General features: G+C 43.0%; 2 protein-coding genes and 1 non-coding gene across 3 annotated transcripts; 2 read left to right on the forward strand and 1 right to left on the reverse strand.

Moving 5' to 3' along the window:
* Window positions 1-7,554: 7,554 nt before the first annotated feature.
* Window positions 7,555-176,001, reverse strand: Ror1 (receptor tyrosine kinase like orphan receptor 1). The gene is made up of 9 exons (XM_040757456.1): window positions 175,851-176,001; window positions 154,255-154,326; window positions 118,007-118,294; window positions 117,420-117,450; window positions 41,169-41,296; window positions 38,911-39,228; window positions 36,929-37,174; window positions 23,472-23,683; window positions 7,555-11,543 (listed from the first exon to the last, which is right to left on the reverse strand). Exons 1-9 carry the CDS (start codon window positions 175,999-176,001, stop codon window positions 10,116-10,118), a joined length of 2,874 nt encoding a protein of 957 aa, XP_040613390.1. The 3' UTR covers window positions 7,555-10,115.
* Window positions 31,172-31,278, forward strand: LOC121144235. Its single transcript, XR_005881552.1, has one exon. It is a non-coding gene; the product is annotated as a U6 spliceosomal RNA (small nuclear RNA).
* LOC121144010 (histone H2A.Z-like) lies at window positions 137,291-138,157 on the forward strand. Its single transcript, XM_040757112.1, has one exon. The coding sequence runs from the start codon at window positions 137,397-137,399 to the stop codon at window positions 137,781-137,783; it is 387 nt and encodes a 128-aa protein (XP_040613046.1). The 5' UTR covers window positions 137,291-137,396; the 3' UTR covers window positions 137,784-138,157.
* Window positions 176,002-288,358: the final 112,357 nt, after the last annotated feature.

Here is a 288,358-nt window from a genome sequence, read left to right on the forward strand (position 1 = left end):
TTTTTGTGAGTTGCTTCTAGAGCAGTGGTTTTCAACCTTCCTCATGTTGTGATGCTCTAATGTAGTTCCTCATGTTGTGGTGACCCCCAACCACAAAATTATCTTGTTGCTACTTCATAATGGTAATTTCGCTACTGTTAGGAATCATAATGCAAATATCTATGTTTTATGACAGTCTCAGATGACCCCATACAAAAGGGTTGTTTGACCCCCAAAGGAGACATTGACAGGTTGAGAACTAGTGTTCTAGAACTTTCAGATGTGACGTTAAAGTGCTGCTATGAGATCTTTCCTTTTTTTTAAAAAGAATGTAGGACTTAGTGCTATGAAATTTCTTCTTAGAACTGCTTTCATTATGTTCCATTGGCTTGGGTATGTTGTGTTTTCATTCGCACTCAGTTTGAAAAAGGTTTCTTCTTAATTTCTATCTTAAGACTTGAGGTGCACTCTCACCCTGAACTCTTGGGGAAGGGTCTAGGCCCTGCCCTATATGAAATGACAGACTATGGACACCCGCATGGAGGGCCTCACCCTCCCTGGGGGAATGAGGGGATAACGGGGGGAGGGTTTGGGGGGAGGGCACGGGAGGAGGGGAGGGAAAGGGAGAGGGACCTGGAACTGACTTGTGAAGCAACCTTGTTTCTTATCTAAATTTAAACTGGAAAATAAAATAAAAAGACTTTTTTTCATTCAGTAGTGAGTTCTTTGGTTTCCATAAATTTGTGTATTTCTGCTGTTTCTGTTGTAGGTGATATCCATCTTTAATCCATGGTGGTCAGATAAGATGCAGGGTGATATTTCAATTAGGGAATACATTAAAAAAACCTATAATCAAATGAAAATTAAAGCACAACTTATCAGAACTTTAAGGATACAGGGAAGGCACTTCTAGGGAGAAAGTTCATAGACATTGAGTAGTTACATTAAGAAACCAAAGCCAGTTCAAATATCATCATCATGTGCCTTGAGATTTTAGGAATATAAGAAAAGTGAAACCTGAAAGCAGTAGATGGGAAAAAGGATCAGGATAGCAATTAGAGAACACACACTAAAAGAGAAATACAAAGAATCCAGGAAATAGTTAGAGCTCCGAAAAAATAACAAGATTGAATGACCCTTTGGCAAATTACTCAAACGAAGGAGGTCTAAATTAATAAAATTAGATGAAAAGGGGATGCTACTATAGATTCTGATGAAATATAGAGATTTAACAGGAAATACTTTGAAAGTTTATACTCCAAAATGTGAAAACGTTAGAAGAAATGGATAAACTCCCAGATACCCATGGTTTACCAAAAGTAAATCAAGAGGATATAATTTAATAAATCTGTAGCAGGCAATGAGATTGAAGTAGTAACAAAAAGTTTCCCAATAAATAAAAGTTCAGGACCAGATGGGTTCACAGATAAATTCTATCAACTTTTATGAAAGAATTAACACTCCGGATCCTCAAATTATCCATAACCCCCCAACACCAAGCGTGAGAAACCTCTTTAGAATTGTCAGTCAGGGTTGTTCAAGAGACTCCCAAAACATTACAGGTCATTGCTATTCTCTTGGTAGTCTCCTCTTCCTGAGGTAGAAGTCCCTATTTCTGAAGACACTCTGTAGGTGAGAAACAGGGTTCAGAAGTCACTGAGCTGGACCCAAAAGCTTCCTCCCTGATGATTAGCTTTCATGGCACCATGCAAGCTTTCCAAAGGAAAGAAGCAACCAACAGTCCTACCCTGCTATGATGTCCATGAACCATAACAATTAGCATGGTACCATAACCCTAAGGGTGCAGTAGTGGCATGCATACCTGGCAACAACCAACAACTCTCAAATTAAAGTTAAGACCTGCTCAACCGGGGGAATTACAATGTCTGGTAATAGAAACCTAGTCAAATACCCAGGACCAGTGAAGTCATGGATCTTGGAGGAGAGTCTACAACTGCCACCATACTAAATCAGCATATCCCCAACTACATTCTAAATAGTTTTCCTTATACTCACAGATAGTGTAGTTTTCACCACTAATCAAGGAAACTCCTCTTTGAAGCAGACTATTGAAAACCACAACCAGTCAAAATCCAGAGTTGTAGAGCCCAGTCCCAATGAATACTTTTACAAAACAGCTCCCACAAATAAAATTTAGAGAGCCTTAGGGAGTGAAAGATTTAAGAGTCAGAGGATCATGGAGTTTGCTATAAGATTTTGTATCCTAGGAATGTCAGATGCTACACCCATAAAATCTTACCAATATGACTGCCTACACACGAGGTGATCAAGGACAACAATAGACACGCCAAAGTGGAGGAAGGAAAGCATATAAGACCTCAGTCTACACAAAGAACTACAGACAATTAAGAGATGCTGAGTGGGAGAAATAATGTTCTCCAGGGACAATCCAATACCAAATGTCCGTCTTAAAAATATTCAAACAATTCACATCATTCATATTGAGCAGGTTGTACTTATGCATTTAGGAATATATCTAATTGGTTTTATATATATACCAAATTACCAAAAAAAGAGACAATGAATTAGAAAGATAGCAAGGAGGGGTAGGTGGAAGATTAGAAAGACCATGTAGGGGTATATGGGAGGGTTTGGAGGGGGAAAAGTAAAGGGAAGAATTATATAATTATAATCACAAAAATTAAAAGACAATTTTTAAAAGAATATAAGCATAGGCAAGAACTTTCTAGAAGGATTCAGACAATTTAAGAAATAATTACAAGAATTAACAAATGGGATTTCATGACATTAAAAAGCTTTTGCATAACAAAGGAAATATTCACCAGAGGGAAGACAGAGCCTACACAATGGAAGAAAATACTTGTTAACTATGTACATATGCCAGGGGATTAACATCTCATCTATATTAAAACTCTAAAAATTAAACTCCAAAAGACCAATAACTCAATCAATAAGTGAAAATAAATTGGGTAGTTTAAAAAAGAAATAGAAGAAAATAGGAGAGGTAAAAATGGCTGGCAAATACATGAAAAATTGTTTGGCTTCCTTGGCCTATCAGGGAAATGGAAATGAAAAACCACTTTGAGATTCCATCTTGTACAAATGTTGGTGAGGAAATGGGGGAAGATGTACATTTAGACTCCGTTGGTGCGAATGCAAACTAGTACCTCTACTATGGAAGTTAATATGGAGGTTCATCATAGAAACACAAAATAAAGCCACTGAATGCCTATCTATAGCACTCCTGATTGTTATCTCCAAAGGAATCTCCATCAGTCCACCACAGACATGTTTGCACAGCCATGCTGATTGCTGCACTAAATATCAGAGGGTTTTATTTATCCAGTAAAAAGTGAAATTATGTCCTTTGTGGGAAATGGGTTTAACATCATGCTAAATAAAACAAAGACCCAGATAGATAAATATCAAACTTTCGTTTATATGCAGAAATTAAATTTAAATATATAATCATATGACATTAAAATAGAAGATATAGAAGGGGCATGAAAGGGAAATGTGAGGAAAGAATAGGCAAATACTACATACTTCCTCTCATATGTGGAATCTATCATCTATTATTTGTCTACATATCATCTGTCTGTCTGTTTATACATCATCTATCTATCCATCCATCATTTAGCATCCATCAGCTATTATAGTGAGTCTTTCTCTGACCCACCAGCCAGCTCTCAAATAACCAAAGGGAGACTTATTATTAATTGTGAAAGCTCTGCTGATAGCTAAGCCTTGTTTCTAACTACCTTTTACAAGTTAAGAATAACCCATTTCTGTTAATTTACTTTCTGCCTCGTGGCTTTATTACCTCATCTCCATATTGCCCATTGTGCTTGCTGTCCATCTCTTGGTATCTTCACCCTCCTCTTCCTAGAACCTTCTCTGCTCCCCAAATCTTGCCTAGCTATCAGATGTTCAGATTTTTTATTAAACCAATCTGAGTGACACATCTTCACAGTATACAAAAAGATTATTCCACAGCAAAGTGTCATATGACTAAAATCAGGAGGGGAGCCATTTAGGGGAAGGAAGGGGATTGAAGAGAAATGTGGAAGGACCAACAAAGGGAATTAATAGGGTGGTTCTGAGCAGAGTACAAAGAAATGTTTGAAAACGCCCTTGCTTTTGTACACTGACTGTTTTAAGAGTGATTAACATTAATGTTCTAGGGCCCTTCTCATGACCATGTGACCTTCATTGCCTCCAAACAGGTGGAAATTGATCTATGCCTTACAGTCAGGTTTGGCCTCAGAACTTGTATTAACAAGCAGCATGTCCGAGCTAAGACTGGATGAATGACTGTGTCTTAGGACTCTTGTTTTCTCTACACCTTGAAACAGGTTGTCCTTGAGAGACCCCTATCCAGGGAAGCCACACACTCACACCTCTGCTGACAGACATGGATGACACCTGTTTCTAGTGAGAGTTTCACTTTGCCTCTAAAGTCAGGAGAATTTGAGCATTGATCTATGCCTTTGTGTGGCTAGTCCTTGTAATGTCTAAATTTACAGTCAAGAGTGCAGGTAAGTGAAAACTGAGACTCAGGCTCCTTCTCTTCACATTACATATTCCTTGAGTTTTCATTTCTGCACTTCATGATACCATCTTTTACAAAGTCCTAGACAATTTCCAGGCAGGTTTTCCTCTGTAAGTTGACAGTAACATTCCTTCACATAGTCACTTGGGGAAGGGTCTGGAGCTCATGCGCCTGGTCAGTCAGTGTTACATTACTTATTTGTGAACAAGCAAACTCTTAAGTGATTAGAACTCGACGAGTCATAAATGTGTCAGCAGTCTGTCTTCCTTTACATCTCCATGTTTTTAAACTCCCCATACTAACTTCCTGGAGGACTGCCTTGACCTTGAATGCTTTGATGGTTTGTAAGGCTCACCATCCTGAGGTTCCAGTGGCCCAGCACTCTCGGAGTTCATGGTAACAAACTTCAGGTGCGAGTGTGACGGCTGTAAACCCCCTTCCCTCCTCTGATCTGGCATTTCCTCTTTAGTGTTTGAGCTATCAAAGAATTGCCCTATAAATTAAGAAGAGTATGAATGTTATCCTGACACCATACTGGATCCCTCCTGCTGTTCTCCCCCTTGTCTTTAGGCCCTGTAGATCCCTGGAGAACCAGGCTTGTAGAGGACAGCCCCTACGCTGCCAAGCCCTGATGGACTGCAGCTGATTCAGGAAACGAGTGCAGGTGACCATTTCTACCAACTGTCACAGGGAGGGGCCTTTGGGTGGCTTCCAGTATGATGCAAACTAGGGGCTGGCCTTACCCTACAGACAAGATTGCTGGTGTTTAGGGATTTGTGTGTGTGTGTGTGTGTGTGTGTGTGTGTGAAGCACAGAGGGAATTCTTTTCATTTTTTTTCAACCATCAGTTTAGAAATTCAAATAAAATTGTATGAAGAAAAAACCTTCTTTGAGCTTGCCCATATGAAGGAAAAGCAGTTATCCAGGATCCAAGAAGTTGAGGGTTCCCCTGCTCCCTTGCTCCCTCCTATGGGTGCAGAAGATGCAAAGCCTCCCAGAGTTTTCAGGATGCCCTCAGTCACTGACCTACACCCTTAACATGTACTGTATTTATTTCTTTTAAAAATGCATTCATTTCCATTACCATGTGGGGGTGCACATTCCATGGCACACATGTGACAGCAGTGAGAACAACTCTGTGGAGCCTGTTCTCTTTCTCCACCTTTGCATTGGTTCCAGGGATCACAAATGTTGCCAGGACAAGGGCCGTGACTTGCTGAGCCATCTCCCCAGCCCATTATACACTTCCTATCCGAGTGAAGAACTAGAGAATAGTGTAACTTGGGGGGAAGGGTCGTTGGTATCTTACCACTAACTTTGCAAATTCTAGGTGGGCACTTTACCAACTGAACTCATAGCCCTAGCCTCTGAAAAATACACCTGATTAACACATGGCTTAACTTTAGTGCTGTGGCTTTGTGTGGCTGGGTTTTCTTTAAGGGGAATGAATGACCAACATGCTTGTGTGCTGTTATATTACTGAAGATGAAAAGGTCACCCATTCCTACCCCATTCCTTTCAATTCTGTAGTATTTTTTTAAAGATTTGTTTATTTATTTTATGTTTGAGTGCTCTATCTGCATGTACAACTTTACATCAGAAGAGGGCATCAGATCCCACTATAGATGGTTATGAGTCACCATGTGGTTGCTGGGAATAGAACTCAGGATCCCTGGAAGAACAGCCAGTGCTCTTAACCTCTGAGCCAACTCTCCAGCCCCAATTCTGTAGTCTTTGATCTTCAGTATCTGTCAGAATCTCATGGAAGATTTTATTTTAGGTTGGTATTATAACATTTATTAAAATAATGCTATATGTTAATAGAAACAGCAAAGAACCAAAGAATTAAAATGCAAGCTATGTAAAATCCCAACTAAAACCCAGAAGAGTCTAATGTATCTCATGGAAGATTCTTAAAACACAAATTGCTGTGTTCTACCCTTAGAAATTTGGATTTAGTTCTTAAGTCAAAGAGAGACTTGATTGCTCACACTGCTGATGAGTGCTTGTGGTAGCTGACTCTGGAAGAAACACTAAAATAGGCAATCATGCTTGAAGGCATGCAGGGGGAAGAACTCTTGTCCAGTGAGTATCTGGTGTCTCATAACAGGCAACATGGGATAGTGGTGTCAGGAACCTGCAGATGTTGGTGATTAGGGAACTAGGGGAATCAGAGGACTTGAGGTTGAGGGGATTGGGACAGGAACCTGGAGAGATCAAAAGAGAAAGTAGGAATGAAGGGAGGTCCAGGCATTCAAGTGTGAGGCGACACCCACAGAGCCCTCATGGTCTTGGATGTAGTTGCTTTATGGAGTTTGATGGTTGAATTGGTGACAAAAGCTGCAAGTAAAACAGATAGAGAAGGCCTGGAAAGTTTTCTTGTGGTTTCCTTCTGTGTTAAACAGCAGAGATGAACAAGTCCTTTGAACTTCCATTTCCTCAACAGTGTGTATTAATTGCTGAATGGGAGCTCTTTCTTTTAGGTAAATCAGGTTATGGTGATACTGCATTGATTACATGGCTGCATCTTTTTCATTTTACCAAATGGTTGGAATCTAAGTTGGACATGATAAGATAGGCACAGACTAATCTCAGAGTCCTAAAGCTTGAGTTTTGCTAAGTTCATATGGAAACATCAAGGCAGAAAATAACTCAACTTCAATCCTATTTCTAATTCCGTTATAAATATATCATTTTGATTTTAAAAGTCCAAAGTTTGTCACTGGCAGGCAGATTATACTTGGTTATGAAATCATTGGGATTCTTCTTTCCACCTGTGGTCACTAACAAGACAATGCCCACATCTGGCTTCTTCTATAGGACTGGGGTTTGAACCTAGGGCATCATGCATGCTAGGCAGGTGCTGCACCACTGAGTGGTGTTCCCAGCCCTGACGGTCTATTTTTTAAAATCTACTTAAAATATCATTTAATTGAAATAAGACAAAAATAAGAATTGTGATTCCTCTTTCTAAGAAATGGCAATCATTATTAATAATATGAAGATTTCCAAATGCTCCCATGACAGCAATATTCAGAACATGATTTATAGTAAACATTTTAATAAACAGCAGCATAAAATAATCAGTGTTTAATATCATCTCTGGTGGTGAAATACATATGCATATATCCTCAATATAAAATAGTCTTTTGGTCATTACAAGTCCATGCTTTTCTATTTGGAATGCCCATAAGAACAAATCAAACATTGATACAGTGATTAAATGCATGCAGTGAGAATAAGGAAAGATATGGTAGTGTGAGCTATCTGCACATTGCCATTATATATTTGAAGAAAACCTACATTGAGTTAAAAACAAGCAAAGGAAATAAGGAAACAGACCAGATATAAAAATGCAGATATATTTTCACTTCTGTGATACAAACCATAAACAGTTTTGTGCAGAGAAATAAAAAAAGAACACCTGAAAATAAAATTAGCTTACAAAACATTGTCAACAAAGTGAAAGATTTTTCAGCTTGTGAAAAAGGTACCATTTAATACCAAAGAGGCTGAGTGTGGAGCCATAGCACTGGTTTAATAATTATAGCAAGTGGTTTTGAAATTTATTATGCTCACCTTAATGGCTTCAGTTATTATAAAAGGCTTAAAAATTAATGTTATAGTTCTTTATAAAAAACTAAGTTGAATTTATTTATTTTTAACCATAATAATGACTTTCCAGAGAAGGTATCTTACTGGCTCATGGAATGCTAATCCCCTTGTAAGGGACTCCTTGAAAACTCAGGTTCACTGAGACTGTGTTTACTCAAAATAAATATTCTTGGAAAACAACTGATTGTCATATCATATACAAAATTGTGGTTTGAAGCATCATCGTTAAACAGTTGCATAGCAACAAAAGGATACAATCTCCTCCTCTACTCAACTTCAGAGATGTTACATAGAATCAGCTTATTCATGTCCCAGAATAGCTCTTTATCTATTGCCCAGTAAATCTGAATATAGCCAACTCTTTTGTGTTCACAGTACCTATAAGTTCACGTCTGTTTGGGAAAACCTAGGCACATTTTGGTAGACAGGTTTCCTAGATTTCTTATGCAAATTCTACTTTTCAAGGCAGAAACTTCAAGGTCTTTTTAACTTTCTTATATCCTCCTTCAAGAAATATTTCTTTCTCTCATGAAATATTTCCAGGATTTATTTTGCATAAGTCTGTAAATTTTTAAAGCTTTAAAATAAAAGCAAAACTTGCTAATATTTTTCTTAGAATAAAGGAGTTATTTTTTTAACAAGAGAAAAGAAACAAATTTAAAATTCCTTTCTATGGAGAACTTGACTGCCACAAGATTTCTGACCTTGGTAAAAGGTAGTTGGCAAGTAAATGCCAGGATGGGCACACTTGATGGCACCCCCTAGAGAAGGCAAGAAGGATCAAAATGCTTGTTTGGCAGGTTAAGGAATTTGGCATTTTGAAACCTTTGAGAGAACTCAGTATGTTTTGTTTTTTAAAACCCCCCACAATGTTTTGTAAATAGGATGCATTGTCTTTGGATTCCAGTTAGCTCTGTGAATAAATTGTTACACTTCTTGGTGCTAGAATATCATCGGTGAACATCTCCAGGATAAACAAGAAGACAAGTGAGAGTTTAAATTTACTCGATACTGGCATGTCACAGGGTTTCCTCTTGCTCACAGTCTACAGACAGTAAACATTCCCGGAGCCCTTCGCCAACTTGTAAACAGGCTGCAAGGCAAGGGTGTGGGTGTGCTTGTCTCTGGCATCACCTGTTTGCAGCCCGAGTGATCCAGGGAAGCTCCTATAGAGAGGCTGACCAAAGGGACAGAGAAACAACCCTCCCCCGTGGATACTGATGCAGGGTGAGGGACCTTTTTCCTGACTCTGCCTCTTTGGGTGCCCCATTCCTAAAGCAATAACCCAAATTGTAATCTACAGCCATTTCCAGCATCCGCATCTCCCCTCTTTCGGGCCTGTGTAAACACGCTGTGGAAAGGGGACTGGAAAAGGCCTTCCTGATGATAACAGGAGGTTCACATAAACACCCTACACCATCCCAGAGAAGGCTGGCTACTGAGAGAACTTCTGTGGACATGACAAGTCTGTATGGCTCATTTCCATCCAAGATTTAAAATGTAGCCTCCAGTTCCCTCTGGGGTGCTAAACACCACTGCATTCAAACATGCTTAGAGTCTAAGTTGAGTCAAAAATAGTTGCTGAACATCTGTCCTGAAGTAGAGACAGCAGGTAGACAAATGCTACAGTATATACATTTGGGAGTACATCAGCCATGTGACCAAAGGCAAATACACAGAGCACCGTTGGACTTCTTTTTTTTGGTTTGCTATGTAATTACAATGTTCTGTTTCTCTTCATTGGTTTTCAGTACTTGAAAAGGTCTGTTCCCAACACCATATCAAACACCACGATGGGGTGTGAATCCCACAATGCATTATTTTTTTCCTGGCTGGTGTCTTTCCAGTAAGACACAGTTAAACTTCACAGAAGATACTCGTCGCAATGTCTGCTAAATGAGAACCTTCAATAAAAACATTCGAATATAAATCTTTTCTGCCACTTTTTAGTTTGCCCGGTATAGAGTATTTACAAAAGTCACACGTTTTATACTTCCGCAGAAATCATAGATTCGGTGTGCCCATGAATATTGGAGTCTCCAAGCAAAGATGGTTGCTTTGAGTCTATTTTGTAGGGTTTTTGAGATTTGTTGCCAAAAACAGTGATACCCATTCCACCAGGGTGATTTGGAATTGACATGTGTGGTAACAACGGAACATTTGCTTCCTGATTGGATCCTGATGAGGGCAAGCTGGCCACATGACCCGTGCTGGTCGACCCACTGGCGCTGCTTGGGGACCGACTCTTGGGAGGCGGGCAGTGCTGAATCACCCTGGGAGGCCCTGCAGGCTGGTAGTGGGCAGCGGGAAAGGCTGCATATCCCGGAGGTATTGGGTAACCATTAATGGGGATGAAGCGCTGGTTTTGAGGTATCGCTGGGCCAATGAAACCAGCGATCTGGCCCTGTGGTGTAATTCCCTGGCCAGGGAACATGTAATTGGGAAATCGGGGGTTGCTGAGGTTACTCACAGGGCTGGCACTGAGGGAGGTGGTCTGCGTGGTGGCATTTCCACCTGAGGGAGTGGTGGAGCTGGTGTGACTAGAGAGGCCTTCCCAGGATCGAAGCCGGACATGGATGTCTTTAAAGCGGGGTCTTCTGGAAGGAATCTCATTCCAGCACTCCGTCATGAGGCTGTACATTCGCGGCGGGCAGTCTTCAGAGCACGGTAACAGCTGTCGCTTCCGCACCATCTCGATCACTTCCTGATTACTGAACCCGTAGTACGGCTGGAGTCCAAAGCTGAAAATCTCCCACAGCACCACCCCAAAAGACCAGATATCAGAATCAGAGGAGAATTTGCCATACATGATGGCTTCCGGAGGCATCCAGCGAATGGGCAGCGAAGACTTGCTCTGCACCCTGTAGTAATCAGCAGAGTAAATTTCCCTGGAGAGTCCAAGGTCTGAAATCTTTACATGCAGTTGCTCTCCAATTAAAATATTGCGAGCCGCAAGGTCCTTGTGCACGAAGAAGTGACTCGACAGGTATTCCATGCCAGCGGCAATCTGAATTGCGATGTGCAAGAAATCTCCATGGTCCAGGCTGGATTTTACCGTCCCATCTTCGTCACTGCTACAACCCACATCCGAATGTGGGGATCTCATAATGAGGAACTCATGGAGGTCTCCCTGGTTCGTATACTCAAAGAGCATACAGACAGGCTGTTCCTGGGTGACGGCACCGAGGAGGCATACAATATTGGGGTGATGCAGTTCAGCCATAAGAGAAGCTTCCTGTTGAAATTCCGTCCACTGCTGGGGGTTATTATAATCTTTCAAGGTCTTGATAGCCACCAGCTGAGCATGGTCCATGCCTGGGAGGTAGAGATGGCCCTTATAGATTTTTCCAAAGGTACATTCGCCCAATTCTTCCATGAAACGTACAGCAGAGAGAGGCAACTCCTTAGCCTTGCTCTGTAAGAAAGGGAGAATGAGTGTTAAACCCTTCCTTAAACCCAGACATCTTGGTACTGAAACGAGAGGAGTAGCATACCAAAGGTAAATAGGCAGGATACTCGTGACGAAGGTGATGGTAAAGGCGCTTGCCATTCCCTGCAGACCAAGGCTTGTTTATATAGTTCTATCCATTATGGTACTGATGGGACTCAAGCATCTCCCTAGAGGAGACTGATTTTAACAACGGTTGAAGAAGCCGGGTGTGTGGCAGATGCATGTAATCCTAGCATTTTGGAGTCTGAGGCAGGAAGATGGAGGCTATCTTAGGCTACCCAGTGAGGGCTTATCTAAAAAAAAAAAAAAACAGAATCCCCGAAGAGAGAACAAACCAACAAATGAACAGAAAATGGAGACCCAAGCGGGGGCTGAGGGGAGGGGGGAGAGGCATGGTGGTATATGCCTGCAATCCTAGCACTCAGAAAACAGAGGCAGAAATATCAGAGCTTGAGGTAAGCCTTGTCCAAAACCCGGTCTCAAAAAGGACTGGGGATAGAGATAGTTCAAGTGCTATCATGTGCAAAGCCATGGGTTTAATTCCTAGGCATAAAAGTGTGTGTGTGTGTGTGTGTGTGTGTGTGTGTGTGTGTGTGTCCGTAGGGGCTACTGAATAGAATATTATAAAGTTGTGGAAAATAAGGAAGCATTCTATGCTCAGGCATGGGGTGGTCTCTAAAATCCTACTGTTTTTAGTTCATAAAAATGAGAACAGCTTGTAAAAAAAAAATCAGAGCAGCTAATGCCATACATAACCTTTGCATAAGAGAGGAGGAACAGAAAGAACCTGCCTGCATTTCTTTGTATATGCACAAGGAGATTTAGAGAGCTGATAAAAGGAATTTCAGAACTGCAGTGGCTATGAGGGAGTGTAGAAGTGGGAATTAGAAAGCAAAGGGGTAGAGATTTTCATCTCAGCTCTTTTATACATTAAAAATTTTAGGATTAGGTTAAAAAAACATTAACTAACAGAGTAATTAAATTTAAAAGCATACCTCAGTCTTTCCATCTGACTAATCAGGAATTTCTTTTCCGCCATTATAGGCCTACCTACTATTTTGCTTACATGGTCTAGATCAGTAGTTTTCAACACAGTTCCTCATGTTGTGGTGATCCCAACCATAAAATTATTTTCATTTCTGCTTCATAACTGCAATTTACTACTGTTATAAATCATAATGTAAATATCTATGTTTTCCAGTGGTCTTAGGTGACCCCTGTGAAAGGGTCACTCAACTCCCAAAGGGGTCTCAGCCCACAGGTTGAGAACCACTGGTATAACAGGTGGAAAATAACTGTAATTTTGCTTCTGAGCTGTGTCTCAATTCCTAAGACCATCGGGAATATGTGCTTTCTTGTGGTCTCGACCCAGAGGTTGTGAACCACTGGTCTAGACTGTTTCTGCTTTTTGGTTCAGGTGATTAAATTCTGTTCCTCATGCACTCTAAGCACACACTGTGCTCCATCCTCAGGGTGGGATTCTTGTGGGATCTGTCAGCCTTCCTTTAAAAAGATAATGACTGTTTTTCTCAGAGCACGGGGTGATCTTACCTTTTCTGGGAAGAGTGACCTGAGATGAACCCTTTCTGCGTGATGTTAAGGCAAAGATTCCCATGATAGCTGATGGTTACTAAGTAACTGAAAGGAATCCAATGGATGCCCCGTCCTCTTAAATAGTATAGTAGGTGTTCATTGCTTTTTTACCTGCACAGGAGTTTCAGACTTTGATGCTAGAGAAGGATAAGGGATGGAGCACCAAAAATCTCTCTTGGGAAAAAGAGAAGTAGGAAATTAACCAATGACCTATCAGACTGAGAACAAGGACTTAAAGCCTGGATATTCTCCTACATAGCTGGAAGTTAGCCCTGGGCAAAAAGGTGGAGTTCAAACCACTGAGTTCTGAACCCAAGCAAATCTGAGTTGGCATCTTTGATCTGCTGTTTTCTACTAATGCTAGTTAATTCCTGAACAGCACCTAACAAATATTAATGGACAACACAGGCCTGTAAGGTAGCGCTGATATGGTAGCTGCTAACCTTGAGTTTATTCACTTCCCTGCAGCCATTAGGAAGTGGATTAAATTTTGTGAATGAATGCATACTCCCTCAAGTAGTTCTACAGAGTCCTTTCAATTCCCTTTATTTTTTTTAAATGTGTTTTAAGTTTCATTTCTAAGACTCTCTCTGGTTTTATATAGTTGTTTAGTTTCTTTAAGAAGTGTTCTTCAAATTGATGTAGATTTCATTTGGATCCTGAGAGCAGGTGAGAAGCTGAGCAGCTGTCAGACTAGTCCTCTTTCCGGGATGTGTGGGTAGAGACAGAGACCAAGTGGGAAAGAGACAAGAGCAGGCCAAATTTCTGGGAACAGGAAGAGAAGAGGTGACCAGGACCTCGGCAAGGGCTTGGCCTATGGACCCCAGTCTTTGGAGCTGCTCCTCCTTCCAATGAGTTAAACAAATTCCTTCTCTCACATTTGTCTTTTCAAGAACTTATTTCGTCATTTTGTAGGTGGAGGAGAAAAGAAGAAAGAACAGAATGTTCGGGACAGCTATTCTGAGGTCCCCACCAACAATGTCAGGCAGAACGGCTCTGGAAGCAGAGCTGGGCTCTGAGACTTGCCTGAATAGGAAGTAGGGTGTTATAAGTGATTCTTTCTATTTGTGCACATAAAAAGGCTACATTGCATCTTTTCCTGTCTTATCAGCACTGGTAAATTAGACAGCATGCAGCCAAGTGGGTCTTCTCTGACTTTACCTAAGGAGGGAAAGGTTTACAAGAGTCACCCTACACCAAATGTGAGCATTTGCTATGGGATCGAGTAGGGAAACACCTTAGATGGCAGAGTTCAGAACCACTTTCGAACACCTGTGCGGCAGCCAGCCTAGGAAACGCCCAGAAACGCGGACGCCAAGCTTAGTTTCAGGGGAGCTATTCAAGCTGTGATTTGCGTTTAAAAAATGCTCAAGTTACTTGGTACAAATGAGTCTTAACTACAGACTCATTTTCAAATTTTACATAAATCCTTAACTAGTTAAAAAAATCATAAAACCCCTTAAAAGAAGCTGTCAGTAGACTGCTCAGAGATGGCAGGAAATTAGCTGTATTGTTAAGGAACAGATGGTTTACATTATACAAACCCTTTAGGCTAAACTTGTTTAGGTCTGGCATATTGTAAATTATATTTTAGTAATGAAAGTGAAATGACCTCTGCTTGACCTCAAGTGGGGTTTGTCTGTTTGAACCAACGCAGTGGAGAACTATGAAAGAAAATGAAGTCATAAAGTTTTGGCAGCTCAATGTTGGCTCATTTCAAGCTAAGGGGTTATAAATCTGTTTAGTTTTTGTTTGACAAGTATTTGTCATACAGGGATGTACAAAATGTAAAGAAGTGTAAAATACACACGAGGCACAGTGCCAAAGTAAACCAAGTACAAAGGCACCCTGGGAAGAGCAGGGTCCCGGCCCCTATCTCTCCATCGCTCCCTCCATTAGTTGAATGACAAGATGGGCTGCGTTTATTATATGCTGCGAGGCAATTAAGTACCTTAAAACCGAAGCAGGCTTTCAGTTTAAATGTTAACATTTTTACTTCTCAAAGTAAACATACATCTGCCTCAGCTCGGCTTTAAAAATTATATCATTTTTGATGCGGGGGAGGGGAAAGTTGATGCAGAAGTCGATGTGTTGGCCAGGGTCTGATAGGGCTTGTTCCCCCAGTCATGTTTTTTTTTTAGGGGGGGGAGTGGGGAGAGCCACTGGGCTAGAGTGGAAATGATCTCTTTGCAGAAGGGAAAGAACATGTAAGTTCGAGTCCAATATGAATCTGTCCTAGGTCTGAGCCATTTCGATGACTTCCTCTTTCTGCTTTGGGAATGTTTCATCTCAAGTGACAATAAATAAGTGATGCCTGGGGAGGGGGCGTGATGGTGGTAGGCTTGCTATCTCTTGCTCCTTTTACAAAAGTGATTAGATTCCCCCCAGGAAGTGGGGTGAAATTATGTGTGGCCCTCACCAGTTACAATGCAAAGCTCCCTTTAAGACATCCTCCTTTTCTGCATGGGAAGGAGCTAAAGTGTGGTTTGGGAGGGGAAGAGAGCATGAGAGAACATGAGGGAGGCTCCTACAGCAGGCACTCAGGGACAGACTGCTGAAGTTCATGTCACCCCGAAGCGTCTGCATTCCCTGCCACCCTGGCACTCCAGGCAAAGTCACTTCCCATGTTTGGATGGTCAGGCCAACTGTGACCCGGAGGTGCTTTGTTTTGAAAGCAGGTTGTACCCCTAGGGCAGAGAAGGTTCCACACCACGGCATTTGTGCTTGCCCATCTTAAGAGCGGCGAGACAGGCACTAGTTCTACCGAAATGAAAGGTGTAGTTTTGGTGGTGGGATGTAGGAAGAGGGCATTTCCAGGCCTGCCGTCTCTGGCAGCACAGTTTTCCCTGAGATCTGCTGGCCTTGGAGACAGATTCTCCTGACTCTCAAGTACCAACCGCCAAGTCTCCACTAAGTGGACATCAGATCTACATAGACAACACATTTGTTAGAGCAGACCGTTAGGCCCATCCCACAGTCTCTGTTTCTGCATGGCTAAGATGCCCCATGTCCAGCAGGGCCCAGGTAAGTAGAAGCTCTTGGTCTGGAAACCTTACTTACAAAGTCACTGAAATAAACAGAGATGCATATTCGGATCATTTACTCATCAAACTGGGCCCCTGCTTCACTTTTGAAGAATGATCACTGGGTAACTGAAGAAGCTGGTGTAACAATTCTGACCCAGACAAAGTACTTAAAAAGATGCTTTGGAAACACCACGTGGAAGAAAAGTACAAGTTACCAACCAGTGAATGGCTTCCAGCTTATATCCTGTACTCTACTGTATTAATATGCCCTGAGGTGTTAGTGAGAGTCAAGGTTCCTGATGTAGCTTAACTATGCCTTCAGTGTAGAGCCAGTTACTTAGGATATATTTTAATGGATGACTGCATCTGCCACACAACTAATCTAATCTATACTGATACACTGAGTCATATAATAACATAGTTACTAATACTGTGGAGTAGCCCGAGGTTACACGCTGGCTTGTGTGTGAGAAGAAACACAGCTTCTGCATTAATGTCATAATCTCAGCCTATAGCAGCTACATATTTGTCTCCTGGTCATATGCTCAACATCAAGAGTATAAAATGGCCATATACATGTGTGTGTTTTCCTCATGTGCTAGGCTCAAATGACAGAGTAATTGGTTGGTAGAGGCTCGGTCGAGACTTCAGAAGCCCTTTACCAATAACTTGGCTATGCTTCCTTGTTTTTTTTTTTTTTTTTTGGTGATACATGCTTTCCTCAAAACTCTATTCAATCCTTATCATAGTCCTGAGTTTCACCCTGCAGTTTCTCCATTTCATGAATGAAGACTGCAAAGGTTTTAAGCAGTAAAGTAGCTAGAGAAGCACAGCCCTTAATTAGTGGTACATGGTTCATATCCAAGTAAATTCTGATCCCAAAGTTTGAGCACTTTTCTGGATAAAGGGCTGTGGAGCTTTTGCTTGGTCCTTGGAGATCTCTCCATCTTAAAACCATGGTCATTACTGGTAGGCGAATGGAATGTCCAAAGCTGCAGAATGTCCTGGTCTGTGAGCTTGACCTTACACATTGACATTCTGTTAGTTACTTGGTGAACAGAGCCTGGGGATGGCACCTTGGGCTGAAATTAGCACGGGCTTAGGAGAGTATTAAAGTGCTTGCCTCCAGAGCAAACCTCTCTTTTTTGTACTTTTTGCTGGTTCTCAGGTAAACAGGGTTAAGCTTGTGAAACAATTGACTTTACTCATACAACAGAAATGACTATATTCTAAAAACTTAGCAGCCAGCCTTTGGACAGTTACAGATCGTTTAAAAGACTGCAGCTGAACTAAGAGGCTCTGGCTTACACAGTCAAATTCTAGAGGGAGGTTTGACGCAGACCTTCCTCATTTGATTATAGATTAGCTGGACCTCTCTGAAAGGGAATCCACTCTAGAAGCATTCATTTCCTTTATAGTGTGACTGATCCAAGAGTGTGACTGTTGGGTCGATCCTGTGGAGTTTCTTTATAATGTCTGTGGGTAAGTTTCTTTTCGGCTCAGACATACAACAGGGCACATGTCCACAATTTTTTAAAAAGTAGGTGTGTGTGTGTGTGTGTGTGCATGCAGGTACTTGTGTAGTCCAGAAGAGGGTACCTGATCCTCCAGACTGGAGTTACAGGAAGTTATAACTTCCTAACGTAGGTGCTAGGAACTGAACTCCTGTATTCTGCAAGAGAATACATGCTCCTAACTACCAAGCCATCTTTCCAGTCCCTGATGTCACTACTTTTGATAACAGATGGATCCATCTGTAGTCCTATGGGTGCATATGTTTTATCAAATATGAAATAAAGGCAGTGGGTTAAAAGGAAGTCTTTGAACCCTGGACCCATACAGACCTGATTGGAGGCTTGGTTTTGTTTCCTGCTATCTGTGGGACATTGGGTGTGTATTAATCTCAAGCTTCATTTTTTTTCACACCAAACTTAGACTCAAGTGAGATTTTCTTTCCTGGAAGTTATGCAAAGTCTGTGGAGATACTATAGCCGAATGTCAGTAATGAAGTACATTGGTCAGTCCACTCGCAATGCCTATAGATGAGCTCATTCCCAGAAGCAGTTTTGGCTCTTCAGCTGAGACAAGGAGGTGGATGCCTTCCACAGCTGTCACTATCACACCGTCTCAAACCCTAATGCATTTTATCTTGGAAGTGAGGCTGGGATTTATGCCATCAGGATGGGTACTAGCAATACCATAGCTGTCCAAAGAGTTAGGTCTACATCTCAGCTCTGATTCTTTGGCTTTGTCTCTTCCAAATTGTTCTGGGGGTTACTGGGTCCTGTTGTTTTCCTATAAACACACACTGCCCTATTCAGAGAATCTGGCTTCAGAAAGGTATCACCGGAACAAAAATAATAGGGATTTCCAGCTATTTCTACCCGCAAGGTGCCAGACACACTACCTTAAAGCATCAAACACAGTCTTCTTAAGTACTATTTTTATCTTTCCTTCCCAGGTGAGAAAATAAAGGTTCAGAGAAGTGTTGAGTAAGTGATTTGTTTAAGATCTCATGCCAGTAGATAATGGAGCCAAGATCTGTAATCCAATCTTTCTAGCTCTAAATCCTGGCTCTTTGAAGACTACCAGACTACCTCCTAGCAATACGCTGGGAGAAAAATATGGCTACAAGAGTTAGGTTCAGATGATGGGGACTCTGGGGCACCAGCATGAACTTTATAGCTTAGATTGGTCCTTCCAAGTTGGTGAGTTGTTTTATCCAGGAGAAGCTCAGGCCCACCAGAGAGTGGAGGGAGACAGAGAAAATAGCAAAGGGGTGTTTCCCTCCAGGGAAGAGAGGAAGCAGTAGCAAAGGAAATGAAAGGAAGGGGGGGTGGGTGGAAAGCTGATGGGAAAGGATCTCGAGGTGGTGATCAGGACGATCAGATGTTTCCGAGACATAAAGAGGATGGGGACCTGGAGAGGCCGCTGCATTAAATCACACCATCCCTGGGCTCCAGAAGGCCAAGTCAATAGGATGGATGGTAAGCTTAGGAGCTTTGGGAGACTAAGTGGAAAGACTTTTCTAGAAAAACAAACAAACATACAAAAGCCCATTATGTGTGTTGGTGTTTTGCCTGCATGTATGTCTGTGCATCACAGGCATACATGGTGCCCATGGAAACCAGAAAAGTGCATCAGATGGATCTGGAGCTACCAATGGTTGTAAGCTGCCATATGGGATCTGGGAATTGAAGCCAACTCTGCTGGAAGAGCAGCTGGGACTCTTAAGTGTTGAATCATCTCTCCAGGCCCTGAGTGGCAAAGTTATTGATGACAAAATGACAAGGCGCATGGAAAGGACAGGTGTTCAAAAGGGGCAGCCAGACCATAGCAGTGTTGGAAGACCTGGAAAAGGGGATGGGTACATATACAAACTTGTATATACAAGGATGGATACATATACAAAGAAATGCCAGTCAGTACATTCTGCTACCACCTTGGCTGAAGAGAAAAGACAGACAGAAGTGTAGCCTAGGTGTTAAAAACAGAGCACCTGGCAAGCCGTGGGGGTGAGGTCATCTGAAGCTACCTGTCCAGAAGGCCGGGAGCTCTTCCCGTTAGTGAGGAGCTGTAGGAGTTGGGCCTTGGAGCTCCTTGGGCTCTGACCTGCCTAGGCCTGCCCTCCTTTTCTTGTGCCATTCTTAAACTTCCCCACCTCTTGCCCTCTTCGCTTGCCTAGCTAACCCTCAGGCAGGGGAGGAGGCAGGAGGCTGAATATCCTCTGTCCTGCTGAGGGGCCATATTTTATGACTGTCTCTCCGACACATGAGGCAGGACACTCTGTTTCTGAGGATTGGGAGGGTTTGGGGAAGTGGAGGCAGAGGGAAGGGAAGTCAGTTTCCAGGTCTCTCATTGTCTATAGTTCTACACCAAACCAAAGCACCCAAAGAAAGAAATCAAGAAAAGCTCCCCTAAACTGTACAATTCACAAAGCCTTGTTTAGTGTGGGCACCACTTAAACCTATTAAAAAATTAAGCAGCTTTAAATCTTTTGCTGAAATAAAAAAAAGGAAAACAAACAACAACAGCATAGCCCTTCCCCTAGACAATCCACTTCTTCTTTTCCTGAAGAGCTGAGAGGCTGGTGAAGGACTATATGACTCCTTAGAGGCCCTGGGCTGAGAAAGGGTACCACGGGAGACCGGTCCACCTCCTGTCTACTCACGCCTCCGCGAAGCCACCTCTCTGCTGAACTGGGGCCTGTCGAGAGCTTTCCTTGCAGCATCCCATCCTCCTGCTCTGGGGCCCAGGCCCACCTTGCAGCCAGTCTGTCTGCTGTGGCTGCTTACTGTGTTCTGGAAAAAGGGGTCGGTTTCTAATCTTCCAGAGGAGAAGTCTCTTTTAATCCAAACACTTGAGGGGGAATGTTAGAAGTTAAACTGGTGAGAAGAGATGGAAAGAGATAGTTTCTACCCTGAAAGGCACATTCGGTTGGATAAATAAGGAACATGGGGGGTCTCTGGCTTTTTAATAGGACAAGGAAAAGTTTGAAGAAGGCCAGGGCAGGCCAGCATCCATCCCTCAATCCCTTCTCATTCCTGGCTCCAAAAAGCCTTTCCATTGTATTCTTGTAGTACGCTTGATCTCAAGCCTTTCCTCTTTCTTTTCTTATGTGTGTCTCTTAGATTTTATAGGCACATGCAATATTTATGTGGCAGTGACCTTTCAAAGGAGTCTTAGAGATTGACTGTTTACATTTAGAAAATTTCTTGAAGGTCTACAAAGCCCTTTGTACTGCATTTAGGAAAGGCACTTGGTAAGAAGCAAAGCAAACAACTGGGTAACTCAGAGCCAAGTCCCTTAGGAGAGTAAGTGGGGGAGATAGCATTTGTTTTGTTGTTTCTTGTTCCCCTCCCACAACCTAGTCCAGTACTCGAGCCAGCCGTACTTCCTGGATTGGTCCAGAAGAGCTTGTAAGCCATTTGTGGCTAAATTCCAAGTCCTGTATTGGAGAAACCTCCACACTGGGAAATTTTGCAAGGGTTATGTCAAAAATTGGAAACAATGAAAACAGCGTCTGCCCCATCGGAGCTCATGCCAATACCTCTTACACCTGTATTTTTGATCATTGAGGGTGGAGAAGGGTCATTACTCTGGCCCAATGTTCCTCCTGGGCTGGGTACATCACTCAGCTGGTGACTGTAATCCTGGCCACCTCAAGCTTTCTGAGAAACGAGGGGTGCCTCTGGCTACCTAGCATAGACTGTCCAAGTGGATCCACCAGCTGCTTACTAATCCTTCCCACTTCTGTGTAGGAATTGCTTTGTAAAATTTGCATGAGTTGGTGAGACCAAAGGTCTTATTTAGAATCAGAAAATCTTGTATTCACATTTTATCTCCAGGTATTATTAAGCCTTTGATGTTGGCTGTGATAGTTCACCTGGCTTTTTGGGTCTAGGCTGCCCTACTTATACAACAGCATAATAGTATCTACTTTATGTAATTCCTGTTAAGATCAAATGTGATCATGGAAATAAAAGCTCCCGGTACATGTCTTGGCAATATTTATTAATCGGTATGTACTGACATTCTCTGTTTATGCCGTAGAGGTCTCTGAATTTGAATTCTTTATTTGAAAAACTGTCAATTCAAAGATCCTTGTCTGTTAGAGATCATGTATTACAAGCAAGCCTCCACTAAGATAGTGAGCAAGGTTAAAATACAAAATGAACACACACACACACACACACACACACACACATACACACACACACACAGAGTTTTCTTCCCTGAATGGAAGTCACTCTTCCATGGATTCCAGCATAGTAGTCAGGACTGATTCCTTAAGACAGTGGCTACTACATTCTGTACCTTTTGCTACCAACTGATTGAGTGACATAGAAATGATAGGGAAAAAACTCTCAGAACAATGGCTGTTGCACAGGAATCTTGAAGGCATAATATATGTAAAAGCACCTGTTAAGCCAACTGTTATTCTGAAAATGTGCACCAATCCCAGCTCCTTCTCTGTCCTTTACCCTTGTAGCAGTATGAAATACTAAGAATTGAGTGTGGTATAACATTAAAGACTATCATGCATTCAAACAAGCTAGCCAGAAACTGGATTTCAAAAGCATGGAACCTCTACTCTCACCATCTCTAGGCTACATGACATGAATTTACCTCTAGGGTGTGCAGTATTATTTTTTAAATGCTAGAAATTCACGCTTAACTAGTGAGCACTGGTTTGGCTTAAGAAACAATATTTGAAAGCGAATTGTTGACATTTAAATAACCTGTAAGCTTCACCAACAAATACGACTTTGTAACTGCAAATGTGTCTTGAAGACTTAAAAAATGTAAATCAGTAAGCAAAATAAAATAATATGAGCTGTGATAGTCTCCATAAGTCCATTCTACTTAATAAGCAAGGAGATGAGTTAGTTTGAGTGTGAAGACATTGTTTTTCCTAAAATGCTATTATGCAGGTCAAAAGAATAATAGGGTGCCTTGCACAGAGAGGATTTGTTGCATGCATGTTCTTCTGGAGTTGGAACAAAACGAAAAGGTGAGCATTTGGAAGCAAGAATTTTGAGCTGGTGAAACGAGTCTCTGCAGAATGGCCTTGGACTGAGATGCTGACTGTCCTGAGAGGGAGTGCTTGGGGGCTGCAGTGCTGGATTGAGAATAGCAGCTGCATTCAGAGCAAGGACAGTGACCTTGGGGTCCTCAACATGACCTTGAGCAACCAATGTGTTGAAAGATGCATAGGAAAAGCAACAAGAAAAAGGGGCAGGGCTCAGGTGGACTACCACACAACAGCATCAAAGAGTGTCAGGAGGAAAGTCTGTCTATTAAAAGGCATACAGAATATTTCTTAAAAAATAAACCACAGTAACAAAAAGCACATGACATATAATTTACCATCTTAATCATTCAAAATTATATAGTGTAGTATAACAGATTTCTATATTTACATCATGTGCCATAGAGCAGGCAAGTTTGTAAACAATGTTAGATCTCTTTCCTCTCACTTTGGCTAAAAGGGCATGGAATTCCCTTCTTTGCATTTGGAAACAAGGTCATACCCTGGGCCCTGCGGGCCTGGCAGAGAGCCCTTCTGGCCCAACTGTTCCAGTGAAAGGCTGTGGTCTGTCTTGCCACACACTGGGGCAGATATGCTGCTGAGAGGAAATTTGAGCTGCCCCTGACCAAGGTACACTTACAGGTTTAGTCTCTATTTGCTGCACTCTGTGTCTCCTCAGTGTTAATGGGGGGGGCACGTTGCAGTGGTTTGCTCTCCCCTGAATCATGACATTCGTCTTACCTTGGGTTTGTATGCATTCAGCATGGACATCTCTACATTTTGTCCTCTGACGGGTTTTGGTTGCCTCTGGACTGGCGGTGACGACGACTTCTGGTTATTACGGCACACACAGATAAAGAAGAATAGGAAGGCAATGGCCAGCGGAATGGCCACACTTGGCACCAGAATGTACAAGATTTCCATTTTATTCTTCTCTTTGGAATCTTTGGAATCTGGGTGCGGACAAAAGGGCAAGAGTTAAACTTGTTAAAATAAAAATGTCTAATATTACATTGCAGAGTTTAAACGATTTATTCTATACACAAAAATTCACAGTGAGAAAAAAAAGAATCTAATACTCATTACGATTTGTTTCTATCAAACCCTCAACATAGTTTATTGAAGTTTAAAAGTTTAAAGCTCAAATGTTTGAAAGTCACAGAGGGACATTATGAAGGTTTAGGATGTGTGAGGGAACTTATGACGTAGCCCCTCTCCAGCAACAGACCTGCATTTCTCTCACACCTTAAAAGTTAAGTGACATGTGAATGTACTGTGTACATGAAGCCTTAACGCAGACCACAGGGCTCTTCTCCACTGGCTGTCAGCCCAGGTCAATGACTGCAGCATGGGGCTCCGGAATTCCAAGATGCCTCAGCTTTGGGTGTAAGGGGCATGCAGGCCAGCCCTGCGTCTTCCAGGATAAACATGACTGTAGAATCCTGGTCTTGGTTTCAGAAGGCACTGCCTTGAGAATGTTAGTCTGTAGGCAGGCTAAGTTCAGTGTCTGGCAAGCTGCGTAACTCAAGCAAATCATCCAGCAATCTGGTCTCACTTTCTCTCATCTAGAAGGGAAGTAAATGTTCTGGAGGGTGTCTACAAGTTCCTCCAACACAGAAGCGCTGTTTAACTTGACACTTTTTGAAACCCCAGAATTTGGCATGAATGGTCTCATATGAACCCAGTAATTGTGAGTGCTAACACTTTGAAGTATAGTTTTGAAATCTTATACATCCATTTTACCATCTCTTGGCAAAGAATATAATATACATAGAAGGATATGAGGTATGCTTTCCTTTTTATTAATTTGAGCCTGACAAGTAAGCCAAAAGCATTGGGCATATGTCATCATCAATGAATTACTTGTCTGATAAAATAAACACATGAATTATGGGATGGTAATTAGAGGGTTTATGAAAATGGCATGCCCTGACCACCAAGATCAGCTGTCTTTCTTTGACAAAACCCAAAGTGCGGACATTCTGAGTGACGCCAAATTCAGAGATGCTTATTTACTCTACAGAAGAGTCAACAGGCTTCCATTCGGCTCTCGTTCCACTCCTTCAGTGGGTCTGCAAGTTTGAGCCACTGTGCACCAAGATCTGTTCTAGGAACTGGGAGTGTGGAGTGAATTACTGCATGCCTTCTGTGTTTAAGAATCTCACAGTCTTAGAAGGAAATGAAGAAGGTGTTATTACAATCGGTTGTTGTAATGCTGATGCACAAGTATAAATGGACTGACAAGGCAACCCCAAGAGCCCTTTAAATAAGAAGGTCCCTCAGCACATGTGAGTCTTTACTTTTCCTACTTCTTTGAGATGCTTTCTTTTAGGTGAGATACCACTGCATTCAACCACATTTTGCCTTCTTCTCAAACACATTCAGCATGTAACCTTAAGAAGGAGGCCCCCAAAACTGGATGTTGAGAACATTCTCTGTGTGTTAACCCTACCACGGGCTTGGGGAAGGGTTTCACTTTTTTTTTAAATTGAGCTCAATAAAAATCGCATTTTTACTATTTATTTTTCTACTGGCACAAAGTCATGCCTGCTATCACTGTTACTACGAACTGGGTACGTTTCAAAATGAACTAAATATGGTGACATCCAACTCCAGGGGAAAAGCAACATGCATACCCCTATTTTTATAATGAGGAATCTGAAGGCCAAGGTATCTAAGTCACTTGCTAGCCTGAGGACACACAGCTGGCAGGTCAGAGGCTGGGTGTCTCCCAAACAGTGTTGCTCCATGCTCCCAGCTCTAGCTGTGACCCTGTGCTACCAAGGGTCGAATGCTTTATCTGAGGCACCTATCTTTTCATGGTGGGCGCCATGGGGGAACCCTGCAAGGTAGGGGGTAGCACCGACGTTCTCAGCTCCCCACTTTCCACTGTGATGTGTAAATAGCAAACGTGGGACCTGCTGGGGTTCACATGAACACTACACTTTCTCTAGCAGCCATTGTGTTTGCTGTGTCTAGGGATAGATAGAAAAGAATCAGGTGAGTGGAAGAATGCATACCACAGGATCTTATGTGAGCACTCATGCACACGCACTGTGTATACAGGTGAAAGACAATTTGGCCGAGTAAAGGAAGGTATGTTCTAAAGTCAGACTCTTGTGAATACTGCCGTTGTCATCATCTAGGTCAAGTTGAACCAGTGCTTAGCCATGCTGAATAAACTCATATGTAAAATGAAAAACTATGGATTTTATAGAGCTGCTGTAAACACACAGTCATATGGAAAGTACCTTTTCTAGTATCTGTTGCAACTCAAGAGTTTTCCCTTAGAAGGGGATGCTGGGATAAACATTTGGAGCTGGAAAGTCCAAATAACCTTAAGCAAGAATCATCCTCTCTGATCTCCAGCTTTTCCTGTATTCAACAGAATAATAATAGCTAGTCTCCCAATCTTATTTGGGACTCAAATGGGATCAGGTTCATGAAAGAAACGCTGGATAATTGAAAATTGCTATTTGGTTGTTGGATACTATATTATTAACATTATAGAATTTCTCGGTATGAGCGGGCTATCCTTGCTGTTATTTTTGGATTTTCCGTGAAGTCATTATAAGCGTAACGATTACAAAGGGAATGAGGCTAATTTACTACTAATATAACGCTAGTTATTTTTCCAGCCCAGAGTTTTAGCAACAAGAGAAAGTAGGGTCTCACCTGTCTGCCAACAAAGGAGTCTATTCTACATTCATTCCCTATCAGATCATGCATGGAAGGAAGGCCTTTTATTGTAAATGGGCGGTCTGGGAAAATGCTCCTGTGGGTCTGTTGGAGAATAAACTTCAAGAGGCTAAATCCTTTTAGCACACCCAGACTTGGCTCCTCTGCTTACACAGAGGATGGCGGGAGCACAGCAGGCTGAGGGTCCTCTTGCCTAGTGTAAGCGTCCCAAGGGTCAATGGGTGGTCATGTTGGGAGAGACAGAAGACAAACTCAGGGTATCCCAGGTCTTCATGGCCATTCCTTCCCCATGACACTGTCTGCTGATGGCTAGAAGAGGGTCCAGCTCTGGCACAGCAGCAGCAAGGGTAGCAACAACAACAACACGAAACCTTAAAAAAAGGTGCTCCACAGAACAAGCAGCCTTTATGAAAGATTACAAAACTAGCCACTACCTGGCCATTAAATTTAAAAAAAAAGTGTAGTGTGTGGGAGTAGAGTGGGGTGTGTATTTGTGCCACAGCGTGTCTTCGGAGTCAGAAAATGTGGGCAAGTTGGTTGTTTTCCTTTTACCATGTGGGTCCTAGGAATCAAACTCGGGTCCTCTGGCTTGATGGCAAGTGCCTTTACCCACTGATCCATCTCACCTGCCTCTGTATAGCCATTACGGTTTAAGAATTTTCACCCCTCATTTTAACCCAGCACTTTGGCATGATCTCAGTTTACATGCTGAGACCTTAAAGCTGAGAAGGGATAAATTATTTGCCAAACCTGGGTAGAAGCAGTGTCATCTGCCACCAATACTGCCATGCTTCCTACATTAAGTCACGGTTAGCTACCCACAGGATGGGAAAGGATGCTTTTATCATTTTGGATTCCAAGATCCCCTTTCATTAAGGACTCTCATCTATGGGGATCATACTTGGCCCAAACACATACATCACCCTGGAACAAGGAGCATTGTCCTTACTATTCACTTGGAAGGGTATCAGAAACTTCAAAGGCACTGCTGAGAAACTGACCAGAAATTAGAATGGTGATGATGTTTAATACTTTGAGATAACTTTAAAAGTTAAATGCACTTGTTAGTTACATCACGTTGAGTCCTTGGGATGTTTGGAACCAACAGTGTAGTAAAGATCACATGACAAATTTCCTTCCAGAAATCAATAGCTTGGTATCACACACCTGACATTCCTATTTTATCTTTACAATGCCATTCAGTATTTTGATTAGTGACTAAATATAATGGAGAAAATACCTTTTTTTACCCTGGGGCTTAAAGCAAGGAAAACATGATTTCTTATTTAAGAGGGACTTTAGTAAAGTGATCTTATCACTTGAGATGTTACTCCTGAGTTAAAACATAATGTGCTGATTTTAAACAGCAAAGGTTGGGAAAACTGTAGAATGTTAAGGACATGAAACAAGTCTTAAGACATCTGAAAGAGATGTGAAAAAACGTCATAGAAAATAGAAACCACTACCACTTATCTGAAAACTCTAAAATAAGTGTGTCTGTACCATGCTGATAGCCTGGAAGCCAAGGGTAAAAGAATCATAATTAGGTCTTCAGGTGACAGATATGCCTAGCATTTAAGACCCTGACTTGAGGCTTGAAACACCCAGAACACACTGGTTATTTGCAGATAAACCCTGTGCTCAACAGTGAAATAGCTTCAGTGATGAAGTTGATTCCTGTGCAGTGAGTGCCTTAGTTACACTAAGGGAATATAGCCCATTTGTGAGCAATAGAGCAAAATCTTAGCAACTGGAATCTGTTACACATTTACTAAAGATAAATTCAGGACTTCATTATTTTCCTGTGTAAAAGGGAAAAATGGGATAATTTTTCTTAATAAGGAAAAGATTTTCAATTTAAAAAATACATATAATGAAACTGACCATGTTTAAGCATATAAATGTTTATATGTTTAAGCATAGCTTAATGACACTAAATATACATATTATCAGGAAAATGACATAGAGAACTTCTTCATCTTGCAAAATTGAAACTTCTATTCATTCCTATTCCTTGTCTCAATCAAACCCTGGAAATCACCATTCTACTTTCCATTTTGACATGTTTGATGGTTTTTGAGCCTCATGAAGGTGGAATCTTACAGCATTTATTGTTGTGCCTATCTTGTCTCTGAATAATGTCCTCATAGTTTATCATGTTGAACTGTATGAGAATTTCCTTCTTTTTAAAATTGAACAATATTCTATGGTATGTATAGAATACACCTCAGTCTATCTTGGTTGGGGTTTCTATTACTGCAATAAAACATCTGGTCCAAAAGCAACTTGGGGGGGGAGGGTTTATTTCACTTTACAGCCTGTAGACCATCACCCAACGAAGTCAAGGCAGGAACTGACGCAGAGACCATGGGAGAATTCTGCTTACTGCCTTGTGCATGATTTGCTCAGACTGCTTTCTTACAGCATCTTGAACCACTAGCCTAGGTGTGGTGCCACCCAGAGTTACCTGGTCTCTTCCACATCAATCATTAACCATCAGTCAAGAGAACACTCTACAGGCCTATCTGTATTCTCAGTTGAGATTTCCTCCTCCCAAGTTGACATAAAACCAGTCAAACACCATTCATTCACAGCTGTTTGGGTTGCTGTAGTGAACATGAACGTTTAAATATCTCTTCGAGATTCTGCCTTCAATTCTTTTAGATAAAAACCTAAAAGTGAGACTGGTGGATTATGTGTGGGTTCTACTTTTACTTTTTTGGGAGAATTTTTTTAGGCAGTAGCTGTCCATTTGACATTTTCATCAATGCTGTCCAGAAACTCCAATTTTCCCACATTTTTCAGTCATGCTTGTTATTGATTTGCGGGAAAGAGGAGAATAGTGACCATTTTAATAGTCATCAAGTAGTGACTCAATGACATTTTGATTTGTATTCTTTAATGAGAAGGGACACAGTGTCTTGTCATATGTTTGCTAGCCATTAGTAGATCTTTGGAGGATGGTGCATTTGGCTCCTTTGCTCATTGTCTTCCTGGGCTAATCTTTAAGTGGAAACATTTACTAGGTTTTAAAAGTTAAAATAGCATTTACTTTTAGTAGACCTATTTGAGAGTGGTACATTCAATACATTCAAACTTGGGCAAAACATTTGACCAAGTGTCTTGTTTGGTGCATGACATCCTTATGGGTGATACAGAGGGTGGGGTGGTAGCAGCATTGAGTGGATTTATAATTTGCCATATGACTTTGTCTAATACTGTTAAACAGCAAATCAAAATGAAGATGTAGAGGGCTACATTTCAGGGGAACTGCCTGTTTCGCTTGGTCAGTGACAATGATATCCATATCCTTCTTGAAGAGGGCCAATCCTAGGACACATCAACAGCTAAAATTTGTAGATCAACGCTAGAATTTGCACTCTAGCTAAAGAAAGACCTTCCTCATAAAACTCATGATTTACAAAGTTTAAACAGGTAGTGCTGTAACTCCCTTCCTTCCCTTTGAAGAACAGTAATATATTTCATTGGCAAGTTCAAGGTTCAAGTGGAGCACACAAAGCATGATGAAAATGCCCTAAGGACATCATACATGGCCTTCGGGTCAGCCACACAGCAGTTTCCATTGCCAGTCCTGGGAAATAGCCAAGTATACCATAGACTACTTCTGCCTGCCCTGGTTACAAAACACTAAATGATGTATCCTACTCTAGAGAGGTGTCTTCTCATTTGAAAAAGCAAGAACCATGCAGAGGCAGAGGATAGGTAAAGAAACGGAGGAGCCAAGAGAAAGCCAAGTTAGGATGAGTTAGACATTTCAAATCTATAGTACTAGGGGTGGGACCAGGGTCTGCGTATGCTTGCCAAGGACTCCAACTTTGTACTGTACCCTTAGCTCTTCAGTTTTGGTTTCTGTGTTACAGAAGCAGACCCAGGAGTGCTGGGAACCACTCCACTTCAGAGCAGAACAAGTGCTGCATTCCTGAAGGCACCTGCAGTGTTTACACGAAGCTGGTGAGTCTCATGGGCCCTCCCAAGGTTCTCTGGTTTTATGAATTTGGGTCAACATAGTTTATTTAGAGCCCTGCAAAACTCTTAACTCCATCCTAAGTGTCCTCAGACAGCCAGATCTACTCCTAGTCTTTTTTTTATCCAGTTTCATTCCAAGGCTGACTTCTATGGGCACTATCAATGGAGGCCCTGATCTCTGGCTTCCACAGTGGGTTGGAGGCAACAGCGATGGGTGGATTCAGGGAAAGCATGGGGAACCAGTTTCTTCCTTCCCTGGCTCCATGTCCTTGATAACACACCCATTTAAACAATTATCCAAACTCTCCTATTCTGATTGTGCTATTTGCTTCCTGCCAGAAGCATGAATGACTGCTACCAAGTCAATAGCAACCATCCATTGTGGGATATCAGAATTCTGTCATCAAAGAGAGGCAATGAGCAGTTCCTATTGGCATGGTTGTGAGGAGTGATGGATTTTCCAAAGTTTACTTCAACATCAGCTGCACAGTGGGTCAACAACGTAGCATTTCATGGTCATGGCTAAAAATCAACAGGGCTGGAGAGATAGCTCAGTGGTTAAGAGCATATACTGATCTTGCAGAGAACCTTAGTTCAGTTCCAAGCACCTCTGTGGGATGGCTCACAACCATCTTTAACTCTAGTTTCAGAGAATCTGATGCCCTCCCTAGACTCCATGGACACTTGCACTCACACATTACATCTGCAGACCCATATACATGCACAGATTTACTCATAATTAAACAATAAAAGTAGTGCCTACTTCAGCAACCCATATACTAAAATCGGGATGATACAAAGGAGATTAGCATCGGCCCTGTATAAGGATGACATGCAAATTCATACATGGTTCCATATTTAAAACAAAAAGCAAAAACAACAAAAAAACTAATCTTAAACTAAACCACCATCACCACTACCAACAACAAAAACTACCTTGAAAGTGCATTGTTTTGTGACTAAAAATATAACATGGCTGAGTAACATTCTTTGGTTCACTAACATTAATGTCTTTGTTGAAAATACATGAAAACTAGAAACTAAAGTACATTTTAGAAATCTGTAGCACAAAAACAGCCCTCCTAGAATTCTGCAGACTACAAAAGGTTCATCTCCACCCCTCACCACCATTCGGCTCGCTGTAATATTCAATTTTGGTTTAAAGAAATGGCTGAATGACAAATTGCCTCGCAACAGGTCTTCTATGAAATACGGGAGAAGGCTGATGACAGAGTGAGTTAAAAACTGCAGTGTTCGCAATCTGGAAAACATCTGCCCTGCCCAGAGTGGTAAACTACCATACTGCAGAAAATGGTCTGTGACAAAGCAGAACCCAAGAGAGTGTTTGGGAAGTGATGGGACAAGTCAATACTATTCAGGTACAGAACCCAACAATGTGTTCTTTGGCAAATTGTTGCAAGCCAAGGTGCTAAGAGGAAAAACAAAAGCCACGGGACAGCTATAACCACTCTAAATGGAGCCACATGACTCACTACTTTTCACACAGTGAGCACTGGTGAAAGCTGTATTGCCACTCAGGAGCTGAGGTTGTTTGGTAGAGGAGAGACCTTTATCCATAAGGAGAGATACATAACACCCCGCAGGTTTGATGCAGTAAAATGAAGGGTCGAGGTATGAACATGAAAATAGTAACACAAGTACGGTTCTGCTTCCCCATGCACTACTACCCCAAACAGCAAGCTCCTACCAGCCTGAGTCAATAGAGGGACCCAACCAGTGGAGAACTGCCAAAGAAGTCAGGCAGCATACAGTGAAAGGGAGAGGCTAGACCTTTCCGAGAGGGAGCTCTCAGAGGCTGAGGCCCCCTCAGCTCTACCCCAGAGTTGAGCAGAAAAGCAGTCTCAAGGACAACAGTGACACTGTGAAACCAGATGTGTCCAGGTGCTAGTTAGAGAGAACACTGACAAAATGTTTTTTTCAGTTTAGTTTCTGACAAGTGTCCATCTCACCCAAAGTTAGTGATGCAAAAGGTGGCCAGGGACTAGAGATGAGAAACAGGATCTATAGAGGACAGTCAGTTTTGACAGCTGGACACATCAGGGGAACAGACATGGGTCTCGGTGGGAAAGAGCAAAGGTCCATGTAAGGGCACTTTACATCTACAGGCTCCTTCCCACATCCTTGGAGTTTGAATAAGGAGATCAATGGACAGTATCCCAAAACACAGAGATCAGGATGATGAAAGAGCAAAGGGAAATGGTAAGAGAATGATCATTCCTCCAAAATAAACCTGAGTTTGTTCTTGAAACAGGTTTGGCCTGGTGGAAGGGCAGGAGGGGTCCAATGACCTGCTTTTGTCTTTGCAGCAGGGAAACAAATACCTCATTTGCTTCCATCATTAAAATGGAGATGGTCCCTTATCTTGTGGTTACAGAGGGAATAAAATTAATCAGTGCAACATATTTTATTGAGCATCAACCGAGTCTTGTTGGTACAAGAATCTAGCAATAGATTCAACTGGTAGCAGCCATCATGATGGTGCCAAACACATACCATTAGCTTGCCAAGATGACAGATGTGGTGATGTGATGGGAACCAGCTAGTAGGGCTTCATGTGGTTCTGCCCTTCTGATTTGATTCCCAGACTAGATTGTATGTTTCTGTAGGGTGTGGCCTATCTAGCTCATTCACAGTCTGAAGCATAGAAAGCTCAAAGCAGGCTGGTTTCAGTGAGTGACAGTCTTTCTAACGTCAGAACTGCCTGGGACATGAAATACAAACGGGGAGAATGAGAGCTGAGGCCTTGTTCATATTATTTTTTGTCCTCACACAAAAAAAGAACAAAAGCTTCCTCTAAGAATTCTCTAGGCATATGCACCTAGTCCTGCCCAGACAAATCACAAAATCCCAAGCAGCTGCATTATGCGGAACTTAATTTCATATCCTATTTTAGGGTGAAAATTCACAGAGAAAACAGTCATCAGCAAACTTGGAGGGTTGGTATTTTAGAAAGTACAACAAATGCCAGTATTTTCGACTTAAAACTTACCCTGTTTCTTCTAGCCTTACTTAGTCAAAACTAAAACAAAAATTGTTGGTTGAAAAATGAGAAATCCCATGATAATTTTGAAATTTCCTTAGCTTTGACCAAACTAGAGAATGCAAGAACATGCCCTTGAAATTCTATCCTGCTTGAGATGGAGAAGGAATATGACTCATTTCCAATCTGTCCCATACAATACAGCTCATTGCAGGATGAAGTTATTACAGTATGTTTTATACTTATTTGTAAGCATGTATGTACACACATATCATGTATGTACATGTATGAGGAGGTTAGAGCACAACTTACAGCAGTCCTTCCACCATGTGACTCCCAGCAACCTGGTGGCAAGAACATTTACCTTCTGAGATAGTTTGTCTGTCTGTCTGTCTGTCATCTATCTATCTATCTATCTATCATCTCCACATATAGGCACATATATAGACCACAGAGCTGAGAAGGCTGACTGTAGGTTAATACATGGGTCTTCTTTTTTTTGAGATACGTGACCTTGGACAAGGTATTTGACATCTCGGAATCTCAGTTTTCTTATGTATAAAAAACAATATAGTTAATACCCTATAGTTACATTTTTCATGTTTCATATGACAATTAAAATGAAATAAAAGTGAATATAGGATTTAAAAAAACAAAGCCTCCCTACTCAGAGATTATAGAATTACTTATTCATGAAATGATGTATAAAACCTCTTATGGTTTTTGGCTTACTCTAACTACAATAGATGGCTAAGGTATTACTATTTAATATTGTTATTCTATAGCCTACAATTATATAGTATAGAGAAAGGTTCCTTATTCTGGCACTGGCATGGTTAACACCATTCTTTATGTAAATATCTTGGGTACCTTAGGGCATCTAAAAGCACCTCTGGAATCTACCCAATATATGCAAGTACCATCCTACACCTATGACCATAATGATAACCAAAATGCCTGCAGACTTTACCCATTGTTCTCTGGGTGGCGAACTTGCCCCTGGTTGAGAACTGGTGTAGAACAAAGAGCAATGGTCCTAGATGAGGGAGACTTGGTTCCTGTTAACAATCTGGTGAACTGGTATGGGTCCTCCACTGTTCTGAGACTTGCTCCCTCAGAGGGTAAAATGGAACTGAGTGTCATAGGGTGCATCGGCTGCAGAGTGCTTGCCTAGCATGTCTGAGGCCCTGGGTTCGATGCTGAGCCCTGGAGAAGGAAAGGGGACAGAGCAGGAAGGACTAGTGTTGGAGCCTTCTCCTTTATCTTTTATTTATTTATTGTTTTTTTTTGTGAGAATGAAACAAAGGCATTTTGGGCGCACTGTAGCAGTTACAAAGGAGGGTTCCATCTGAACACTCTGTTAAGAGGTGGGCTGCTCAAGTGCTTATGAGAAGCCTTGACAGTTGCTGGCTGCTTCTGACTTCCACACTAGGGAGCCACTACCTCTCAGCAGCTTTCTATTGGTCACGTGTCAAGGATTCCGTTTCTTAAATGGGCGCATATGTGGCTTGGCTTGAAGAGTTCAAGAGGTACTGTGTTCTCTCAAGATGAAAAAAATAATACTTGAAGCAAAAAAAAAACTTCTAAGTGGCAAAAACTGTCTCACATCTACAGTCAATGTTCATCTAAATTTACTGTTCATACGACAAGAATTAACCAGTCCCAAGAATTGTGACTAAGCTGTCTGCAAGCTGATATCAAGAAAGAAATACGCAGTGCCCTTCCAGCATCACTGACTAATACCGCAGTCAGCAAAGTCTAGAACCAGCATAGTGGAGCCCAGAGAGTGAGCCTACTGTGGTTCTTGCAATTTTTTTATTGTATTTGTCATTAGACGTTTAGATTAGTGACAGAGGAATGTCTGTCAGAAGAGCTCAACTTTAGAATTTAGTCAGAGCTGCAAGCCGGATATGAGGAATTCAGGTCCAGTCCTAACAATGTCTGGCTGTGTGATGTAGGTAAGTCCTCTGACCCTTCTGAACCTCATTGGCACATACCAAAACCACTATGGGCTTTAAATGGGGATGCAGTCCTTGAGCGGCAAGTATCCTGAGAGCATGCAGCAGGTGCTCTACAATCTGAGATATCATAATGGCACTTGAGTCCTTGAATCAGATCATAAACAAATGTTACAGTTTGGGAGCAAGTGACTTTCCTACTTCTGAACAGCATTAGCCAAAACTCAAGACCAGACATCAATTAGAGCAAGTCAGGTTGGCTGCGCATGCTTAGAAACTCTCAGCTCTCAGAAGATGGGGTAGGGGGTTTCATGATTTCACAGCCAACCTGGACTACATAGCAAGCCCCCACCTTAAAAACAGAGAAGAATTCACCTAACGGATAAGGCATTGTTCATCCAGATAGAACAAATAATGTATTTCTTAGTAGTAGTATTTGGTCCAGTTCCCACCAAAATTCTTTTTTTCTGTGAATTTCTTCCTCTATGCAAAGAGCTACCACAGCCAAAATCTCTGGAGTCACCCTGGAGTTTTCTCTTGTATCCCACATCTGACCCACCAGTGACACGCTGAACCTGCCCACAGGCCACTGCCTACTCCACCTCTCTTCCTGATGAGGTTGCTGTTTCAACATGTTGCGATGGTAGCCTTCTGCTCAGAACACTCTAATGTGTGCCCAGGCACTCAGCATCAGGTTTCTGTCCCATGAAGCCGCCAGCTCACCGTCCTCCTGGGCCTGTTACCCTTGGGATCTCATCTATTCCTCCTCCTAGCTATGGGACCCACTCCTTGATCCTTTGGGATGTGCAGGCCACTTTCAGGGCCCTGCCTCTCCTCCTTCTCTAACAATCGTGTAGTGGGTTTATAACTAATGCCTGTGAATAACTTGGGCTGTCATCCGTTCCGACACCCGGCTCCTTATCACTGACTATGATATCTGTTTTCTGTGGCTCCTCATTTTGTGTGGTCCTGCTCTTGTGGCTGTGGCTTTCTCGGCAATGACATCCTAGCTCACACGCTCACTGGGAAACCCAGTCCACCGGGGCATGGATAGTAGGACCATGATGTTGAATCAGCTTCAGAAGAGCCCCACTCTGTAAGTGAACGAACTGATTCCGTTTTTCCTCCAGACATCCATACCCTTCTGTACCATTAGTGGCCAAGATAAAGGGCCACTGAGCAATGACTGCAGATTCATTCCGCTTCGTGGGTGATTTAGGTGAGACAGAACAGTTTTCTTGCTGCTTCCAATGCATCTGTGAGCCAAGAAGGTTCCTGTGTCCGTGGACGTCCTGGGAAAACACTCTTTTCTACAGGAATGACTGTTATTGGCTATCTGACCTGTGCCTCTGGAAAGTGGTCACCACAGAGCAGTGATTACATGTACTCCTTGAGAGAAGCCTGTAGAGACAGCCAGACTTCTGTATGACGGAGATGCTTTGTGATCAAGAGAGCACAACCAATCACAGTCACTCTCCTAGGCCTTCTTCTGCATGGGGACTGGGATATTTGAAAGGTGGCTGAATACATTAGAACCAATGACTTTTACTCACCGCATGCTGGGATGTCACATAGGTCAGACTTGAAGTTTTCATCCAAGGTAAAGCACCAGGGAGCTTCCTTCTGGTTGCCAGGGTTGCGGCAGTAGGAGTGGCCTCCATTGAGCTCGGGAAAGCGCAGCGCCGTGAAGCTGTGTGTGTGTGGGTACTGAGAGTTCCACGGCTGGCACTGGCGTCCTGACTTGGTCACGCTGACGGTTCCCCGGTAGTCCACACCTGTGCTATTGTAGCACTTGTGATCTGAAAAACATGAAAGAAAAGCCCGGAGTGCTAGTAAGAAACAGATGGCAGCAGTTTGGGTGAGGGGAAGGACAGCCTAAGGACCATGCTGCCCCCAGGTCTCCCTGCAGTCTGGGAGGGGTGGGCCGTTCTCCCTGTTTGCTGGGCTTGCACTTGGGCCTGGACTCAGGCTTGCCTTGTACTCACAATCCTAGGAGGATTTAAAGCTTATGGTTCGGGAATAAAATGAGCCTCTGAGATGTTTTTAGTGGGGATACTGAAGAAATGGCAGTGGGAGGGACCTGGGCACAGCAGGGATTTCTTATGGTTCACAAGTAAGGAGCTCATGGAAGGTCTAAGGTAGCCATTTTCTTCCATTTCCACCGGCAGTCTTAGACCCTGTGTGATGGAAGATCCAGGGGGAACGCACAGAATCGGACCAGAGTCGGTGCAGTCTGTGTTTCCAATACATTTGGGGCTGTTTGCGCTGATGGAATGGGCTGCCTGCGGGAATGCAGGCTCTTGTATATGGGCCTTCAGGCCATCTGCCCTCCCAAATAACCACAAACATGGCATTAACTACCGAAGAAAATGAATTCTAGATGAAAAGGAAATGGGCAAAGGGACAGCCTACTGTCCGGAGCAGTGAGAGAGGGGTAGGGAATGAACCTTCACATGTACTTATCAAGTGTGGTACAGTGTGCTCGGCATGTAGGTAAACATTCCCAACTGTACAGCTTTCCTTTCACAACATGCCTGTCGTCCCCTAAAAGAACCCCATACCCACCAGGCAGTCCCTCCCACCACTGGAGCCTCAGAACCTCGAATCCACTTCAGGTCTTAGTGAATCTGACCATTTTGGACATTTCCTATAACTGGGATCATTTACTGGTTTCTTATGTTTAGTGCTATATGTTCAGGTTTCACCCAGTTATATTTCACTCCTTTTGGTGGATGATATTTCAATGTGTGCATATACCACCATTCGTTTTATAATAAAATCTAGGCAGCATCTCTAGTATCACAGGCTGGACCTGAACTCACAAACTCAGTGTAGGGAAGGATGGCTTTGAACTTTTGATCCTCATGGCCCCATCTCTTGAGTACTGGGATTACAGGCATCTGTCACTCAGTTTATGTGATGCTGGGAATCCTGGGCTTTGTGAACGCTCACCAAGCACTCTACCAACTGACCTACACCCTCAGCCTCGTTTGTGAGTGATTCTACCATGAACATTCTTTTAAAAATAATTTATTTTTATTTAATGTGCATGTGTGTTTTGCCTGCATGCATATGTGTGTACCACATTCACGCCCAGTGCCAATGGAGCCAGAAGAGGACACTGGATCCTGGAACTGGAGTTACGGATGGTTGTGAGCTACCACGTGGGCGCTGGGAACTGAACCCAGGTCTTCTGCAAGAGCAGCAAGTGCTCTTAACTACTGATAATCTCTCCAGCCTGTACTGTGAACACACTTATGCGAGTTTCTGTTTGAAGACCTGTTTCTAATTCTTTCAATTATGTACTTAGGAGGAGTGGAATTGCTGGGTCATATGGTAATTCTGTGTTTAAGTTATGGAGAAACCAGATCCTGTATTTTTCAGTCGTCTTCATGAACCTTCTCCAAGACAGTTCTATCTAACCTACCACAGAATGCTCAGGGCATGGTATTCAGTTCACCAGAAGGTTAGTGATCAGCGGGCACAGTCCCAGTATGAAGAGTTACTATGTGTCAGCATCAGGGCCACCACTTACTTTTGTTTATAGGATCTGCCATGGGGATGCCTATCCGAATGCAGTTTGCAGCTTCCGGGCTCTCCGGCTGGGGAAGATCCTCACAGTTTGGCAACTTCAGCCTCATCAAAATCATGGGATTTGATCTGGCAAAAATGTACTCTGTCTGACACAGGACATTTTCCAGGACTTCACATTCATCACGACACAAGTCACGGGGCTTTGGGACAGATGAGGTTTCGTCACAGTATGGGAAGGCGTAGTGGCACAGGGAAGGGATGGCGAACTGAGAACACTTATCAGATAAATGGCTGGAGGTGCCAATCATGGTGAAGGCAGCTGAAAAGCAAACAGAGCCATTAACTCCCAGGGGCCAGGGTTTATCTCTGCTGTGATCCCGTCAACAGATACCAGGAAGAAACACACTGCAGGGAATCCGCTGGGCTGAAGCCCACAAGGCCAAGGCTAGGAGATTCGTTTCAGATGTCTAAGCAGCTCACTTTCACTGGCTTGAAAAAAATCATTTTGACTACAAAGTTAGAAAAACAGGATTAAATTACATATGTACCATTTCCTAATAAAAAGAATTAATTGGGTTAAAGTACAATGTATTTTCCTTTTCTCCCCGCCCCCACAAAGCAATAGGACTTTGTGTTTCACCCCATCTTTTTTATTAATTTTGTGAGGTTCTAAGACATCTGAGAGCCCCAGCCCAGAGCTTGTCTCAGGCAGGGCTTGAGCAGAGCAGAAGGCTTGCTGCCAGATGGCAGGACCGGCCGGGTGGCTTTGGATGGATCCCTTGCCTCATTTCATTGTGGCTTGAATACTTTCTATTCCATCCTCGGAAAATGAGGCAATGCACCGGAAGACCACAATTCAATTGTCCCAGAATGCATCACAGGACCTCAGGGGTCTGTTAGCCTAACCTCACATACAGGTCATCTGTGCCAAAAGGGTACCAGCCCTGAAGACCGCTCATGAGGCTCTTCCCAGTCTTTCCCAAAGTTCATTCCAGGGGACATTAAGCTCATAGCATATAAATGGCTTCTGAGAAGCAAGGGTTACAGAGGCCAAACGAGTCTGGGAAACGTTTGGTCAAACAAAAAGAAATGATCTTTTTATTTTTCAAAGGCAAAATGAAACTATAATACTTTCCAGCAGGCCAGTACTCACTGAACATATCCAAAAGAGGGCAATTATACACTGATTACCAAATATTTATAGCAGAAGGGCATTTATTTAACATGTATTCTTATTTTAAAGTGTGTCCAAATGCTCTGGTTCTGGGTGGGAATACCAAGTTTAGTGTCTCCTCCCTGTTGGGCCTATGTCTGTTCTTGTCCTCAAAACCCTGAGGGCTTCAACAAGAGGCAACTTTACCTTTCTGTTCTTGTCCCTGGTTCAACCGTTCCCCTCAGCTACTTCTCAGCTCTGCCAAGTTGCTCAGAGTTTCTGGCCCTTTCTCTGTCCTGTGTCATGGGCTTATCCATGTCTTTTTATCCTCATGTTTAAGATAACAATTACACAGGCCCTTCAGGTGAGCTTGTAGGACACAGCTATACTAAAATCAATTTGCCATTCATCTGAAACTCGGCTATAACTGGGTACCCATGCCTGCATTTGTTAAATTACGCAGCTTTTGTGAGAACTTCATGGAGGTCATTTTAACACACCACAAAGGACACGGTCACTGCCTCTCACCCAAAAGAGACACGAGATGGCCGTGAACACCATAGCTAGGTGCAAAGTGGTGCCTGGTGGCCCAAACCTCCCACCCTCCTCCCTCCTCCCTCCCTCCCTCCCTCCCTCCCTCCCTCCCTCCCCCATGTATTAGCAAGTGCTTCATGGAGAGCAGCAGTTCCTGAAGTCTCCGTAACAGCAGCTCTGGGATGAATGTTCTAGTCCAATCTCGTTCCTTCTTAGTCTACACCACACTGCTTCCACACGCAGGCTCCGTGAAGACAGAACCATACCTGGCCCATTCATGCTCGCATTTCCCCAGTGTCCCGTCTGGTCCCAGCACACTGAAAGCACTCAGTAATATTTATTGAGTGTTTGCATGAATGTGAGACTTCTCGAAGCTTCCTTTTCCTCCAAGACTAACCTCTAATAAATTATTTTAATGTAAATTCCAGAGCACAGAGATCACATCTAATGGCGCTTTATGGTCCCACTCCCAACACCCATGCTTAGCCTAATCCTCTGTCAGGAATGAAGCCCAGAAAAACTTCTGCCGAGAAAAATAGTTATGTAAGTATCATTTCTTTGATGTTACCTACCTGTGATCTGATTTTCTATTTCTCCCTGCATATGCAAAGACTCCATATACACAGTGCGGTTGCCAATAAATCGTGCACATGCAATGCCTCTGTATGGCTGACAGAATCCGTCTTCTTCATACTCATCTCTAAAAACAAAGCACAGTGATTCTTAGCACCTAGGCACGCCAGCCATTCTGGTTATGCAATGCCCTGAATGGTCACAAGGGGGCGCAGTTGGGCACCATATAGTGAAGCCTGCACTTAACAGATATTTTTTTTTTTAATTCAGCTTTCAAAACATTTCTTAAAACATCTGTTGGTCACGTTGGTCAAGTTTCCTACACCCCCCCAGAAAATCATCCTGAAGCGCAAAATCATCCTTAAATACGGGAAAGAACTTTTATTTTTGCAGCTGGCGGTGGGCTGGAAGATGATGTAGCCCTGCGAAGGAAGAGGAAGCGAGCTGGAAATCTGGGCACATGCTCCACAGTTTTTTGTTTTCTAAGTGCAGATTATTTCTGCTCCATTTGCTACAAAGGCGTGGGTGCATTAGCCACAAGATTCACACCAACTGACATGTCAATTAAGAGATCGCCGGGATTGGAAGCTGGTGCAGCTGGGAGGAAGGGGGGTGGTGGTTGAGACTCATGGCTCCTCACTGGGTAAGACCTGTGTTGTCTACCTGGAAGAGAAGCCAGGGCGATTTGCAGACCAAAGGATTTGTGATTATCCACCAAGTCCAAGGAACTCTACAGCAAACACCAGTGAAAATCTATCTTACCTCTACAATCCTTAAAACTTCAAAACAAAACAAACACCGCAAAACAACCACAAGAATTTTAGGGGACATCAGACAAGAAAGCTACAGTGTAGCGAGTGATGAGACAGGAGACCAGGATTCAAGACGGACAATCCTCTCAGCAGAAGCCCTCAGCAGGGGTTCACACAGAGGGTATAACAACAGATCTAGGCCACACTGAAGACTGCCCGCTACATTGGTGAGTTCGCCTTGGCGCCAACTCTTCTCCTCCGGTTGTGGTCAACACCGTCTCTCTCTCTACACACAGCCATTTGCTTTCTGTGGCTTCTTCTAAGGTAGAAGACAGGGAACCAAGGCCCTCTTCCAGAGTTCTTTTTGGCAGGCTGGCTCAGACCTGTACATCATTCGATCCTTGCCTTTAAAATACAGGTAATAATCACTAAGCCATGTGAGTTCTTCAAGTAATATAAAAGCTCATTTGTGTGTTAATTTAGAGTGCTGGAGATAGAACTTGGGCTTCATACATGCTAGGTAAGTACTTACCATGGATCTATGTTCCCAGGCAGGTTTATTTATTTATTTTTGAGATCAGTCTTACTATGTTGCCCTGCCTGACTTTGAACCTGTAATAGTTCTGCCTCAGTCTCTCAAGTGACTGGGAGCTACAGGTGTGTACTACCATGACGGGCTGCTATAGAAGTCCCTTGAGACAGTATGTTATTGTCACTGAAGTATTTGATTCCAGAGGATACTGTTCAAAAATGAGATGTTTACTATGTTTACTAAGTGCACACACACACACACACACACACACACACCATACTACAGCTACAATACTGCTGGACTTCCCCACCTATTGGTTTCATACTAGGAGACTAGAGCTCAGGACAACTGCCAGATGAGTGAAAAAGCCATGGGATGGGACACTCCTTTTCTGCAGCTTCCTTCATTAATTCTCTAAGTGACTTGGTTTGAAGGTGAAGATGGGTAAAGCATCTTTGGCTTCATTCTGAAATAGTTTTATTGCAGAGCCTTGAAAAACCTAACCTCCAAATTCACACTAAACAAGCACGTCTACCTGAGAGGAAGACCCCAAGAGTCCAGGGCTGCACAGTCCTTCGTGTACCCCACGTGCTTACTCTCATAAATCCTACAGTAACAGCGAAGCCTTTTTGGCTTACATCTTACCTGAGTTGTAAAATTAACCCCATTTTTTATTGGGTAACTAATACCATAAACCTATGGGGGAGAAAGACGACTCTGGACGACCTCAAGTTGGTTTCTGGAAACTTGAGTGCAGAGACCAGAGTGCACCCCTATCTCCACCACCCCTGCTAACCCAGGCCTTGCCTTCCTCCTACCCTTCCACATTAGTGGATCCTAGATATTTGGAGTATCGTGGTGAGAACAATTTCCCTCCCATGTTAAACTCTCAAGGCCTCCATTTATATCATTTGGGAGGACAAACTCTTGGAAATACCCCCAGATATAAATCCTTAACCCACTGGGAGTTTCCAAAGTTTATGAGTGAGGCTTAGGCTAAACTTCTTACCACCTTCCTAGTTCAAGAGGCCTAAAAAGGCGGAATAGCTCTTCCTTTCAAACTAAAGTGAGACACAGCTTCTTGGCTGCCTATGTCTTATCAGCTGCTCTCAGTTGCAGGTGTTCTGGATTGGTTTATCATGCCCAGAACTTCTGGGATTTTGACCAGTCTCTGAGGGACAGAGGTTTTTAAAAATCCTAAACCAAAGGAACCGGTAGATGGAAGTTTCTGTCCCACCCAGTCCTCAGCAGTTTAGTCCCAAATAAACACACAGAGGCTTATATTAATTATAAACTGTTGGGCCGATTGCTTGGGCTTCTTACTGGGTAAGCTCTCTCTTAATGGAACCAAATGAGTGTGCAATGCCTCTGATCAACTTTTCAGCCTTGGCTGTGTGCAGGACGCTTCAGGAGCACTGGAGATGATGGCTCAGCTCGGCAAGGCACTTGCTACCCACAGCTGGGCTCCACCCTCGGAGCCTCCCTGTCTCATTGTGAAGGAAGAAGAAGAAAGTTGATCTTACAAAGTCGTCCTCTAACAACAGGAATGTGGTGGCATGCGTATCCGTGTACACACCACACACAACAACAAAATAAGGTTTAAAAAAAGCACCCCTTCCTGAACCTTTGAAAAGATGAGCCCTACCTGCCACCTGGGAGGTCAGACTGAGGATGAACCTCTGGGATCTCCTCTGAGCAGTACCTGGCCAGCCCCTCTCCTCCTCTATGGAAGTTAAGTGTCTCCCTGGGATGTGCAAAGACAAGCGGTGCAGCCAGGATGGAGACTGAACTTTCAAACTCCAGCTACTTACTATGCTGTCAGGCCTGTAACAGTTCTGTGTCTCGGGACTGCTGTGAATTCAGTCTATTCACAAGTAGGACTTCATAGCAAGTTTTCATTTTTGCACAAGGCACGGCTGATTTCATACGCTCACAAAACAGATACCAAGTCACTTAGTAGGCAACAGGCTTAGGAAGACTGCAGAGGTGTGAGAGCTCCCATTTTGGAAAAGTGGGAAAGCAGGATGAGGCGCAGCTATGTGCAGCCAGTTACAAGGTTGTCTGGACTGGGCACCTTCCCTTTACAGTGTGAGTAGCTGCTGTGGGGTTGGCCAGTCTCCTAACCGACAAGTCCTAGCCTCTCTTTTCCTTTGCATTTAGCAGTAGGCTATCTCCCAACATGCACTTCTCCTGTCCCCCCTCCCCCACTTAAAAACAGATGCACCAAGGTTGTACAGTCAGGGTATTGTCATAGATGTTATGATAAAGTATGTGGGGGACCTTGTGGGAGGGATCTTGGCGGATTCCGTGGCAAACGAGGGTGACTGAGGCGGAGGGACAAACATGCCAGGCAGACATCACTTGAGTGAGAAATTTTATTAGAAAGGGGAGGGAGGGGGAAGAAAAGAGAAAAGAGATAAAGAGGCACAGAGATAGAGACAGAGAGAGGAAAGAGAAGAGGGAGACAGGAAAAGTACTGTCTGCCCCAGGGGAACAGCAGGAAAGAGAGAAAGAAAGAGAAAGAACCAGAAAGAGAGAGCAGAAAGAGAGCATAAGTGGGCAGAGGTTTCTCTTTTAAAGGAGTCCTTTGCACCTGGACTGACCAAGGTACTGCCTGAGTACATTCTGCCAGGTGGCAGGGACAGGCCGGCATGAGGCCTGAATCCTTATCATAGAGCCATGCCATGGTCCATCAGGAAGCAAAGGACATTGGGAAAGGACATCAGGAACCCACTGCTGCTACCTGAAATGCTGACCAATGAGATTCTGGGTGCTGGGTGTCCTGTGTCTCTCAAAGGTCCTTTAGATCCTGGGCCACCAGCATTGGCCACCATCCCAATGTCTACGTGGGATCCAGCAGAGCAAGGATCCACCATTGTCCAGTGTGAGGTTGGAAGGACATGGGAACTGCACAAAGGGTGGGTGGCCCGCCTCTCCAGGATCCTTCGAGTAAAGGAAGGCAAGCTGCTCTGAGACACAGATGGTGCCATCCGGTGCTAGCTAGACTGCCTTCCTCCTTCCTGCTCTGCCAGCTGCTCATGTGGCGCAAACTTTACTCGTATGAGTCTCAAGCTGTAGCAAGCTGGTTTGTTTTGGTGGTTTGGACCCTCTCCAAGGCCTGAGATGCTCTTTTTCATCTTTTTACCCTTCTCCTCATTTCCATCCAGCCACATCCTCAGCACTCTCCCTGGAAAGTCAGGCATCTCCCACCTTCCCCTGGTACCTTCATCAAACCATCCTGTGGGCTCGGATTTCATAATACAGCCCAGGATTTCAAAGGTCAAGTCAAAGGATGTTTGACCGTGGACCTTTACCAGGTTAATCTGACTGAGACACTGACAACTTATAGAGTGTCTGCAGGTGCCTTTACTCGGAGTCTCAGACCAGGGAGTGTGGCTCCCTGGTTCACTTGTCACCTGCTGGGACAGACACTCCTCCCTCGGAAAGCACTGAGATGAGCGGATGAGGATGATGGAGCCCATACCCTTGAAGGAAATCACCATGCTAGGCGGAGTCAGTGTCCTCAGAGGCACTAACTCCAAGCTAGGGACCCGGCAAAAGATGGGTGTTTCTTCTCATCTGGGGAGTGATTCCCCTTTGTCCCAGGAAAAGTAACTCACAAATGCTTTTGAAATGACTGTCATGACTCTGACCAGGTGCAGAGCATCCTTGTGATAGCCTGTCAGTAAGGCTTTCTGATACCCTCATAACCACTGCAGAGACCCTGGGATGGTGTAAAAATTAGGATATTTCTGAGATATAGAGTCAGATCATGTGAAAGTGACAATCATCTGCAAAGTGAAAAGACAGCCACAGAAAAGGAAGAAATATGTCCAGGATTGATTAGGAGAGTAATAGCCGAACAACTTCACAGGGAACAGGGGTCAAATAATCTGATCTAAAAATGGTCAAATGATATGCATAGATATTTTCCAAATGACCAATATAGTGAGATATCCACCCCATCCACACCTGTAGCACTGGCCACACCCATTTGGGGTGGTCACAGGTGCAGAGTGACAGAGGGCAGGACTAGATCTGGGGTCCCCAACCCCAGTGTTCTCTCTTGCTTCAAGTGGGGTCACAGAGACTATCCTGGGTGAATCCTTGGAGCTGGAATCTGAGGTGGTCACTCGATCACTCGCCTCTTATGTAAGTGTATTCTCCCCGAATAAACTTCACTTAACCCATACTGAATCTAGTGAATCTTGATTCCCATGCAATAGACTAACAAGCACATGAGAAGAAAATAATACCACCAATCATTAGAGAAATGCAAAGCTGCAGTGAGATTGGACATTGCTCCAGTCAGAGTGAGTATGATCAATGATCAAAAGCTCTGTTAAAAATGTAGAGAAATGAGAACTCTGATATACTATTGATAGACGTGTAAATTAGTGCATTTTGTATATATTAATAGATCATTGAAAACTAAAGCTAGAACTACCATAGGGATATAGAAATTCTACATCTGGATATATACATCCAGAGAAAAGAAAATCTATGTCAAATATCTGCACTCCATGTTCATTATAACACTGCACAGTAACCAAAATACCAAATCAACCAAGGTTGACTGTTGAATGCCTAGAGTGATATATATTAATATATATAGTGGATTCATATATATTAATAGTATTTGGAGATGAAAAATAATGAAATTCTGTCATTTGCGGCAACATGGATTTGGATTGAAGCAAAGGACATAAGATCACATAAGCCAGGCACATAGCATGTTCTTGCTCGTGCCTGGAGGCTAAATGAATTGAGCCTGTAAGAGTAAAAGGTAGAATTGTGGTTACCAAAGGGGTCAGGTTGGGTGGAACAGAGAAAAGTTGGTGACTGGATTCAGGACACAGCTAGATGGGAGGAATAAGATCTAGTGTGCTCATGCAGAGTGCGTTGGCTCCAGCCAAGTGACTTATTTTATAATTCAGCATAGCTAGAAGAAATCATTTTGAATATTCCCAATACAACATAGAGAATGATGAATGAGACCCAGGGTCTGGTCTGATTGATCACTGTACACCATCTACATGTATTAAAACAACCCAGAACACCCCATAAATATGCATAATTACGTGTCAATTAAAATCTTTTTAGGAAGGGGGAAACATGATCCAACTAAGAGTCCAAGTGAGGGGTCCCAACCCATTCCAGGGTAAACAGAAGCTCGCCAGCTACATGAAGAATCGAAGGACCAGTTACGATCAAAGGTAGTTTCCAAAGTTACTGGCTGCTCCAAAATGTCTTCATTTCCCCCAAGAGAACTTGGAGTGTGACATGTTCTCTGCAAGCTGTCAGCCAGGAGGAAGTGGCATACTGTAAGTCATATAAGCTTTAATAGCACATGCCAGGGCACCCAGCTGTTGGTAAAGGGGCATCTGGACAGGTGTGGACAAAGGACGAGCTGGTGGGGACAGGCGACGGTAAGTAGTCTCAAGTACTTTGGAATGGCTGCACGGAGGTGATGGGTGAAATGTACATCTCTGGTTTCTCTGACAAACTCTGCTCTAAAGACCCGTCTGAACATGGGCATCAAAGAGAACAACGTGTTAACATAGCTGACCCCTAAGGTCAATGTTCAAAGTGAGCCAATCAAGGCACGTCAGTCCAGAGGACTGATGGCTCACACAAGAGACCTGTGGCTATTAGGCTGGGACTCTGCAAGCCCTGACATTCCCATGGGTCACTGGAATGCCATCGTGAGCCCAAGAAGTTCTGAGATGACTGTGTCAAGTGTTATGAGTGGCCCCCACCACTGGACACAGGCAAGTGAACATCTGTCTCCTTGTGAAGCTGGCCTGGGCTTGGTCTCACATCAGGGTTATTGCTTTAAAAATTAAATCAAATTTCAAGGTTTTTTTCCCTCCTCTTGGCTAGGAACCATTAAAACAAACAGAAGAATACTGTTCTGTATAGTTCCCAGAAGACCACGTCACAGTGACTGTGTCCAACCCAGCGATGGGAAGGTCCAGGCCCTGCTTCAGGGCGGGGCTGGGAACACAGGGCCGCAGCGTGCTTGGAAATAGAGCAGAATTCCCTGGGCTGTAGCTCATGAATGTAATCTGAAGGAAAATGAGGCATGTAATGTGTTTAGTTCCTATTTAAGGACACACTTGAAACCATAGGCCCGCACTGGCGCAGTATTAAAAGGTAGCGAGATGCTAATGGGAGTGAGCAGGCTCTGCTTCCTCAGTTGACTGAGGTTTCTGTGGTCGGGTGCACTTCACCATCTCAGATGTTCTCGGAGGCTTCCAGTTTTCCTGCTGTGAGGGGCTCCTTCACCTCTGAGGTCCAGCCAAGACCAGGAAGCCAGAGGTGACAGTTGGAGCCCCATCCCAAGTTCTATCAGAAATCCTCCACTTAAGCTTTGGTGTGTCTCCAATAATAAACAGCCAAATTGTCCCGTAAAATCTCCCACGGAGGATAACGGCACTTTGGAATATTATGCAACTCACACAAGCCTGTCTGGGCAGATTTCCTACCGCAGACATTACTAGGATTGATTTGATTTCCCCTGATTTTTTTCTTTTATGTCTTTGGCCCTGGACTGAAACACTTGGTTTGTGGAAAGAGTGGTAAAGGGAACTCAGGGACTTCTTATAGTTCTAACATCATCTTGCATCACATCCAGGGTGGAACCCACTCCCCAGTTTTATTTTGTTTTGTCTCAGCTTTGTCTCCTACTCTTGCTGATGGGAGCTCCAAAGGGCTTCATAGAAAGCAACGGAGAGCAGAAGGCATAGCCAGTCCCTGAGTCTGCAGAAGGCATCAGAGAGAGGCCACATCAAACTTAGAACACCAGGAACTTTAAGAACAGGAAAGACAGCCTCTTCCTGGCAGCCAGGGATGACCCAGGAGGGTTTGCTGCCTTCTTGACCCAGGACATCCTACAAAAATCATGCAGCTAAAAGTTTGAGCTCTTTGTGATCACTTGAAGACCACGTGTGAAACTTGCCCAGGGTATGTGTATTCAAAGGGTCACAACTAACTGAAAGATGTCTGTACACTGGTAGAGTCGGAGGCTGTACCTGGTCCTGGATGGAGAGTTGGTGGCCTCAGAGCGGTGCTGGAATTTTGCTACACATGCTAAAAGGGCAGTGGAGACTGCAGAGCTTCAGGGGTTAGGGGTGAAGTTTCTAGTCATTAGGCAAAGCCCCCAAGCTGTGTTCCCTGTTTGTACCCGAGGTCCCTGCCACACTTGAGATGATCCTCACCAGCAAGGAACCCAGAGAAGAGGTCACACGGAAGAAAATATACTCTATCAGACACCGGAGAAGCAAAACCTCACCACACAGTAGCATTGTCACCACAAAATAAATGCAACTAAAGTGAAAATGTTGTAGAAGTTTAAATTAAAATAGGGGTTAATATGCGATACACTGAGTGGGAGGGTTTTACATGGACAAACGTGTCTGTTGGGCAAAGGGTCTCTGGGATGGGCTGTGAAATCAGGGGAGTTCCTTATTCCCTAGGAGAAACAAGGAGCGTTAGCTATGAAGGTCTGTTAACTGGCCAGGGGAAGTGTGAGCAGGAGGCCTCCAGTTCTCAGCATCCAGGTTCCAACAAGGGACTCTGCACTTGGAAGAGCGGAAAGAAGCTCAGGAGTGACAGACATAGTCTCTCCCAGCTGCCCTGTCCCCCACAGCATCTCCATGCCGTTTCCTCTCCAGCTCTCAGGTTTACTGAAGCCTATTGCTGAGAATCCAGAAGCGGCATCTGCTTGAGACTAGGATGGCTTTGGGTGGTGGTGTCAGTCTCAAACAGATCACTGGGCATGCTAGCCCAGGGGAACCTGTAGCCAACCAACTGGTTTGGTGGAAGTAGTGGGAAAGGGTAGGGGAAATAAGGCAGGGTCAAGATGGTGTGTGTGTGTGTGTAAGTTTGGGATGTCTGAGGTAGAAAGACTGAATACTCTATACTTTCTTTGTGGACTTAAAAATTCCTTTCAAATTCCCTTGCAGTCCTTTTTGCATTGTCTCATTTTAAAGTTGCTACTTCAAATGACAACAAAGGGATGGGGAGGCTGGATTTTGTTCTGACTACAAAGGGATGCCATGGTAGAGATGGTGTCTAGGATGATAGGGTCCATTTGAGAGAAGAGAGGCTAGGCTTCCAACTTGTGCAGAGGGATGTTTGGAGAATGGGAAGACCCCGCTGTCTCACTGCAGAATCAAACCATGATGCAGGGGGATGGTAAAGCTGTGGAAGGAGAGAGAGGCCTATGTGTAGGCATATGCCCATTCTTCACCTCACGAGCCCCTCAGTTGGAATGCTAGTGTATGACTCTGGTTTAAACTTTGTAGTTGGAGGAACAGAGACAAAGTAGCCTTGTGGCTTCACCAAGGCCCCATGTTACCTCATCAAGCCTCCATATGGCCTCACCAAGGCCCCATGTGGTTGAACTGGAAAGACACTGTGTAGTTCTTTTGGCCTTGGGTCTCTTTGGACCTTGTCTCCTCAACCTTAAAACTGGTATGATACCAAAAGTTATAATGTGTACAAAGAATTTGTCTGTGACAGGTGCATTTGAAATACAATGGCTCCTTTTGCTAAGCACTGGCTTGCCTGCTCTGTGCCGTACTAGGAGGAAGCTGGCATCCTGGACTACTTACATGCAGCTCCCATATTGTGGTAGCTGATATTGAGTGTCAATTTGACAAGCTCTAGAATCACATAGGCATCAAATCCCCTGGCATGTCCATGAAGGAGTTTCTAGACTAGGTTAATTCATGGGTGAAGACCCATCCTAAATGTGAGTGGCGCCATTCCATTGGCTGGGAACCTGGACTGAATAAAAAGAAGAAAGCGAGCCGAGTTCCAGCATTCATTGTTCTTTGTTTTCTGACTGAATTTGGTGAGACCAGCGACCTTAAGCTCCTGCTGCCATGCCTTCCACTCCAAAAATGGACATTACTCTCAAACTGTGAGCCCAAACAACCTTTTGTTACCTTTAAGTTGCTTTCTTCAAGTACTTTGTTTTAGAAAAGTAACTAATACAGATGGTTACCGGGAGTCACACTCTCCTGTCATTTGCTACGTTGCCTTGCCATTTCTTGTCATTGCACCAAAGATGGTCAGGCTTGAAGCTAAGCATCAATGTGAATGGGCACAGGCTAGGGTCAGAAGCAGGCATGACCTGTGAAGTCTGGAGGAGCCAATAGGAAGGCAAAGTCTTAGTGGTCAGCCTTTAAGAAGAAAAGGATGGATAACTTGTCATTATATCCATTTTAGTCTGCTTTTACAGTGGATGGTCTTCCATGCTCCACCCCAAGCCCCAAGTTTGAGCACATCCCCACTCCTCTACCTACTCATGGGCTTGTCCCTTTCCTATTTTCCTTGTCATCAATGAGCTAAAGCATGTCTTATGTGAAAACAAACTTACCCACTCATGACCCTGCTCTGCTCAGCTGTCTCTACATTTTTAACAACTTTCGATAGCAAAGTTTCTCTTAAAGAAGATGCTCACCCCCTTGTCTCTTTAGTTCTCCCATTTAGCTTAGCCAGTCTAGTCTTCTGAATGGGTTTGCCCTTGACCCCAGCGACCAGCAACAGCCTTAGACTCAGTTGATCCTTCCTTTATATGAGACACTCTCTTTCCCATTGACTTCTAGAACACTGCTTCCATCATTGCCCTAGATCTGCCTTCAATGCTCAATACTCTCTTCTGGTTTAGGAAGAGAGCCATTGTGTGTGTGTGTGTGTGTGTGTGTGTGTGTGTGTGTGTGTGTGTGTGTATACACGCGTGCTTGCACTTTCATGTGTCTGGACAAGGCAAACTTGACTCGTGGACAAGAGGGTGCGCTCACACCAGGGAATGCATAGAGGCGCTGATGCAGGAAGTGCATTTGGCATGTTTTCCTAACTCAGGTGGGACTGTGTCTTTTTCCCATTGGCTGGGGTCTGACCTCAGAGTCTTAATTCATTTGGCTAGTCTGAAAGAATCAGGCTATCAAATTCTTGGAATATAGCAGTGGTCCTTTGTGTAAACAAAGGTTTTGCTGGTGGTAGTAGGTAAACATTTGTATAAAAGTCTTACAACATGTATGTGGGGGAAATAAAAAGATTTGAATTCCTTATCTTAAGCACACATTTTATAATGCTTGATAGAAAGACTCATATCTGATGTTTCTTAAACCCCCTCTTGTATTTTTAAGATTTTTTATTTAAGTTAGAAACAAGGTTGCTTCACCTGTCAATCCAAGCTCCCTCTCCCTCCCCTCCTCCCATGTTCTCCCACCAACCCCCTCAGCTCACCACCCAATTCACAGTCCGTTACCCGGGAGGGTGAAGCCCTTCATGGGGGATATCCAGAGTCTGTCATTTCATTCAGGGCAGGGCCTAGGCCCTCCCCTGAGAGTCCAGGCTGAGAGAACATCCCTCCCTGTGGGATGGGTACCCAAAGTTCATTTGTATGCCAGGGATAAATACTGATCTACTACCCAAGGCCCCATAGATTGCCCAGGCCTCCTCACTGACACCCACATTCAGGGGTTCTGGATTAGTCCCATGCTGGTCTTCCAGCCATCAGTCTGGGGTCCAAGAGCTCCTCCCTGTTCAGGTCAGCTGTTTCTGTGGGTTAAACAAGCCCAGTCTTAACCCCTTTGCTCTTCAGTCCTCCCTCTCTGTCACTGGGTTCCAGGAGTTCAGTTCAGTGTTTAGCTGTGGGTGTCTGCCTCTACTTCCATCAGTCACTGGATGAAGGTTCTAGGATGGAATATAAGGTAGTCATCAAACTCATTATCAGGGAAGGGCATTTAAGGTAGTCTCTCCACTATTGCTTAGTTTGCCAGTTGGTGTCATCCTTGTAGATAGCTAGAAATCTCACTGGTGCCAGATCTCTCTTCAAACCTATAATGACTCCCTATATTATGGTATCTCTCATCCTGCTCTCCTCTATTCTTCCCTCAACTCAACCTTCCTGTTCCCCAATGTCCTCCTCTCCCCTCCTCCCATGCTCCCAAACTGCTCAGGAAATCTTGCCTCATTCCCCTTCTTTGGGGTACCATGCATATCTGTCTTAGGGTCCTCCCTATTTCCCAGCCTCTCTGGCAGTGGGATTGTATGCTGGCACTCCCCTGATCCATGTCTAAAATTCATATATGAGTGAGTATATACCATGTTTGTCTTTTTGTGACTGGGTTACCTCACTCAGGATGTTAAATCCCCTCTTTTAAAAACCCTTTTTTCTTTAAACTCATTAAGATGTTGTTATGCTCTCATTTTCTGTCCTGTCTTGGAGTAAGAAACTGCAATAGGAAGGGTGCCTGTTTAGTAATATTGATCAGTAATCCTGAGTCAAGTCCCTGGTACAAGGAATGAATTATTTCATCTGCATGGTTTAAGGTGAGTCCACCTAAAGGCAAACCTCTATCTAGAGAGTGGCAAATGCAGCTCTGGATGGCTTTGCCTTCTCCCCTATTCCCCCCTGCCTTGCTAAAAACCATTAGATTACATTTCTAAAGCTAGTCATCAAGGTCTATTCCCCTATTTGGCCACTTCCTCCTCCTTAGGCTGACTACCAAGATCCAGCTACCAAAGTATTAAAGTCCAGCAATCAAAAACCACCTTTCGCTCACTTAATCAGCATGCCACATGAACATATATCACCGCATCCGAGCCCATTCTAACACAGACTTCCCCTTTATCTCTTAAATGTTACAGCTGCAAGGTCATTTGCTGCTCTTTTCTCCCTGAGTCAGAAACTTTTCTTCCCTGGTTAACGAAGGATCTCTCTGTGAAAGCAGGTGTTTGGGTGTGGTTTACCCCTAATTCAGGGTCTGGAAGCTGTGCAGAGGTCTCCGTCAGCACCTTCTCAGGGGTAGCTCCGTGGCCAGGTGGTTGACCTGGCACAACTGGAATGCTAGGAATAGGAAGGACACCACTCTTGCTGCAAAGATGTCTTCAGAAGCCTTCTATCTGACCTTCTCCAAGTCCTCGGTCCCAGGCTCTGTCCTCGCACAGCAGATGGAAGGGTCCTTTCAGGACATTGTTTTTGCTCAAAGGCTTCCCTTCCCAGGCTGTCAAAACTGCAATCTCGAGTCTCCTGCATCACTGCTGCTGCCCTCATGCCCCGGAACTTCTCTCAAGCCCACACTCAGCTATGAGCTACTGCCCAGCACCCTCAGGCCCACACTGAAATGGTACATTGCTTCCTCTTCATGGCCACACCATGCAGACAGAAATGTAGGGCATTGCTGTCTTCCTACAAGTTGTTAACAGGAAACAGTCATTTAATAAATGAACTATCATCTCTCTGTTTGGTAGAAGCAAAGCAAGAATACAAGCTCATCTAGAATCCTGCAATTCATAGTCAGTTCCCCCACCATCTAGTTTTGCTCAACAGAGGATGGGAGCCTTGAAAAGTAGCAGAATTTTACCCAATCATTACATAAACATCCAAAGCACTTTCTGGATTTGTTTGCTCCTGGATCGAGTTCTCACCACCTCCAGCCTATGCATCACTGTTCAGAAAGGGAATTGTTCTATTCTGTCCTCCAAAGGCCACCAAAGGATCCTCCATAGCAGAAATCTGTGTCACCCCTGAAGTGGAAGCCTTTACCAGTCACACTTCCTGTTCTTAGTTGACTGGAATGAATTTTCTAGTTCATTGAATTTTCAAGTTGAGATTCTTCCCTTCATCTCTTCTACCTCACAGGCTCTCAACATGCCCTTCTGTGCTCAGTAATACACTACAGCTTTCTACACGCTAAAAAAAAAACCTTCCACCTTTTGTTTTGAATGTCCTTTGTAATCAGACCTAGGTATTTATGAAAATGATTTACTGTTCTCAACCAGAAACAAGCAAAAAAGCAAGTGAAAGTAGGATGCCTCATGCCTGGATCCTCTCGAGGTAAGCATATAATCTTTATTTCACACTTAAAGGACTGGATCCTCTTGAGGTAAGCATATAATCTTTATTTCACACTTAAAGGAACTGGGGCTCAGAAATCATTAAGTCTTCCTCCAAATTCCTAATGCTTCCACTTTAAGGAATATTATAAAACTGACAAAAATACGTGAAAAGGTGTTCACATATGATTTAGTGTAAAAGACAACACAAAACTTACAAATTACACTTTCACACCTGGCTCTGTGTGTTTAGATAAGGAAAGAGTTCAGATGGGAAAGCTTCATTTTAGTAGATTCCTTGACCTCAAAATTGTTCAGGCACATGGCATGGATATAGCACATAGACCCAAGAGCTGCTAAAATGCCTGAGAAGGGACTAGCCTTTTCTAACCGCCCAGTGTGTGGGCAGCTTAGACTCAGGAGAGGAAGAGGATTTGGTAGACAGATGATGAAGGTTTTTCTGGAGAAGTAGGGGAGAGTTGTAAAGGCTGACACAGGGGGTGAGAGCAGAGAAGAGCGAGAGCAGAGAGGGAGGGCATGAGAATATGGAAGGAAAGATTCACTCCCAGGCTGGAGAGATGGCTCAGTGGTTAAGAGCACTGGCTGCTCTGCCAGAGGTCCTGAGTTCAATTCCCAGCAACAACATGATGGCTCACGACCATCCATAATGTGATTTGACCTGCGGGTAAAACACTGTGTATATAATAAATATATAAATCTTAAAAGAAAAAAAAAAGATCCACCCCCACACAGGCTGGCTTGATTCACAATCCTTCCATCCAGGGAGGACTGTTCTCACTCCCAGATAATGACAGGAAAAATGCTGGCCCAGTAAGTCCCAGGCTTTTCCAGGGCATTACCTAACTGAAGCAGGGTGCTTGCACTGAACTTGGCATTGCTGTCTGGAAAAGTCACTGGGCTGGAAATCAGAAGACCATGGTCCTGCACTCACTTTGGCTGCCATCAACCTTGCTGAGGTCACTTAGCCCCCTTTGTCCTCAGCCACTTCATGTGTGTGTCCTGTAATCTGAACCACACATGTCCTTTCTGATTCCAATGTTCTTTCCAAGTCAGGCATTTCATGGTTACTCCAGTTGAAAAGCTCAGCATGTCCCAGCAAGATTGCCACAGCTGTCTCTGAGCTGGCCTCCCTACCTCCACTCCCAGCCCTAGAAACCCACCCATCTTCTGTGGTGTGGTAGAAAGGGACCCTTACTATGCGTATCAGACCCCCCTTTCTCACAACTGCTCTGTGGCTATCCACTTCAAAGTGCCTTGGTGACAAACCACCACATCATAGTGATCACAAGGCCCAAGCCATATCTTCAGTGCCCTTCAGGTGCTAGAATGCAAGAGTAGCATGTAGTTGCTAAATACACCATCTAGACTTTTGCATTAGCTACTTCCTGCTAGGATGTCCACCCTTGACTTCCTTCACCTGGCTTACTTTCCTCATCCTTTTGGGTCCTATCCAGCTTTTCCTCTTTGAAGATGCTCTCCTGAAGCCACCAGTGGTCCACGAGAAGGGATACATTTGCCAGCATCCTGCACAAACTTTGTTCTACTACGGTAACCTGACCAGAGGTCTGTTCCCGGCTCAGGCAGAACGGTCCTGAAAAGCTGTGACTGTTCTTACCGTTCTCTACAGTGCTAACCCACTGCCACTCCAATCTCACTCACCACAAAGTCTACTATACACAGCCTGCTTTAGCCATGGTACCAGTAAATGCATACGGAATCGCATTCTGGGCCTACCCTGCCACAGTTACAGAGTTACAAAGACCTCTACCTCTGCCAAACTCCAGCAGCATCGATCTCCAGCAAGCCCTCCTCTGAATAACATCCCAAATGGGGAACTAAACAGATCCCGTCTCCAATCCTTGAGTTCACTCAGCTAGCCCTGTATGAGCTCAGCACCTCCACATTGGTTCTTTTCAAACTCGGTAGGTTAAACATAAGTCTCCCTGTTCCTCATTCCTCCCACTGATTTTTCTAACCAGAAGCGAAAGGACTCGCCAGTCCCTGGGGTCCAGGTTGCTGTTGTATGGGGCTTGGAGCACAGAGTCATATCTGACTCCATGTGTGTATTATGTTAAACGTTACTAAACACCCCTAACCTATCAACTCCTGCCTTTGTAGTCATTTCCAGTTGGAATGTTTTTAGGCTGAAAAAGACAGGTTTGTGAAAAGACATAAACATCTATGGTGAGAGGTGACATATGTTTTCTCCTAGTGAAAGCAAGGGACTCCTGTAGATTCTGCAGTTTTTGGACAGTGCATAAAATCCATCTCATAGACAATTAATCTCCTGGCAGGCTTTGAGTGAAGCAATTACCCCATGTTTTTCTTTGTCATTGTTCGGAAGTTTAACAGTGCATCTGTCCACTGGATTCCTGTCTGGAGAGCCAAAGGCTGCCTTCAAACCTCCACAGCAGGCATGTGTAAAAACACTCAGTGTTCACACGTTTGATTTAAATATTGACACATTTTTTCATTAGAACATCAAATCCTTAGCCTTAGCCATCTTAAATGCTTTCCAGGAGAGTGACTTCCCCACTAGAATGGCTCCTAGTGAGTCAATACAAACTTTGCAAGCAGGAGAACCTGGGTCGTGGCCGGCTATTGTGCTCCTCTTCTGTGGTGGGGCAGCTGTGACTGGTTAGGAACCAGCGCTGGAAACAGTACTTGGAGTGTTCTTGGCAGATTTCTTACATCGTTATTCAATATGAACTGCAAATCATATGCTCATAGTTATGAGAATGTCAGGAAACTCCAGCGTTCATGCTTTGTTTGACAAAGCGATTGGAGTAGGGCTGGAAGGCAGAGGCATCCAGGGCTTGCAAGGGAGAAGGAAAAAACCCTCCCACAGTCAGCAGGTTTTGAGAAGTTGGTAATTCAGTCGTTTATGACAAGAGCCCAGGTCTGCACTGATATACACACACTCGTGGTCTTGATTAGTCCAGGATGTGTGTCAAGGAAACCAGAGGTCTGGGAGGCAATGCTAGAAATCTCTTCATATCTTGCTCACTTCAGCTCAACTGAGCTTCAGAGCAGACTCAGCAAACTGTTTACATTTGTGTGTGTGTGTGTGTGTGTGTGTGTGTGTGTGTGTGTGTTTAGGTCAAAGGATAACCTTCAGTGAGTCGTTTTCTCCTTTCATCATGAGTACCAAACTCAGTCCATCAAGGTTAATGGTAAGTGCTTTTACCTGCTGGGTGATTCCGTTCTTTCTTTCCTCTTATCTCCTTTCCCCCTTTCTCCAATTTTTCTTCATTCCCCCCACTTCTGTTTTGTTTTAAATGGTTACATTTAAAATTTAGGTTGGATCTAGCTTTTCATTGTTTATTAAAAAACATGGAGATAAATGTCCTTGCATATCTTTATATATAGCTATGATCCTTCTCTAGGCTGAAAACAATTAAGTGGAATTATTTCCTCAGGTAAAACACACGCAAAATAAACTTTCAGGCAGCTACCTAGTATGCTGTTATGAACTCCATGACCAATTAAGAAAAGGCTTTATTTCAGTTAACTCCATATTATAGTCCATCATTGAAGGAAGTCATGGTAGGAACTAAAGGCAGGAACCTGCAGTCAGGAACTGAAGCAGGGACCCTGGAGAAATGTTGAAAACTTGCTTGCTTCTTATTGTTTTCTCAGCCTGCTTCCCTATACTATGCAGGACCATCTTCCCAGGGATGACACCAGCCATAGTGATCTGGGCCTTCTCACGTCAATCATTAATCAAGAAAATGCCATACATATTTGCCAGGTATTGCCTCAATTAAGCTTCCTTTCCCCAGATGTCTAGGTTTGTGTCAAGTTGACAAAATCCACCCAGCACACCTAAGAAAATTATCCTAATATATCTACATCTATCACTGACAGACGATAATATGAATTTCCCTGCATTCACTACTGATAAGTGCCTGTTATCACTTTAAAGTTCATACGTCACTTTTTACTCTCAGTCAAGTTAAACATTTTCTTCATATATTCATAAAACTTTTGCACTATCTGTATGTACACAGGATGTGGGTTTGGCCATTTTCTATGTCCATTCTACTGTTAGAATTATTCTTTAGTAGACATTTTAAGAGACTAATGGATCTACCCATGAGTACACAACCAGCTAAGCGACAAAATAAGATTCAAATTTGGGTTTTGCAACTCAGTTTCATACCATGACAGGCACACGACACAAAGATTCTAAGTTGTAGTAATAATGTCTCTAAATATAACATACTAGAAACAAGCTCACTGAATACAGAATTAAGATTAAGAGCATTTACAATGGAACAAAAAGACATGTGCCCCTCCACAAAAAGTACTGGGTCCCATTATGGGTCTCTGATTATGTTTATCACGCTATGCTTAAAGGGTTTCAGGAACACAACAGTAATCTAATAACCATTTTTATAATGTTCCTTGTCTGACTAGTCTCCAGTGTCTCCCCGAGACTGACAGACTTAAAGATAAATTTGTAGGGAGAGATGATGGGGAGGCCTGAGGGAGGGGTCTTCTTCTCACATGTGGGAATGTTACCACGGTTCATGGTACTCTCTCCTGCAGTGTTTCTCACTTCCTTATGCTGAGACCTTTTAACACAGCTCCTCATGTTATGGTGACTCCCAACTGTAAAATATTTCATTGCTACTTCATAACTGTATTTTTCTACTGTTATGAATTGTAATGGAAAATATTTTTGGAGATAGAGATTTGTCAAAGGGGTCAAGACCCACAGGTTGAGAACCACTACTCTACTGGATCATTGAGGATAGATGGTTTCAAAAAAGCTCAGTGATGTTAAGGACATTCATCCCTCCAAATGTCTTTGTTGAAGAGGCAGGAGACACCTGCCTCCAGCTATACTTGACTCAGTTCACCTGCACTTCTGGCTATAAGCCGGAAAGAAGATGCTATGAGGGTTCTACATACATTGCCATTCACCGCCATCCAGGAAACCTGCTCACTGAGAACTAAAGTCATGTCAGAGCAGAGTGATTGATGGACAGTAGATGACACCAGACAACACAGGAGCAGTGCCTTCTTCAGGACGGTCACACTCCTCAAGCTTTCTTCTCCCTTTGTCTTCAGTGTCCTGGCGCATGGGATTTACTGGGAGATTGTGATGTGCTGTACCCACTCTTGGGGACACATAAGTGGACAAAACAGAACCCCTGTCTTAAGGCTCATACACTCAAACTGACTGCTGGACATCCAAATGAATGAGTGAAAGAATAAACATCAAAATGGAGAACAGGAGGACTACACAGCCTCAGGAGTCTATCAGTGGCGCCTCGGGAAATGGGAGGAAGATGAGGCAAAACCAGTGTCCCCACAGCTGAAGGCAGAATGGTTGAGGTGAAAGGGCCAGCCAGTCTTTTCCTCTTATCCATTCCTGTATCACTAAGTCATGTGGTTAAATGATGCTTATGACTCCTATTGCCTTTAAGACACTATGCACTCATAACATAATATAACCTCTTAGGAAGTTCATCCAAGGAAACTAGTTTTTCCAGCCTCATCTCCAGTTCTGACAAAACACAGAGTCAGATGGAAAATTCCTGGTTGGAGTCAACTGCTGCATACAAGGGACAGCTGTGTAAGGTGGTCTTGGTTACCTTTATTTTTATTTTTTTGATTCAGGCAGCTTAATGGGATACCTGGTTTGTGACAGATGGTGGCAGATGGTTCAAACTCTGAACTCTAAGGACCCCAGGCTTAAGAAAGGAGGAATGGTCAGCCCAAGGGATGGTTGTTCATGAGGTCTCCCTCCTCAGAATTCCCTCCTACAAGAAAGTAGTTACAGATTAGCCTGCTCATCCTACAGGCACTGAGTGGTCACTCTAACTAGCCATCATTCTAGGTGTCAGGGCTTAGTGGGGTATCAAGGCCTAGGCTCATTCTGGGTCAGGCAATGGCATGGGCAGAGTCTGAAAGAACTTTAACATGACAGAAACAACTAGACACAAGTCTCAGTCGATTGTTTAGCTCTGTACTACTGTGGTAAAATATTAAAGATAAGCAACTTAAAAAGAGGAAAGATTCACTTGGACTCATAGTTTCAGAAGTCTCAGCCCATGTTTGGACAGTACATTGCTTCTGGGCTTGTGGCAAGGGAGAGCATTATGTCACAAACATGGTAGAACAAAGCTGCCCACCTCATGGTGGTCAGGAAACAGAGTAGAGGGTGCTGAGGGTGAAATGTTTCTTCAAGAGCATGCTCCCAGTAACTTCCCTTCTTCCCAGGTTCTACCAGTTCCCAAACAGTGCCACCAGCTGGGGACTGAGCCATCACAGAAAAGACTTGGGAAGACACTTTAGATTCAAACCCAGAGAGCATGTTTCTATGGCCCTGACCATTGTGTAACACTGCTGCTCTGCAACAGTGAAGAGAACAGCCAAGACACCTGGCTTGCAGACTTGATGTCCTGAGCAGGAAAATGGTAGATACATCTAGCTGTCTACCTGTGTATGTTTCTTCTTTTCAATTTTTTGTTTTTAGTTTTTGAGACAGGGTTTCTTTGTGTAACAGCCCTGGCTGTCCTGGGTAGACCAGGTTGCCCTTGGACTCACAGAGATCTGCCTACCTTCATCCCTGAGTGCTGGAATTAACTGCATGTACTATCACACCTGGCTTTTCCTTCCAGGTTTAATAGAAGTGCCCACATCGCCTGATCAGTATCTCTAGCAGCAAGAGACCACAGGAAAACGTGGTCATATGTTTTGATCAAAGAGATGAGAGCAAAGTGGAGCACATCACTGCTGGGACAAAGTCTTATGAAAAAAAGAAAGATGAGAAGAGATAAAAGAGAGGACAGAGGGACTTGTTAGCTTAAAAAAGAAAATAAAGGGTGTCCTACTGACTGGTACATTATCACATAGAGTGATGCTGAAGAAGTCATGTGAGAGAAAATAAACTCACAACTCCAGCAGGTAAGAAAAATAGACCAGGTCTGAGTCTCAGGGTGAACATAGGGAACAAAGCTATTCTTTCAGTACTGGACAGCCTCCTCTGGACTCAGAAGCCTATTTCTATCTTGTTAAAACTCTATCTATCTATCTATCTATCTATCTATCCATCTATCAATCACCTATCTATCCATCTATCATCTATCTAGCTATCCATCTATTGATATCTATCCATCCATTTATCTATCTATCTATCTATCTATCTATCTATCTATCTATCTATCTATCTATCTATCTGTCTGTCTATCATCTATGTATCCGTCATCTATATGCTAGCTTAGAAGATACATTAGTAAATCCTGAGGGACAGACCCTAAATCAAGAAAATAGAGAGCTTGTCAGGTGATAAGTTTGATAAGCAGAAGAATAGCACAGAGGAGAGGGAGAGGGAGTGTTGGTGGGCAGGGGATACCACAATATCGCCGGGATATTAGATCTTATGGCACAGATGGTGTCTGCCAGCCACATATGCATTCGTGCATGTGAACATTGAAGGGTTGAAGTAAGGTGGTAGTGAGTATAAAGCACACTCTGGATTTCAAAGACTTATCAGACCTTTCCCTAAAAAGTAAAATATTTCAGAATAATTTCTATATTGATTACATATTGAAATAATTACTTGTGGTGTCTATTGTATTAAACAACACCAGTTTAATTTTAAGATGTGGCTCTTAGGAACTTTAAACTTATGAATACACCTGCCACTCACAGCTTGTATGTCATTTCTACTGGGCAGTGCTGCTTTGGGTCTCTCTAGCAACTGCCTGGCATCCCCATTCAGCTCTACCTCACGTTGCATCCTCCTCTGGGTCACTGTCCCCGCATTCCACTTGGGTCCCAGTCCTTTCATGGTCCCACTATGAGGATGTTAGGTGGCTCTACTGGGAATAATGGTGATTGCTCAGCAGACTTCTTTCACAACCCTGGCAGGGAGCTTTGACTGGCAGTCAGAGGATATAACCTCTGGAAGAATAGCCAAGAAGTCCCAAAAGACTTTGCCTCTCAAAAGTACACATCACTGCCCACTTGACTTGACACAGCGTATAGACTTCCACCTTTAATTTTTTGCCTTTATCTTAAAAACTCTCCCTACCCCCAGGTTCTTATTAAATAAATTGGAATTTGAGAAACTCAACAGTGCCCAACAGCCTTAACTTAGGCAAATGAGTCCTAGCTATCACGCCTTCACTCTGGCCTGTCTTGCTCATATCTCCCTTTCCAGAATCAGGATGCTATTATGTATCTCACAAGGCTTCTCTGACACTCTATACCTGTAGGTGTCTCTGGGACTGTGTACTTCAGTGTCCTACTCTGTCACTCTCTAGTAGCTCTCAGATTCAGAAAGAATGCAAAAGTGACCACAGGGATATGACTCACTTTTCCTTACACTGTCTCATAGAAACATTCTGCCAAAGGCGAACAGGCTGGGAGAAGCAGTAAAGAAAGCTACATTCCCCCAGTGAACATGCAATAAATGCCAACATTCCTATCCTGCTTGGACAGTGTTCTACCTGGAGGCTAAGTAGGGTCAGTGACATGCCTGAAAAAACCCTCCCGTGAAATGTTATTGCAAACGAGATGCCACATGGTGACCTCAGGGAGGTATACTTTTCTTCTAGTCCTGGGTTATAATGGGCTATCAAAGCAACACTGGTTAGGGCCAGAAGAGGCCCTAACATTGTCAAACCTGGGCCACATTAGCCTACAGGTGTCACCTAGGCACAAATTTTCCTTTATTTTCCATAAACAGGAAGAGTAAACACACCCACAGATCCCATCAATGAGTTGGGAAAGGATCAGGGCTTCATGTACCTTACTCCTACCTACAACTGTGCCAGCTAAGTATGGTCCACCAATGCTCAAAAGGCTTCCCAATTCCTCCTGACCTGGTGGGCACCCAAGTGAGGGTGAGAATTGGCTCCATCTATTTTTAACCACTCTGTTGTGCAATGAAAATCATTGCACATTTCTTGTGGAACACTGAAGATTTATAAGTGTGCTGGAATTTTAGCTTGACTGCTCTAGGGATTTTTATGGAGACAAAATTCTGGTAAGCTATGTCCTTGACTAGAAAGCAGGCTGAGTTGACATTTATGATGGAAATAACTTGGGAGGCAGTGCCTGGCTTAGGAACCCAGGACAGACAATGTGGTACTGAGGACAGAGGATAGACCAGGGAGGAGGCATTACATACCTACTAGGGTGACACTGGGGCATTTTCAAACTCTAAGTCTCGGTGGCTCGTCAGTGATTTACTTGGTTCCACATTGCTTGTATCCCAGGATATTTTGTGTGTGTGGCAAGCAGAGCCCACATGATTATAATAGATCCATCAGGTGTGTGGCCCACCATGGGAAGGCTGCTTGAGAAAAGGGCAAACACTAAGAGGTCTAAGTTCTTACATAATCCTAAGTAGTTTTGGAAAATGTGATTTCTGTCCTTTTCTCCCAACCCTTGTTGGTTTGAGAGAAGAAAATAATCCTCTCTCCTCCTCCCCTCGCCCCAACCCAAACCAAATTGAAAGTTGAAGTAGTGGATAATGCTGAGAATAGCTTCTTGTGTACACAGCATTTTCCAAGCATTATCTCATTGAGTCTTAGGATGAAGCATCAAGCTAAACAGTAAAGACTTTTAAGGATGAGGAACAGGCAGTGGCATAGGTCAAAAAACCTCTGCTTAATAAATAGCTATTGGCTGGCAAGGTGGGGGGGCCCCATGTCAGAGGTGCTGAGACACTCTTTCTCCTAGTTTCCCAGTAATTGAATCTCCAGTTCTTGCCCTTTATTTTATGTCCCTCGGAGTGATTTAGCAGATGATAACTTAGGTGTGCTGACCCACAGAACCATTGCTGACTGTGTAGGTTATTAAGGCCAACAGCGAGAACACACTTAAATTGGGTAGAGAAAGAGTCAAAACATGGCTTGGCTTACCCTCTGGGGAGCACATCATCTTTCCAGAGAGAAAAAGATACCAAGTATCAGAATAACTGGAGAGGGTATCTGTTAAAGCCTGTAGGCTGGAATCTGAGATGCTGTGTCTAACCAACAGTTCTTCATATTCGCAGACTGACTGAAGCCAAAGGGAAGGGTAGCTGAGATATTTAAAATGTCCTTTAACTTTAAGCTCATATGTGTATGGATGCATGTGTATGGTGTGCGTGGGTGCGCGTGCGCGCGTGCGTGTGTGTGTGTGTGTGTGTGTGTGTGTGTACACTTCTGTGTTGGCTTGTTGGATATCATTCCTGGCAAGAAAGGACATCTGTGAATGTTTTTCAGTTAGAGGTCCAGTCACATGTTGGATGTAATGACACCACAATGTCAGTAAAATCACGAAGGACGAGCCTTCAGCATGCCATACTGCTCTTGTAATCTTTTTGAGGTAATACTCATTTTCAAAGTGGCACTCTTTCATGTGGCTTCCCTAAAAATGTAGCCTGGCAATTTAAAGAGCTCAAGCAGTAAAGCTGCCTGTCTGGAAGCCTCCTTTATGTCTACCATGTGCAGATCCAACAGGCACTATGCTTAAAAATTGTGACACAAGGCCATTGCTCCATCCTTTCAAGCTGGAAACAGCCAGCTCACTGCTTAGGCTCATTGTTCTCAGAGAGACCTTTTGATCTGAGGGGATATGAAACACAGTCGCCCCACAGCTGGAAGTGGGGGTCCTGCAGGGGAGTGTGGACCACTTGAAAGTGCAGTGGGATAGATGGGCTCATTTCCTCCGTGATTGAGAGCTCATGAGAAACAGTCACTTGTCTCAGCACACTGTAAATCTGTGTCCTCTGTGCCAAACCATCTCTGGAACAGAGTAAGCCCTCCTGAGATAGGTGTTGAGTGAATGAAGAATGAAGATTCCTAGTGCTACATTTCTGATGCTTTCAGAGGCCTTGTTATTATTCTAGAGTCCATAATTATGTTGGCCACTAACTGGCACATGTGTCTGTACTAAGCATTCTCTATATCTCATATTTATACCACACAAGTGTCACATAGGCAGATATTACTACTTTTATGTTAGTATTTTTCTTTTGCTGTGTCAAAATACTTGAGAAAACATCTTAAAGGGAGTGTCTTAGGTTTTAACTGTTGTGAAGACACCATGAGCACACCAACTTTTATGAAGGAAAATATTTAATTTGGGTGGCTTACAGTTTCAGAGTCTTAGTCCATTATTATCTTGGTTGGAAACATGATATCATGTAGGCAGACATGGTGCTGGAGAGGAAGCTGAGAGTTCTACATTTTGATCTGCAGGCAACAGGAAGTGAACTGTGACACTGGGTGTAGCTTGAGCGTAGGAGACCTCAAACCTGCCTTCACAGTGACAGACTTCCTCCAATAAAGCCACACCTACTCCAACAAGGTCACATCTCCTAATAGTGCCACTCCCTTTGGGACCATTTTCTTTGAAACCATCACAAGGAGGAAGGATGTATTTTGGTTCCTGGGTTCAGAGGTGTCTTCCACCATGGTGGGCAGGGTATGGTGGAGGAGAGCCACTCAGATCACAGTGACCAGGAAGTAGAGAACAATGTCTTCCCCAGCTGGCTCTCTCCTTTCCTCCTGTTTATTCCACATTCAAGATCTGCCTTCTGCCTTGGCTAATCCTCTCTGGAAATGCCCACAGAGACTTACCCAGAAATATAGCTTACTAATTTCCTAGGTGCTTCTCAAATTGATAATCAGGGTTAACTATTACAACTTCTATTTGTAATAAATGTGGCAATCTCATCAAGTCCACACTGAGGTCCTCACAATGCCAGTGGCCATGCTGTCAACCTTAATGGATCAAGCAAGGACAGAGGTGGAGAGAAAGCAGAGGACGGCAGGACTGTTGGACAGCCATTTAGTTTTCACTGTAATCCTAAAACGCAAGTTCTAGATGCCCCCTTAGACAGATGAGCAAGCTGACACCCACAGAAAAAAAATTACGAATGTGCCCAGAGTCTTTTAATTAAGTGGTAGAACAAGGTACCAGTTGTGAACGCATACATGCTATTTACAGCTACTTGAAGAATCCTAACCATTCTGTTTTAACCTTACTATAATAATAGAAGAGGCAAGCAAGTCTAGTTAACCAAATACTGAAGCTGATTTGAAACTTGTCTCATAATGTTCTAAGCCTTGAATTTCTTTTTCTGTGGATAGAGGAGAAGAGACAAGGGGAAGATGTCCCATGGTCCCAGCCGCCAGTTCATCTGGATGGCTCTATAATGCTGTCACTCATCATTTCTCCATGGTATGAAAGGCAGTTGATGACCATTTTAATTGTGACAATCAGAAAAGGCAATATGCCAGTTTTGTTAATGCCATCCTAAACAATTTCTGTCAACACCCTGGGCCCTATAACAGAACAGTAAAGACCACTTAAGCAGGCCTCCTCCATCCTTTGTTTAGGGGTGCTAAAGGGCACTCTGTCAGGACTGTCTATCTAAGGAAGCAGCTGTCTGTTCACACCTGCCATAACACCTTCACACCCTTCAGAGTAAATGCCTTTCCATTAGCCACGCCTTCGGCAATGGCTCCATCCCCTACACTTAAGCCTTTAAACTTCTGTGTCTCAACATTTCACACAGATAGTATCAAATGGGTGTCGACTGTCTAACAACTGGCATTAGACTGCAGGATGCTGATGGTCTAATCTCAGTGACCCAACTGACTGTCAGTCACAGAGTGCACTGGGAATGGCCTGGAGCTGCCCAAATGGCAGTGTGCAAAAAGCAAGCGTCTCACGTTTCACAGCTTCAGCTATTGTTTAGTCTTTTCTCTTTCCTCCAGGTAGCTGCGTCTCACCCCAGCACCCAGTTCACTGTCATGGTTGTACACATGAGAATAAATGAAGCAGAGGGTTAATCTACCTATACCAGGAGTCATGCCTAGCTAAAAACTCCTTTTACCTACAAGTCCCATGAGGAAGAGTGGCATCTTTAGTGTATAGATGGAGTGGAACTGGTGGTTAGATGTCGAAGCTGCCTTGGTGTAAACCAGTTCTGTCAGGGCCCGAGGGAATGATCCTTGGGTCTTTCAAGCTCTGGGTTTTTTTTATTTTGGAAGTGGCAGCCTGGAGCATCCCTGAAAGTGTGGTGTCTTGGTCTCTTCAGGCACAGCTGAGTCACCCCCAGGAGTTGCAAGTAAGGCCCCTGAAGTACCACAGACATTAGGTGAGTGATTGGGAAACATACCAAATCAGAATTGTTTGTAACTGATCAAATGCCAGTCCCCTCCAAGTCCTTTTCCTACCCATGTTTGCCAAGTTGCATGGACGAGACGGTCATGATGGTGGGTTGATTGGTCTTCAAGTTGAGAATCTTAGGAATGACTCACTTAAAAGAAGTGACCATTCACAGTAAAATGGGAAGTAGGAGGCCACTCCCTGCTTCCTCTGCATACTGCAGGGAAACAGCAATGTGTATGCGAAAGCAGATCGCAAATGCTTCTGTCAATTCTTTTTTATTTTGACAGCTATTGACTCTCTATCTATCTGTTTGTCTATCTATCTATCTATCATCTATCTATCTATCTGCATTTGTGTGTGAGAATCATGTTGTTAGGCTATTTGTGGGGCACAGGCTAAGAAAACATGATCCCCCGCTTCTAAAGTGTGGACATTATTGAGAAGATGCTTGAATGAGTCCTATTTTAAAAGTAAAAGAAGATAAAGAGCACCAGAACAAGGGTAAATGCAAGACTCTGTGCCACATGGAGGAGATGGAAGAAACAGCTCAGTAAAGGGTGATCTGGAAGGAGAGACCCACACAATGTGGCAGACGCTTCTCTGATCTTTTACAGATTTCCATGTATGAGCACATCCATTACAGCCCGATGATGTGCTAGCTACTGTATATGTTACTAGGACAACCTGATCAGATGGGATGGGTGAGGCTGGCAGGCTGGTCAGTGCAGAGCTAAAAGGCAGGTCTGAAGTTCAGAAGAATCTGGGATGGCTGGACAGGTAGGGGTGGATGAGCTTGCCCAAATACACAGGTGAGTTAAATTAGGGAGGCAGTCAGACATGTGCACAGAGAAAGCCCATCTGAGAGACACTGTGCAGGGGAGATAGCCAGGGTGGCCTCTATAAAGTCCATCCACAATCCAGTAGAAACCACCACACCCAGCCACAAGGGAAATTTTAGTGCCCCCTTGTTGTTAGCCAGTAGCTTTCTCTGGTGACGACAAGTTCCTGTAGCTACAGCCTCCTGGTCTCTGGTAACTATGACAGAAGGCTGAGTCAAGGACCCCAGCAATGCTACTCGCCATTCTTACGACTTAGACAATTGACCCTTTCTGGGTGTAGTTGGGGATGTCACCTGTCCTGCCTCACAGGTTGTTTTGAGGAGTTGATAAACTTGTCACATAGCATTCATGATGACCCTTAGAAAAGGCACTTTCTCAGAGCGAGCTACCCCATACAGGCCCGTCCACTGGGAAAGGCTGGTTTGAAACAATTTATTTTTCAGACAACTTAGGATCTCTGAGAAGAGAAGCTGCAGAGTAGCCCAGTCTTTCTGTCCCATTGCCAGACTCCCAGGCTCTGTTCACACAGGACATTCTCTGTGGGGCAGTGGGGCCCAAGCTCTGGGGGTGGGGCCTAGGATGGCATGTCATAGAGTCGACACTCCCCAGTTCTGTTGCTGACCTGGTTTTAGAACTATAAAGATGTTTCATTGATGAGCTTTGGATAACCACTGTAAACAAGTTTTAAAACCCAACACATGTGACTGGTTTGTAAGTTGTCCAAAGTGATCCCAGATCTAACACATGGCAACAAGAGAGAAAAACATAGGGCGATTGTGTTACTTTTAATCATATGTTTTTATTCCATGGGGTTTCTGTCAATGGATTCAAAGAATTCAATGCCATGTTCCCCTCTATGTGGCACCTTGTTTGTTCCAGGTTCCACAGATAAAGATGAGGGAATGTAAACTGACTTGCCCTGGGCTGTCTTCTCAAAGCCCACTCCAAGCCTCACCACAGCATCTTTGTGGGCAGAGAACTGTGTGCCAAGCCTTTGGGCCCACGAACTGTATTGCAGGCTTTGGGATGGTCCAGAAGCCCTGAGAACCCATGTCCCAAAGTGATCTTGGGAGTTGTAGGAAGATCACTACATGCCTTCGAGTCAGTGCAGATGCAGCAACAGGGACCCAGGGAAGCTGAGTTGACTCATGAGTTGGCAGTGGGTCATTTTGCCCCTGTTGAACTCGGCTTCAGTAAATGCTATCTTTAGAAGAGAGGATGGAATACAGGTAATGCCTTCCAGCTCACATGCATCCTGGCATCTAACGACTTATCCCTGCAGAAGTGGACACTTCATCCGGTCCTGCCAGGTAGCAGCAGTAACAACATCATAACCGGATGTACTTTTTCACTTGCAAAGAACACAAGCCTGGTTCCTAAAAACAACCCATTCTCTTGTAGGAGATGCTTTAATAAAAACACAAGGGGACTTCTGGGGAGACCTCCAGAGAATGCCAGGGGCTGACACCAGATGGTGGTTTGAGAAAGAGACAAGGATTAGGACCATGTTTCTGAATAGCAGTGTTATCCCCTTAAGTCTTTCTTGAAGTATTTTATCAGCCACTTTGGAAGAAAAGGTTTAGTAAATAAATGATCTAGAGTCCCAAAAATATGGTGTGAAAGTATTTTGGCTTTTATGTTGTTTTTAACTGGTTTTAAGTTGAGGTCTTTACGGACTCCCTCGAACATGTTCCTTACTTCCTCCCTCGAACATGTTCCTTACTTCCTATCTATTAACAGCTCTTCCAACACCTCCCTCTATTTCTGGTTCCAAGACGGGCCTGCGGAAGCTTGTGAGAATTCTCAGACTCCCTGCTCGTGGTTTCTCATCCACGACATGAGAGCAACCCAAGCCTCACTCTCAGGACAGCAGACTACTGCTTCCCATTAAGACACCTTAAGTTGAAAACAAAAGCACCTCGTTCTCCCCTTTTGAGACAGAGAGCAGGAAGGATGAGAATGGGGGCTAGAGGAAGTGGCTCTAATCCCAGCTCAGATAGTTCCTAGCTGCCTGCCCACAGGGTTCAAACTTAGACCCGGATCCTAAGCCCAATTCTGTACTTAACAGGCTGTGTGTGTGACCTTCAGAAAGGTGCTGGTTGTCTTTGACTTTCAGGTTCCTCACACATGGATAAGGAAGTGCTTGCCTCTAATGGTGTCTCTTCCCATGTTACAGTGTTTTTTTGTTGTATTATTTTTATTTTTGGATTTTTCGAGACAAGGTTTCTCTGTGTAGCTTTGGAGCCTGTCCTGGAACTCACTCTGTAGACCAGGCTGGCCTCGAACTCACAGAGATCCACTTGCCTCTGTCTCCCAAGTGATGGGATTAAAGGTGAGCACCACCACCACTGGGCAATATTACGGTGTTTTTATACATTAAAACCTAGTTAAAATAGACAACATGGAGAAAAAGAACAAGCTAGCTTGATTTTTACTCGGGGATAAGTCAGCTGCCTTCACTTCTTTGGGTTTTTACCTTCTGATTCATGTGCAGTTGCTCATGCACTCATCCATCCATTTCACGAACACTTGAGTCTTAAGTTCCTGTTGGCCATATCAACAGTATGTGGCCCCCATAGGATAGGCTGCCCCATGTGTCATGGACAAAGCCAGAACGCCAGATCATATAGAGGAGGCTTTGTGACCTGGAAAGTAGAGGCTTTTCAAAGAAAGTGTTGTCCAAACAGAAAGGGTTAGCTCTGCTCAGTTTCACTCACCCATGTAACTCAAGTGATAAGCTCTCCCTAGTGCTGAGATTACACACATAGGTTACTACACCCACATCTACACATTTTACTAAAGTGCCATGGTGTACACACTGCAGTGCTAGGAGGCCTGTTGGGTCCCAGCTCCCAGGGGCCAGCCCTGGCACCAAGGAGTGGTATGTGGTTTGATAGCCACGTTGCCTGGCAAGTTCATCTTCCTTGCCTGTGGAACACAACAGTGACGCTTCCCCACTTGGGTTTCTGGTAGAGATGTGCATTTCCATTTGATATAAACAGGTCAGCGAGGTTTAGTGTCACCTGTGCTTCTGCAGTGGGGGATGTTCAGGACAGTTGCAAGGAGGTGTCCTGGGTTCTCACTGACTCTGAAAGTGGGACTCTCTTGCAGTGCTAAGGTAACATCTCGCTGTTCTGTAAGTCAGTTGTCACATCGTTCAAGCTTCCTCGGAGAATGAGAGCAGCTGTTCATGAGGAGCCCTTCATTCTTGGAGAGCTGGTACGTGAAAGGAGAACCAGGTCTGGCGGGGACTTATTTTTTTGGACCAGTGATTTTCAGCAGGGCTAATTCTATACCTCATGGGACACCTGGGGAGGTCCGGAGAGATTTTTGCTAGTTGGAACTGAGGACGGCGCTTACTAGCGTCTAGTGTGAAGAACAGCCACTTTGAGAGATCCCACAATGCACAGGGCAGTTCCCTACAGCAAACAGGCATGCTGGGCTCAAGGCTACGAGGTAGATTCAGCAGAATAATGAGCAAGCTATTTTATTTGTTAGTAAGTGAATGAAACCTGATTCCTTGGGTTTGACATCCATACTACATCGTTTAGGAAGCTGTTTCTAACCTGACTGTCACACACCTCTATGGATGCCCCATCACAGATCTTCCCCACAGCACAATGCTGGCAACAGTGGACACATCATAAAGACAGGTAGCTAAGAGCAGAGTTAGGAGCTCTGGCGATGGTGCTCTGGACTTCCTCCCCTCCCCATTGGACATGTCCGGCCAAAGAAAGCCTGAGAGACGCCGAAGCCTGCAGAAAGAAGGGGAGTTGGTGAGAAGAGCTTGATTCTCGCTCCACTCTTCCACTGTCTACACCAAGAGTTGGAGTTTATTTTCCTTCTTTGCTTCACATTGACAGGGATATAGATTTGGTTTCACTTAACCGTCTGAAATGTAAAAATGGAACAAACAGATCCAATTCCAGACCTTCCATACCCCTAAGCAGAGCTATTAAAACAAACAGGGGAAACACGGAGGTCGGGCTCTGCTACCTACCGGGAGAAGCGGTAGCTCTTCAAGCCTGTCTCCCATGCTCTACAAACCTAAAGCAGTCCTACCCTGGGTCTCCCTTGTGGCTAGAGAAGTGTAATGGTTACCAGCAGATTCCAGCTCTTCATCACCGATTGGAAACTATGTAGCCAACACCTAAATGCAGGGCTTCCCACAAATTGATAGGAGACCACAGTTGACTTTGAAGCTTTTCCTGGTCTATGCCCAAGATGCTCTGACCTGCTTTTCTCACTCCTGCATCCTCAGCTCCCCGAACGGCAGCAGTCTCGTGGTAGGTACCAAGCATGGTTCTGCTAACACACCTTCTGGCAGGCTGCCCCTTGTCTGAAATACGCTTTTTCTCTTGGATAGCCTCATTGCTCACTCACCTCACTCAGGCTTTGCCCAATGGCATCTTCTGTAACAACTCCTGCACAGCAGCTGCAACCCACCATGCCGTTCTATTCCCTCTCATTTTCTCTCTGTTTCTTCTCGGCCATGGTCTCTCTTCAGGACTACTCTGCCTTCTAAGCAACAGAGAGAGTAAGACCGGGACCTGTTTCTTGCACTCTTGCCCCCTCCGTTCCTAGAAAGGCAGCTGGCTCAAAGTAGGTGCTCAGTAAATGTGTGCAGGCCGAGTGATGGTTCCATGGTCTTTCTGGATAAGAAACGTGGTCCTTTCCTCTCCACTGGGTCACTCAGTCCTTGCGGTCAACCCCACATTCTCACATTTAGCTATTACCCAGTATTTGCCAAGGAATTTAACTATGTGCTCCATAGGAATGTGACGGAGTCACGGGAGGCAGCTACCCTGTGCTTACCCCATCACTACAATGCTGTACACACCAGCAGGGGCAGGGCCCCGGGTTCTGCCTGGAAGGCTCCACTGCTCTTTTCAGAAGCTCCTACTTCATTCTGTACACAGAGAAGCCAAACTACGACCCCCCCCACCAAACCAGGATACAAGGTAAAAAATGAAACTTTCTATCTACAAAATACACTCATGACTTCTTCTGTGACCCTGAGCCTTCCCCTCCCCCTCCAAACTCCCTTTATTTCAAGAAAAGAATGCACTATGCACTGTCATCTGGCTTGAAAAATAAACACAGTGACTGGTTTTCCCAAATAACCTGGCCTAACTGTGGACAGCCTCCAGAAGCCTGCCTCCTGAGACGTGCAATCTGATGGGAGATCTGTGCTGCAGCCCAGGCCCCAGAGAGCCCTGACCAGGTTGGGTTTCAGATCAGACAAAGTCTGGGTGAGAAACAAGGAACGCCCCTTGATTCTGTGGAATCAGATGAATCCTCATGGCCGGTGAATTGTCAGTACATGCTGGCGCATGCGAGATCGCGCACCAGCAGGAATTTTGATATTTTCTACAATAAGCTTACAAGCTTATCAGAAACCAGAAAGAGAGTGCTTAATTTCATATCAAAATTAAATGATGTCAATTGGAAATAATAAATACCAACTATCTATAAATCAAGCCATCAGTTAATAATATTTAGAGATATTGGCACTCCTTTTTTCCCTTTAAATGACCAAATCCAGAGTCAACAACATGAAATTCAACTTAAGTCCATTATGCATTAGTAATAATTTCTATCTTCTGTGATAAAATTTCAACACTCAATAGTATTTATTTTATTTTCTTTTTTGTTGAGCAAGGGATGGAACCCGAGGCCTCAGATAGGCTAGCAATCTCCAGCCCTCTTCATTCTTTCAAACAGCCAATTAGCTACACAACAAAACTAAACTATTTGGTCTTTATTTTTAGTAACAGACCCACAAACTTACTTTAGCAACATCAGCATGTATTTCTTGAAATTTAGTGATTTTGTAAATAAGCATTAACTAGATTTATTACAGGAAAAATATTACTCAATATGCAAACTTCAAAAAACCGAGACAACTAATTTATTTTAATCACCATTTCACTACTTACTACCAATTAGAAAGTATAAACAGTTTGTGTTTGCTGTCATGTTTTCACTTACAAGGTTGCTAGAAGAAAATGTCCTTTCTGTGGCCTTAGATGAGTCCAGATGCTCCTATGATGTTCTTTATTTCCTTGGGCCAACGTGACAATGGTGACATCAGCTAGCACTTACTGTACACTTAGTAGCTCTTACTTCACACAGGCGATATCCTGCGGGCCAGGCACTGTGCTTTTCAACAAAGCCAGGCTATGAAACTCAAACACGGATCTAATCCACCTGTGGGCTTGGTAAGACTAAGTGCACATCCTCCATCTGCCTCATAGGGCTAAGTGTGACTTCATGCCCTGTGGACAGAGTTTAGTTCAGGAGCAGTCGACAGGATGCTCACTTACATGCAATTTGCTCCCTCAGCCATCTTACTGCATTATTGCACAAGAGTGGCAGGTGACTGCAACAAGCCCTGCTTTGCTTTACCCAGCTGTGGACCTGGGGGTCACATGGATGACTTCTGCATGAAGTGTCTAACACACATGAATGTGCTTCATGGACTGTTAAGTAGGCCTCCGTATCATTTCTTTGAATGTTTCCTCGGCAGTTTATGCTGCTGCAACATCACTATTTCTTACCTTTTATTGGGTAAACAATTACTGGGAGGAAACTATTTCGGGTTCAGAGAGCCTTGAAGTAAAATAAGAGTGGCTTCAATTTTGCACCAACATTCACCTGCTCTACATACAACTGAGACACAGGAACATAAGGTATGCAGTAGGTTTATGAGCAGAGACTCTCTGCTTATGGATTGGTCTAGAACAGTAGTTCTCAACATGTGGGTTGCAACTCCTTTGGCAAACCTCCGTCTCCAAATATATTGACATCCTGATTCATAACAGTAGCAAAATTACAGTTTTGAAGTAGCAGTGAAAGTACTTTTATGGTTTGGGGTTACCACAACATGAGGAACTATATGAAAAGGTTGTAGCATCAAGAAAGTTGAGAACCACTTAGCCTAGAGGAAACTCAAACACTAGATCTGCTATTCTCATGAACATGGAGTTATATGGTCACTGTGTGGAAACCTAGACAGCTTATCAGGGCATAATAAATAGAACCAGGTCTGCACCTAGCAAAATGCCTTTACTTCCTGGTCACACTTTTTAAAACTAGTCTGGAATTCCCCATTACACTAGAGCACCCTGTATGTGAGAATCATAGCAGGGGTGGTGCGTATGTACGTATGTGCGTGCATGTATGTGTGCACATGTGCGTGTGATGGTAGTAGCAATTGGCTAAAAGTGTCTTGGGCAGTGACCAGACTCTGCCTACAGGGAGGGTCAGGAACATCCCTTCCTACTTGTCCTGATGAAGCACAGATCCCACACTTCTTGGGTTGCAGTAAATGAAATCCAAAATCTCCTCCCCAATTTCAAGGGGATGAGGGAATGAGCAGGCAGAGGAGTCGCCTCCTGGCAAAGGCATTGGATGCTGGTGAAGGGCCTGCTGCCTAGGCCACAGCCTTGAGGACTGTTCCCCCACAGCACACCCACACAGCCAGTGATTCAGGGTTTAACTTTATTTCATCACTGCTCAGGAGCCCACACCGACCCAACCCTGCTCTGGAACAAATCTCAAAGACCTGAGGCATCCTAGAGTGGGAGAAATACTTCTTTGTGATGAGGACACGAGCCAGGCTGAGGGCTGAGCACTGGGGGAGGGGGAGGGAGGGAGGCAGAGCAACGGTGACAACTGACTGAGAACAGGAGGGCTTTGCAAACATTGGTTCACAGACTGGCAATTAGCACCCACCACCTGCCAATTTTCCTATCTTGAATGCTTTAACCTTTGAAATAAAAACCACTTGAATTCTCACATTGCCCATATAGCTCAGCCACAAGGAGGTCTGGGTTTGGAATAAAGTTTTCCACTGAATGAGAACACAGGCAGGGGACTGTGAATCTTACCACTATTCCCAGCTGTCCCTTCACCAGCTATGGAAATATAGGTAATCTGCTTCTCTTTACACTTAATCCCCCAACCCTTGCTAAATGGTTATCCCCACCTAGAAGAAAACAAAAACAAAAACCAACACCTTTATGCTAAGTAAAGCATTGTCTTGAGGCTTAACAAGGAAATTTTAGGTAAACATACTTTAAAAAACACTTAACTGTAACTCTATCTGTAGTAAACAGAGGGATACACCCCTGAAGATGTCCACAGTCTAATCTCTGGAGCCTCTCAACAGATTAAGTTAGATGGCAAGGGGAATTTATGGTTACCACTATGATAAGGGCTGGAAATCACTGACCATGGATTATGTGGGTGTACCTAACGCAATCACCAGCTCCCTTTAAATAGTGGAGAGAGGCAAAAAGTCAATACATCCACTGAAGGCGGAAGAGAGTCCCCAGCCAAGGAATGCAGTGGGAAAAGCACAGAAATGATCCTCAAGTGTAGTCCAGTGAGGCTCATCTTGATGTCTAACGTGCCATCTTGAGGCAGTAAATCTGTTTTAGGTACTCAATTTGTGGTACTTTAGCAGTTAGGAAACTAATTTAGCAAATTAGGCAACTAGCATTCTATTCAAAAGATGGGATCGTTTGTCCTCAGTGGTCACATCACTGTCAAACTCACAGTCCTCATTAAAGATGTTCAAATACAGCCTGGGAAGATCCCTAGCTATGAGTAATTTTGCCAGAATTCTCAGAAAACAAACCAGATGGCCATCTCATGGACCGTCTCAGAGGGATTTTATCTTTAAGAGTGCTATCTATCATCAGATGGTTTCTAGGCAAACACTGACTGCATTGTTCACTGTTTATTTATTTAACAAACCCTTTGTTCCTCGTACAAAAGCACACTTCAGAGTTAACTGATATCTAGCATAAGACGCTTATTTAAAGTATCTTTGTTAACACAGCTAAAATATATAAAGCCTAATCATGGCTCATCCAATTATAGGTTGAGTGATTTATAGCCTATCATTGTACTTGTTTCTGGTCTCAGAAAAATATTTTGTTCTGAGCTAGATACTGACTTAGATCTGTTCAAGTCTTAGGAATTTTGAATTTAATTTCTGTTGTGTTTTGTTTTTTTCCGAGACACGGTTTCTTTGTGTAGCCTTGGCTGTCCTGGAACTATCTCTGTAGACCAAGCTGGCCTTGAACTCAGAGATCCACCTGCCTCTGCCTCCCAGCTGGGATTAAAGGTGTGTGCCACCACTGTGGCTTTAATCTCTTATTTGATATACATTATATTGACACAGATGTATGTTTTGTGCCTAATATCTAGTAAGTTAGACATTTGGGCATAAACTTTTACAGTTTAAGAAAAATATAGATACATAAACGATAACTATGCCAATGGTAGAGCTCAATGAACTTTTACAAAATGGTTATACCCATGTGACCCAAATAAAGGACATCATAGCTTCTAAAGCACCCTCAACAGTTCTTCTTCTGGTTTCTTTCCAAAGGTAACCGTTAGAGTTCTATGGTTTTATGTTAGCTTTTTTGGCTTTGAGGATTGTTTTGACGTCTTAATTTTATAGTTATGTAATTTGTATTCCCTTTATTTGGCTTCCTTCAACATAATAGTTGTAGGATTCATTCTGTGGCCAGAATTCAGAATTTTTTTATTGTTATACCCTATGAATGTTTAACATCATACCATTATTGTACACTAGAGATTATAATAACATGGATTTTACTTCAATTTTGTTTTGTAAAATGTAAAGCATTTTACGCTGTTTTGCTGGTATTCCTAGCTAATTTGCTGTTAATATGCATTTTCTGTCCAGGAGGGAGAAAGTCAACATGGCCACACACTACACCTTAAGTGCATGCACGCAATAGTATTTTAATCATTCGATTCTGTGTAAACAAAGAAGACTGAAAGGGCTGGTTGCTAAGGCCTCTCATGAGGCAGGTCCTCAGAAACTGGGTTTGGTAAGGTACCCAGCAGAGCAGAAACCCAAAGCTCCAGGAAATAGAAGTTCATAGCATATAGCAAGCAAGTAGAATTCGGTAGACTTCTCCGTATCTCTTCTCTTCTCTGATCTGTTTTATAAATGTGAACACCATTTGTTTTGGGGTAAATAGGTTTGATGCTTGAGAAATTACAAAGCATCTTTTAAAAAATGCCAGTTGAGATCCTGTCTCTGGAATGTCTTTTGCTCTAAACCACAAGGCCCTACCAACAGCCCCTAAGGAAGTTGAGCTGTCCCCAGAGTCAGTAACAGCCTGGGCATTCTCAGCAGCCCAGTAAGTCTTGAAGAAGAACAAACAAACAAACAAACAGAAAACAATGAAGAACCACAGTTGACACACAGATTCATCCAACTTGTTCAGGAGACAGCCAAGCACATGTTCACTCTCACAAGGATGATTAGGGCAGCATGGGAAACTGTCTAGGACCATACAGATGTCTCTAGTTGGATGTACAACCTGTGCTTTGCATGGATAATGGTTTCTGGCTGCCCAGCTGTTTCTAGGTCGTTCTGAGTTCAGAGCTGCCCTAGGCAGTCACTCTTACCAAGACAGCTTTCTCAGTGCAGAAGCTGTGAAAACATGTGCATCTTTCATGGCTCTAGTAGTGATCGAAGAGGCTCAACAGAATGTATTCACAGGGGAAACAAGCCTGCTCTGTGAGCATTGCATGGTATTGAGCCACGTAGGAGGAGGCTTGATTACAGTTTCAGAGGTTCAGTTTATTATCATCAGGATGGGGAGCACGGTGGCATGAAGGCAGATGTGGTGCTGGAGTTGAGTCCTACATCTTGACTCAGAGGCAATAGGAAATCAAGTGACTTTCACACTGCCTGAAGTTTGAGAAAAGGGACCTCAAGGCCCACCCCTCAGTGATGCACTTCCTCCAACAAGGCCACACCTTCTTAAGTATCATCTGCTTTGGGGGCCATTTTTTTTCAAATCACCACACTTGGCTTGTCTAAAGAATGCCTGCAAGGCATAGTATGATACATGTTTCATATACAGAAAGTTGGAGGTTTCATCTTTGTTTAAAAGAGAGAGAGGTGCTGTGTGGTACATGCCTGTAATTCCAGCACTGTGGAGACAGACAGAGGATTAAAAGTTTAAAGCCAGTCTGGGGTACAAAGTAAGACCCTGTCAGAGAGAGGGAAGGGAAATAATGGAAGGGTAGAAGACAGGACAGAAGGAGGTAGAGACAGAAAGACATGGATATGGAGAGAGGGGGAGGGAGGAGGAGGGAGGACCATGTAAAAGGAGAGGAGGAAGTGAGACAGGAGGAAATCTCAGCCTCAAGAGCGTGGCCACCACCCCAACCTACATGTACTCCCATCCTAAATCGCAATAAGTAAGTTTAAAAGGAGAAAAGAAATGTTGCTACAGTGAAAAAGTCCCAGGCATCCAAGTAGACACTGCCCATAGCTAGCCCCTTCTGTGGTGATCCAGAGGTCAATGACCCCAGGTTTTGGGAATCTCAGTTCTGAGAAGCAAAGCCACAGCCTGATGATGAATTTCATGTTGGGAACAGAGTAGGGTCATCTTACATTTTGCTCTGCCCGTTGTTCAGTTTTGTTAATGCAGAATGTAAGAGGTGTGCACTGCTGTCTCATGGTTTGTCACACCACGATTTATATTCTAGTAGGATCTTCCTCACTTTGGAAGAAGCAATTCCAGCTCTGCCTGTACCAGTCTCCTCTCAATCAGCATGCAGCTGTAGAAACAGCACCAGCACAGTGACCGGGTGGGGCTTGAGTGGGGAGGGTGGCATATCACAGCTGCCTGGCTTCAGACCCAGGTCAATCATGCTTGAAGTCTTAGTTGCCTGCAGTCATCTTCAGAAAAGGTATTTAACTTTTCCAGGGATGATCATAAATGCACCAAACTATTAGGGTTGCTCTGAATTGCCTGAATTAGGCATAATGTGTATTATTGTCATAAATGGGGAAAGAACTTTACTGTGGAATAAAACAGGAGTCTCCACCAGGAGAAATTGGGGCACACTAATGATTTCAGCAGCCAAATAACACCTCTCTAGGCCTGCAGTTCAGACTTCATGTAGATCTTCATGGAGGAAGTCCACCATTTTCATCTCACCAAGACAACCCTGCCCCCCACTTCCTTCTCTCGTTGATCAAGTGCAAACAAAATCCAGACGGTGGTCTGTACCAATGACCATACCAGGTGGGAACTGATTTCCTCTAGTAAAACAATTCCAGCACACTGAGTTTCTGGGTCATTTCCTTGCGCTTCGGTGACAGCATAGCCCACCTTATTTACTCACTCACCTTTGCCTGTTGCTCTCTACACGCCGACAGTGATCACAGGTGCTTACGTATCTACTAAACAGAGAATTCAAGTGCTCTCACTTAGGCAGCACAGCATCCGTGGAACATCAGATGTAATTAGGGTTTTGGTGAATCAATTGCAGTATATCAAAATCTAACTTTTGAGACCCTGTTTTGATATGTATTTATGAACATGGCTATTTCTTCCCTAAAGGTGCGCCTGCCCCCTGTCTATGGGTGATCCTTCAATGAACTAAAAGGTCTCTGGACTTGGGATGAGTGTGGTTGATCTGGATAGTGAGAGCATAGAAGGCTTCCTTTCTGTGTAGAAGATGGAATGGAAGGCACTGTCCTGTGAATTTGGGCCAAATGTTCACACACTCTTCCCTTACTTACAAGAAGTGTCAATAGAAATGCAGAGACGCATCTCACTTTGCCACTGACATTCTCAGAGGCCAAACATGAGTCTAATGAGTACATCCTCCAGTTAATGTGTCCCAGATAGCTTGCCCACACCAACTTCATAAATTGCTGTTTTTTTCTTTTCTTTCTTTAAGTTTTTTTTTTAACTTTTATGTGTGTGGGTGTTTGCTTCTAGTATGTAAACACATGCACATCTCATACTCATAGAGACCAGAAGAGGGAGCTGGGCTCCTGCATCTGGAGTCACAGACAGTTGTGAGCTGGTATGTGGGTGCTGGGAATTGAACCCAGGTCCTGTGGAGGAGCAGCAGATGCTCTTAACTGCTAAGCCATCTCTCTGATACTTGGTTTGATTTTGTTAACTACCACTATCAAGTATAGCTAAGCATTAACACAGGAAATAGACAATGTTTCAAAGGTGAAATGGTCAATTTTGAGGACAATTATTTTTTAATCCCTCATAGTTGTGCTTCTTAAAATAGCAATAAAATCCTTGTACTGATGAGTAATGGCATTAGAAATATATTAAAAGGTACAACAACACTCCTCTAGAGCCAGGCAGGAGGCTAGCTATGAGTACTGGGTATTTCTAAAAATGTCATTTAATTTCTCTTATCTAAATGCTTTTCCCAACTGTCAAATCACTGAGGGTCACATTTTCTTGGGCCTGCTCTAATCATTTGTATTATTCAGGGTTTTTGGCTGCAAATAATAGAAGTCTATTTCTAGTTTAAAGAAAAAAAAGGAACAAATTACTGATCTACTTGCCAATACATGAGCAAAGGATGTGGAGCTGACCCAGGGAACTTACATCCAAAAAACCCGATAATTCCATCTTTATCTCACCTCAGGATCTTGGTTTTATGGCCATGGCCATTTCTAGACTTACAATTACACATCCAAGAAGCACAGACAAGGTCTTTTGACAGGTCCCAACTAGAAGAAGCTTTGTAGAAGGGTTAGAGGTGGCCCGGCTTGGGTTATCTTCCAACCCAGCCTGTCCTCTTAGGCAAGGATGCAAGACTGTGCTTGGCATCCCAGAAGGACTCTAACTAGGGGAGGAGGCGTCTGGTAGGAGCTGTTGTTCATGCACAAAGCAGCACATACCCACGAACCTTTCAGGAGAATGTGTAGCACTTCTATATCCCACCTAGCTGGATTGTCCCTTAAATTGTCTCAGTCTCTAATACTGAGAAGTCGTAGCTATTGTCACATTCTTCGGATCAGAGATGTAAGCTGAAATGTGCTTACATCAAATAGACAATGGATTTCAAATTGTCATGCATTTTATGGCAAGTGGTCTCAAAAGCATGGTTGCTGGTAGTTCAGCTTGGCAAGGCATTACTCCTCCAGCAACACCCAGTGGCAGTGGGAGACTTCCATTAACCAAGTAGGCACTACCAGGAGACCCAGTCTACCTACCGGACTGTGCTGTGCTATGCTGTGTTGTACCAGACATCACTTCCACATAAAGAAACTGAACAGAAAGAACCTAGTTACCCACAAAACTTTTCGGTCACCCAAGTCTTCACATTCACATTTTCAGGGACTGGTTTGCAAAGTAATTGATACAAATTCCAACTTTTTCTTTGAAGTTTGCTTCCATTTGACTACACTGTGGGCTTTATGTCTCTTCTAACTATATTTTTGTATCTTTTCATTCAGGCTCCGGAATCCGCCTGTTGCCGCTGGATGCACTGTTATCTCTCCATGTTACCACTTATCACAGGCAATAATAAATACATTTCTGTGTAGACTGAAGACTATAAATGGGGATTACATCCACATTACCTAAAGTAGAAACTATTCCACCAGAACTGTGTTTCCAAGACCACTGGTGATTCCAGCTGGCCTGGGTCGGTCGCCAGTTGATCCATGTCCTGGGCGTGGCCTCACCCTGTCTCAGAAATGCTGACTGACCATGTACTATTTTGGCCACATGATTCTTAAGAAGCAACTACCACAAAGAGATGTGACTCTATCTTCTATTGCCTGACTCTAGCCAATCTGTGACTTGTCACCTTTCTAGGAGCACAGGGATTCCTTTGAAAATTGCTCGCAGAGGGAGCTTTTGAAATGACCAGAAAATGAAGGGCAGAGCATGTCAAAATGACTTTTTCCATAAAGGTCAGAGTGGCTGGCAGCAGCTCTGGTTGGTGGACTGAAAGTGACTCTAGCTGGCATAACTCACCTTATCTGCCTGCCAAATATGCCACAGAAAAGAACAGTCTAGCCAGGCGGTTGTGGTGATGCCTTTAATCTTAGCACTTGAGAGGCAGAAGTAGGTGGATGTCTATAAGTTCAAGGCCAGCCTGGTTTACAGAACAGTCATAGGCTCTGTGTATTTCGGGTGCCAAAGATTTCTTCACAGCTCTGCTACAGGCACATGTTTTACAGAAATGGGATTTCTGAGTTCCTGGCTGCTGTCAGATTCCCAGCTGTGCTCCACACTGATGATAAGAACTCAGCAAGACTCACTGGGCACTGCTTTCATAACTGAGGCTTATGGGTGTGGTTGCTTATCAGTAATGAGGCGATATAAGCATATCACCTCCCACAGTGTTCCATAATGAAAACAGGGATATTTCTACATAAAATCTGGAATCATAAGTGCGCTGTAGTGCAGTGTGCAATGTCTTTTAGGGGTGCGTGTGTGTGCGTGCGTGTGTTTGTGTGTGTGCGTGAATGTGTGCCTGTGTGTATGCATGCATGCATGCATATGTGTGTGTTAAAACCTTGGGCCCTGGCTTGTGGTGCTCTTGAAAGGTGGTGGAGTCTGTACAAGGAAGAGCAAAGGTAGGGAAGTTAGGTCCTTGAGGTTGGCCATCCTTGAAGGAGATTTTGGGACCCTTTCCCCCAGTACATTCCCTTCTCTCTGTTTTAGTTGCTGTCAGGCAAACAGGCATTTCCCACAGCATGTTCTGCCATGTTGGTCTGTGTAAAGCAGCAGAATAAGCAACCGTGGACTGAAAACTCGAAATCTGTGAGCTCAAACCTTTCCTCCTCTAAATTATTTATCTCGTTGTGGTAGTTGGAATGCATTGGCCCCCATAATCTCATAGGGAGTGCTACTATTAAGGGGTGTGACTTTGTTGGAGTGGGTATGGCCTTGTTGGAGGAAGCCTGTCACTGTAGGGGTGCGTTTTTAAGGGTTTCTGTGCTCAGGATTCCATCCAGTGTCTCAGTTGACTTCCTGTTGCCTGCAAGATGTAGGACTCTCAGCTACTCCAGCACCATGTCTGCCTGCACGCCGCCATGCTCCTCGTCATGATGATAATGGACTAAACCTCTGAACAAGCATCCATCCCAATTAAATGTTTTCATTTATAAGTGCTGCTGTGGCCATTGTGTCTCTTCCCAGCAATAAAATTCCTAACTAGACACTTGAGCACTATGTGATGGAGAGCTGGCTAACGCTGAGAGTCATGGTGTTTCCTGCAGCAGAGAAAGGGCTAGGTGCTCTTCATGTCATGAGTTGTAAGTGAAGCATTAAAAAGAGAAGCCCCAGATAGCTGTACTTCACAGGGCCTGATGTCTGATTAGGAGAGCTGAGGTAACCCATGCGTACAGTACTAACCCCAAAAGAAAATGGTGATATAGATGCTGGTTATGTACATGAAAGTAGATGGTTTCTGAGAGCTAGCTTAACGTGTTCAAACTACAGGCTCCACATGGGCAGGGATATTGTCAGTATGTCGTTCCACCCCCAACATCTAGGCCAGTGTTAGTGGATGTCAGTAATGCCTATGGAGTGACCAGAGAAATGGATTATTCAAGTAACTAGACCTGTATTTGGACTTCTGCTCAACAGTTCTAGAATAATGGAAGCTTTTCTTCATGTATCAGGAAACTAGTGACTTTATCTGTCAAACAGCTCTCGTCCTTGTCTATGGCATTTGGTTGTCATATGAATAAATAATAAAGTCTATCTGAAAGGAACTGGCCCATAGGAGGTATATGAGAAATGACAGTAAACATGGAGAGCTACATGGCACTGGGACTTGAGGATGAGTACAGACAGGTGGATGAACTGTTTACATCCATCTGTATGTCCCTTGACTCGGGCTGCAAACCCAATCACAGTGCCCGGGAAAGTAGGATGAATGGATACTTTTTATTTCCCACCATAGTAACCCATGGCACATGCACCATTGCTGTTAACAAGATCAATAAACTTGTCACATTCAGAAATAGACAATTAACCCCTTTTACAACATTTAAAGTCACAGGCCTCTCTCTATTTTATATGGCCAAGAAGGCTGCTGAACACATGGTTTTTATTATTACCCACCCTACCCTCCTGAAAAAAACAAACCAGCACTAATAATTTAACACCTTCTAGATGCTGTCTGTTCTTAGTGGTTTTGCAGGGAAGCGCTGCGTGTCAGCCATCTCCGCAAGGGCCACCTCTAGGCCCGTTCTCCCTGTTGCTTGGTGGAGAGCTGCTGTCCACCTTTCTGCATGTTTTATGGTTTACAGCTGTGGTGAAAAGCATTCTGGGGCCAGCCCAGATTTATTCCCATTTTTAATGTTTTTACTAGGCTGAATAAACACATCCTCAAAGAAAGAAGGCACCAGCCGTGTTGGGAATAGGAAGAGCTGAGCCCTGCTCTGGAAGGGGAACTTTCTCGTAACTGACACTTAGTTGTAACAACGAATGCCATTGTTAGATCCCACTGTGACTGTAGGGTCAGGAGCCCCTCAGTGGGTTCCATGGCACCCAACCCAAGAGCTCTGTCACAACCCTGACTGAAGCCATCTTCCTCTTTTCGGCATTCATTAGCACCTGTAGCAAAGCACCGCCTTTACCGCTGAAGGCAACATAGTTTGGGAATGCACACTTGATGCTATCTGTAGCGCTTTTACATCCTGCACATGCCCATTTAAATGTGTTTTGGCAAATGAGTCCAGATAAAGCAAGTCTGTCTCCCATATCCAAGCCAACATGTAATTTTTTATGAGCTTTATAAAACTTCAGCAAAAATGATTTCTTTAAAAGGAAAAACTTATTTCCTTAAGCTTGCTCACTTGGTTGATTTTGGCTAAGGCTGCCCAGAGAATGACTAGCATGCTATGAGAAAGATTATTCATACAGTGATTTGGAACTGGGAGGGATCAGAAAGTATTATAAATCTCCTCACGACATTCCTGCAAACGTTGCCATCACTGGAATAAAACAAGTTTGGAAGCCAACACCTGCACGGCCCACCGTAGGGGGAGGGGTGTTGGATGGCCCATCTCCAAGTTACACTTCAAAGTCCGTGGCATACAGAGCTTTGGTTGGTTGGAGTATGTTGAGGGTGATTAGCGAGTATAAGCAGTGCTTGTAGACATAAATTGACAGCCTTTTGAAACTGACATGCTTGGCTCACCCTTGCCCAATTTCAGTGCCTCCCTGAACACTGACTCCCAGAGCCACCTCTCTGACGCTAGAGCGCACTTGGCCTTCGCCATTTTTGTGATTTCAGTCACAGGTCTCTGTTCTGCTTGTTCTAGCTCTGTGGTATCGTTCCTAAGGTGCTAGAAGGTTGTACATGTTCTATTTGAGAGCAATTATTTGAGTGGGAAAAACACACGGGAGCTAGGCACCTTCAGACTTTTACTTTTCTTTCCTTGTAGGCATGCCAGGAATATTGGTTTCCTTCAAAGCTGTGAGTGCCGAGAGACGAACAGGGCTGGAGTGCCGTTGCCCGTCTTGCACCAGGTCAGCCAGTGCCCATGTCCAGCCTTGGCTCTGAGAAGTCACACATCTTTTCCAGGCACCAAGTTGATCTTCATGGCAGAGTGCAAACATCTTAGTCAGGGAGATGGGTGTTCACGTACCAGATCTTTTTCCAAGAGTGTTAATGATGTAGAGTAGACATCACAATGCCACCCCTTTTTCTTTGAGCAGGGACATTTCAAGCTAGAAAACATATGTCTTTCTCTTTCTCGATAGTTAGGGTCCAAGTTTTTAGGACCAGTGACCTCACTGCAAACATTTAAGGTGAAGTTAGTCTTCACACCTCACATTAAGGTATGACTTAGTAAGCACCACAACTGTGCTCCCCAGCCACCCTGGATCATCTCCATCCTTTGAACACTTTCCTATGCCATGTTCTTGTTCTCAGAAGGGGCTTGTGTGACTTGTAGTTGGAATAAATGCTGAATGAGTCATTCATCATTTTAACCCCTTATCTGTCAGTCTGGCTCTCCAAGTAACCCCAAAAGAGGTTTCTCCCTCTTGGAGTTGAATTCCTCTCCTTGGGCCCAGTAGCTTTTATTTTTCCACTGCCTCTATATTTTAATTCCATAGGACTGTTCTCCCTCTCTCTCTCTCTCTACGACTCCCTTAATGGCCTCTTCCAGAGGCACTCAAGTCTCATAGACTGACAGACAATAAGACACCCAGACACATGTATGCACAAAGCATCTGCGCATGACTACTTCTGCTTAGCTAAATATCCTTCTCCCACGCACAGTCAAGCAGAGTAAATACAGGCCTATCCTATCCTCTTTTCCTTCATACCTCCCAGGTGATTGGCCATGTCCAGATGAAGCCGAACTTCACCTTCCCAGCCACTGGCTGCTGGAAACACATTGAAGCAGATGATGAATGAGAGATTTTTACTTTCTCTGAGAAGCATATTGCTACAGAAGTAGCTGTTGATGCTCTGGGTGAAGAGCAGAAGTGTTATGTGGTCCAGATCAGTGGTGGGAATGACAGTGTTTTCCCATGAAGCACGGTGTCTTGACCCATGGCAGAGTGCACCTGCTGTTGAGTAGGGGCATTCTTGTTATGGACTGAGGAGAACTGGAGACAGCAAGTGAGAGTCTGTTCCAGATGCACGGTGGATGCCAGTCTGTATGTTTTCAACTTGTTTATTGTAAATACGGAGGGAAGGACATGCTTAGACTGACAAATACTACTGTGCCTAGTTGATTGGGGCCCCAAAGACCTAGCAGAATCCAAAACCTTTCATAAAAATCTCTTTTTAAAAAGATTCATTTATTTATTGTGTATACAATGTTCTGTCTGCATGTATGCCTGCAGACCAGAAGAGGTCATCAGATCTCATTATAGATAGTTGTGAGCCATGTGGGTGCTGGGAATTGAACTCAGGACCTCTGGAAGAGCAGTCTGTGCTCTCAACCTCTGACCTATCTCTCCAGCCCCTCCAAAACATTTTAATCTCTCTAAAGAAGATGATGTCTGCCAATAAGTTGTTAGAAAGCCCTTAAGCAAAGAAGGTCAGATACCCAGGACCAAAGCTCCCCATGTGTCCTGCAACAAAACACCAAAATGTTGAAGAAATACAAGGAAAAGGCTGCAGAATTTGCTAAACTTTTGGTCAAGAGAATGAAGGAAGCAAAAGGAAAATGCTAGGAACAGATTGCCAAGAGATGTAGGCTTTATATTTTCTAGAAATTTCAAGTAGCCTTCAGGTTTCCATGACCCTCTTTCTCCACAATGCCTAACTCTTAATTCCTTTTGTAATGCTTATTGACTCCATCTTCTTGCTTCCCAATGCCACTGTCTAAATCCATATAATCATTGTCCCATGTGGATTGCTGCCATGAGCATAGTCTCTAGCTTCTCTTCTTCACCGTCCCCCAAACGCTGGCATTTCCCAGCATTTTGTCTCTTTTCATATTCCAGTTTTATTGTACATGATCATTCCCATAAATTAATCACTACTGAAAACAAAATGATCCAAAGTCTTATTTCTAGCCCTTTCCTCTCCCAAGTTGATTTTCTCAGGTTTTTCACCATAGAGGCAGAAATATGACTAACATAATATTTGATATTAAATAGTCAAGTCAAGAGTTAGAGAGATGGCTCAGTAGTTAAGAGTATTTGATGCTCTTCCAAGGACCTGAGTTCAGTTACCCAGCACCCATGTCAAGTGACTACTGACTGCCTGTAATTCCAGCTCCAAGGGAGCTGAATCCTTTGGTTTCTGCAGGCACTGTCATTTGTGTTCATACACACACACACACACACACACACACACACACACACACACACAGGCAAAATGCCATGAAACATAGTTAAAAATAATACAATAAATCTTTGGAAAAATAGTTAAATAATAAAAATGACTTTGTTCATAAAGGTTTCCCCACATTTGGTGTTTTTTCTTTTCACCAGTAGGTTTACAGTAAGGAAAAAGGTAGCTATTTTCATTGTAGAGATGAGAAAAATCTAAGGTCTGTTACTTAGTCATTTCATTGAGATCAACAATTGAGGGCCTAAGAATTTGAATGACTCCACTAAGGCTGCCCATGAGAAGGGGAGCTTCAGCCTGGGAAGTCTCTACCAGACCACCTCTCTATGCTGATGCTGAGCCATGACACACAATGAGGGAGTTCTGCTAGGCTGCTTCATGGGTGGAGGGCTTAGTGTGAGTACCAAAGGGCAACAAATGATCTAACTCAACGGAAACAAGTGGCATGTGCTTTGTGTGACTTTTCAGAAGTTCAGGGGACTAGGAGAACCCCAGCCAGAGTTTGTGCTGAAGCTGCATGGGAGTCAGAGTCTTGGTCTCATTGTGGCTTGGAAAGGAAGCTGGAGCCCTTCATGGCTGAGTGTCATTGTCCAATTCTAGAAAGATCTTCCTCAAAAGCAAGTAAAGGGTGCACAGATGCATCTGGAGCTTGTCCTCCACCAGTTCCTTGGCCCAGGGCTGCTGCCATGAGGAAATGCCCTGTGCTGTTTCTCAGCAAGTTGTGACATCTCTACCTTCACCCAAGGAGAGATCTGGTTCTTGTTTGGCCCTGAACCAAGAAGCGATTTTTCTGGCCAATAAGAGTTTAAAATGTCCCTTATTGCTACAGCATGAAGAAAGGAGTGGGTGCATATGCAGTTCAAAGAAGCAGAACAACCAGGCAACAATTCTTAAATTAGAAAATAAAAGAGGCATCTGAGGTTTTACAGGATGTATTGATGGCAGCTGATTTCTAAGGGATACAAAAATAGACCAGAGTTTCTCGGTCTGAGAAATACTGACATTTTGGGCCTGATGATTCTTTGTTGTGTAGCGCTGTCATCTGAGTCAAACTATGAGCAGCATCCTGGCCCTCCACCCACCACATGCCAGCAGCACCCCCATTCCAGGCATGACAATCAAGATGATTCTGGACACTGTCAAATACGCTGAGAGGCAAAACCATTCCCAAATGAGAACCACCAAAATAGAATCATAGTTTTCCTGAAAGAAAGCAGCCAATTCCCATGCAGGAAGCAAAGAAGAAGAAGAGGAAGAAGAGGAAGAAGAAGAAGAGGAAGAAGAGGAAGAAGAAGAAGAAGAAGAAGAAGAAGAAGAAGAAGAAGAAGAAGAAGAAGAAGAAGAAGAAGTGTTCCAAATTTCCCACAAAACATCCTTGGCAGGTGATGGAAATCAACAAAGGTAAGATCCTATTGCAGGACAGCACTAGCTACTGAGAAGTTTCCCAGCAGGGAGAGATCTCCAGTGGAACTAGGACCCAGTTCTATCTATGAAACAATGTAGAATAGGTCTACTTACTCAATGAAATGTCTAAAGTCTCTTCCAGTCACCCTTTCATCAATGTTCTCACTCTAACCAGGATTTCCAGTATTCCCAGACACTGTTCATATGAACGCTCCTTCCTCAGGATGAGACAGGATCATGTGCTAAGCGCCTTACTGTCCTCAACAATGACCCTAAGCCTTCCCGGCTTCTAGTAATATCCTCAAGATATTTCTTTTACCTCTCTTTCTCCTTGGCAGACTTATTCATGACCTCAGAAGCACAACAGCCTATCCTTCCCTCTTTTTCCATTTCCCTATGTCTCCGTGCTCAAGTATTTTTTCTTCTAATCTCATTCCTCCCCCAGCATCCACCAAATCTATGAACTGTGGGAGCATGTGAAGGGGATGAGCCTACAGATCTAAAACAGCAGGATCTCCACAACACAGGATATCCATGAGGAGGCCTAGTGAGAGCCCATTATTGGTGGTGTAGCAGAAATCATAGGCCTTGAGCCAGACCAATGACTTGTGGTAATGAACACTTGCAAGTAAACATGAATGGACTAAAAGGTAAACTGTGTCTCAGCGGGCCACACTACAGCTTCCATGACAAGATTCTTCTTCTGTTTTTGCTTTGTTTCTTTATTTTGTTTGGTTTTTGTTTTTTCTTTTAAACTTAGTTTTGATTTGGGAGAGGAGGTTACAAGGCTGGAGGGAGGATGCTGGGATACAAGAGGAGATAAATGGGATCGAAATGCATGATATGAAATCCACAAAGAATCAATAAAAGTTAAAAAAAAGAAAAGAAAAGAACCAGGTCTTTTTTACTTTCTCCAATAAGATGGAGGTGAGGAATTGTTTCTACAAGCCCCTCTATCTTGTGTTCTTAGTTGCTCTGGGTCACTGTCCCCTCTTATAGCTTATTCACAGGGGGTAGATGTATCTTCAAAACAAATTAACAAACAAGGTCACCTGTTATGGCATAGCTTCCTTTCATATCTTAGCTTTGCTGCAGATGGGGTGACACATTTGAAAGTGTCACCGGAATCAGTATTTTTATATGTCCTTTTTGCTCTTTGGGGATCTACCTTCCTCATCCAGGTGGAGATCTCTTATTTTTTAAAATAATATTAGATACTATTTTCTTAGCCTGGTTTTTCTGGGAGAGGGCGGAAGAGAATCAGGCCAATTTCATATATGTTCTTCAAGAATGAAAAGAGATAGAATGCATTATGTGGGGCTGGGGACTAGGCTTAGCAGTGAAAGGTTTGCCATGCAGGCATGAGAATCTGAATTCAAACTTTCCTAATAGTGATAATATAAGATGAGCACAGTGGTGCTTGTCTGTAATCCCAACATAGTGAAGGACGAGAAAGGAGAATGTCTGAGGCTTGTTGGCCACCTAGTTGTACCTAGCTAATCATGCCTGGTAGCTGAGCTTCAAATTCAGTGAGAGGCCCTGTCTCAAAACAGTACAAGGCAAAGGAAGACACCCAATGTGGACCTCTGGCTCTCATATACATGCACAAATGTTCACACTTGAACATACAAGTAAAAACATTTACACATGAATATATACATCTATATACTATACTATACACACACACAACATAAAGTGTTGAGCTCATTGTGTAACCCTTCCATATTGCAGCTATTAGTGCTATTAGTTTTCTTAGGCAGAATTTCTTTCCCTGTCCGGGTGACCACTACAATCTCTAGGAAATGTTTTGTTTGTCAGTTTCTTCACAGTAGTTAAGGACATGGGACATTTTTTCATCTGTATGGCTCTACACCTAGTGGGAATTCGGTGTCCTATTAATGATACCATAATGTCAGAATAGAAGGCAATACATGTCTTATAATTAAAAAGGAACTTACAGTTCTACACCAGTGACTCTGGTTTTTTGCCAATGATTCTGCATTTCAAACCTATCTCTCTTCATGAAACTGGAAATGACTTAGAATGCCCAAGAGAGAGTAATGGGTATCCCTCAAGACATTTCCCAGTGGAGAGAGCCATTGTGTTGGAGCTTGTGGGGGCAGGTGAGGGTCTCAGCTTGGCATTGGCTGCATTCGTAGGTCAAGGTTGCCCCATAGAGTCAGCCACTTGGGTTCAGCTGTGGGCCAGACAGTGCAGGTGGAACAAAGACAGCATTGATGCTGCCACTCAGCAAGCAGCCCCTGGGCAAGGATCAGGGGCTTGCAGGCAACTTTATTCCATGACAGTCTCATCTCCACAATTTTCCCCAGGGCCCAGGCTACAACAGCCACCTGCGTTCACTGGGAGAGGGTCTGTTCAGATAGATGGAGGTTCTCTCAAGAATGCTGCTTCAGAGTGATGGAGTGGAGAGGTAGCTTGGAGTATGCACTTTATTGTCATGAAAGACTTGTACCTGGTTTACACAACAAAGCAGAATCAAGGGGCTGAAAACCAGTCTTTTCACTAATTTTGCATCTTATGCTGACAATGGTTTTGTTTTATTTTTGGTCCAATACTAAAATTTGCTGTTTTATTTTGGGGAAAAATACTTATCTTGAGGTCTTACTGTGTGTCAGGTTCCTTATTGCCACACTAAGAGTTCCTTTGCATCTTATAAGAATCCTCTAGAACAGGTATTTTATAAGCAAATATTTTATAAATTCCTATTTCATAAACAAGGGACTGAGGTTCAGGTAATTTAACTCATTTCCTTCTACATACCTTTTAATAACCAATCAGTTGTTTATCAGCTGACTTCAGTTTAAAAAATGATCTACTGGAGATAAGTGAAAAGGTAACCATCTCCCTCTGTCTCAAAATATAAGGTAAGCAATTGTCCTTAAAGATATAAAGGGCCAATGAGACGGTTCAGCAGGTAGAGCACTTGCTTCTCAAGCCTGACCTGAGTTCGATCCCCAGAACCCAAGGGGGAAGGAAGGAGCTGATGCCTCAAAGTGTCTTCTGGCACCGTGACACATGTGCACACCCCCATCAAACACACAAATGATAATAAATAAAAAATTAAAAATACTAACATACATCAATCAAACCATAACAGCTAATTATGCTTCTAAGTGTCATGAGCATGAAAAAAGTTGATGGTTCATGATGTAATTTGAGGCAAAGACAAAGAAATGTTACTCCGTCATTCCATGCTATTTTCTCTCTCTCTCTCTCTCTCTCTCTCTCTCTCTCTCTCTCTCTCTCTCTCTCTCGTGTGTGTGTGTGTGTGTGCTTGTGCTCATGCAGGAATTGAGCCCCAGAGCCTGGCAGTAAACACTCAACCTGTGAACTATGTCCCTATTTTTGAAAAGGTAACTATATAGCTAACTGTAGGATATCTGAGATATGACAAATGCCCCCAAGTGCTCACATAGTCTGAATCTTTTAGAGGGCATCAGTATGGGTGACCACTCTTAAGGCAGCACACACATGGCTGAGTGGCACCTTTATCTTAGTGTCCTTTCTTTCTCAAGAAGGCATGTTGAGGTCTTTCCTTTGACCTGGATGCTTATCTGGAGAAAACACAGCTTGAGGATTTCCTGCAGCTGTTTGAATGATCCGTGAAGGGGCCAATCATAGAGATTTCAAAGGAATTGCAGGACCCAGAGAAGAAATGAGAACCTCACCTTTGCCCTTAGCTTTGTGCGTCTGTCAACCAAGGAACCTGTGGGCCAGCTCACTGCTGTCTCCAGGTGTGTTCAAGAGTGTCCAATTTCAAAGAACTCTGGGCACTCTTACTCTAAGTCCCAAACAAAAGGCTGGGGCTTTGATTTGAAACAGATAGACAACGCAAATTGTTCTGAAGAGTCCATGCTACTCCACTAGATAAGATCCAGCAAGACAAGGGAAATGATTTCCAGCCACAATGAGCAGGGTTCTACTTGGCGAAGGGCAGGGAGACCCAGATGATAGGAAGACCCAAACTGAAGCCACCAGAAAGATGATGACCGGACTAACACATGGGGAGGGTACAGACGCGGGGAATAACAGTCCTACTTTTGGCAATCCATCAAACTAGCAGATCCACAGTTTGTCACAGGCCTCTGCTAACATTCCTGGCATGCATTCTTCCCACTTTATGGGAAGGTGTGGGTAGAACCATAATCTGAATCCAAACAAACAGATGCACAGAAACCAACTCTCAGAACCACACGCAGGAGATGAGAAATGCAGTATTAGCTACAAACAGTCTTTCAAAACCAACCAAAGGAAGGCAATTTAGGAAACTGATTGTAGGAGAACACAATATTTGTAAGAAGAGATAGGTAGTTAATTTAGGGAAAAAACCCAAAGCATCTAACACACAATGTTAATGAAGCAAGGAAGACATTATTCCCAGGCAGTGACTGTAGCCATGTGGGAAAACATGAGGATAGTGCCTGCAATACATTAATCTGTGCTAACATCTGTTGAATACACATTATATCTGTGTGCTTCAAAAAGCATGAATAATCTCACTTAAGTCAGTGAAGATTCATCTTCGGCAGAAATGGCTGTGAAGACCAAGACTGCGAGAAGTTATAGGAATTCCACCTAGCGGCTAGTTGATGGGCTTGCTGGCAAGCACTGCTACTTCCTCTCCATAGGGAAAACATGCTGGTGTGATAGGTAGGAAATTTATGCACTTTTAAAAAATCTTATATTTTATTCTCTAGGTGTTTTTAAGTATGAATGATTAAAGACCTCACATGGATTGATAGAGTTAATTATGGGAAAATAAACATCCCATCAAAAGCAATTAATAGATTTAATACAATCCTAATAAAATTTCCATGACAACACTTCATATAGAAGTATGCACGTGTGCATGTGCACATGTGCACCAACACAACCCTGAACAAAAAAAGAGAAATTGCCAGAGATATCATCATATCAGATTCCAAGCTACGGTACAGAGTTATAGTAGTAAAACCAGTCCCATAGATCAATTGGAATGAAATATAAGATGCAAATGTGAGTACACCTAATTATAGCCATCTGGTATTTGATAAAGATGCCAAAATACAGACCGAGAAAAGACAGCATCTTCAGCAAATGGTGATGGCAAAATGAATGTTCATATGTAAAAGAATAAAATTAGACCCATATCTATCACCCTTCACACAAAATCAGCTCCACATTGAGCAAAGACCTCAACATGAAATTTGAAAGCCTAAACTCCTAGAAGAAATATACACAGTCAGCACCTATTAGACATATGTTGAGGAAAGGACTTTCTGAATTGAGTTGCATTTGCTTAAGGATTAAGGTTAACAATTAACAAATGGGACCTCATAAAATTAAAAAAGCTTCTGTACAGCAAAGTGATTGTTCACTTCAATCGAGAGAATAGGAAGCCCACAGGGTGGGAGAGAATCTTTGCCAGCTATATATCTGATAAAGGATTCATATTCAGAATATGTAAAGAACTCAAAAACAAAGAATCAAAAAACAAAACTGTCAAATCCATTTTTTAAAAAATGGGCTACAGATCTGGACAGAATTCATAAAATAGGAAATAAAAATGACTAAGAAAGACCTTAAAAAGTGTTCAGTGTCCATAGTAATTAGAAAAGCAAATTAAAACTATTTTGAGATTTCATCTTACCCCAGCAAGAATGACCGAGAACAAGAAAACAACTGAAAACAAATTCTGGCAAGGGTGCATCGTACGCTGTTGATGGGATTGCAAACTGGTGCAGCCACTATGGAAATCAGTATGGCGAATCCTCAGAAAGCTACAGCTGACCCCACTATACCAAGCACTGACATTAAGTCAAATGATCTGATGTCCTACAGAGGTACTTGTTCATACATGGTCATATCTACTCTATTCACAGTAACCAGGAAACAGAAGCATCCTAGATGTCCATCAGCTGAAGATAGATAGTGAAAATATGGTATGTGTAAATAATGAAATTATATGGGAAAAATTATGGAGTCATGATATTTTCAGGTACGGAGAGAACTAGAGAATGCGGAGTGAGGGAGCCCAGAACCAGCATGACAAATACCACATGCTCTCTCTAACTTGCCAATTCTATCTCTGAGTCTTTAGATTTAAGTATACATTCTGGTGACCATAGAATCCAGGAAAGTAGAAAGGGATTATGGGGAATGAGGGCAAAAGTAGCTCTAGAGAGGGGGATTGGAAGATATAGGTTCTGTAAATTCTATGAAGGGCAGAAGGGGAAACCAGGAAGGAACTTTAACTGGGGAGGAGGGAGGGAAACAGAGAAAGAGGGAGGAGGGAGACATGGGCTCCACAATAAGAACTCAAATATTCGGAGATTGTACTCTGATCTAATTGGACTGCAAGGCCCAATGTTGGGTCTGACACACTTTGGAGGGCTTGTCCCCACGTCAGAGTCCACACACACTTCAGAAAGCCCTAGCTACTGGGAGCATAGAAAGAGATTTGGCATGCTGGTGCTAAGCACAGTGCCCTGGGGCACTGACAAAATCTTGGCAGATAATGCCTCCACTGTTACCGCACGCCAGGGACTATCCGAGAACCCACATACAAGACAAACACAGTGCTTAGCCACAACCACCTACAATCCTGAGAGGCCAGTAACTCCCCTGCTCTCAACCGAGGGGCTCAGCTGCTTTCAGGGGACTCTTTCCCCTGCCTTTGCCTGATCCAACCTCTTAACACAAACTAAGCATGGCTGTGTGTTCCGGCCAGCACAGGTAACACAATCCCGAGTGGTCTTACCTAACCCTTATTTATACAGCCACACTGAAGAGCTAAGCAGGTAAGTGGAAACTTCTTCATCCTGGGATTCTAAAGCCTCTGGGACTTGCCCCACCTCATCTCCAAAAGCATTCCATTTCTTGTTTACAGAAAGCAACCAGTTCTCGAAGGCTTTTGTTCTTGTTTATTATTATTATTATTACTAATTTTGTGGAGATATGATCTGTGTAGCCCAGACGGGCCTCAAACACATGATCCTCTTGCCACATCTCCCAAGTGTAGGATTAGAAGTGTGAATCACCACTGTCAGAAGTTCTCCATTCCTCACCTAATCCTTTCTATCTTTGGAACCCAGCTCAAGTCCAACCTTTATCAGGAAACCCACACATCCCCTCTGACTCCCCTTGACCCATCCCACAGAATTATATTTAATTCCTCAACTAGTTAATACTTATTTTATCTAGCAGCACCTAAAAGAGTCAAATGTGGGAGTGGAGAGTACAGGTATTAATGGGTTCACATACTTAAACAGTGCAGGGGCTTTAAAAGAAAGGTCAAATCTTTACATATACCACGGGGGCCAGCTTGGTCATGTAGCCACTCTTATTTGGCCAAGAGTGACAATGTAGAACCTTCCCTTCCACCTTGAGGAAAGGCAAGCTGTTCTTGTCCAAAGGATGGATGCTGGAGATGTGCTCAGTGGAGTGCCTGTGTAACACATGCAGGGCCAGGGTATCATCTCCCAAACTACAGAACAAATCAACTACACCAATAACAAAAGACCAAAACTAAAGGCAGGAGGCCATTGAAAAAGCAAGGATAGCTGGTGTGCTTTGCCTTCTTGAATCAGGTTCCTTGCACTGGAAGACAGCTGTCCTGTACTGCTCAGGCAGCAGGCACCAACAGAATTAGAACTCCTCTTATCCTGACTGGGGTCGGAGCTACAAAGGAGACCTTTCTACTCCGACACAGCATTTTCATCCCAAAGGACATTCCCGCATGCCCTGTGAACCCTCTGGGAATGGGAGAACCCATGGGATAGCCCATTTGGAGTCTGTCCTTTAGATCTCTTTAAAGAAGCTTGTCATTTTCCAATGTGATCTTTCTTAATATTGTGCAGATGGCAGGCTGATCCATCTTCAGATGATCTAACTGCATCGAACTTTCATCAAACACTTTGTGGAGCTGCAATGTCTTAATTGTGGGGTGAGTGTTGAATGTCTTCAAGAGTACTGAGCCAAGCACCCCTCCCACTGAACCAAGCACTCCTTCCACTGAGCCAAGCACCCCTCCCACTGAACCAAGTATTTCCATCTAAGCCAAGTACTCCCACTGAAGTGGGGTATTTCCAATGGAAAAATTCATGATGGGGAAACTGGGAGGTTTCAGCAGGTCCGGTACTTAGAGGCCGGTGTTGATAAACATCCAATCCTGTTTCAACTTACTGGCTGAGAATTTCCATAAGGGGCTGTGGTGGGTCTCCTGGGCCTTGAAAACATCACAAGCCCATTTTCCATAAAGAGAATGAGACAAGCTCAGAGGTAGTGAGAGAGGAAAGGGTCATCAGAGGAGTGGCTTGGGAACCCCAGGCTGGCCGAGGACAGCAAATAGGATTTTCTCGGTGTTCTCTATTCTGTTGCTCTGCTTAACTCAGAAAGCTTTACAAACCTTGAACACATAGAGGTTGCTAAAGGACGTAAGTTGAGCCACATGGGTGCAGGCTGGAGGGGCACCTGGTCTGCAGCTTCTGAATGGGACATAGGGCACAGAGAAGATGGTGAGCGTAGTACAAAAAATACAGGCTCTTTAGCTCCATGGTGCCTTGAAATGTTGCTGATGCTCCCTGCTCTGAGGTCAACTTCTGAGTTCACATTTGGGAAAGCCTAGACTCTCAGTGGAAGCCAGAGAGAGTGTAGCCATCTGAGATCTGGACTTGGTTCATTTCTGATTTCCAGGCTGACACCACATACCAAACCTCTCCATGCCCTAGCGATACCAAAAGGTCATTTAAGAGTATGGGAGGTACAGGTCACCCTGGCTCCCCATTCTTTGGCAGGCCTGGGGAACCCACCTTTTTTTTTTTTTTAACTGGGATCAAGTCTTATTTCAAACACCAACATGGCTTCTGTCACCACCTGATCTTGAGGCCTTTGTCTTTCCCTCTCCACAAACATGATTATATTTGCCCTTGTTAACAGTATCCCACCTCACGTTCACATACACAATCCCTGTGCCTCACAGGGACACCAGAGTAGGAGCACAGGCTATAAAAGCTGCGGCCAGCCTAAGGTATTTGATGAAGATCCCAGACTCTGCATCAGACCCCCTTTTCTTGGAGAACGGTCATATTCCCTCAGCAACTAGGACCCCAAAGAGCCTCTGTAACCATTTGCACACAGCAATGCAAAGAAGAAGCTGTGGAAAACAGAGCCCTAAGAGGAGGGAAACGGAAACCTCTGAGAGGCTCGCTGTGGATGAGAGGCTTGCTCAGTGGATGGCGCTGAGCAAGGTCCCTGGCACTCCCTCCCAAGTTTCTCCATTCTTAGCTGGGGTCTGACCGTGTCCTGCAGTCAATTACCCAGGGCTTGGGTATTAACTCCCTGCCCTCTTCGAAGTAGGAGGGAGGGGGCACAGAGATTACAAACAAAGGGTCCCATATCAAGAACTTAGCGGTGGACCGAGATACAGTACGAAGTGAGGTCAGTGTGGCAGGTGAGAAGGAGAAGGGCATTTCCTTCAGAATTCCCTGGCATACAACAGGAGAGAACGCCTTCTCATTGCCATCCCCCACCTCCATGGTCAGTTTTACTGTGTCAAGAATAGGCAGAGAGAGAATGCCCGCTAGTGTTTAGTGAGGAGAGGGGAGACTCTACTAAGTGGAGACAGGTTTCTTCCTGAGCTAAAAACATGGCTCAGCAACCAGAAAGTTAAGGCCTGCCTGCCAATGACAAATTTTGTGTGTATTACCTATAATAATGATAATAATAAAATAAGGAGTTCTCTGAACAGCCAGACAACAGAACTACTTAGAGCTAGGGCCTGACTGCTTTGCAGTGCTGGCTGAAGGCCTATGAACTGGGCTGCATAGGTCCACTGTCAGAAACTCCAGAATCTGCTGGCTGAGCCACGAGACTATTTTGAAATGAACCTTAATCTAAAAGAATAACATTTTACTTTGCAACTTCACATATTTCTCTTTGCAATTTACCCCTTCTCTTTAATCCGCATGGTCACCCAAACAATCATATGTGTCTGTGTGTGTGAGCACCCATGCACATGTATGTGTGTTTAATTCAAGAGGAAATGGAGTCTGGTGAATACTGCTTTGAAATCCTGTCAGACTCCCACTTCTGTTTTCTGAATGTCTATTTTTAGCCCTGGACAGAAAGCCGACTCAAACACGCACTCTTCCAGAGAAGTCATGAGTTCTGTAGTGTTTTCACGAAGGGACGTTTCTGTGGGGCAGAACTGTGTTGGAAAAAAGAATCTGGAATAAAATATGCCACAAAATGCATGATGAATGTCAGCTGAGCAGGGTCACACATATAAATCTTGTATGCTATATTTAAATAAAAAGCTAAACTAAAAATAATAAAGTGAATAATACTGAAGAAGCTTTTCCAGCAACGACATAAGTAGTTTTGTTATTAAAAAATGTTCCCAAGCAGTAGTCAAAAAAGAATGCAACTGATCATATGAAACCAGAACTAAATGCCCTAGAGGAAAATTAAAAAAAAAGCATTTGTATACAATTTTAATATACTCTGGGCATGTAAGTTTAAAAAGTTTTAAGAACAATGGAAGGGGGAGTATAGAGTCTCATGAAGCCCAGACTGACCTTGAGCTTACTATGCAGCTGAAGATGAGCTCACAGACCCTGTCTCATGAGTGCTAGAATTTCGGGGGCTTTATATCAAGTTGGGGATAGAACCCAGAGCTTCATGCACAGCCTACAACTTGAACCCCTATAAAAACCATTTCCAAACACACACATGATAAGAAAAGAATACTATTTTACTCACAGATAGACTATTAAGTATTTTACAAAATCAAAGGTCACAGGTCAGCTGTTTTGAAATTTGAAAAACTGTGGATAATTTTCTTTAGATGAGACATGAGATATTTGAGAAGTTGGCATATTAATATTTCAGGTTATGTTTTACCACAAGGAAATTTCACATTCACAAGAAATGTCAATTCATGGCCTGTTAAATTGAGCTTGAATAGTGGCATGTTTCATCTTTTACATCTATCGAAGAATTTCAATTTGAGATGACAAATCTTATACTCTAATGCATAGTACTAGGTCAACATCTAGGTTTAATAAGTTTAATAAGTCAATACCAATGACTTTCTTATTGTTTTGACCTACTTTAGATATGTATTGAAAATATCTGTGCTCTAGAACCTGTGGGAGTAGCCAATCAATATCTGATTTGACATAAGGTCCACTCTATGAAAGGGAACCCATGCCCAACATTGCTTGGGTAACCAAGAAGACTAGATAGCCCAGAGACTTCGGGTGAAACCAAAGACTATTGGTCTTTAAGAAAAAAGTATCAATAAAAAGACTCCTAATGGTACTCTGTTATACTCATAGATCAGTGCCTTATCATCACAGAGGCTTCTTCTGGCAGCAGATAGGAACAGATGCAGAGACCCACAGTCAGACATTATGGGAAGACTCAAATGGGAGATCTCCATCAAATCCCCTCAGAGTTCAGGGAATCCCAGGGAAGATGAGATGGAAAGACTGTAAGAGTTGGAGGTGACGGAGAATACTATGAAAGCAAGGCCCCCTAAAACAACTGAACAAGGTGTATATGAGCTTACAGAGATTGAAGCAGCAAGCCCAGGGCCTACATGGGTCTGCACCAGGTCCTCTGTATATATATATTACATCTATCAGATTAGTATTTTTATGGGACTCCTGACTGTGAGAACGAGTGGGTCTCTGACTCTTGTGCCTGCTCTTGGGACTGTTTTCCTCCTGTTATGTTGCTGTGTCCAATTTTGATATCTTATCATATTATATTTTTTTCATGTTTGGTGGTTATCTTTTAGAAGCCTGTTTTTTTTTCTAATAAGAGACAGAAAGGGAGTGGATCCAGAGGGCAGGAGAGGTGGGGAAGAACTAGGAGGAACAGACAGAGGGAAAACTATGATCATGATATACTGTATGATAAAAGAATCTACTTTCAATAATGGAAAAAATATCTGTGCTTAAGTTCTCTGAAGCTGACTCTGGAAAACATGATAGAGTAAAGTTTCTTCAACCATTTCAGATATGTGAACAAAAAGAATCACTGTCAGTGTTTAGAGACATGAAGAGACACTAAAGGCAATGGAAATGCTCTTAACCAGGGCTTGTTGACTAGTCACCAAATTATAAAAGTTAACTATACTGTTAATTCCGATGTATGCCACCAAAGACTCCATAGTCAAGAGCACAAAACTGTGCACGTTCTCACTGTTACCATACTGCCACACATTCTCATGGCTACCACATTGTGTATGAACCAGCTGACCCCACAGCTTTAATGAAAGGAGAAACTCACTATAAACTAGCAAGGCAGGTGCAGAATGTGTGTTTAACTGTAACTTTTTGCATAACACATCTACAATTGTGGAATTTATGTATTTAATATAAATTATTATGTAGATATTAACTGTAACTGAAGAACTGGCTATAAAACTTGAAGAAAAAAATTTGAAGAATTCTTTATTGGTATTCATAAATTGATTATTGCTTTTCAATTTTAGCACTATACCTTTGAATTTGATATAAATGGTACTAAGTTGCTGCAAGACTTAGCAAATTTATTTAATTTGGATAGATATAGTTGGGAAATAAATAAATTATGATTAAAAGTCAAATCAACTTTTAAAAATGATGAGCCAGTTTTATCAGTATAGGTAGGAATATTAAACAAATGGTAATTTGGCAGTCAACTTAGTTATTAGAAAACTGAATATTTGAAGTGGATTGACAATATAGATCTGTGGTTTTAACAGTAAATCTTAATAAAGCCAATGGCACCAATTTCTGATAAAAATTTAGCATCAAAATGTGTGTTGTCAATATAAAATATACATTGGACATTCAAGCCTTATAAAAAAGTATGTAGGACATTTCATTATAAAATACTATAGTAACTCAAATGTAAATTCCTGCTATTTGGGTTAGAAATGTCCTAGGAGTAATTAATAGCTTTTCTGAGTCACTCATCAATCACCTTTCAATATATAGCTATATCAAATATCATGTACTATATATGTGTGCATGTGTAAGTGTGTAACTTATTAAGGGATAATAGACAAGTAAAATTCGTATTTGTTCAGTTTTAGAAAATAAGTGGAGGGTAAGGCCTTTGGAAGTTGGCAAAACCATATTAGACATGCTGTTGAGGTGACTGATGACTGACTCATGATAACATAAATTATTTCTAGGGAGTTTCTAACACTAATGGCAAGAATTTGCATTTAGGTTACTGTACCATATTTCAAGTTCTAGGAGTAGGTTCCCAATGTATATAAAAAGCAAGGTCAATAGTGTTGGGTAATCTCAGTTGGCCTGACTTATTGCAAATTAAACTTTGGAAGCAGTGACCATTGATAGTCTCTATGGAGTATTCATAGTAAATATAAAGTAACACACTTTATTTTAGTATATATATATATATACATATATATACACATATATATATATCTCATAATAATGATACTCTTATAAAAGTGGGTGATTTAGGGTAAGAAGTATTAGGTAATTGACATTATTTACTAACAGGAAATATATTTGTGACTTTCATGTAGCTTCAGGGAAGTCTTTGTGTTTCGGTTAAGGTGTGCTTATTCTAAAGCTGTAAATGAACATCTGTGAACTGGTGTCTACAAGAGGCCTCAGCTACGAACTAACTTTGACCTTCATAGAATTCAAGTTCTTCACATCCATGCCAATGGAGTTTGAGACCTGCAGAGAAAGGGTGTACTATATGACTCAGTTTTGGAAGGACAAAATGCTCTCACTCATGATCTCTGAGCATTTTCCATTATACATTCATTTCCGGCTATTCCTAGAGTATACCTTCTTGCCTGTATTAAAATTGCTTCACAAATATAAACCATTAGATTATTGTGAGTTCTCTCAGCTATGATATACTTAAGATGACCAAATATGTAGTTCCTGTAAGTATTCTCAATTAGTTTCTTCAACAAAGGGAGGGGATACACTAGTATAAACTCTATAATCCACTTTTGCATCTATACAGTGAGAATGGCTAATGTTTGTCCCCAGATTTCAATGAGGCCAAGTATGATAGCTAATCTTGTCAACTTCCTAAATTTAGAACCACCATAGAAACACACCTCTGGTGTGTCCATGAGGTTGTTTTCTGGGACTGACAAACTGAAGAGGAAAGAGTCACCCTGAAAACAGGAGGCATTCTCCCATAGGCTGGCATCTTGGGATAATCAAAAAGGAAAAGTGAGTTGAGCCCCAGCATTCATCTCTCTTTACCATTTGGCTGTTGAATCAATGTGATCATTCACCCCAGGACCCTGGCATCACACCTTCACTGCCATAGTAGACTATAGCCCATCAAATCATACGCAAGAATAAATTATTTCCCCTTTAAGTTGCTTTTTGACAGGTATTGTTTGTCTCAGCAACAAGAACTGATGTGTTGTGTTTTTGCAGTTTCATACAGATGTCTTTATGTAGGTGACTGGCATAGAAGGGAGCTCTGTGTCTACTGCCAGCATAGAGCAGAGCTGTATGCCTACTTCTGGCACAGAGTAGAACTTGGTGTCTACTCCTGGCATAGACCAGAGCTCAGTGTCTACCCCAGCTTCCAAGTATAGTCACAGAGTTCCAGGAAGCTAATTTCTAGGAGTTTCCTAGCAGACTCTTCAGAATCTTAAGTTAAGTTCTTAGGGACCAGTTGACCATAAATCCTTTTTACTGACTCAATATACCTGAATAGCGTCTTGTTTGGAACAGACAGAATGTATGTTCATGATAGAAACTAACAGACATCTCTGTGTAGAGAAAAAGAACCTAGGAGCTGATGGCACAAAATTCAGAATCTTGATGTGGTTTTGTAATGATAGAGAAAATAATACATTGAGTTTCAGTTAGTCATCAAATTCAGTTGGAAGAAACCTGAGGAGACATTGAGCCCAAGTTCTTCAGTGCACAGAAAAGAAATTTAGGGGCCAGAGAAGGTAAGCTTTTTGCCAAAGGTCACTGACTAGGGAGTGACACAGGAAGACTAGAAACTCTGGTACCTTTTCTTCAAATGTTTGTTTCTCAAAGTGCAGAGCTGTCTACTATCCAACTCAACACACACTTGCTAACATGCACTGCATACTGTGTTCCTTGTGAAGTGTGGAGACAGTAACAGGTGATGCAAGGAAGAAGAAGCTCATAGCTTAGTAGGCGAGCTTCCAGAAAATGTCTGCCTAGAAGGCGAGATTTTTCTCTCTTTGGATGTGTCCAGCACACGGAGGCGATCTTCACAAGTGTCATATGAATGGGAGCTTTCCACACCCTGTTCATACAATAGAGGTTGCTGAGTGATGGAGGTGGGTTGTGCCATAAGAGGTTGGCTTCTCAACCTTCTGTACTCTTGGTTCTGTGCCCCTGAGACTGGAAATCCTTCTTGTCTAATCTCCCCACATTCCCACCATCTGTCCTCACTCTGAGGAATGCAAAAATCTAAGATGGTTTTGATGAGGACACTGTGGTTAGCTGGCTTCACTGGTGTCCCTTTGTGGTCTGGCCCAGCTGCTGAGTGACTTTCTGGTCTCCTCTCTACAGGACATCACATCTCCGAACTGCCTGAGTAGCTGTGTTGAAAGATCTCCTTGAGTTTATCTTGAGTTGAAAGTTATATTATCACTTCCTGGGGTGGGCCAGCACCCAGCTTTACTTTTTCACTATGCCTGAGACTTGGAAACAGATAAAAGGAGAGGGAAAAAAATCAGTAAAAGCTACTTGCTTTTTTTTTCTTTTTCTTTTTTGTCGTTGAAAGGGATTTCAGCCAAAACGCTGATGAGAGAAAAGGAAATAAAGGTTTCAAGGTCTCTGGCTGAGGGTCACAGCAGGGAAGATCATCCACAGGAAGACTCTGGCTGTAAAGGTCTAACCTCTTTGTGCAAACAGTAGTGATGACAATGATAATGTTAGCCAGCATTATTTGGCTCCTAACATGTGCCAGGCACACTACTACCTTTGATGTATGAAGCATTTTATGAATCTAATCTACAGCATCCTGGTGACATAGATACTGTGTTGGTTAGTTTTATGTCAACTTGACACAAGACTGAGGCATTTGAGAAGAGGAAACCTCAATTAAAAACAAAAATGCTTCCAAAAGATTTGCCTACAAGCAGATCTTCTAGGCATTTTCCTGATTAATGATTAATGTAGGAGGGTTAGCCCACTATGGGCTACACCTGAGTAGGTGGTCCTGAGTTGTATAAGAAGTCTGAGAAGCAAGCCAGTGAACAACACACCTCCATGATCGCTGCATCCGTTCCTGTCCCCAGGTTCCTAACTTGATTTCCAGCCCTGCTTCCCATAAGTGATGAAGTGTGACCTGAGAGTTGTAAGCTAAAGGAACCCTTTCTTTCCCAGGTCCTTTTTGCTCATGGTGTTTTATCAGAGCAACAGAAACCCTAACTATGATGGATACTTTTCAAATAACACAGCCTTTAAACCGACAGAACTGAAGAAGACCCCAGAAGACGAAAGAAAAGAAATACATACACCTTAAACTCAGAGAATGCTGAGCGTGGGGTAAATGCCATGCTAGGGTTGTCCATGTGTTAGGAGAGAGTGTAGAGAGAAAACACAAAAGCTGAGCTTCGTTAGACACAGAGTGCTGTGGTGTTTTTAATTTGCCCTGGTCTCTTCTTCATCATTCTTTATAGTCTTGTGAAATGGCAGTTTCTGGGGAAGGCAGGGTGGGTCTTGAATGTCCCCAAAGCCTGATATCCACATAATTGACATGACTTGTCCTGCTGGAAACTCACTGGTAAAGTCCCACTCACCAGCTTGTCTACATTTGATCAGTCATGTATTTTCACAGTGGCAAAGTTCTGGTCCCCATGACACTGGTTAAGAAAGAAGGATCACATTTGCCTGTAGCAGTCCCAGCTGGGAGAACAAGAGTGGGGCCAGAAAGTTCAAGGCCATCTAAACAAAGAGCTGTCTACTGACCTCTAATCCTCTGACAGAGGGGTAGAGGGTCTTTGAATGAGAGGAGCTGTGTGTATGCCCAGGATAGCAAGGTCCTATTTCTTCCTTCTGGCATTCTGTGAGGCCCCACAACAGCAGAACATGAGGCACAAGTGGCAGCTGCTGGAGTGCTGGAGGCAGGCCCAAAACACTCATGGAGGCTTCTGCAAACAGTAGCAGAAGTCCTGCTTTAAGGATCCCTCTGGCCAATCACTGAGGGAGCATGCTCACAGTGCACTGACTTCTGTGGTTGAATGGTCTATATACTTAGTACAGGAAATTCTCTGAACAAATGGCAACGGCACCATACAGCAATGTCACAAGGGAGGCAAGCTGATACCCAGAACAGTCAAATTACATCATTTGAATTATTTAAGTACAAAAAAAATAACCAAAGCTTGGCTAGCTACTTTGACTGAGAAAATGATATGAGTTACTGAAATCAAGAATGAAAGGAAAGATGCCAGTACTAATGTCACAGAAATGAAAAGAACAACATGGAAATAATAATGTGAACAATTATTTGCCAACAACCTGGAAAACCTAAACACAATGGACAAACTTCATGGAAGACACAGACTATCCAAACTGACTAGGAAGAAAAAAATATCCATAACATGTAAAGAAGTTGAACTAGTAAATTTAAAAACTTTTCAAGTAGATTTCATGGTGAATTATATCAACATCCGCATGCATGAACAGAATTCTCTCATAGGTTTCCTAAACAAGGAAAATATTCCCAATTCATTTGAAGAGTTTTGTATTAAGCTTGTATCAGAACTATGCAACAATATCGCAAGAAAGCTATAGACTAATGCCCTTTATAAACACAGAAAACAAAACCCTCAGTAAAATGCCAGCAAGCAAAACAAGAGGGGTAGATGAGATGGCTCAGCAGGTAAAGATATTTGATCTCCAGGACCCATGTGATGGAAGGAGGAGACCGACTCCTGTAAATTGTATTATGGCTTCCATATGCTCATTCATATATATGCATGTGTATATGCATATATATTTAAGATTTATTGATTTATTATAGATAGTTTTGAGCCACCATTTGGTTGCAGGAAATTGAACTCAGGACCTCTGGAAGAACAGTCAATGCTCTTAACCTCTGAGTCATCTCTCCACCCCTAAACAAATACAATTTATAGAATTTAAATATTTTAAAGGAATGTAAGCAAATGGAATCCAGTAACACATATTAGGGACCTTCATATTGTAACCTAATAGGATATATTCTAGGAATGACAGTTTGATCAATAAATATACAGGACACTAAGGAGGAATAACAATTATCTCACAATCCTACAATTATTTTAATAGACAGAGAAATTATTTGTCAAAGCCTAATGTCTTCACATAATGAAAATCACACATGAAAGAGGAAGGAACAGGATGTTTGAGTTGGGGAAGGGACAGAGTGGGAGAGCAATGGAACAGATACCTTGATAGAGAGAGCCATTATGAGGTTAAGCAGAAAATTAGTGCTAGGGAAATTCCCAGGAATCCATAAGGATGATCCTAGCTAAGATTCCTAGCAGTAGTGGAGAGGATGCCTGAGTGGGTCTTCCCCTGCAATCAGATTGGTGAATACCCCAACTGTTATCATAGAGCCTTCATCCAGTAATTGATGGAACCAGAGATCCACAACCAAGAACCAGGCCAAGCTCTGGGAATCCCGTCAAAGAAAGAGGGACTTTATGAGCAAGAGAGAGCAAGATCATGAAGGGGGGAAATCCACAGAGACGACTGAACCAAACTCATGGGATCTCTTGGACTCTAGACCAACAGCCATGGAGCCTTTACGGGACTGAACTAGGCTCTCTGCATGTGGGAAACAGTTGTGTAGCTTGGTCTATCTGAGGGGCCCATGGTAGTAGGACCAGGATTTATCCCTGGTGCAAGGGCTAGCTTGTGGGAGCCTATTCCCTATGGTGGGATGCCTTGCTCAGCCTCAATTCAGGGGGGAGGGGCTTGGTCCTGCCTCAACTTAATGTGTCAGGCGTTGCTGGCTCCCCATGGGAGCCCTTATCCTTTGGGAGTAGTGGATGTGGGGTGGGCTGATGGGAGGAAAGGGGGGCAGGAGGAAGGGTGGGGGGGAGAACTGTGATTGGAATGTAAAATGAAATTAATGGAAAGAAAGAAAGACAGAAGGGGGAGGAAGGAAGGAAGGAAGGGAAGAAGCAAGGAAGGAAGGAAGGAGGGAAGGAAAAGGAAACTTTTTCTCACCCTGATACGGGTCATCTAAGAAAAACCCATAGCCAGCATCAAATTCAATGGTGAAACTCTGAAAATATTCCCCTTTAGATGAGGGAGAAGGACAGGATCCGCCTTTTCACCACTCTACAAAACATTGTATGGTAAGCCCAGCTAGGACCAATGGGTGGTAGATAGAAATAAAAGGCATCCGTGATGAGGAGGAAGAAATTCAAGAGCTTGAAATTGCAGGTAATATCATATTATAGATGAAGAGTCCTAGGGAACATACAAACACATGTGCATACACGCACACATACAGATATATACACACATATACAGATGTACAAAGAGACACTTATTAGGGCTATGAAACAAGGTCTTGTCTATATCCCACAAAGTCTACAGGACATAGCATCAGTTTATAGAAATGAACTGTGTCTTTATAGAGTAGAACGAATAATCTGAAAATGAAACCAACACCATAGTATTAATATAAAAACAACTAAATATGTAGAAGTATATTTTTTTTCTAAAAAGGGAGCTGGGCTTGTATAACAAAGTCTAAAAAACTATGCAGGGAAATTACATAAATGGAATGATCCCCCCATGTTCATAGAACAGAAGATTTAATTTTGTTTAGATGGGAATACTCCCCAAATCAATCAAAAGATTGACAGATTCAACGTATTTTTCAAAGCCTCACATGATTTTCATCATTATCAATAAAACTAATTTTAAGATACACCTGGAAATGTAAGGGACCAAAATACAGAGAAAGTCTTGAAAAAAGGAATAACATTGAAGATATGATAGCCAATTGTTATTTGCCAAGTTGTCAAGGTATAGTTCCTAACTCCCTAGGCAGACCCTAGACTAGCTGTTGCTCTGACAGTGCTTACCGACTGACTATGGAGGTTGTCTTTGGTATTTGAATGGGCCTGACCCAGTTAGTTTTAGGGCTGTGAGAGAAGAACTAAGGCTTCCCACCTGGGGATTGCAGCCAGAGGAGCAGCCCTGTGCCTTGAGCTCACCTTACCTCTCTACTCCATAGCTTTGGAACTTACCAATCCACACATTCCCATAAGCCAGTTTTCTGCAATACCTATCTATCTACCCACCCATCATCCATCGGCCCAACCACCCATCCACCTATCCATCCACCAACCCATCCATCCATCCATCCATCCATCCATCCATCCATCCATCCATCCATCCATCCATCTGCTAGTCAATCAATCATTCAAAACTCACTACAAATTTCATAAAACTTTAGTAAAGCAGATCACATGATAACCGACACAGGCAAGAAGCACAGATCAATGGGATAGAACCCCAGAAATAAGCACGTATATTAATGGTCAATAGGTTCTTAAGAGAGGCCCAGCACAACACAAGGGGTAAAGAATTGTCTTTTTAAATAAGGAAATGGTACTGGAACTGTTGGAATGGATATGTAGAATGAGTCTATACCCTTGACTGCATACAATATTCAAGAACCAACTCAAAACAAACCAAAAAGCTAAACGTAAGACCTAAAACTATAAACTAATAAATACTATGAAAAAGAAAGAAAGACGGGAAAATTTTGTGAGCTTATATTAGGCAACATTTTCTCAAAAGTATAAATAACAAAACCTGAGAGTGCATTATACTTTCTCAGTCTTAAAAATGTACTTTAAAGGACACTACCAAGAAAAGGTAAGGATAATGCAGAGAATGACAGGAACATTTGAAGTCATATATCTGAGAAGGATATATACATAAACTATACAGAGAACGCCTGTAAGCAAAGCATGAAAAGATAAAAGTTTTCAAATGATTTACAAAGAATTTTTAAAGAGATATTTTCCAAAGACACATAAATAAGTACATAAAAGATACTCAAAAACATTAGTCCGTAAGAAAATGAAAATTCAATCACTGTAAATGACCATGGCTACCAGGATGACTAAGGCAGCTAGTGGAGAGAGAGAGAGAGAGAGAGAGAGAGAGAGAGAGAGAGAGAGAGAGAGAGAGAGAGAGAGAGAGAGGATTGACAGGCAGATATATCAATAATACATAGATACAATTTTAGAATAGAAACAAGTGTCAGAGAACTTGTGGAAAAATTCAAATCCTTTTGCCTTTTTGTTGTTGTTTGTTTGCTAATGTAAAATTGTGCAGCTCCTTTAGAAAACATCTTCACCATTCTGCAAAAATCTCCATATGTTTCAAGAATTACACTTTTATGTATGCAACCACCCCCTCAAAAAAAAAAACCCTGTACATGGCATTATGCTGAATAGGCAAAAATCAGAAACAACCCAAGTGTCCAACAGATAAGAAATGAACAAAACGTGATTTAACCACAGAGTGAAAATCATATGTTCATAAAAACAATGAAGCATTGGATGCTACAATGTGGTTGAGCCCCAAACTATTATGTTAAAGTCAAATAAGCCTAACACAAAAAGCACAAGTATTGTGTGATAGTAAGAAGGGCTGCACAACTCTGACTGTACCAACTCTGAGTTGTATACTTTAAAGCAATCAACAAAATGGTTACTTAGAAAGAGAGGAAGTGGGGAGAGAAAGTAGGAACCCACTCCATGCCCGCTTTGAAAAAAATAAGAACTAAATTTTAATAAAAGTAAAGAGTCCACATGGGCCCTTCTGTGCCTTGAGAGTCAGCACTCCAGGCTGGCATGGTATAAATGGAACCTTAAATGGTGCTCATGAGATCAGCGTGGTTCTGGCTCCAGGGAACACTTCTCCACCCAAGTTGACAGTGACAGGCAGTATGTGGGTGTTGTGCATTTAGCATGGCAAGAGCTGCCTTACATATTGGAAGGACAGTAGTTTCAGAAGCATTTCAGTGGGAGAAAAGAGAAATCAGTCGCCTGGCATATGCTTGCTCTTATCATTCTTTTTTGCACAACAAACAGCATTTTAAATATTACCAAGCATCTATAATCTTGGTTTCTCATTATGTTCCAATCATTAGTTGAGAAAGTTTTCATATTTTGGAGAAATATGCTTTGTCAGTAATATCACATGACTGAGCAGCATTTTGCAATATCAAGAGTTATCAGTTGAACTGTGTACTTTCCACAAATGAAAATAAGGAGGTGCTATCCCCCAGAAACACAGAATGTAATCTTAGATGGAAATTGGGCCTTTGCAAGGGTCAAGTCAAAACAACAATGTTGCTGCCTTTTACAAAAGGGCATTACTTGGAGAACTATGCTGGGAGAACACCATTGGAGCATTAAGCCCAAACTGAAGTAATGCATCTACGAGCCAAAGAATGTCATCAAGTACTGGTAAGCCCTGGAAAACACAGAAATCCTTCCTTTCGATGCTCAGGATGAGCCAACACAACAGATGTCTTGCTATTAGAATTCTAGCTTCCAGAGCTATATGATACTGTTCTAATGTCTTAGCTATGCAGTTTCCATTGCTTGGTTATAGATAACATATATCATTCATCGTTATTTAGAGTGTACACCTAACATATTCATTACAAACATGCGGTGTGAAGCTGTCAGCAGTCTCTTGCATTTTTTATTTTCTGTGTCTTGATTCTATCAGAAGTCATGTCAAGCAACTGACTTACACTATCCAGATTTCTGTAAACATATTCTTAGATGCAAATGACACCATAGCTTGATGATACTTTTGCCCAGATATCTCCATTAATGAGTGGCATGTGACCACACTCCTCAATTTATACATGCTGAGGCATTATGTACATTTTAAAACCAGCATGCATGATCAGCTTATAAAATCAGTAGATGGGATATGACATAATATGATCTGATATGATCGCATGTCTGTTTGAACATGGTAAACAAAATTCCGCAAAGTTAAGCCCTGTGTGAAATAAGTTCATTTGGGACAATGGAGGGAAAATAATTTTATAGACCTAACATTAAAATTGTAATATGTATGTATGTATGTCTAGCCTGTGACCATAATACTCAGTCATACAAAATAATGTTAAAATTATAAATTTTGATAGTTTAGGCTTTCAATTATAGCAAACCAATTTTACACACATATTTTTAATTTGAGGTTATGAAGGTATATTTGTCAATGTGGTAGATGGAGCATTATCATTTGGCAGTTTTGCTGGCTTGATTTATACCTTTTACATTCTTAGACAGTATGAGTCTCCACTATGCTCCTGCTCCAGGGCTTGTAACTGCTAAGGATGATAGAGTCTAGCAAAGATATCAGCACTAAAGTCTCAGGTTATAAACAGAGCCATCTCAAAGCCTCAGACTTGCTCTTATTCCTAGCCAAACAACCATCCTGAAGCCATTTTGTGAAAATCTGAATTGCTTGGTCCCTCAGAAGATGGGACTGGAACTCTCCTGGGTTGAAGGCTCAGGGCCTGGCTTTCCCTGGGACTGGAACCCTCCTGGGTTGAAGGCTCAGGGCCTGGCTTTCCCTGGGACTGGAACCCTCCTGGGTTGAAGGCTCAGGGTCTGGCTTTCCCTGGGTTCCATCTCCTGAATCCCACTCTTCTAATTTCTGAATGTTATGACAGTGTCTCAAATGCTCATTTTATTTTATTTTCACTGATTCTGACTGCACTACTTACAAGTACATGTGTAAACTGCACACCACTTCTATTTTTGGGAAAAAGCAAATTTCAAAGAAGGCCATTCATGTTATCCTTAATGCTGTGATGATCCTACAGTTCTCATTTTGTTTATTTATGACTGCTTTCCGGGTTTGCCTACTCACTGGGACCCTGAGGCACAAAAGGGAACTATCCCCCTATCTGGGGGTTAGTCCTAGGAACTATTAGAGACAGAGTAAGTACTGGTAGTTTACAAAGGAGGCAATGTTATGGGTTTTAAGGGAAAGAAATACTGGGGCTGGGTAGACAGCTCAGTGGGTGATAGCACTTGTTGTACGGGCATGAGGACTTGAGTTCAAGTCTTCTCAAGTCACATAAAATACCTAGTATGGTTGTGGGTGCCTGTAACCCCAGAACTGGGGGCAGGGGTAAAGGAGACTGGAGAATTGTTGGGATTTGCTGGTCACCAGCCTAACTTTGGGTTCAGTGGGAGATCCTGTGCCAAGGGACTAAAGCAGAGACTGACGGAAGAGGACATATTCTTCCTGCGTCAGGACGTGCACTCTCTCACACAAAGTAAAGAAAATGAAAGCACCCAAATGGCAGTGAGGAATGTCTGAATGACAGATTGACCTGGAACAGGCCCTGTGAGGCTGTCAGCTTGGGTTGAAGATTTTTAGGCGAAACAACATCGCTGACCTAAGCGCAAACATGGTAGCTACACAGAGCGTGCTGTGACTGTCTAAACTCAGTAGGCGCTCAGGCAGCACACATGAGACACAAATGTCTGATGTCAACAGATCCCGTGAGCTGTGGTTAGGTACCTTCAGGTCTCCTCTTCAGGTATAACAACTCACAAAGCTGCTAGATTATCTGTATAAAATGAAATCAAAAGTTACTGGGTTCACCCAGAAAGATGGCCATCAAGAAAAAGCCAATGTGTTCAGAAAGGACATGTCAGTATTTAAAAACCATTGGGATTACAAAGAACTACCTTTCTCGTACAAAAGCAGCAGCAGCCAGAAAGTCAACAGCCCTGGGCTGAACAGCAAAGGAAAGTTAGTGAACCACAGACATGGCCTGTGACCGGATTACCAGCCACATTAGAAACACAGATTAATAAGAACAAATAAGGAACCTGTGCGGGAAGTGGTTTTAAGGCATGTAACAAAGTTTTAATCTTTGTTTAAATAAGACTTCAAAAGAATTCCATGTACAATGGAATTGGTGAGACAACTTAAAAAAGAAAAGCTAGCTTCGAGAGATGCAAGGCTGTGGGGCCAAACTCCCGATTGCTCTGAGATCAAGCACTATTTTAGATTGCAGTCGGTAGGATGCAATTAGCACTCGGTGATTTTAAAGACTCTTTCACAGTTGCCTTTAACTGGCTGATGAAATAGCAGTGTGGCTGAAGGCCAATGTTTATTTTTACCCAGTACCTATTTTATTAATGGGATTGTGGGTCACTGGGCCTCCAGGTACACACGAATGCACTAAAATACCCCACTCTATAATTAAGTGGCACAGAGGGGATTAGAGCAGGCTAAGTGGCTGTTACTTTTCACCCTGGTGTGGTCCAAGCCAGGCATGCTGAGGCTCTCATGGCAGATCTGGTAAATTCTACCTCATAAGACTACAGAATTCAGAGGAACAGGGGCTGGGGAGTCTGCAAAGCAAGAGTTGAATAAATGGGTCTTTCTCTCCAAATAAAAATATACATAAAAAGAAAAAAAAACACCTCCTCAAGTAGATGTTTCTAGAGTGAAAGATGAGAATCTCTCAGCCAGAATAATAAACGCATCAACAATAGCATCATTTAAAGATATGGAATCCTTAAAGTCCATTATCAAGGGACTTGGAAGGAATCTAACTTCCAGGGGACTCTGAATCCAAGACGGAGCTCTCCCTCTTCTCTGTGAGTTAGAACTTAAGCTGCTGAGTTCTTTGAAAGGAGCAAAAAAATAAAGTGATCAGTTAATGTTGCTCCGTGCAATAATTCAAAGCATCAGAAATGCTTGCACAATGTAAAACAGATCCTGTTAGCGGGAGGGAAAGTTCCTAAGCCAGTACTCGATCATTTTTTTTGTTTGATTTGACCAAATCCGCTGTTGCCGCTAACTGTTAGATTCATTTAAAAATAGTAAATGTAGGAAGAGGTTTGCTTTGATCAGTCAGATTCATGATTGCCAGGCTAGAGATTACTGCCAGGGCTGGTCTCTTGTGGGGCTTCACATCAGAGAGAAAGCAAAGGCATCTGGAAACACAGAGCTCTGGCCCCAGCACAGGACAACATTGCCTCTGCCCAGAAACCTCAGGAGAAATGCTTAGCAACGTCAGAGCACAGAGATGCAGAGTACTTACGAGGATCCCGGACTTGCGGTAGGAGCAGGCCCTAAAGAAATGAGAGAACAAGAAGAGAAATAGTCTGGGTAACTTGAGGGTGAGGGATAGTGTATCCACCAGAGACAATACAAGTTCCCACCCTTACTGATTTTTTTTCTGGGTTCATTTTTTTACTTTTAGTTTTCCCCAACCACCTCTCTGAATCAAAGCATACCAGTGAGAATGTGCCTAACTCCAAAAGCATCAGAAAGATGCTGAGACAGATGCAAAGCACTATTAACAGAGTATCCCCTGCCCCTCCAGGAGGTGTGGTGACCGCATATGGGTAGGTATAAATATTCCCAAATCTCAGAGTGGGAATACCTGCCTGAGAGCTACATGCACAAGGGGAGTTCAGACAGAAGTGGCTTCCTCTGTTCATCCTCTGCTGTTTTGGAACTGGGTCACCCTGACCATGGCAATTCCCTACTGGGCTATGGAATACATATTTGTGAATTAAACATAGTAGCACCAGCTGTAGGTCTCAATAAGTCCCCTTATCGAGTCTGGTTGTCCTGACCCAATGGACTGATGGCCTATGGCCAAACCAGGTGAAGGCTACTTACCAAACTTGACAAACAGGACTCCAGTGGTAGAAACCACCTTCTTGCCATTTGTTGCCACACACTGAAAGTAACCAGTGTCTGTGGTGTCAAGGTTTCTAATCCGCAGTCGAGAGCCATAGTTGGTTGCCCGGAAGGAGATTCTACGAGGTTCCTGGACCACGGGAGCATCATTCTTGAACCAGCGGATAGTGGGAGGTGGATTCCCAGACACTTTGCAGTGCAGTTCAGCAGTCTGCCCCAGGGACGTGGTGATGTTATTCATCGGTTCATCAAGGGTTAAGTAAGAATCTGTGGACAAGAGAAGAGAGGCAATGAGAGAGACCCACAGATGAAGTAAGTAAACTCAGAATGCTACTGTGTGTCCCTAGTGTCCCAATGAGAATACATCAGTACGTAGAAATAGACAAGGAATGAAATCCCATGACAACTAACACACCCTAGAGAGCCTGATGCTGAGACAGAAGAGTGTGACTGATTGGAATATAAGACCCAAGTATTCACACGAATTACACTCATGGACAGCCATACTCTCTCAGCCAAGAAAAGATGACTTTTTGAATTTCAGATTATAAAATTAATATGTTTCTTGTTGCAAATAATGAATACAGCGAAGATGAGGAGGAAATGGAGACAAAGGAGCAGTAAAATTGAAGTTTAATTAGAATCTTTCCATCCCTAAATAACACCATTCTCAACTTCTGGCAAACAGTCTTCCTGTTTGCAGACCTTGGATAAGAAACAATCAAACACAGGAAACAAAACAAAACAAAACAAGAGCAACCCAGATATTTTTCACACCACACAAGATCAGGAAGTGTACCCAAAACTTTCCTATTGGTGGCATAAGGTTCATAGAGAATAGATCACTACCAGAAAAAGGGGCAATGAACACTTTCATAATATCATTCATGTCACCAGAACACCCATCCATCCATCCTTCATCTGTCACCTACCCATCTAATCTATCACATACCAATTCAGCATGCAATTTTAACTGAGATATAATTTACTTTCTATGTACTTCACTGAACTCAAACGGTCCCACAAGTACGAACAAATGTGTGCACCTGTGTGACTACTGTCCTATCCAGATGGATCAACGCCTCAGAAACTGTTCCCAAATCCTTTGTAGTTGGTCCCAGCTCCCAAACCTTGCCTCCCACCCCTCCCCCAGGCAACCACTGTTCTGATTTCTATCATCATAGAAGCAATTTTGCTGATGGCAGACTTTCATATAAGTGGAATTACCATGCGATTACATTTGCATCTGGCTTCTTTTGAGATTTGTTACATTAAAAATTTTAATGAAACTAGTTTAAGTTTGCTCTTCAATAGTGTATTAGTTGCAAAATTCAGTTACAGAAAATAAGTTATTTTTAAAAATTAAGTTCAACATTTGAAGACTGCTATTTGTCCATATGAAATTTTCTTTGGTTTTATTTTTCCTTGAGTAGGTTATTCCCTGACAGACATTTTCTCTGTTGTCTACCCTTCCCTAGTCCTTATAGAATTCTGTGCTCTGAATAGAACAGTCATTACCTTCTTCACCAGAGCAACTATGGTTACCCACAAGAGATCCTCAGGATGGGGGTCAAAGAAAAAGGGAGTGAAGAGAATCCCTAAACAATAATAGGTCCCACCTGGCAACCCCCTCCCACGATTTCAGACACCTTTCCATATACCTTGGTTGTGTCTTGATGCCTGTCTCTAGCTGAATTTGTAAATTTAAATTACTGCATGTGGTCAGTAGCTACTATTGGATACCACAGAACACAGTAAATTTAATGGGATTTTATTGGGAAATAACTTTTTGTTTGTTGAGATATTTAACTGGATAATTTAATTACCCAAAAGCCTATAAAAAGAGACTCATAAAAATAAATGATTATTGTTTTAGGTTTGTACAGGAAGACTGGGGTGGGATGTGCTGTTAGTCTCTGCAGTCTCACAGGACTATGTTGTCCATATGAATGACATTTATCACATTTGTAGTAGGACAAAGTTGTCCTACACTAATGACACTTTTCATCTCAAGCTGGTAGTATTCTCTCCAACAGGATCAGGAGTCATCGATGACTGTGCAAGGTTTTTTTTTTTTACATGCATATTCTGATCTCTATCTTGGAGCATGTTGTTTCTATACCCTGTCTATGAGGTTTGTATCTATCAATCCCTCCATCCTTGGCCTATGGGCATGACTGTGCCTGAGTATAGGCACATATGTTCCTAAGATGTTTGATAGATTCCCAGAAGGTAGGAAGGACTAATTAACAGCTCTATGAAGTACCATAGCTTAAAACCCTCAGTGGATTACTGTATACTCTTTATAGACAGAAACTTGGAAAAGCAGCCATAAAATGCCCATCTAAGCCTAGCAACTACTCTATTAGGTTCTGGAATTTGATTGGCTAGGTTTGAATATTCAGGCGTTCTCTCTGCTCCCATGCTTATCTGTATAATCTAGGGCAAGCCACTTAAGCTCTTTGTACCTTGTTATAACTAACTAAAAGACTAAACAGTAAATAGATCCCACCTGGCAAAGCTGTTAGAAGAAGATTAAAATTAAATTGAGTGACACATGTGCAGTACTTAGATCAGGGTTTGCTGAGACCCAGGAATTGAAATGTCATTTAACAGTGCCATTGTGGGTTTTATGATGGTCACTTCTGGGATAGTTTTTTCAGGTGACACAGAGCTTTACCTCCTCTACCTCCTCTAGTGTTATAACATCTGGGTAAGTGGAAAGACACGTTACTCACAGTCCCCCACTGAAGAAGAGGGAATTTTGTTAGCTGACTAGCCTTTGTTCACATAGCTGGCTTCACAACATATCAGCAGTCATGGCATTCAAGCCTCAAGCTCAGCCGACACACCATGAACTCCAATGGCAGCAGTCACAGATTGAGGTAAAGCTTGTATGTGAAGGATTTGCAGCAGTGTTTATTCCATCTCTTCCAAGAAAGAACACGACCTCTCCCTTCCTGGGGAGAAATCTCAGATCACAGAGGTCAAATGACTTGCCTAAGGCCTATGGCCATTCTGGGACCAAGTCATATCCCTCTAGCTCCCACCCTTACCCTTTCTACTCCATCACCTGCCCAAACAACAGAGCCCACTGAGGCTGGACATCCATGCTCTTGGTTGGCCAAGTCTTTCCTCAGCTCCAGTAGAACTGTCTGGAAAAGAGGCCAGGCTGAGCCTGGTGTTTCAATTTTCCTCAAGGCCAAGCCTATGCCTGACTGCTCTGCATGATATCTGGATACAGATGTATCTACAATAGGCCACCTCTCTCTGAAAGCACCAGAGGGCCACAACACATCTTAATTAAGGTCAGTGCTTCTCCAGAGAGACAATAGGACCCAAATGCATCTCTGTGTTCACTAACCAGAGCCTTGCTCAAAGGACAGATACAGATTCATTTGTGATTATGTAGCTACTTGCCAGAGGCACAAAGTGGACAAACACCCTGTAACTCAGTTCAACCAAGGAAAGAAGTGTCAGGGAGGCATCTCAACTACATGACCCAAAGGCACTCTGACAGCCCTAATGAAAAAGATAGACACCCCTCTATCTTTCTTACCTCTCCCTCTCCCTCTCCCTCCCTCTCTCTCTCTCTCTCTCTCTCTCTCTCTCTCTCTCTCTCTCTCTCTCTCTCTCTCTCTCTCTCTCTCCCTCTCCCTCTCTTCCCCCCTTCTCTCTCCTGTGGGTTTCATAAATCATACTCAGGGTCATCTGGTTTGACAGCAGGTGACTTTACCTACTGGGCCGTCTCACCAACCTTCAAACTTCTTTCATACTAAGCATCTGACTGGAGTCTATTCTCTTCCTGGAATGTTCTATGGCTTCATGTGTCATGCTAGGGGACCTAGCCCTGGGCTATGCATGTGAAGCTTGAGTGACCACTGGAGTGTCTTTCTTTGCAAATGGCTAGAAAAAAAGTTAATCAGATTGTGGGATCAAGGACTAGTTTTACCACTAACAGCCACAATGTTTAAGTTGTCACTGGAATAACACTCTCAAGGATTTGATTTTCTATCTTTTATCTGGACCCTTGGGGTTTCCTCTGCTTGGGCCAGTGTATGATTCCATACGTCAGACACAGAGCCACTGCCGACCTTGAATACCAGAAAACACCATTTGGCTTCTACACCTTTCTAGGAATTGTTGCACATTGATGGCTGGGATCAGTGCCTCTGACAATGCATGCCTGGGCAACGGGACAGGTCTTAGTCTTCCCCCTTCTTTCCTAGACCAACGATGCTGAGACAACAGGTGAGTAGAAAGTGGGTGTAATTGGCCTTGAAAGAGAAAGCACTTCCAGTTCTGTTGACTCCACTTCTCTCTGTGTTCCTGAGTAAGGGTGAGTGATGGTAACCACGGTGATGCATCTGTCGTGGCTAACACCTGTGTAGTACTTACTGTCCTGGCAGGTGTGGTTATGAGCATTCTACTCATGAGCAACATAAGGCACACAGAGAGGTAAGAGACTTGTTCAGGACCACAAGAAAATGAACAAAAGTTGAGATTTAAAACAAACAGAGTTCAATTCCAGACCGTGTGCTCTTGGACAGAAGTTCTCACACACAGGAGGTAGTGGGTGGTGTGGGGATGATAAGTGGGTTTGGTCAGCAAACATGTGTGTATGAAAGAAAAATGAAATAAAAATACTAAGTACAGGAATGTCAAACCTCTTGTTCTCTCTTATATATTGTTCAGAACATAAGGACTCCGAAGAGAAAGTTTTTTTTCCAATTTGTTTAATTTGTTGAAAACTAAAAGAACTGAGTAATTAATGTTAGTGTTTTAATGAAAAAGAACTGTAGTGTGTATCTTGCTGCTAATGTATTATCTAAGATCAGGGGCTGCCTCTTGTCTTAGCACTGAGATGTACTGTATCAGGTAAGGATACTCTGGTTTCACATATTTGGAATAGAGAGGGGGGAATTTAATAGCTTTTCAGGTAAGTTACAACATTCTCCTTTGACATTATACCCAAATCAGGCAACAGGTACTTTCTCTAGTATAAAATATGAAACCATTGCAATGAACTTTTCTAACCTCTTACATTCAAAAGGATTGATTGGTCTCCTACATTTAAGGGATCTTCAACCCACACACAGTTCTTAAGAGTGTCCACGCAGAAAATACTGATTCGCTGAGCTAGATAAATCTTCCACACATGGCCACATCCCAAGACCCCCCCCCCTTTTTTTTAAAGACAGGCTACATATTCTCCCTATGTAGTCCTAGCTAGTCTAGAATTCACTATGTATACTGGGCTGGTCTTGAACTCACAGTGATCTACCTGTCTTTGTCACTGGTTCCTAAGGGCTGGGATTAAAGGCCCACTCAACCACATGTGGCTCACGGTATAAACTTTAAAGACCATATGCATTTCTGTCACTTCCAGTCACCAGTAAAGATTGGGAGAGGATCAATCAAGTGCATGGTGATGGCTCGATGTTTCCCAAAATTCTACTTTCTGTTTGAAATTTCACATTTTACTATTGGCAACTAAAACTGGTCTCCTGTTTCCTTTAAGTAGCAAGCTCATTTACTCCAACCCTGAAAACACTCAAACCAGTGCAAACCAGTGCTCTGGCTCCTTCCAGAAGTGGTAAGCTCAGCCTGGAGTGCAAGTGTTTTCCTGGAGACAGGCTGCACAGTTCCAGAACTCTGGTGCTCAGGAGGCATGATTTACACAGACATCCCATTTCACCACATGGAACATGAAAGGTTTGGACTCCAGAGTCAAGATTTATTGAAGCATCCTTGCTGCTTCGTGGAAGCCATTCTTGAGGGCAATTGGCTTTCTCCTTAACTGCAGTGGGTGGCGGTGGGGAAGGCACTGTCTGCTACTGCTGTCTTATCACATGCTAAAGTCGCAGCTCTGCCTTTTCAGTAGTGGGGTGGTAAACTGAGGCTCAGAGGTCGGAAAGACACGGGCCATAGCTAATAACAGAGAGGACTGGGACTCAGCCCAATGTCCTTCTATCACATTTCCTGGCTGCCCTTCCTTGCCTGCGCATCCTTGTCTTCTGGGAGGGTCTCTTGGCAGGTTCTCAAGACAATGGTTTAGCTTTAGCCTTGAGCTCCCTAAGTCGGTGAGCAGGGAGTGGCTGCAAGAACATGCATGACCTGTGAGGTCAGGTAACTGGATGTGGAGGTCATAAAAAAGTTGGCAACAGTAAAAGGTTTCTGAACATGCAATGACCAGAAGTTAATTCAAAATCAAAAACACAATGAATCCGAGGTATTTCTGGCAGCCCCTGTGAGGCCGCACTGTGTAACTTCTTGGCACCTTGTTTCTGAGCACACAGCATGTGCTCTCTACACTGTGCACACCAACACACCATATCACTCCAGTGAGGGCCACCCAGAAACCATGGCACACTTACAAAACGGTCAGTATGCAGACTGTAGAGATTTCATTATATATGCAAAGTTTTCTGCCCTTATTGAAACATATGGCTTAATTACATGAAACAAAGACTTTTAATATTTTCCCAGTGTCATTCCTCAGCATGCAACTTCTCAATTTAGCATGTTGAACTGTTTTATGTTCAAATGCTATCCTGAAAACTTGCTGTGATGGAGGTTTCCCATTTGTGTCTGAGCTGTCTGCGGACATCTGATCTCTTCACTGTGAGCAGCTTGAGTCTTTATTAACTGTTGTCCTCTGCACAAAGACGCCTCTCTGATAAGGACCAAGAGTTGCACTCATCTGCAGGGATAGAGATCTATATTTAGAAGGTCATTTGATACTGTGTCCATTTAGGAAAAATAAGATAGTAGGTTCACTCCCAGCTCCCATGAGCTCTTCCCAGCCAGAGTTCAAATAACAGGCTTGTGGTTTTTTTTCTTCCTATGGAATATATCCTGGATATAAGCAGAAAGTGATTGGTATCTCCATATTATTCATGCTACTGCTGTTGCATATATGGACATATCTTTCCAGATTGGGTGTTATTGTCCCTTGCGAGGTTCACATTTGGGTAAAAGTATTCAAGGTTCTTCTTCCCAGCATCCTACACAGTACCTCCCAGTAATATGAAAGCTAGCCTGCATAGAAGAAACTTCTAGGGCAGTACCCAGTTTGATTTCCCCAAGTCCTATCACCAAAGTGTGTGACATCTTCAATAATTAATATCATCTTATCATTAAGTTCTGGTGGGTATCCAAGAGCAATGGCGATAGTTGAGGCTGTTTTGAGGGGGGTGTCTTTGAAAGATATCCCACATCCAGCACTGGGCTTTGTGCTTGGCAATTTATGCCTTCTGGGATGAGCATTATCCCCTGTGTAGAGAAATTCCAATCTAAAATTATTGTGTGTATATGAATCCATATTTCTATATGAAGTTTAACTCTCCCAAAACCTGCTTCTCTTCCCTACCCTCCCATCTCCCTATAGCAAATCTCCTTCTACAAAGTTTAGGGGCAGAAAGGTCTTAAGAGAGGGTTGGAACTAAATAGTATCTTCTAGACATGACAGAGCCATTGCACTTATGAACTCACAATTGCTATGGCTGCCTGCATAAGACCTGTACAAGATCAAGTCAGTCAACATTGCAGAATGCAGTAGGAAATAGTTTATGAGCTCCTACAGCCAGTCGAGGAGCTGTTGACAGCTGATGGCTACTAGGGGAGGGAAGAGTCAGTTTTCTTTGAGTGTGGTCTCTAGTAGGTTGACCAAGCACCAGTGGATGGCCCCGTACCAGTACATGTACAGGCAACACTCAGGGGGTTACCTAAAAATGGAAGGAAGGAAAGAAGGAAGGAGTGAAGGAAAAAAAGAAGGAAGGAAGGAAGAAATGAAGGAAGGAAGAAATGAAGGAGGAACATAAGTTTGAAGGCACTTATCACCCTGAAGCAGTAGCCAAGAGCTACATCCTGGTCTGTTGAGTCAGAGAAAGAGACAGATAGGGTGGGGAGTGCCCATAATGGACTTTTGAAATCTCAAAGTTCACTCCCAGCAACACTCATTTTTCAACAAGGCCACACTCTTGACAGCGATCTTCAACTGCTTCAGAAAGAGAATGTGGATTCACTTCCCCGACTCCACCTGATTCGACCGGATACATCTAAACTGCCCCACATCATCGACCCCACCTGACAAGCACCATCCTGAAACCAGCTTGGAACTACATCACTCGACACATCTCCAGACCAAGGAACTGATATAGTGCATCTTCTACAATCTGATCAGAGCTTCAGAAAAGAGCTTCAATCAAAATTAGAATGCTAATCCAGAACTTCAGTCAAGCCTCTCCTGCCAAACAGAAACTAATTGACCTACTTAAGACTCTTGTTACACTAACAATTTCTTCCCACAGGTCCGCATGATTGTCATCGTCCCACTTCAGCAGGAAGTAAATTTGAGAATTCCACGTCCCTTCTCCCTACTATTGCTATTAGAGGAGAGTTTACACCTGTTAGTGTTAATTTTCAATTATATTAGGGTTGGGATTGGAAGGAGGTGTTCAGACTAGGCATCCCTTTCAGATAAGCTTAGAATTTAGGTGGAATGGATATGTTTAGTTTAGGATAAGTAGATTATAACTTAATTATCACCCTCTATGTATATATGTTGTATATGTTTGAGTTTGTATCAAATTTAAACCTTCTATTTAGACTAAAAGGGGAATTGTAGGAGTGAACCCCACAAAGCTATCCGCCCATGAGGGTGGGGACATGTAAATTAACATAGGTAGATATAAAAGGAAGTGAAAGGAAAAGGGACCTCCCTTTTTCTCTTGGAAGTCAGCCACGATTCTAACTCCTAGCTTGTGCGACCCTCTCTCTGGTAAATAAATATATTGCTTTCCTTATAGCATTGAATATCATCTTTACCATACCTTCTTTAATATGGCTACACCCCTAATCATTCTAAACCTTTCAAATAGTTGCACTTCCCGGTGACTAAGCATTCAAATATATGAGCCTATGGTGGTCATTGTCATTCAAACTGCCACACTATTCATAAAAAAATGATGTTTGAGTTGTTGACTTGAGTTTTGTTTTAAAAAATTCTAAAAAAAAATTGTGCAGTGAGTTTTGGCATGGGATTGAGACAAAATTTCCAGCACTTTCTGAAATGACACTAAACAGAATTCTGCTATGTTGTACTGTACATCTAATCAAATCAGCATCATTAGCACTCACAGTTATAGCATCAAAATCTCAATCAACTTTGAAGTGTTGGAGATACTCTAAATCCTGCATCATCAAGTATTCAGCCAAGACTAAATTCCTTGTCTAAAAATCAATAAGCTCATCCATCTCACTAATTAGCAAATGGTAAAATTACATGTATTCAAAAAATTATTTTCAAATGAATTTCTTTACAGTTTATTATCAATGTCTAACTTGTGCACATATTCTACCTATTAATATACATAGGATCATACCAGAGTTTCTTGAGTGAAAGGGACTATGGGTAGGGAAAGTTTAAGAGGCCCCGCCCTACACCAGCAGCTGAAAAGCCAGGGGATAAACTATCCCAAGTGAATGCTGTGTCCAGGCAAAAGTTTGGGATTGGAATTTTTTAAGCTATATTTTTTATTATGTAAGAAAGAAAGTACCAATGTCTTTTTAGTGCCGCTGGTTCCCATTACTTGTAGAAAGTGACAACCTTTTTTTTTTCAGCATCTATAAGGCATCACCCACTATTAGAGCATTATACACATGGGATTATTTAAATTTGGAATAATTCTATGAGCCAGACCCTATAATTATCCTCATTTTAGAGATAAGGGAGCTTAGGGACAGAGAGGCTAAGCAATTGCCCAAAGTCACACAGAAGCCAAAGTCACACGCAAAGCTAGGACCCAAAGTTTTGGACACCAGAACCTATCAGAGTCTCCATTTCCAGCCAACTCAGACAATGTTTCCCCATTCTGTACATGACTATTACCAGGATGAATGTTCTCGCATTTTTTAGACCATCCAGGCAATCCCTAGTGGCCCTGCAAACAAGTGAGCCAGCCCTGGCTTATTGCTCTGTAACTAGATGGTGGACAGGGTTGTGCAGGCAGCCAGGGCACCTTTCACTGGAGACTTAATCAACCTAAAAAGTGAAGTGCAAGGAAAAGGAGGGGCTTTATGGGTTCCCTGGGAGTTGAGGTCCCTTTCCTTCTTTCCTGCTTTGTCCTCCTCCCAGCCTGGCCCGTGTTACTGAGAATTTCACAGATATTGAATAAACGTGGGTTGATTAAGTAAACGGAAGGCTCCAGGGACGTTCAGGCAAACTAGCTCTGAAGACACTCCATTTATTACCAACAGCTTGACAAGACGTCACATCCACAGGTCCACAAATCCCTTCCAGCATTTATAGCTTCATTTTCAAGTGCCCGCCCACCTCTCCACAAGGAGGCAAGGCCAAGAGTTACTTTCACATTCTGACAGGTGAGAAAGACTGAGATACGAAATGTTTCCCAGCTCTTTGCCATGGTAACCCAGCCATGGCTTGGAAGCAGGTCACCATCAGGACCAGTCTCAGTGCGAGAAGAGGCCCCAGCCAAAGACCCTTCTGCAGAGGAGGGAGGGTTCCCAACATGAAATAAGATGCTTAGCTACACAAAGGACAGCTGCCAAACACAGTTTGGCCATTGCATGGGCTGAGCTAGCGCTCTGTTCACACTGTCAACCTGCGACCGCTTTCCCCACACTTCACCATAAATACTTCCACTCGCTATCTCAGAATATAGTTGTTATCTTAATACACTCAATGCAAAGCATAATCTAAATCAGCTTGCACATTCTTGAGCTGGAGCCACAAGCTGTGTTTAATAACTATCAGATGAAATAGCAGGGAACTTCCGAATAACTGGGGTCAGTTACCTGGGAAATGGAACACGGGTCTGGGCAGGCGGAGCAGGAAGTGCCAAAGAGAAAGGCAGGAGGGATGGCAGCCACATTAGAGGGGCACTAGAGGGCTGTTGAAACAGGGACCTTGGAGGTGGAGAGCTTGACTCCTTACCTAAGTACCACATCTTCCTTGTCACTCCATTTCAGCTGTAAAATGGACCAATGACTACCCACAAGAGAACTGTGAGGGTTGAGTGAGATAAATATTTAAAACATTCAAAACATTGGCAGGTGAGTTCTACCCCAGAGATTATAATTTAATTGATCCAAGGCACAGTCTCAAAAGGAGCAAAAAGGCTCCATACAATTCTCTTCAGGAGGCTAATAGAAAAGAATGCACAGTAAAACAGTCACCATTTTGCGACCGGAGATTCCAGCCTTGCTTTCTGCTAAGCCTTGAAATTACTTGATTCCACAATAATCCCTAGAAGGATTTCCCACCAGGATCTCTATAGTTCACATGAAAAAAAAATCCACAGCTGAGGCAAACAGAGTGAAAGCAGGACTTTTGCCTGGACTCTATGTGTGGGATGTTTCTGCCCAGTACAGAGTAGGTAACATGCAGTTAAGCATCTCCGGCTGATCAGAGCTGCTGCTGTCCAGAGGACAGACCACTTAAAACAGAAGAGGATACTCTGCCAGGCCACTCACATTTGCTTGGGAACACAAGTATGATAGATCAAGGGATACCGGGACTGGGGATCTTGGCGTGTCTGTTGGAGTTGAAGTGTGCCTGTCCACTGGACCAAAACCAACAAATGGTCAACAAGGCAGGGAGGGAGCAAACACCAGCAAACAGAAAACACACAATAGATTTAACACTTATGCCTGGACCCAGATCCTCTATATCTTAGCAGGTGGGAGAGATGATGCTTATGCCTTCTTCTGAGCAGACAACTCAAAGGGGCTTAAGGAATATGGATTCCTAGAGAACGGCTTTAAGGACTGGTTTATTTTCACAAGTAGGGCAGTCGTATGTAAATGGAATCTTCAGCACTCGGGAAACTATTTTGTCCTCTTACTTATTATGGTTAAGCTCTGTGCAGAGTTATGAAGGCTGGACTCAAGAGTTTAAAATGTTCTGTGTCTAGCTGTGATCTATAGAGGTGTGTGGAGGAGGGGTACGGCCCATGGTCGTATCTTCAGGGTCTTCATGTATGCGAGTGTACTTTATCTTCCGTCCAGCCCTGCGATGTGTGGGGGCTCCTGCCCTGCTTTAGACAAGATTCTAGGTTTCAGAAGGTTTCCTGGTGGCAGTGACAGGAAGTCCCTCCTATCAGAACCCTCCTGACTGCGTTGTCAACTTTCCCCACCCAACCTCTACTTTGTATTCTTTTGCCACCAGGAACTTCATCTACTGTTAACTAGTCCAAGGGCCTCCAGATGATGACAACTTCCCACACCACAGACTGGATAGCCTTTGCCCTCAGGGCTGACTCCCTTCTAGGAACAGGGTCTCTTGAAGGTCATGAGCAGTCACCAACTCCAGTGATTTTTTCAAGTTATGAACTTTTGAGAATGTCACGAACTGAATATATTGCTGCATGCCCCCCAACTCCACCCAACTAAAATTCACATGCTGAAATCCTGTCTCACAGTGTGGTGGCATTAGGAGGTGAGGCCTTGGGAGTGGTAAAGTCACAAGGATGCAGCCCTCATGAATGAGATTTGTATCCTCATAATAAGAGAGGGATCCCCTGCCTCACCCACCACAAAGGGACACAAGAAGAAGAAACATACAAGTTTGGAAGAGGGACCTCCTTAGAGCTGGAGGTGGTTGTGACTTGATCTTAGCCTTCTGGTTCATAGAGCTGTGACCAGTGAATGCCTGTTGTTTGTAAGTCACCAAATGGTGAAGTAGACTTACTGAAACCTGAAAAGATAGTAGATCTTGGTGCTGCAATATCAATTGAGTATCTCTTTTTTTCCCACCAGCATTTTTCCTTCTTTTTGTGTGTATATGTGTGAGGTATCCATGCACTTTTTGTGTATGCATGTTTGCATGGGTACACACGCATGTGTGTTGGAGGTCTGAGGGTGATGTTGAGAAGCTTCCTCAATTGCTCTTCCATCTTTTACATTGAAGAAGGGTCTCTCAATCAAAACCAGAACTCATCAGTATGGGTAGTCTCACTAGTCACCTTGCTTCAGGATGACCTATCTTTGCCTACTCTGTAATTTATGTGGGTTCTGGGGATTAAACTCTGTCCTTACCCAAGTGCTTGGCAAGTATTTTAACCACTGAGGCACCTCTTCAACACCATTGAGCATTCTTCTATGTAGATAGGGATACTGTTTTGTTACTTCATGTTTAATAGGTGAGATATTTCATTACATTTTAAAATAATATAAATATTTAGAATACACAAGCAGAAATAGAGCTAGCCCTCAGCCTGATATCTTTATTTTGATACATAATTAAACTCTCCAACTGAAGATTTGAATACAGGCTGTGGACTTGAGAATTGTTTCTCTTGTCTTGGAGAGATGGTGACAACCTCATCCCTGACTTTTCTTACCCATCTAACTTTAACATGGACCTTAAAATATACACAAACCCCAGGATCCTTGTGATGTCCAGTTTTCTTTAGTCTTTTGAACATCAAACTAAAAATAACAAAACCACAAGCTAGTATTATGGTTCACTATCACCCAGTAAGAATCCAACTTAAAAATGGGAAGGGAGCAAAGCTTTGGGGTAACCCAAAGTTTACGACTCCTAGGTATAGATCCTATATGTTACACTGAACTCAGAAAGTGGCAATCTCCTTCATTATGGTTGATTATAAACCTTTGAAAAATGCTGACAGACCTTAACTAGAGCAGTACAGGATGAGTGGCCCTGTGTAACGAACCTCTAAGTGACTGGAGATAGCATCTAGAAGGCCAGGCCTGAAATACATTTCTGGTTTGGGTCCTAGGCCAATGTAAACAAAACACATCGTAAGTCAGTCCCCTGCTCTGAGTACCTTGGACAGGAGGCATGCTTTGGCATCAGCTTGGTGTATAGTCCTCTCTGTGTGATCCTGTGGCTGTTTCTATGCCATGCAAAGGTCACAGCTGTGCTTTCTGTCCAGGAACCCTGAGCAAGGTACACGCAGGGCGCATCCAGGGCCTTACTCAAAGACTGTATGTTGTTTTGTTGCCCTGGTCATTTTGAGGCAGTAGCTTACCCCATCATAACCCATTCTCATGGCTCCAAGTGGAGCCTGGGTGGTTTTCAAAACAATGAATTTCTATTCATATGAGGACCATGTGATTAGAGCATTTCAGTTTTCCAGCCCTATCTTGATTAAACAGGACCTGAATCCCTTTGGGTGTCAGTCAATATTGCAACTGGATTCCATGGAGACTGACAATCTACTTGCAGGGTTTCCCAGAATATAAACTTCTGGGACTGTGAAAGAGCAGCTCTCCCACCCTCCTTTTCAACTTGCTTTACATTCTGAAAGAATCTGCTGATGTGGCCACATCTCAGGTCGCTAGTTACGTGCATGTCACCTGGATGGTGTCTTTTATGAATGGGGTGGTTTTTCCCTAAAATTTTGTAGTAAATTCTTCAACAATTGGACATTATCTGCTCTAGAACTTTGGCCAAAAATCCAAACCAAATCAAAGCAAACACCGAGCAATCTGGAAATAAAAACTAGGAGAGCAGCGGATGAGCTGGCTCAGTGGCTAACACACTTGCTTTGCAAGCATGAGGATCTGCAGTATGATGGTTAGAATCCACAGAAAGGACTGGGCATGGCCACATGTGTCTGAAACCTCAGCACTGGAACAAGGATCTTGGGATTTACTGGCCAACCAGTGTAGCTGAAACAGCAAACTCCAGGTTCAGCAAGAGACCACCTAACATAGTAAGGTGGAGAAGCAGTTGAGAAAGACATCTGTGTCAGTCTTTGGCTTCCACATGAGCCTGACAAGGCAAGTGCATTCATATACACATGAACACATACCCATACCCATAGACCATACCCATAGACATAGACATACCCATACCCATAGACATAGACATACCCATGCCCATACCCATAGACATAGACATACCCATGCCCATACCCATACATATACCCATACCCATAGACGTAGATATACCCATATCCACACACATATCCATAGACATAGACATACCCATGCCCATACCCATAGACATAGACATACCCATACCCATACCCATACATATACCCATACCCATAGACGTAGATATACCCATATCCACACACATATCCATAGACATACCCATACCCACACACATACCCATAGACATAGACATACCCATACCCATACCAACACACATACCCATAGACATAGACATACCCATATGCATAGACATAGACATACCCCCCACACACAAACACATACCCATACACATGACACATACAAACTACCACACTAATTTCACAGCAGCAAGACAGAAGAAAATCATCTGAACACAGAAAACTGAACCTTAGAGGTCTAATCAGACCTTTCTCCTTATGGCAGCTTAGCTAGGCTAACACAAGATTGCTAAGGGCAGCTGGGCAAATGTCCCATAGCTAGGTGGACATGTTGAGTTAAGAGCCTGTGTTCAATATTCTTACTCTGGCTAGAGCCAAGCCAGTATGCTCACCATAAAGACATGAGTGTGATCTGAGCTGTGCAGGGTGATCAAAGCCCTTGAAGAGACAGAAAAAAATATTTTATAGGCCAGGAGTGTCAAAGGGCTCTTCAAAGAAAGTCACCTTTAGCAACTGTGGAGTTTTCATAAGGGAGGTGATATGGACTGTATCCTTCAGCTCTTGAAGGGAGAAGGAGGGGAGAAGGACTCCAGAGAACTGATAGGAAAGAGTGGGTCAGGGTGAGCTGAGGAACCAAGGGGATGTCAAGAAGCTGGATGTTGAAGGAGTTGCATGAGAAGGAGTTTGAGACAGGCAGGATTATTGAGTAGTCATGCAATGGTGGTTCTCAATTTGTGGGTCATGACCCCATTGGAGAGCCAATGACCCTTTCACGGGGGTCACTTAAGACTATTGGGAGATGCAGATATTTACATAGCAGTAGCAACATTACGCTATCAAGTAGCAATGAAAATGATTTTATGGTTGAGGTCATCACAACATGAGGAACCCTATTAAAGTGCTGTAGCATTAGGAAGGTTGAGAACCACTCTACCAGACAGTTCTAGGCTTTTTATCAGGCAAAGGGTGAGAGAACTGAATTAATTAAAAAAGAAACCCATAAAAATGGTCAGAATAAGGGAACAGGAATGGAAAGGACCATTTTGTGCTCAGAGAGTGAGCATGTCTAGCCTTGGAGAAGAGGGTGGAGTCAATTGGGAGTAGGCAGGGGTAGGAACTGTGCAGTTAAGGAGAACAAGGCACACAAGATGGAGGATAGCCTTGGCGACCTCTGCCCTAGTCTATAACACCCTCTCTACTGTTTCCGTGAAGGGACACACCAGTGACATCTTTGGTGAGAAATTCGTCTTCGTGCAGGATTGCCATCACGGCAGGTGTTTCATGTGGTAAGCCCTTGCCCGAGGAATATCAACACTGTGCCATAGCAAAGTTGTTACAACTGACAACTGACAATCGACCACCCGAGGCATCAGCCCTGAGGCATGTTTAACAACATGATCGCAATACCATCTTGTTCACACTATACCTCTACATTTGAACAGAGAACCTGTCTTGGGAGATGAAATTGCAGAAGCTCCCAGCCTGGTTCCCTGGTACCTTCACTCTGATTGGAGTGGGAGGGGAGATGGTGTTCTATGAGATGAGAAATGGCCACTTGAAGGCCCAGAGGTCTGACAGTATGGAGTGGGTGGGAGCAATTGGGAGCCAATAACCACTCTTGCTTGAGGGAAGGTGTAACAGGCAGGTAGGTGGGACAACAGTTCTGGCCAAGGCTAATCAAAGACTGGAAGAGATGATAAATGCACCCCTCTGGCCAGCTACCAGTAGGCAAAACACAAGGCTGAGCAGGACTCCAGGAAGCTCAGCTGACCAGGATGACTAACCTGGGAACATTCCTCCTCTACATTTTCAGTTTGGTTAAGGACAAACTTGTATTTCAAGCATGTGTCACAGACAGCATGAGCTTGCTCTGTTTCCTTACACTAGATGGATGGATGAAGAGGCACTTGCAGGTGCCCTGAACTGGGGTTCTTATTTCTTCTTCCCCAGTACACATGACCATATAAATCCAGGGGAAGGTGGATACAGATCCCTGAAGTGGGTTTTCCTCAGAGCTCGAAACAAAAGGTCCTCATTAACTGAGTGGTTAGATCACTGTCTTACTGTTAAGTTTTAAAGATGTAAATGGTTTTATTTTTAATTTGGGGGGTTTTGTGTCTGTGTGTAAGCATGTGCATGAGAGTTCGAATGTCCTCTGAGACCAGAGGCACTGGATCATCTTGGAGTTATACACACAGGCAGTTGTGAGCCACCTGACATGGGTGCTGAGAATTGAACTCAGGTCTCTGGAAGAGTAGTAAATGTTCTTAACCACTGAGCCATCTCTCCAGTCTTTAAAAACATTTTTAACATACATCTTTATGTTTCAACCTTCTCTTCCCCCTTTGAAATAGTTCCTGAGGCTATGTTTCTGGAAGCTTCTTTCACTGTTTCTTAGCAGAACCCAAGCATATTTTCTGTCTACCTCTACAGACTAAGCAATTCTCAGTATAAAGCTATGTGATAAATGAGACCCTGCTCCTTCCTGTGGAAAGTGGGAATCATGCAAACTCATTGACATTCTTTCCATCAAATAAGATATCCCTGCTCTTTTCCTTGTAGTACTGAAGCCAAAGTGACTCTGGGCACGTGAATTCTGGTGTCAGATTAGAAGAGGATTGGGGTAGTCATTTTGGGGACTTTCAGCTAAATTAGATACTTGTAGTCCACAACAGAAAGGGCAGGCTTTGGGAGCCCCAGCTGCCTCGGTCCCTAGATGACAGTCCTCTTAGCCCTGTCACCAGACACTGAGTAGTGAAATCTTCAAGGTGACTGGGACAGCAGCTTCAGGAGAGGCGATGAGAGAGAAGCATCCAACTGACATTGGCCAATGCCCAGAAGAAGCAAGGGAGGTGACAGGTATAAATAATGTTGTTACCTAATGTGAGGGCCCTTATGCACAGTGTCCATTTTAGATTCTAAAGAGACACGTTGATTTTCTAGAATTGTAGATATATTGAAGATACTTGATATGTTGGATTGTGTACTAGGAAGTGAAGGCGAGGAGTCCACACAGCCAGAATGTTCCAGTTGGTCCCAGGAAGCCTGTATGGCCCAGGACACTTCCTTTCCACCCATTGCTTTCAGTTTCCTCAGCTTTAACATGAGATGATAAAACTAAATTGTCTGAAGCTTGTTCTCAGCTTCAAACTTCCAGGGTACCAAAGAGTTAGTATGGACATATCTATGTGCTATTATGTGCTAGAGACAGACAACCTGTCCCTACGACCTGTGACAGAATGTAAGAGGAACTAACAAGGCTGAGTAAGAAGGTGAAGGGGCAGATAAAGCGATGGAGACCCAAGGGCTCAAGAGGTTCTTGTAGAACTTGGGCAATGACTCTGCCTGGGCCTCAGAAGAAAAAGGAGCTCAAAACTAGAAAGGTGCTCTGACAGTATCCTCTCTCCATCTCTGGCATCTGATTCTTCACGAATCTGCTTTCATCTCTAGGTCAGCTTTTTGATTTCTCTGTACACTCTCTCCCCCAGTACATACAACCCACAAATACTAACAGGCTGTAGGTGAGAAATAAATCCACATTTCCAGAAAAGAGGATCAGATTTGTTCCTCCTGGGTCAGGTGCCTCTAGTCTGGCCAATAACCTTCACCAGTGGGGCAAAATTATGAAATACAATCACAGCTGCTGGGAGCTTCCCAAGGTGAGTCAAAACAGCAGCCATCAGATGGTAGGTGTCTTATAGGTGGACAGCCTCCCTGAATGATTTTGAATATAGAGTTCAATAAAACATATTCATGATTTTAATATAGCTTATTGGCAAGGACTGAAGACTCTCTACCCTTAGCTTGTTCCTCAAACACACTGAATTCTTTTCCAAAGACACTTCAGAAATAATCTTCAAACTCCTCGGGCTCTGCACAGAGTTATGGGCAATCACAGTCACACAGTTCAAGCAAAGTCTGCAGGCCTGGCATTAGCACTGCTAGGGCCTCCTTTCTCTCCACTTTAATCAGAAGATATAAACACATGTCTCCAATGAACTCGATGCCAACTATCAAAGGCCACTGAGGCCTTGAGTGTCACCTTTTAAGGAAGTCACTATATTCGGGCATGGCCTAGTAGGATGAGCAAATCAAGAAGCTTACAGGAAGTCCAGAGCCTTACAGGAAGTCAGGTGCCTCTGGGTCTGTGCTATTGATTCAAGAGACTGCAACTATTGTTGAAATATTGACAATCGGGCGCAGTTTGAATCGCGGTACGACGGAGGAGTGGGCGCCGCGATCTCGCTGTGCGTCCGCCTGGCCTAGTCTCTCCCTCTGTTGTCCGATCTTCAGCACGGTCCGAGATGGCTGGCGGTAAGGCTGGAAAGGACTCCGGAAAGGCCAAGACAAAGGCGGTTTCCCGCTCTCAGCGAGCCGGCTTGCAGTTCCCTGTGGGCCGTATTCATCGACACCTGAAATCTAGGACAACCAGCCATGGACGTGTGGGCGCGACCGCCGCTGTGTACAGCGCAGCCATCCTGGAGTACCTCACCGCAGAGGTACTAGAGTTGGCAGGAAATGCATCAAAAGACTTAAAGGTAAAGCGTATTACTCCTCATCACTTGCAACTTGCTATTCGTGGGGATGAAGAATTGGACTCCCTGATCAAGGCTACAATTGTTGGTGGTGGTGTCATCCCACACATCCACAAGTCTCTGATTGGGAAGAAAGGACAACAGAAGACTGTCTAAGGATGCCTGGATTCCTTATTATCTCAGGACTCTAAATATTCTTAACAGCTGTCCAGTGTCGGTGATTCCAGTGGACTGTATCTCTGTGAAAAACACAATTTTGCCTTTTTGTAATTCTATTTGAGCAAGTTGGAGGCTTAATTAGCCTTCCAGCCAACCAAATTTCTGCATTCGAGTCTTAACCATATTTAAGTGTTACTGTGGCTTCAAAGAAGCTATTGATTCTGAAGTAGTGGGTTTTGATTGAGTTGACTGTTTTTAAAAAACTGTTTGGATTTTAATTGTGATGCAGAAGTTATAGTAACAAACATTTGGTTTTGTACAGACATTATTTCCACTCTGGTGGATAAGCTCAATAAAGGTCATATCCCAAACTAAAAAAAAAAAAGAAAGAAATATTGACAATCATTTAGGGTCTAGTTTTTATTAGTATCATTTTTTGTCTGTTAAAAAGCTTATTTATTTATTTAAATTTTCAGGAAATTTGGAACAGAAACTTATAATAAAAATAAAACACACCCCCTGACATTCTGATCTATGAATTTTCCAAATAAACAAAAGTACCCAGGGAAGCCTGGGCAATGCATTTCTTCCTATTTGCTCCACAGTAAGCATCATATCAGTCACATAGCAACTGCTTTAGGGGAAAAGGTATAATGGAAAGCTTGGGAGAAAACAGGAGACTAAGTGTGTGTGTGAGTGTGTGAGTGTGTGTGTGTGTGTGTGAGTGAGTGTGTGTGTGCGTGTGCAAGTGTGTGTTTATGTGTGTGTGAGTGTGTGTGTGTATCTGTGTCTGTGTATACCCATGGGGAAGAGAGAGAAAGACTCCATAATTCATTTTTTCATGACAGAAGCCTTAAGATCTTACAGACGACAAACAGGACACCCACTTTCATATTTTTTCTCCAATCATTCCATCCTGCAAGCTACATTATTCACAAATGAGACATTCAAGAAACACAAATTCTAAAACAGAAGTGTGCACACCACCAGTGGAAAAGCAAACAAAAGCAGCTAATGTACTGTGGCTAAAAAAATTTTCAAACAAAGTGGCAGTAATTTACTGCCCTTGCTCTTAGCAGGACCCCAGGAACATAATCAGAACCCCCAGGACTGATGGGAGAGCGTGATTTACAGTAAGTCTCAGGATAGTAAAAGAAAATGAAACATGGACATGAAAGCTGTATTTCAGTGCTTTCAGCAACTGAATCAAATTTCTAGCCAGAATTTCTGGGTGAAATTTAGAATTCCCTCAAGAAGTAAACTATGAGCCAACCTATGTCCATCTCTGGACACTGCCCCAGTCATGCAGATGACATCATCAATACTGAGAGATGACAGTGACTCAAAAGACGCACAGTGTGTAATTGGAGCAGTGGTGAAGCAGTGGGGAGACCTGGGTTCAAATCCTGATCATTTCACTTGTCTCCTCAGATGGGCAAATTCTTTCAGACATTAAGCTCTTGTAGGATCTGCTGCCTCAGACTGAGTGGGTTATATGAGATAAAGTATACTACGCACATGGAGGGTGGTTAGCATTTGGTGAGGCAGCTAGAGGAATGGGGAAAACAATGGAGATGAGAGAAGGGAAAAGAGCCTTTCACCCCAGAGTATGATTGAAGACTCTCAGCAGCTGAGAAGCAAGAATTCCAACACCATCACATCTGCTGTAAAGGTTCCTTAGACAGAGTTACTGTCACTTTTGTACACAGATATTTAATGTAGCAATAACCCAGACTTAAGGCTGGAATATACAGGACCCTCATGCCTTTCTCTAGACATCACCTGAGTATCTCAAACAAACTGATATCTCCCTGGATCCTGTGGGCTAAACTTTATAAGTGAAATCCTCAGGTGTCCCTCAGGAACTACCAGGTGACCTCAACTTGGTTTCTTAGGAAACCCTTATGTAACAAGAATAATACAAATCCACAGACAGATATTGGGGTTCAAGCTGAAGATCAGAAAAGCAAAGCAGCCAGCCAATAGCTCGTACTTTTACCTCAGACCTCAATGGGTGATTCTGTCTCCACAAGTCCTCAGAGTGCACTGTTCTCCACCAAACCTCAGTTCCTTGAGTTCCTGTCTTCTCCAGCCTTATATTCCTCTCTCCACCCAGCCATATCATTTTGTCTCCACCTCCCGAGTGCTGGGATTAAAGGCATGTGATCCCAAGTGCTAAGATCACCTTTTTATGAGCTGTTTCTCTTTAGGACTGGATCAGTTTCATGTAGCTCAGTGTGGCTTCAAACTAACAGAGATTTGTCTGCCTCTGTCTCCTGAGTTCTGGGATTAAAGGCTGAGTTCTGGGATTAAAGATGTGTATCATCACTACCTGGCTCTATGGCTGTGGCTAGCTTTGCATTTTGATCTACAATAACTTTATTAAATCATAAACAATAAATCATCACATCTTTAAATATAATAACTTCACACCCCCAAAATCCTATCCAACTACTTATAAAACAAACAAACAACAACAACACAACAAATAAAAAGTGAGCTGCAACTGTTCCTTTGGGAGCCCACACTTGGGCATGTCTTCTTTTCTGTCATTCTTATTTTAGATATCTGTATTTGTGTTTTCAGGGTGTGATGTCTTTTCTGAATATTTTTCACTTGACCTTCAGGCTTTCGAGGATAACCACTTTTATTCAACTCCATCTCTACTTTTTAATGCTTTTCTGCATGAAGGTCACAAATCCCAATTTGTGCTGAGTCAATGTACTCAAAAAGGTGAGGGAAACTCCCCAGGCAAAGAAAGGGACAGTGGGTGCCTGTGCCTCCTGTACCCCAAGTGCTGACAATCCTACCCCTGGTTAATGGAAATATGACTTCTAAGTAAAAAAATAACTTATTTGTTTTGATAAAGTACTGTTCTTAGGTTCTAGAAGCAACTTTGTTACCTATAGCTGTGCAACTTTGGGGCTGAGTTTATTCATTTATAATAAGGTGCTAAAGAGATTAGCCTTGCCATATTTTGCAATGACAAGTGTGAGATTATTTTGAAAACAACAAAATACAAGACAATTAAACAAATAAGTCTTGCTATTATTCTCCTTCAGAATACACACACCTTAAAGGGGAGGCAGGAGGAAAGGGCACTGGAGATTCCAGATTCCATGAAGGAAATTGTATGCTGTTCGTACTATGATCAAAAATGGATAGCAGCATCTTACTTGCAAACACTGAAAGAAAACAGTTCTGTGGCATCAAGTGCATTCACAGTACTCTGTGGCATCACTTTACTCTGTGGGATCACAGCACTCTGCAGGTATCAACACTGTGGCATCACCGCACTTCAGCAAAAGCACTGTCACATCCTAGCACCCTGCAGCATCGTGCTGCAGCTACAGCATTCGGTGACAACAGCACTCTATCGCAACAGCACTCTTCAGCAGTGCTCTGTGGCAACATCACTCTGCAGCAACATCACTCTGCCACAACAGCATTCTGTGGCATCACAACACTCTGTGGCATCATGGCACTCTGGGGCGTCATGGTACTCTGCAGTCATCACAGTAGTGTATGGTCATCACGATACTCTACGGTCACCACAGTACTTTATGATCATCACAGACCTCTGTGAAATTGTAGTACTTTATGGTCATCACAGACCTCTGCGACATCACAGTACTTTATGATCATCACAGACCTATGTGAAATCTTAGTACTCTATGGTCATCACAGTACTCTATTACATCACAGCACTCTATGGTCATCACAGTACTCTATGGTCATCACAGTACTCTATGATCATCACAGTACTCTATGGTCATCACAGTACTCTATGATCATCACAGTATTCTATGGTCATCACAATACTCTGTTACATCACAGTACTCTATGGTCATCACAGCACTCTGTTACATCACACTTTACGATCATCACAGTACTCCATGACCATCACAATACTCTATGGTCATCACAATACTCTGTGATCATCACAGTTCTCTACAGCCATCACAGCACCCTGTGACATCACAGTACTCCGCACCAGCCACCTCCAGACAGTTTTCATATTCTTAAACTAAATCCCCTCACTCAGCAAATATTTTCTTCTTCCCCTTCCTTCCAGCTCTTGGGAACTACCTTTCTACTTCCCCTCCCTATGATTTTGAACTTTCTAGGTTCCATGTAAAGTATAAATTTTAAACTGTGGAAAGATGGGAACTGGAGAGATAGCTGAGCAGTTCAGAACATTTACTACTCTTCTAGAGGACATAGAGTCTATTTCCCATATCCATTTCCTGCAGCTCACAACTGCCTGCAACTTCTGTTCTAAGTATACCCAACACCCCTGAACTCCAAGGGCACCCGCATTCTTGGGCACATATACCCACCAACTGTACTATGGAAATGATAACACCATACTGAGTAAGGTTTTCAAATAAACACATTTGATTGTTTTTCGCCCTTACTTTCAAATGGAAAGAAAAAACAATGGCAGCTGATTGAGCATTTCACCTTGAGGTGTCCATAGGACTGCGGCCAAGGTAGCCTCCTCGAAAACCTGATGGGTTGGTCCTTACCCCCAAGAATCTGTGCAGTTATGGTTGAAATGCTCCTACTTCTGCCACAAAAGTACTGATTTTGTGGTTAATTCCTTTTTTTCTGGGTCATGTCTCTTAAACATATGGGAGACTGGGCTAAATGATCCCCAAGAAACATCATACTCATATTCACATTTTGATAATATTTCTACCTTCCATAAAAATATCATCATTCCCTACCCAGTTCTTACTCAGAAACAACATATTTTGCATAATGAAAATATGAGTGAAGAAGTGTGTCTATTTTTCCTGGGAAAAGAAGCCAGGGGTAAAGAAAGAAAGGACTCCTTTTGAATGTTCCTGGCAGTTGATTCTGTCCAGTCATCTCTCATCTAACACGGAGAAAAACTCAAGAGTAGAGAAGAATTACCTAGCATAGATCTAGATATTACCCATATCACCAGCACTGTGTGCATGCATAGAAACTTATGCCCAAATTCAAGGTTTCATAATGGATGATAGGAATACTGAGCTAAACCATTTGGGCTATGAGACAGAGATTCATGGCCATTCTAAATGTATCTGTGATGTAATACTAGAATGCACACCAGCTCATATTTAAGGCCCAGTTATGTTAACTAAAACTAATGTAGCCAAATATGAGATACTATAGACCCAAAGGGTTATGTATTAGGATGGGACAACCATCCTTCACATCCTTAAGGTTTCCAACTGGGATGCATTTACATGAGCAAACACTTCTGGGATGATAAGAGCCGCACTCTGGGAAGCGCATGATGGCCCACATTCTTTTGGGGGAGACACTTTCACACATGAATCACCCAAGGAAAATGGCAGCTGCTTCAGGATGTTGGCTGCCTGCCCCAGGAGCTGACGCTGAGGGAGCAGTCTACAGGGACCCACCTTCAGCATGGAATGTCATCAGGAGAGTGAGTGAAGTACCCCATCCCTCAGACTTCCAGAGGCCAGTGACAACTCTGGCATATTTTCTTTCTCTCCCCAGACAGCTCAGACTTTGGTTGAAAAACACTGCTCCTATTGTCCAAAACCAAGTGAATTTTTATTAGAAAAGACGTTCCCAAAGCAGTGCCCTTCAGACAATCTTATAAAGATGGCAGGAAAACAATGCATGAAATCATTTAATGATAATTTGTAATAATCTCAGTTAGAGTTTTATAATAAATCTTTTTCATAAAATGATGGAAAAGGGAGGATTTATGAGTCTGTTTCCATTAAGCTCATGTCAAGGACATGCCAAGAATTCCCAAGGTATACAATTTTTAAAAGTGAAAGAAAACTGCAAAATTAGCCAAAGAATGTCCCAAGCTCTCGTCTAGATTTTAAATGTCCTCCAAAGGTCATGTGTTAAAGACTTAGTCCCAGTCTGCAGCATTACTCAGAGATGATGAAGCTTTTAAGAGGCATGGCCTAGAGAACTAACCTTAGGTCAGTGAGGTATGTCCTTGAGTGAGTATTAGGACCCCAGGCCCTACCCTCTGTTTGCTTCCTGCCACCATGAAGGGAGATGCTTGGTTCCAATATGCCCTCCCTTAACTATGATCTGCCTCACCACAAACTCAAAAGCAATGGAACTAAATGCACTGTTCCTATTCTGTAGTCATCTGGGCATGACATATCACCTGGGAAAAGGAGTCCCAGTGAGGGATCGCTACCTTGGGTTGGTCTGTGGGCAAGTCTATGAAATGTCTTCATTAAGTTAACTGATGCGAGAAGAACAAATCCTCTTGTGGGCAGCACCATCACCTAGGCAGAGGACCCTGAACTGTTTGAGTGGAGAAATTGAGCTGAATGCAAGCACGCAGCTGAGGATGCGTGTATTCTTCTTCTCTGTTCTTGACTATGTGAGGATGCGTGTATTCTTCGTCTCTGTTCTTGACTATGAATATGATGTGACCAGCTCTCGCAAGCTCCTGGTGTTGTCTTCCCCCTAGTAATGGGTCATAACCGGGAATTGTGAACTAAAATAAATCCCTTCTCCCCTAAGATGCTTCTGATTAGGGTATTTTATCATAGCAGCAGAAACGAAACGGAGATAGTCTCTCTAAGCTCTAGCTTCCTGGTAACAAGTAGAAATAGATCATTTGCATAAAGTACCATTTGTGGTGACTGATGTGTGGAAACTACCCTATAATCATCAGGAATTATTGCTATGTTTTATTTTTATATCATTATAACCAATGTTGATGACAAAGCTGATTCTTTGGTAAAACATAAGAGAAACACATGCTGTTTGATGTTATAAATACTACTTACAAACCTCTTCTAACTAAGGGATTGTGCACATTCTTTCTTTTCACATTCTGGGATGGCAATTATTTCTCCTACAGTGCAAAGAGTTGAAACTGAATTCTGAAGAAGGAAACATTGTTTGAAAAAAAAACAGGAAGAATTGTGTGAGAAAATGGACATGCTGTTTTGGTATTTGGGCAGTGAAGAAAAGTGGGGCATGGCCAGCTGTGTTTCTTTATTTCCTATTTCTTCTCCATCCTATAATTCCCAGCTCCAGAGTTACCATCCTCATTGAGTTGTATGGAGTGTATCACCCATTTTTACCTATCATGTACTGTGATAGTTTGGATGTAATTGACGCCTGTAATCTCATAGGAAGTGGCAGTATTATGAGGTGTGGCTTTGTTGGAGTGGTATGGCCTTGTTAGAGAAAGTGTGTCACTGTGGGGGTGGTCTTTGATGTTTCATATGCTAATGATACTGCCAGTGTCTCAGTCAACTTCCTGTTGACTGCAAGATGTCAGATGCTCAGCTACCTCCAGAATCACATCTGCCTGCATACCACCATGCTCCCCACCAGGATGATAATGGACTGAACTTCTGAAACTGTAAATGAGTCACTCCAGTGAAATTTTTTTCTTTATAATAGTTGCCATGGTACTGGTGTCTCTTCACAGCAACAAAACCCCAATCTAAGACAGAAGTTTGTACCAGAGACTGGGGTATTGCTGTGATAAGTCTGACCATGTTTTTGTTTGGACGAATTTGGATTTTGATACTTTGGGTTAGAAAAGCAGTAGAATGCTTTAACCACAGTTTAATGGGCTATGCTAGTAGGAGCATGGAGGATAGAGGTGCTAAGCGCTATTTGGACTGTCAGAGCTCACTTAAGATGTTTCAGAGGAGAAGAATTTTATTATGTTGCCTAGAGATTGTTCTCATGATATTTTGGTGAAGCAAGTGGCTGCTTTTTGCCCTCGTTTGAAGACTTCTCCTGGAGATTAGAGTGAAGAGTTTTGGATTACTGACTTAAGCTAAAGTGAAGATATTTTTTGATTAATTCCACTGGCAGAAAGACTCTCAACACAGCCTTGTATAGACCCCATCATGTGGTTATTAGTGGTAACTCTAGTGAAGATTTTTAATGAAAAGGAGAAAGCTGAACAGGGTAAATTACCAGCCGTAAACTTTGAGGAGAAAAGAAGCACCAGGAAATGGAATGGAGCTAAATCCTGTGTTCAAGGAGATAAATAGATTAAGAAATGAAATATAGGGAGTAGTAGTGACCCAAGGGCAAGATCCCATTCAGCCAAGTTTCCAACTTGTGAAAAGGAATAAAAGAAAAGTTTACAGGGGGTAGAGTGAGGCACACCTTTAATTCTAGCACTGGGAAGGCAGAGGCTGGCCAATCAATGAGTTTGAGGCTAGCCTGGTTGTCTTAGTTAGGGTTTCTATTGTGTGAAGAGACACCATGACCATGGCAACTCTTATAAAGATGACATTTAATTGGGGTGGCTCCTGTACAGTTTCAGAGATTTAGTGCATTATCATCATGACAGGGAACATGGCAGCATGCAGGCAAACATGGTGCTGGAGTAGCTGAGAGTCCCATATCTTGTAGGCAATAGGAAGTTGACTGAGACACTGGGCAGTATCCTTAGCACAGGAAACCTCAAAGACAACCCCCACAGTCACACACTTCTTCCAACAAGGCTATACCTACTCCAACAAAGCCATGCCTTCTAATAGTGCCACTTTATATGAGATCATGGAGGCAATTACATTCAGATTACCACACTGGTCTAAAAGTTTCAGGACAGGCAAGCTTAGGTATTGCAGGACAAAAAACTGGTAAAGATGTAATTAAACAAGAGGGCCATATTCAAGCCCTAGTAAGCAGCAGAACTTGGCAGCTTTAGCCATGTGGTTCTGGATTTAGACTTAAGGATAGAAGAAATGGGTTATGTGTTATGTACCTAAAGAAAGCAGCTAAGTTCAGGCATGTTTCAGGGGTGTTCCTGAATGGAAGCCTAATTGGAGAGGCCGTAAAGTTGAAGCCTGGATAGCCTTGGAGAACCCAAGATGTTAGACATGCCAGAGTTCTGGGATACCTGCTGAGGAAAGCTGCTAACAGAGAGTGGAACAAGCCCAGGAGAAAGAAGTGTGTTGTAGTCAACAAAGCTGAACAGACTTGGAGATCTGAAGAGCATTTCAACATCAGATGTGACGATGCAGAGTTTGGAGTTTGCCCAACTGGCTTTTGATCTTGCTTTGGTCCAGTATTTCCTCACTATGCACCTTTCCCTGCATTTTGTACTGGTAATGCATATTCCTGTCGGAAGTGTGTGATCTGCTTTTTGATTTTGATATTTACAAATTATAACAGTTAAGAGATTTCATGAATCTCAGAAGAGACTTAGAACTTTTGACTTTAAAACATTGTTGAGACTGGTAGACTATGGGGTCTTTTGAAGCTGAATTAAGTGAATTCTGCATTATGATATTGTTAAAAGCTTGTGGGGGCCAGGCAGTAAGTAGAATGTAGTGATTTGAATATAATTGGCCCCCTTAATCTCATAGAAGGCAGCATTATTAGGAGGTGTGGCTTTGTTGGAATGAGTATGGCCTTGTTGGAGGAAGACTGTCACTGGGGGGCAGACATTGAGGTTTTCTATGCTGAGGACACCACTCACTGTCTCAGCCAACTTCCTGTTGCCTACAAGATATAGAACTCACAGCTACCTCTCCAGTACCATGTCTCCCTGCACAACACCATTCTCCCTGTCATGATGATAATGGACTAAATCTCTGAAACTGTAAGTGAGCCACTACAATCAAATGTTTTCTTTATAAGAGTTGGCATGGTCACGACGTCTTCACAGCAATAGAAACTCAAACTAAGTCTACCCACCTTATTAGTGTCTTTCTTTACTAGACTATTAGCATTGTAGGGAGGAATGCATATTACTAATTTTGTTATCCAGTGCTTACTAGCACAGAAAAATAGACCAGACAGGATAAGTGGCTGATGCTACTTCCAGTGATTATTAGCTGGACATAGGAAGGATCATGCAAGAAAACAGCAAAAGCATGTGAGATGATGTAAGGGGGAAAATAGGAATGCTGGCATCTTAAGAGATCAGAGAAACAATAAGATGCCAAATTTGGTCTGTAGATTCCTTAGAAACAAGATCTGAATTATTTAAAATTGGGAAAGAAGTAGTTAATTACACTTGCTTTGGGGAGCAATGTTAAGGTTAAAGTGCCAGAAAAGGCACTTTAGAAGAATCCCTCCCTCCAAGTCCAGAAGATAAGCAAAGGTCACAGACAAGACATCCGTACAGGTGAGTCTGAACTCTACCCAAGTGTATTCCAGAGGCCTAAGATGGTCAGGTGTAACTTAGAGCCCATAAAAAGTGGACTCATTTGCAAAAACCCAATACGGTGAGAAGCAGATTAGCCATACTTGTGACACCTGGAAGCGGAGCCAGGCATCCCCGAGACAGGTGGGGTCTGAAATTCCCACTCTGCACAGCCAACAAGGCTATGAATAGTTTTTCTGAGCACATGAGTGTCGTGTGCAATACAGCCAGGCAAAATGATGTCTAAGCACATGTTCTTGGCAAGAGCTGCTCTGAAACAGCACTGCCCAGAATGAAGGGTAATTAGGGAGTTTCTCACAGCCTCCAGGAAATCTGGCCTGGCGCAGGAATGCCACATTTTTCAACCTTGTCTGAAGAAATCCTCCCACACCCCACTGCCTCTTGATGATGTCTGTAATGGGTTGCAGAACTCGCATATGTGGAGGCATTGGGGCCTCCTTTTGTGGGTCCCTATCCTTAGAGATTTGTTTCATGGTAGACCAACTTCCACAAGCTCCAGAGGGTTGGAGCATAGTATCAAGTTTGCAAACTCTCAGGAATTGGCCAGAAAGGATACATGGCTTGGCCCTACCTCTGGTGGCTTTTAGTTGGGCCTACCAAGGAGCATACAAGGATTGTTTGTTTGTTTTCCAGGAAAACATCTTGTGATTTTATACCCCTCCTTTGTTACACCTACCACTGTTGGATTGAAATGATTCTGAGTAAAACTATGAACGTGAAAGTAATTGTTTAAAGTCTCTTCCCCCTGAACTAAAGAATATCTGTATTAATTACTTTCCTCATCTCTATGATATCAGAATGAAGCACTTACTTAGGACACGAGGGATTTATCTAGGCTCAAGGTTTGAGCCATCTTGGAAAGATGGGAAGAAAAGTCAGGGCAGAAGGTGGCTCCATGGAGGCTGGACTGTGTGGAGACAAGGTGTCAATCAGGGAACAGAGACCTGAGCCAGAACCTGGAATAGATATAACACCCAGAAGACTACCAGTGGTCTATTTCTCCAGTTTGGCTCCACCTTCTAAAGGTTCGACAACCCTCCAAAACAGTGCCACAGTTGGGAACACAAGAGCCTTATGTTATAGTTCACACTTAAACCATTAACACTACCCAAAGGTAAAAGTGGTTTTGTCTTGTTTATTATTGCTTCTTTATCTTCAGTCTCCAGCCCAGATCATACCTGCAATATTCATTTAGTAAATCTCTGTGGATTAAACAAATCTAAGGAAATTTTATTTTAAACTTTTTATTGGTTTTGAGACAATATTATCTACTACTAACAGTTTATATTTGAACTTCAGGTTCAATCTCTTGTGACTCTGGGCAACTCACTTAAGTCTGTTTATTATTCTCCTGACATTACTGTGACAAGTAGTCCTAAGCCTGGAGTCTCAAAACAATGCAAGTATAATTATCCTGATTCTAGACTTAGAAGTTCAAAGTCTAGCAGAATGAACCTTCCTCTGGGATGTAAGATAGAACCCATTCCTTGGTTCTTCCAGTTTCTGGGGGCTACTCGAATACCTTTGGTTTACACATTTTGGTTTAACTCATCCACTTAATCATTCAGACTACTGAGCAGCCAGGACATGAAAGTGAGGTGGGATTCCTGGTCTGGAAGCTCGCAGTGTGGAACTCTGAGTCCACCAGAAGCCACCTGCACACTGAGCTTCCCAGCTGGCCCTGGAAGAATCAGAGCATTTTCTTTACCAGAAATGAAAATATTCAGCACAGATCCCTCTCCTGAGAGAGGAAGGACTGACCGATCGTAAGGGGGAAGAGCATACATGGACAAACACACGCATAGCAAGAGACAAGGAACACATGTGAACATCGACATGGAAGGTGTAGTCAAGAAGGCTTTACAGGAAACAGCGATGCCTGACCTGGACCTTTATTGACAGCAAAAGGGTGGCGTGGGGCTGGGGGGAGAGGCGGACAGATTCTCACCAGAGAACACAGCAAAGTGTGGCACATTCCTGAAATAGGGTGAGGACAGTGGAAAGCTTGGCACTACCACAGCATAGCCATGTTGGAGAGGAGCAGAGGAGCTAGGGCAAGACCCAGGTGGCTCTCCCTCTTCCCATGCCTTGAATCAAGAGGCCTCTGCACCTAGTAGTCACCACAGGCCTTCACTTAGGTTGACCAAGACCACAAGCCCATAGTTGTGAGCCAGCCACTGCCTGTTGATTTTGAACTTCATCTTGCCCTGTGTCCTGTGCCAGCCGGAGTCTGTGGCTTCCTTCAGCGCCTCTAGAAAGCCAAGCTGTTTGCTGGTAGAGGGCAGCTTGTGCTGCTCTCTCCTCTCCCCAGGCTCTGCTTGCCTTTGCTCTTTTCCAATCACCTGAACTGCTTTAAGGCAACCTTTTTAAAAGAAACATACTACTGGCCTGGACACATCTCCCCTCCAACAGCGGCATTCCCGGAGACTTTTGCTGGTCCTTTCCACTCAACAAACCCATTCAGTTTTGCAAACAGACTCTCTAAAATGAGGCCTATAAAATTCTGTCACAAAAAAAGAGGCGTTAGTTGGGTGGTAGTGGCGCACGCCTTTAATCCCAGCACTTGGGAGGCAGAGGCAGGCGGATCTCTGTGAGTTCGAGACCAGCCTGGTCTATAAGAGCTAGTTCCAGGACAGCCTCCAAAAGCTACACAGAGAAACCCTGTCTCGAAAAAAATCAAAAAGAAAGGGGGAGAGAGGTATTAATGACCCTTGTGGTCTATCTTAATTTTTGAAGCTGTTCATAGGAGAGGGTTGCCATTAGGCACCCTTGCTTGTCCCTACAGCTTCAATCCCTCATACCATGGCTCCTTGTCTGCATTCCCAGCAGCTTGCCTATGTGCTTGGGGAATACGCTCCACCTGCCATAGCTCCATCCCTGAAAGTGGCTCAAAGGCTTTAATTATATACTTCGATACCGCTATTTGCAATGAAGCTCTCTACCCTGCTGGCATTTTGAAATGCCTAATAAAGTGCCTCCAGTAAAATTGTGACCTCTACTGTGTTCTTCTATGAAGTAATCTCTCCTCAGACAGGAAACACATTCCCAGTGACAATTTTAGAGACAGGAGAGCTGATCACAAAAGAAAACTTTGGAGGTGACTTTTGAGCTGATGACGGTTTGAACAGGTTCACGTGTTTGAATACCTGGCTCCTGGCTGGTGGCACTGTTTGGGGAGGTTGTGGAGCCTTCAGGAGGCAGGATGTAGGTAGAAGTAGTGGCTCTCTGAGGATTATTGCCAAGTTCAAGTTCCAGCCAGACTTCTCTGTCCCCAGGTCTGCAAGCAGTGTCACAATCCCACCAGCACAGCTGTGAACCACCATGAACTCTGCCATGACTCCCCCTATGATAGACTGTACCCTCACAAACTGTGAGCTTGAATAAAGTCCCACCCCTTCCTTTCAGATATTTTATCATGGTGATAATAAAAGGATGCAAACTCTTTTACCATTGCAGACTCCTTTTACCATCCCAAAACTCTATCTATAAATCTCTCCCAGCCTTAAAGAAGATGAGTATTTACCAGTAGCACAGGCACGGGGATGGACAATTAATAAATGGGACTTCCTGAAACTAAGAAGTTTCTGTAAGGCAAAGTACACAGTCAACAAGACAAAAAGGCAGTCCACAGAATGGGAAAAGATATTCACTAACCCCACATATGACAGAGGACTGATCTCCCAAATTTACAAAGAACTCAAGAAGCAAGTCTCCAAAACACCAAAGGATCCAATTAGAAAGTGAGCTACAGAACTAAATAAAGAGTTCTCAATAGAGGAGTCTAAAATGACTGAGAGACACTTAAGAAAATGCTCAACATCCTTAGCCACTAGGGAAATGCAGATCAAAACAACCCTGAGATATCATCTTACTCCTGTCTGAATGGCTAAAATCAAAAGCACCAATGACAGCTTATGCTGGAGAGGATGTGGAGAGAGGGGAATACTCCTCCACTGCTGGTGGGAGTGCTGACTTGTACAGACACTTTGGAAATCAGTATGGAGATTCCTCAGGAAAATGGGACTCAGTCTACCACAAGACCCAGCAATTCCATTCTTAGGCATATACCCAAAAGATGCCCATTCATACAACAAGGATGTCTGTTCCACTATGTTCATAGAAACACTATTTGTAATAGCCAGATCCTGGAAGCAACCTCAATGCCCCACAACTGAAGAGTGGATAAAGAAAATGTGGTACATTTACACAATGGAGTACTACTCAGTGGGAAAAAAACAATGGAATCTTGAAATTTGCAGGCAAATGGATGGCACTAGAAGAAACCATCCTGAGTGAGGTAACCCAGTCACAGAAAGACGAACATGGTATGTTATCACTTATATATAGATTCTAGACATGGATCAAGGAAGTGCTACTCTATAATCCCATTGCCAGTGAGTCTGGGAAACAGGTTCCCAAGAGAGATATACAAGATAACCCAGAGACAGGGAATGAACCAAGATCTCATATGTAGATTGGGAACATGGTGGAAGGGGAGAGGGAACTAGGAAAAAGACAGGGGGAGAAGAGGAGAGGAAGATATGGGGGAGCAGTAAAGTTGAGCTGGGGGAAGAATGGAGGAGACCAGGATGAGAGATACTATAATAGAGGGAGTCATTATAGGTTTGAGGAGAGAGCTAACACTAGTGGGATTTCAAGAGATCTACAAGGATGACATCAACTGGCAAATTAAGCAATAGTGGAGAGACTACCTTAATTTTCTCTCCCTCATAATGAGATTGATGACTACCTTATATGCCATCCTAGAATCTTCATCCAGTAACTGATGGAAGCAGAGGCAGATACCCACAGCTACAGAACTCCTGGGACCCAGTGACAGAGAGGGAGGAGTGATGAACCAAGGGGTCAAGACCATGCTGGTGAAACCCACAGGGACAGCCGACCTGACAAGGGGGCGCTCTTGGACCCCCCCTAAATATGGTATCAGAGGAGGCCTAGGCAATCTCTGGGGCCTTGGGTGGTAGATCAGTGTTTACCACAGAGTATGAATGAACTTGGGAGCCCATTCCATAAGGAGGGATGCTCCCTCAGCCTGGACACATGGGGGAGGGCCTAGGCACTGCCCCAGACAAAGTGACAGTCTCTGGAGATCCCCCATGGAGGGCCTTACCCTCCCTAGGGAATGGTGTGGGGATTGGGGGGTTGGGGGAGCTGGTAGAGGGGCAAGGGAGGAGGGGTGGGAGAGGGAGCTGGGATTGACACGTGAAGCATGCATGTTTCTAATTTAAATAAAAAATATATTGAGAAAAAAAAAGATGAGTGCTTAAAGTACCAAGTTAGTTAAGAGAAGAATATACACAAAGAAATTCATATCTGGATCCTAATTCTACAAATAGTACCCAGAGAAGGAATTAATAATAATTTAATCAATGTATCTCTGGGTGAATGAATGGATAAATGAATGAAAGAATGAATGAAGAAGCAATGGAAATTACAAAAAAAAAGAAAGGGTACTTCCTGCAAGGGACTGAAGAAGCCTGTGAATGGCTTGTGTTCCATCTTGAAGAGAAAGAATTAGCTCCTTGCAGAAGTTGGAGGATGGGCATTAGCAAAAACAAAAACCCCAAACAAACAAACAAAAACCAAAAAAAAAAAACAAAAAACAAAAAACAAAACAGAAGGACAATCCAGAATGAAAAACTGGAAATACTAGAAACAGAAATCCAGTTAGAGATAGAGGCAAGACAAGGGAACTAAAAAGAAACAAGGCTGAAGGCAGACAGAGCCGGAACACCTGGGCTTTGTCATGCCCAGGCCATAGGCTCTCCTTAGACTAGCCGCAGCATACGGCAGACCTTAATTAATGCAAAGCCACAACTCCATGGTGGGAACATGCTCCCACGTGCACATAGGAAGCTGCTGTCTGCACACACAGGCAATTACAAGCATTCTGAATGCAGGGTCCTGAACCACACAAGTCCATCACAAATGCGTGTCCAGAAAGGTCACCCAGTCAACAGCTCTGATCAGTGCTGGCTGAGGCTGAATCAAATCCCCCAAACAAGATACACTGGATGCAGAGGCAGTAAGGTCAGGAATGGCCCTGCCTCACATCTTGAAGCATTTTAACCATGTGGAACATTTTAGAGGAAGAAGAGAAAAAGGAAAGAAAAAAAAACTTCCTCAGAAATAATTCCAAATAATCAAATGTTAAGTCATCACGACGAGAGCTGGGGGTTTATTTTAGCTGCCTCCTCCTCCTAATGATGTGGACAAAGGCTCATTTCAAGGAAGAGCAGGCCAGGCTTATAGACAAGCTTTCTCTCCTCCTTCCTCCCCTGCCCCGTTTTCCCCTCCACGTACCTTTGTCGATTTCACTTGAAATGTTCCAGGATGAGGTAGGCACTAGCTCAGCAGTGACTGACAACTCTGTTTCTGGAAACAGAAAGAAGGGGGGAGGGGAGGACAGGGCATTATTCCCTAAGGTCACTTCTGGGCTGGTAGAAGTATTACATCCCAAGGGTTTTCCCTCAGAGAGAGATGGTCATGGTTCTATGGCTTTTACACGTGAGGCAGCTCCAGCAGCCAGCAGCGGCCCACATCTCAGGGGCCCTCCAAGTCAGGCAAGCTGCAGGCCAGACCTTTACTTTAAAATTCCATGCTGAGGGTTAAGATGGAAAGAACTATGTTAACAGAAAACCCGACAGAGACAGCCACGTTTTATCAAAATAGTCTTGCCAGAGGACCAGGCTCAGGCTAACGACTTCAAAAGTCCGATCAGGGAAGAAGATGGACAGTGTCATCCTCCTTGGTGTTTTCATTCACTGAGTTTATGACTCTATGAACAGAGAAATGGCAGTTCTCCACACTGGCTCTTTAAGCCAAGGCAAATGAAAGCTAGGCATTTGAAAGCTCAGAGTCATTTGTGGTGACTACACTGAAACAGTAATTTTCAGGTCACTGTAATTTAAAGCAAATATGCAAATCAACCATCTGAAGGACATAATGTACTATAAAGATTTAAAAACTTTTCAATAATAGACTATACTACACATAGGGTGGTTTTTTTGTTTCTGAAAAATTCAAGCCATGGCATCATTTTACTAACATATTTTAAATAGGGTTGTTGCAACTTCCCCTTGGGCTATGCACAAATAACACACATACAGTATTATAGAACATTAGTGCTGGGTAGGATCTGAGGGACCAAGGTCATCAGATACTGCACAGATGATGTCACCCCACCTTCAATGTCTTGCAAACATCATGAATCTATTATGATTCTTTCTTCCTATTACATTTGGCATCAGTGCTACAGCATTTTCAAGACAGGGTATTTTAAGTAGCCACTGAAAAACAGGTCTGAATTGGAAAGCAAGCTGAACTCTAATAAGTTGAAAACCTGACATTGGAGCATAGTGTCTGGCTCTACCCACAAGCCTCCCAGTGACCTGGGCTGCCTGGTACCCAAGGCTCTGAGATCCACTTCATCTCCGGATTTCACTTTTCCAGGAATAAGCACTTTCTATATTGGGCAGAGATGGCACATGTCCTTGTCATTTTTTCCAGGGACTAATGTCTGCCCATGGAAACCTTGCAAGGGTCACTTCCAATCTGTCTTCTCACCATACACTGCAGAAACACATGGGTTATTCAGCAGAGTTGCTTCCCTGTCCTAGAACAGGTGGGAAACCAAAGAAACAAGGGCCACACACCCTGCGCGTGGTCCTGGTCTGCTCTTTCACCCTGAGTGAAAACCAGTATAGATTCTGTAAGAGGAACTCAAGCCAGATGATCTGTACATCTAACAGCACGTTACACAGTGAACTATGAAACCCCAAAGAAAGATGGACAAGTAGAAAACCACTTATCGTGAACCCACAGGGGGAGACCGTACTTCTTCTAACTTCTGCCCAAGGATAAGCATCTTGTACAGAAGCATGTACCGGGAAGTGTTAATACACATGGAATCTCCACTGCACCCTGACTCCCAAGCTACTGTCACCCACTCTGGCTCCTTCCACCATGACAATTCCTTGACTATAGGGCAGTCTGCTGTGGCTCATCTGAGTGCTGTCTCCATGCCTGAAACAATGCATTACCATGATTTCAAAAAGAGTACATTTCACAAGCTTTGCTGATCAAAGCTGGTCTTTCCAGGTTAGGTCTCAGGGAATGTAAGCATTTTATGTAAGAATGTATGATTTTATGCCACTTAAGCAAATCAAACATGTCTTTAAAAACTTCAGCCCACACTGTTTTCAACCTCTGCAAAGGAGCAAACCTGAAAAACTATTCTTGCTCGGGTCTGATCCTGGGGGCTATTATCTTTACAGTCCAGTCTGATGTTTGACTCTTGGCATCGACTCTACGAAATCTGAATTTGGTATTTAAGCCTGAATGATGTAAATGTGTAGTGGAAGAGTCCACTACAAAAGGGGTCATCTCAGCCACTAGCAGGTGGAGACATAACAAGCATGGGATACGGAAGGACCCCCAAGAAACACTCGGCCATACCACATCCTTCATACCTGAGTTAGTGACACTCAATGCATGGAGACATAGAATCCTGGTGCCACAAGTGCCAAGAACAGTATAAGTAAGTAAGTACTGTTCTTCATAAAAACTACCGAGTCCTAGAGTACTAAGTGGGGGGGGGTCATTCTAGACATCTAAAACTATCTATTGTCTACGTTTTTTTTTAAAGCATAAATATGAGGACATAACAGAGGATTGTGGGAGTGTACCAGACAAGAGAACAAAGTTTTGGGCTCTTCTTTAGTAGAACCAGCTCATCTTTTATATTTATGTTATAAAAGGCAACAATGCTTTGAGGTTATTTGTTTTTAATGTGAGAAGAGACTGGGAACAAGCCACAGATGGTCCAAAGAAGGTAGTAGTCCACAGGACTTGGGTGAAGGGAAAAGAGAAGTCTACGAGATAGCAAGAGCCTGTGCAAAGAGCAGAGAGCTCTTGCACTCCACACGTACCTCCTTCCCAATAGCTACAGGTACATGATACTAAAATCACAACCTGACATTGTTCCAGGACGTTCATACAGTTCTGACATTTCATCACACATGGAGATTCAGGTATCCACCTCAAAATCATAAGGAACTAGCAAATCATCCAAGACTCCTCCCCTACCCTTTTGACAAAAACTCCCTCCTACCCATGCCTATCCTCTGGCAAACACTGATCTCCTCTATCACTACGGCATTGTTGCCTCAAGAATATTATGGAAGTGAATTTGTGCAGTATGTGGCTGGCCTTTTGGGATCAGCTTTTGTTTCACTTGGCATAATGCCCTTAAGGTCCATCTGATCTGTTGCCTACGTCAAGGGTCTGTTCTCTTTTCCTGATGAGTAATAATCCATAGCATGAGGTTATATACATTGTTTACCCATTCATCTCTGGCACTCAGGGGGTTTTCCATTCCTATCTGATACAAATAAAATGGTTATAAACCCATTCACAGGCTTCTACGCTGCATTAGTTAATTCAGTCAAAGGAACATGGGATCTAGAAGAAAAGAGTTGGACGTGGGAAGTGATAACAAGCCGATCAATTGGATATGTTACAGCATTTAAAAATAGGATTTGGTCCTAAAATTAAACATGTACTAAGATGTGCATCAGATATAAGACAGCACAAAGAAAGAATATACATTCCATTGGAGGAAAGGGAATGCTAAAACCCAATGGGGTGGGCCTTGGAAAGACAACTCAAAGTCAAGAGAAAGCCTGTGCATCAGATAGACAATGGCTCCTGAGGCTAGCACTCCAGGAGCATTAAGTGGCCTTACTTATCTACAGCTACAACAAGGCTTCTTTTTAGTAAGAGGCTTCTAGGTTTTTCCTTGTTATCAACCTACCTAATTTTGGGAGTTGTCAATTTTCTCCAAGACAAAAAGACAGCATGTAGGCTGTTACTGAGGAGGCAGGATCTCTTAGAGGACAGAGGAAATTTCAAAATGGGTTAATGTTGATCTTACCCAAGGAGAAACTCGAGAGAGTGAAGCAATGTGAGTTGACTCTCACCAGTCCTTGAGGTTACTAGGTGCTAAATGGATTCTTGCCACGTAGCAAATTAGTTTGTTCTTGGCTTCATAGCCAGCCAACAAAGCCAGAGTGAAAAGAAAAGAAGCATGCTGGAAAATGTTAGCTCGGAAACTAGTGTTGTCTCTCTCAGGAGCCTCTACTTCCGGCCCTCTTGTTTGCTGCAGACACCTGGAAGTCTAAGGACATCACCACACTTCACTCTTTGATTTCTGTCATTGGGTGACTTTTCACTCCATGTTGTTCTACTAGAAGGTATCTCTTGGCCACACTTCTTCCCCTGAATGCTTCTGTGTCTTCATCCAAGGTGTTATCTATCTCCTTTTCCTGCTTTGACCAGCCCACATACAGTTCCATTTCACATTCTGTAGTCTGTTTTATAGTAATAATGTACATAGCAAGGCCACTGGCCATTTAAAGAAAAAGTAAGAGATTGGAGAAAGCAGCCTTTAGTACCGCTGTTCCAGCGCTGCCTGGGAATTTATTCTTCATTTTTGCTAAATAAAAGAAGCCTTGGTTAAGTCCTATACACAAGGGATGGAATTAAATTGTGCTGACTGTTCTCCAAAGCCATAGTACATATAGTAGTAGTTTGGAAGACGAATGAACAGAAGGAATGAAAAGACTTTTTTTTTCACCTAGAGTTTAATGCCTCTGAGTTCACTTGTTCATTGATCCAATTTATCCATCCACCTAACCATTCAACAAATATTTACTGAGCTCTGACCCAGACAAGCTCAGTGGTAGTGAACAAATTCAAAGCACCACTTGCTTCATAGAGCTCAGGGTCTGGAAGGGACATAGAAAAATAAAGAGTTGGAAGAGAATGAAATAATGCTAACAGGGGCTGTGGCAAGGAAGGGTGAGAAGATTCTCAAAGTCTTAACCTAACATGCTGCTGCTAAGCCTCCTGTGGTTGGTGGCAAGTTCACTCATTAAAATGGCATACTCCCAATCTTCCAGATGTCCCCTTTGATGGTTTTCTAGGACTGAACAATTGCAAAGGCCCAGTGGAGCTAGCTTCAGAGACTCTTGTAGGAGGAAGGGCAACAAACTTCAGTGGCATATCTGTACTGAGCACAGGTATGTCCTGACCTGCACACCTTGGACGCTTTAGAGAGGCTTCTGTTGGAAACAGAGAGCTTGTCCCGGGTTATCTATCCTTGGTAGATTTTCAACCAGCATGGAGTCATTTGTACCTTTATCTCCCTAGCAACGCGAGCACCTGCGGGGTTGGAAGGCTGACCTAACACATTAACACTTGTGCAGCAGGTTCTCAGCTTTCACTCCCTTTTACCTTTTAATTTATATTTGGTCACTAAGAGACAGAAAAATCATTGCTCATTCAGCACGATACTATGCCAAGTTTGATGGTTTCTGCAATAGTCTGCCTACGTAGAGATCAGTGGCAAAACACAATACACTGTGCCACTGAGCCACAGCGCTACAACATTGTGTTGTTGTTGTTTTTGGAGATGGGGCACTGCAAGGTAGTGCCTTGAAGTCACTATCTTCTGCCTCGGTCCCAAGTACTGAGATTACATATGCTAAAATTAGAAACATATGTGCATGTGTGTGTGGTGTGCAAGGATGTACACATGTGGGTTTGTATGTGTGTGGGTGAAAGTGTGTGGGTGTGCAAATGTGAAGGAATGCAGGCATTTGATGTGGAAGTCAGAGTTTGACATTGGGTGACCTCCTAAATAACTGTCCACTTTTCTTCCTGAAGCAGGCCAAGCACAGTGCCTAACACAGAGCTGGCTGACTCAGCCCATCTAGCTAGCCAGCTTTGCCCAGAGAGTCTCTGGCTTCCTACCGAAAGCTGGGCTTACAAGGGAGACACCAAGCCTGTCCAGCTTTTTTACATGGGTTCTGGGGCTCCAAACTCCAGTCTTCATATTTCTTGGCAAGGGCTTTATCTGCTGAGCCATTTTCTTACCCCCAAACAGTATATCTCAAAACATAAAATTCCATGTCTGTGAAGAAATATCATAGTTCTCATGCTGGAACCTCAAACAGCGTAGTTCTATTTCATGCAGCTTAAATCACAACAGAATAATGATTCGAATCAACAGGAAAAACAAAATAAACATGGCAATTCGTTGGTGCTCAGCTTACTACTAAAAAGACAAAACCAAAAATGGAAGTGCCTAACCTTTATACTCTACACATACCACTCACTTTTACATCTCTCTGGCTGTCAATGAGTGTTCTCTCCCTTTTAGTCTAATTAAGAACGCAAATATTTTGGTAGCAAGGATCAGAACTCTGGCACTCCCATGCCCTCCCTGAATTCAGACAGCTCTAGGGATTGGCAATGTGAGGGGAGGGCAGCAGGAGGCAAGGAAACGGTTTCTAAGTTGGACATGTTAAATTGTGGCTCCGACACAACCTGGCCGTGACTCAGGGAAGGCTTGCTTCACATCTCCAGTGTCTCACTCGTTAAATGGGCCTAATTGTAATGATCACAGTCTGTTCTTGAGACTCTCTGGAGATGGGTCAGATGAGTCAGCCTTTAGCAAAGAGGCTCCGATGACTGTGGATAAAGACTTTTACTAACCACAGACACAGCCAAAGGGTGCTCAACTCAGCAACTCCCAAACCCAGGTGGGGGGTGTGGCAACCAATGGAGATGCTTGCACAGTGCTTTCTCAACCCTTAACTCCCACTGGGTGAGGCTGACACATTTCATAGCCCAGCGCTGGTCATTTGCAGACGATTCAGGTGGCAAGCTCAAGTATTGATAGGTCTACTCAGTCAATGAGTAAGAAAAGGAACAAATGAAGTGATTTGGAAATCAGAGGGAAAGGGAGCTGGCAGATTATTTGGCTAGTTCCTTCAGTATTGAGATAGACTGATGGTTTTTTACCAAAACAAAACAAAACAACAACAAAAAAAAAACAACAAAAAACTGATGCGTCTAGAGAGACTTTAAAAGCCAAACGTTATTTTCAATTTGAAGACTCTCTAAGTGTTTGGCCATAAGTTTAGACACACAGAATTTAGGCTGATCATGTCAGGAGCCACGTGGAACTATCCTACCCATTTTCTAAGCTACACAGGCTCTCAATTTGTTTGTGGAGTCTTTGTTAGACGAGCACACTGGCACACCCTAAAAGCAAGCCATAATCCTACTTGAGGCACTGAAGGAGAGAGACACAAACCCCTTTTCAGCCTCGATTCCTAGCCACTTTAAGCACTTTCAAAGAGAAGCCCACTTTGGATGCAATTGAGACAGCTATTAAGATCCCAAGCACCTTCTAGTGAGACAAGTACCTTGTGTTTAGGCCTTACTTTTCTTTTCAAGAGAGTCAGTTCACAGGACAGGCATTATTAACTCAAGACTCCATGTGGGAAGGCCCAAGGCCCAAGATTATCACAGTCTGATTAAACTTAAAGAAACCCAGACCTAGGCAGAAAAGCTTGCCTAAGGTCCCCTGACATGTCACCAGCTGTCAGCAGAACCTACCCATGACGGCCGGCCCCTTCCCCCAGCTCTGCCTCAGCCTGGCTGCTTACAGCCCTGGTAGTGAGTTTGTTGATTGGTTTGTTTCCCTTAAACTCTATATTCTCAGTTCAATTCTCTGAAGTTTCCAAAGTGCAGGGAATAAACGGTGATGGTGGAAGCAGGTAAGTTTTCAGGGAAAAAATATACTGAAAGTATGATTTGTATATTCTGGGTGCCCCTGAAAATCACATTTAAATTAATGGCACGGAGGGATCCCAGGATTAGTACAAGCCATTTTAATCTGAGGGGAAAATTCAAAAGGTGGCTATCACCCTGCAGCAAAGAAATGGTTCTCCACCAGCCACACCAGCCTGGACATGCTGCATCAGGCTAGCTGGTAATTTTCAAATACTTAATTTGCCTCAGATTGTTACAATCTAAATGTTTCATCAGTCTGGACTGGGTTTCCTGTACTGTGTCTTTGTTGAAAGCCCAGGGAGATCAATAATGAGAATTAAATATGGCCAAACATTAAGCAGAGCCGGAAGGGACGCCGGAAGCCCTCCCAGGACCTCCTGTGCAATCCACACTATTCTGTCTCCTGCTCCCTTAGGAGGCTTTTCACTTTGTAAGGTGACAAGAAGGTTCTTAAGTGTTCTGTTTCATCACTAAGATGAGATGATTCTTGAGGTTGGGCATAAGTCACCAGCCAACAGATGTGTCCCAAAAGCATGGTGATACAATTCCTGTGCTCGCTACATGCCTGGTCAGCCACCCCTGGGAGACATTACAGACCAGTGCAGCATTTATTTCTCCAAGGTAGCATGGCTGACTGTAGCACTGACCTTAGGCAAAGTCTGTGCCCAGGTCTGGGTTTCTTCACATTCAGTCAGGATACAATTGGATTGTTTTTACATTTGGTGGTTGGTGGTTCCAGAGGGATTTGAATTCAGCATGGTGAGGAGGTCGTGCTGGGGCTGGTTGTTTCATTAATTGCTGCAGGAACATGAGAAGGACCTTTGTCAAGGGCCAACTGAGCCTAGGGTGGCTGTTACCTTCAAAGACCCCTCCATGCTGACCCATTTTTGCTAGCCAAACCCTCTCACTGAAGACTTCAGAATCCTCAAAAACAGGACTACAAGCTGGGAAGAATAGTCAACTCATGAGCTGGTACAAGACATTTCAGATGAAAACCATGACTATTTTCTTGGGCTTTGAGAAGTGATGAATTAACATCTATTCCATGTGCTGGCTTTCTTGAGGGAAAAGTAAATACCAGACTCCTACAGCTTATTCCTCCCTGGATTCACACTTTTTGGGGCCATCTTCAATGAAGTGGTGGGGTCTATTTCTGCAACATGAAATCTAGATTGTCTGTGACCTGTGTTAACTCATAGAGTTTACAGAGCCCAGCCTGGCTCAGTGACAATCAGAGAATCGGAGACTCATGGACTCATGAGCTGGCTAAATGCTTGCTGTTTGAAGTCACTAACTGTGAGATGGCTTGATGCATAAATTAGTTATGGGCAACAACTATGTACAGCTAAGGGGGAGGGGCCTCAATGCACTTAGTCTAAACCCACAAACCACAGTACACTGAAAAGGGCAGGATTAGAACCTGGTTTTACAGTTCTAAGACTCTCAGTCTTTATCTTTCCCCTTTAAGGCAAGCAGACACAAAACCAGATTTGAGATGCCCATACATGCTCTGAGGTAAGTTTGAGGTTCTAAAATAAAAGCCCAAGGGAAGCATATTTGACAATGCTATCAAGTGCTATGGAGAACATCTGAGGACAGGAAGCCACCTCAGTCCAGGAAGACCACATGTTAGAACTCAAGGCCATGCTTCAGATGTGCCAAAGACTCACTCATTTCAAAAAGGGAACTAAGGTCTCTTCCTGCCAGAGTTGTCACAAACAGCATCTCAGGGACCATGTTGGTTAACAGCAACGCATGAGAACAGCCAAAGCTACTGTGTGAGTGACAGATGAAGACACCCATTTGCTTACATGTGCCACCTTCAAGATAGGCAACTTGATCTCCTGCAAGTAGGAGTGGGTTCAACAGTTCCTGTGCTGAAGGAAGTATGTCCCCCTTTCTAGAACATGCTCATCTATTTTCAGTGAGAGATGACAGGGTATTGGGGCCATTTCCTGTGGGTGGTAGGACCCCTTAGGCGTGTCTTTGTCTATCACCTCATAGCCAGAATTCCACTGGGAGCACCCCACTTGCACAGACCTTCCCTCACAAGACCTATAGACTTTCTTCACCTTTCCTGCCCTGCTGCCATCAAGCATGTTAGGGAAATTAAGTTTGATACAGTATCCAAATACCATGGAAAGAAAGGTGATAAACCAGAGGACTTTGAAGGGACATTACAAGACAAAACAAAATCCAAATATGACACATGGCAAACTAGGGAGAAAAACATTCTTATAGCTCACAAGACAGAGGGCTTACTGCAAGAGCACAGGGTTTTTTTTTACATAGCAACATACAGACAGAGATTTGACAGCACTACAGACAAGTGGGCAATAAGAACAAGCTGGTAGATTGTAGGTAAGGCATGAAATGGCTTTGGAAGAAATGAGAGGGAACAGCAGACAAGTAGGCAATGGGAATGAGCTGACAGTCTGCAAGAAAGGAGATGCAATGGTCTTAGGCATGCACAAATATACTGCATTCACTGATAAAAAATACAAAATATCAGAACTTCCATGTGAAGAAGCAAAGAGATAACTCCATGGTTACGAACACTTGATAATCTCTCTGAGGACTAAGAGTCCAAGTCCCAACATGTTCTACATCTAGCTCTTGGGGGATATATATGCACACAAACATCCACAAAAATAATTTATGTTAATCTTTAAAATTTCAGTAGGCTGTTGTGTTGCCCAGACCAGGTTGGAAATATAAAAACAGTTTGATGATGCGCTGCCCTGAGAAGGCTATGAAGAAATAAGAACTGGTGTATGGTTGCAGTATAAACTGATTGATCTCAGCAATTTCTATGGAAACGTAAAAAGGCCCTGCTGTGTGAGAAGCAGCTTCTTTTCCAAGCGTGCAGTCTGCTGGTGCTCTCTAACATGGATGAAGTGACACTTGACAGGACTGCAGGATGCTATCTGGAAGAGAAAGGGAGTGGAAATCACCTATTTCTCCATCAGCAGGACCTGCTGAATAAATTAGAGCTCCACAGGACAAAAAGAAAAGCATGTCTAGAAAAACTAATTACAAAACCAAGCCATATACATTCATGTGTAACATGTATCTACATTCTTGCACACGTAAGTCTACATCCTCGTGAAGTAACTATAAAGTGAGATATCCAAAAATTAGGAACAATGTCTAAACCTGAGAAGGGAGATAGTTAATAGACCAGGTGCAAGAAGGAGATTTACTTTTCATTGTATGTTCTTTAAAGTTTATAAAATTTTATATACTTTATATGCACTAAATGGGGAGACTATAAAAGGGTTTCTTGGTGCCTCTGTGCCAATGTATTATAGGATCCTAGAGAATGCTTCACCAGAGCATGTAGGAAGGAAACAGCAATGGCTGACAAAGGTTGGTGAGGAATACTAACTCTTGCTGAGTTTTGAAGGATAGGTAGAATGCCCAAATTGACACAAGGTCTCCCACAAGGAAACTGGGTGAATTGGGGTAACAACTGGATGTTCTATGTAATATTTGGTAAACTTGAGATAGTTTAGGAGAGAAATGCAGGCCCCACCCTAATGGCTCACAGATATAAAAGCAGGCATGATGTAGTGTGCAGGGGGATGAGGAAGGAAAAGAGAGAGCAAGGGTATCAGCAAACAAATTAGTAAAATATTCAGATTAATACATTTCCTATCTCTGTTATAGCTTGTAAAGCAAAACTATAATTTATATATCAGCGATGACTAAGCCAGGGTTAGAGAGTACTCTGACAAATGTCACTGAGACCTGAACCCACGGTTCTTTACTCGCAGTGTGAGGAATCTGGTTACAGTCTCCCAACTAAAACCTCCTATTAGAGTATACACATGCGGTTCATCTCTTTCAACATAGTGTCCTGACAGAGAGGCGTGTGTTCTAATTAGCCTACTGCATCCATCTTTGCTTCATCCGCACCATTTCATGGATGTGCTATAAGTGGGATACATGCTTTTTCTTTCTTTTAAGTTTGTAAAACAAACAGGAAAAAACTATGAAAAGTGCTCTCCGTGAAAGTTACAATGTCAAAGGATAAGCCAGGAAGTTGGTCACACCAAACAGACATTACCAGTCGTTCTCACTTCCTGTTGTCATATCGTGTTTTCCATACTGAAGTCTAAAACGTGCGTGGCACAAGTGAAAGGGGCAGGGGAGACTATGGATTGTCCCCTTTCCAGACTAGCCTGTTGAGGTGTTGACTGATTTCTCAGTCACCTTGAAAAGTTAATAGCAACCTTCTTTGCTGCAAACATACTCTTACACATTACTCTTCAACAGAAAGAAACTTAAATTATTTAGTCCCGATGTTTTCCAATTTCCCTAAGAGCCAGACCAAAGCCATGTGTTCACGAGAGCAAATGAGCATCAGATAGCAGACCATGAGAGGCCCTGGTGAAGAAGACCTGCCTGTCCCTTTGCCCAATTATTGGCTGGTTCTCTACGCCATCAGAGACAGTTCTTTAGTCCTTTGAGGCTTCTACTACTTATGTGAACCATGATCTGAAAATACGAAATGGAAAATTCTGAAAGTGAACAGTTTGTAAGTTTTTAACTGGGCACCATGCTTAGTGTGAAGAGATTCACAGCACCTCCCTCCTTCCACCTTGGTTGGTAAGGATATCTTTGCCATCTACAGACTACCAGTTATTTAGTCTCAGTAGTCATCTTGATTATCAGATCCATTTATTGCCATATTTCAGAACTTTTATTCAAGCAACCCTGTACCACTGTTATTTGGAAAATTGTATCAACTGACTTCAGCTCATTAGGTAGGGGTCCTGAGTATAACCTCCATGTTTTGGGGAGACTGTTGTAATGTCTGTGTTCGGATAATCAATACAAGGGAGTGAGACTTCATTCCATACAAGTATCTGGAAAACAGGTAAATAAGTTACCACTTTGCCTTGACTTTGCCAAGTAAGGCCTGAATGTCAGCATTCTGCATGTCCAATATTTCAAATGATTATGAACTCTAGACAAATATCATTCTTGGTAGTTAAAGTAGAAGTTGCAAATGCCCATGCTACAAAGTTCCATACCAACACTAAGGGAATACAATTTCCTTCTCAGAAAAAAATGAAACAAAAACAAAGCTAGAGGCATGGGCTTTTCACGTGTCTCTCAATGATAACAGTGCTTCGTATAAAAAGATTCTGAGAACTCCATGAAAATGCCAAGAAAGTGAGTCCCTCCTTCATCTCTCTTTGTGTTTAAAGTCATGAAGATAATCTGGCTTTTTCCTTTCCCTCTGTCAGCATGTGATGTGCCTGGGAGGATAACAGTCAAGGAAGTATATTTTCAAACACTCGGCTAAGGCTGGGGAAGAGAGGACCGCTGCACCACGTCATCTTTGACAAAGTTACAACATCCCTCCTCAGGACAAAAAGGTTGGACATTTTTATTTTAACGGTAAAAAGGTTCACAGTAAAACTGAAATGCTTCATGGATGTCAAAGAGCTCATAAAGAAAAAAAACATTTAGGTGAGTTAGACGTGTAACTAAAAGCAAGCCGAAGTCTTGGGAGCTTTTAGGAGTAACCCTGGTATTTCCAAGGTGCTCCATTTGCCCCCCGGAGGGTAAATGTGGAAACTGGCAATTTGACTTGGCATTGGAGAGTCAATGAATTACAAGACCAGATGGGGTAGAACAAGACCTTCCCTGGACTTTTATGTCTGAAGACTCAAGTTCAAAGTGCTCCTTAAAGTTGCAGCCAAAATGCCCTCCCACCCAGCCTCCTCTTCCTGGACAAGTCTCTAGGTGTTTATTTAACAATGGAAAAATGCTCAGACTTCAGACAACACCTTCTATGGATTCTGTACAGTTCTGTGCCAAAATTACAACAAAATTTGATTTCAAAAGAAGAATGCTTGTGTCTACTTGGCACCAGTGGACACGAGGAAGGTCCACAGGGGCAGGTAGTCTTGGCCTCACTTAAGGAGATGATGAAAGATGGCAAACAAAATACAAAATGTGCAATGCTGCAAGATGAATAAAGGTTAGTCTGAGAGCCATGAAGAATTTTAGTCATAAGAAAAAAGAGAGGTTTGAAAGGAACAAAAGGCAGGGGCATGATGGACCCTGAGTCTGTTTAAAATGTCTCACTGGCATCAACACATCTGTTCTTTCCTGTTGATGTCTTTGGTAGTGAAGAATGCCAAAAGAATGGAGACAATAAGATTTCTGGTTATTCAATCTCACAGCCATCTGCAGTCCAGAATGGCTGGTACCATGAAGAGATCTAGATACTATCATTTCATGAAGTACTGGGGAGACATATTCATCACTCAGCTGACAACAGTGCTTGGCTACCATACATAAAACCCCTCGTTTGATCCCTAGAACAGCATATGCTGGGTAGGATGGTACACGCTTGTACTTCTAGCACATGGAAAGAAGATAGAAGGACCAGGAGGACAAGTCATCCTCAGCTACATAGAGAGTTCTAGGCCACCCTGGGATATATGTCTTAAAAATATAAGTTGAGTGAAAACGCACATTAACCAAAGCAATAAAAAACTAATAATTAACTGAGCGCTGATATCAGACAGATGACATGTATAAGGAGCTGCTATTTATTTTGTGGCATAGAAAAGTCCAAAATTAAGACTGACAAGTTGACGATGATCATTATCCATTATCCATTATTGAAGTTACACCAAAGTCAGTTTATAAAGTTTTTATTATTACTATTCTTACTTGTGTGAATATGCATGATGCAGCAGGGTAGGGGGTTTCCCATCCTGTGTATGTACAGGTCAAAAGACAGCTTTGCAGAGGCAGTTCTCACCTTCCATCCTTATGTGGGTTTCAGGGATCGAACTCAGGTCATCAGACTTGCATCACTGAGAGGCAAGCCCCTTCACCCACTGAGCCATCTCATTTACTCCATAGATTTAAATTCAAACTGAAGGAGACAACCCAAAAATCACTAGTGTCCCAAAACAATGGACCAACCAATGACCTCAGAATCCTAAAACAGTTGCCAAGTGTCTCTTGTTTTGAGACACTAGACAAAGTATCTTATACTAGTCTTCATTTCATTTTTCTAATTATACAGTTAGTATCATCTTCTCTGTTACTCACACTTCACATAAACAGACAAAATATCTCTGAGACTTGGAAAGACAAAATATTTGACTCAAATTCAAATGACTCATCCAAGTTTCAAAAATATGATACTATTTTAAGAATATAATTTTTTAAAACTCAGAAATATGCTTTGGTGGGGCTATAGAAAGTGTAACCTAACACAATGCTAGCAATTATTCAAATGGTGGAGGCACCTTGACAAACAGTATTACAGTAGCTCCAATAAAAAACTGATAGCTATAATTTCCATATGACCCAATAATTCTATTTCTATCATTAATTTGGGGGAATATAATTCTAAAAGGAATTGAAAACGAGAATAGCATGCACATTGATGTTCACAGTGTCATTTATGATAGACAAAGGGTGGGCACGGCCTAATGTGTATTGATGGGGAAATGAATAAAGAAGATGGGTATACTCCTATAGTATGGTGTTATGCAGCCTTACAGAGGAAGAGGGATTCTAGAACATGGTCCAGCAAGAATGAACCACATAAACAGTGTACTAACTGTAATAAGCCAGTCCATCACAGAAGGACAAGTATGGTATGACTCAATTATCTGAGATGTACAGACAGACAAATATATTACATCAACAAGCAGACAAGAGGCTGGGGACATAGCTGAGTGGTTAAAAGCACTTGCTACTTTTCCAGGGGACTGGAGTTTGGTTCCCAGCACCTCTCACAAACACTACAGCTCTAGGAGATATGATGCTCTCTTCTAGCCTCTGTAGGATCCCCCCAAACAAGGCAAACACACACAACACACACACACACACACACACACACACACACACACACATATATATGTATGTATAAGCAAAAATAAATATTTTAAAAGGAGACTATTGGTCACCAGGGCATGTAGTGGGGAGACTGGTCACAGATGATATGGGAGGAGGACTATTACCAGGAGATGTGGTGATGTGGTGTGGGGAATGGCCACTAGGGTGTGTGTGTGTGTGTGTGTGTGTGTGTGTGTGTGTGTGTGTGTGTGTGGTGGGGGACTGGCCACCAGGAGAGGTGATGCTAGGAACTGGTCACCAGGAGATGTGGTGGTGGTGGGAACTGGTCACCTGGGGATGTGCGGGGGTGGGGGTGACCACCAGGAGATATAATAGTGGGTACTGGTCCTCAGGGGATGTGCGAGGGTGCCGATCACTAGGAGATGAGGAGGTGGGACTGGCAGTTTTTTAAACGAATATGGAACCTAGTTTTAGCCAATGAAAAGTGTGGGGGGTGGACAGTGACAATGGTTGTAACTGTGAAAAGGGTTGTGGAAAGTATTTAATGCCATTAAACTATATATACCAAATGGCTAAAATGGTAATGCTATAGTAGGTATAATCACACACATCTTCTTAAGGGAGTAAGCTTCACAGGAATTAAAGAGTACATTTGCCAGAGACCTGAGGAGCTGGCTATTATTGTGGAGGGGGCCTCGATTAGATGAACTCTGAGAACTTCATCGAGTACAGAAGTAACACTAGTTTTTATTTTCCCATACAAATGCAGTCTACCTTGTATCCTGGAGTGTGCTAGCCTGGCGACTGAGAAAGCAGGGTTCTGGAGGCGATTTACAACCAGATTTTCTCATTGTTTGTAAAGCACACAGAAAACCATCACCAGCTTCTCTAACAGGGACCAATTTGTTGTTATTATTATTTTTTGGAAGCTTCCAACTTCCACTGTCTTGGAAAAGATACAAGAGAAGACAGTCTAGGTCTCACAGTTCAAAAATTAATGAAGGCCCTGAAATAATTATGCCTTAAATATACAGAGGTCTCCTTAATGTAAACAGAGTGTATTTCACAGCAAGTCTTAGAACAAGGGATCCATTTCAGCATGACAGAGCAGGCAATGGAGCAGGGCTGTAGTCTGCACTCAATTTGAGATTTTACTTCTGTTGACGTTGACTAATGCACAAACAGTCCGGCTTAAAGGATCTGAGAAACACTGGGTCACAGTGTGAAATATATGCTAATATAGAACAATTTATATGAAAATAGGGGAATGTAAATAGCTAACTGAAGCCAGTGCTAGTGGCTCTAGTCAAACGGAAACTGGGAATACTGAGAAGGAAGAAAGAGTTCTACTAAAGATCTCCGTGACTCCTACCCTCAGGTTTTCTCCTAGCTCAAACACAGTGAGAAATTCAAACTGGATTTCTGCTTCCTAAAAAATGCCATAGTGCTCAGAGCAACCTGTAGAAATAACCTACATTCAAAGCCAGCATGATACCAGGTCGTGAAGACTGAGAGCCCATGGTCTAGTGGGGATAAGCTGAGCACATGGTCCCTAAGAAGCAGTGTGGCTGGTTTGCAGGTGGCACCAAAAGACTTGATTCAGTATAGTTAGGAACAGTGAGGTTCAGTGCTCATGGATCAGGCATGAGAATAGGCCTGACCCACATTCATGGTCACATTTAACCCTCATGGTGTGCCCGAAGAACCAATATGGCCCGCAGAACAACTTAATTGTTAATAAATAGCAGTGGCATCATTCCACGGGGAAACTATGACTATGGCAGTTACCAGCCATTCCCAGAGTCCAGCAGCTTGTAGGACTTTGTACACATTTTTGACTGCTTGAAACTGCTGTAAAATCCAAGGGAAAAGAAGACAGGCAGACACCTTGGGAAGGCTGTTGATGGATTCTGGGTAGCTGAGATGGGATGGAAGAGTGGAGGAAGAAGTTGAAATTATACTACATTTGTCAAGTGTACTTTGGGGTTCCTCTGTGGCTGACTGCTTTGGGTGTCACAATTCGCCCATTGTAAAGACTGGCCTTCTCTAAGCCCTGGGGAGAACTCTCCTAGGGCAGCTCTAACAAGTGGGAAATGCTAAGTTACCAGCGGAGGAGCAACTTAACCCCACTTTCCAGTCAGGTTTAGTTATAGCTCACCTTCTAGCCACACTCTGCCCTTCCTGATTCACTGGGTTGCATGCACAGCTCCTTCCCTCAGCTCTTTTACTCCTTTATTCTTTAATATTCAAATGAGAATGAGCATTAGGTCTGTCTCATCCACTACTGCAATCTCAGGGAAAAAATACAGTTGATGTTGAATAAATGTTTATTCTGTGTAGAAACAAGGGAATTACAGAAACACATACAGGAAGGGATGAGGTAATGAACTCTTCTTCCTCTGTCTGACATCTTCCCAAGCAGACGTCATTCCCTCTTCTGAGATATGAAGAACACAGTAGTATCCTCCATACTATTTTCTAACTTTATTTTATCTACACATTTTCCCCAGGTAGACATTCAGCATCCTAAGGACAGGGCCAGTGTAGAAATAGTCCATGTTTGGCTCAGTGTCTTATAAAATCTCCAAAGGGGGAAGAAAAGCAAAAGCAAAGCAAAACAAAACAAAACAAAAAAAGCCCAACTTATAAGTAGTAGTGACTCACAGGTTGCTCTCAACAATGAACTGAATTCCTGGGGTTCAAATATGGCAGCTGAGTAAACAATTATCTGACAAAATAGTGGCAAAGTCAGGATGCCTTAGGTTTTGACACACCTACTGAGAAGGATATGTCAACGTTCTTAATTCTAAGGAAAGCTCAAAGTGTCTTCACTCAGAAGCTGTTTGTATGCACTTTTCACAAGCCAACTTATCAGATTTCCCAAGCCTGGTGAACTAAACACAACAAATGGAGAGCAGAAAAGCAAATAGATGCAACCTAGAAACTGCTCAGAGGACAGAGCGCATCAGTGACTCACGATGAGTGACAGCTTAAGCATCACTAGACCCTGGTAGACCCTATAGGGAAACACCTTCAGTAACTCAGTAGTGAACATGCAGTATTATGAGAGGTAGTCTGCCAGGGAAGACAGACCTGTGGGCAATCCACACACCAAAGATGATTTCCATTCAACAACAGACTGTTTGGCACTTAGTGATGAATGCTTTAGTTTGTTGGAAAACCCACTTAAGTATTTAAGAGCTAACACTGACAGATAAAGTGTCACTGTACAAACCAGAGACTTCCTGTTTTGTATCTATTCACTTATAGTTATCCAACAAATGGAAAGGAACTAACAGAAACATCACAAGAAAAATGCACATTGAGTCGATATCTTAAACGCCATTCCAGGAGATACTGCAATCTTGTGTACTCCTGAGCCAAGTTTTCAAAGTTGTGTGACCCACCAAGTACTCTCTGCACAGGAACTCCTATAGAATCTTATGTTTGACACAAGGAAGTCAATATGAAGTCAACAGAGGCTTCCCCACTCTAACATTTTTACAGGACCCAGGGTGGAATTAGATGGGCATAATTCTAACTAAACCCCCAAAGCAATCATTATGCCTGCAATGTAATCCTCTTCCATGTAGCACACATCTAAGGATGGACAAATGATTAGTAGCTAAATGGACTGGCCAGGGTCTGACTTGTATTCAGATGACAAATATTTAATTTAGAAAAGTCATAATGCAGGCTCAAATCTCTGTCAATTATTGATTAATTCCAAATCTGAGATTCCCAAGGAAATTTAGTGACCCCTTGAAAGAAAACACTATAAATGCTCTCATTATCTTCCATTCTGCCACCTTCATCCATTTCATCTTATTTAGAGGTCATATTATCCAAAGCATTAATTAAGCTAGGCAATTTGGCATAAATGATTGCATTTCTGTGCCAAAACTGAGAATGACATACTTCAGGATGGTCTCCATGAACTATAGGGCATGAACACACAGGCATATGTACATACATATATACATATACATACACATATACATATACAGATACACACACAATATATATATTGAAATCTGTTTAGGAAGGGTTACATGCACCTTACTAAGAGAGCAGAAGGGAACTACTTCCTGGTACTTAGATTCAATGAGCTACAGGTGCCATGTATTTGCATCTTTCTTATTTGATCATTACAGTGGCTAGAAAGGAAGCATCATTTTAGAAAGTACAGAAACTGGTTCTGAGGCATCAGCTTCAATTGAAAATCATGTTGTCACTCAGTGACTGACTTGAACCCAAGATCTCTGAGACTTTGGAAGCTACACTTTTAATCTACTGATCGTGAAGAACTAGAATTTGTTCTCCACAGTAACAGAGAACTAAGGAACTTTGCCACTACAGAGCAGGTGATGTCATCTAAACCAGTCCAGCTGCAGACAGGACCCCTGATGGATTGTGCAGTGCCAGCCCCATTCTCCCACCACACTGATTATTTCTTTAAAATCCAATGCAAAGCACTTCCATCGGCGGGGTAAGCCTTGATGAGTTCCAGAACCCTGAAAGGTGTGGAAAGCCAGGTTCAGCAGTCGTAGGCATTGCTTGGAGACGGGCCTCTCTCCACTTGAGGTCTGTCTCTTAGTAGAGTGGCAGTGTGTTGGACACTGGACATCCTTCAGTTTTCAGTAGCACATCCGTGGATCCGTGAATGGAAGACCTGAAGTTAGTCACTGAGCTTAGGAGTTTGAGGGGAAGGTAAGGAAAGAGGAAAATTTTGAGAACAATTCATATCATCACATACTTTCTGGACTTTGGTGTCTCTGCTTGTGACAAAGTCTTCTGCTGCTAAGATGAGAAGACAATGCAGTTCGGTAGTGATGGACTCCTGGAGGGAGGCTCAGGGGGCTTAGTGGTAAACAATTTCAAAAGTTATAGAGAGCCTGGAACTCCTCAAGGTTATAGAATCAGAAGACAACTACAGGGGCCAGGGTTGAGGGAGTGGAGAGGTCCTCCAACACTTTGTCAGCACTCCTGTAAGCAACCCCAATACACTCACTGTTTCACCAACTTGAACTCTGGTGGAATCCTTGCTCTGGTCTGCTGCTGGTCCCCCATCTGAAGCCAGCCCACACTCGTTCAATGTCCCCAGGAAAAGTTACATAACAAATGCATCATGAGCTTGGAGGACTTACATTGCATATGCGAGGCCCTGGATTATTTCAGCCGAGTTTGGCACTATCATTCAATTTCTGTGTTATTCAGAAATATTTTGTGTGCTGTGTAAAGCATAACAACAGCATGAAGTAACTTTTCCCAATGCCTTGCTGTGTCCCAGGCTCGGTTCTGATGACTCATTGGACCACTGCAAATGCCTTACAGGGTAGGTGCTATTTTCATTCTCATTTACAAATAAGAAAACCAGGGCACATAAAGATGAAGCCATTTACTCAGGTTCAAAAAGACCAGAAGTCTGATGAGACAGTCAATGCTCCCACTTTCCTCTGCTGAAAATTACTGTCATCATTTGACATCACTGTTATACCTCCCGCTAGTGCCAACGGGATCCCCATTCACCACTTGAAAGACTCTCCTAGGAACCGTCCAACTTATCAAAAGTTGTATATTTTCAACTCCCAGAGTCCATGAAAGAACATTTAATTCTCTGACACTAAACGCTTCTCTTCATTTTAACTTCCTGACTGTTTAAAGACTTCTTGAGCTGGCTCCAAGTTTGCTGAGCCTACCCAGAAAACAAAACCTTCCTAATGGCTTGGGTTTTGTGGACTTCATAAACATTCTTTCAATGATAAAAGGCTCACATGTGGTGTTATCTTATTGAATAATGGGCTGGTGTGCCTTCTCTTAAATGCAATGCTTGAGCAGTGTTTTTGTAGGCCAGTGATACATTAGAATAATACCATATATTTATATAGTGCTTTGCAATTTCTAAAGTGCTTTCCCAATTACTGTCTCATTTGATCCTAGCCGCAGGCCTGCAAAGCCAGCCTTGCAACTGCTATTACCATCCTCGTTTTATGGGCAATGTGGTCAAGCAGAAGGAATCTGCAGCTTTGAAGGGAAACAGAATAGGGCTCTGCTCCCTGCTCCCCACTGTTCTAGCTGTGTGACCTTGAGTTTTCCCAACCTTTGCGAACTTCATCTTCTTCGCTGGCCAGTGGAGGGCAATCATTTAGGTTCTGCAGAGCATCGGTTGAAATGGCAGATGACAGGCAACTAAAAGGGTGCTGGCCACTGGCTCCTGGTGTTGCTATTCGTTTCACAGTTTTAATTATTGATTTTTATAGTTTGGTTGCAGTTTTAGTTGCTACTATGACAAGGTATCTTTACAAAGGGAAAAATAAAAGGGCAACGGTGGGATCCAAATACTTGGAACACAGCAGGCAAAGTCTGTATTTGTTCAGGGCACAGATTGCAAAGAAAGGAAGGGCAACTGTGTGTACCCGGAATGGAATTGACAGCCAGGTCCACCAGAGCAGGGAATTCGGCAGGTGTTCCGATGGCCAAGAAGCCTCCACTTCTATGCCGAGGACCTTTGCTCTCCAAGACAAACCTGAGCCCGTTGGTTGGATTCGACTCTTGCCTGTCATCCATGTCTTTCCGCTCCTGTAGACCAGGAGAGGCTCCAAGGCTAGGCAGAGTGTTCCAGAACAGTTGAATTTTAGAGAAATGTCATCAACCTTCTCGTGCAGTCTACCTGCTACACATGTGAATGCTGTAACTTTCTTCTCACTGAGTGCTCCTTTCAGAATATGGCCCAGGATCCCTCTCTAAGCATGGAGAGATAACAACTCAGCCATAGATAGAGGCTGCTTAGCTTTTCTAGGAAATGTCAACCTTCTTTGAACCTTAAGCACCCCTGCCCCAGAACACTGAAGGCATCAGAATTGTGGTAAATCATCTATGAGAAGCAGATGGATGAAGGCTGCCAATCGGGATCTTAAATGTTCCAGGAGGCCCATGCTAAACATCTATTCTGGGAACCTTTAGGAGGTGGGACCTATCTAAACAGAGAGATGTTATCAGGCTTGGCCGTTGAAGGGGATATTGGGAACCTGCTTATGTCCCTCTGCTTCCCAGCCTTCACAAGTCGTCCAACTCTGCTCTGCTCCCCATTCCCTGACATGAGGTTCTGCCCAGCTATAAACCTAGACACAATGAAGCCAACTGACATGGAACCAAGCCTCTGAGACAGTGAAGCAAAATAAACTCTCCTCCATGGCAACTTTCTTCCTCTAGGGTATCTTGTCACAGTAACAGAAAGCTGACACAGGCTGTTGGTTCTGAGTCATCATTTGCTTCCACACAAGGGTAGATGCTTAAACTGTTTGACTTTCATCTCTATTGTAACTGCAAAATACACGGAAGCCATGAGGATGACATGACACATGGCTGTGAAACTTCAGATTCTGCCTCCATCAGAGCAAGTGAGCAAAATGTGGGAATAGATTTCATTTCTACTATTACGGGATGAGAATTCCTGATGTGGACAGTTTGGGACCCAAAGTGTTCCAGATTTCTTCAGAGTGTACAATGCACTACTAACATATACATACAGAATCACTGAACAGATGGGATGCAGGTAAAAACAGGAAATTTGTTTGTTTCATGGATACCTTACACACATAGCCTAGAGGCAATTCACATGATATTTTTTGGAGCACCTGCATTTTGACCATGGCATATCCCATGAGGTTAAGTATGAGACTTTCCACATGTGGAGACATGTCAGTGGTCAGAATGTTTAGAATTCTGGAGTTATTGTTTCTATATAGACAGTTTTTTCCAATCTGTATTATTTATGACTCAAACAAATGTCTATTTTTTTCTCCAATTAATTCCCATCATCTTCTGGGCCTGGTCGCATAAGCCTGTAATCCCAGATGAAGTGACCAGAGATAATATCATGGTCCCTTTCTGACCATTCTCAGGACCTAAGATGAGGTCACTTATGGGGACTTTGACTAGCCTTAGTTATTAGGTTACTGATACTGCTCTCAAAGTCCTTGATCTCTGAAGGTTGGATGTGCATGTATAGAGCTTTTCCATTTCCATCAGGCAAAAGCAGGAAAGTGGTACAGGTCTTAAACACCATCATGAGTCACGTATCTCAGTAAGTATAGGGTTGACCACAGGCTCGACAGGAAAGCTCACATTAAGACCTCCCTACCCCTGGTGTTCTTATTTCCTCATGGGAGATCTCATTTTCTACCTAAGCCCAAGGAGTGTTCTCTAATCCTTTAGATGTAAGCCCCCTCATTCATGTGACGGAAAACTCAACTCTGACCAAGATTTTTCCTTACATTTCAAAAGCTAGGTTTTCATGGCGGAGGGTTGAGTTAATCACTGGCCTCTGTTCATGGCACATTTCTCATCCATCTGCTTTACGGTCCATGGAATGTTACCTTTCCCCTACTCCTAGACTCTGATATCTGCTCCAAGCGGCCATTACACTGTTCTACATGCAGATTTTTGTCCCTAGATCCTCCTGCACATAGGCACAGCTTCCCTGTGTGTGTACATGGTATACTTTGTAGAGGGAGTTTGTATTTTAGAACCTTTTCTATTTCCCCTTGTTAGGATGCACTTTATTTATTTTCAGTTCCATTCACCTTGTTCTGGGCCCACCTACTTGACTCCCTAACAGCCACATTCTGTTTATACTGACCTTCATTTTTTAAAGCCTTTTCAGCTCATTTGGTCAGTCTTTGTCTCATTCTGTGTCCATGCGGCTGACCTTTAAGAGCAAATCAGCCACAGCTTTATGGGCACTGGCATTGGTTGTATTTGCCCAATAATGGGCAGCAACAAGAGGCTGAAAAGGATACATTTCATTTTGTATTCTATTGCCCTTCCCTGTCCCTCTGTCCTGGTTCAAGAATTTGATGGGAGGCTCATTTCTTAATAGTTCTGTCTTCTACTAGAATGTTCTGTGGCTCTAGTTCCACTAGGTTCTAACCACCTCACTCTGTCTCCTGATCCTTCAGGCCAGCTGCTGGTCCTTCCCTCTGCCCTTACTCATTCATTAACATTGTTCTCCATTGAAAGAAACACCTTCACTGAAGTGTCTACAACTGAACATACAGTTTTTTTTCTCTCTTAGGACAATTATTTGGTTACTCCAGGATCATCACCCACTAAAATTTATCAATATAATTTTTAGGTATTATGTGCTGGCTAATTGTATGTGTCAATGTGGCTGGCCATAGTGCTCTAACGTTTTTGTGAGCATGTTTTTGGATTAGACCTAAATGGGTAGATTTTAGGTTGAGAAGACTGAGTCTGCCATATGGGTGGTCTTTATCCAATAAGTTTAAGGCTTGAGTAGAACAAATGACTAGCCACCATAGAAAAAAGAGAGGCATCAGCCAGCAGACACCTTCCCTGCTCTTCCCTGGTCTCTAGCCTGACAGCCAACTCTGCATATCTAAAAGGTATCTAAGATTTGCCTGTTCCCATAGCTATGTGAACTAATAACCTACACACACACACACACACACACACACACACACACACACACACCTACATACACACATCCTATTGGTTTCTGGATAATGCTGACTGGTACACATCACATGACTGTCCAGATCTTTTGATTTCCAGCTACCATCCACAATGCTAATATGTTCCCTTCTGGAACTCTATGTGCATTGTTTTGATTTACATACCTACAAGAAAATATCTAGACCATCAGACAAAAACTAACTTTTAGTGTTAAAGTCCAATGTTGCATCAACATTAACACATTTATCCACAGAGTACCTACTTTTTACCAGCTACTGACTTTGGGAACTACAGACACAATAATCTGTAAAGTAAATGTTAGCCTTGCCATATTGAACTTTCAGCAGAGAAGTATAAAAATGATCTGGTACACAGTTGTTGCCCAATAAAAGCAAAACTATTCTTGAAACCAAAACTACCAATCCAACACAGTTTATTGTCTACATTGATATTGCCTCATTCTGTCACTACCTCCATCATCATGACTTATTACAGGAAATTCTTGGCCAATAAGAGAAACTATTCACACATGGTTTCCTGGAACCTCATTCAATAAACATCTAACTGACCAAATTTTCTATGAATGACAGATTGACTGTTTATTTTCTATATCTTCTTTCTATATGCAAAATTAAAAGATTAAGCCAAGATTCCAGGTGTCTAATCTTAAGCTAGCTACTAACCAAAAAAAAAAAAAGCTATAGTGTGCACCCATCACAGATGGACAAAGAAAGAGCACCTCCAGTTTTCAGTGTTCTCCTCTGTAAGATGAAAGTGCAATGACTGGCAATTCCTATGAATATGTGAAAGCTGTACAGAGCAATTACCAGTGTGAGTATTAGCACTCAAGAACTGAAGGCAGAAAAGAAGATATAAACAGTAGGAGTAGAGTCACAAGCAGGGAGAGGTGAAAGAGAACCACATAGTGATTGTTTATGATAATAGAGATCATTTTGGGGCATATTTGAGTGTCCCCTAAAATCCATATAGTGGTGTGATCCCACGGGTGGTAGTAGGGAAAGGTGTTGTGGAATTTTAAGAGGTGAAGCATAGTGAGATATTCTTAGGTCAGTGGGGTATGCCCTAAAAGTGAATCATGAGACCTCTGCTTCCTAGACCCCTCTGGTTCCCACTCAAGACGTGAACACTTGCTTCTATCTGCCATTACCGCCCAGGGCCCTCATCTGTGATGCAAGCAAATGGCAGTCACAGCACTGGACTTGGACCTTGAAAACTGAGATTATTTCACTTTTCTGTATAAAGTTATTTGTTATAATGACACAAAGATGACTGATAGAGCAGGATGAAGCACCCCAGGAGACAGCCGAGAATGCCATTGCGCTGCCTCATGTAGTGAAAAATCCCACGTGACCAGTTCAATAATGTCCAGTTTAAGGATGAGGCGAGCCAGAAAAGAGCTTTTTTAGGACTGTTGAATGGCAGCTAACTTACTCCCTTTCTTTCCTACACCACCACTTAGGTATAACTAGCAATAAACCAAATGGTTATAAAAAGTAAGATGACAAAAGATGACACTGATGATACTGAATCTATATTCTCTGTATTTTAGATTCAAATACTGGAAGCTAATGACCATTTTACAGTATCATAGCTTAATAACAGTCATTTTATGTCATTATGATCAAAATACCCAACAAAAACAATTTAAGTGAGAAATGCTTTATTTTAGTTCATCACTTCAGATGAATGTCAACCCAGTGTGGTAGTAGTATGATGGAGTGTCCCAGTTCATGGCAGTGGCAGTGTGTTGAATGCCTGTTCACATGGCTCAGAATAGGAAGCAGAGAAAGCAGACAACAACCAGGACAAGTTATCACTTCTTCAAACTAGCTCCGTGTACTGGCAGCTAAGTGCTGAAAACATGAGGCCATGAAGAATACTTCATATTCAAACTTAACAGTGTATACACACAGTTAACTTCAGGATATGGGCATCAATGGCAAGAGACCTGAATTTTATTTACTAAAATAAATAAAATTCTCATGGTTCTATACATTTTCTGAAGTAACACTGGATCTCTCTCTCTCTCTCTCTCTCTCTCTCTCTCTCTCTCTCTCTCTCTCTCTCTCTCTCTCTCTCTTCCTGTGTGGGTTACCTTTCCTCTAACATCTACAGTTTTCTCAAAACATAAATGTCACAATGTCACAACTAAGCATTACAGAGACATTTTTCACAGGGCCTCAGATTCAAGCATGGAGTCCTCTCACTCCTGGCTGGTCTCCTCGTCCTTTTTGTCTTTCAGTTCTCCATCAGGAAGAGGAAAAGATTAAACACTGTTACCTGCCATGTGTCACTTTCCATCATAACCCTTCTAATGCCACATTGTCTGATCTTTCAACTTGCAAACATGTCCCTCCCCTGCCCTGATGCACCAAAGAGCTGTAAATTCCTCAAGAGCAAAAGCCCTACCATATATTTTTTAAAACCATATAAAATACATTTTTAAAAAATTCCCCATAGTGCTATTAGCCCAGGGAATGATCACAAATATTTTCCAAATGAACGAATGTGCCGTTGCAAGTTGTGAGTTACTCTGCTGCCAATAAACGCTATCTGTTTTAGCAATCCCCCAGCATGAATTTGTGGAGATGACCAGACACTGAATGTGTGAGCTGAAGTGGTACAAGTCTCTCTCATCAATCACAAACATGAGTCTTTAATGCCTACAAGATGTCACCTTCCAAGGGAGGGCTGGGCAGGATATGGCTAAGGAAGAGCCCACTGCATCAACCTCAGAAAGGATCATGAGACCTCACAGCCAAGGAGAAATTACACAAGGCTCAGAAATTTGCTTTGGCACAGGGTGAGGACACTATGGCACCGCTTCGTGTGTGTTCAGCAATTTCACTATCCCATTTTTGTGTTTTATACTTCCAGCATGAGAAAAATTTTTCTGGATAGCTGCTTAACTGGGAGGGCTGACCTGAAGAAAAAGCTGGCTCCCTGGAGCTCTCCACCAAGTCTATGACATCTCAGCTATTAATTCATTTTGTAAGAGATTGAACATCAGCTTGAAGAATCCAGATTCATCATTACTTCTATTAGAGGAGGAAATAGATGCAACTAGCTACGTCTCAATCTCTAATCTAACACTGGTGTGATTCCATGATGAGCTGCACTGCCAAACTATGGTGCTAAAAAAACAAAAACAAAAACAAAACAAAAAAACAGAGGCAAACTTTGTTCATTTGGGATCTTTCTCTAGCTGAGGAGGCTCCACATTTCCTGTTCTAGTATCTTCCATGTTTCTTTCCCTTCTGCTAGTCCTTTAGTTTCTTCGTCCATTTGCCACATGAAGGCTCAAAAGTGGCCCAGTACATTGAGTGAGCCTAGAATAGTTTAGCTAGAGCTAAGTGGCATTACACGTGTGCTCTGAGTTTCCACTTGCTGCAGGTGATGCGGAAAGAGCATTGGTGCAAATAGAATGCTGAGCTTGGGAAAACCCTGGAAAGCCTATTAGTACAAACTCACTTTATAGCCGATAACACGGGAGCATAGTGAGGCAGGATTTGTCTCTTTGGAGGTAGCTCAAACTCAAACTAGAAGCCAAATATTCACACTCTCCAGTTAGTGTTCTCTCCCTCTATTATCTGGTAAATGGAGAGAGAGGAATGAGAAAATAGCAGCTCATATTTCTAGCATATTCTGGGGAGGATCACGTGCTGTCCACATGAAACATGCATGTTCAATTAAACTTTCAGGGAGCCTCCAGTAATGTTCGCATTCAACAACATTTCCTGACCCCTCAGAACGCACTCTTTCATTTATGTTTTCTCAAAGGACTTTCTCCACAGCCCAACAAAACTGGCTGTTAGTGCTTTCAATTTTCTGAGAGTGAAAATCAGAGTGTGTGAAGAAGATATGTGTCTAAGGGCACATGGCCAGAAAGAACTTAATTCCACATTAATTCATCTTCGGCCCCTGATCAGAGACTCTTCAGGCATCAAAATGCTTCCCAAAGATCAGCTGCTGACACTCTACAATTCTTATTTCTGGAACTAAGAGTTCCTTATTATTCTCTCTTAAGTTGAGTCACCGTTTTTATTTAAATAAATCTGGCTATTAAGCAATGCCACTCATAAAACTATGAGTTGAGTTAATGAAACACAAAAGTGCCTCTATAAAAGTTAAACAAAAAAAACTTTGAAATTTAGAAAATATTCATCCATGTAGGGCCCAAAACATCCTTTGGAAAGACTGATGATCAACCCACACATTCAGAAATCAACCAGTACCTCACAGGCACATTGCAAGGAAGAGGAATATAGCAGCTGGGATATCAGGGGCCTTGTTTTCCTCATCACATGGTACAGATTAAGCAGGTGATTGGAATCTCCTGAGATTCAACCAATAGATATGTTAACACAGGAGTAAATCTCACTGGATCCCACCCCTAAACAAAGAAATCCAGGCAACTAAGGGACACTGACAGTAGAAGTAGTCTAACCCCAAGGAGGAGCCTTCTCATTGATTATCTACTGCCAAGTGGTCAGCTCTGAAATTCCATACATTCAAGTAACAGTGAAGGGACTGAGCAGGCTGTATGTATATATTTGTGCACATGTGCACACACACATATAATTAAACTTGAGAGGGAGCAGGGCAGTAGGGAAAGGAGGGAATAGTCAGAGGAAAGAACAGGAATGGAAGAAAATGGTAAAACTGCTTTGCAATTTTTAAAAGGAAGATTCCAGACACCATACTCCTGGGTCAGATAACCAGGGGTGAAGTTCAGAAATCGGCTCATTTTTTTAATAGAATGGAGATTAGATTTTTTATTAAGTTATTTTCCTTTATTTTTTTTAAGTTAGAAACAATCTTGTTTCACACGTCAATCCCAGCTCCCTCTCCCTCCCCTCTTTCCCTGCCCTCCCCACCAGGCTGCCCAGCCCTCCCCCCCCCCCCAATCTCCACTCTGATCCCTGGGGAGGGTGAGGCCCTCCATGGTGGATCTCCAGTGACTGTCATTTCACAGATTTTTTTTAGTAAACATGTTTGACTCACCACAGTGAAAACCCTCGCAAATCTACTGCATGTCCAGGGTATCATGACTAGGGATTTATCTGATGACCCCATAGCCATTGGGAATAAACCACTTCTTAGTTGCTAGATCTTTAAACTCATCTGCATTAAGCTTGATGACAGGTTTTGAGATATAGATCTTCTTTAGAACTTGGCGCTGCAAGGGCATTCATTACATGTTTGTTATTCTGCAAATTGATGTAGATGGACCTGGTGAGATGACCAATCAAAACATGGTCACTGGGCCTGGGACTTTCCAAAGGCAGCCTAGCACAAAGCAACTTTATTGGCACATAAGACATGGAAAAGTTGGAGGTGGGCTGGAATATGAAAGCCAACTTTTCCATAGTGTTTACTGTGTACTTGGCACAAATACAGAGGCACTCCAGGGCTCAGAGAGAGCTGCTCACACTCATCTGACCACATAGGTCACAGAGTGACAATTCACCTACTTCTGCTGCAGGTCTAAGATATGGAATTGGATATCAGTGACAACTTAATAGCCTGACTTTGGATAGGACTTGTTCATACAACATCTTTATGAGTAATACGATGGGGCAGTGACCCAATATACAGCAGAATCTTTGGTGGCATGCCCGAGAAAAGAGAGGAACTGATAGTCTTGGAAATCTCCAGCAAACCTGGTACTGATAGTTCTTAAATCACAACTCAAGCTATCAGGGGCCCAATACCAGAGATATGATACACTGATACAAGCATATAGTGGTCACTCATCTGCTACCAGACTTTCTTTGTACCACCAGCTCCTACATAATGTCACAGAGACTTTTTATAATTATGAAAGCTTGCCCTTAGCTTAGGCTTGTTCCCAACTAGCTCTTATAACTTAAATTAACCCACTTATATTAATCTAATTTTGCCACACAATTTGTTAGCTTTCCTGTATGTCTGACTTCCTCAGTGTCTCCCTGGTGAATTCCCCACCTCTCAGATTTCTCCCTGATTTCCTCTCTGTCTCTGCAGAAGTCCCACCTACCCTCTCTTGCCTAGCTATTGGCCATTCAGCTCTTTATTAAACCACTCAGAAGGTGCATAGGCAGGCAAGGACAACCAGAGACACATTTTCACAGTGTACCCAAATATCTGACAACACTCACCAATCATTATAGTTTCAAAGCCCTAGTGTTATTTATTTGTAGCCACTAAATCACAAAGCAAAAAAGTGAATTCCCAACAGACCATCATGGATTCTGCTTCTGAAGATTTTTGATAAACTCTTCCCTAATCTCTAACTTCTTCCAGAAGTTGGTAAGAGGCCCCAGGGTAGAACTTCATTCTCACAGATACCACCTTATCAGGGATGGGGCTTCCCAACGCAGCAAAGGCACAGATATACTGAACAGCCCAAGCTATCATTTCTGCCATCTGTTCAATCTTAACTTCATTGTAATGAAGTCAGTTATCTGAATTAAAGATCAGGATCCAGAACACAGAACTCTGGGAAGGACACAGGTCAGTCAGCTCTGGCAGGATGGGCCAGGAAGTGGGGCAAATGGGGCCTGCAGGTGTCACAGGGGTAGCCGCAAAGTTAGGCCAGCCTCCTGGCCATTGGCACCCACATCCTGGTTGGTGAGGAGCAGGGGGAGAAGGGACGACTTTTCCTCTCCATAGTGCTGGCTTTCTACCTTGAAAATATGAACCTTGTGGGCTATACCTCAGTTTGGCATGAAGCTTTTCAAGGTGACACGTAGTAACCACACAAACCACATGTTCTTTAGTTTTTCAGTATCTTTTTAAAAAGTAAAATAGTTGCCAACCATGACAATAAAGAAATAGTACAAGTAAGTCCAAAATTTCTGCTTTTCTTGGTGGAAGAAAAGGTCATAACACAAAGCTTGTATTCCAACACAGAAACAAGCAGCAAGCAGTTAACTGATGGTCACTTCCCCTGGACGGAGTGAGCACATCCATTAACACAGGCTGCATCACTCCTCAGTGGGTCACACTCAACCCTCTTCATTGTTTTGTTGCCCTTGCTGACATCTGGCTTTGTGAGCTCTATTACATGCTATCTTATTAAGGAAGGCCAAAATGTCATTAAAATAACAACTTCGTTCCATATATATATATATATATATATATATATATATATATATTAATGCTGGTGTCTGAGACATACCATTTTGTTGGGTCAGTGAAGAAGCTGAATGAATATAAAAACACATTGAACCAAATATCTGACACTATATACAGATACAAGAGTGAACAACATATGACACCTGACTTCAGAGAGAAAGCCTGGGGCGGGGTTGGGGAGGACAGAAGGCTCCAGAATTGGAACCTACCTTGGCCTTGAGTTTTTAAAAATTTCCATATATATCCAAATCCATATATGTGTATGTATGTATATATTTACACACACATATGCATGTTTTTCCTAAATATCTACCTGTACACCCGTTCATACAGTGCCTGAGTAAGTCATAAGAGGGCATTGGATCCCCTGGGACTGAAGTTTCAGAAGACTGTGAGCTGCCACGTGGTCGCTGGGAAATGAACATGGGTCCTCTGGAATAGTAGCCAGTACTTGTAACTGCCAAGCCATCTCTCCAGCCTCTCTGGGGTGGCTTTGTGCCTTGCAGCATACTTCACATGAGACTTGGTTACTTGTCGGGAAAGTGAATATGAGAAAACTGGCCTCACGAAACTGTCGGTTAAATGAAAGAGTGGATTTGAAAATGTGCAGTGTTTGGGAGTCCCCGTAAATACACTAACAACAAGGTCCAAGATAAACACGAAAGGTCAGCATATCCCAAAGACAGACTATGCAGGCAACTGAGAAGCTCAGAAACAGCCTCAAGAAGGGAAATGCCTTGTAACCTGGGGGCCTTGAGACATGTGGTCAGATTCTACTGATACATGGGTTAGAAAGTCAGAAGCAAAACAAATGGCAAGAATAGAAGAGAAAACCATGGATGCTGGGGACAGGGAAGCCATGGTGGGTTTCCTCCCAGCCTCTGGCTGAATCTGAGAACAAAGGCTTCATCATCCGCTGACCAGCTCTGAGCCTGAGTCTGTTCCCCCCACTCTTGTGCTTCAGGTAGATAAAGAGTCTGACCCCAGTGGCCACACACACTGCAAGACCGGCCCTTCTAGAGCCCCTCATTAGGAGCTTGCAAGGAGGGCTTTAACCCAATCTCTACAACCATCTTTACACTTGGCCCCACTTTTGTATGATTCATGAGCAGCTTTCAAGTTAGGCTTTACAGGTGATTTATTTCTATCTTCCTGTGTTATATTTTATATAGGGTACATGCTTTAAAAAGTCCATATGAGTTGAAAAAACTGGCAGTTTTCTACAGCACTTTTATTAGTTACCTTGGAACTTAAAATGCCTGAATACTACATTGGGCAAATATTAATAGGATTATCTCAAATTGCAAAAATACAGGTGCAAACTGTGCTTGCTTCCGGCCAAGTGCTGTTTTGAGTGTGTTACACATGTTAGCCTGTGGTTATGTAGTATCATTGTCTGTATTGTGTAGATGGGGAGGGTGTGGGAAATAACTTGTCTGAAGTCAAATAAGTGGTCCAGCTATGGTTTAAGCACAGGTTCTGAATTTGGAGATCACTTTTAAATCACAAAGAATCTACTCTAGAAATAAGGGTGAGACCAGACGAGGCTGGATACCAGAGCAACTGGAAGACAGTGTCCAAGGGAGGGGGAGGAAGAAGAAAAGGAGGGGGAAGGAGAAGATGAGGACAGCTCAGTAGCCCTGTTGGCTAAACCTAAATGTTCTTCATAGCTCATTAAGTGAAGCAGTGGGTATGTGGAATTTGACTGACTCCCCAGGCTGGTTCTCCATTCCCTGTTGAGTCTAGAAGCTAGCAACATCTCTGGACCTCCAATTTCTAATGTGGACAACGAAAATGACTTTATTCAACTTATAACATTGTTGGGATAAAGTTATTCGTGTAAAGATGTTAGAAGATGTTTCCATGCAAGAACTTCTCAGCAAATGCAAGCTGTTATTCTTATTTTGTCACTCTCCTTTTCTGGCCACAACCTTACATGGCAGGACTGCTTGTTTTCATTCGTATTTCAGATTTTTAAATGTGACTGGCCTTAGAATTTTGGCACATCCAGGCAGGGACTAGAGATTAGAGAAGAGACCAGCTGGGATCACTTGGTCAGTGAAGCTGAAGAACTTCCTAAGAAAGAGTCACATCCAGGGATTGGTCCCAGGAAGGTCTAAAGAAACAATGTGACTCACTATTAGTATTCATCAATTACTACTTACTATGAACTTATCTTTGTGGCAGATTAATGTAACCTAAAGAAACAAAAATCCCTCTTCATCATTATTTACTAAGCACCTACAACTATCTATTACTGTTCCAGAGTCTAGACACAGCAACTCTGAAGGGCCCTGTCCTAATGGAGTACAAGGTCTTCAGGTGAAGGAAAACAGTCCAGGCAGTGTGAGGTAGGAAGGAGGTCAGGGAAACAGAGAGGAGAGATATTTGTTTCAGCTTTATTTATGTCACTGTGGTTAAAACACACTGACCAGAGGCAGCAAAGGACAAAAGGGTTTATTTGGTTTGCAATTCTAGGTTCAGGCATCATTTCAGAGAGGTCACTGAGGCAGGAGTTTGAGACAACTGTCAGACCATATCCAGGGTCAAGGGCAGAAAGAGACAAATGTACTCATAGTTCCTTAAGTGCTGCTGTGCTCATCTGGCTTTTTTCACCCTGGTACACTCAGGCCTCGTCTAGGAAGGATACCACGCCATTCTAGGAGTCTTTCCATCTCAGTTAACCACCAAGATGATTCCCAAACTGCTGGGGAACAGTCTGATCCAGGCAATTCCCATGTTGAGACTCAGTGATCTAGGTTGTGTCAAGTTCATAGTCAAAACTAACCAGCTCATTATTCGACCTAGACATGGCAGTTCAAGGAACATCCTCTGAAGAAGTAATTTTGGATGAGTCAAGATCTAAAGAATGAAATAAGATTGTCCAGAAAAATGATGAGTGAGATGAGGAAGGAAGATGAAAAGAGGAACGTTTTAGACAGAGATGTGTTACTATACAATCATAAAAGAAACTGAACATCTTGTGGAAACATAAAGAGTAATTTAGTGTGATTTAAGGAAAGAGGCAGGCACTGAGACTGCAGGAGGCAGTAGGATGGGACGAAAGGGACTTCAGTGTCCTTGGAGGACAGTGGGCATCTGGATGGGAGCTGCTACATAGAGGACAGACAGGCCGGCCATTTCAGTCAGGAACAGGGTTTTACTGGAATGGGAGAAATTATTAGCAGCAACAGAGCCTGGAAAGGAAGATTAGGAGAAAAAGAAACAAGTGTTATGGAGAATAGATGGGGCTCCAAAATAAACCACATCCATTAAAGGGGGGAGTCAATACAACTACATGTTCCATGAGAGGGAATGTAAGAGTGGAGATTTCTGGCTTAGACAATGGGCAATAGTCAAGCTATCTACAGAGGCAGGCAACATAGGAGGTACAGTTGGTTTGGGGGCAGGAGTGACACAAAGTTCAATTTTGTACTAATTGGTTTTAGATGGCTGTTAAAGATCCCCAGAGAAACTATCTCACTGACAACAGGTTGTATGGGTTTGTAGCTCAGGAAGATCCCAAGGATGCACATATCAGAACTGAGGCATTAAAGAGACATCAATGGCATCCCAGATATCCCAGGAGACATTTTGGAATGCAATAAAAGAAAACATGAATTGCCAAGAGATGATTTCTTTCCACATGAAACCAGAGGACCACAGATAAGAATCCAAGAATGCAACTCAATGTAGACATAGTTAGGGCTGTTCAGAACAGGTCTTTCTGCCAAGCACTGAACTACCAGGTATGAACAATAAACTTGGGGAGAGAATACATTAATTCCTCTCACTTCTGGCATGACATTTCCCATGCAACAAAGAAATTAGTGCTGATGTTTCTATTAATTAGTAGAAAAAAATCTACTTTAAGTAAAGTCTAAGATTTTAGATGTAGTTTCTCACATGAAAATTGCCCGCCCTCCAAATCCCTTAAATAAATGAGAACAAGAGAATAAGAATATTTTATTATCTCACAAATCAGAAATACACACTCATTTGGGGTTATTTCCTCTAATTCTATATGCACTTTCAAATGGCTGATATTTCATTTGTTTCAATTTTGGCACCATAAATGGCATGTTACTAACAACTTTATCATTGATAAATTGTTATCTAGATTCTCAAACATTTCTCCAGGACAGATTACGCAGTGAGTTACTGGGAGCCAGGTATGTGTGGTCATGCATACTTGCAATCTCAGTAGTCAGGAAGTTGAGGCAGGTGGTTCATGAGTTTAAGAACAGTATGAATGACATTGTGAGTCTTTGTCTTAAATATCTCCATCACAAAGCAAACCACTAGGTCAGATATAATAACTATGTTAGCTTCCTTGATCTGATACAAAATATTTTTGTCATCTACCTGTAAATTATAAGCAGATGTGAAACTATGCATTTACACAAGCTCGTGTCCTTGATCTGATAGAAAATATTCTTGTCATCTACCTGTAAATTATAAGCAGATGCTAAACTATGCATGTAAATATATACATGTGTGTGCATGCATGTGCATACACACACACACACACACACACTTAGTGAGAGAGGGAGAAGAAGAGGGGAGAGGGAATCTCTCCAGAGAGAACCCTAGGAACTTATGCATCATTTCTAAGAGATGCTTCTTAAACTTCCTTCCATCTAATTCATTTCCAGGGTACCCTGTGGAGATCTATATATACTCTGTTTTCATATTGTCACCTGCATAAGTGCTGGTTACTTTTGAAAAATAAAGTTGACGCAAGCTAGTGTCATTTGTAAAGATGTAATCCCAACTGAGAAAGTGTTTCCATCACATTGATTGGGAGGCAAATTTGGGTGAGCAGTTTCTTGGATGATGTGGAAGGGCCCGTCCCACTGCTGCCCCGTGGTAGGTTGTCTTTGGTTGTGTCAAAAAAAGCAAGCTGAGCAAGCCACGGGGATCAAGCCAGTAATAACATTCCTCTGTGGTTTCTGCTCCTGCCTCCAGGTTCCTGACTTCTCTCCTTCCTGCCTTGGCTTCCCTCGATGATGAACTGCAATTAGGACACATAAGCCAAATAAACTCTTTTCTGCTCAAGCTGATTTTGGTCACAGTCTTTATCACAACAATAGAACGGAAACAAGGACAGCACATAAAATGTTCTAGCATACTGCCAATTTACAGGCACCCAGATGTCACAAGGGCTCATGGCATTGTACATACAGTCTCCCTACCCTTTACAATCATGAATGAAGGAGCCTAGATGAAGCTGATTTTATCACTGATTCTAGTGGCAAGGTGTCACAAATAATAAAATGCAGATTGAAGACTGGGAAGATCACTTTAGGTCAGCTCAATGCTAACTGAAAGTCTCCCACATGCTGGGTACTGAATCAGCACTGGGAATATTGAGTACAACAAGGCAGATGAAGTTCCAGGGAATGGATGACTGGCAGGAGATGCAAGGGACACTATCCATTTTTCTCTGTAAGATAGTATCTTCATTATGTCCCCTACCATATCTTTTGTCAGCCTGGGTTCTCATGATATCATTACTCAACGGGGAATGGAAACATCTTATACTCATTCCCATAGTTGGACAGAGGACTAAATAACTGACCTACCAAGTTTCCCAAGATAACAGGATCATCCCCACCATTGGAATGCTACATTTGCTGAGTGCTTACTGTGTGCCCAGTATCATCCCTAGACCTTTAATTAGAGAGATTTATTTAGGCTGAGCTTCTCCTAAACAGCAGCAAGGCCCCCTAGGATAATTTTCTTTTAGTCTAAAACTTCACCTCGGCTCACCTAGCTTGGTGAAGACCTGAGGTAGACTGTACTTCTTCTACTAGATTGGCCAGCAAGAAGGTCATAGACCTTGTATCTACTTATCTCTGTGCACAAATTGAAGCTTTAGCATAGAGCAGTCCCTTCTCACTAAAAGTCATGGTGACGACTAAATCAACATGCCGAGAGGGGTGTGCCCTGCTGTCTGTAAGGGCAGCATGCACAGACCAGTAGCACAGACTTGACACATACAGCTTGACCTCAATGGAAGGGATTTTGGCTGTTGCTCTGACAATTCTGGGTAACTGAACCAGTTGGGCAGAGTCCTCGATTGCTGTTCATTTCATGTGTGTCTCCCTGTTTGATGACTTAGAGAAAACATCACTAGTTTTAGTCATACCTGAGACAGTGCATTGTAGAGTATAAAGAACAGAATGATAAGGGATTATGAGTGACAGATGTTCATCATTTGGTGGTAGTTACTGCATTCAAGCTCCAGCATAGGATTTAACCTTTATAACAGTCCATGATACTCATAACTCATATTAAAGAGGTTGTGAAAGGTTTGATGACTTGCCCAAGGTCTCACAGTAGAAGATAACAAGTTAGACCCAGAATCAGACTCCAAAACCTCTGTAGCATGGTTGCTTCAATCACTGTCACTCAAATATGCTTCAAGATCTCAAGATAAATTTCCTATTTGGTCAACTAATCTTAAAAGTGACTGTCCCTCATATGTACTGATCTCAACAAACCTGACCCCAAGAGCCAGGCAGTAAAGTGTTAAGGATTGTATGAAATGGGGTGATAGTTGCAAAAGAGAGTAAAAGCCTCTCCAAGCATGTCTAGCTCTCAGAGGCTTTGAAAGCAACTAAAAGACTCTGCTGAAACGTGCTCTTAGATTGCTTGAGAAAAACTGAAGGTTAAGATTTTTCTTTTACAAAGAAAATAACACAAATTTCAGTGGACTTTTTCAAGTTAAGGCCATTTCCTCAAGCAAATGGAATATCAAGAAACTGTTAAATGTAAGAGCATTACTTGTTGTGGGATACTTATATACTGTATGAAGATGCATTGCTATGATTGGTTTAATAAACAGCTTAACAGCCAATAGCTAGGTAGGAGAGGATAGGTTGGATTTCCTGGGAGAGAGAGGAAGAGAAGGAAAAATCTAGAGGTGTGAATTTTGCCAGCACAATCAGAGCAAGTTAGACATGCAATAATGAGGAGAAGTAAACCAAGCCATGTGGCAGAATATAGATTAAAAATATAGGTTAATTAAGTTATAAGAGTTCGTTGGAAACAAAGCCTAAGCTAAGACCAGGTTTTCATAATTATGAATAAGTCTCTGAGTTGTTATTTGGAGGCTGGTGATCCAAGGATAGTCTGATAAGAAAGCTTGCTACAGTTACTACGAATATTTGCCATGGAAACACCATTCATGATAATAACCCACCAGTGCTCACCATTTGTGCTGTGAGTGAAATCTAGGGAGCTAGGTAGTCTGTCCCTGCTGTAAGGCTCAGTAGGGACATGCTGGGAGTATATAGATCAGAAATTACCCAAGGAGGCAGGAGATCCCAATGGGGAGCTTTGGAGCCATAAAGAGCTGGATAGATATGGGTCTAACACTCTTAAACATCCACTGTGCTAAGTCCAAGTAAAGACTGTAGCTTCAAACTTTAGCAGCTTCATCTATAAAACACATATGCTTCTATTCTGTAGAGTCGAAAGAATAAAATCATTGTTATATGTTATACATTTAAAAGTGCTTGAAAAGCAGTAGTGGTAAAGGCTAGCATTTCCTGTTGCCTGTACCTATTGCATAAGGGCATGGGGAAAGTTAAAGCCTAAGACAACCCTTTAACAAGCCCCTTTCAGTTTTCAATTGATAAGCTATTGACAGTTAGGCCATGTCAATAGCCCCATAGAGAGGTGCTTAGACACAGCAGGTGAGATGTGCCAGTCAAAGGACAGAACTAAAGCCTAGATCATGTCACATCTGTCGATGACGCCACTCTCCATGGCATATGATCAGATGGCACCATTGCTAAGGGCATGTGGGCTGATTCATGCCCACTTTAGCACACCACCTTCTTGTAATTAGAAGGTAAAGAAATTCTTCTGAACTCTCAAAAGTCAGCACAAGGTCCTACGGTGCAGGGTGTGATGGCTTTACTTCTCCCACACTCAGAGCAGTTCGAGAGTTCCGTAAGATCTTCACAAATACTTGATGAAGCAAACTGAGTTAGGACTGCTGTGTCAGGCTGTTTGTTTGTCTAAGAAAGGGTCTCACTATGTTGATTGAGTCTTCCTTGTACTCCGAGGCAGTCTAAACTGGCCTCGAATTTATAATCCTCCTGCCTATCCTTCAAATGCCAGGATTACCACAATGCCCAACTGTCTATTTTTTTTTACATGTACAACTGGTCCTCAGCATCCTAGGGGGTTTTGTGGATATTATAAGATAAAGATGTGTGCAAGTCCTTTACAGAAAGTGTGGCATATTTGCAAATAGCCTATAAATATCCCTCCTCTTTAAATCATCTCTGTCACCTGTACTTCACAAAACAAAAATGCTATGTAAATAATTATTATATTGCACTCTTTAGGGGATGGTGTTACAAACACAATTTATACATTTTAAGTACAGGCACAACTATCACAGAACTACTACATGTTGTATACACAGGTAGCTAATGAACATGGAGGACTGTGTGTGTGTGTGTGTGTGTGTGTGTGTGTGTGTACAGAGACAATAAGTGAAATTGGTTTACTTATCCTATAAAAGCCATAAGATGTAAAACAGGTACCAGGAAACTCAACCTAAAGTGAGTATGTGAAAACAGCCTGATTCAGGTAATTTAGTGGTAAAGGCATTGGTAGTCACCTAGCAGAAAAGAGAACTGAACAGTCAGGAGACTCAGGTGGCATTTAGAGTAAGGAAATCAAACGATGCCTCTGTGTCTCAGTTTTTTTCCCTGACTGATACAGATGATTTAACTGCACATGGGAGTGTAGTTAATGTCAGAGGACCTGTGAACATAAAAGCAATTTCCAGGTACTTCTCATGGGATTAGGCGTAGCTACACTTCTCCAGAATATTAAACTTTAAAGAAGTAGCTTCAATCTAAATATGTTTCTGGCTCAAAGAAATCTAGGACCAGTGGGTAGTTTCACAGCCAGAAGGGAAGCCTTCATATTGTTCTGCCCCCCCCACTTCTACCACAGAAACACCAGCATTTGCATTCCAGACAGTAAAAAGGAAGCAGGGGACAGCAGAAGACTTTCTTGAACTTCCAGATGACAACTAAGTCACACAGTGACACCACATCTCTATGAGGATGCTGGGAAATGCATTTCCCTAGCATCATCTCCCATCCCTCCTGCCCCAAGCTTTCCAACAGGCAGAGCTGTTACTTGAGATGCAGATGTCTGTCTTTGGCTCCTGTGCATTCATCTCCTGTGATCTCATCTCTTCAACAAGTGGACATACTCCTGATTTGTCTCTTCTAGACTTGGTCTCTCCTCCTCCACATTCCCACTGCTTGGCACAACACCTTGTAATAGCACCCATGCTTTTATCCAGTCACAAAAGAGGATGTCTCCTAGTAAGTGAGGTTCATCTTCTACTTACATAGACCTTATCGTCTTAACAACCCTGAGTAGAAGTAAAAAAAAAAAAAGAATGAAGGAAAGGAGGCCACAGGAAAATGGGGATGGGTAACCAAAAGAGAGGACTAAAGAGGAAAGAGAAGAAAAAAAACAAAACACCACTTCAGTCCTTTGGTGAGTTGATTTGTTTATTCTCATGTCAGCTCCCTAAATATCTAGACTATTGTCATATTTACCTACACTCTTCCCTTCTATTAACTTAAAAAGTATTTTTAGACATTTCCTTGACCAATTGTCCTTGCATGTCATTCTGTATTTACTTTTTTCATTTTGAAATCTCCTTACTTTCCAAGGTTAGTTCTCATAATAATAATTATTTCTCTCAGAAAATCAAAATCCTTTTAATATTTTTTTAAAAATGAAACTTAAGCATATTGCAATTCACAATAAGAGTAAGGCTGGGAGTTCAAAGGTTTAAACTGGCCTTTGGAGAGACCCTGTAACATAGGACCCTTTACTGAGCCTTGACAGGAATGTTAATTACTTAAGCAAAGTCATGCATGACACACACTTACACCAAATGTCTGGTCAAACTTCAACAACAAATGAAACCTGAGGTCTCCGGCTCATCTTTCTGCTCCACGGAGCCCAGGACTCAAATAGGATTAGCGCCAAGGACCTATTCCTATGTGAAAATAAACCATTAGACAAAGCCCAGCATTTTACTCAAGTGACTGGCAGGGTCTCAAGAGACCCTTCAGCTGCACAAACTAGGTCCTTCTCCCTTGATGGTTGTGACCATGGAGCGGCTGCTATTGAGAAGTTTAATGTAACAGTGACTGCCTGCAGGCTTGACACTGTGAGGAATGCAGGAGATATCTTCATTACAATGTTCCTGGTCTCCAACCCCTAAAGTTACATCTGCCAGAGAAATGTTTTCTGGGACCTCTGTCCTCATGCATCCAACAAGGAGTGGAAAGGCTTCTTTTGGATGGAAGAGTTCAGTGGGAAATTCACTTTCCTGCCCTTCAAGAGTCCACCCAGGTCTAGTGGGTGAAGACAAGCTAGCAGCAACGCCATCAAGCAAGGTTCTCATGGGACTTTGCAACCTCAGAAGGAGCCTTCCTGTACAAGCTCTTGCTGGTTGTGTTATCTCAAATGTGATTTCTGTGCCAGGGATAGGTCTGTGAACCAGGCAGGGAGATGGGGGCATGATGAATCCAAGGAAATGGGTTTATCCTAGCTAGAAGAGAGACTGGGTAGGGAAAGGCAATGGCAACAGAAGTTGGAGCAGGAGGTCAGCTAGGAATGGCAACCTCCTGCCTAGGGAATCATGTCTAGCAAGGATGGCAGGGAAGCTTTGAAGGAATAGTTTGGCAAAAGACACTGCGAGGGAGGAAGCTGGAACTCAGATGATGAAAGGTATGGAGATGATATCATGCTACTTTATACTCTGTCCTGAGCAGCATGTTCTGTCCCAGATGTGTGAGCTCTCAGGGAAACGATAAATCTACACCACAGGTCAAATCACACAAGGCAGAGTAGCTACTCCGTGTTGGCTTGTATTTTATTATTTATTAGCCACACCTCAGGTTTATTCAGGGTGACACTGTGTCTAGGTGCAGCTAATGTGACCATGAGCTTAAAATCTGGCCATTAAGCTCTAAAGAAAATACTATCTGGGATTCCATAGATACCTCTACAAAGGCAGGTGGAGAGTTGGCACACGCCTCATGTGTCCTTTACCACTCTGCTTTCCCATGCCTGGAATGCTGACACGATGAATGCCATGTTTGTAACCTTGAGAGTGGAAACTACAATGGAATTAGATGAAGCTGAAAGCCAATAGCGGCCCAAAGATTTCCCAGATGCCCCAGAGAGCCCCACACTACTACCTACATCCCAACCTTTTCTATGTAAGAGGGTAAAACATTAAATTGTGGGAACGACTAGATTTGAGTTTAGAAGAAATGCCAATTCTTTCTGAAAATGTGTTTTCCCCCCTTGAGACTCAGAGCATGCACTTAAAGAAAAAAAAAGTGTCCTGGGCAATGTGAACATTCCCCTGCAATTATTGCTGTTCCTTCTCCTAGAACTATAACCCCAGGGCTCTGCTGTCAAAACTGTCAGGGAAGACTTACAGGTATAAGAGAGAGCTACACAGCAGCGGAGAGATCTATGAGAGAGGCAACAATCTTAACTGGCATACTGCCGCTTGCTCGCTTTGCATGCTTGGTGAAGAGCAAGGGAATTTGTATCAAAGAGGAAAGAAAATACAGGCCGGGAATATGGGGTGGTTTTCAGCCATACTTACATGAACATAAACAGTCTATATCAATCAGCGAGAAAACTCATAAAGATATAGTGCTGCAACAGAATTCATTACAGCCACAGGAAAGTCTAAGGTGCCCTCGAAAGCACTGTGATGGAGGGCCGGTGAGGACTGACCATCAGTGATAGCAAGTCACAAAACTCTGGAATCAAATGAGAATGAATGATCAAATGAATGGTCAGACAGACAGACAGACTTGTGTAGTGGGTATATTATGAAAACCTGCAATCAGTGTGCTGTTCAATTCCTATCCAGCAGCTATTTGACCTTTAAACCCTCAGGGGTCTAGAGTAGAACGAGATGTAAGGATGGGTAGGATCCTCATCTTCTGGGCCTTTGGGGAAATGTGTGTTGGGGTAGGGGAAGGCTTGTTGACATCATGAACCTTCATTTCTATACCAGGCTGGTATTTTAGAAACTGGAATAAGGAGAGCCATGAAGGAAAAAGCCACATGTGCTTGCAACATAAACAATTTGTGAGGGACAGGAGAATTCCACACACAAAGGTCCTGTGGTGGCATAAAACTACAGACACTCTTGTCAGGAAGCCAGAAGGAAGTGACAGTGATGTGGCATTAGCCACCCTTTTCACTGAAGATAACTTAGGTGAGGCTTCCAACTCTAGACTTCCAAAAAATTCAGGAGTCGTGAGCTGCTTTAATAGACACCAGACTCTGTCAGGAGTTCAGAGGCCAGGGCCTGGGTCCAGGACTCCTTCCTGCTTCCACTGGCTTACTCTGACAAGAACAAGGCTTAATAAAAGCCACATTCCATATTAGAACATCCACAAGGCAATGTTTGCACAACTCCATTACATCTGCATAGGCATTGCATTTAAGCTTTGAAAGAGTATCTAGGCATGGTTTTACCATTTTAAAAATAGAACCAAGAACTGGGAAAAGAAAAAGCCTATTTCTTGCTTAATGCTCTTTAATCAGCACCGAACTCTTTCACCACAGCCGCCTATCACTTTACAACATTTGAAAATAAGTTTTAACAATGTGACTTTCCAAAGAGTTGGCTCCACAAGCCCGTTCTACACACAAGGCATCAGCGTCATTATGAACAATTCACAAAACAAATAAAAGAAAACCAGGCAGGCCCTTCAGGTCCACTGTGTGAGCAGGACGAAAGATGATTGGGGTTGAATCCAGGCTGCCACTTTAGGCTCATCAGATAATAAATAACAGATAGCTCTTACTGAAACTTACCACATGTTGGGAACCCTAACAAACCCTCCACTTAAGTTAACTCATTCAGTCTTATTGCTGTATAAATTAGATTCTGGAGCTCCAGGAGGAATCAGGGCCTACTGTTTTGGCAGCCCCTGGTTATGCTCCCTTTTCTCATTGATTTCCTGAGGGCTGAGCTCTGAGTCTCTGTCACTGAATCCCTGAGGGCCTCATGAAGAAGACCTGTGTTTTGGATGCTGGTTGTAAACCTGTTGAGAAGAGCCAAATACCCCTCGAGGACTCCATGCCCATACAAGAACTCATCCAGGACAGTCCATGGGCAGGTACAGAATGGCAGCATCCTTCCTTCAGATCAGACGTGAGAAGAGGCTTAAAGGGGCCCACCTTTCCCTCAAACCCCAGGCTGCAGTGCCCTGGTGAGGTACCAGTAAAGGAAACCATGACCAATGCAAGCCATGAGGTCAGGCTGCAGAGCAGAGGGAAGTCATGGGGCAGCACTTACTATTTTTCTTCAAACAGTGTTCCATGACTTTGCAGAATAGTCATAGGCTAAGCACACAGGCATAGGCTACAGAGTCAGATGGCCTTCAAAGCCAGGCTTAGTAATTGACTAGCTTTGAGTCCCAGGCCCACTCATCTTAGATGAGATAAGGCAACTGCAATATCTAAGATTGCCCCAAGAAGCTGGCAAACTCCATCACGAGGATATGTATATGATGACATCTGTGCCATGGTTCCTGCAATGATTTTAGTAACCAAGTGTACTTGCAGCCTTCCCCAAGCCTTGAGAGCCAAGCCCTTGCCTAGATCAGTGCCAGGGGTAGAGTCAGGGTGTGATAAGTTCCAATCTCATCCTCACGGGAGGATGAAATTGGAACTTCTAGAATCCTTCCACAAGACAAAGGGAAAGGGCCCATAAAACAGGAGGCAGCTGAATATATCCCGCCTCCTTTGATTTATGTCCCTTTTCAGCATACAATCATTGTTTTTAAATTAATATTTCAACTGTCTTCCCTAAGAAAAAGGAGGGATAACTTATCTGCTTTTAAAAAGAAAGTAAGTCCAAAGGGCAAAGAATCTGCCCCCTCGAAATAATTCTCTCCAGAAAAGCTATAAATAAGATTTCTGATCCTAAATTGAGATAAGATTATCTGGGAGAGAATTAAAAAAAAACTGCCAAAGAAAAAATTTATGCACACATTAGCTAACTCCCCAAAAGGATCTACTCCTTTTACTTAAGAGGATTTTTGTTTTGTTTTGTTTTAAAAGCCTCTTTCCAATTTAAAAAAAAGTAAATTAGTGTCATCAAACCCATTCAGACATGTGAACTAAATTTCACTTACCCTGGCAGCGCTGGGGTTCTGCCTTCTTCTGAGGTCCTCTGTCTGCTAACCCTTTCCACTGTGACCCAGGCTCACCACGTCTGCTTGTTCCACACCCACGGCTTCTCAAGCTAGTCTGTACCTGCTTCTTCACATAAGTCACTTGTCACCAGAGCCGAGTCCTTTGGACTCTGGAGTCTCTGGTGCACAGCCTTCAACCAGCATGTTCCAGCTACATGTCTTTATGTATGACTTCCCTTCCTGGACCCATCCTCTGCCTTAACATGGTTTGTGTGCAAAGGCCGGACGTCAACCTTGGTTTGTGTGCGTGTGTGTTTGTATTTTTATTTTGTTGTTGTTATTTTGAGATAAGGTCTCTATCTGGACAGCAAGCCCTAGGGATCCACCTGTCTCCACTTCACCCAGAACTGGGATTACAAGGATCTGCAGCCATCCTGGTTGTTTCTGTTCTTAATTTGCCTTACCTACTGAGACATCCCAGCTCTGTGGCAGTCTTTTTGTCTGGGCCTCACCCAACCTCAGATCTTTACTTAACTCTGTGTGTGGCTAAGACCACTGGAAGGTCTGAATACCTGCTCTCTCCTTCCAAGCTAACAGGATTATAACTTAGAATGTAGAGTCCTTGGCCAGCCTCTCTTGCAGCTAAGCTGATACTATGGCTATGACTGGTCTTGAAGGGGATGAGTGTGGTTTCTCTTTACTCCATTTCCTTTTTCTCTGGGTGTGATATAGACATACCAACAAACCCTCCTGGCATCACTTACATTTACTAAGATGGAGCAACAGGATAGGAGTCTAAAAAGCCTCTTAAAGCTTATGTTCTCACCTCATATAAGTCACTCTGTCTGGAATCTTTATGGCAACCAAATTTATACTCTATTGCACTATAGCAGCTATAGCAGTCATGATTATATTAAACTGTATGCGTAGCACAGATGTCACTCTTGAAATCCATCATATCCACTTGGCTACTACCACGGTTTCAACTTAAACTGAGATGTGTCCTTCTAGTTTCGCATTCCCTGTGCCTAAAACTTTCCTTTTATTTTTGAGTGAACCTAATTCTTCAGGTTGCAAGTCCTATTCATAATATACCTTCAAGCTCTCAAACTATCCCTTCCCATCTACACTGAAATAGATGGGAGATCATGAGAGGGGAAGGTGAGGTGTTGAGAAGGAAGAAAAGACAAAAGGTTACATAGATATGAAACAACACAGAGGGTTATTATAATGCAGGGATTGAAGGAATGGAGGAGGCTAGGGAAAGGGGAGATAAGAAAAACAACAAAGATGAATTTATATAAAACTCAACAAAATGCAATTCTTTACATGCTAATAAATTTTTTAAAAATTTTAGTAAACACTTAAAAAAGGAAACCTATGCTTTCCCCCTATAAACCCTACCCTCACCCTAAAGAAGGCCTCATTGAGGCACATCTGTATTGCATGCACGGTACCAGCTTTCTGCTTAAAGTGCCCCCCACTTACATAAACGCAATAAGAATTTCCATTTACTGAGCATCTAAGTACCAAACACTGGCTTGAGCATGAGTACCTTATTATCTCTAACCACAACCATGACTAAGGCAGGTGTTGTCTGTATTAACATATTCTAGGAAACCAAATAAACATTGTTAAGGTCAGATAGCTTGTAAGTAGCACCATGGAGCTTCAATAAATTGTTTGATGAAATGATGGATGGATGGATGCCTCCCAATATTCACTCTATTAACATTTCTAAATCAGTTTCCTCGTGTCATTTTCATTCTCCCAATTCAGAATTAAAGATTACATCCAAAAGTTTTCAAATAGAATATCACTCAAGCAAAAGCTGTGCAGTTATTTACTGTGCTGTGTAGTTTTGGACTAGAGCTCAGATCTTTACAATCACCCCTCCACAAAGCACTTGCATAGTCTGGCTCCATGACAAATCTTCTGCTACCCTTTATCACTACTCTCTCCAACCAGAGCGACATTTTGGACCATCCCTAGAAATTTTGGATTACTACTAGATTTATGGAATCTGGAAGTTCATATTTATTAGTATCAAATTTCTCTAGCCTGCCTTCTAGGCTCTCCATGACTTAGACAAACTGGGCTTTGGGACCTTGTCCTAGTATTCCATCCCAAGGAGGACTCCAGCCCAGCAATGCTCATCGTTTCTAAGACTCACAAATAGGTGTCCTTTCCATATTCCTTTTATTGCTACTATAGTGTCTCTTTCTCTTCAGCAATGTTCCTGTTCTTCCTGGATCATTTCATGGCCTTAGATACTAGCTCTGAGGCCTTAGATACCCAGCACTTTTGTTTCCTTAGACTTTAAAGCACTGTTGTCAACAGTATATGCGGGTAGATATCAGTCTACTCCTTTTACAAGGGCAGCCGTACAGGTCCCACCCTCAGACTCTATCTACCCGCATCCCTTCTGCTTGCTTCATGTACCCCATGGCCACTTGGCATTTTACATGCATTTCTCTTTGTCTCCTCTAGACTAAAAGCTCCATTAGGACAGAGAAGTATCTGCTTGCCAAGAGTACCTCATACTCAAGAAATTAATGCATATGAGTGACCACACAACATGTTGACCACAGGTCTACTTTTATTTCTTAAGAGCCTTCAAACACAACAAGCTTGTCTTTCCTTGGAGCCTTTGGATATCATTCCCAGGGCAAATGGAGGATTTATAGGGCCTGACCATGTAGAGCCAGGAGCCAGTAGGTGGGTGAAGTATGACTTTGAGAAAAATTTCTAAACAGAAAATAACTTAGACTGCTCCCAGAACCTGGAGAGGCTGTGCCAAGCATAGCAAAGAACATCACTCTCTTAGCTCTCTGGCCAACACTTGTGCTCATGCTCTGTTTCTTTCACTTCTCTGAGAAACTTTTTTGTCTCTGTCTCTCTGTGTGTGTCTCTGTCTCTCACTCCTCTTCAGATGGCACTTGTCAGCTAAGAGTCTGCACAAATTGTTATCACCTCTAAGGTGAGTTATCTACAAGTCCCCTCCATGACTCCATACGTACTTCATATCACTTATCATGAACTGACATGTTCTTTATTAGTATTTCATTTACTTGTTTATTGTCTGTCTTTACCGCAAGAATGTCGGCTCATAAGGACTTGGTCTGGTTCAATGGTGGAGCCTGCCTGGAGCAATGTTTGTCACATAGCCATGCTAAAAAAAGATTTGCAGTGAAATACAAAGGGCTCAACAGCCACCTCCTACATTCTATGAAAGCCCAGATGATAAATAGGATTAGGGCAAAGGAACTCGGTAAATTAACTCTTGCCTGCTTGTCTGCAACCTCTGGGAAAGTAAGCCATGATGGTTCTATGGCTAATGACCAAAGACAATGAATCATACTGGCCTTCACTAAGTCCCTCTAGCTCCTAAAGAAAAAGTTCAGTCACAGGCCTAGAAGAACGTTCTTTTCACAAAGGATGCAAAGTTTAGGGGTTTATTTAGCATGTTATTTTGGAGACACAAGAACTTTCTAGTAAAATTAGGGGTACTATCCCATGAAAGTTTTGCATTATATTTTTATACCTTGTTATAATAACTGATGATCATGCCCTGTAGACTCAAGAGTGTGGATGAACTTCTAATGCCTGTTTTTGCTTCCTTCACTATTTTGAAATAGTTTAATCCTTGCAGGTTTGACTTACACATATCCCTCTCTACTTCAAAGGTCCTAGCCCACTGGTTCCAGAAATCTGACTGCTTTCATATTCATTTGCGGAGACTGTTGAAGGTGAGGTTCATCTGAATATGCAGACACTGACAAGGGCATTCAGTGTCTGAACAAAAACCTCAGGGGATTCTGATGTATAGTCAAATTTGGAAATGGCTGGGATTCCGAGAAACTCCAATACTAAAGAAGAGATCTTCAGGGCATTTATAGGACAAAGCAGAAAACAGCTGGGCCAACTTGGGAAATAGGTCTAATGAAAAATGAAACACTTCTTCCCAGATCTGCCCAGCCCCCAAAACTAATTTTCCTTAATCTATACACATAAGGCATAGGCTGAACTGGGTATTTTAAAAAAGAAAACAACAACAACAAAACAAACGACAAAACTCAGTGGTCATAAATCCCTGGCTTATTCCTTTTGAGTCACTTAAGCATTTCTGGAAATGGTACAAATTCAGGAGAACCAGGTGGGTCACTGGGAGAGTGGCTCTCCATGGCATTAGAGCCTGGAAGACTTCCAGCATCAGCTAAGAGGACAGACATCCTGAGAGTGACAGGGCAGGGGTGTGGCTATGGAGGAGCAGTAGCATTGTCAGAACACCAGTGTGTGAGCTCAGACCAGCTGCACAGACACCCGAAGCCTCCGCTTCCATATTTTTAAACGAGCAGCAGGAGAAGAAGGCAAGTTTGGGTTTGGGTAACAAATATTTCTACTCTGGTAACCTTTCTCCTCCCATTTTACCCATAGCCAGGCTCAAAACCGGCCTCTTTGGTGGAACCACACTCAGGGGTAGAATATGACAAAGGCAGAGCATCTTTCACGAAAGGATAATCAGGAAAAATTCCTTTGTGATACCACCTGTGGACCCGTCTTCATTTATTTTTACAGTTGTCTCTCCTGTTTCCTGAGTCCTAGCTCTTTCCTTGGAGAAAGTACTGGGTGCTACAGTCAGTTAGCGATATCCAGGTAAGAGGAAGGCAGTATGCATTCATGCCTGTTCCTCCCGGCATATTGGACACTGTACTATTTATGTAGGATGACCATTAAACATACTGTGCTGTGTCATTGGATATGTCAAAAGTAACAAGACAGTGATAACCTATTCACTGTCTACTGTGACAGACGCTGTGGCTTATGGACAACAGAAATTCATTGCTCACAATCAGGGTCAGGGTCTGGTGAGACTACACTTTTAGTCATAGAAATATGATAAAAGGATCAAGAAGGCCTCCTGAGACCTCTTTATGAACTAACCCAACACATAAGGATGCCACAGTCCCTGTCACCTCCAAACCCCTCCATGTCCTAATACTATCATATTAGGATTAGGGTTAGAGTTTTTGCATGTGAACTTGGGGGAAACACATTATACTTACAGAATTCTGTGCTCCACTAGGTTCCAAACCTTATTACCATCTTCTATATTGAACCCTGGCTTGGATAGCTGGGAGTGAGAAAGCAGACAAAGTTATCTGCCTTCAAGGATCTTCAACACACTGAAGTAATCAGTTTTCCTCTGATATTGTTAATAATAGCTACTCATTAATTTTCCTTTCAACTGAACTTCAAAGTATTCCCCAAATTTTTACTATCAATAAGAAATATTTGACCACAAGCATCTATTTTGTGTGCATTTACTTAATTAGAAACCACACTGCATTATAGCACATATTGCACAAATATTACATAAATAAAATGTGTAAAGGATGAGATGAAAATAAATATAATTATAAGCTAATTTCTTGTGTTGTTTTCTTTGCTATGTCAATGGGTCATCTTGTTTAGGCTGAGAGGATTAATTGTAGCTTGTGTGACCTTTCACAAATTATCTAACATTCTGTGTTCCGGCTTTCTCTGTCAAGTGGAGATAACAGAACCCATCTTGCAGTATTCCTGGGAGGGGCAGAAGGAGATAATTTAGGGAGAGTACTTACTCCTGGCATATTATAAACATACATAAAGACTGCAGTTGTTACCAATATGGTATTACTATTTCTAAGTAGAATCTGTTCACAAGCATTTAGAAGACAGATTGTGTATCTCCTAATGCAAACCTCTGAAGGGTGGATGACATGTTGCTTAGCCACTGGTATCACCTAACGGATGGGCCAAGAGTTCAAGACCCACCTGGGGATCACATTCTCCTGTGTGACAGATGGAAGCGGGACATTATAGTATATGGTATCTGCTCCTGCTGTACATCTTCCCGCCTCAGCCCCTGGAAGGTTCTCTAGCTGACACCAGTTCACACAGGTCTCAGCTGTCCTCTCCCATCTGCCATCCTACCTCTATCATAGTCTGTGGGAGGTCTTCATAGAGCTGGCTGGCACATGCATTGTGGATTGTTAAAGGACATGGAAAAGCGCTCAGACTCGAAGGCAGATCCGGGGGTAGTTTTCAAATGTCCCTGTTTGTGTGGGAATGCTTTAAAGCTAAAGCATGTTTTCCTTGGCAGAGGTACCCCCCATTAGATGCAATTTCATTCTGCCATTTCAAGAATTGCTTTATGTCTGCTTTCTCTATAACAACAGGGCATGGAGGTCAGAACAAAAATTATGTTTCTCAGAATGCTCACATTAGCATAGAGGGTAGTGTACAAGCCCCAAGCAAAATATCTCTGTCCAGACCAGCCTACTGGGACAGCGATGACTAACAAGTTAGGCTGCTGCACCAGGGACTACATTGGGCCCACTCCCTGGCTGCTGCTCCCCAGCCAACATGGGCAACGTGTGTTTAGTCTATCAGAGTATTTACTCAGGATGCCTATCGTCATGGAACCGAGACAGCCGTCTGGGAAGGATGCTCTCAAATCCCCACGGAGAATAAGTCAGGAGAGGTAGATCTATTTTTTCCACAAGACTTTCCCAGTCTAATTCTGTCTCCACCACTAGAGGAGATCTGCTATATTGGTCAATCATGGTAACCTTAGGTAAGCCTAAGTTCCAAAGGTACAGTTTTAGGATGGGACTGGTTTGGCAAAGCGCAGCTAATGTATTGGATGGGAGGGCATGTAGTAGTAACCCCAAGTTAACCCTTACCAGGCTCATGCCTAGCATATGGAACCCTCTTTACCAAGCTGTTCTGAGTCTTGGGTGAAGCAAGGGATCATCAAGATTGTCACAGATATACACAGTCTATACATAAGAGAGGAGCCTCACTCAGAATCTGAAGACCCAGGTTCAAATCCCAGATGTTCGGTAGCCATGGAAATTCCCTTGCTAATCCAAGTCTCTGCTCTGTCATCTAAATAGTTGGAATGACAATTCGTTTCTTGCAAGACTTCTTTAGAAACTAAATAAAAATAACAAAATCCCAAGGGTATGACCAATTATTTTATGGAAGATATGTTTTAGCTATTCGGCAATGTATACACATATAAAAACATCATGTTATATACCACAAACACATTCAATTTTCATTGGTCAATGAAGGAAAATCTTTTCAAGAAAGTTGAATCTATTTTTGGTTTTGTGCCAGTGTCAAAGTTAAAGAGAGCACACCACAGATGAAGCAGGACACCCTAAAAATGCTGAACAGAAATTGGAGGAACTCTTTGTACTTACACCAGGAACACTCTCTTCCTGGCCTAATTCCCCCAAACCTTCTAAGCCTCATAGCAATGATTCAGGCAGAAAGAATCAGTGTGGATGGATCAGCTTGATCATTACACCTTGTGTCCTAAGAGCATCCAGGAGCCTTGAGAACCTGCCTAAAGACACATCTCAGCAAACAGAAGCAACTGCAAGCTAGTGCTGGACAAAAAGAGAAGCAGAGAATAGCTTATAGCTCATAAAACCCTTCTTATCACCGCACAATATTCCAGGAGCATACAGACATTATAGAAGAGGGAAGGGAGCTAGTCAGAACACAAAGATCTCTTTCCCATATCTGCAAAGCCAAGGACATAGAGTAATCACTAACACAGTACTGTTATACTAACCTCAGCTTCTTGTATTTTTGCTAAAACTGTCTTTAATAAACTATATATAATTCAATTACCTGTGTGCATTAAGTTTGTTACAGAAATCCTGTGTGGGAAAGGAGACTATGTATAAGATAGACAATCTGGGAAGTTGGAACATAATGGGAGGCTCTGAGTCACCCAAGGAAAGGTGGAGTTAGAACCAAGAATGCACTGCTGCTTGTGTTTGTCACAGCAAGTGAAGGCACAGGAGGGTGACAAAGTGGAGATGTTCTACAGGTGGCGGTGTCTACGGTATGTGTCAGCAGACTCCTGGAGATGTGAGGGGATAGTTAATCCACCTTCTGGTGAGGCTATTTCTCAAAAGCATACCACCTCTAGTCCAATGCTTTCAAACTGCAGGTCAGAACTCATTAGCAAAGTACGATGTCAATTCTGTAGCTCTCTAGCAGCATAGAAAGGAGAACAGTGAAGTAAAATAGTCTAAAACGTAACTGCACAGAGAAGGAAAAAGTGAATTCAAGTGAGTAGATCATAGAGAGGGAGAGCATTATCCCATGGGAACCTGCCAGGTGGGGCATTCTTAGATAATCAGTGCACATGGAAAGATGAGGGCATTTTTAGGTTTACACCTAACAATGTGAAGTTCCTTGCTTGTTCTTCAAGTGGCACTTCAGAAATAACGGGAAGGAGCACGCAAAGAAGACAGCTTTAATCTTTGCTCCTGGCTGAATTCTCAAGCCTCCCATCAATATTTTGTCAAGTTCAACAGTTTCCAGCCCTCTTTATACAAGAATCTCACAGGATATGTTTGCATGTGTGCATGAGCGTGTGTGCATGTGCGTGCATATGTGTGCATGTGTGTATATGCATGTGTGTAATAATGCCCAGGTTCTGTGCCCATGGACTGTGGCGTTGGTCAGACTGGAGACTAGTCAAAGGTATTGTCACCAGCCCCCAGGTGATATCAATGAGCATCTGAAATAAGAAGCCACCTATTAGGTCATTACATATCCACCATTTCCAGGAGAGAGGTGGAGGAGAAATGATTACCCCGATTTTTCAAGTGAGGGAATGAAGGTCTCAGGCAGTTAGGAAACTTGGCTTCATCTATACCCATTATGTCAGTGTCAGAAGTAGCTGTGGAGCCAGGTCTCCTGGGTGGCTTCTCCTCGGGTGCTCAGCACTCGCTGCTTTGTCCAGCATCTTCCAGCTTCAAAAAGGCTACCAAGGAGAGACATGCTCAGAGTCCCAGCATCCCTTTGCACAAACATTCTTGGAAATTCCTCAGCAAGTATACATCCACCCTTACAGGAATAGCAAAATAGACCACTTAAATAAATCAAGCCATTTGATGGGGGCCAAGAGAGCTATTGATACTAGTTTGCCTGACTCCAAGGAACAAAATCCTGAAAGGCATGGGCTTAAAATGAATGAAAATGTATCCAGTGCACAATCAAATGAAAATGCTGTGGGCCTGGGGCCAGGGACTATCTGCCAGTTGGACCTCTTTCAGCGCCCTAAATTTAACCAGCTGGATTCTGCCCCCCCCTTTTAAGTATCATCTTTTGCAACCTTCTGAAAGGAAGAGATTTCCCTTTTAATAGGAAATCTGTATTTCATCATAAAGATAGAACATAATGTGCTGGGGTTAGCCAATGTCTTGGGATGTAGGTCCTTTGTGTATTGTCCTTTTTGGCAACAGAGAAAGGCTCACACTACAGCAAGTTTGTTTCAGGAATGACAGGCTAGAAGCACACACCTATGGAACTCAATGCATAATCTCACCTCTATTCCTAACATCTGAATAATGCTTTTTGTTTGCAGATCTCTTGATCATTTCCACAAACTGACATAATCCTGAACCTTCCAAACTATTCCAAAATACAATAACCAAAGGGAAGTGAAGCTCCCATGCCATGTGTGTGTGTGTGTGTGTGTGTGTGTGTGTGTGTGCATGTGCATGCATTTGTGCATGTGTGTGCACAGAAAGACTGAGAGATTATACTTAAGTATCTATAATAATTATGATAGAGGAACATTATTATCTTTAATACCTCTTCTGTAACAAACACTTAGTACTTAGCAATCTTAAGAAAAATTATTTTAGCTGGAAAAGGATTATTATAAATGACAAGTCAAAGAAAAGTAGCAATGAGGTTACCTGTGATCAGGTGACATGGCCATGGTTCTCTCTCCATGGCCTGCTCATTTGAGGACCACTTAGACATGTGGCTCTAAAGCCAGTCTACAGAAGGAGTGCTATCACCCAGTGTCTGTGCTGCTGCTAAAGCCGGCAGTTACCAGGCAAGCTTCCTGGGCTACAGAGTGTGACCTCTGGGAAAGCTTAGGAACCACAGTGGAAGGTCAAAGAAGGGTAGATATCTACGGTTACTTTCCAAGTGACATCTAGAGAGCCCAAGGGTCTACTCTTAGGTTTTAGTCTGCTAAGTCCATCTATTTATCCTAGGTTTGAGCACCTGATCCCTGGCTCCCCGTTTGTCATCCATCAAGCTGCTCAAAGACTAGTCCACAGCCCCAAGGCAGCCTTAAGAAAGTTTCTTGACTGTGTGGTGGTACCTCAGGGGTTCAGGAAGGGGATACAGGAAGTATCACATGTCACTTAGCCATTCTACAAACATTTCCCAAGGGGCTGATGGGCAGAGTTGCTTCAGTGGACTACACAAAGTACACAGCGGCAAGAATTAGTTGGGGCAGAGTGTGGCCTTGTGACCCAAGCAGTGGCTCTAGCACAGAACCATGCCCTCCAAAGAAAGGGGCTTTTTCTTTACCCAAGATATCTACTCACCGGCCATCACTCCTGCAGTACCACATCTGGCCAGAGAGTATGTCTTTTCCTAAATCTCACGAAAACGTGCTATGAGTTAGCATGGTCCTCAACAAGGGCCATTGATTGCAGTAGTCAATAAAAATTCAACATCTTAAACAGGTTGCCTTTTGACTTCAACAAACTAACCTAAATGGGAGCTGAGAGCAAATAACTACACTAAGGTACAAACTCTATAATGATGTCTACAAGACTGGGACCATCCTCAGTGGCGTGAGCACTGCCACCCTAGCAGGGGACCCGGGATTTCCCACATGGTATCCAACAGTCATCTGTAACTCCAATTCCAAGGCATCTGACTCCTCTTCCTCCTTCTATAGGGACCAGGTACAGACATGGCACATACACATACATGCAAACACTCACACACAATAATAAATGTAAATAAATCTTGAAAACTATTCTAGCACATAAAACTCACAATAAAAGCAACATGAATACTGCATACACAGAAATGCCTACAAGCATAGACAAGATGGAAGGGCAAAAGAGGAGAATCATGACCCCTGTCTCCTCTGTGCTGAGACTGATTATATCAAATGTGGACCTGGGGCTCAGAGAAGAAGAGAGTAGCTATAAATGGTGGCATGAAGCGAGTGCTCAGCCAGCTCCATCCAGTTCAAAGTGCTAGCACGTCCTGAAATACTCCTTTGTATTGTACATTGTATAGACACTCAGCAGGTCTGTTCCAGGCTGTGCCAGGAGGGATGCTAGGTGCAGGGGTGTAAGCTTCAGATGCCCCCCAGGTCCTGTTTCAGAGCAAAAACTAGGACTAGACTACCTCTCTTGATTCATCTCACTCAATTTCTACCTCTGTAGACATATTTATATAGTCAGCCCTCCATTTACACCGAATGTAACCATGGATTCAAACAATTCAGCTTTAGAAACACCGACTTAAAAAACGAGTCTGCACTGAATGTGTATAGGCTTATTTCTTGTCATTCTTCCCTGAATTGCAATTGTTCTCATATCATTTACATTGCGTTAGATATTATAAGTCATCTAGATATGATTTCAAGTTCGTGGGAGTAGGAATATAAATTATTTGCAAACACTGTAATATTTCATGTCAATGAAACTCCAAAATTTTGGCATCCATGAAGTTCTGGAAGCAGCCATCCTTGCTGTCCCCACCCCCACCAAGACCGAGGACAGCTATACCTACCTAACAGGATTTGTGTAGGGATTAACTATACATATAAATGTCAAGTATTTGGCACAATGAATGTCTCAGAAAACACTATGAAGGGGCTGGAGAGATGGCTTGGCAGTTAAGAGCACTCACTGCACTTCAGAGTTAGTTTCTACTACCATGTTGAAGCCAGTGGCTCACAATTGCAGGTAACTCTAACTCCAGGGGATATGATGCCCCATTCTGGTCTCTATAGCTACCCGCACACATGTACAAACAAATGAAAATAGATCTCTAAAATAGAAAACACTATAAACGTTATAGAGTGATGTTCACCAAACAGTTACTACTACTAATTCTGTGGTAGTCATAAGGCTTTACCCTTTGTACACTTAATCAACTGCTTAGAGAAGGGGATGGAGACTGGGGACCAGCACAAAGTCTGGAAAGTGTGGATACGGTTAGAGAAAAGTATCACAAACTGTGTCCACAGTTTATTGCTGAAAGTCTGTCATACGTGCATCCCTGTAAAACAGAAAGTTCCAGGGTTATCACCACTGGAAAGTCAAGAAAACCAATGACCAGACCCTCTCAGGGATTTGTCCAATGTTAAGAGCTAAGTGAAGGCAGATTGCTAGCCCGCGCTTACCGTAGTACCTGGAACCAGTAAAGTCAAAGCAAAAACCCACTTACACTGGAATAGTTTCAAATGCACAAGACAGTTGCAAGAACAATCCAGAGAAGTCATTGTTAACCAGATTTGTCAGTTTCAGTGTTTCACCACAGCTGCTGCCTCTTTCGATACAGACATTTACTTCTTAAATTAATGAAGAGTTAAGCTGTATACATCATACTCCTCAATACTTCAGCATTAATATATACCATATTTTATAGCATATACATATAATTAATATTGGTATAAATCTATTGTTATGGCCACACTCCAATTTTTTTCAATTGTTTCAGTAATGTCTTTCATTGTATTTCTTCCCCTCCAGCATAAAACCCAGCCCAGGATCACTGACTGCATATATTGGTCATGTAGCTTTAGTCTATTTTAACTTGGAACAGTTCCCTGGCCTTTGATTTTCATGGCATTGCCTGTGATGAATGTAGGTCAGTAATTACACAGAATGTTCCTTGCTTGCACTGGCCTGGTATTTCCTGTGATTAGATGCAGGTTATTCATTCCCAGCCAGAATGCTATGCAAGTGATGCTGCACTCTCTTCAGTTTGCTGAATTCCTGCATCTGGACATCTGGATGCCTCATGACATCCATCTGCCTTTTGGTGATATTGACCTGATCACTTGGCCATGGTCTTATCCATTTCCTCCACTGTCTTAGTTACTATTTTCTCCATCACAACCCATGAGTAAAGCGAGGAAATACTTTAAATCCATATAACCTGTTCATTATCAAACCCACTTACTCTAGATTTAATAACCACTGATAATTCCTGCAAAAGATCTCTTTCCAAGTCCACTTCTTCCATAAGTACTAGTTTCCATGACATTATGATAAAGAACCTTTCCTCCTCAACTATTTCACTAACTATCCATCTTTCTATCTAGTATCTATTGCCAATCAATCATCTATCTCCTATCTAATCATCTTAGTAACTGCCATCCATCAATCATCTCCTTACCTATTTTAACAATCATCTAATCTATCCATCCATCCATCCATCATCCATCCATCCATCCATCCATCCATCCATCATCCATCCATCCATCCATCCATCATCCATCCATCATCCATCCAACCATCCATCCATCCATCCATCATCCATCCATCCATCCATCCATCCATCCATCCATCCAACCATCCATCCATCCATCCATCCATCCAACCATCCATCCATCCATCCATCCATCCATCCATCATCCATCCATCCAACCATATATCATCTATTTATCTTTGTATCTAATTATCTACTGTATATCCATGATCTAATCTATGTATCTCATCTATCTACTCTGTCTGTCTGTCTATCTATCTATCTATCATCTATCATAACAGAACAGACTTAAGGATTCTGATTTTATTCAGTGTGTTCTTATATACTTTATCACACAAATTGCCCAAGATTTGCTATTTTTAAACTGACTCCTATATCTTCTAGACATCACTGATTATGTTTGCATACTTTCTGGCACAACAAAATGTTCAGAGCTTAATTTGTACCATCCCTGCCCAAGCCACGGAATCAATTTTTTTAAATGGAAGAAAATGTCATAACCTGATACTTCTATTCTTAGCCTGGCACAAAGTTACTTAAATAACTGAATGAATGAAACCTGCCTTTCCTGTGGGGCTCGTGCATCACTGCAGAACCAGAAAACTCATCATTTCAACTCTTAGAAAATATGTGTATCCGAAGTGCCGTTCAGCCACTTCAGTATGCTGGGCCCATCCCTGAGCTCGCTGTTTCTTTCTTAAGCTACCACTCTACAAGTCTGTCAGTGCAAAAATCTACTACACCACCTATGGGAATCCAGAAAGCATGTGGGCAATTCAAATGTTTAAACCCCAGGGATTCAACAGGCCTGTACAGTGACAGATCTAGGCAGGGGATAGAAGACAGCACTGGGTATAAGGTCCTCAAGGACATAACTTCTCATCTTTGGACCACATTGGACCTCTATTTTGAAATATGCATTTCAGAAAGGTATAATGTCCCCAGGTAAAGGTGACACAGGAGGAGCCATAGAATCAGAGATCCAATCCATGTGCACCTGACTGCTGATGCACTCTAGAAACCAACTGGCGTTTTCCTTCCGTCTCTTTCATTTTCTCTAAATGTATTTCTTATAAATGTTCTAACCCATTTTTTGTGGCTGTGACAATATCACAGACTAGGTACTTTGCAAGGAATAAAGTTTTATCAGCTCAGCTCTGAAGCTTGCGAAATTGAGGAGTAACTTTGGGCAATAGTCTTGCTGGTCAGTACACTGCAAGGCCCCCAAGCATCTCAGAGTAGCACACTGCAAGGTCTCAAGGCAGCTCAGGGTATAGCATATGGAGAGAGGGGTGGAGCTAAATAGGTGTTTTGCCTCAGACCCATTTTTTTGTTTTGTTTGTGCCTGTGGTGCTTTCACTGCATATACAAAATTTTCTGGTTTTAGAAACAGAGTAACTTCACTACAGAAATAAAACTTAATTTTCCTACTGCCATCCCTCAGCATGCAAATATCAAACTGGTGAATCTTTGGATTGCACTGTAAGTAGGTTTGATTTTTATAGTTGCCATTTGATGTTCTTACCTGAGTTTCACAAAAAAATTAATGAATTTTTGCATGAGATTTGGGCAGAATTTCTACCAATTGTTGAAACAGCTCTAAATGTACTTCAATAATTTCATACTCTGCATGTCTATGAAGTGGCATTCTCAACATGGACAACTATAAATCACAGTGTTGGGCAGTTCTGTAACACACTGAAGATGTTCGACATCCTATTCAGGCAAGATTTTAATTCTTTATTTAAACATAAATAGGCATACCCATCTCATTAGTTGGCAACTTTGATATTTTCTTTTAAAATGGTAAAATGGTATGTATTCCCTAAAGAATTGTTTTACATTTATGATTTATTTAAATTATTTTGCCACCAGTTTTGTTTACATGCTAGTTTACACACACACACACACACACACACACACACACACACACACACACACACATGTCCCAGGTAAGAAGAGAGTATGAGTGGAAAAACATTTAGAAGCCCTCATCTAGAAATGGAAAACAAAACAAAACAAAAAACAAGAAACAAAAAACCAGAAGCATTTTCTTAATAAAATACTAAATTTTAAAAATTAAACTGAACTAAATATATAGCTGAAACAAAACAGCTAGAGACAGCTCAGTGAAAGAACAGTTAACACTATGGGCTAACCCAAGATTTCACAATCTAGTCACTGTGTGAAGCCCTGGGCATGAATCCAAGATGATCAAACAGCACACAGGGCTGGAGAAGTAGTGGGTAGGAGGGAAAGTCAAAGCACAGCAGTGGACTCCCCTGGGGCTTTTGTTTGCTATCAGTTTACTTTCCCAAACAGGCTACAAGATGGCAGGCACTACAAACAAGGGAGAGTGAGCAACTAGCAGGCTTACACAGCTTAGCACTTCTCTTCCTTATAATCCAAGTCATAAGGACATTAACAACCAGCTGCTAGAGGAGACTAGGAGGACACTCCAGTCAGGAAAGGACTTATAAGGTCCTAAGTTTAATCCCCAAATCCATGAAAAAAAAAGCCAACAGGAATAGTGGTGGTGTGAGCAGAACCAGAGTCACAGACCAGGCAGACCAGCCACTCCCTGAGTTGTAGGCCAGCGAAAGACTCGGTCTTCAAAATGAAAAAAAAACGAAACCAAATGAATGGTACCCGAGGGAATAACACCTCATCTCTCCATGCGCATAGAACGCTAACTCTCTGTCTCTCTCTGTCTCTCTTTGTCTCTCTGTCTCTGTCTCTGTCTCTGTCTCTGTCTGTCTCTCTGTCTCTCTCTCTCTCTCTGTCTCTCTCTCTCTCTCTCTCTCTCTCGTGTGTGTACATGCACACACAAAAATATTTATTCCTTGCTTGTAACCCCCACTTTGCAGAGCACCCCAAGTTATTGATTTACAGCTGTGTAAGAGTCCTGTCAATGTGCCTGCTCCCTTTCTGTAGGTGTGGCCACGATCACTTCTTTCAGCCAGGAACCCTGACATGGTTATAGGCAGCAGCTTTCACTGAGGGATGAGGCAGGGTTTTCACACCTGTGTAAGGAACTTGGCCGTTTAGTTCTTAGGGCTTTCTTGTTATCTCCAATGACATTTGTGGGCATAAAATGGGTGGCCAGGCTATTCAGAGGGCAGTTAGAGATATACAAAGGACATTGTTAGATGAGCCCACCTAGCACCGTGCTGGAGGAAGGGTGAAGACAAGCCTGCTGTGGTTCAAAGCCCAGATCAGAAGAGCAAGTGGGAAACAGTTCTTGGATGGCACAAGAGGAAAGGCCCAGCATCACTGAAAATTCTAGCTGGAAATAGTCCTTACTCATTGCCAAATTTACGTCACAGTAAGTCTCAGCGACTAAGATACAAACAAAAGTAAATGAGTGAGGCTCAGCCTAGGTCTTTGAGAAGCAGAAAATTTATAACATCTTGACCCATTTTTTTCTTTAGTCAGTGATCAGACGACTTCTAATTGAGAGAGCACATCACCACTCCCATCTCTGAAAACTATCAACCCAAAAGCTCAAGCAAGAAATACAATGGGTGTGTACCAAAACCTAGGTTATGGGTGAGATAAAGATGTATGTCGGCTGACTGCCTGGTCATTCAACAAATGGCACTATGCTTGCTGGAGGAGATAGGGAGGTATAAGCAAGAGTCTACATTCACCACTGAGCAAATGGATGATTCTGCACAAATACTCAGAGAATTAAGACATTGAATTTCTCGGGGCCTCAAAGGGGTTATATCATTTACTTCAGACTTTTATCTAGAAATGCTATCATCAGGACCAGTTCTTACATGGTCCATGGTTTGAATGTACAGTGACAGACAAGGAGGGAATGAGGAAAAAAATCTAGATAGTGTCAAGGGGAATTTCCTTCTTTCTACTTCAGCTCTGCATTTCCATTGTCAATGGGTTGAAAAAGAGCTCCATTTTTAAAAAGACAGTGCCTATTGGTTTTTCATTATGAGTGTGTGTGTTTCCCTGTAAGGAGTAGGGGAGGAATGTGCACATGATTTCCAGTGCCCTTGGAGGCTTGAAGCAATGGATACCCTGGAACAAGACTTACAGGTGGGTGAGTCGTCTAATGTAGATGCTGGGAACTGAATTCAGTTCCTCTAGAAAAATAGCTTGTACCATTGAGCCATCTCTCCAGCCCCTTCAAAACAGTTCTTAATTAATCATGTATCTGAGTGAATACTAGCTTTCCAGCATTTTAAAGGAAAGATGTGGGTGGTTTTTTTCCTTTACAGCTACTGTTGCCCCAAAGTGTATATTTTATTGTTGACTACAGCAAGGATAGATCTGTCTATAGTGTGGGTGGGAAGAACTCAGAATGTCAGGAGTCAACAATGCTTTCTTCTTCTTCCTCTTCTTCTTCTTCTTGGAACACTTGTTTATCTCTGCTATGATAAGTCAACTCAGTAAATAAATAGTTTAATGATACTTTGTGGTAAGTGATATTTTTGACATTTTGATTGTGAGCCTAGTCTTTAATGGCTATACCATCTCTCCACCTGGTGACAAGAGTTTTGAGAGTGACCCATATGTTATTTTGTCTATAGTAATTCATGACAGCAATGTATGAGTTACGAAGGTAACCAATTAGAAGGCTGGAGGCAGAAACCTTTCTCAGAGAGGATCTTTGAATCAGCAGTCACTCACTGGGATCCACATCTTTGCTTTACTGGTTTTCCTGGTTTATTCCTGGCTCGTCTCTCTTGCACCATCTCAGAAGGGCCGGTGATATCCAGACCTTCATAACTCTTACAGGACTTTTTTTCTTTTACATTTGAAATCACGGCTGCCTCATAAATAACTCTTTTTTATCACAAGTGTGGATGTTCCTGTAAGGCTACCTGCAACATGTCAACCATTTCCAACATTATCTAATGTGCTAGACAGAAACTGCTTTGACCTCTGGGTTAGCCAAAGTTAACCAGCAAATCTGACTGCTTTCAAGGCTCCTTCCTGCCCCAGCTGCTGTTGAAGCTATAAATTACTGCCACTGGGCAGTGACAAGACAGAGTGCCAGGACCCTTTCTGACACTGTACAGTCAATGATTAAATATAGTCTTGGTTTCTTTTCTCTGCAATCAAGCTTGGAGACGCCATATTTAATCCTGAGACGAGACTTTCTCTCAGTAACGTAACCACAGAATGTAGGAAAAGAAAATAACCCACATAGCAAGTGAGCACAAGGAAGTGCTTCTCTGTTGGAGACACTTGATTTTCTCTACCTCAGCATAGCCAGGCCTCATCCATGCCTAACAAGACCACTTCACTCAGTCTCCCAGGAGCCACAACTTGCCACCAGCTGTGCCCTCAGAGGCAGAGTCTTGATTCCTTTTCCTTCCAAAGAGAAACTTGTGTCACTGGCCTCCCAGGAGCAGCTTAAGTGGGCCCTCCTCTAGGAGAATGAGCCCAGCATCTTAGGCAGAGGTGAGCCTCTCCCATACTTCTTCCCAAAGTGCTCAGGACACCTCAGCTCCAACAGACACTATACCGTATTCTAGCAATTCCCTTTCATATTCATTTTCCTCCTTGGATGCTTCAGCATAATGCTTTAGACATCTGAATCTTAATCCATGATGTCTGGCTTACGCCTCTGTGAAACTGGGCAAATGTTTAGATATCTATTAGATGAAGCTGAAAATTACGTACTTCAAGCTGGTATTCACTGTTATGATGCATAGGAAAAGGTACCAAAAGTGGCTGGCCAAGATGTTACATAAATATCTCCTCTGTTGGGGAAGTCCTGTTATTTGCCTGTTATTTGTCAATAAAGTACTGTTGAGCCTATAGGAATCTAAATAGGTGGGGCTAGGAGTCCAGGAGGATTCTGGGAAGGAGAAACACAAGAGAGTTCGAGATGTAACCGCATGGGTAGGAAGCCCGGAACTATTCTCCGGTAAGAGACATACTTAGATTAACAATTATGGGGTAATTACTTAAAGCAGAGCTAGCCAGTAAGAGACAAGCAAGGCCAACAGCTTCATAATGAATATAGCCTCTTGTGTGTTTATTTGGGACTGATGGGGCTCTGGAATCAGGCTGGCGGGAAGGCTCCTCTCAAAGAAAAAGCTTCTCATAACACTCCTCCTCCCCACTCCCCCTTCATCGGCGTCAGCATCACCATTGATGCCTAAGTATGGCAGTAGTGTTGTTTGTCTTCCATTCCTGGCTATTTGTTCAGTCTCCAGAGCCTCGAGGTTAGGGGGTCCAACTATTCAACTGTTTTGTTGGACTTAATTAGTAGTACAACTATTCACTAATTTTACTAGTTCACCAGTTTTATTAGTATTTAACCCAACTAAAAATGGAAAGTGACTTCCTGGAAATATAGCACTAAGTTTTTTGTTTATTTAGTTTTTTACATCAATTTTACTTCCATAGACAAATGATGAAATTTTAATCCTGCTACTCAGGGGCAAGACACTACTTTTTGTTCCTCAAGGGGAATCCCATTTTATATTTCTACAAAAATCAAGCAGATTGCTTTTTAAAAGTGTTCATAAAAGTTCTCCACACTCCACCCCAACTTCTCCCAAACCAAAGAACTGAAGATAAGTGCAGATTGGTAAATTCTTGCCGAGTCAAAATGTAAAAGAATCACGACAAACAACTCCCTGGCTCCCTCATCTTTCCTTTGAAAAGATAATTTACAATGTGAGATGGGTTAACTCCCCTTTATGTCGTCTAAATCCTCAGAAAATCTATGACAGGCTTTGTCTGAAAGTTCAGTTTCGGCGGGCAGGCCTCCCTCTTAAAGATCTTCTCAGGCCCAGATATTAGACATGGGCTGGCTGTCCCTCAAGACCCTGGTATCTTAAAAGCAGGAAAAAAATGAAAACAAACTTTTATAAGAATGAAGGAAACCTTGCCAAAGCCAACCCAAATATTTTCTTTCTGTGAAATATAAATGTGTTGATTTTGATTCTTCCCAGCAGTCCATATAAATCAAACCCAGGGTAAGAACTCAGTAAACAGCTTTATCTGTCAGAATCATCCCATAAAATCCATTTGGGAAATGAGTAAAGTTCAAGGTAGAATGTGCTCTTTTGGCCAGTGGTGACACCGAGCATTTGTACCAAGCATTTGTCACATGCTTCCTGCAGGGGTCTGATGCTGTACTGAGGACTATACAGGCCTGGTGCCATTTTGACTAGATAAAGAAAGCACGTGAGGTTAGTTTCATCAGCACTGTATTTAACAGAACAAGTTGGACATTAACAATTTGAAGGCTCACAGCAGGTGTGGAGCAGGGCTGCAGGGTCTAGCCAAGAGCTGTGGCTTCCCTAGAAGTTCTAAGTCCTCATGCTCCCAGAGCTACTGCCTCTTGGTGTATATCACCCAGGGATCCTTATGGTTGAACCCCATCAAGGTTGCCTGCTCTCTCCAACAGAACTGCCAGGAATCTAGCAGTTACAAAGCAGCAACTAAATGGGGGTAAGGCAGAGGCAAGACCTGATCGCCAAGTCCTGGGGCTCCAGGCTTTCCCTACCATACCTCTCTTCACTTCACCACTACTGTGATTCATTGTACACAGGCCATACTGACGCCATATCAAACACTCAAGTACTAAACTTGTTTGAGGTCTGATGTGCTCAGTCACCTGGACTATGTACATTCAACACTTTCATCTGCATGGCATTTGTGAGTGGTGACACAGGCTCTGGCCTTCTTCGTAGATCAGATACCAACTCTATCACAAGGCCATGACCTTGGCTTTCTCACTCAACCTCCCAGAGACCTAATAGTGTCAGTTAGCATATAAGCATAATAGTGTTTTCCACAACTATAATTAAATCAAACATGTAGAACATTTTATAGATGCTCGTTACATGTTATATGATCTTTGCCCATAAAAATTCAGATTTGTCTTTAGCAGTACTGTGAACTGAAGCCACTCTTATCACTGAGATACCTCCCCCAACCTGAAAGGCAAGATCTATATAGCCTCTAAACTTTTATTAGAGGTAAAATTTGGTTTCAAAGAACAGAGAAATTTATTCACAACTTATTGAATATTTATGACAAACACTTGAATAAGTGTGAAACCCACCTTTGGTTTCTGAGGAACATTAAGTCTGCCTATCTGTAAACACTTAACTTAGAGAATCTCACTGACTGTCACAAGCATGGAGACCAGACTAATCAGCCCTGCTTTATATGTAAGAAAACAGGACTTATTCTCAAAGCCAATATCATAGGTCAAGGTCCCACAGGCTAAGAGAAGCAGGAGGCATTGCCCACACACTGCTCCCTACAATTCCATTAGCTACCATACCAGTCGGTTGAGTTTTTCTAAGGATCAATGGTCACTCTCCGGTATCTTATCCATCCGCAGTGTTTAACTTAGGGAAAACTAAATGAAGATGAGTTCTTGTAACTTTCAGCACAAGTTAATGAGGGCTGGCTTGGTCCCTGGCCTCAGATTCAGGTTGTATAATAAGATAGAGGAAGGGGCTCTTCTTGAACTCCTGACAACTACAACGGGGATAAGAACTAATGAACAGGAGAGCAAGAAGGGTGAGGATTTTCACCAGTATTGACCAGCTCCCTGAGATTCATCACCTGACCATCCACCATATGGCTTCAGTATTCAGGCTGTTGGTTAAAAGGAGGACCAGATGCCCACAGGTAGAATGAGTATCCTGCAAGGAACTGGGGAAGCAGCATATACAGGTCTCTGTCACAACTACTGAGTCAGCTGGATATACATTCAAAACTGGCTACGGCAGTCATGGGCCCTCCCCCGACTGTTTCTCTTTATAAGATAGACAAAAACAAAAGGAGCTGGCACTAACTTGGGGACTCTGTTGAGACTTGGAGGAGGCCAGACATATTCCTTGTAGGAAGTGCCTCCTGAAAGTTCAATCCTCGCTTGACTTTAGCCTGCTTTGGGGTGACTTGCTTACTTGTGGGCCTTATATTTCATAGCACAAAACAGTTTCTGTGTAACCTGAAAGACTGCAGGAAACAAGACCGGGACATTCCCACAGAGGCGTGTGTTCTCGTCTTCCCTCTCCCACTACCAAGCAGAGCACCACTTTGGATTCTGGCTACTGGCAAAGTCAAATCCATCAAGCCCTTGTCCCCTTTCTTGCCTAGTATAGGCCCCAGAGGCCAACTAAGAGCCTTCCTTACACACTTTCTCCTCCCTCCTATGCCAGGTATCGTCACCGGTATTCATCCCATAGGCACCTGTCCGAGTGTCTCACAGCATGACCAGAACCGAGGGTAATTATGTGAGCTCTACATATCTGTGGCTTGGTGCCGGACCCTGAGCTAAGTGCTTATAAATGCCTAAGTGTTCCTCACTAAAGCTCACGAGGTTGACATTGTAAAGAATGAGATTTTGAGAAGAGATCGCTTGCCCACAGCCACAGATGAAGGTGGAAGCTGAACCCATTCTATCTCAAAGCCAAGGTCATGGTCCTTGTTAAACACATGTGGGGGCTGTGGGAAATTTGACAGTAGATGAGCAAAATCTAAGTTAAAATCATCCATGTAGCAAATATGAAGTTTTTCTCGCTGTGTTCACCATGTTGCCTCCTAAACTCCAATGCAGCCTTGGTTCTGGACATACAGTGTGTATGTGCTTAGGATGTGCATACCACCACAGCACACAGCACCAGCACACACGACCTTGAAACACCTCAGTTCAAAGACCACTGCATGTTATGAATTGCAGCACTTTCACAGAACACATGAAGTTTTCTTCTTTTACAGAAACATAATGATTTTATTATAGAAAACAGACTTCTAGTGTTTGCCTACCATCATTCTTCAGTATGTAAGCTTGTGATTAGTATGTCTTTGGGTTATATTGTATTTGAATGGTTGATTTTAAAGAGTGATGTTTGAGTTGCTGACTAGAGCTTCCTTTAAAAAAATCAGTCAATGATTTTCGTCATGGCTAGAAATAGGCCAGAATTTCCAATAATAACACAAATGGTCATAAATACACTTCTGCCAGTTCATAGTATGTACTTCTGCAAAGTGGCATTCTCCACACTGGCAATTGTAAAAGCAAGAATGCCAGTCAAATGAAAATGCCAATCAACTGATGATGCTCTACCAGCTGCAGTATCAAATAGCCAAAACATTCTTGAGGTAAAGATGAACAAACACTTTCATGTCATTGGTACGCAAATTTGCTTTTGACTTAAAATCTGGTAAAATTAAATACACCAAAGGACCATTTCAGAAAACATTTCTTTGTGGCTTATTATCAGTAATCACTTGTTTTATATGTGTAGTTTATATGTCTACATACCTAGGTGCCCACAAAAATTTCTCAGACAAAAAAAGGACAGCAAAGGTCTCAGAGACTTTCCCTATAAAACATCTGAACATATGTTGACTGTGATTTATTTCAGAGTTTTCTATTGCTGATAGCTAGATGTCCATAGATATTTCCATGTTACATTTGGTTATACAGTATATATGCTATGTAACATTTGGTTACCATTTGCATAGCTTAAACAGGGAATCAACATTCCAGGGGCCCTTACTAACATCTCAAGTAACCTAATTAAGAATTCACATGTGAGGGATGGTTATTTGGAATAAAGGATGAGACTTTAAGTATGTCAAATGCCATTATCTGAGTTTGCCTTTAGAGGAGTCATTAATGAGCATAAACTAATAAGGGGTATTAGGAAGAAGTTTTGGAAGATCTGGAGATTGCTTAGTTGGAAGAGCACTTGCCACAGGAACATGAAGACGTAAGCTTTGGTTCCCAGCCCCCAAACAAAAGAACAGACATAGCAGCTTGTGTGTTTAAACATACAACTGGGGAAAAACACAAAAGAGGATCCCTAGGTTTGTTCTACTGCCAGTCTAGTCAAAGTGATGAATCCCAGTTTCAGTGACAGACCTTGTCCCACAAACAAAGGTGAAGGGAATTGAGGAAGATGCTGATGTTACTCTCTGGCCTCCACGTGCCTGTACATCCACATCCATACAAGCATGCACAAAATATACACATGCACACACATACACACAAAGTAAGGCAACATTTCATAGGTAAAATTAGTAATGCTCAAGAAGTGATTGGCTTACAACACTCTGTGGCATCTCCGTACTGGCATGAATGGGGCTTAGAGTCTTTCTGCAAGGCTCTCCCTAAGCAGGGTGTCCATCACCTGATGTAGCTAGCAGACTGGCCAACTGTGACATTAGAAAACTAATGCGTAGCCTCGGCCTAGATGTGGTATACATGTCAGTGGACTCAAGGACAGCAAGAAGTGACTTCCCAGAGACTACAAGAAAGAGCTTTACAGAGGCTTGTAGACCTTCAGGCTAGGAAGTACTTATAGTTGGAAAGAATTCCCCTATGACTTGCTTTCACTGGTCTGTGGGCTGTCACTGGGAAGATGTATATCTTGAGCTCAGACAGAAGGACCCGATAACAGATAAACAGATACAGATTTTGGTTAGCTTGCTGCAAAGCCAAACATTGCTAGAATCTCTGCCTCTAAAGGACCAAAGAAGATGACCTATACCTCTCTCCAAAGGCACACTGTAGTAGCAGCATAGTTGCCATGGTTCCAGGTCCTGAGCTAGACCTGAGTTAGAACTCCAGTGTCATTTTCCAAGATTCTAGACAGGAGGACCAAAGGGGATTCTGAAAGAGAAAGCACATGGAACAAAAGGGCCTAGGAAGGTGGCTGCCAGTTTAAGGGGATCCAAACTGCTTTCCAAGAGCCACTCAGTGTTTGGTCTATTCCTTTCACATTTTCTTTCATTTGCCAGTTCAATCAACAAACATATACGAAGTACCCAAGTACTAGGAGATACGGAAATAGAAGAGAATTACATAATATACCCCTTAGTTGAGCCCATGGTCTATGCCCTCCAGAAGCTCGCAGTCTCCTGTGTTATCAGACCCACTTCACAAACTCAGTATGCAGAAAATCCAGACAGGACAAATAGAGGAGCTGGGATTTGAAGTGGGTTTTGAGAATAAATGGGAGCTGGCCTGAGTCATCTATTGCTCAGTTTGCTTTATTTCTCAAGGGAGCAACTGTGACTTTGTCTCACCAATCTCAGTTATTCAAGAATATGGATGTCCAAGGCTTGGTGCTCACAGACATACAAAGGAAGTAAGCATCCTCATAAACAAAGAGAAAAAGCAAACATACCAGGGCAGGGGGAGTCTAGAAAAAGCAAAAGTGTCACCCCCCAATCTCTGAGACAGGAAGTATTGTCTACCTATTCGTGCCTCTGCTGGTATAAACTGTAACAGTCTTTAAAAATCAACCCTTTTATCTGGGATGCCCCAGCTGTGTCAAATTTCCAACCCCTTCTCCCTGACTTTTATGAGCCTGACCTCTGCCAGGGGTCAATCTGAGGGCGCACCATGACCTTTCCTTGCTGGAATTTAGTAAAGAACAGTCCACAACAGGGTGCAGATTTGGGGCTCAAATGAGGTTTATTCCAAGGAGTTCTTTAAAGGTCTCTGAGTTTGGTGTGAGGTATAGAAGCTGAGGCCCAGCTGAAGGCCAGTGCCAACAAGAGGTGCCAGTCACAACTGAACATGTGTCCAGCACTGTTCTAAGGGCTTACTCCTTAAAAGAGTCCAATGAGGTAGATTCTGGAGGAGTTGAGGAAATGGCTCCCCAAAACACGCCTCTTTCATGTGCCAAGTATTTTGAGGCAAGGGCACCTTTGGGAACGATAGATGTAGGATTAGGATGTAGGTAGCAACTTCTCTGTGCTCCCCTTATTTGCATGACTTTCTACAGAGACTGGGGATTGTCACCAGGCCCAGACAGACTTTGTCACAAGCTGTCATCTCTACTTCTGAGGGCCCATTCATCTTTTCCTCAAGCCATTCACTTTCCCCTGTCTGTGTGAAGAGAGTCTATCAGCTTCTAAATCTCACTGGGTCAGGGGCATTACTTTTCTTTCATGTGTTTGCTCTGTGCTCATAATAAATCTATGTACCTTCCCTTCAGTTAATGTGCTGTTAGTTGGTTCCGCAAACCTTCAGAGGGTAAAAGGAAGTCTGCCCTCTCCCCCAACACCATTAAGATTTCTATTTTGCAGGAGAGAACAAGGACATTAGCCACAAGATCACAAGGTTATCAAAAGCGAGTGGTAGAAGTAGGATACAGACACCACACCATGTGACAACTTGATAGCCAGCAGGTCTCTGTGGAAGCAAGTATATAAACCTAACACAACAACTGTGAAAGGTGTGCTGTGTCTACACTGTGGGACACTCTATTGATGCAGGTATAGCCACTCCACCGCATTAGCATCTTGAGTCTGCACAGACAGCGCTTCTGCTACGCCTGCTACAAAATGGCTAAGTTGCTAATAAAAGCAGTGTCTCTCACTATGACTGGTGCCAACCCCAGTTGTTAAGTGCCAATGGCCTCTTGGCTTTTCCCACCAACTTTTCTGGATGGCTCTACGCAGACAAACCACCCAGACTGCTGCAAATGTTACTTGAAGGGAACATGCCAGGAGCAACAGGAAAAAGGGCCCACCCTCATTGCAGTTGGAGCTTTCCTAAGTAACTCCATCCTCCAAAATCAGTAATTATTTCTACCTATGATTTTTATAAAGCTTACGATTGCCAAGCACTCTCAGATCAATTTCATGAGCATTTCCCCAACCCCCTCTATAAAGCTGCATTGGCTGTTATACAAAGAGTTTCCATGGTATTGGGGCAGGGATGTAGGTACTTAGAGGTGGCCTCAAGGTTCAAAACCACTCTCTCAACTTCAGAGTGGCACATCATCAGGCCAGCTGGCAGAACAGTGCCAACTGCATTTCAGTTTCTCATTTGCTGGATTTCAAAGAACTACAGATATTGCGACATTTGGTTAGGGCTGGAAAAGGCATCAGCCAACTTTTTAACTCTTCAAAATCTAAGGCAGGACACATGACTGAGGCAATAAAAGCTACAGGACAGAACATACTAACTATAAATTCCTCGGGATTACAGATTAGGGATACCTAAATTGTTTATAAGAGTATGGCCTGGAAAGACATAGAGAGGCAGGTGTCACCCCGATTGACCAGTGGGGTGAATGTGAAAAGTAGCCCTTTCTGCACTGAGCCATGACTTTCTCATCCACTGATACACACGAACTTAAGGAAAGAGGACAGATTGTCTTCTGGTAAGCAAAATACCCAAATAATCTACACCCTTTTCTGATCGAAGCTACACAGATGTGTACCTTCCTCAAGTCAGTTGTAAGGAACCCATGAAGAAATGTGAGCAGTCAGGGACCCATCAGGTTTTGTTTAAATGTCACTCATCGTATTGTTACTCTATTTTCTGTTATAATAGGAAAACATTTGAGGCAAAGTATGCTATAAAGAAAAGAGGTCACCCGAATCCACAGTCTGGGAACTGGAAGTTCAAGCTTAGTTATCTCCATCAATTCAGTCTCTGATGGAGGACTTCGTGGTGGAATGTGTTATGAAATAGAGATTATGTCGTGAGACTGGAAGTCAAAGAAACTCAGGGACTAAGTGGACTGTTTTTGTGTTGTTGTACTAAATAACAACCACCTGTTGTGAGACAACAAGGGTCCTGAAATAACTACATCAATCCCTCCCAAGGATGAACACACATGTACCCCATAACATTGCCTTCTCATAAGCTCCACCTCCACAAGTTGTCAGCACCGTCACACAGAGCGTCAGCTTCCAGCACACAAGTCTTTGAGGACACACTCCAACTCCGTCTAAACCTAAGACTAGGGAGTAAACACTGATGCTCCAAATGACCTTGCAGCTAAAAACTCCCAGAATCTTCTGCATGGTCCTCCTTATTAAAGGTATTTGCTTGTTCTACTTAGAACTTCTTGTGCTCAATGCCAGTCTTCCTTGTCCAACTATTGCTCAAAGTGGAGCCTGCATCTCTCGTGGTTAGCTGTGGGCTCTGACTTCAGCACACAGAAAAGCATAGAGCAGGCTCCTATCCAACAACTGAATAAAGCCTTTGGAGCAGTGAGCCAAAGGAGACGGATTTTCATCACACCCTATTGCTCTGAACAAAGGATAATGTGTTAGAAAGTTATGTGGTAACTTCCCAGAGAAGATGGGGACCTCTAGAAATGACGAGATATTTCCAGCCCTGCAATAATCTGAGAGTGTCAGGGACAAAGGGGAAAGGTCCTTGGGCCTGTGGCTTCAGTGAATCAAGGAATAGAAAGAAGATCACCATAGTTGATGTTCTGTGACCCAGAGCACAAGAGGCCACTGCGAAGGTAAGGAAGTGGACCAGACCAGATCAGGCAATGACTTATAAGGTAAGAGCTATAGATAGATCCGAAGTGCAGCAGAATACCACAAGAGAATATGCGGGGAGGGAAGGAGGGACCTCACTCCTACAGATGCTGTCAAGCAGGAGAACAGCAACAAGCCAGAACAATCATCTTGGCTTGAAAGAAGGCTGGCTTAGACAGTGAGCAGGGGTCTAAGTGAAATTTCAAGGTGAAGTGACAGAAGGGAAGCATAAGGATGACTTAGACTGAACACTTCAGAACTCTTTGTGAATCTGGCAGCATTGGTTTGATTAGCCCTCAGCCATGAGAAGCAGCACTGCCGTGCCAGCATTTAACTCATCCAAGCTAGCAGGGTTGTGACATTTTTTAGACGTCACAGTGAGACTTTTGGGGATCTCAGCACTCTGCCTATAAATTAAATGTGCTCTGAGCAAAGTGGGACTGCTGTAGCATGCTGGGATTCCAAAGGGCAGGTGTCATATGCAATCTGTGTTATCCTGTCAGTTGCCTGGGTTTTTTTTTTTTAGTCCCATGATCTCACACACACCGTGACATGATGAGATGTGACAACTCTTGGCCAAGGAAGCCTTACACACAGCAGAGGAAGTTGGCAATCACTTTCACTATTATTGTTATTAGTTGGAGTAGTTCTTTTCCTCTGCAGGCCACTGCTAATTTCTGAGGCCAGATGGTCATCAAAGTGGTCAGTCTACTGACTGTGGGGCCCCATATGAGCAAATGCAAATGGCGGGGCCGAAAGAACAAAACCAAAGTCACCTGGCCCATTTGGAGGTTCCAGACCTGTGCTCTCTAAGTACCCAACTTCCTCCAATCTGAAATGCAGACAAGAAAACCACAGATTACAGGGCTGGGAGGATTGCCTGGATGTTCTGTGCAAAGGGCATCACATACTGCTGAGTACATAGAAATTACTTAACAAGAGCCCCTCCTTACCACTCCCATCAACACTAAGAATGAAAGAAACCTCCATCTCTGCCTGTAGGTCCTCTCTGATCCTAGGGGAGGGGAGTTGCAGAGCTCTTTATGAAAGCCTACACATTTAAAACACAAAGATTTCTGAAACAATTCTTTCTCTTGCAATGAGATAGATGTAATCGAGGAACTCTCGGCTTCATCGTAAACTGGAGTCTGGCTCTGGAATGGCACAGACTCTTTAGCTGTTAAGCAGGTACCCGAGGCTGCTAACTTCATGGACCTGCCAGAGTGAATGAAGTAAGCACAGCTGAGGAGCCATGAAGTTGAAAGAGATTTCCTTTCGTTAAGAGAAACAGGATGAAAAGATGGGCAGGTGACCCTACCTGAGCTTTAAGTGCGTCGTGCATAAGACTTGAGCAATGTCTTCCTCCTGAGGGTGCTATGAAGATTACATAAAATATCTTGCATGAAATGCTCAGTGAATATTACCCCCTCTCTCCTTTCTCTTTTCAACAGACATCTATAATAATAAGTTACCATCATTGTTTAAGTGTTGGTGTTCAAACCTATAGCCTCTCAAAGGCTTCCCCCGTGAGCCTCAGCGTCAGCTGGACTATCCCTCATTCCTAATAGGCTCAGCAGAAAGAGGAATGCCCACCATCATAGTGCTCTGGCTCTCAAGCAGAGGCTGGGGAATCTGGAACTGAGCTGACTTGTTCTAGAAGGGTTTACCACTCTCTTCCCTAGAAAGCCTCCACATCCCAGCAATGCAGAAGAAGCTGTGATCACACTTTCCCCCTTGGGAAGACATACAGTAGTAACTCAACTCACAAGAACTCATCGTCCTCTCCTCGCAATTTCCTGTGGAGCTTTCCTTTGGTTTTCCCCAGGAGCCTCTGCACACCACCCTCATCTGCTACCACTGCAACAGACAGAGTTCCACCAGTTTTGTCTTACTGATGGGGAAAACCAGACACGGAAAGCCCCCAGGACTTCCCTAATCTCACAGTCTACAAGTGAACCCTGGCTTCTGGTCCACCACTTGTCTGCCATACCATACCATATGAATCACATTCTAAAGAGGATAGCTGGCACTGCTCCTTTAAGTCATGCTGGGAGTGTCACTGGACACTGAGGAGCCAGTCACCAAACACACGTGGAGGTGTAGGCTACTGTGAGGATCATGCTAAGCTGAGGCCTGCTGCCTCTGTGGCGTTTAGGTAACTATCTCTTCCTGCCATTGTCCTCAGGTTGCCGTTGTTGCTAGTCAGTTCCCTTGCACCTGGACACTACAAGTGCTCACATGGGCAGACAGTGTCACCATCCCCAGCAGACATGCTAAAACCCAGACTTCCCAGCTCTACCCCCAGCACTGCCAACTCAGAATATGTATTTTTCCATGATTCCCAGGAGATCCTCATGCATGTTAAAGTTGAATACAGTACAGCACTCAAGGATACAAAGTATGTTGAATAGCCAATTCAGAATGTGGGATGCTGATAAAATATCCATACTGGCAGCTTGGTTGTGATTACTGAATTGCTTCAATCTTTGATTGTCTGCTCAGGAATTCTGCCAGGACTGAGTCCTGGTGCCTGGCATAAAATAGTCCTCAATAAATATTTGTAGGAGGAACTGAAGATGAATTATCTAATGAGTTGGTACACTCATAAGGTCTACTCTTGTTCCTACTGTTTCTTTCCTCTGGAGAAGTAACTGAATTTATATGTGAAAAAAAAACATAGAATAGTGCCAGACATACAGCAAATACCCTGCCTCTGCTAAGCACCCCATTGACGGGGCATGGAGGAGTTGCATTCATGTCAGAGCGCTTCGGCTTTGAGAGAGAATGTGCAGCCTGGCCCACCTTGGAACTTTGTGAAAATGTCAGTTGGTTGAGGGAAGAAACAGACATACATAGTAATGCATAGGGAAATTACTCCAGTGGATTCCATGGAAGTGATTAAGTGTCCAGGAGAGGTGGGCTGACAGATCATCAGCAGTGGTATGTAAACTATGTTTGGCATAGTAGCAAGAAGCAAAGTACTTCCTCCTATCTGTGCCTGCCTCTTGTCTTACTTGTGATATGATGATAAGGGAGGCAGGGTAATGAATCATGGTGGTGGACAAGGGCATGATGGACAAGCTTGATCAGGTCAGACAGACAGACACTTTAGGTTCAAAGGGAACCCTGGATGTTAATGAGATGCTCCTGCCAGCCACTTCTCCTTCCCTTTCCTTGTTCTTTCCTACCACAGCCAGCTTCCTTCTGGCCTCTTCTCAGACCAGCAGGAAGCTTGCCATTGCTCTGTCATGGGGCCCGCATTCCCTCCCTACTGCCAATGCTGCAACCTGGGATTGGCTGGACTCTTCCTCTGCTCCCCTCATTTGGTGGCTATTATTTTGATAACTAATTTTTGTCTACTTCATTTTGCAAATACAGTAAAAATTCCATCAGGTCAGAGCCTATATCATGTATTTCTTTGAGATCTCCCATAATTTGTAACAATGTGTAGCATGTACTGATTTTACAAATAGATAAAGGAAAGGGAGCACAGTTTTCCAATCACATTTAACAAAGTAGAAATGCCTGCCTAACAACCTCAGCTTGCCGCATCTTAAGCTATACCTTATTTTGCCTCTGCTAAACTGACATTTAGTAGTTGTTATAGACGACTGAGCCGTCTCATTTTCTATGCATTCTTGTGATCACCAGATCATAAAAAAAGCATTCTCAGGGGAAAGTTTTAAGTTATTATATCATTTATGTATCACAAACATTTAGTAACTACTCAATAATTGCCAAGAGCTATGTCAAATGTTTAGATTCATTAATCATTGTGACAGCATGATCATGCTGACACGTAAGATCTCCGATTGAATCAAGAAACAGACTCAGTACTGGTCACTCAAGGTCACAGAGTCAGGAAGTACATAAGTGCTTCCCTACAATCTCTAGGCATCTTCATCTTTGGGAAAATACTGAAAAGATTACCTAATAGATTGGTTATCTAACATAATCAAATCTATTCAGCAAATACTGTACATAGGAAAATTCTACCTTCAGGGCAATCCAGCACTGGCTATAAAACATACTCTCTAGGCTGGTTTTTGGCATAAATGTCAAGGACAAAATAAATTTTTTTGCTGATTAAAAGAAAATGCTCTCAGTGGCAGCTATTAAATTCTGCAGCTAAAGAAAGAAGGCATTCATCCACACCAGTTCTCTTTGCTCCTTAGTCACAATGCTAAGCTCCTATTAGTTGTAGAAAAACAAAAAGGAATTTTTTCTCAATGTGTCAATATAATGAAGTCTTTCCCAAAACAATGTTAAATACAAAAAATAGGTATTTTTTTTAATGCATGAAGAAAACCAGCTCTACACTTTGACCCCAGGCACTGAACCATCATTTCAAAGATGTTTCAAAGCATTCTTGTCCCATTATTTATTCTCTAGATATTCCTGTTTTTTGTAACAAGTGTCAGCTTTAAAAAAAGAAATCCAGACATACATTAACAATAATTAATATTGACCTTTCAAGACTAAATGGTTGTATTTCCTTATCAACCTTCTCTTTTCCCAATGAACAGTTAGAAACATTTTTGGATCTTTATCCTTAGACCTGAGCAGCTCTGTCCACAGATCTGGAGAAGCAGGTGAGGTCCCAGGACACTCCCTGAGCCCTGGCTGCCTGTGAAACTGTTTCACACACTCAGCCTCATGCCTCACGACTTGTGTGGGCAGCATTTGGCCGTCTCTCTATTTACACAAACTCCCTAACGGTCTGGCACCACTGACGTCTCAGAGGGAGGCACAGTACATAGAGTGTTTCACAAGAAAATCTTTAAACAAAAGGAATTAAAGAAAATCCCTGTTTAATAGTGAGTTTTTACCAAGCTCCTAAATTCTCGAGAGCAGTGAAATATTAACTTTCCCCAAGTGGGAACACAGAGCTTGCCTTGTTTCTGTTCATACTCTTGGGTTGCAAATGCTCTGGAGAGGTGAGCGACAGTGCTTAAGAACCTACTGAGATTCCTCATCAATTGCTGTTAAGAGAGCACAGGATTTGGGCTCACACAGACCTGCGTTCAAATTCTGTTCTCCACCTTCCTTGTGTCTCAGGCTTAGTGTATAAATCAGGGATAAAAGTGGCAACAATCTCCTTGCTCCAAGATTCCACAGCATAAAGTGTCCAGGACATAGTCAGCACACAGTGTGGGGTGGCTAAAGTACAAGTAGCCTGCTGAACTCTTGAAGGGACCCTTCTTCAGCAAACAGCACAAAACAGTGGCAAAAGAATCACCCCGACTCAGTATCTCCTGCTCTGGTTTAGTGCCCCCTTGTGGCTACCCCTCTTAACCTTTCTTTCTTGCCTCTGTGGTAAACCAAGGCATACCACCTCTCTCAGGGTCAGTCCAATAGAAGGAACTGTGGGATTCTGCATTACAGAGTAATGTTTTGTGCTGCCTGACAAAGGCTAAACTATCACCCCCTCTTCCACAGCACTGTGGGTTTTAGGGGGCCTTCTCCTCACTGCCTCGGCATGAAGTAAGGAAAGAAACACTCTCCATCAGTATCCTGTTACAAGCCCATTTTTCTTGCCCATTTCACTGAGCCATGATGGCATTCCACACAAGGTGCCTGCTTCTACCAGGAACAGGTGGCAACTCTAACAGTTCTGCCACGTTCCCCACTGGCAGCCACAGCCATTTCCTGTGGCCAGAGCTCTCGTGCATGGTCTATAGGTCCTCTGCCACATGGCTCCATTTGCCTGCACAGTCAACCTCGATTTTGGAGCATGTACTCATTTTGGGAAAGGTAACATGTTGGTTGGCTAAGTTGACATGGTGTTATTTCTGAATCAATTTCCATAAAATAACATATCACATAATCATGCTGAAGGGGTCTCACACGCAAAAAAGGTTTGGGTTTTAAAAGTTGATAGGAAGTTAAATACAATCGGTGGAAATTTAATCCTGTTTACGATACCATTAAATGAAAAAGCCACGTTATTTTTATAGAATGAAGAAAAATGTAAAAGTATACACTAAATAAAAATAAAAAATGGAGTTTCTTCAGTTGTAGAATTATAAATTTTAGGAATGTTTTCTTTCCTGTTGTTTTACTTGAAATACGTTCTTCAGTTCTTCACTGAGAAAACACAGGTGGTACCTTCCAAGTGTCAGGGTTGAGCCAGTACCAAAGCACTATGTAGGCAACTTAGCTCCAAGGAGCCCACAGTCTAGCAGAAGATGGAGAGATCAATCAAGTAATTATGCAAATTCACAGTTATAATCAGGAACAAAAGCCATAAAGGGAGGACACAGAGCGCCCCGAGCAGTGTAGGACGGACTCAGTATCTCTGTCTGATGGGCTAGATCCAGAGGAAGCATCCTAAAGAAATAGTGTAGACCACTGAGTGGACAGATCTGAAGGCTGAAGGGAAAGGAGGAGGCTCTGCAGGCAGGGGACCGGCACAGGCTCCGAGGCGGCCAGTCCAGGACAGAAATCGGACCTAGTGGCTGGAGTTGAGCATGGGGTAGATTGATGAGCTTAAGGCAAAAGGCAGCAGGGGATATGAAAGAGAAATAAAAGGTCTCTGTGTCTGTCTGTAATGCAGTGGCGAGGCTGGGAGCAGCAGGATGGAATGATCGGGTCACAGAGGTATCTGTCCGCTAAGGGTGCCATGCTGAGACCAAGTAGGTGCAGAACCTGTCAGGACACTTCTCCTTTCTCTAGATTCTGCTGGGAACAAAGTGAACAGCAGTTCCTGGGCACAGAAAGGCAGATTCCATTGGCACAGTGTCCAAAACTCTATTGTATCTCAAAACCTGGACCCAGTGCTTTGGAGAACAAATGGCAGGTGTATTTACATTAAACATGAAACCCCTTCCATCCTGTGTTTGTGAAGCAAGGAGTCTTTTCTTCCTGGCTTCACTGGGGGTTTGCCATCTACTGTCTCCAGTTACCAGGCTACTATACTTCCCTCAATCCCTACAAGCCCCCTCCTCCTCCTTCTTTCAAACCCTTTGCAAGTGTATACCAGTTGGTTCTGCACCCACAGAGGTTTCAGGTCCCACAACGGTGGCCAGACCACAGGATCGGGTAGAAGCTATTGTTCCTCCCTGCAGCAAGGTTCTGAGGGCCTCTCACTTGAGCATCTCTGCAATCAGGGGAAGGAAAACCAGGTGTGAGGGATGCTTCTCAGTTGTAAGCCTTGGGAGCAGAATAAAGCGCAGGTTCTGGAGACTAGGAATGGAAAGAGTTAAAACAACTCAACCATTCTAGAGTACCACCCACCCAGGGAACAGAATCAACTTCCCAGAAAGACACATATCCTCATAGAAAGAGGTGCCATACTGTTTCTAACAGGCAATACTGTTAATGCAAAATCCTTCCCTGGGAATAACTGACCCGCTGACTAACACATTTACAAGGGACTGAGCATCCTCAGTTCTATACTGCCAGGAGTAAAGTACTCTTCACACATTTCCTACCCCCTTACCCTGTGCCATCAACACTATACAAGCAGTGACACCCTTGCTTCTGCCCCAAATTGGATGCTGTGTGGCAGTGACTACATCTCCACTCTTAGCTGTATTGCCTGTGGCTGGCTAAGACGTGTGGTGTCAGAATAGGATTCTGACATTGTCACTTGTTAGTTTACTGGGGACTTGGTCATAGCACTCAACCCTCAGATGCTCTATTTCCTCATTTTTTAAAAAGATGTCCACATGGGGACCAGATGAGAGAGCCATACCCATTGTATCTAGTGAAGTGGGAGACCATTTTGGTCCAGTACTCTACTGGGAACAACTTACCCTGAACACACTGTCCTCCTATAAAGCTTAGCAACTTCCGCCTGCTCTCCCAAGCTGGGTTCCTTGATCCCAACAAGCACTCATCGGACCTACATAGAAGCAACACTGGAAAGAGATCAATTCCACCTAGAGCAGATGGTGAGCAAGAGTGAAGAAACGGGGTAGGTTCCAGCCATTTTTTCTTCTAAAGATTGGCTTCATCGATCATTCTAAACTGGTCTTTGGGAGGAATTGACCTTTGCCAGGCAGAGAAGAAATCTTTGAGAGTCACATGTGAACAAAGTATTTGGTACTTGGCCAAGACAATGGAACAATCTGGAAAATAATTAAGTCAACTGCACTTTAAAAGCCCTTAGAGTCATACAAAGGGATTTGAACAATCTGCAGAGATTTCAGAGTTCTCAGGGCACCCCCCTCCCTCCCTCCCTCTCTTTCTCTCTCCCTCCCTCCCTCCCTCCCTGATAAGTTTGAACTCAGCACCCACCCTGCCATGGGCATGCTACTTTTTCTCTCCTCATGACAATATCTCTTCCCAGGAGCACAAGTCACAACACATCACACCAGCTAGATCCCCTGAATACTCTTGCAGCTGGAGACTCACACTCTGTGTGGCTAGACCTGAAACCTCACTTATCATTTGCCTCAACTGAAAAAGCCCATGTGGATAAAGCAGTTTGCCCTCTGTGTCTCACCATGCTGAATGTTCAAGTTGATTTCAGGGTTCTGGTTATTTAACTGCACTGAAAAATAATGCAAGAGTTACTGAAGTCTGATAATTTTAACCATATACCAACTTTTATTTTAAAAGTTTAATTAGAATATAATGAGTTAGATATCATTATGACACTTTCAAACAAAGAATATTTTAGCTAGTCACCTTCCTGCTCTTGTCCCCATCCCCAGCCACCCTGAGGTGGCAGCCTCCCAAGTCTTTTGTTCTCTTTCATGTCCCATGTGCTAACTTTATCCTTCCTCGTCACCTATTATTACCCCCATTTCTATATCTTTAGGTTTTATTTATTTGTATCTGTTGATGTGTATGCATATATACATTATAGGCTACCAAACACTTCTAATTGTTTCAGAGTCTGGCCTAGGCTAGCCTTGAACTCCTGGTATTCCTTCCTCCACATCCCACAGACTGGGATTACAGAGTTGATGGTGTGCCACAATGTCCAGCTTCAAAACACTTGTTTAAAAACACTAACAGCAGTTCAGAACGTTGCCAAGGCTTTTGTCACCTAATTTACAGCTCCTGACACTGGCACAGTGTTTATTCTCAGAAGTATACCAAGCCTTCCCCCTGCACCTGTGTCTGCATGGCCAGCAGAGGCTCCGGGCAAAGCTTACACTCATTGGGCAATGGAGTGCTGGGACAATGCCCTGGATGCCAGACGACAGAGTACTCGAATACCATGAAAAGTCGTTCAGAAGCCTCAGTCGGAACCAGCAGAACCTTCCATCCTCATTAGTGTTTGTGAGTGTCTTCCCTTGCTCCTATCCAAACAGCTGGGACAGATAGTTTACGGAGCACTCTAGACCAGCCTCACAGCAAGAGAGGTGATGACAGAATGGCCAAGTACTATGACCATCCTGAGCCCAGCTAAGAAAACCGAGGGAGGCTGCAGGCCAAGCAGAGAGTCACAGTCCAAAATAGGCCACCACCAATAGGGGCGTGTAGCTGATGGCTGAGTAGCTGCTCAACAAACACACTGGATAAACAAGAATTGTCACCACCATGGGGAAAGGCAGTGAGTGACAAGAGACAGGGCATTCACTCCCAGATGCACATCTACTCCTAAGCCATCCCCCTCCTTCAGGGACTGTCTTTGTTACTGAGGTTGAGGACAGGCTTTCACTTGAAACCTTTGCTTAAACACTGGAAATTCACCACCTCCTTCGAAAAGCACATAAAGAACAGAAGAAAAGTTTCCAACACAGCAGGCAACTTGCATCATGCATACACAGGCAGCTTTTCCTTTAAGATCAGTTAGGAGAGAGTTTTACAACTACATTTTTATACTCTGCCCTTTATCAAGCGATAGAAAACTTGAGAAGCTCAATTTTCTTCACTCCTTCCCAAAAGTAAAACCACACTGCATTCCCGAAGATGAAGTGGGTTTTTTTATTTCTTTTTTTAGAAATACAACAGTTTTTAGAGTGGGGTGAAAAAATTAAGTGACCCAGCCAAATAGAGCCAATAAAGCTAACTGTCACTATGGGACACAGAGGAATCTGCTTATTTCTTATCCAAAGAGCTTCTCTTACACCAAGGTTAATTTGTTTGGCTAATCCCAGTCATGATGAGGTTACCCTGCCTCCCAGGACTGACAGCAGAGCAGCTGAAGGACAGATCGAAGGGCTCCAAGCCTGAGATGAGAGCTGCCACCTCATTAACCCTTAAAGAGTTCACAGCCTCCCCACATCTTGCTACTCATTTTAGCTAAGGTACAGCTGCTACCTCCCAGCCTGCTGAATCCCTCCCTTGGCTAGCAGCAGGCCATTGCACACACATGTCTTTACACTCTGTGTCATCCATCCAGCCTTTCTAAACTGCTCACTCCTCTCAGTAAACTCCTTCTCATCCAAGTGTAGGTCAGAGCAGGGCTGCCTTTCTCCAATACTCCCAACAGATCCCTGGGCCCCAAGGTACTCTGTAAGCCCGGCCTTCTCTTTGAATTAAGATGAACTTTATCTGTCACCACAAGGCTAAGAACTCCTGGGGTGGATGTCAAGACTGTGTCTTAGTGCTCATCTCCCCCACAGCACCAAAACGCATCACATACACTAACTGGGTTCTCAAGAGATGTTTGCTGAGGGATGAAGAAATGGATTGGTAGTTAAGAATTCTTAGCACACTTACAGTGGACCTGGGTTCAGTTCCAAGCACCCACATGGCAGCTTACAACCATCTGCAACTCCAATTCCAGGGAATCTGATATTACTGACCTCTGTGGGCTCTTACACACATGTAAAATACAAAAACACTCAGGCATACACATATAAATAAATAAAAACGTATTTTTAAATGTTTGATGAATGAACACAAGAAATCCTAGTCTCATCCTCATGGCCCAAGTATCTTCCCTATTCCTCTCAGTATAACCCTTATATGCTTGAACTTTCAATTCATTCAGTATTAGTGACTTTATAATAGACATGGTGTTGCTCTAGACCCAGAGCAGCTGTTACCTCTGTTTCACAGATAGAAAAAATGAGGTCTGTAAATGGAAGGTTAGGTTCAAACCCAGGTGTCCTCGATCTAGAGTTTATGCTACAGGCTTCTTTGGTTCAAAATGCTCTCCTATGACTTCCATCCCTGAAGATGTCCTGAAGTCACCAATACACATAAGGAACAAGCTGCCCTTGGGTCTCTGGGAGTCTTCAGTCCCTCTTACACAAAAATCTAGGAATATATAGCCCAGACTTGAGTAAAGGGGGTGTGGTGGAACACAGACCACACCGGATGAAGGTCTCCATCTTCTGAATGACAAGCAAGCAAGTCTGTTTCCACCCATGTTCTTAAGAAGCTCCATAGACGGCCCTGTGCCAGTTTCCCTGAGAGTCATCCAGAGAAAGGAGAAAACCAAAGACACAAGCAGCCAATGGGAGGAAGGGCCAGGAGATAGTCCCAGTGTTCACACCACTGAGTTAGGTGGTCCACAGCCTGGGGAAAGGTTTGAAGGCACAGGACTTCAAGGCCATATTTTAAGAATGAACTTAGAATTCTCAGTCCAAAAGCCTAGCCCTAGCCTTCCCTCACATTATCATCTCCAGGAACTCCTGAGCATGGCCTTCCACACTATTTCTGCCTTCACGGGATTTGTCCATCTCTAAGTTAGCTGAGGAGCCCTTCCTGTGAGGATAACAGTGACCTCTGCCTGACAACAGCATTGTATCAGCATCTACCTCATCTCCTCACTCCTTTAGCTGGCATTTCTAGCATTTCCTCATTGGGTTTATTTCATTTGGCTCTAGTACTTGAGAGCTCACTCACGTCATGCAAACCCCCATCACTGAGCCGCATCCAGAGACCCCATTTCTTCCTATGTGGGTATCTGGGGCAGTTCTACAGTGGTCCCTCAGCCAGCTGATGAGGTCTTCAGCCCACCTGTCATCAGAGCTCAGAGGGATCTGGCAGGAACAGCGCTGCAGAGAACACAGACACCTAGAACAGTGCTTCTGCCTGGAGGAGCCAAAGGAGACCAGAGCACTGCAAACTAAATTAAGTGTGCTACACCATGCAATAGACCAGAGGTCTTAGAAGGTAAACTCCCGGGTGAGGATACACGTGCCTCTAGTATCACCAACTTTGGAAGCTGAGGCAGGAGAATCACCTGAGCCCAGAAGTTTGAAACCAGTCTGAGTCAATAAACAATATACTGTACACATCAAAGAAAAAGAAAAATGAAAGATAATCTTTGGAAGTCTGCTCAGCTCTGGGGGCCCTACACCCCAACATCAGCCCCTGTCCTGCCGCTCCTACACTCTTGAACCAGAAAGCACGTAGATCAAAGTTCCTCCACATTAGAGAAGAGACTATTTTTCCAGCATGCCAAGCAACTCTTAAGGATTGTTCAAACTCTTTGAACGGTTTTTTTTTTCTTTTAAAGGCCAGGAAGTGAGACTGAGGACAATCAACAAGTGCCGATCAATTTCAAGCACTTCCAACATATTTATTCCATTTTCTCCTCAGTCTCATGTAGCAGTTACTCACGCTGATTAACTTGAAAAAAGAAGACGGGAACAAAGCCGACCCAGATGTGAACAGCGCCTCGCCCTGGGAAAATGTGTGTAGACTTCAAACCTCCCACACTTAAAAGGCAGCAGGAGGATGAAGCTGGATGGACTGAGCTCTGTCTGCCCCCCCACACACACACACAGAGAGAGAGAGAGAGAGAGAGAGAGAGAGAGAGAGAGAGAGAGAGAGAGAGAGAGAGCCTGGAGGTCATATAGAGGGTAAAACAGCTACCATATCTTGCTTGTGTCTTCCAGATCTTCTTGGGTGGGAGGAGAATAAGGAGAGGCCTGGTTTTCAAGGGAGTCTTTGGCCAAAGGATTGCTGAAGACAACATCAAGACACCACTTCAAGTGTAGTCACATGCAGCTATAACTAACAGAAGCCACACTAACTAAAAGTGATCGATTTTGCCTTCATATGTGATAGTTATCACTCACCTCACCTCAGTTTGGGGAAGAAGGCAGGAAGGAAAAAAAGGGAGGGAGGGAAGGAACATTAAGGGCAGGCAAGGGAGGATGAACCCAGGTAGAAATCAGGGCATGAGGCAAGAAGGAACAGTTGATACAAGCCCTACTATGGCTCAGAGATCTTCCCTCTCTCCTACCTCACCTTGACCCTCCGTGGCCTGAATTCCCTGCACATCTGGCTTGTATTAGCTAGCCCCTAAGGAGAAGTCAGTTCCTAGCAGTGCAGTCTTCATCTGAGACCTGGCCTGCTGGAAGAAGCCAGGACTTTGAGGGCAGACTATGGGTCTCCCCAAAGAGCAGAAGTGCATGGCTCCGCCACATCTGGAGCTATGCAGACCAATGTGTAGCCTTTCCTGCAAATGGAATGCATAAGGTGATAGGAGCAAAGACTGGCTTTCCCCAGGAGGCAGCCTGGAGCTCAAGAGGAAAGCAGGGTGAACCTGTCTGGGTAGGTATACAATCTGAGCCCCATGCTACTTACTGGCTGTGGACAATTAGTGGCATGCTTTGTTACTAAAGATAGGTTATTAAACAGTATGGGAAAATTAAGGGCATTTTGATGAATGTACATTCATTAGGATAAATATAAAATGTGAAATATGCAGTTATTACAGCAAAATATTAATACTAGCTATCACTAGACTGTAACATTTGAGTACATTCATATTTGTGCACTCGAATTTAACCTATATAATCTGATGACAAACTGCTGTCTACTCAAGAAAGCTAGAACAGCCTATAAAAAAGATGGCAATAATAACAAGACAGGGTTTCCATGTCCTGTTTCTAGCTGTGACATCATCTTTGTTGTTCTCTCCCCATTTATTAAAAAAAAGTTCTCCAGCCCTTCATGGGACGCGTATTTCAGTGAGAGATATAAGCTTTGTTTGTTTGTTTGTTTTGTGGTAAAAGACCCAATAATGGCTTCTATACCTGAGAACTCTTGACTGTCCAGTCCCAGGAAATCCAGTCCAGGGTTTCCTCTCCTAATTGGCTTTATAGAAGTACTCTGAATTAACATGACAATGTCAATCAAAGTGTCCCAGAAGCCAGGGCTCTATCATGCCTTACAGAATATTACCAATAAAGAAGTTAAGGACAGAGGGAGGGTTAGCTACTCAGCAGAACAAATTCTGGTAGGGGGGTCTTCAATTCAGAAATAACAACCCAACTGTTTTCTTTCTCTGGCACTGATAGGAGAAGTGAGAATTATTTGTCTGCTATTCACACTGTCGGTAACCCACCCAGGTCCTCATTAAAATCCACAAATGAGAAATGTTTCAAGTTTGGAAACATCTTGACAAGAACCTAATCTGAACTTTAGCAACATTGCACACTACTAAACACAGAACGAGTATTTCCTCCTAGAGCAGTGGTTCTCAACCTTCCCAATGCTGCAACCCTTGAATACAGTTCCTAATGTTGAGATGGCACCCCCCCAACATAAAATTATTTTGTTGCTACTTCATAACTGTTATTTTCTACTGTTATGAACTGTGATGTAAATATCTCATATACAAGATATCTGAAATGCAACCCTATAGGGGGGTCACAATCCTAGGGTTGAAAACCACTGTCACAAAGGGACTGAAAACAGTCAAACTTATGAAGGGACTGCAGCACTAAGTTTCTTATTTTCCCATGAGAACCAAAGCCCAGCCACTTACACAGCATGGCACATCTCTAGTCACATACTTGGGTTGTAACAATGCTTGTCATAAAATAGTTACTGTCGGGTTTCTTATACTTAAGGATGTTCCAAGGGTTTAACATTGTTGGCTTCATTTTGTTCAAGGTGAGATCAACAGCCTTGTTACAAAAAGGGAAATGGGGGGCCCAGAAGACATTGACAACCTGCCTACTGCTGTACAGGTGTCAAAAGTCTGTGGCTGGAGTGCATGAACTTCCACCTCCAAGGACACTGCCAGGTCCCCATGAAGGGTACCGAGGCTGCTGTCCTGTACTTCTAGTGATGGCAACAAGGACTCAGGAGCTAGAGAAGCTACACCCACAAGCTCACACAGATGAGACCGAGAGGAGAACTATGGAGAGAGCTAGTGACAAGCTAAGCAGGTGTACATGTCGCTTTCAGGCAACTCTGCTCCCCGTGCTAGCACACAGCATCCACAGAACACACCTTTCCAGGCCAGTCTTTCTGCCTTCCTCCTAGTCTTCCTTGAAAAGAATTTTCACAATGTTTCTCTCTTGTCTGTTGCTCTCAATAAAGGAACAATCCAACAGTCACTTTCATTGTAATCTGAGGACAATGTGTGGCTTTTCTTTTGACCTTAACTAAAAAAGTTTCACGTGCAACCAAAAGAGGGTTTTCTGTTTTGTACACACGCATCAGAAGTGAACAAAATGGAGTCTGTTGTTCCAGGACCTAAAATAAAACTGAAGCACATATGTTCTGTAAAAGCACATTTGACAAGATCAAATGACCTCTGGGGATGGGGTGTGATTTTCACTAACTGTGCCTCTCTCGTGCACATGATTCTCCCCCATGACTCTGGTGGAGAGGGCAGGGTGGAACGGGTTAAACCCCACCCAGGTGCATCTGGGTAATTACCCTCTGGATACTGAAAAAGCTGACTGCAGGTTTAACCTTGAGCAGGCACAGGGGGCTTAAGGGAATGAACACAGCTGGATATGCATTTAAGAGAAATTCAGGGGAAAGCCTGAATAGCCACAAGCTGCACGAGATTCTTGGAAAGGTCATTCTGAGGCTTACATAACATGTCTTTTGCAAACACAGAGAGAGAGAGAGAGAGAGAGAGAGAGAGAGAGAGAGAGAGAGAGAGAGAGAGAGAGAGAGAGAATATGACAACCTGTATGCTTTGGAGGTGAAACCAGATGTTTCCAAAGGAATCTTTGCCATCAACCAAAGAGGACATGGGAGAAGTATTGGCCTGTCATCAATCCCAAGCTTAAAGCTTTGGGGTATCAGAATCCTACCTGTGCATGTGGGCATGTAAGAGCAAGCAGTTCTTGCTGCAGGGCTAGCGGGTGGATAGCTTTTCACTAAGTCCTAGAAAGGGGCCCTGGAGCAAGTCCATTGCTAAGTTCAGTGTCATATGAGAGCTGGGTTTCACCTGTCCTTGCAAACCATTCTGTGGGAAATGGCCACAGGAATCTAGACAATGGAAAGGCTCTGTAAATGGCAAGGTTTGGACATGCTTGATTTAAAGCTGACAGTGATAGTGATATCCACGAAGCTATTTTTGCCCCAGTAACCTCAAGTACAATATTTTGTTGAAATGGTTAGTGAGTTAAATAACTTGCTATGCATGTCACTGGGAGAATTAAGCTGTACTTGACCTTGTGCTGGCTCATTTTCTTATGAGATTATTTGTCTACATTTGGCATTTCTGAGTCTGCATCCTTTGCTCTGGTTCTAGCACACTCTTCAAGCTTTTCTCTGCAAGGACAGACAAGACAGAGACAGGGTGACTGTTTCTACAATGGTGTCAGTCTTGTCATAGCATAGACTCTGCTGGGACCCAGGTAACACATCATCAGTAGACACTTATGATGACTTTTGCCATCCTCAGCCTTCCTGCATGTGGCATTATTTTAAGCCTGCATTCACTTGTGTACAGTGTCTGTTAACATGAGTGTGCACGTTTTCTGATGCTCTGCCAATTGCATGGCCTAAATGATTAGCTCCCTCCATGTATGAAAGTTTCTATAACTGCTATGTAAGAAAAAATACGTGTATGTGTGTGTAGATATACATAACCTTTGCATGTTATGTGTATTTCCATATACACATTTTTCCTATGTTCCATATATATGGAAAGTGTGATGATTTCAATGAAAATGAGGTATCCTCTATAGTCTTGATCATTTGAGTACTTGGTCCACAGCTGATGACACTTTTGCAGAAGGTTTGGAAGGCATGGCTTTGCTAGTGTAAGAGTCACTGTGGAGCACACCACTAGCCATTCCCAGTTTGCTCTCTCTGCTACCAGTTTATAGTTTGATATGTCATCTCTCAGCTGTTCCCACCACCATGCCTGCCTCCGGCCACACTTATCTGCCAATGACAGTAATACTTTCTCGTTCCTCTAGAACTGTAAGCCCAAAATGACCCTTTCCTTTTATAAGCTGCCTTGGTTATGTCTGACAACATCAATAGAAAAGTATAGAAGACAGGAGTCAAAGCCTTAAGCGAATGAGACTGATCTGACATGAGTGAAGTTGACCAAGGTGGGTGGGGATGAGGCACGATGACGGGAGAGTACAAGTGACGTAAAAGGACAAGGAGGGACGTACAGGGCCAACCCTCAAAGCCATGTTACACTTTTACACATAAACAGACCCAGAAGTACCCATAAATAAAGTCAATGGGGATGGGGTCAAATAAAAATAATAGATAGTGCTAATGAATTCAAGTGCGTTTCAGATGAATCACTCAAGAGTGAGTAAGAAAGGAAAAATAACCTGGAGTCCACCCCGACTTCAGTTTACAGAATGAAAACACGTACGGTTCTGTGAGACCACTATAAAGAAAAGGCAGGGAGTTGTCTAGGCACAATTTGTGCATTCTCTCTCTCTCTCTCTCTCTCTCTCTCTCTCTCTCTCTCTCTCTCTCTCTCTCTCCATATATGATCGTGTGCGCGCACACACACACACACACACACTCACACACACAGGCACAAATGCACGTCTATATCCCCACTGCTGTTTTTCTGAGATAGAAACTTGCTGTGTAGGAGCTGGCCACACCCTCACCCTCCCTCAGCCTCCACCTCTCAAGTTCTCCCAATTAAGGAATAGTGACGGCTGACATCTAACATGGCTCATTCTGTGTGCTAGATATTTTACTAACGCATGCTCTTGTGATTTAAAATTTGCATATATCACGCATGTCCTTTATGCCAAAGATCACTTTTTAGATAGTGAAAAATTAATTTCAAAATATTTAAATTACAATATTATTATAGTGAATAGGTCTACCTAGGGGGAGATTTAACATCACAGGTGAGTATGTGAAGGACCAGCAGGTAGTGCCAACTGTTAGTCTTGAGCAAGAAAAAGTTCTAACAGCTGAAGTAGTGGTAGGAAAAGTCTACAGTAAAATGCTGTTAATAATAACAACTTGTGTTTTATGACCTTGTAGAGTTTACAAAGCATTCCCACAACTTTTACTTCATTTGACCCATTTAGTAGCTCCCGGGGCTCATTACTATTAAACTCAAAGAGGTTAAGAGATTTACCCAAACTCAGTGAATAATTAACAGAATCAGAACTTGAACTCTGGTCCTTTTTATTGTGCATCTGGATTGAGCTGAGACATGAGACACATTTGAGGGTCCTTGCTAGGAGCAGCCATCCTGGAGGAGAGAGCAAATAAAACGCAGGGACAGACCTCTCACATTTCCAGTGGCCAGCTCCCCTCTGTCTATAAGAAACCTCAGACTGGCTCATTGGGCACACATAGACTAGTCAGTTTTCCCCCAGTACCCTGCCAGTCAATTCAACATCACTGCCCTAGGCTGATTGTATGATTTGGAAACAGAAGCCAGCTCCTGGGTGAGATGAAGAAGGAATACTTTGTTTCACAAGTCAGTTTGAAGTATAAGGGGCAGCTTCTAGACACAATCTTGACGCCTACCAGTCAAGGAAGTCCTTCAGGGGAAAGGAGGACTCAGCAAACTCCCAGGAGAAAGCCTCCCAGAGCATGGAGCCCAGGCAGTAGAACAGAAACCACGTCATTTACAGGTCCATGGATTGCCTTTCCATAGAAATCACCACAGTCTGAGCAAAGCACCTGGGAAGCAGACACCCAAACACTGAAACATTGTCTACTATCAAAAGAAATTTCAGGGCAGGGCGGTGGTGGCACACGCCTTTAATCCCAGCACTCGGGAAGCAGAGGCAGGCAAGTCTCCATGAGTTCGAGACCAGGCTTGTCTACAAGAGCTAATTCCAGGACAGCCTCCAAAATCACAGAGAAACCCTGTCTCAGAAAAAAAAAATTAAAAGAAAAAGAAATTTCAGAAATAATATGTGTTTGTTCTAACAATATGGTAGAAGGTACTTAGTGAACACAAAGCAATATGGAACCTACTACAGGATACTGGGATTGGCTGTTTTGGATCAGAGAACACACCATGAGAGTGGAAGAATCCAAGTGGTAGCCACATAGCTAGGACACTGTGCGTTAATGATGAAAGTGGATGAACATGATAAATTCTAAGACTGCCCAGTGATCTGTGAGAAGTTTAGTAAATAACAGAAAGCATCCAGCACACAGAGGTCAATATGTCACCTCCCCATCCCTGGGTATTGTTTCCTGACCAGAAACTATAACCAGTACCATATGAAGTTAAGATGGTAACCTTGACCCCTTTGGCCCAAGCTCGGCCCGGTGCTTTGCTGTGGATCTCTGCATTTGTTTTCACCAGTTACTGGATGAGGCTCTCTGGTGACAATTAAGCTAGTCAGCAATCTGATTACAGGAGATGGCCAGTTCAGACACCCTCTCCACTATTGCTAGGAGTCTTAGCTGGGGTCATCCTTGTAGATTCCTGGAAGTTTCCCTGGCACCAGGTTTCTTCCTAATCCCTAAATGCCCCCACCCATCAAAACATCTCTTTCATTACTTTCCCCCTCCGTCCTCTCCTCTACCCACTTAACTCATCCTTTATGTTTACACACACACACACACACACACACACACACACACACACACGCTTTACCAGGAGATCGCCTGTTTCCCCTTCCCAGGGAAATCCATGTGTCCCTCTTTGGGCCTCCTTATCACCTAGCTTCTCTGGAGATGTGGGTTGTAGCCTGGTTATCCTTTACAGTTAATATACACTCATGAGTACACACCATGCTTGTTTTTCTAGGTCTGGGTTAACTCATTCAGGGTGATTTTTTTTCAAGTTCCATCCATTTTCCTGAAAATTTTTGATGTCATTGTTTCTTACAGCTAAGTAATACTCCATTGTATAAATGTACCACATTTTCTTTATCCATTCTTTGGTTGATGGGCCTCTGGATTGTTTCCAGGTTAACTGGCTATTATGAATAATGCTGGAGTCAAGGTCATCGCAAGGGAACCCACAGAAACAACTAACCTGGGCTCACAGGAGCTCACAGAGTCTGAACAGACAGCTAGAGGGCTTGCATAGGACAAACATAGGCCCCTACATAGGTGCTACAATTGTGTAAGTTGGTCTATTTGTGGGACTCCTAGCAGTGGGGTCAGGGCCTGTCCCTAATGTCCCTAATGCTTGAGCTGACTTTTGAGAACCTATTCCCCATACTGGGTTGCCTCACCCTGCCTTAATACAAAGCAAGGAGCTTATTCCAACCTCAACTTGATATGCCATGCTTTGTTGACACCCATGGGAGGGCTATCCCTTTGTGAACAGAAACAGAGGAAGACTGAATGGGAAGGGGCAGAGGGGAAGTCAGGGGAGAAAACAGTAGGAGAGGAGGGAGAGGGAAACTGTGGTCAGGACATAAAATAAATGAAAAATTTTATTAATAAAAAACTTTTAAAAATTAAAATGGTAAAACAAAATTGAAGGAGATTCCCCGTGTATTCAGAAATAAGACAAAAGGGTTTGAACCTAAAATTTAATAACTTTCCAAAAAAAAGAACTACTTAATGACTGTTAAGCATTTAGTATGGATGGTTTCATGTCTCTGAGCCTTATAACCTTCATGGGAAAAGTAAAGGAAAAGAAACCCATGAGCATCTCAGAAAAGCATCAACTCCAACAGTCCGACTCTGTAATTTCAAGGCCAATGCTGGGTACATACAGAGACTCCCTCAACTCTTACAGGTGTACACACCTTTCAAGGCTAAACCATTTTCTTAATGAGGCTAAGATACATAGTCTATTTTCTTAAGTGGGTGTCAACCTGGACCTCAAGTTTCACTTCTGAAATATAGACACCCTAATGACAGTATTCTATTAGCTTGCTTGATAGAGTGGAAGAAAATGCTGGAGATTTGTTTATAGTTCTGCATCTGAGTAATAACACTGTGTCCAAGGAGAACATGAACACATTACAAGAACTTAAAGCTCTAGTAACACTGCCCAAGCATCTGTTTTGGCCATCTCTATCTGGAGTGATTAGGAAAGTTTATCTAGGGAGCTTCACAGCCTCTCCCTCCCTCCCTCTTACACGAAGCACAACCATGCCATAAAGCTTTGTCAGGGTTGTGTATGCTTCAAATATGTCACCAAGCCATTGGCACAAAAGTTCTTACGGTTCATGGCCAAGAGGTTTTGGGGGCTAAGGAAAAACAACTACTGCAGGACCCCCACATTCCCATCTAAGATCTGAAGTGTCACAAGCTTGGCCAAATGAAGAGAGTACAAAGAACGTATGCTGTTCTTGGCAGAGAACAGGTTTGGACTTTATGGATATGTCAATTCTAATCTATTGGCCAACCTGAATCAGCTACAATGTGTGGATTATCTTTGTAACTACCATTTCCCCTGCTTTGCCAACTCTCAGTCCAGTATCCTGAAGTGTGATGCGTAGGGAAATTGTTTCTGTGAGTAGTTAAGGAGCAGGGCCTTTCTGCTTATCTTTTCTTATGTTTCTCCTTCCTCTCAAACCCCTACATTTCCACAGTAAATCCATTATCCTGAACCTGATGTCAATAAACATCAGGCTCATGAAAACCAACCAAACAAATGCCTGTGATACACAGAAGAGATAGATAGGAGAGGATGTGTGAGTGAATGAGTGTGGTGTTTACTATCACCATTAAACTGCTTTCACTTACAGACTTATAGAAGCATTCCTATCCCTTAGTCCACTTTGGAGAGTGCCACCCTGAGATCACTGTTTTGATGTCATTCATTGTTAAAAAGAAAGCCTACTGCTTCGTTTTCCCCACAAAAACACTGACACCTGGAACTTAACCAAAGACCAAAGGAGAACCATAGAGAAAAAGATAAAAGTCCATACACACATTTTAAAAGGTCTTTTATGTGATATTACAGAAAATACACTTGAAATAAAATTCTAGAATCATTTCTATTCACTTTCTATTTATTTGCCATATAAGCAATCATGGGCCAATTTAATGCATCCTTTTCCAGGCTGCAATAGCCCAGTCTCTGTGTGCCCTTCCAGGAGATGGATCATCGATGCGAACTTTAGGCTTACTGTTCCTCACCCTTGTGCAAGCAAAGCTGGAGATGCAGGCACCAAAGTCAGGAGCTCTGAGCAGCCAACTCTGACGTCACTTTGGTAGCACAAAGTACCACACAAGTCTGATGTTTCACACCTCACTGCCCTCTAAATACAAAGTACTCACAGCCACACTGCACCCCAAGATGTTTATTGCCTAAGCACACAGTCCATTGCTCCTTCAAGAAACATTCTCCTCACTGTGGACTGTCCACCATGACAGTCATGAAAACCACACCCAGTGTGACTGGCACCGGGGAAACAAACAGGCCCATCTACAAAGATGACGCTCTCTGCATTCTTCTGCCACTTGAAGATGAATGCAGGCATCAGATGAACACAACACAATCACTCCCATGAGGCCTCAGGAAACAGACTGGCCACAGAGCCAGCCTTTGTGACTCTAGTCACCCAGACTCTCTAGTCATCCCTCCCCCGTCGCTGCCCAGGCTGTTTAGCTACAGAACCAGGAACCCTATTCTATCCATGCTTCAGATGAGAAATGGAAGTATGGAGAAATGTGGCAGCTTGTCCAAATTCAGAGGACTTGTTAGGGGCAGCAGGGCTGAGCCAACCCAGGACTACTGGCTCTGCTCCAATAAAGGCTTGCAAAAGCGTGGGGCTTCCTGTAGGGGAGAAAGTGGAAGACTCAGAAGCTAGGCTTTCTACTCACTAGCTGAGGATTCTGTGGAAATAGCATGTAACTAACTGTGCCTTCCCAGGCTCTCTCATCTGTGAAATAGTAAATACAGAGGCTGCACGCTGCAGTTAACTGTGCCACAGGTGTAATGTGTAACCACACACAGACAAATAGACTGCTCTTCACAGAAGGCCTACTTCAGAAAGCACACTCAATTCCTTTTATTTGCTTAAAGACCCATTCAACCTGAGGTCAGGTGGAAACCATTACATAATCAATTTCACGGGGAGATTTTCTTAAAGGCCTGGAACTTCTGACAGCTGTAGCCCTCAAGAACACTGTAGGGGTTAGCATTTGGTGGGCTTGCCTTGAAAACTTAGTTTGATGGGAGACACTCCCACACCTGTCTCTTGGAGAGCCATGTGACACCTCATAGACCTGTCCCCAGGGTGATTAAGCAGAAAAATGTGCCTTTAAAGTGCTAGTAACCATAGCAACTGGAATAAATGATAATATATTATTATCCTTGTTGTGCAGTGTCTTCCAGAATCAATGATGCAACCTTTGGAAGTGTGACAGCCCTAGAAAAGCATAGCATTCCAGTTGCTGAAATTAGAGAAGGTAGAAAAAATACCCAGTAAGGGCCCTGGCGAGTTGCTGTTCCCAAACAAACCAGACTGTCTGTCAGCCCTGTGACTTACAAATGGTTCCTTCAGCCCCCTTCCCAGCACTCTCCCACATCTCCATCCCCCAGTTGCTGCTTCTTCCATCCTGAACCCTCCCCTAACACTTCTAGTCTCAGGGCTGCCCTCTTCACACCTGAGAAGTCTTCCAGTACCCCATCCCAACCAAAGGACTCCTTCCTCTGTGACTTTGTTTTTTTTTTCCATGTTTTTTTTTTTTTTACGAGACAGGGTTTCTCTGTATTGTTTTGGAGCCCGGCCTCGAACTCACAGAGATCTGCCTGCCTCTGCCTCCTGAGTGCTGGGATTAAAGGCGTGCGCCACCACCGCCCTGCCCTCTGTGACTTATAAAGCAAAATTTGTAGCTGTAGCCATCGTCATGTGGAGTCTCATAATAACAACGAGCAAATTGAATCAAGGAGTGTGTCTTTTACACCTCCCTACTCCTATCCATTAGGGGAACTTTATACTTATTACTTTTAGCACAGAAACTGCACAAAATAAGTGTTAAGGAATGTTTGGAACAAATGAGAACTTCCTTTAAACCAGCCAGAACAAACCTGAAAATTAAGAAAGAATTTGAGAACAATAGTAAAACGGCGACATCATCAAGCTCCTATAAGATATTCCAAGGTTTCCAAAGTTGAGGAGCCTCGGCAACATGTGTAACTTTTATTTGCTTGGTATGGCCATTAAAAAGTAGATAAATGTTTACATTTTTAATGACCCAACTAGAGACCATATAACACCCCCATCTCCCCAAATTCTTTCCCTAAGATGAAGCTCCCTTAAGTAGGTCATGACAGGAAGATTTATCTCAGTGGTCAGGTCCTCTCACAGCACAGGCAGCCATATAAATGCCCTCTCCTGGATGTGGTAAGCCAGGGTGGCTTATATGGTCAAGAAAAACACCATCTAGTCACTGACCACTTCAAGACTAAAATACACTGGTTGCACTCCCAGAGTTAACTAGTGTCCTCAAAATATTTGTGAATGAGATTTCATTTTACTCTTATCCCAGAAGGGAAAGGGGAGCTTTCCCTACAGAGTAGTTTCATTTGTGCACAATCAAAATATGGATTAGTGCAGTGGTTCTCAGCCTTCCTATTGCTGCCACTCTTTAATACACTTCCTCATGTTGTGGTGACCCCCAACAATAAAGTTATTTCATTGCCACTTCATAACTCTAATTTTGCTAGTGTTATAAATGTAAATATCTGAAATGCAGGATATCTGGTAGGTGGCCCCTGCGGACCGGCCATTTTGATCCCTTTGCATTTGACTCCCAAAGGGGTCTCAAATCACAGGTTGAGAACCACTGTATTAGTGTATTCAAAGTAATGAGACCTAGGGAAAACCAACTTTGAATGACACAGAAAGAGATAAATAAGTAGATTTGAATATTGAATTCATGTGTATTTTGTGTTGAGTGTCCATTTTTAAAAACTTTATACTTATATCTTTGATAAACATGAAATATAAAAGACTGAGTATGTATGAGCAAGCAGTAGTTTAGGGTACTCTTAGGAGCATGCATTGTTCTTCCTGAGGCTTCTCAGTCTTGCATCTTCATTTAGAGACACAGGCAAGGTATATCATCAGATCAGTGTTCAAACCCCAGCCTGCTCACTTCTTGGACGTATGATTTGGGGAATTTCGAATCTCTCTGAATGGCCCTTTCTCATCAGTAAAGTATGGCTGACAATGCCTGAGGTAAACATCTGTCAAGGTGGTCCTGATGTTTACACACCATCTCTTTTTGTGGTCCCTACCTACATTTACCATTCTGCCAGGGGAAAGCTACCCAACTATTAGCATATGGCAGAAGCAACAGTGTGACTCTTCTGAAATTAGCTTACAAAGAACTCTGGCTTACATTTTGGGCTCTCTCATCACTCACTCTGGCCCTGGTTCTGGATAAAGCATGTTATGAGCAGAGCTTTGGAGTCACTTGTAAGTTGAAGAACTCACACCTGACAGCAGCCACCAAGTAAGCCCAGAAGCAGAACCAGAAAGTCAACTTGACTGCAATCTCAAGAGACACAGGGTGACACAGTTTACCAATTCCTTTGCAAGTTGTGGAAGATGCAACTATTTCAATCTGCTGGGTTTGGAGATTACTTGTTAGAAAGCAACAATTAACTAATCCAATGCACATTGTGCAGGATGTTAAAGATCAGAAATACAGCTATATTTACCAAATGTTGGATGTACGTGTGACTCCTGTTAGGCACTCCAATGGAAGCTATGGGAGCAAAGGTCACAGCAATAATTACTAGAGTCTTATAATTTTTTATTGCAGATTTTAAGTAGAAAATATCTTATGTGAGTTTAATCTCAATGTTTTTCTTTGGGAGGAAAAACTACTGGAAAAGTCATAAGTTTTAACAACACATATTCTTCAGGGTTCCTGCCATTGGCATCCGGTTTAACCTCAGCACCATAAGGTCTAATTTATAGAGTCCCACCAATGCTAAGCAGTCAGAGGAACCACATATAAATATTTAAAAGATAACGAGGAAAATGAAGACACTGTTTGATAGGTGATACCTCTAACAAGAAGTTGCATCTAGCTGCTCATCACTAGGGTCCATCACACAGAGACCTACTTGGGTCACACTCTGGGACAGAGTCTCCTGCTGTTAAACCAGAATTGATGGCTCTATGGCCCAGCAAGTGTCCTTTATCCCTTTGAACTTCAGCTCCACTCCATATACGATAAGAAAAATGGCACTTTCATCATGGAGTATCACAAGGGAACATTTAGAACTATTCGAAATAGTGGCCAATACACATGGGCAATGATTATTCCCATTTCTTGGTGGTAGAAAGTATTACTAGACTCCTTTCAGAGATGAGGCCCACTGTGTTGAAGACTGTTCCCAACTGGGCATTCATTTGTGTGATTAAAGCACATTCCTAAATGGACCACAGTCTTTTAGCATTAACACAAATCAATGAACAGTTATTTTCTTAAAAAAAACAACAACAAACAAAAATTCTCTGTGTGTAATAGGTACGGGAGAAGTCAGACAGTGAATGGGTTGAGGTGTGTGGTAAGCGAACTAACTGGGTGGGAAGGACTGGAAAGGCATGCAAGGGAACTTTCTAGAATGACAGGAATGTCTCTGACCTGCCTTAGGAAGTGATTCTACATTTCACAAATGGAAATGTATAGTTTATCCATGTCAATTAAAAGAATAAAAGTTAACAGTCCAAATCTTATCTTATGAATCCCACCCCCAAAATAGTTTTGCTTGGGCCTCTGTCAGGATGTCAAGTCCATCTTCCCTGTACATAGTGCGATGGGCCAGCATAGTCTGCTGTGTACCCCAGTTCCCCGCAAGCTTTCAAACTAAATAGGAAATGGCAGGGCACAGTAAGGTAGACTCCTACATGGCTCCTCTTCTCTCCCTTGGAGATGGCCTGAACCCATCCACAAGATTCATCAAGCTCCCAGCTACTCTCACAAGCCATGGTCCATCTGCCTAGAGAGACGCCTGCCTAGAATGACTCAGTATCTTGCACTGTCAGTCTGGTACTTCCAACAATCAAGAAACTCATCTAAGAAAGGGCAGGATTGTGGAAGGTGTAGAAATCCCTCCAGCTATATTTAAATGGGGTGAGGAAGCATTGCCAATCCAGATTAACTGCAATCATTCAACATTTCCTTCTCTCTTCAGGGCCATCTCCTAATAATGGCTCAGAGTGCTTAGGTTTCTCCATCAGGTCTGGATCTGTTTGGGGGCCAGTTAGTTCTTGGCTTTTAAAATAAGAGTCTCTTTTTGGATAGGAAAGACATGTCAGCCCTAAGGGATACGGTGTTAGCATTCAGCCTTCAACATTGCCAATGCAAAGGCCCAGAAACCTGCAGTATCCTGGTCTGAGAAGATCTACTGAACATTGCCTTGCTGCAGAAGAATGATCAATGATTGCATCCCTGTTCCCACACAAATAGTTGGGTAGGCAGGAAATGGGCAAAAGTCATACAGCCATGGCCTGAGAACAAGAATTGTAGGGCAGAAAAGGCCCCACCAAATGGCCCAGCACAAACACCACATTTCCAAGAGAAAAGGTGTCCCTATAAGGCAAGTCTTTAACACACGTGAGTGTCACACCCAGAAGAATTTGCCTGCCCAGCTGCAGTAGTCCTGTATCCAAGACCAACTCTGGGCTTCAACTCACAGACAGCAGACAAGCAAGTGAGGGGTATTAAGAAACCAAGACAGAGGCCTGGTACCAGGTGACATAGCTCAGGTAAGCTGCTCTCTCCTGATTTCCCTCTTCAGGACATCTATGGGCTCCCTTATCCCCATTCTCCCAACAAAGAAAATAAGCCACCCACCCAAGGTAGCTCAGCAAGCCAGCAAGAGAAACTTGAACTCAATCAGTCACCCCATCCACTCAACTGCTCCATCCCTGCACATTACAGGGTTACCTTCTCCATGTCTCCTCAATAAAGCAGTAAACAGTACCCCTGCATTCTCAGAGCATTTTGTTCTTACCTCTAACTGCTGGCATTTTCTACAGATGAGTCATAATGCTCAGTGTAATGCTGTCTCCTCCCTTGGACTATGGCTGCCTACTGCGATACATTTTATCCTTCTTTGTCCTGGCAATGTTTCAACCTGAGAGACAACAAAGCCCCCTCCAATGTGACTTAAGAGGCCAACTACCTATATAATATTGAGTAAGAAATCTTGTATCTCTGGTTTTCAGACTCTTTACTGCCAAAGTGACTGTTGGCTGGGGCATCCTAGGCCAGCAGCACTGGGGCAGGCCTATGTGAGAAGACGCTGAAAGCAAAATCTGCATCCTCCAGAGGTGCAGACTCCAGCAGTCTGACCTTACAGAGTTTCCAGGGACAGCAGGCTGGAAGGCTAGGTGGAATCAGTAAGGCACAAGGCTTTGGGAAGACCTGGAGAGAAGCCATTGAAGTGGTACAGTGTCCAAGTTCTTACGGAGGGCTGCTAGCCAGCCATCAGTGAGAGAAGAAAAGGACCAGCCACTCTGTCTGCACCGAAACCACCAAATGGCCTGCATGGCAGGAAGGGATTACTGTTCTGGGTTAGAACCCGGGATGCTCCTCCTTCCCTGCTTTTGTCTTGTTGTCATTAGCCAGTCAAGCATTCCTGGCGATGGAAACAGGTGATTAGCAGGCAACTTTTGAAAGAAATTGTGAGTAAGCCCTGGATCCCTGTTTGGCATGTGTGTGTTCTTCTGCTTGTCCTCTCTGAGAGCTGGCCAATCAACAGAGTAGAATCATCCCTGGCCATCAAGCTATCCCACCTCTGCAGATGACTATAATGTATATCAGCTACTCTCCCATCCCCAAAGCTTTCTGGGTGGATTCCCCCTGTACTGGAGTGGGGGGCGGGGTAGGGTCATGATGATGGGAACTCCATTCATACAGCAACAAAACAACCTGGCGTGAGAAGTCAGAGTCAGCACACAAGCTGCCAAAACATCTGACAGGCTGATGGCCAGAGACAACACAGGCTGCAGAGTGGAGAATAGCAGAGGGCGCCAATCAGCAGCAGGATAGCTTGTATTCTCAGGACTCCGAGAGCAGCTCATTTCACTCAGTCATAACAGGGGCAGCAAAAGCTTAGAGATGGGAAAGGAAGCTCTTGTGCCACCTCCCACAGGTTACTGCTATTTTTACTGGAAGGTGTCTTCATTCCTGTGGCAATACTATACAGTATCTGAGGGTGACCGGCCCAGGAAGCCAGGGAAGGAGGAGGTCTTTGTTTTATAGAAGGTGGAGACTCTAAGAATAGAACAGGGAAGGTCCAGATCAGAGACAGAAAGGTCCCATTGTCACTACAGCAAGGCAAGAAGCCTGCCCTAACAGGAAGGCTTCCCAGCCAAGAGGCACCTTGAAGACCAGATTCAAATGTACAGTTGATTGTTTTCTGGCTTTAACAGTACAGTGTTGGGATGTTATATTTTTACCAGAATGGAGGAAAAATTCTCAGGAATCAGAAGATCCTTTGGGGCCCAATCCTTATGTGATCCATAAATCCTTTCTATAACACTGAAAACTTGCTTTCTACAATTGGCTAATCACCTCCCCCCTTTGTGTGTGTATGAGAGACAGACAGACAGTCAGATAGACAGAGACAGAGAAAGAGAGATTCAGTCCAACTTACACCTGACATTTAGACTAGCTCAGGAATATTTGGGCATAGGATGTATGTTTTTTTTTCTTTCCAGTTTCAGCACCCACAAAACATCTCAGCACCCTAATTCTCCTCTGGACACATGCCATTTACTTTTCATCTTCATAGCTCTTCACAATGAATGTGTTTTGCATGATGCAACCATGATGGAAGTAGAGAAGACTAATGTGCCTCTGTCTATCTCACTCTCTGTTCAACCTTGCTATTTTCTGAATGCGACTATATAACGCTTTAACTGATAGGTTGGCAACCCAAATATGTTCCTTTTCAGGTACATTACTGCCAGGTCAAGCATCTCTCTATACGACTGATCATTTGAACCAAAGCAAGATTTCATTCCTCCCTATTCAGGCCGTTTGTCAGCATTCAAGCTGTTTGAACAACTGCTTTCGATGCAGCCATCTATGGGTTCACACACCTTCCAGACTTGTGTGTTCAGCTAATGTAATCAGTGTATATGCCATCTTGATCTAATCAACTCACTGGACACAAAAGACCATGGATCAGAGCTAGAAGGGTACCACTGGGGACATCCTTCTAGAAAAATATTTTCAAGATGGTGTTATGTTGGGGATTCAACACCCAAGCCCACCCTGCAGGCTGGCCTTAGTAAGGCTGTATGTCCTCCTAGTACACAGAACCACTGTCACCTTTCTTATTGTCCTTGGCCCATTTCTATCTTTGCCTCCTTTGCCTGCCTCCTTGGCCAATTCATCAGACACCTACCTATAAATATGCCCCATCCTGCACTCCACACACAGAATTGGCTGTTCCCACAACACTTTGCATGATCTCTTTTTATACCACCTAGCAACTTGAACCACAAAATCCTACCCCAGAAGACCAGGAACAGATAAGAAAACAGCTGCCATTCTCTCCTTTGCTACCCTCTTGGAAGATAGAGCTGGTCACCCTCTGCTATAGAATCCCACACAACCCTCCAGGAAGCTGTTATTCATTCATTTTCTGGATCTGACCCTCACATTGAAACCTTATGATATGCCATCTTTCCTTAAGGGCACAAGCCATAGTCACCTCATACTGCTAGGCCTAGAAAATGGTTGCATATAAAATTAGCTCAGTAAATGCCTGCTGAATATATGGCTTTGTTTAACAGAGATCTAGCTTATCGAAATGAATTTCCTCTTGTACACATAACGTCACCACACAAAGAAAAATTCTGCTTGTGACAAGAGGTGGCCATTTTCTCTAAGATTAATTCACATTAGAGAATGCCAACTGACCACTATGCTTATGACCTTCCTCCACCTGATTCTGAGCAAAGATGCCTGGGAAGATTAGCCAAGCAGCTTCACTGTCTCCAGCTCTCATTTCATTCACATACATGCCATAAGGCCAGTCCAAGATTCTCAATTCATTCCTCATATGTGCCCAAGGGCCTAAAACCAATCTGAGTACCTTCTCAGCTGTATGAATCCTAAACACCTACTCGCTGATGGTAATTTTAGGAAGTCTAAATGACAGGGTTAGAAAACTTTGGGTTTGCCAAAGTTTATGCCCAAGAAAACTGTTTGATGAAGATTGTCTCCCCATGGAATGCTCCATAGACAGCTGTTTAAACCAAAAAGCAAAAGTCATAAGGAGAGTCATTTATTATCACACTGCAGTGCTGTTAAGAGGCGACCCTGTGATGAGAAGAGTAGCTATGCACGTGGAAAGGCAAAAACGGCAGCATCACCGAGAGACAGAGAGCTGTTATTTACTGATTAGCCCTTCTCTGTGCATCTCTAGCTGACAAAAGGGTATTTAAGGTCTTTGCTCCATCTCCAACACTACTACTACACATTCACAATATGCACAAAACAGAGTTTTCCAATCAAGAGGATAAGAGGGTTGAGGCCAAAAGATCTCCTTCATTTCCATAAGTAACGTTAAAAGACTCGGGGAATGTCCAGTGTTGTACTCAAACCACATTCTGGGACCTTGTGCAGATGACTTGTAAGAAGGAGGTGATTGCAGGGATTGAATGGAGAAGGGAAGGAGGAAGGGCGCAGTGGTTTAACCTGAAATGTCTCCAACAGGAGGTGGGTCTTGCAGCTTGTGGGAGCTTTTGAGGACTGAGACCTGCCTGGAAGCATGTCACAAGGTATAGCCATTGACTATATACCTGCCTCTGCCCTGGGTCTGCTTTCTCTGCTTCCTGTTTGCTGCCTCACAATCCCCTCACCACAGACAGAGCCTTTGATAATGAACTGAACGTTCTGAAGCGATGAGCCAAAATAAAGCTTTTTCTCACTCTGGTTTCTGAGACAGTCCCACATAGCCTGGGCTAGCCTCAAATGGACTATGCAGCTAAGGATGATCTTGAAGTGTCTCAGTATCTCCCAGGTGATGAAAAGACAGGGATGTAACAGCAGGCTTAGGCAATGTATCTTTCAAAACAACAACTTAAAGGGCGATGTTAGGTTCAGTCATCAAGGCTGATTACAATCATTGATTAGAGTGAATTTGCACAGCACGACTTCCCTGGCAGTACTGAGGGAGTGCCCAGTGTGGTCCTCTCTATTAATGAGAAACCCACAGGTTCTCCCCAGCTTGGAAGCTATCGCCCCTTCAGCTTCTAAACATATCCCAGCCTCAGGCTGGAAGGGCTCCATGAGAAGAATACTTTGGCCATTAGACATTTCTGGATTTTTTCCTAAGAAAAAAGGCTCTGATCTTTCCATGCTTATTAATTTTTTGGCATCGTTTAATCAGAAATACTAATAATCGTAGCCAACATATATTAAGCTGTTTCTTTGAAGCAGGACTGGTTCTCAGTGCTGCATGGAATCATCACATTTAACCATGAGGAGCCCCCTCTTCATCACCGCTATCGTTAGTTATATCCTACAGCTGGGGAAGTAGGCCTAAAGACGTTAGGAAGCTTCCACTGTTATCTGGATGAGACATAGCAGATCTGACAACCCAGCCCCATCGTGTGCAGAGCCATCCGTTAAACAGGTGAGACCCTCAGCAGCAGCATCCAGGGAAGGCTTGCTTTCTCTCCCACATGCTTCCTTTGATTGGGAGCTCCACCCATAGTTGTGAGTTTTGAAATTGCCATTCGCCTTTCTTCTCACCAAAGCAGACAGATGACTTTCACTGCTTTGTTCTTTACGGAATTTCTAGCATTTGCTTGGATTGGTGTTGAAAGAAGTCCTAAAATAACATTTTCTAGACAAGGGTCTAGAACACTTGCTTAGCGTGCACGAGACCCTGAGCTTCATTTCCAGTACTGCAAAAGTCAAAATAAATAAATCAAAGTTCTGCCGTCATATAGGTTTGAAGAACAAGGAGCTGTTAAAGTTAAATCATTCCCCCTCACAATCAGACTTCTCTGGGTCTATGGGTGTGTAGTCACCATTTCCAAGAGCAAACTCAAATGGAATATGGGAGCTTACCTGGCCAGAGAACTCTTTGACCACAGAAGAACTTCGAGTCCTACAGAATACACACACAAAAAAAAAACTAACAGAGAGGGGGAGTAACCCAAGATTTGTGATGTTAAGTCCTCATCCCACACCACAGACTGTCTCTCTAGGGGTCTAAAGTTCTTCACAATTATACACAGGCTTTTATTTCTACCTTAGTCCACCCACTCTCTTTCACAAACTCCCTTCCTTTGACAAACCACACTGGAGGACATCAGATGTCATCCACATGAAACCAAGAGACATTTTTTGTGGGACTGAGATCCTCAGGGACTGGGGAACTACCACATGTGGTCCCAACCCATTGCTCTTTATTCCTAACACTAGTGTCAGGAAATAGTAATCAGTCCAGAAGTATTCTGAACTAGGTGTGGTGGCACACACCTGTAACCCCACTGCTCCAAAGGTAAAACGGGGATTCGAGCTTGAAGCAATTCTTAGTAGAAAGCAAGCTCCGAGCCAGCCTCAGATACACAGTAAGACCCTACTGCAATCGTAACTAAATAAATGATCTGGTTGGATTTACTTGTTCCCCTCTCTTATCACCACATATTTGTATACTGTGTCCCCATTCCACTGTGAGAGCTGACTCATTGCAATATCCAGGGGCTCCCATTTCTCACTCCATAGCTTTTTTTTCATTAAACGAAACTGTCCTTGCAGTATGTTTTAGTCCATTCAGTTGTCAAACCTATTAGAGAAGTAGATGGCATTCAGAATCTGCGAAAGTGACCAACTTCATATATAAGCATGACTTAAACAACCATGGCCTTCACCTTTCCTGCAGTCATTCAAGAAGCAGACACGTGGCATGACTTGAGATTGGACTGCAGGGAGTGCTGAAGCGTGCTCGTGGAGAGGATAAGGTCTGTGAGACGCTGGCAGATATTGAGAGCAGAAAGGGTTCAGCCTTCAGCTGTTGTGGAAAGGGAGGAACTGGGAATAAAGCTATGGTCAAATCCAGAGTCCTGTAAAAACAAGCCACACTGACTTCAGTCCTTTGGTGATGGCCAGTAAAGGGCTTTACACAAAGAGGGCTGGTGATCAGATTCCTGGGTTTAAATTCAATCTCAGCTGCACTGTGGTGACTAGTGTAGAAGGCAAGATGATCTTGAGGCTACTACTGAGGGTACCACAGTTAAGTAAGGAGCAATCAGGTTAGTTTCTAACCAGCTCCTCACTGCCAAAGGATGGCAGAGTGTCTCCAAAGCAAGCTAGAATTGATGGGACATAATGCTTAAGGGTGCTAAGGTAAGTCTGGAAACAAAGTGCTCGTAAGCATTTGTGGGCATTCTATCAGACCTCTTTGTCTCTGGGCTCCCATGGGCAGAATGCTGGTATACTCTCTATGCTGACAGAGAAGGGAGAGAATAGAATTATAGAGTCTCTGATGCCACCTGCCCAGATGGTTTGTCAAAGCTAGGTGGGGAAGCAAGTGTACAGGAGAAAGATGTGGAATGAAATAGAGAAAGGAGCCAAAGAGGTCCCTGGAGTTATGCCCAGAGGACGGCCCTGTGATGAGGGTCAGGCCCTTAAAAGGATGCGTGTGGTTATCCCATGGGAGCATCCCACATAGCCACCCTGATCATCACAACAAGGATGCCTTGCTTTGTCTTCCTATGAAACTTACCAGGTCATTGAGGAACTCAATGAGCTCACGTTTTTCTTTCAAAATGTCCACACAAGTCATTTCCCCTCAACAAATAGCTGATCAATTTCCTCTATATTGGAAGCCTAGATCTCCCCCTGAAAAGTGTTTTCAGGGAACTGACAAAGGGAAATGCAGAGGCATCTTCATATCACTACATTGCCCATCATACAAAAGAGGCAACTGAGCAAGCCATCTGCCTAGTCTACTGTTAGCTCAATCTAGGTGGATCTGATACCAAAGGCCATTTTTAACCATGATGGCTTTCCACTGGAAAGACTCTCTCTATGCACCCTGGGTAGTATTTTCTTTCAAGTCAGGGCAAAGCTACTGCCTCTTTGAGACTTGGTGGCTGAATGAGGATAAAACTGTAAGTTCTTCTCTTCCCATTACATCAGGCATCTGAAGGAAAATCACCTGCCTCGCCTCAGCATTGGGACTAGACATCTGAGATAGAGACGTGAGCACTGGCTAATCCCTTGCCAGTCCAGATTTTCTATGACAATTTCTCAGAAGTAAAAAAACAAACACGATGTTTTTGTTGCACGAAAGCCATTACTGTCTAAGCCAGCACTGGCTGTTCACTTTTGTTCTGGCAGCCTCGCTGACAGTGACAAGCAACCAAGATTCTTACTGGATGAGCTTTTCAATCTTCACTCAGTGAGCTCTGGGTTTACGGAGTGAGACTGTCAGCATGACCTCATTTTGGTACAGCTAACCTAAATCGCATTAACACTTCAGAAAGTGTAATAAAGAGGGGTTGAGAGACAAGCACACATGTGCGTGCACACATGCACACACATGTACACATACATGCACACACACACACACACACACACCTACCTTATGGACACAGACAAACTCTTTCATGGAAACAGTTTCCTATTCGTTCCTAGTAGCCCATCTACAGCCACACCAAAACCAATTCTCACATTCACATTCACTCTGCCTCTTGAATACGGGAAAATGGGGCACTTAAGAAAACTCTCCAGCCTACCCGCCCTCCCTTGTACAGGTGGATGGGGTGAGGGATGGCAGAGAAAGAAAGAAGTAGAGTGGTTTGTGTGCCATGAAGAGAGACTGAACCAGAGATGCAATGGCGGTAAGGAGCAGCCTGGTATGCATAGCTGGCACTGTCACTTGAGACTATGGTGATGTCCTGGCCCCTTGATGCCACCAAGGTTCGTGTCTGGGTCCATGGCCCTGCTGCAGTATCAGTCTGTGTTGATGTTCATCACCATGTTCCCACCAAAGGCCATGCAGACATCTGTGGTCTGGGCTGCTGCCTGGGACCATGTTGATATCTGAGGGCTGTGTTGAGCTGGCCCCGTCCCTCCCTGGCCATGCCTGGCATAGGCATGGGAGAGCTGGTCCTGCCCTCCACCTGGGCAGTGTGGGAGAGCTGGCCACTGATGAGAGAGAGCTGGCCCCACCCCTCTCCAGGGTAGCACCAGAGAGCTGGCCCTAGTGGTTTGCCTGTAGAAGAGATGGTAGGCTAACAAACTCAGCTACCATCCAGAACCAGGCTCATGTCTTTGAGTTGGCCCATCCCAACATCCATTCCATCTGTGAGTTGCTGGAGTGTGTGAAGGGGACAGTCCTGTAGAACCGAAGTTGCAGGATCTCCGTGATACAGGGCAATAACAGGATATGAGAGGAGTGTCATCGAGGATCCAATAATTATGGTGTAGCAGAAGCCAGAGGCCTCGAACCAGACCAATGACTCATTGCAATGAACATTTGCAAGCAAAGCTGTTTGGGCGAAAGGCTATACTGTGTGACCACCATGATACACCACAGCTTCCATGGTGAGTTTTTTTAACTTGTTATTTACAGGGAGGGTGTAGTTACAAAAGTGGAGGGTGGATATGGAAGGACTGGGAAACGAGTGGGATTGGGGTACATGATATGAAATTCACAAAGAATCGATAAACAGTAATCATGGTTTTATACAAGCATCAGGAAAAAGAAAAAAAAAACAATACCCCTGCTCTATGTGATCTTTTTCTCCATAGGTAGCTGGATGAAGAGAGAAAGAGGGGGGTGAAAAACACTGGAGATCAGACTTGATGAATTGCAAACGTGTGTAAGTAATACACAGAGTAGGAGGGAGTGAAAAATGATTTTTTCTGTGAAAATGTCCCAGGAAAATCAGCCACACATTTTTTATGAATCAACAGACTGGTGTTTTCTTTATGCGGGTGCCAAGTGGCATTCCTCCGGAACAGTTGTATGTCTCATGAGGTGTGAGCCACTTCACTCCTTCTTATTAGAAACATTCAAAACAAGGCAAGGGTTTCGAAACCCATAAAATTTATGGAATTCTACGCACACCAAAGACAGAATGGGCTAGGAACTCCTCTGTTTAACTGGTTTTAATTTATATTCACTTTAGCAGTTTAACCTACCTTTAAAATCCAACCAGGATTTGAAAACATTAATAACTATAAGCCATTTTTTAAAAATAGTCTAAAGTCTCTCACTCAAAGCTTTATGGACACAAGAAAAATGAACCCCAGAGTCCCAGGAATATTGGCTGTAACCTTTGCCACTCACCTGATTACATAACTCAATCCACAAACCATTTGAAACACTAGTGAACACCAGCCTAAATATTCCTTAGGAATTTTTGCCAGCAATTACTCAGGAGAGAAGGGATCGTGCAGGCTAATTTATCCTAAAGCTCAAGGAAAATGGGCAGTGCCCACTGGCAAAGACTACATCTTTCCAAACAACCAGGCAAAGTATGATCATCACTTATTTGTAAGCACATAGTTAGCAGTAACATACAAGAACATCATTCTTCCACTGTAAGCTAATACCCCAAAATTTAAATATTTACTCTCAAAATTAAGCAGCAGCTATCCACATGGCAGACCAGGTAGAGTTAAAAAAATTTCAAAAACAACCTTGGGCAATATCCATTTAAAGGCATAAGAAGTATAGACTATATCTACTGTCTTCAGGAATCTTATGTAGGGAGGAACCAACACTACTATGGATGTTTGTTTTTACACACATTCTGCAGATGAGGTAATAGAAGCTCAGTGAAAAAAGGTGAGGTAACCACATAGGAACAGACAGTGTCAGAGTGAGGATTTAAACCGAGTACTACCGAATTGCAAAGCTTCAACGGAAAAGTCCATTGAGCTCTAGACAATAAAACATGAGTGCTTTTCATAGGGAGGTCAATAAAACTTAACATGGCATACTCAGTTTAACAGATGGATATACTGAGGTACAAAGAGGTTATAAAGCTCGCCTAGAGCCAAGCATTTACTAAGTGGCAACTATGTTCAAATGGAGCAACTGACTTCAGTGTGTCCTCCCAGCTGTCGCTCTACTATCCACCTGCTGAAGCATGATGGCCTCCCACAAATCCTAGAAATGCCCCTTCCCAGAAGTAGGACAGTAACTGTGCCACAAGAAAATGCTGCCTGCCCACAGGGCTCATTGGACAGTGTCTGGGACATACTGTTCAAATGCTTGCATAGCATTTTATGGAAAGCAGTGACACACTGGAACTCATTCACCACACACAACAAGAAGACATGTCCAAGCATTGTCCTAAGATTATGGACTAACCAGGGCTGTGTGCTGGCTGGATGTGTAGTTGTCATGTTTCCAAAACTGTCAAGAGGCTCTTAAGCACACTAAGAGGAGAGTGGTCCTGGGGAACAACCTCACTGGCATCCAGCTGCTCATGTCATTACTACTGAGAGACCAGCATGCACCACACGCAGGGAAAGTTCCCAGGCTTCCAGTCTCTTGCATTTCACAAGTGGGAGAGTCATGCTCACTTATCCAACAGAAGTGAGAGGTGCAGGTAGCAGAGACTACTCCCGCTCCTGGTGAAATGGCAAGGATGTGACCTAGCAGACCCTGAGGTCCCTCTTCCTGCCCTCTGAGGCCACTGCCCTTGATGCCATCAGTCCTGTTTACAGTCCTGCATCATCACTGGGAGGCCAAAAGAATTGGCCACTAAAAAGAAAGTTTCCAAGTGATGTTTACATAAAAAATTTAACAAGTTTCAACAATAAGGAGGCAAACCACACTGCAAATGAGACAAAACAAGAGAAGTGAGTTCTTGAATGAGAGGTAATTATATAGGGAAAAATGCACTTTCTCACCTCCATTTCCTTCCCCTCCAGTTCCTCTTTCATTGCTGAATTTGTGAAGATATCTACTTAGCAATCACCTTACTCCTGGAGAGAGCCCTACCCATTGTTTCTATTTCACCATAAACAAAGAAGCCAAGCCTTCAGCACCGGGACTTTGCAAAGACTGGGATGATCCCTCACATGTCAGCGCTGGTCCAAACCATGGCAGCAGCCCACATTCAGTCCTGGCTCCTCTAACAAACTGCCTTCCAATTTCTGAGTCAGGAGAAGCATCCAAGGTCAAGATCTATAAACACATTCCGGAATAGAAAGCACTTCCAAGTGGGAAGATCTAGGAGAACTATCACAATGCTTGTGAGTTTGACAATGCCTCCCAGGAGTACAGCAGTCTTTTAAAAACATACTTACTTATTATTTATTTATGTGCATGTATGTGCCTGTGTGTTGGGTATGTACACGTGCATGTAGGCTAAAAGAGGATGTTGAATCCCCTAAGGCATTGTGAGCCATCTGACATGAATTCTGGGACCTGAACTCGGGTCCTCTACAAGAATGCTATGCTCTCTTACCACCGGAACTTCTCTCCAGCCCCAAACCAAACATTCTTCATTCAAAGCAAAATGTATACAAAGCTTCACTGTTACTCTAAGCACGTGTGTGGTATTTTTGTTGTTGTTTTAGGATTGTTTTTCCATTTTTTTTCTTGGACAATATGTTACTCAGAAAAAGATACAATAAAAGAATTTTCTGCAACTTCAAGCATCCCTTTTGTGTAAGAGAATATATTTTCCAGTAAGAGTTCTTTTCTTTCCTTGAACCAGTTCTGGGGATTTGGGGAAGGACTTTTGTTGCATCAATGGGGCTGGGATATTTGCATGGCTCACTCTTAGATTGGAATTTGTCCACCAAAAGGAGGCTACCTTGTCAGAGGTAGGCCCCAGGAAATGCTTATTAACCCTTTCTGGGTGTTATCACTGCAATGCAAATTTTGACCAGCCCCTTTCACTTTCTTTTCAAGAATGGAATGGATTGGTAGGGCTGGAAAGATGGCTAAGCCAATGAAATCCTTACTACACCAACATGAGACCTGAGCTTGGTCTCCAGAGCCTACACAAAAATCCAGAGGCAGAGACAACAGAATCTCTGGGACTTGCTGGTAAGCCAGCCTGTTCTAGTCAGCAAGTCCAAGTCCCAGTAAGAGAGTTGTCTAAGAATCAAATCAAGAGGGAAGGCTCCTAAGGACACCACCAAAGTTGGCCTGTAACATGCACTCTGAAACAGAGATACTTCTCAGCCATAGCCATAATAGCATACAGTCTTTTTCTAGGTTTGGGGAAACAACAGAGATAATAAAAGCACAACATATTCTTACTTTGTATGTTTTTCTAAAAGATCACAATTAACAAAGACCATTAGTGCCACGAAGTTAAGTACTGGATGACCCAATACCATTTGTACCTCCCTGTATCCTACAGGAAGATAGAAACATCCTTTGGCAGTAGGCTTGCCTTTCTTCCGAGACAATGATAAAATCAGATTGCCTTCCAGAACACACACACATAACTGATAATGGATGAGAAGGCCAAGAAAGGCTGGGTGGCCTTGAATAAATCTGGGAGGAATTCAATTGGGTGGTATGCATATCTTTAACCTCTCTTTAACAAACACCAACTATATGCCAGGCATGTCATTAGCTAATGATGCCATCTCTATTAATCCTCTGCATACCAGTTGCCTATAAACTCCACCACCTTGTGTTATAGCGAACCAGAGAAAAAGGAGGCTAAAGGGCTCCTTACCGGCCCGAGATTTGAATCTATGTCTGTGTCACCCACACTCATCTTTCCCACTATGCCTTGCTTGCTTCCCAGGTTTAAGAGACAATTCTCACAATGGATGATTCACCAGATGACTATCCAAACATGATGCATACAGATTGCACAGCAGACATAGAAGTCTGCAAGTTTATCAGGAAGGGTACTGTATACTGATAGGACCTACCATAGACCACCCTTGTATATAAGATGAAACAGCTTTTCCAGAATTTCTTTAGAGATGCACAAGTTAACAGTTTCTGCTGAAAACAGACACTTGGCTTGTTTCTAATTCCCAACCAAGCTTAATAGCTGGTACTGGTGGAGCCACAGTTCAAATTAGATCTTATATGTTGGCTAACCCAGAATGAGAGTGTTGTTCAATCTTGACAGCATCTCATTAGGGTAAATTAGTGACTCAATATTAAAACTAGAAAACAAATGGTTAAGAGACCCCAGCTAAAACAAGTTTCATTAAAATAATAATGACTTCATCCACCCTGCACCAAGCTTCAGAAAGCTGCAAGCTCCCTAATCACTTCCTGGACAATTTCCATCCAACCAGTTTCCACACTGGCATTTACCCGTCAGTCTCCAATGAGGATGAGCATGGAAAAAAATGGACATAATGTCAATTCTACAGAGACATTGATAGGATGTAAAAAAATCAAGCTGTATCAGTTTAATTTATATTTAAAAGTGGGAGGGGGAGTAGTGTGAAAACAATGTCTCTGGAACTGGAGCCTGCCTGGTCGCCTAGAGCAAGTGCTCTACCAAAGTTGGGCAGGGAAACCGGTTTCCATTTGCCTAGAAGTTTTCTCACTGCTTCCAGGTTTCTAGTTTTTCTCACGGCTTCCAAGGCGCTTGGCAGGGAGAGCATGCTGCACAATCCAGTAAACACAACTGAGTGACTGGGACTCCAGAGTGTGTACTTCTGGAGCTCTGCGGGAGAACGAACATTTGTAGCAAGCAACCCAGTCCTCTCCCCCATAACACATTCCAATTGATGCCCATTATTACTGGAACTTCACAAACTTTCCCCAAGAAATGGCTAACTTCCTCAGCTGAAGTCTCATAGTTTTTAAAACTAAAGATCCCTTTTATAGTCTTCCTCTGTGGGTACCATGTTTCAAGGATATTATCTACTACTTGCTTATTATACTGACCAGAACTGTTTACTTCTCTTAGGTTTTGAAGTACTAAAAATATTATGGGGACCCAATACTGCCTTCATCCAGTTTTGAAAGCAATAAAATTATAATGTGAAGCAAGAAATAACAATAACACAGAACATTTATTGAGTGCCTATTGCTCATGCCAGGCATTGTGCTATATGTTTTATTTATATCATCCAGTTTAATCCTCACCATAACCATGTGAGGTAGGTGCTACAATTATCTTCCTCATAGATTCAGAAACATTAAGTAATTTGCCCCAAGGCTACCAAACTAGTGCCAGAGTGAAGACTTGAACCCCCACTGTCTAACTTCAAAGACTTCTTCTCACTCCCAGCTGCATTGCCAGCTTCTTTTGGTTTCAGAAAATGTCAGGTGCACTGTGCCCACCTTGGAAAATTTTGGAAATTATTAAGTTATCATCTTACTCCCCCTGAACCCCACCCCTGTCAACCTGAGATATATCACTACTTATCCTCCAAGACAAGACACACTGATTAAGACAAGCCATACATCAGCAGATGCATTCAACTCAAGTAAAAACATTCCAGAATAAGCTAAGGAGTTAGGTATTTTACATTTGCACACACCCCAGCTTTCTCTGATGAAGTTAACAATGTGGAGATCTTACTCCTGCACATCTCGGAGCCGCTACACATTGTCATCCAGTTCTTTGTCTTTGAATTTAAACACCAAAAAAAGTCTGTTTAACTCTGATAGAAAAAGCTGCCAGATTTCTAAACCAGAGTACATAGTTGCCTGGGATGATGCCATCCTTAATCCCTACTCTCACTCCAAAGAGCAAAGAATGGGCTTAAATAATGGTAATGGCAGGCCCTCTTCTTAGAGTCCAAGTTTGAATTGTGGATTCTCTAAATATCTGTGGAATTAATGTTTGTGGCAGACATGGCTAATATGGTATGTTCAGTGGCAATGAGAGGAGAATAGAAAACCAAGAGTACATACAAAAGAACGTCTGTGTGTAGAGTGCACAGGCCTGACGGATGAGTCCGAAAGACATCTGTGTAAATGGTGACACACTGAGCGCTTGCTATTTCTGCTACACATTTGCCAAGGCTGCTAATCCACACACATTCTTCCTTGTGATTTGAGTTCAGTTTCTGTGGTAATATTTATGCAATAAATAATGATTTCAAAGCATACTATATACGGAGTATATAATTATGTGACACAACTATAAACAAATTAGCTTTATAACATGTCAGCTAAGCATTAGCCACTCAGAAAGTGTGAGTAAGGATGCCTGGCTGGAATCAGTTAGTGTCCTCACCATCTAAAAAGACACACTGCCCTGGTGCAAGATTCCTTTTGACCACTTTATATGCTTCTATTGTAAGCTTTGTAGTCTACCAGGAGTCTAACAATAGATCTAGAATAATGGAACTGTGTCTCCCACAGGTAATCCCGAATTCAAAGAAAGACCAGGAAAGTGACTACAAGATGAGATGCTCAAAATACCAATACCACAAGGCTAAGTTCTATGGAGAAAGTAAACAGATTCTAGCTCCAAAAGCACAAAATGGAGTGAGCAGTGTTCATTGGAGTTGTGGGAACAGTCTCTTTTTGTTTGTTTGTTTGTTTCTCTGTGTAGCCCTGGCTGTCCTGAAACTCACTCTGTAGACCAGGTTAGCCTCGAACTCAGAGATGTGCCTGCCTCTACCTCACAAGTGCTGGGATTAAAGGTATGTGCCACCACTACTTGGTTTCAAGAAGAATCTCTCTGTTCTGTTGGACCTGAACAAGTTGGATACACACTCCTTCCTAACAAGCCTCACAAGAGATAGTATTGCACATTACCTCAGGAGCATGGCAGGCTGGCACAGAAGTCAGTCACATGAAAATTCCAGGAACAGAAGCAAAAGTTATCCAAGTTCAGAAGAGCTAAAGGCCAGCATGTAACACTACAGGCTGATGATAGTGTATTTGGGTTCACCAAGCAGTGGTGCTCTTTACAAATTAAAATTTTTGCGTCAGATAAGTTACAGCTAATGACTGATCCTCAAAGCCATCAACAGTATTGAGGGCTTGTCATGCACATGGACACCCTGTCCTAGCATTCTGAGGCACCAGAGCCTCTAAAATCGCCCTGCTCACACCAAGAACTGCAAGGACATCCACACTAATGCACGGAGTCTGCCATCACTTCTACATCCTAATTGAGAGGGTTTCAGAAGGCAGCAGAAGAAAACACGAAATGCAGACATGTCCATGCTCGGGTTCATGCTGAAGCTCAACTGAACTGGCTGTGACTATATGTGGACTGAGAACAGAGAAGAGTGGAAACATACGTTTCAGATGCAGCTTTGTGTTTCCTCTCCCTCATCCCTCCAAAGCCCACGCATCTCCCTGCACTCAGTTCAGACTCACATCTCTATGAGTTGCTCAGCATCTTCTCCTATCCTGATGGCCCAGGGGTACACACCTCCTCAGAACCTGAAGAGGGATTTATCTACTTCACCTACTACACAAAGCAATAGGACTTACCACTTCTTCACATCAACTATTTTTTAATTGAAAAACAATCATTCAATAATTTCAAATAATTACCTCATCTCCTTCCAGGTCCCCCACCCCACCCTTTCAACTCCATACCTTTTCTCTACTCAGAAAAGTGTGGTTAAAAAACAAACCACAATAAAACAAGGCAAAACAAAAACAAAGAAAAAGCATGAGAAACACACAGAGAGAGACAAAGACACACAGAGAGAGAGAAAAAAAGAAGAAGAGCATTAAGGAAAAAAAATTCCAAAAATACCCTTGAGTTTCTTGTCCATCAATTATTGTGGATTCTGTACTCAGTGAACCTCCATTGGAGAAAACCAATTTGGCCTTTGCCAGCAGTTGTCAGTTGGAAATAGCTTCTTGTTTATGGATGGAAGCTCATGTCCACTTCACCCCTCAAGTCCCAGGGAAACACTGGCTGGGACCTGTACAGGCCCTGTGCACGATTTGACATCAGTTCTTGCCTGGGCTCTTCCTATGGCTTATGTATAACCCTCAGGTGACCTTCCTGGGAAGGCATGCATTATTTGCTCTTCAAAGACTTCAAAAGATTAAGGAACTTGCCCAGAGCCAAAAGAGCTAATATATTGCAAAGGCTGAATTTGAACCCAAGACTCAAAACCACTTGCTCAATTCATCCCACCAAATCCTAAGGACTAGACACATTTCTCTTTCTATGTGACAAGGTCCTTGAGGAGCAGACGAAGAGGCCTGTGTCACACATTCAGTTAGGACCTGTTTGTAGTCGTTGCTGAAATGCAAAGTGAACGGGAGACAGAGTCAATATTGAACACATCCTTGCTAACAAAGGGTATGACACAGAAAACCTGGAGGAACAAATAGAAAGGCAATTGTCATAGCAGTGGCTACAAAACAAAGAATATTTTTGTGGGCCTCTAATTACAGAGAGTCCTCACTAAGATCAGTTTGATTGGTCAGGGAGGCTCGGCCCCACCTGAGTGCCAGAGTGAGGTCCTGCAGGCTGATAATGGCCCTTTTTGCCACTGACAGCAGGTCACAATCCTCAGTGTCCCCCACCAGCTAGAACTGGGAAGGAACTAAGCCCAGAGAGGGTTGGAACATCGGACCCTGCCCCCATCTATGTGGTCCAAGGGGAACCGCGATTCTTCTTCTAGATTTATTTTTCTGTTAAAGCATAAAGGACAAGTGGCCAGGAGCAAGTCCATAAATCTGCTCTGACTTTTATTAGATGGGGAATATTTTCTCTTGAGAGGTCAGCATAACTGGGGGCCGGGGGGCTGACAAGGAACTACCACACTACCCTTGATAAAACCCAGACCTGCCATCTACTGACAAGTGAGCTGCCATGATTGTGTACAGCTATGACTCCTTAAATGTCACCACAATGGGTTGGTTTTCCCTGTTTGATACTATTTCTCAATGTACTTCACATCTCATATAGACAGTATGTGGGAAAGGATAGGCTGAGCCTACTTAATTCTGTAGCTGAATTCCTTCCTCCATGAAGAAAGAGGAGAGGAATTCCTGCACCCACCACCTTTGAGAAAAGAAGTAAGGCAGAGATGAAACCAAGGAAGAGGCTGAGCACCTCAGAGGAAGCCCAGGAAGAGCCTGCTCTGCCCCTTTGCTGTGTGAGACCACCTGGCCTGTCACTCAGGTCTTATAAAAATGCCTCTTTTATTCGTTCACTTTGGAAAAGCCTTGGCTGTGTGTCTGATGAGGTACTGTGAACGCTACCATGAATAAGGCTTTGTCTCTTCCTCCAGAAGTGAGTCTGGCGGGACTGAGATTGTCATAAGTGGGGGGGAAAGGGTCCCCAAGCAGTGAAAGTGCAGGAGCTGAACAGCTTCCCGACACAGCGCAGCAGAGCGAAAATTAAAGTAACAACACAGTCGGTAGGCACCCAGTAGTCTTACCTAGATTATCTAATTTCAACCTCAATTAATCCAAGGAGAAAAATATTCTTCTTAGTGGTGGGGAAATCCAACCTATCAAATCTGTTCCTTTCAAGTCCATATAAGAGAACACCTGGAATTTCACAGAAAATAAATTTCTGTACAAAAAGGAAGCAGTTTACAACAAACTCTGATGCTTTCCCTAGATAAGCCAGAGTTCCTCCGCGAAGCCTTCTTAAGAAAGGCTTTGCCAGCCACTGAGCTGCCCGGTCCAATGCCGTAGACCCTGCACCATAACTAATGAAAGCAAAACCCCAAACCAAGGGCTCTAGAACTTAAAGGGAAGCAGAAAGCTGCCGGCTCCTAAACTTGACTGACAAGATGCAGGCAATTCCCCCACTGCCCTTCGTGGAGGGAAAGCACAACTCTCAGTTTCAGATGAAACCACTTACTCAAGATGACCAAGTGGAAGGAACATTCAGAGGCATCTGGGGCGATGACTTCGCAGACACCTTGGTGGGTTTTGCACTGGGCAGCCACACTCTCCTCACCCATGTTTCTTATGTTTGATACTTGGATTACCCCAGCAGGAAACGAGCAGTCTTTAAATGGAGGGTTTTGTTCGGATTTCTAATAGCTTCCAGCGCTTGCCCCAGACCACAAGGAGTATACCAAATTTACTTAGACATCCAGGCCAGACGTGAAGAATTTCTCTGTCAGATCTCGTAAGCTGCACCAATTTAACATTTTGGCTTCTCCTGGGCAAAGAGAAGGCAGCCAAACAGCACTGGTGCCAGGGGGCATTCTGGTGACATGTGGCAGTTCTTGAAAGTAACCTTTCTGCCCCTCTACTCTCCTCGTTCTCCTTCAAGGGAGAAAAGTAAAATTTTCAGCTGGGGAAGAGGGGGTGCTCCTTAACACACATCTAGGTTGTTTGCCTTGCTCTGCCCGCTACCGTGTAAGCTTGCGAGACGCCTCGCTGTGAGGACAGCTGGCTTCAAAGCAAAGCCTACATTTGCTCCACTCAGCACTTCCCTCCCTGTTCATGGAATAAATAAAAAAACTACTGTTGGGGACCTGATTCACTCACAGAGGAACACATGCTATCAAATCCAATAAAGTATCTGTGTGGTACCTACTACGTGGCAAGCGCTGTGTCTCCCACATTACAGATGCTAATTTAATGATGATAAAAATCAGTAACAACAGCATTGCTTATCAAGTGCTTATTCTGTAAAAGGCTGGTGTTAAATATATAAACATGCCTGGTTTCACTCCCTAAGGCTCTCTGAGTAATATATAATTATTGCTTTCTCCTCTGAGAGGGAAAGGGACTGTAAGAGATGAAATAAAGTTGCCCAGAGTCCCCCAGCTTGTCAGTAACACAGCTGCAATTTGAACCAAGCCTGACCTCATAGGCAATGCATAGCCATAGTATAAGAGCTCACAAGAAACATTACAGGCTTATTAGCAAGGTTAGGCCATAGATAGATAGCAGAAAACTTGCCCAGCACACACAGAGACCTGGTTTTAATCCCCTACACTGCAAACACACACACACATGCACACTTACATACAAACTCACATACATGTATACCACTTCATTATAACTTATAGACCTCAGATAGTAAATATTTGGTTATTCATTAGGACCAAGTTATTCTATTGGCCCAAGAGTATAACTAAACTATTTTTGTAGTAGAATCTTATCATCGTCTAATAATTAGAACCTTTTAAAAATTCCCCCTTGTCTGTGTGCCCACTTTCTGAGATATATAGCTATGTGTGCATGTGTTCTAGTTTTAACACTCCATTATATATGGTAGAATATTTGAAAAGATATCCAAACAAGACAACTTACTCATCAACATTAAACAGGGAGATGAATTCATAAGTAGACTGAGCAAAGTTTGTATAAGTCAGCAAGGATACAGTAAAACAAATGAAAAACCTTGAGGCTCCAAAGAGCCAAAGGAAAAGATAACTGGAAAAAGTAAGAAATCTCCAAAAGATAAAGAAAACATTGTCCAATAAGCTGAATGATGCAGGAAACATGGGGGGATATCTGCTTCTTATGAGCTAACCTGACCATGCATTGGTCTAACTAGCAACCCAGAGCATTCATCCAGGTGTAGGACTGACCACGGAGGTTCCTGCTTGGGCAAAGCAGGGAAAGTTGTAAAGACATGGTAGAAGTTTTCAGGTCCCTGCCCTTCCCACACTGGTACCAAAGTACACAGCTGGGCACAAGAGTTCAATATGCACATAGTTCCATGCTCTAAGAGTCCTCTGAACATGGAATTCAGATGACAACCCTTGTGCATGGTGACTCCTCACAGTTAAGGATGGGGCTGAGGTTAGGGATGTAAGTAAGAGGGCTTAGCTGTCTTTCTTACTTTATAACCTCATAACAGACACCTACTTTAAAATGTTGTACAGATTATATGTATATGTTATATGTATATGTGTTGGTTTAGTTAGGGTTTCTATTGCTGTGAAGAAACACCATGACCATAGCAACTGTTACAAAGGAAAACATTTAATTGGGGCCGTCTTACAGTTTCAGAAGTTTAGTCTGTTGTCATCATGGCAGGAAGTATGGTGGCATGGAGGCAGACATAGTGATGGAGAAGGACCTGAGAGTTCTACATCTGAATCCTCAGGCAAACGGAGGAGAGAGTAACATTCTGGCTCAAGGATTTGAAACCCAAAGCCCACCTCCAGCGACACACTTCCTCCAACAAGGCCACACCTAATCCAACAAGATCACACTTCCTAATACCTGTCAAGTAGTAACAATCGCTAATGTCCAAGCATTTAAATATATGAGTCTATGGAAGCCATTCCTATTCAAATCAGAGTGTGTGGCAGGGGGATGAACACTTAGAACCTAGCATATAGGCATAGTCCTATTTAGGATAAAAGAAAAATGACTTGATTAAAAAATCCCTATCATTAAAATACCACTCCACTACAGATGTCAGTAATAATAGTAGCACATGCATGTGTGTTGTGAATGAAATCACCATCAGATGTTTTCTTCTGCCTCTTTTGCCAGGTCAGCTATTGGTTAGCTGAGAAAGTATCACCATCTATGGTCCACTATTCCAAGATAAGACAAAACAAGGCAATGCTAATGTTGAATGCCAGATAATACAACTAGCCTATGAGCTTGTTCACAAATAATGATTGCTAAAAATAAACCACCAGGGGCTAGACAGATGCCTCGGTGGCTAAAAGTCCTTGCTGATCTTACAGAAGACTGCAGTTTGGTTCCCAGTACCCACATCAGGTAGCTCACAACCACCTTTAGACAACTTCACTTTTGGGAATTTGGTGGCCAACACAGGACTCCATGGGCATCTGTACATGTGTATGTGCACTGGTTTGTGCATGAGCAGATACGCATATGCACACACAAATTAAAATTAAAATATTTAAAATATGCAATCAGATTCATAACCTTCATTCATTCACTCTGTGAAGGCTGTCTGGCACACAGCTTTGGGCTATCACACAAACAGACAGGCTAGTTAAAAGAGGCCTGAGTGTTAGGTCATTCCAAACATCTTGCCTAGACTCGCACTGCACACCTGAGAATCCTAAGGCCACAATGAGCATGACTTTCCCAGAGATGTCTTGTTCATTAAATTGTGGAGGCAAGAATGTGTGTTTTCTCTTCTCCTTCCTTCCTTCTCCTAGACTGCCAGCCCACTCACCAGAACCTTGTCCCTCTGATGCTTTCCCATGTCATGCTAGCATAGCCCATAGAGGCACACAGACAGCTCCAGCAAATGGGACTGAGAGAGCCAAGTGGTCTTCTACTGGGGCACCATTTTGACCTAAGAAAGGAGAGAGTTGCCTGAATTCCTGTAGAGCTGGCACAAACAGTAAAGCTGGGCAGATCACCGGAGAGTGGGGAATTCTAAGTTTCCACCTTGCAGCTCCCTGACTTCTGTAGGCCACTGGCAAGTACTCAGCTTTTCCCAAAAAAAAAGACAACTAGGCGAGACCCTATCCTTGCCAGAGCTGGAAGGAATCAAATTTTATGGGGTCACAAAAATAGAATTGACTAATAAAAGCTCGGATGATTTCTATGTCACTTTATGTCTGAACTATACTTAATCATTCTTAAAAGGCTTCTTTGCATATGGTCACTTACTCCTCACTATAACCCTAAGCAGTTCAGGAAATACCTGATAGCCCCATGATACGAATGGATGGCACCAAGGCACAGAGAGGTCACACACTTGTATGAGTTAAATAGCGAAAACCACCCCCACTGAGAGGCAAGATACACACTAAGAAAGGAAAGATGTTCTCAGTGGTTCTGCGAGGGCCTTAGGAAGGACAGAATGTGGCTGCACAATGAAACTGACCAGGAGCCATGGAGCCTGGCCACCCTTGCCTAACCTCCAGATTTCTTTACTCAGAGTTCTACTTTCAAAGTTATGCCTCCCCCGCAGTCACAGGGAGATCAGCTAGGTTACGAGAGCTATGAAGTCAAGAGATTTGGCAGACAGATCAGACGAAGGAGAGAGACTCTTCATGCATCCTGTCTGCAATAAAACAAACTTTATTTCTAAGCATTTTTGTTGAAATGTCACAGGGAGGAAAATCCTGAAATAAGGGAGAATGGAGAGCACAATGAGTAAAGAGAGAATGATACACATTATTTATTGTTTAAACCAGATCAAGATTGCATTAATATTCTTTCTTTATAAGTTATAATACATATTTCAATTTCTTCATTTTGATAAACCTTAGAAAATACATGAGATCAATCCCAAAACTCTGGTATCGCAGAAAGAATGGGAAGACTGATGTGCCAGCTAACTAGAACAAATATTTAATCTTTCAAGATTTCCTGAAGTGTTTTGAACACTTCCTCTACATCCTGGTGGTGTCCCACTTTATTGGCAGTGCTGTGATCTTAAAGAATTCCTCCAGTTCCGTATTTCCCAGGTCTGATAGCAGGCAATCACAGAAAGAACTCAAGTAGAACGAATCTCCCACAAGCTGCTGGGGAGGGAGATGGGAAGGGGAGGGGATTCTGGCTTCTCCCTGAGCACAAGCATTTCAACATGCTGGACTTGTCTTGCAGGGTAATTAGGGGAGACTGCAGAGTGTTCCTGGCTATACAGCATCCAAAAGTGACTTCCTGGCCCTTATTGAGACACATTACTCTGTCACGCATATTGCGTAGTATACACAAAGGGGGACAGAAATAAATAAAAGCATAGGAAAGAAAAATCAAAACAGTGACTATTAGCAGATTGGAAACTTGGTCCTTTCAATCTACATTTGCTGTAATTATTCCCCACCCCAAATTCAAGAGAACCACAAAGATAAAAGTTCTGGCAGCCCCGCCTCGGGGAACAGCTTTGTTTTATCGCATGCTCCCAATACCAGCCTTGTGCTGCTGACATGCGGGAAAGGGTGGAGAAGGATGGAGGCTGCTGCTGTGTTCAACAGTTCCAGACTCCTCCCTGCTAGGCTCTTCCTGGAGTGGAGATTCATTCTAAACAGGGAAATTCTAGTTTTCTGCTTCAGCCACGGTCAAGGCATGCAAACTTGACTCCATCACAACACTGTCCAGCAAACCACTGTAAGCTTCCCATTAAAGGGAAAGGAGGGATGGTGGAAGGGCAAAGCAGCTTCTACAGGTTAAGAGTGTGCATTTTGTTGGGCAGGGGTGGCGCACGCCTTTATTCCCAGCACTTGGGAGGCAAAGGCAGGTGGATCACTGTGAGTTCAAGGTCAGCCTGGTCTACAGAGAGAGGTCCAGAACAGGCTTCAAAGCTACAGAGAAGCGCTGTCTCAGAGAGGGGCCGGGTGAGGGGGGGAGTGTGTATTCACCTTAGCTACCAGGAGATGTCTATGGGACTGAGCAACCTATCAACTTCTTGCTTTTGATGAAAATTCTATGAGCTAACCAGAATGTTTCCATTCCCCCTCTCCAATTTTTCAATACAGAATCTTGTTTAATAGTTTGCTTCTCTGGGTTCTACTTGACATTTTATTATTTCTTTCATTTTAAGATGGTCTCCAAGCATTCTCCCCTAGAAACAGAAGGCTCACCCAGCTTCTTATATTCATCATTTGATGAGGTTTCGAGCAATGTGCTTGGAGTTATTGTGCTGGGAAAAAGCCTATTTTAGAATAATAATAGCAGTTACTATTTACTTTGGCTTTGCATGCCAGTAATCTTAGCATGTTTGTAATCATGACAGAGCTTGACTTGGCACAACAGCAAGCCTGAGACTCTCTACCCACTGAGCCTTTTGACTGGGCTCTATGTTTGACTATCTTAACATGGACTAATTTCTCACTCTATTATTACACTTCATCTCTCCTGACAGCACTTACACAGTTAAACCAGGACCCTGGAGACTCTTGAATAGTAAATAGGATAGAACAGTAAATAGTAAATGGAACTGGCAAATAGGTAAATATAGTTGACTTGCTCATATGTTCATATATGCATATATTTCTTTACATGGGCACTCATTGTACTTGATAGAGCAGAATATTAACAAACCTATTACATAGTGGGCAAGATCACAGGAATCAAACAACAGGACAAAGAAGAATAAGCATCTTGGTTAGCATTCTGCACAGCATTGAGACTTGCTGCCAGGGTCTCTGAGGCAGCAAGGAAGCTGTACCTGACCAGCAAGGAAACAAGACACAGGAAAAGCCACACTGTCGTCAGATCTAAATACAAAGTGCACTTCAAAGTTAAACTCAACCAATAGTACAGAAGGCAACATGGTTTACTCTTGAAGCACAGACTCAGACCCTTTAAAGTGACAGGTTCTAATCTAGGCTTAACCACAGAATCCTGTCATTCTAGGAAATATGCAAAGTATACTGTCTTCATTTGTGCAACTGAGAGAGACTTCATTTATACATAAGAATTGCTTGGCTAACATATAGTATTTCTGTGCATGGAAGCCTCCCAGGACCTGGCCATTGGTCCCAAGAAGAAAAAAACAAGGAGGATGAAGATGTCTCTCATAACATCATCACCAAGCAAAAGGGGAGTGTATTTTAGGTCAAGAAAATTATGCTCGAGAAATGAGCATTTTATTTAAAAAGCAATGAGCACACATTAAACTGTTAAGGAGAAGAAAATAAATAGGAAATACAGGTACAATAGCCCCATGGGCCTCTACTGCTGGTAGCCACTCAGTACAATTTAACTTCAAAGACAGAGCCTGCCTTTTGAATAAGCTACCAAGGAGAGGGAGGGGTCCTATGCACCTAGAACCACAATGGGAAACTACTATGTATTATTTCATCTGCTCCCAGAAGAAACATGGATGATTAGATGCTGCAGTTTCTACTTCCCAGCTAACACTGAGCCTACATGCAGGCAACTGCAAGTCCTTTCCATCATGCCCATTGTTAGAGTCACCTATGGTATCCACAGCTGCTGAGTGGATGGGACAAAGGTCTTGAGAGGCTCAGGCTACTGGCCCTTTAAGACCCAAATATATGAACTTGTCTTTGGCTATGATCCCAGTGATACATATCCACAGCCAATTATCTTCAGTTGATAAGAATGCACAGGCACACAGCTATTTGCAGAGCAGCTACCCAAGTATATCCAACATGGAAAAGGCACTTCAGATAAAAGCAATCGCCTCGGATATTTTCAGGCATGAATATCCAATAGCTAAGGGTCTACCATGAAATGAGTTACCCAAAAGTCGGACAATGTCAACTGTATATGCAATATGCTATTCAGTTTTCCTTGGGTCTTAGTTTCTTGCTTTCCTTTCACATGTCATTTCAAACAGCGTCTAAGTGACTTAAAAAATATTCCAATGAGAAGCTACAAAAAAAAATAGATTACAAAAAAAATGCCTGAGCCATTAAAACAATTCAACAATTTGTTACCTAGAAAGTTGGGAAACTTCAACTGTATACGTTATAATACAACTTCACTTCTGTTTAAAAGAACTACAACTAAAACTCATTCATAAAGTGACACTTTAAAAATTCAGTCCCATGTAGTCATTTGTTCACTCATTCAAAAAATAGTTATTGAAAAACCACTAGGTGTTAGAAACCCAGAGACAAAATCCATTCCCTGTCCTCGAGGAAACAAAACCCAAGAGAAAAAGAGAATAAAAACTTGGTTATAATATGCGAGCATGATGGAAGCCCAGAGAAAAGCCCCCTCATCCTTGTGGAGGCCAAAATAGCAGAGTGCAGACACTGGACATGGAAGCTAATTCCAAATAGGTAGAGGAAAACAGATAGCTTCTACCTCTGCAAGAGAAGCAGGTAATTGTCAAGACCAAAGTAACCATCATGAAGGGCAGTGATCTCTAAAAGGAAAATCATGAAGTGCGTCCTGTAAGAGAAAGGCCTTGTCAAAGTGTATGGTTAAGAGGAGTATAGGAGAGGGCTGGAAGCAGGCAGAGCCTAGGAAATCTCCTGAGTTGAGCACACAGGGCTGATAGCCCAGGGAAATCAGGGCAACAAAGGTTTACCACACAAAATTCAGAAGGCTCAAACTGCTTTAAAGCAATCTAACTGCATCACAGAACACACTGAATATGAAAAAGGATACAAACTATCTAGCACCCAATGAGATCAAATTCACAATGCCTGGCAAACAAACACAAACTAGAGGACATGAAAAACCTGGAAAACAGGACCCTCTGATGAGGAGGAAAAAGCCAGCCAGACAAAAGGACCCAGAAGTGACCCAAGGGTACTGGCATTAGCAGAAAGAAATATAATTGTAGTACACATTTCCAATGTTTAGAGACATTGAGATGCTTTTTAAAGCCCCAAATCAAGCTAGGGAAATATATAGCATGTGCAATGAAAATAGTCTGGAAGGAACTAACATGCAGATAAAATATTCAAAGTAAAGTTGAGTAAATCTGAAAATTAAAACCTATTCAAAATGAAAGGAAGGGAAATTTACAAATGTTCATAGTATTGCTGAGTTAAAGAACAATTCTAACTTGTGATTTGAGTCTCCCAAAGAAGAAATAACCAAGCAATAAATACTTCCATTCATATTTGCCCCTGTCCTCAAAGACTTTACAACCTCAATGGAGAAACAATTTATAATAAGGGAAGATAAGAAATAAAAAAAAACAAGTATTTATCAGAAGTAGAAAAACGCCATGTGGCAGTAGATTATTAATTGCCAGAGAGCTTGTTGACTGCTTAGAAATGATTACTTCCAGTTGATGCTTCAGGTCAGGCTAGGCCAGGTCAGACAGGAGATGAGTTTTCTGTTTCAGAAGGTGGTAGTCTCAGCACTGATGCATAGCAAACATTTAGAAACAGAAACCTTTTCCTTTGCCACATACTGGGAATATTTACACATGAGATACTATCTGCTATAGCAAACTATAAGAGCACAGTGGCCATCATCTTCATCAGATCAGCTGTGACAATTTGCAAGAGATCTTCAAGATCTGGCCCATAGGCTGTGGATGCTTTCTCACAGAAGCTGGGGGAGGTCACTGGAACCTCACTGGAGGTTCCAGTCCCTCCCTCCTGCATCTCCCAATCAACTGCATGTGATTCTGCCATAACCGACTGTAGCCTCATTGTCTCAGGAGGTGTTGAGTAGGCAGCGTGTGGAAAGTTAACTGAAGTTTTGAGGAAGCCGTCATCCACAATGGGGTGATACTCTGTGGAGTAGTTGCTTTGCTCTGTAAGTACACCCAACAGAATCATCGGTTCTCCAAGCTGGACTTTAGAGGAATTATACTTCGGTTTTTCCACATTTGTTTATATCTCCCAAGGACAAAGTTCACCCAACACTACCCAAGTCCAACATATTCTGTCTCTTCCCATGATGGGTAAATAACTCAGAGGCAAATGAGAAATATGACTGTCAGTCTCCTAATCACTTGACAGGAAATAAACTTGGACTGTTGTGAGGAGGTGGGTAGTCAGTTCTGCTGAGAAACAGCATACTGAGCAGAGACTCATGAAATAAGCAGCTGTCAACTATTTCTATGATCTCCATCCTAGCCTGCCTCCAGATCTGGCTGTTAATGGAGCTGCTGGAACCACATTGGAAAGTCTCCCTTGGAAGAAGGCGGAAGCTACGCCATACCATCTTGATTTTTATTTACAGGGCAGATAAAGCAGAGTCAGTACCCTTTCCTGTGGGGCAATCAGCCACACCCAAATGGGGCTGGGATTTGGGTAATTCCAGGCAAGTGTGTTGTCAAATGTCATAAATAGATGGGTGGTGGGACAGTTAAGTCATAGGTTCTTAGAGGGGATTTTAAAAAAAGCCACAGGGAATAAGAAATTGAAAGCAATGGCTGGCATCAGACTTTCATTTAAAAACAAAGACATCTTATTCTTCCTAAATCTAGGAGTCATGAATTATGGATTATGTAACGCTTAAAGGAATATTCATGCTCAGAGTCTATTATTCACATTTTATAGATGACAATACTGAGGTCTGGAGAGAGTGAGGTAGCGGGATGTGCCACAGAGAACTTAGTGGCCATGCTAGTTAAAATTTGTGTTACACTGCCTCTGGGAATCTGGTGATCTCTACATTTAATCCAACTCCATCATCCATCTCTTGTAGCAAACCATATAGGAATAATAGGTATATTAGGCTGTGGAAATGAATCCTTGATAAAGCCTTGACTTAATAACTTTCATCAAAAAAATGTTTCCTTTGAGGAAATTTTCATATATGTTTGTTTACAAAAGCCCCTTACTAAGACCCCATTGTTTTGTTTAATGTTGAATATGGAATCTGTTTCAGTCAGAATAGAAACAAGGCATGGAGCAGAGCATCAGTAAGCCTCTGCTCTGTTACCACGCATACTGTGGAATGAGGCTACTTCCCAGCCCATGGCAGTCAATGGTGTCACTAGGTAAAACATATTGCCAGGCATACCAAAGGGTACAAAACATTAGTAGCAGCTATCACCATACACCGTGGCTATGAGCAATCACCACACAGTGTGCTATGCTGTGGGAAGACTATATTTTTGTCACTGTCTCATGATTCAATCACACTGGACATCATTTGAGCTCTGCTTCTCCAACAGAGCTCTGACACAGATACACATGTGGCGAGGGAGAGTGCACTGGCGATGCTGGGACATTCTATTCAAAGTTGCTCTCCTAAAGAGTCTATGCCTTTACATGAATGTAAGCTTTTTAGAATGATAATACCCTTCTACATCTGTATAGCAAGAAGCTATTCATCACCTTATGCTGCAAACACTGGCTGGGATATCATCATAAAAGCAACAGTGTATTACATTTTCTTCTGCCTAGCAAAGTCCTTACATAAAGGCTGGGTGTCACTACAACTGTCACCCTGAGTTGCTCATGGTCAAACATGTGACAGTCCTGACCCATCGTGCTGAGGATTTGTCATTAAAAAGGGATTCACGTCATCAACAACTACCCTTACCTGGTGAAAATGACCTCATTTGTTTCCACATTCTTCAACCTTCCATACCAAAATAATGGATTTGCATTAGCCAATGCCCACGCCAGGTTTTTGTTTGTTTGTTTCCTTGCTTGCTTGTGTGTTTGTTTTTTCTGCAGAACTCATTTATATTGCCTATAGAAATATGGGCACATCTGGAAAATCTCAGTGTGAGCTTGTTAGAGCTTCTGTAAATAGAAACACCTCTGCAGGCTCTCCAGAAAGGATGGGGAAAAGGAGAGACATGAGGCATAGTAAGAAGAATGAACTTCAGAGATCTGAAGGGCTGCCTCAAGGAAGAGGGAGCAGGCTGCTGAAGGAAGTGTAGTCAGCTCCAGGGATGCAAGCCCGGAGTTCAAGGGCACACACACAGGATGCCCAACCTGAGGAGCAGATTTCAGGGAGAAGAAGGTGGCACTGATAAACGCCCACATGAAGCATGTTGATCAGCTATCTGCACCCGGCTATTCCTCCATTCTGCCGCAGGTTCAGAATTAGGGGAAAATCTCCATCTCTGGTCCTCAGTGTACGGTCCCTCCCACCCTCGCTATTACCTGACACACAGTATGGATTCCTCAGACCCCTCAGGAATGGGATGAGTGCATGACCTAATGGTTAAAAATCTCTCCAACTCTTTCTCTTTCCACCCAGTCTGCTCTTTAAATCTAGTAAGAGAAACTCAGTTGCTCTGCTCTGCATTTCGCTACTGCTTCTGTACACGAAGCCGGGTTGGCAGTCCTCTATCCTCTCTGAGTCTTCCAGTAGCAACACAAAGACACACATCACATGCCAACCTTCACCAAGGGAAGGATTAGAGGGCTCATCCGAGAAACCATTACAGACCATTTTCACTTACAGGTGGGTTCCCCCTTGCCCTAGCATATGTTTTGTGTAAATCTTATTCCTTTTTTTCCTACTAGATGAACTTATAATTGTTTGCATATGCTTATTATTTGATTTCAAGAATATTACTACATGGCTATTAAGGAAAATTTGGAAAACCAAAATGTGGGATAATCACCTGCAGTCTTTACATTATTAATCTCCCATCATCTTTATGCATGAGTGGCAGTGATGCTTTTCTACACACATTTAACTTAGATTGTAATTTATTTATTAAATTTTTTATTAAATTTATTTTTAATTTATTTTACATTCCAACCAAAGTTCTCCCTCTTATCCTCTTCACCTATTCCCAGCACACCCACCCCCGTCCACTCCTCTCAACAGGTAAGAGCTTCCATGGGGAGTCTACAAAGTCTGGCACATTAAGTTAAGGAGGGGCCAGCTCCTCCCCATTGCAGATTGAAATTTCAAAGCAGATTTTCTTAGCATGTTTAACCGTTCTTTGCTGAGTGTTTGTTTCTGCACAGGACCCCTCTTTCCTCAAGATAAACTAAGTATTCATAGTTCAAAGCCTTTTGAAGTACCAAAGGACAGTGTCATTTAGAAACACAGAATGCTGAAATGAGGAAAAGAATCAGAACATGAAGGGGTGTCTGATGCCACGGTTCATTTTATAGAGGTGGACATTAATGCCCAAAGAGAAGCAGGCAGCAGCTTCAGCTTGATTTCTGACTGGGGCCCTCTGTTCTTTAGCCAACACAATGAATTCACTATAAATTTGGGATACTGTCTCCTGCCACCCACTCCCCTGCCATTTGCCTCCTAAGTCATGTGAGTTTGGACCACTTCCCTTAGAATGGTGCACAATGTGTTCTGTGCCACAGATGTATAGCAGGCTGGCTGGGCCGTTACTAGGAGTTGATGAGGATGGTCACTCAGTCAGACACTCAAACATGCCCTACCACAGAGC

This window comes from Mesocricetus auratus, unplaced genomic scaffold (genome assembly GCF_017639785.1).
Source record: "Mesocricetus auratus isolate SY011 unplaced genomic scaffold, BCM_Maur_2.0 Super-Scaffold_100014, whole genome shotgun sequence".
Taxonomy (NCBI): domain Eukaryota; kingdom Metazoa; phylum Chordata; class Mammalia; order Rodentia; family Cricetidae; genus Mesocricetus; species Mesocricetus auratus.

Bases quoted from the DNA above. Each gene is read 5' to 3' on its own strand.
- LOC121144010 (XM_040757112.1), top strand. From the start codon at position 137,397: ATGGCTGGCGGTAAGGCTGGAAAGGACTCCGGAAAGGCCAAGACAAAG.
- Ror1 (XM_040757456.1), bottom strand. From the start codon at position 176,001: ATGGATGACAGGCAAGAGTCGAATCCAACCAACGGGCTCAGGTTTGTC. The intron at 154,327-175,850 runs GTACACACAGTT...TTCTGTTTCCAG, and splicing joins GGCTGTCAATTCCATTCCGG to AAACAGAGTTGTCAGTCACT. The intron at 37,175-38,910 runs GTAAGTGGTGGC...CATGTTTTTCAG, and splicing joins GGCAGATCCTATAAACAAAA to ATCACAAGTGCTACAATAGC.